The following is a 288,358-nucleotide window of genomic DNA, read 5'->3' on the forward strand; positions in this document are numbered from 1 at the left end:
CGGGGATTCCCGGGGCGGGCCTGAAGCCCGGCTCCAACCCGCTCACTTCCGGGTTCCCCAGTGACACGATTAGATGCGCGCACAGCCCCCGCATGCGGGACTCCCGCCGGCAATTAAAGCCGGCAGGATCCGACTTAAACCAATTAATTAGATAGTTCAGGTCATTTGCAGACCTGATTTGTAGGATATTTTAGGAGAGGTGGGATTTTCAACTCAACTGGCGAGGTGAGTAAGTGCAGTTAAGGTGAGGATGAGCTTTGAGTGGGTGTGAGGAGTGATGTGATAGAGTAGTGTTGGCAGTGCAGAAGGAGATGTGGGGTGGGGGTGGTGATGTGGCAGACGGAGTGTAGGGGAATGTGTAAGTGTACTCACTTCAGCTGACCTACTTAGGTCATTGAAGCACCTCCTGCACTGTATGCAGGTGCATGATATGTTGGTGGTGCTGGTGACCTCCTCTGCCACCTCGAGCCAGGCCTTCGTGATGGCAGAGGCAGGCCGCTTCCTCCCGCCCGCCAGGGAGAAGATCTCTGTCCTCCCCCTCCTCCTCACCCCATCCAGTAGGACCTGGAGTGAGGCATCATTAAACCTGGGAGCAGCCTTCCCCCTGGGCTGCTCCATGCTGTAATTTTGGCTCCTTTCTGAAGCATCAGTCAGTGGAGGACTGCCCCTTTAAATAGGGCTCCTCCAGCTGACAGCCTATGATGTGGCTGCGCAGTCCGCCCGCTGCGCAGCTTTCCAGCGCGAAACCCGGAAGACAAGGTAAGTGCCTTCAATTAGGCTGCGATCGCGTGCCCAGCATCCCGAATTCACTGGGCGGGTTACCCACGCGCCCAGTCGACCCCCCCGCTGCCAACCCGCCTCCCTCCTAAAATCGAGCCCAATTGTGGCTGAACCAGTGTTTTGTAAATGTTCATCATAACCTCCTTGCTTTTGTACTCTATGCCTCTATTTCCTAACCGCTTTCTCAACCTGCCCTGCCACCTTCAACGATTTGTTTACATACACCCCCAGATCTCTCTCTTCCTGCATCCCTTTTAGAATTGTACCCTTTAGTTTATATTGCCTCTCCTCATTCTTCCTACTGAAATGTATCACTTCACACTTTTCCGCGTTAAATTTCATCTGCCACTGTGTCCGTCCATTCCACCAGCCTGTCTATTTACTCTTGTAGTCTATCACTATCCTCCTCATTGTTCACTACACTTCCAAGTTTTGTGTCATCACCACACTTTGAAATTGTGCCCTCTACTCTCAAGTCCATGTCATTAACATATATCAAGAAAAGCAGTGGTCCAACTGGTAAATTAATGTCCTTCAAGGAAGAGAACCTACAATACCTGTTGGGTCTGATTCCATGGTTGAATTAATCACTGGGGTTTTCTCAATCGGCTGCTGTAGCTTTGGCGGAAAATCAACATAAACCATGTATATGTAGTATTTCCGGGCTTTTGGCCAATCTTCCGCTAAAGCTACGGTGGCCGATCAGGAGAGCCCCAAGGAAATTGCTTGCATTGATGTCCTCTGAAGTACCCTATCAAGCGGTAAATAAAACATAATAGCTATAGAAGGCCCACCACCACCTAAGGATTGGCAATAAAAGTGGAATTGCCAGCATCACTTGAGAACAAATTAAAAAAATCATAGATGCTTTATGCATTAGGTCAAATTTCCGATAATAGTGAGTGCAGGCTCACCTATGGAAACTAATATTGGGAAAGAGACTAAATTGTAAGATACCAAACTGACAAATGTTTGGAGCAGTTGCATCTCCATATGGGCTATGCATAATAAACTGTGTAACAAGGGTTGCGTAGCAGAAATGATTTAAACACGGTGGAGCCTACATCTAAGTGAACTTGACAGCTGCCTAATCTTACCAATGCTGCAGTATTTTCATCAAATAAAACCAATACACTAAGACTATTATCAAAATCTGACCGATTTACAAGAAAAAAGTGAAAAGTTTGTGGCTATAACCGTATATACTCCATTTCTGCATGAAATATTTACATCATCATGGTTATGACAGGTGTGAACATAAGATTAAATGACATTTGTGAAATTTCAGGAAGTGTATTAATGTTGCTGGCACCATGTAGTCCAAATCAAACAAGGGAAAAGAAAATATCATTGAAAATATGTATCACTGCCAAATGTGTTTGCTCAGTGAAATGTGGAATAAATACATTTTTTTGCCACAATATGAAATAAATAGAATTTAGCCTACTTTGAAAGACATGATGGAGAAACAGCATGGTGGTGGCGTTTTGGAGCATTATTGCATTCCGGAGCAGGGTAGCTGGCCCTCAATGCTTTAAGATAGTCATATTAGAATTTCAAAGCACATACAGAATGCAAAGTGATTATTTATTATCAAATTACTTCTGCATGTGAGTATTTTAGCAATACCATGCTCTGTGCCTCAAATTGTTGGTTGCAGGTTTTCAGGCAGCAGGTTACTATGGAAACTAATAATATGCTCTACCACAAGGTGCCATACACAGGGAATGGGAATTGCCGTCTCTTTTGCAAAACCTGCTAAAGTGAGCTACACCAAATCTGTGGCCCAAGGAGTCACTGACTGTTCAGCAATTTCAGGCATTTTTGTTTCCTGCCAAGGTTTAAGATCCTGCTAAGGTGCCAGCTAATGGCACAAGACTTTAACTTGTGAAGCATTTTAATAATGTCTGTTTATTTCATCAGAACAACATCTGATACTGGGCTAACCAAACATGCACCTAGTTACAGCATAATAAAGACAGATTTTTTTTGCCTTGCCACTAGACTGAAGTAACACACCTGAAATGCACTGTTCCTGTCTAGCCCCACGATCGCTGGGATTTCAAACCCCAGCCATTTACGCAGCCCAGGGATATTCCGGGCGCATTCCTGCCTCTGGCAGATCTAGTGTTGTAGAAGGGATGAAAGAGACGTGCATAGCTCCCAGCCTTAGGCCGGCAGCTATGTATGGTCCTTGGTGATTGGGATCTTCTGGCTGTGAAATGGGGGTCCGGGAGCAGGCCACAGCCCCATGTTTTCTGGACACCCCTTGTTAGATGACACGGGTGAAAAGGGTTAAAATATAGAATGCTGACTCCAGTAAAAAAAAAAGCTCACAAATTACATATTAATTACATAGAATTTACAGCACAGAAACAGAAGATTCAATTTTCTGAACCTTGAAAACATCCATACATGCTCCTGCCTGTTGCTAACGTAATTAAAACTTAATTAAGGTATGGTTTGGAGTCCCTGGGAAAGAAAAGATAAGAGGAACTTGGTTACTTTAACAAGTAGGAAGGTGGATAACAGGATGATTGAAATCAGCTTCACCCATATCAACAGGACCATTGTATCAGGTACACTGTGCTCAGAAATGTAAAGTTGCACGCTCACACTGCTGCCATGGAAGCTCAGAATGTTGACATCTTGGCTTTGGTGGCTAGCATTGACAGAGGCTTCCAGAGCATCACATCATTCTTGCACTTTGTTCTCGTGCCGAGCCTTAGGAGTACTTGTCAGGATGACAGCATGCCTGCTGCTCTGCCACCATCACCACCAGTGCTCTTGTCAGTGTCACACAGTTAGCTGCACTAGGCTGCCCTGTCCCATGCAGAGATGCTGCAGTCTGTAGCCTGTCGCTCAAGACCCAGAGCTGCTCAAGGTTGCCCACCATGAAAATCTGAAGTATCCTCAATGGAAGTTCAACAACCTTCCACCTCACAAGCTGTAGCTATTGGAGATAAACCTCGTAGGGACACTAGGATAGGTAATCAAGTACACAAGATAGGCACTAGGGGGTTGCACAATGGTGATTCTTAATTATTCCAGTTTCCTACATCACAAGCGTGGCTTCACTTCAAAAGTACTTAATTGGCTGTAAAGTGCTTTAGGACGTCCTGAGGTCATGAAAGGCACTATATAAATGCAAGTTCTTTATTTCTTTCTAACTGTTATTCAAACCTGCAGTGTGTTGTTGAAGTAAAGTTTCTGTTTTCTGGATTTAGTGTTGGTGTTCATATTTATAGTCAGTTGACGGCACCACCCATGAGGCTGGACTGAAGGAAAGCAATCGGAAGGTGGCGCTAAGAACCACGGTGATAAAGATTGCAGGACACTTAGTGTACTGAGGATGGGAGGAATGGTTCAGGCAAGGCTTTCTTGGATGAGCTGCTCTCTGAGAGCTCTGGCAGCTAGGATTATTGGTGGTTGATATTCCAGCCCACAAGCGTGAGACCCCAGAAAGCCCAGGGAAATCTCCCAGGAAAGAGGCCTCAGGCAGACCTGTAAGCAGGAAGGCCTATAAAGGACTCACAGATTTCAAAGGTGTTTTAGGTCTTTTTAAAGGCCCTTCTTGTCATTTTTTTCTATTGTTTCAGGCTTCATGAGCCTTTTTGCTATTTGTCATTTTTGGGAGGGAGAGCCCCAGTTTCCTTTGTTGCCACTACAAAATTGACCAATAAAGGTTCTCTGGGCTGACATGTTCAGAGGAAAAGGAGGACCTGCAGAGAGATGCCAAACAAATGCGGCTGCCCAAGAAGTGGAGCATACACCCCTACAAGCACCCATACCTCCACATCAGCAGAAAGAGGCAACATAACATGCTTTGGAAGATATTGGTAGAGGTTCCTTTTTCCAAAGTTTGCTGAGCCAGCAGACCCACAGTAGCACCACTAAGAGATGCAAATGCCTGATTAACTGTTCTGCTGAAAAGTTCTTCCAAAGCACCTGAGTCACATGCATGTCCTGCGTTACATGATATTGCAAGAAAGAAGGCCTGCCAAGGTAATCAGGAACCAGGCTTTCCCATTTGACCTGATAGATGTTCAAAATTATGAGGTGTTTTAATAAGGGGAATTTGAAATAGCTATTTCTACTGGTCAGGGAATCAGTAACTACAGGTTATAAATTTAATATCAGCACCACTAGAATGATGGCAGAGGTTAGGAGGATTTATTTTTAGTATTATATGGGGGTTATTAGAACATGGAATGCCATACTGGAAACAATGGTGGAAGCAGAGCCCAGTAAAAAGGAAGTGGATAAATATTTCAAAAAGAAAACTTTTGAAGAGTATATTAGTGTAAGCACCAAGAGCCCCCAGCAGTGGATCCATGTTGAAGTTACACCATAGTGACTCATATTTAACTGGAAGTTGAGGAGGGAGGAGTTGCACTGGGCCAAGGCCCTTTTCCATCTCCATGGCAGAGTGGCAGGGCTGGTTTTCGTCTCAGTGGGGGATAGCAGAGGATATGTTTTTGGTTCAATGTGGGGTGGGATGGGGTTGAGAAACACAAGTTTCTTCTCAATGCAGGGAGAGGGGTAGAGCAAAGTTGGTTTTCAAGGGGGTTTAGAAAAGAGTAGAGTTGCTTGTCAGTTGGGGGGCGAGTACTAAATTGCTTCTCAGTAGCTGAGGAATTGCTGTTCACTGGGAAGGAGGTTAAATTGCTTCTTAGTGGGGGATTCAAACTGTTCTTCAGTGAAGGGAGAGGGAGGGGGGGAATCTCCTGAATTGTTTCTCAGTGTTGGGGGTGAAATTACTTCACAATGGGGAGGGGAAGTCTCAAACCGCTTCTCAGTGGGATGGGGGTTCGGAAGGGGAAGTCCTGATTGCCTTCTCATGGGAGTGGGGAGCAGGCGTGTGTTTGTCAGTGTGGAATGGGGAAGAAGATCCCAAGTTGCTGCTCAGTGGGGTAGGGTAGGGAAAATTAATCACAAATAGCTTTAAAAGGTGTGGGCAGTTAAGTTGCATCCCAGTGGGGGAGACAGAATCACTTCTCTATGGGGTGGGAGGGGGTTATTGATTCTGTGGGGCAAGAAAACTTCTCTTTGTCTGAGGGAGTCAAAGGTTCCTTCTCAGTGTCTCTGGGCAATTCCTCAAGTGCTTCTCAGCTGTCGAGGGAGTCCCGTGCTGTTTTGAGGTGGGGAGGGGATGATTTATTTGAGTGGGAGGCACAGGTTATGGATGGGAATTTTAACCTAATACTTAAACCGGAATGGCAATGCACTTCACTGCGGCTTCTGTCAGGACTACATCCCATATCTCATTGGCTACTGGAAGCTCCTTGCTTTTAGGTTTGCCATTGGAGAGGTGAAATTGGGGGGGATTGGTTACCAAGAGAGGAGGGGGAATTTTTTTTAGAGTGGCGAAGGTATTGGGAGATGCAGGTTGAAATAATGGGGAGATGAATGGGAATTTTTACCAGCTGTTGCAGGAATGTGATGATCGACTTGCAGTTAAATATGAGTCACTTTGGTGCAATTTTACATGAATCCGCTGTTGAATGCTCTTGGCATTTACACTGGACGCTTCTGAGTTGAAGGAACATTTATAAATGCTCATACTACATCATTACATCATTCTTCCTTTAAATCAAACATTTGCACTTAATCTCAACCAAATGGTGGGAGCACATGTCAGAAAATTGTGATCATGAACTCTATGATTTTCCAGCCATTATGGATGAAAGGTTGTGGGGACTGAGCCCATGATTTCCTGATAATTGCTCCTTTTGGTTGAGGCTCCATGCCAAGATTGAAGATTGAATATTCAGCAAATTCGTCCTATTCTTGAAATTAATAATATATGCACAGTTGCAGTTAATGGCATTAGCTTTTTATTAGTAAAATTGATTTAACCTCATAAATCAATTTTACTAAAGGAAGGTCACTGTGTGATGGACTTCATCTTTTAAGCATGATAAACAATTTCCTACCATGTGAGCAATGCTCTGGCTTATTCTGGACCAGCACATGCTAATATATGCTAATTTTTTCTGTGTTTCTCTGCGTTTATATATCTACTGCCACATTTCTTTATGTAAACTTTTCAGAATTGCAATCGTACTCCATGTGTACACTACTCCATCTATGACAGTTAATTCCATTCTACCTTTTCACTACTCCAAAATTGCAAGGGAACAATCTTATTTTATTTGTGGGCATCCCTCCTTTACTGTTTCCTTGAATCATAGAATCAAATAGCACAGGAGGAGGCCATTCAGCCCATCGTGCCTGTGCCGGCTTTTTGAAAGAACCATCCAATTAGTCCCACTCCCCTGCTCTATCAAAGCCCTTCATAATTTTGAACAGCTCAATTAAATCTACTCTTAACCTTTTCTGGTCTAAGGTGAACAATCCCAGCTACTCGAACCTCTCTACGTAACTGAAGTCCCTCACACCTGGTATCATTCTGGTAAATCTCCTCCGCACCCTATCCAAGGCCTTGACATTCTTCCTAAAGTGTGGTGCCCAGAATTAGACACAATACTCAGGGGGTGAGGTCTAACCAGTGATTTATAAAGGTTTGGCATAACTTCCTTGCTTTTGAGAATCCTAAAAGTCTCATCCTTCTCTGTCTCAGTTCTGATTAACTTCATCTTCTGGTCATATACTGGCATAGCCATAACAATCATGCTAATACAAGTTTGAATAGTCTCACCAGTTAGTTAATTGTTTTTCCATCCTGGTCCACTCCTCCTGACAGTTCATCAGTGATGTACATCAATTTCCCTAGTATATACTGTTATAACTAGAGGTGACAACCGACCTGCTTTATTTGTTGTTCATCACAAAAAGGCAGCTTCCATCAGCAGATCTGTGTCTCCAATGACCTGAAACTGGCAACCGTTTTGAGTGAGATGAAGGGACTAATGGGCTGCAGGACTAATGGTTAACCTTTTATTGCAGTCTTTTGCACAGGCTGCCTACCACATACTTGCGTCTACTCCAAAAGGTACAAAACACCACACTCTCAGCTCCTGTCATTCATGCTAAAACTAGCATTTAACAAGAATTATAATTATAGAGAAGTCACAGAATACAGCAATATTCTTTCATCCTGCTCCAGCTTCTTCTCCTAGTCTTCTTCCTCTTCATTGCCCTCAGACCCGCCACCCCCACCCCTCTATATTGATGCGATGGATCTGCAGGAAAGGAGGGCATAAATTAAGAATGGATGAGCATAAACTTCTTGAGATTAAGGAGATAGAAAAGGATGTGGAAGCATCTGGGTGTACCCACTAACTTGCTGCCTGCACTATTCCACTGATATCACCTTCTCTCATAGCCAGAGAGTGCCTCCCTAACAGGACCATACAAACATAAGAAATTGACGGGCAGGAAAAGACCAGTTGGTCCATCAAGCCTGCCCCACACCATGATGGCCAGACCATCATTGCTAAACACTTCCCTCCCTCGACCTCCCATCCTCACACCCACCCCCACAGTCAGGTAATCTCCTGGGAGAGGCAAAAAAACAGAAAAAACCCAAGGTCAATAAAGGAAAAAATACTCTGTAAAATTCCTCTCCGACCTCCTCAGGCGATCAAAACTAGTCCAGGAGATCACATGGGCCAAGTGTTATCTATAAAGACACTTACCTTCTATATGATGCAATCTCTGCTCCAATCAGGAACCTGTCCAGCTCCCTCTTGAAGGCATGCAGAGAGTCAGCACCCACCATACCAGCCGGCAATGTGTTCCAGAGGCTCACAATTCTCTAGGAAAAGAACCACCCAACATTCAGTCTATTCCCACTCATCTATAGTTTAAACTTGTGTCCCTGGTCCTCCCCAACCTGTGAAACTGGAATAATCTATCAACAGGGATGCTATCCAGCCCTTTAATTATTTTATAGACCTCTATCAGGTCACCTCTAATCTACGCTGCTCTAAAGTAAATAGACCAAGGTCCTTGAGCCTATCTGAGTAGCTGAGATTCTTTAAGCTAGGAATCATTCTTGTAGTTCTCCTCTGGACCTTTTCCAAAGCTGCAATATCACCCACCATGTGGGGGGACCAAAACTGGGAACAGTACTTTATATGCGGTCTGACCAGTGACCTGTATAGTGTCAAAATAGTATCCTTTGATTTATACTGAGTGGTTTTATTAATACAGCCCAATACCTTGTGAGCTTTAGCTACAGTTTCTCTACATTGGTCATGAACCTTTAGTGATCTGTGCACAATAACACCAAGATCTTTTTGTCACTCAACCTCTTTCAGTATTATTCCCTGCATCTGATTCATGTATTCTGTGTTGGCACTAACATGCATGACACTACATTTATCTAAATTAAACGCCATTTGCCAATGTGTGGCCCACTCCCCAAGCACATCAAAATCTTTTTGGATTTGATTGCCATAAAAGGGTAACCATTAGTCGCTGCAGCCCATTAGTCCCTTCATCTCACTCAAAACGGTTGCCAGTTTCAGGTCATTGGAGACACAGATCTGCTGATGGAAGCTGCCTTTTTGTGATGAACAACGAATAAAGCAGGTCGGTTGTCACCTCTAGTTATAACAGTATATACTGGGGAAATTGATGTACATCACTGATGAACTGTCAGGAGGAGTGGACCAGGATGGAAAAACAATTAACTAACTGGTGAGACTATTCGAACTTGTATTAGCATGATTGTTATGGCTATGCCAGTATATGACCAGAAGATGAAGTTAATCAGAACTGAGACAGAGAAGGATGAGACTTTTAGGATTCTCAAAAGCAAGGAAGTTATGCCAAACCTTTATAAATCACTGGTTATACCTCACCTGGAGTATAGAGTCGAATTCTGGGCACCACACTTTAGGAAGAATGTCAAGGCCTTGGATAGGGTGCGGAGGAGATTTACCAGAATGATATCAGGTATGAGGGATTTCAGTTATGTGGAGAGGCTCGAGAATCTAGGATTGTTCACCTTAGACCAGAGAAGGTTAAGGGTAGATTTAATTGAGCTGTTGGGAGCTGTGGGAAGCTGGGGTTGATCTCCTTGGAACATAGAAGGTTGCAAGGAGATTTGATAGAGGTATTCAAAATCATGAAGGGTCTAGACAGAGAGAAACTGTTCCCATTGGCAGAAGGGTCAAGAACCAAAGGTCATAGATTTAAGGTGATCGGCAAAAGAACCAAAGGTGACATGAGGAAGAACTTTTTTACACAGCGAGTGGTTAGGATCTGGAATGCACAGCCTGAGGGGGTGGTGGAGGCAAATTCAATCATTGTCATCAAAAGGGAACCGGATAAGTACTTGAAAGGAAATAATTTGCTGGGCTACGGGGATAGGGCAGGGGAGTGGGACTAGCTGGATTGCTCTTGCATAGAGCCAGCGCAGACTTGATGGGCTGAATGGCCTCCTTCCGTGGTGGAACCTTTTGATGATTCTATGATTCACTCCTCTACCGGTTAAACCCTTACATAGAATTTGGTGTCATCTGCAAACTTACTTACCATACTCCCAACATTAATGTTCAGGTCTACAACCTTTTGGCTGCAGGATTGGAGCCAATTCCTAATCCAGCTTGTCAAATTTCTACTGCTACCACAAGATTCTATCTTGTGAAGTAACCTAATGTGAGATACCTTATCAAAGGCTTTCTGAAAGTCCTCATCCACTTCCTCAAAAAACTCTATCAAATTTGTTAGGTACGACCTATTTTTTCGGAAGCCGTGCTGTGTATTTCTAATGACCCCTTCCCTTTCCTAGTGATCATAAAGGGCATCTCTTACGATCCATTCTAGCATCTTCCCAATAATTGATGTCAGGCTGATAGGCCTATAGTTCCCTGACTCTGATTTGTCCCCTTTTTTGAAAATAGGAACTACAGGAGCTAGCTTCCAGTCTAAGGGAAATACCCCTGACTCTATTGAACTATTAAATACATGGCCAAGGGGCTCAGAGAGCCCTTGACCCATCTCTTCAATCACCCTTGGATGGATACTATCCAGATCTGGAGCTCTATCAATTTTGAGCTTTCCTAACCTATCCAAGGTGACATTACTATCTATTTTAATATTAATAATGCTTTTCAATACTAAGCACCCATCATTTGAAACATAAACATTGTCTACAGGAATATAGACTGATGCAAAATAGTCATTTAGCAACTCTGCCATAAGCTGAGAATCAGTTTGAATCTGCCCTACACTATCCTTTAGTGGTCCTTTATGGTCTTCTGACTATGGACATAGGTAAAAAAGCTTTTGCTATTACCGCCACAATTACGCACCATCTTCTTTTCCAGAGATCTCTTGGCTAATCTTATGGCTGTTTTTGTCTTCCTTAATTGCATGCAATACTTTTCCCTGTTCTCGTGTGAGTTAATTGCCTTAAGAGTGTAGAATGCCTTCTGTTTCATTCGAATTTGCCTCTGTACATTCCTTATCAACCATAATGGCTTTGTTTTACCATGTGCCCTCCTTTTAACCATTGGGACACATATTCAAGAAAGGAGGGAGACAGAAAGCATGAAACTACAGGCCAGTTAGCTTAACATCTGTCATAGGGAAAATGCTAGAATCCATTATTAAGGAGGTTATAGCAGGGCACTTAGAAAATCTCAATGAAATCAGGCAAAGTCAACACAGCTTTGTGAAAGGGAAATCATATTTGACTAATTTATTAGAGTTCTTTGAGGAAGTAACAAGCAACGTGGATAAAGGGGATCCTGTGGATGTGGTGTACTTGGATTTCCAGAAGGCTTTTGATAAGGTGCCACATCAAAGGCTACTACACAAAATAAGAGCTCATGGTGTATGGAGTAACATATTTGCATGGATAAAGGACTGGTTAGCTAACAGGAAACAGAGAGTAGACATAAATGGGTCATTTTCAGGTTGGCAAGATGTAACGAGTGGAGTGCCACAGGGATCAGTGCTTGGGCCTCAACTATTTACAATCTATACCAATGACTTGGATGAAAGGACCAAATGTATGGTTGCTAAATTTGCTGATGACACAAAAGTAGGTAGGAAAGTAAGTTTGAAGAGGACATAAGGGGCGCTAAATTGGGCCATGTAGCGCCCGTTGTTTCGGCGCTACATGGCCCCTTCGACATCAAAGATGGCGTCTTGGATGCGCACGCACGTTTCCTGCACCAGACGCCATCTTGGTAAAGGAGTTAGCGCATGCGCTAATCCCGAAAGCTGGAAGCATGTAAAGTAGGGAGAAAATGGCTGCAATCAGTGTGCAACGCTGATTTAAAGTGATACATACAATTTTGGAACTTAACGCTCAACTCAACGCACGGTCTTATCCCCGACCATTTAAATGTTTCTTACAGTGCCTGAAGGACCCCCCCACCAGCGCTATTTAAAGGGCCATGCAGGTGTTGCAGGTTAGTCGCTGGATTATTGCTTCTGGCTGCTGGAGGAGTAGGAAGTGGTTTTTAAAGCTCCCTATTCTTATTGAGAGTTCCTACACTACTTTTGAGTGCGCTTTGGCAGATATAGCCTTACGGGTCGGAAAGTTACAACCCTGGTAGAACAACATTCCTGCCAACCATGGGCGGTCTGCTAGGGCTCCCGTTGGGCATTGAGCATGACTAGGAGCATGCAGAGAGGCCATGCCCAGCAGGTCGAGCTGCGAGGAGATGGAGGATGAGGAGCCACAGGGAACTGAGCAGGAGGCCCTACCCAATGAGGGCCTTCAGGGATCAATTCTCTTACCTCAACATGACCAAGGAGGATTGCGTCCAATGCCTGAGGTTCACCAAGGAAGCCATCACTGAGATCTGTCAACTGGTGCGGCCACAACTGCAGCCTCAGAGCAGGGCGAGGACAGCATTGCCTGTGGCTGTGAAGGTCACCGTGGCACTGAATTTCTACGGCTCAGGAGCATTTCAGGCCTCTGCTGGCGACATGTGCAACATCTCGCAGTATGCAGTGCACTGCTGCATAAGAGAGGTCACAGATGCACTGTACCATGAGGAACAGGTCCATCACCTTCCCTCTCAACAGAGACAAGCAGAACGAGCGAGCACAGGGGTTCGCCCGCATTGCTGGCTTCCCCATGGTGCAGGGTGCCATGGAATGCACATATATTGCCCTCCATGCCCTGCACATCAACTCGGCTGTCTTCATCAACCGAAAGGGCTTCCACTCCCTCAACGTGCAACTGGTGTGCGACCACATGCATCGCATCTTGGAGGTCAATGCCCCCTCCTCTGGGAGCAGTCACGACGCCTTCATCATGCGGCAGTCCAACGTGCCAGCTATCTTTCACCCGACTCGGCAAGTCAAAGGCTGGCTATTGGGCGACAAGGGCTATGCCCTCACGACGTGGCTCATGACACCGGTCAGGAATCCATGCACACGTGCACAGCAGGCCTATAATGAGAGCCATGCTGTCACACGCAACATCATGAAGCACACCATAGGCCTCCTCAAACAACGCTTCTGCTGCCTAGACTGGTCTGGAGGAGTCCTGCAGTACTCCCCTGAGTGGGTGGGCAGATTCGTGGTGGTCTGCAGCATGCTGCACAACCTCACCATCATGAGGGACCAGCCTTTGCCTCCAATGACTGCCAAAGATCATGAGCCAGAGGTGGAGGAGGAGGCTGAGGAGGAAGAGGCGGAGGCGCAGGAGGAGGAAGAGGCTGAGGAGGAGCAGGAGGAGGTGGTGGAGCCGGAAGAGGAGGTGGAGGAAGACCCAAGGTTGCAGCAGGAACCGCACGCCTTGTCTGCAAGGGCTGTGCGTGCTCGCCTGATCCGTGCCCGCTATCAATAATTGGAACTACATCCCCCAACTCACCAACAGTCCTACATTCCCCACCTTTCCCCTCCCAAAAGACAATCAAATCGCCCTCCATCAAATTACACATTGGTGTCCCTCTCAGCTCATTGCATGAATAAAAACCACCACCAAATGCAAAATCAAACTCTCATTTATGGAATAATAAGTGAAAATATGCAAACATAACAGAACTATTCACCCTTGTGCATTCCCATAGTGCCTGTTGTCCGTGTGCCTTTAGCTATCCTAGTGCTCCTACGAGGTGCTTCCCCAGTGGCTGGAGCATGGGTGGTGGAAGGCTGCTGGCTTTCAATGGAGGAACGTCCAGATGGCCTTGGAGGACGACCTCGAGCAGCTCTGGGCCTGGAGGGCCCGGCTTCAGACTGCACCATCTCAGGATGGGCTGCAGCAGTCCGGCCTGGTGGCCGACAGGCAACAACAGGGGCACTGGCGGAATGGCAGGGGTGGGAGCAGGAAGCCTGTCATCCTGAGAGAGGACAGCAGGTCCGACTGCCATGGCGCCACTGCTACTCTCCTGGGGCGGCGCCTCAGCACTCCTGGTGATCGGCTGGAGAATGGATTGCTGGAGTGCTGTGATGCCCTGGAAGCCCCATTCCACAGTGGTCCCCAGAGCCATGATAGCAGCAGTCTGAGCTTCCAATGCAGCAGTCTGAGCTGCAAATGCAGCAGTCAGACCTTGGATGGCAGATGTTTGTGCTGCAATGGATGCTGTGACATCAGTCATCAGACACTGCATCATGGTGGGTTCCACAAGTGCGCTGATGGAGGTAACCACCCATTCCATGTTGGAAAGGATGGGCTCCAAGCTCTGCGGAAGGCCCTGCGCCAAGTTGGAGCTGGACTCCTCCATGACCGGTCTCATTATGCGCAGGCTTTCTGGCAGGCTCTCCAGTGCCTCAAGCATTTGGTGGTGTACGCCCATCAGCCGTCTTCTGTAGCCCGGCCCATCGAAGTCCTCATCTGACTCCTCTGCAGCAGAACTAGTGAGCGACCTCGCCCTCCGGCAAGTTGGCTCCTGTGGTATCCGTTCCCTCCGCCCCGGCTCCTGTGCACTTGTGCTCGGTGTCTCACCACGTGCAGATCCCTCCTCTAACCTAACCTCTAAAGGACGCGCAGTGTCAATCTCTGAGCTGGTGGAAGCAAGTGTCAGATCGAGTGACGGTGTGCTTTTTTCTTTATTCGTTCATGGGATGTTGGCGTCGCTGGTGAGACCAGCATTTATTGCCCATCCCTAATTGCCCTTGAGAAGGTGGAGGTGAGCCCCCTTCTTGAATCGCTGCAGTCCATGTGATGAAGGTTCTTCCACAGTGCTGTTAGGAAGGGAGTTCCAGCATTTTGACCCAGCGATGATGAAGAAACGGCGATATATTTCCAAGTCAGGATGGTGTGTGACTTGGAGGGGAGCGTGCAGGTGGTGTTGTTCCCATGTGCCTGCTGCTCTTGTCCTTCTAGGTGGTAGAGGTCGCGGGTTTGGGAGATGCTGTCGAAGAAGCTTTGGCGAGTTGCTGCAGTGCATCCTGCGGATGGTACACACTGCAGCCACAGTGCGCCGGTGGTGAAGGGAGTGAATGTTTAGAGTGGTGGATGGGGTGCCAATCAAGCGGGCTGCTTTGTCCTGGATGGTGTCGAGCTTCTTGAGTGTTGTTGGAGCTGCACTCATCCAGGCAAGTGGAGAGTATTCCATCACACTCCTGACTTGTGCCTTGTAGATGGTGGAAAGGCTTTGGGGAGTCAGGAAGTGAGTCACTCACTGCAGAATACAAAGCCTCTGACCTGCTCTTGTAGCCACAGTATTTATGTGGCTGGCCCAGTTAAGTTTCTGGTCAATGGTGACCCCCAGGATGTTGATGGTGGGGGATTCGGCGATGGTAATGCCGTTGAATGTCAAGGGGAGGTGGTTAGACTCTCTCTTGTTGGAGATGGTCATTGCCTGGCATTTGTCTGGCGCGAATGTTACTTGCCACTTATCAGCCCAAGCCTGGATGTTGTCCAGGTCTTGCTGCATGCAGGCTCGGACTGTTTCATTATGTGAGGGGTTGCGAATGGAACTGAACACTGTGCAATCATCAGCGAACCTCCCCATTTCTGACCTTATGATGGAGGGAAGGTCATTGATGAAGCAGCTGAAGATGGTTGGGCCTAGGACACTGCCCTGAGGAACTCCTGCAGCAAAGTCCTGGGGCTGAGATGATTGGCCTCCAACAACCACTACCATCTTCCTTTGTGCTAGGTATGACTCCAGCCACTGGAGAGTTTTCCCCCTGATTCCCATTGAATTCAATTTTAGTAGCGCTCCTTGGTGCCACATTCGGTCGAATGCTCCCTTGATGTCAAGGGCAGTCACTCTCACCTCACCTCTGGAATTCAGCTCTTTTGTCCATGTTTGGACCAACGCTGTAATGAGGTCTGGAGCCGAGAGGTCCTGGTGGAACCCAAACTGAGCATCGGTGAGCAGGTTATTGGTGAGTAAGTGTCGCTTTATAGCGCTGTCGACAACACCTTCCATCGCTTTGCTGATGATTGAGAGTAGACTGATGGGGCTGTAATTGGCTGGATTGGATTTGTCCTGCTTTTTGTGGACAGGACATACCTGGGCAATTTTCCACATTGTTGGGTAGATGCCAGTGTTGTAGCTGTACTGGAACAGCTTGGCAAGAGGCGCAGCTAGTTCTGGAGCACAAGGCTTCAGCATTACAGCCGGGATGTTGTTGGGGCCCATAGCCTTTGCTGTATCCAGTGCACTCAGCCGCTTCTCCTCCTTGGGTGCCGCCAAATGTTCTTGGGTATCTGCAATGACAAAGGGAAACAGGTTGAGTTGTGGAGTGGGGAGAGGAGCAAGTAAGAGGTGTGTGCTGGCAGCGTGTGCAGCACGTGAGTCAGAAAAGATTATGGGAGGAGGGAGATGTGGAAAAGGAGAAGGAGCATTAGATATGCAGAGACCCCCCCTTGACCGGGACCTCCAGCGCGGCACGTTGTAAAGCCTGCAGTGACGGCCCGCCCAATAATCCGCAGCACCGTCTCCTCTAGGGGGTGATGACGTGTAGACGTGCATATCAACCCTCAGGTCCCTCCTGCTGGCGGGTGTTATACGCCACCTTCTCCTGCACGACAGAGGACAGTGTGTCAGTGAGTGTCCTGCAAGGTGTGTGGGTGATGTGCCTGTCATGGTCGAATAGCTGTCAGTTTGTGTGACTTGAGTGGTGGTTATGTGGCCTGCAAGTGTGGTATTATGTGCGGGTGAGATGCAGCATTGCGTATGGATGTCAGTGTTTGTTGGTGGGTGACGGGAGGTTTCGTGCACGGAGTATTGGTGCAGTTGGTAGGATGTGCCACTTGACACTTGCATTCACTCATGTTGACCACTCGAGTCAAATCATTAAATTTCTTGCGGCACTGCACTCACGTGCGTGGTGCAATGCTCCTCGCATTCACCTCCTGTGCCATGGCCTGCCAATGCCTATGCAGCTGTATATAGAAAGGTTAAGTGAGTGGGCAAAAAATTGGCAGATGAAGAATAATGTGAGAAAATGTGAACTTGTCCACTTTGGCAGGAGGAATAGCAAAGCAGTATATTATTTAAATGCAGAGAGATTGCAGAACTCTGAGGTACAGAGGGATCTGGGTGTCCTAGTACATGAATCACAAAAAGTTAGTATGCAGGTACAGCAAGTGATTAGGAAGGCAAATGGAATGTTGTCATTTATTGCAAGGGAAATTGAATATAAAAAAAGAGATGTTTTGCTGCAGTTTTACAGGGCATTGGTGAGACAACATCTAGAATACTGTGTGCAGTTTTGGTCTCCTTATTTAAGAAAGGACATAATTGCATTAGAGGCGGTTCAGAGAAGATTCACTCGACTGCTCCTGGGATGAGGGGGTTATCTTATGAGGAAAGGTTGGAGAAGTTGGGCCTGTATACACTGGAGTTTAGAAGAATGAGAGGTGATTTTATGGAAACATATAAGATCCTGAGGGGAGTTGAAGGGGTAGATGCTGAGAGGATGTTTCCCCTTGTGGGACAGACTAGAACTAGAGGCCACAGTTTAAAAATAAGGGGTCTCCCATTTAAGACAGAGATGAGGAGAATTTTTTTCTCTCAGAGGGTCGTGAGTCTGTGGAACTCCCTTCCCCAGCGAGCGGTGGAGGCAGGGTCATTGAATATTTTTAAGGCTGAGTTAGATAGATTCCTGATTAACAAGGGAGTCAAAGGTTATAGTAGGTAGATGGGAAAGTAGGGTTGAGGTCACAATCAGATCAGCCATGATCTTACCAAATGGCAGAGCAGGCTCGAGGGGCCGAATGGCCTACTCCTGCTCTTAATTCGTATGTTCGTATATGGCTTCATTCTGAGAGAATGGTTTTAAATAGAACTCATTTGTCCACGGTATTTGATTGCCTATCTAGTAGGGCTGCCCAGTCAACTTTTGACAGTTCTTCAGCCATTTTTGTAAAGTTAGCCCTCTTAAAATCTGGGACCAGCATTAGATTGGCTGCAGCCTTGGATTGGCCAATAAGGTCAGAGCTGGCCAGGTGTAACCCAAAATTAAGGTTTGATACAGCACTAGGCTCACTGCCAAAAGCCAGATTTACAATTTGTTTATCCCTAGTTGCCTCACCAACATACTGCGTAAGGAAAAATTGGGCCCAGGCTCGAAACCTTAGCAATTTGTGAACAAAGTTCCTCATCAGGTAGGGATGCCTGTCCTGGAGGTCCATAACAGGTGCCAATCATAAATTGGGGCCATTGGCTTGGACTAATTGAATCCAAACAGTTTCAGTTATTGCTGATGTGTTAATATCTCTTGTCACAGCAGTCAGATTATTTCTGACAAATAAGGCTACACCAACATGGTTTTATGAAAAAGAAATCATGTTTGACAAATCTATTAAAATTTTTTGAGGATGTAACCAGCAGGGTAGATAAAGGGGAAACAGCGGATGTCGTATATTTGGATTTTCAAAAGGCATTCGATAAGGGGCCACACAAAAGGTTATTACACAAGATAAGGACTTATGGGGTTGGGGATAATATATTAGCATGGATAGAGGATTGGTTAATGGACAGAAAACAGAGGAGGAATAAATGAGTCATTTTCAGGTCGGCAGGCTGTAACTAGTGGGGTGCCGCAAGGATCAGTGCTTGGGCCTCAGTTATTTACAATCTATATTAATGACTAAGATGAAGGGAACGAGAGTAATGCATCCAAGTTTGCTGATGATACAAAGCTAGGTGGGAAAGTAAGCTGTGAGGAGGACACAAAGAGCCTGAAAAGGGATATAGACAAGTTAAGTGAATGGGCAAGAGGTGACAGATGGAGTACAATGTGGGGAAATGTGAGGTTATTCACTTTGGTTGGAAGAATAGAAAAACAGGATATTTTTAAAAGGTGCGAAACTATTAAATGTTGGTGTTCAGAGGGATTTGGGTGTCCTTGTACATGTAACACAGAAAGTTAACATGCAGGTACAGCAAGCAATTAGGAAGGCAAATGGTTTGCTGGCCTTTATTGCAAGGGGGTTGGAGTACTAGAGTAAGGAAGTCTTGCTGCAATTGTACAAGGCTTTGGTGAAACCACACCTGGAGTACTGTGTACAGTTTTGGTCCCCTTACCTTTTTCTTTTTTTTTATTCGTTCATGGGATGTTGGCGTCGCTGGCGAGGCCGGCATTTATTGCCCATCCCTAATTGCCCTCGAGAAGGTGGTGGTGAACCGCTGCAGTCCGTGTGGTGACGGTTCTCCCACAGTGCTGTTAGGAAGGGAGTTCCAGGATTTTGACCCAGCGACAATGAAGGAACGGCGATATATTTCCAAGTCGGGATGGTGTGTGACTTGGAGGGGAACGTGCAGGTGGTGTTGTTCCCATGTGCCTGCTGCTCTTGTCACAAGTCCCCAGATGTTAGTAAGGAGGACCTTGCAGGGTCGACTGGGCTTGGTGTTTTGCCGTTCTCGTGTCCGGTGCCTAGTGGTCCGATGCCGGGTGGTCCGTCCGGTTTTATTCTTATTATGACTTTTCGGAGCGAGATTTTACAACTGAGTGGCTTGCTCGGCCATTTCAGAGGTCAATTAAGAATCAACCACATTGCTGTGGGTCTGGAGTCACATTTCGGCCAGACCGGGTAAAGGACATTAGTGAACCAGATGGGTTTTTACGACAATCCGGTAGTTTCATGGCCATCATTACTGATACTAGTATTTTAATTCCAGATTTTTATTTAATTAATTTAATTTAATTAATTAATTGATTGAATTTAAATTCGCCAGCTGCCGTGGCGGGATTTGAACTCACGACTCTGGATTTTAGTCCAGGCCTCTGGATTACTAGTCCAGTTACAAAACCACTATGCTACCGTACCCCTGAAATGCTTCTCCGCTAATACTAGAAGTCTTAGAAATAAACTGCTGGAACTACTGAAGGATATACTTGCCTTAGAGGCGGTATAACGCAGTTTCACTAGGTCGATTGCTGGGATGAGAGGGTTGTCCCATGAGGAGAGATTGAGTAGAATGGGTCTATACTCTCTGGAGTTTAGAAGAATGAGAGGTGATCTAATTGAAACATATAAGATTCTGAGGGGGCTTGACAGGGTAGATGCTGAGAGGTTGTACCCCTGGCTGGAGAGTCTTGAACTATGGGGCATAGTCTCAGGATAAGGGGTCGGTCATTTAGGACTGAGTAGAGGAGAAATTTCTTTACTCAGAGGGTTGTGAATCTTTGGAATTCTCTACCCCAGAGGGTTGTGAATGCTGAATCATCAAATATATTCAAGGCTGTGATAGATAGAATTTGAGACTCTAGGGTAATCAAGGGATATGGGGATCAGGTGGGAATGTGGAGTTGAGGTCGAAGATCAGCCATGATGTTATTGAATGGGGAGCAGGCTCAAAGGGTCGTATGGCCTACTCCTGCTCCTATTTCTTATGTTCTTATACCTCCCTTCTGATCTATTCTGTCTTTCCTAAAACAGTTATACCCTGCGATATGGTATTCAGCGCCATCATTTAAATCTAGCTACGTCTCAGTAACACCTATAACATCTGGGTTTCTAATGCTGCATAAGATTGTAGTTCCAGCAGTTTATTTCGAAGACTTCTAGTATTATCGGAGAAGCATTTCAGTGGTTTTTCAGTTAGCTGGCACTGGGTACCATTCCTTTTCTGTGTCTTACCTTTAGAAAATCTGGATAGACTATTAGTGCTACCTACCCCAGTAAAACTACTGGCTCGTTTATCTATTCTAACCCTTGGCTCAACTAGCTTAAATGATCCCCAAAGGCTACCTTAAGATTCTCGGCCAACATCTGTGCACCCAGAAAGTTAAGATGGAGGCCATCCCACCTAAAAAGCTCACCTGAAAAATTTCCCAGTTGTCAATAAAAGTAAGTCTCTCCTTCTTACATAGGTCCTCGAGCCACACATTGAGACCGATGATTCTGCTATTCCTTTCTACAGAACCCCGTGGCCTGGTTCTCATAGGACATGAGGTCTCTAATGTCTCTAATTGGGCCAATGCCTTTTGCACACATTACGTGTAATTTCTTCTGTAACAAATTTGAGGAAATTTGGTAAGGGCTCGCATTTGAGAAATGCCTCCCAGGTGGTATGAAACAGCTGATGTAAGAGATGTGGTATCACCCAGTTAAAGTGCAGGAAGGGGTTTTAAAGTTCTGCATGTAAGTAATTACTTTCAGGGGAGATGGCAACACATATTGTAAAACCCTGAGTTGGTGACCCCCTCTGACCACAGTGCAGTATGAAGAGTGTACTGGTGCCCGTGGTGCTCAAAGAAGAAAAGGGACATTGACCAGTGTGTTATCTTGCCTGCCCTCGTTAGGTCACTGAATTCTTCCACCACTGTTCTGCAGTTCTGGGGATGAGATAGCTGGTACTCAGTGCCTCCCTCCACAAAGCATGAGACACATTTATCATCCGACCGGTATACAGCAGTCTTTCTCTCCTTTACTGCAACTCATTCAGGTGTGTCTGAAGGCTGGTCTTATTGAAAATATGTGTCCTCCTTTTCTGTTTCCTTGCAATGCCCTGCTTCCATCTTAGGGTGCCTCTGTCAGGTTTTCAACTTGAAGAAATGCTTTAAAAGTGCCCAAAAATCACACATGAACCATCCATTAAAGCTACTTAACAGTCAACTCACTGAGCCAAACACGTAACTTGCAAAAATCATGGGAGTAAAAATGCCTCAAAAGGTGTACTTAATAATAACAGATGTATTAGATATCCTCCTTGTGTTATTTCATTGCACAGCGTGTTGCATTCCTTTTTTCTATCTAATACCAAAACATTCAAAGATACGAGGGCTGTGTAAATATGGAATACAAGTGATTATGTATTCTACATATTTTTATTCAGCAGATAGTGTCTTTCTGTCCATCAACCAAACTGATGCTTCTAACTAACACTCATATTCCTGGTATGCACTGAGAGAAACATGTGAATCACTAGCATCTCAAATCTCATAGGGTAACACTTAAGTAAAGACTTGTGTACTGTTCATAAGCTCCACAAAAGACCTCAGATGTTTTAAATGAATTACAGCACGACAATGAAATGTTCATGTAGAAACTGTACAGCCAAAATGCCATGTGGCCTTTGTAGATATCATAGTTATGTATATAAAGTGGTGGATCTAATTTTGACAATATGTCAAACATGTTTCAGAATATTCTCTCTTCTGAGGTCTTTCTTACAAAAGGGCATGGAATTTCTAGGCCTTTAACTCTACTACATTATCCCAAATATTTATCACCCTTTGAGTGAAGAATTGATTTCTAAAACCTGTTTTATATTTTCCTCCCGTTAACCTAACAACAATTTGCATTTATATAGCATCTTTAACAGAGAAATATATCTCAATGTGCTTCACAGACTTGTAAGCAAATGAAAATGGATGCTGAGACTAAGATGGAGCTATTAGGAAGGATGACCAAAAGCTTGGTGAAAAGTAAGTTTTAAGGAAGGCCTTAAAGGAGGATAGGGAGGTGGAGAAGCATTAGTTGAGTCTGGAGGTGACAAAGGAAGAGGGTTCAAGCTCAGATGGGCTGAGCCAAGGGCAGAAGTAGGCAGTTTTTGTTATTCAGAAAATATGAGGTTGGAAGCTAAGCGCAGGGGCGAACAGGAAACTGAGTTTGCGAATGGTCTGGTTTAGTCTAAGACAATGGCTGCGGGCGGGGCGGGGGGGAGGATGGAATCTGTGGCAAGGATACTGCGTTTGTGGCAGGGGCCAAAGATAATGGCTTCAGTCTTCCCAATGTTTAGCTGGAGGAATTTCCAGTTCATTCAAGATTGGATATTGGACAAGTAATCTGATATACACAAAGGCAGTGGAGAGGTCGAGGTACGAGACAGAGAGGTAGAGCTGGGTGTCGTCAGTGTACATATAAAACTTCATCCCATGCCTATGCATGATGCTGCCAACGGGCAGCATGTAGATGAGGAAGATAAGGGGGCCAATGACAGATCCTTGGGGAATTCTGGAGGGGCAGGAAGAGAGGCCATTAGGACCTTCCCGTAGCACAGCTCTGATCCATCCATCCTCCAGTGATCATCACTAGCTGAATGGAGTCAGCCTCCCTGTCCTCCATTCCCCATTTTCCTCTTCATCTCCCCCGTCCTCTTGGCAAGGCTAGCACCCTCTGTTGACTGCACAATGTTCACCTGCAAAACTAGTGAGTAAATGCAAAATTGGGGCTATTCTCTAATAGTTTAGCAATTTGGTTCAGCATTCTGTTTTCTTTGTAGATTGCCACAATGACAGGACATATTAGTCCCAAGTCTACTAACGTCCCTAAAAGTCTTTCAATTTCACATCTTCCTATGCAGTGTTTTATTAATACATGATATGATTTAAAGTCTCATGTTAAAAATGTAAAATAAACATATCTTTTAGTAGTTGTCTGAGATTGTGCAAAGTAGAATTCAGTGAAGTATCACAATGACTGACAGCTGCATCATACGAGCTGTGTAGTATTAGCATTCTTAGTTTGTGGTAAGGCGAGAACATCAAGCTCAGATATAATTAAGTCTGAGTTTCATCTCGTGTTAACTGCTGCTAAGATTCATTTTTAGCGATCAAAGCTCATTGAAAAGTTGTTCTGGATGGGTCTCACAGATATGTACTAAATTTTATATTCTATGGATATATCAGCCTGGAATATGCCACAATTTTTTTTATTCGTTCATGGGATGTGGGCGTCGCTGGCAAGGCCAGCATTTATTGCCCATCCCTAATAGCCCTTGAGAAGGTGGTGGTGAGCCCCCTTCTTAAACCACTGCAGTCTGTGTGGTGAAGGTTCTCCCACAGTGCTGTTAGGAAGGGAGTTCCAGGATTTTGACCCAGTGACAATGAAGGTACGGCGATATATTTCCAAGTCGGGATGGTATGTGAATTGGAGGGGAACATGCAGGTGGTGTTCCCATGTACCTGCTGCCCTTGTCCTTCTAGGTGGTAGAGGTCGCGGGTTTGGGAGGTGCTGTCGAAGAAGCCTTGGTGAGTTGCCGCAGTGCATCCCATAGATAGTATACACTGCAGCCACGATGCTCCGGTGGTGAAGGGAGTGAATGTTTAGGGTGGTGGATGGGGTGCCAATCAAGCGGGCTGCTTTGTCCTGGATGGTGTCGAGCTTCTTGAGTATTGTTGGAGCTGCACTCATCCAGGCAAGTGGAGAATATTCCATCACATTCCTGACTTGTGCCTTGCAGATGGTGGAAAGGCTTTGGGGAGTCAGGACGTGAGTTACTCGCCGCAGAATACCCAGCCTCTGACCTGCTCTTGTAACCACATTATTTATGTGGCTGGTCCAGTTAAGTTTCTGGTCAATGGTGACTCCCAGGATGTTGATGGTGAGGGATTCGGCGATAGTCGTGCCATTGAATGTCAAGGGGAAGTGGTTAGACTCTCTCCTGTTGGAGATGGTCATTGCCTTGCACTTGTCTGGCGCGAATGTTACTTGCTACTTATCAGCCCAAGCCTGGATGTTGTCCAGGTCTTGCTGCATGCGGGCACAGACTGCTTCATTATCTGGAGGGTTGCGAATAGAACTGAACACCGTGCAATCATCAGCGAACATCCCTATTTCTGACCTTATGATGGAGGGAAGGTCATTGATGAAGCAGCTGAAGATGGTTGAGCCTAGGACACTGCCCTGAGGAACTTCTGCAGCAATGTCCTGGGGCTGAGATGATTGGCCTCCAACGACCACTACCACCTTCCTTTGTGCTAGGTGTGACTCCAGCCACTGGAGAGTTTTCCCCGATTCCCATTGACTTCAACTTTACTAGGGCTCCTTGATGCCACACTCGGTCAAATGCTCCCTTGATGTCATGGGCAGTCATTCGCACCTCACGTCTGGAATTCAGCTCTTTTGACCAAGGCTGTAATGAGGTCTGGAGCCGAGTGGTCCTGGCGGAACCCAAACTGAGCATCGGTGAGCAGGTTATTGGTAAATGCCGCTTGATAGCACTGTCGACGACACCTTCCATCACTTTGCTGATGATTGGGAGTAGGCTGATGGGGCGGTAATTGTCCGGATTGGATTTGACCTGCTTTTAGTGGAAGGGACATACCTGGGCAATTTTCCACGTTGTCGGGTAGATGCCAGTGTTGTAGCTGTACTGGAACAGCTTGGCTAGAGGCACAGGTAGTTCTGGAGCACAAGTCTTCAGCACTACAGCCGGGATGTTGTCGAGGCCCATTGCCTTTGTTGTATCCAATGCACTCAGCCGTTTCTTGATATCATGTGGAGTGAATCGAATTGGCGGAAGACAATGGTGGTGGTGATATTGACAACGAACGTGATCCTCCAATGGCGAATTTACACCACAATTTGTCGGAAAAATAATTAGAATACGCTGTAGTGAGCATCGTGGCGGATCGGGAGCAGTGCCACCAATGGATAGTTAAGGGTTCATTTTGCTTGTTGATTACTGCGGGACTTTCAACCTAATTTATTTGCTTATTTATATATATCTGGCAGCAAATTATTAAAGATATAAAGATAAATAAATATTGAGTCAATGTTGCCACAAGAATAAAAGTGTTCTTCTATAACTCACATTGTATCACAAGACTATGACTGGGAGCTGTGGATTTTAAGAAGAGTTCTGTACTTCACCCGTGATTAACATCAGAAAGCAATTTCAGAAGCAATGCAGAAAACTGTCACCCCAAGAGGCACTTTCACAGTGTTTCAAGGATTACCCTACTTTTTTTTCGATTACAGTAATTAGCAGTGTGAGAAATAAGTATAAGTAACATTTGCATTTGCATTACATTAAATCTTCAAAAATATGGGCTCTGCTTTGATCAATCAGAAAAAGAAAATTTAGAAAGCAGCTCTATTGTAATGCCCAGAAGCGATGTCTCCTCTTTTAAACATGTTCCTGTTATGATTCCTGCACATTCACCCCACCAGTGCCATCCTGCAATGATCCAAATGGCAGTGGCGATCTGAGGCTTGAATTCAGCAAACTCAATCTCACCATTGATTTTAACGTTGGTGGAGCTATGATAATTAGCTGTGTGACTGAGTGGTGCAAAAGGCTCAGGAAATGATGGAGTGCATTAAGTAATGGTTTAAATTACTGATACCATAGTTTCCTGCAACTTGTGCGCCATAAATCGGGCCCTGCAACATTGATGCACCATTACAATGATGCAAATATCCAGGACATTCCAGGCCATCAATTTTTATCACTTGCTGTTAGTGCCCATGACCTCATTGTGGAAATCTATCAATATCCTGGCATTAACAGAACCATGGCTCATGAATGGTGATTCCTTCCTTCTTACTGAAGCTCCCACCGAACTATGCTTTCCATTATTTACTCACATAAATCACAGTGGTGGTGCTGTAGCACCTAATCATAAATTCACACTCTCAGTATTTCTAGATCCTGATATAAGGCTGTGGACAATGGCTGTGATAGCTTTTTTGGCCAGTGTATTGAGTGCACGTACAGATGACTGTTGTCATAGAATCATATAGCACAGAAGGAGGCCATTCAGCCCATCGTGCCTATGCCAGCTCTTTGAAAGAGCTATCCAATTAGTCCCACTCATTGCTCTTTCCCCATAGCCCTGCAAATTTTTCCTTTTCAAGATGTGCATGGCATGTTGCTGGCACTAAACTGAAGGTATCATCTGTTAGAGCCTGTCTTAAAACCCTTGCTGAGTAGACAGTCGATTCTACAGACATCTGGCCCCTAGTTGATGTTCACTCTAACTGTCCAAAGCATCAGCTTAGGTATATCAATTCTCGTGCACTTCCAATGCATCATGCACTGTGCACCCAGAGCGCCGCTCGATTGGATTGTAGATTATATGTTAGATTGTATTGTGCTTTTCTCTCTAAAATCCCACTCCTGTTTGGGCCATGCCCTTGACATTTCTGCTTGGAGAAAAGCAAATAAAACAGAAAATTCAAACAGTGCACAATCACCATCAGAAAAAAGAGTTAAGATTTCATGTGTGTTCTGATGAGAAGTCATATTTAAAATGTTAACTTATTCTCTTTCAGATGCTGATCAATTTGCTATGCTTTTGCAGGATTTTCTGCATTTATAATAGAGTGAGAGCGTGTAATTAGAGATGTGATGATGTTCGCCATTGCCAGTAGGTCTGTGGTGAAAATAAATTACTAGTTTAATAATATATTTTTAAAAATGAACACTCAGAAAATAATCCAAAGCATGCTTTTCAAAAAGTCTCACTGAAGTATATAAAAGCAGAACTTTTGGAGCATACTGTTTCTGACATTAGAAGGACTGAGCCCATCAAAAAAAAATCCTCTTAGCTGATGAAGCCCCTTAAAGAATTCATTATGAAGCATGCTCATTACTTGTCAATCAATGGCCACACTTCCTGTAGCAAGGCATTTGATAAAGTTGATGTTACCTCTAACATTTGATTCCGATAATATCTAGCTCAATAAAGTATTGCTGACACTACAGGTGTAAATTCATTTCTGTTTGCAAATCTACAAAGAAAATCACAGTGTAAATGATTCAGAATTACGTTCTGATCTTGGATCAGAACAAACACTACTGTCTCTTAAATGAAAATTTTAGGTGATCTGTGAAGCAGGAGTGTGTGATCAGATAGGTATGAAAAGCTAATGTGACTTTTGGCACATAAAATCTCTGTAGATTGATAATTTAACTCTGATCACATGCAGTAATGTAGGCACAGGTAAATAATAATTCTGAAACTACATCACCTCATCTGAACCTGTTCCTGTGGTGTCAACAGAACTAAAATCAAGTCATTTTCTGGGTGGTCTTCCATGTTTATTATTAATTCTACCTCAAACTAAGAGAGACAATTACAGGTTAGTTTTACTTTTAGGCTAGGCCAATGCTTTGGAGATTTTTAATTTTTATTTGCTAGTAGAACGAATTCTGACATTCTCATGGCAATGAACCAATTGAGTCACTTCTCTAATGCTAATATGCAATATTCCCTGCTGGCCTAATAGTAATACCAGCAGCATCATAGAATCCCGTTGGTCAATGTTTACTATTAACCCAAAACATCAAACAGAAAAAGAGCTGCACAAACACAAACAATAGAAGGTTTGTTATCTGCGGACAAGTAGATTCCGTGCTGCTGCTTTTTATTGATTTAACGACATTTTCCACCTAACTGTTTATTTACACTATGTGGCATTGAGCGACACATAGCAGTGAGATCCTGTGCTTGATCCCTATTCTATGCCACGCTTGTTTCATTTCAGCCAGGGCAGCAGGACTGCACCATAATTGGCCTCAGGGCCTATGGGAGAGAGGAAAAACACAGCAAGGAGTTCCCAATTCTGATTACTGTTCAGTGTCCCCTGAATATAAACTGATGTCAGGAAGGCAGGCTATAATTCTCCTACAGCCAAATATTCTTTTGATTCTCACCATATCAGCTCACACATGACAAATGGCTAGGTCATGAAAGGTCATTGACCTGAAACGTTAACTCTGTTTCTCTCTCTACTGATGCTGCCTGACCTAATGAGTCTTTCCAGCATTTTCTGTTTTTATTTCAGATTTCCAGCATCCACTGTATTTTGCTTTTAATAAATGGCTACTTGGTTAAGGTTACAAGAGGATAGTCAGTTGCCATGAAACACACGCCAGAATAAGTTAATGCCTGCTAGAAAGTAAGAAGGTCGAGACGAGCATATTGAGAAAAATAGGACCATATTTTCCTCTGGGAAAAATTCCTATTTTTCTTTATGATTTAGTAATGAAACTGCAGGAAAATGAGTTTTAGAAATGTACAATTCTTCAGAATGCAATTTCATAACTAAAAAGTAGCTAATCATGAAAAACTGGTGCCAATGATTTCTTAATATTTGTCAAGCAACTAATGAGCTAGTTCATTGGCATAAATGTCAAAAAGTTTGTTAATCCAGCTATGCCGTGTACAATTTTGGAGGAAAGCCCATTTTGCTCACTAGATTCTGGACATACTAGTAAGCTCTACTAGGAGAAATGTAAAGACAATTTTAATGGGCGAGAACTTCCCTTACATCTACAAAGAAGATGCCATGCAGGACTATAGTTCGCTGAAACAACTTGGAAGTCCTGGCAAGAGGTCCAGAAGAAGTGACATGACTTAAAGAGCACAAAGGTGAGACATGAATGTTATGGTAAAGTAGCAGCATAGGACACATATAGACACAAATGAAAATAATAGTTGTTGAAGATACATGTATTAAACAGTATACCGACACAGGATCTGCAAGGATCTGCAAAGTTAGTTGAAAGTAGGAGGGTTATGCAAATTGTGGATGAAATCACCCTGTCGTAATCTCCCACAGCTATTATCTTTAAAAGCAAAATTTAAAGTAGGAGCATGCAGTGTGGATCAAATGGTAGGAAATATTACAAGAAACAATTGATTACTTATGAGAATGCAATAGTTGAGTTATTTGGAAGGTTGTGTCTTGAAGACGTTGGAACTGTATCACAGGAATATGCAGATTTACTGGTATTTACCATATTAATCATGGCCTCAATTTTCACCAGGTTGGGGGGGGGTGGTGTAGATAAAATGGAGTGGGAAACTTTCCAACTCCTTTCCCGCCCCGATATGACTGACTGCAATTTTAAACTGCAAGCGGCAAGTACACCCGCCCCAAGCCAGCGGGGTCCTCTTTAAATATGCAGATCGGTTCCAATGACATCATCAGGGCCCGATCTGCGATTTTAACCTGAAGCCTCAGCGGGGTTGGGAACAGGAACCAGGGCCAGAAGAAGCCCAGTAAGGTAAGTTTTTCTTAATTTTTTTTCTGTTTCCTTGTGGGCCAGTTGAAGCAGGAGAACTCCTCTGGGCACCACAAGGAAACCTTGGTCCTCCCTTGCCCCAGGCTTCCCCTCTCCCTCATCTTACTTGACTGCCAGGGATTGTCCTCACGGGTCCTCGGCGCTGGCCTCCTGCTGCCCAAACTCCCACTTCTGCCAGGTTCGAGTGGGAGTCCGATCCTAAATATGGAAATGAGGCCTGGGAGCTAAAATCTCACCAGGTCTTGGCATATGAGTTTGTTGCTCACCCAGGCGCCCTGCTCCGCCCCCAGCACCGATCCCGCCCCAAGTTAAATTCGAGGCCAATGTATTCTATATTTAAACAATATGTTACTAATCCATACATACTGATTGTGTGCATATGTATAGTAGTGCATTTAAGGGCAATATCCAGTTATATAAATGTACTTATGTATTCCTAGGGGCTGATAATAGGATGCTTGGCATCATAATACCCATATGTTTCCCTGCCTTATGCGGCACAAAAGCCTGCTCAGCACTACATTTGCCTAATATGCTATAAAGTGCCTGTGAAGAACCGGTGGCCTCAGACCTTTCTGGGTTCATTATGTCCTAAAATCTCATTTAAATTAGGAGGCCTCCCCATAATGTAGCTGGTGCACCTGAAGAGTTCTCCAGACACCAAATGCTTGTTTCCGACACATACTTCAGGAGGCCCCCATAAAAAAAGTTAACATTTTTCTTCTGGTGGCCCTATCCTTTTTATGAAGCTTCCCTTTATTGGCCCTATTTTTACTTGGCCTCCAATGACTAATTCCTAAAAGAGGCCTTAGTTTCCCACTATATTAATAAAAATATCACCATTTCAAGAGCAGCTAGCAACCCTTCACTGGTCGTTGGTATCTAGGGTTCTGGCTCCCAATCCTTTGGTGCTCATAAGCTATGTACCAGGAACACCACAAAAATATTCAAATGAGCTGACCCAATATTCTTGTCAAACACCAGTAGTGTACTTAGTTTACACATTGCACATTACATGACAATCTTAGAGGCATGGATTCTCAAAATAGTGCCATGTGGCGCTGATATTAACTTTCAATAGATCATATTTATCAGCAAATAGTTGTGACATTTCAGAGGTACACAAAAAGAACAGATAGGGCTTAAGTGAATGCAATAAAGATCTCCTCTGACAACATGAAATTCCTGCTAGTGTCAGTTTTTTTCATATAATTGTTTATGTTAGGACTGCACTATATCTTTAGTGTTAATGTGGAGGAAGTTTAATTTGAAAAATGAGTACATTTTTTTCCCCAAAGTGTACCCATTCTGTAAACATTTTTCTAAGAATATCACAATAACATCTGTTAAATCTGCTCTGATTCTTGGTATGCCATACATGATAAATACTGATATTACCTTTTTACATAAGCACAACATGAAGAAGGTTGAACCAGCTAACCTTAAAAGGAATTGGCCTGGACCTCTGGCTTCTGCATCAAGATATTTGAGGGTTATAGTTTTAATGTACAGTGCAGCTGTTGGAGATGAAGCAAATTTTAAGTTTGAGAATGAGAACTGGGCTCACTAGCAGAAAATTGACATTGTAGTCTATGACATCGTGAATATTTATGACACAAACCTAAATAGTCTAGTTTTCTTTGTTCAATTCCCAATTAGGTTAAGCTGTTCCAGTATAACAAAATAGGTTCCAATTCAATATTTAGTTGAACTGATCCAGCACACACTTTTAGACAAGCCAAGTCAAGGTTCTGATCCATTGATTAATGGATCAATTTTTTTCGCTATCTGATGTGAATAGATAAGTTGTCTCACACTACTCCAGTATTCCTGCAGGGGGAAACAGTGGTTATGTTACAGTGTTCCAGAATGCCACTGTACTGCATTTCTAACTCATAGAATCTTCAGTCTGTGGTATGCTGAACTAGAAATAGAAACCTAAATTTCAACTAATGAAACCCTTCAGAGGAACACCCAGATGCTTTTATAGGCTGCCAACAATTATTTGAGAAATGAAATTATACATTATGTCTGTGCAATCTGCAGATGCTAATCTATAATAACAGCCTTAAACTAAAATTAGAAGACTAGGACACAGATATTTCAAAGTCAAATGTCCTAGGATTTACTTGAGTTTCGTCACAAGCTTTATATTTGTCTAAAATAGTAAGGCTGCATTCTTCTCCTTTTAGGTTACAGGGCAAACTTGAGGAACATCAGGAAGATGATGGAAGATATTATAAAGTTGGGTGTGGTATGAATTGATCATAATCTTCATTTTTCACTTAAATATAGTGGGCTATGTTAATGAGTAGGTGATGCCTCAAGGATTAAAATAGCTGTTGGTTTGAATAATTATAACAGTAAATGTAAGCTAACGATTTTTAAGCCAGATTCTTTTTCAGTCATGTCTGCATAGATGTGTGTTGGAGGCCCTTCTCAGTTGGGCTACATTGGCCAAGAGACACAAGTGCAGATGTTAACTCCCTCTGCCTGGCGCAAATAGAACAGTAGTGGAGTTAAAATCGCAGTTATGGACTTACTGCCCTGTTCCCACTTGCTTCCCGCCTGTCGCCACATTGCCTCTGGAGTTTGCATAGGTGGCTGAAGTAGGCTCCTGGAGCCACATTAATGTATTCAAATTGGGGTCCTATGATGTCATTAGAAGCCCAAATCCATTTCAAGTCATCAGAGTGGAAGATCCGCCCAGTGCTGAACCCACTCAGTAATACTGGATGGGATTGGTTTTAAAATGGCAACCAGAAACAGAATTTAAAGGTGCACTCATCTTCAAGCACACAGATCATTGGCGTTGTTTGAATTCCCACAAAAGAATTTGCTTTGGAAATTGCTTTCTTGAACATTTATTCTGCTTCTACACCCTCAACAAACACAAGGCTCAAGATGGGTATCATCCTGGGCACTTTAGTTTGGTTGCAAAAAGAGGAGCTACAGGATCAGCAGGCTGGGCAACCACAAGGAGCAGCAGTTGATCCTCAGGAGACTACACATGAAGTTCACAGAAGGCCTTACACACCCCATAGGGTCTACAGGCCTAGAGTCACTTACTTGAGGAAGCTGTGCTTCTCCAGACAGGCCCTGTGCAGCCCCCTATAACAAGATCTGCAGCACACTGGGACAGATGGCCACACATTGCCTATGGCAGTGAAAGTCACCATGGCCCTTAACTTCTTTGCCTCAGGCAGGTGAAGTCACTGGCATCAGTCAGTCTGCATTTCATAAATGTATAAAGCAGCTCACTAATGCCATCTTTGCTAGGGCCAGTGACTACATTAGGTTCCCAATGGATGCCAGCAATCAGCATGAAAAGGCTGTGGGTTTGGCTGCTGTAGCTGGCTTTCCACCAGTGCAGGGTGTCATAGACTGCACACATGTCATCATTAGGGCAACCAATGGTCATTGATTGGAGCCAAGCCTCCATCAACAGGAAAGGCTACCATTCAATCAATGTGCAGCTGGTCAGTGATCACCATGACAGAATCATGCAGGTCCGAGCCTGGTTTCTTGACAGCTATCACAACATTTACATTCTGCACTGGTCAACCATCCTATATTCCATATGGCTCAGAACATCAGAGGATGGCTGTGAGGGAACAAGGCTTACCTCCTACACATGTGGCTCATGCCACCTCTCCATAACCCGAGTTCACCCACAGAGATGAGATACAACCAGAGCCATGGGACCATGGGAATGATTATCCAACACACAATTGGGCTTCTCAAGCAGCATTTTTAGCGCCTGGATAGGCATGGCGGCTCTCTGCAGTACAGCCCACAGAGACTCTCCCGCATTGTGGTTGTGTGCAGCATTCTGCATAATCTCTCTGTGCAATGTGGAATGTACATGGAGCCAGAACAGCAAGGGGAACTTCCCACATCTGATGAGGAAGACTCAGATGAAGACGAGGAAGGTGCAGTAATGAGAGGGCAAAAACATCAGCTTTCAGCTAGAGATGCTCGGGTTCAGATAATTGCACAGCGCTTCGCCTGATCTATTCATTCCCCTCAAATCTTTGTCCCCTGCACATTAACAGTCCTCAATACCACCTCTATCACTCTTTGCACCTTGCAATAAAGAACCTCCAACCCCTGAGACCTGTTATGAAACAACAATGCTAAGTTGAAAGGTCAAAACAGAAACTTTTTTAATGGCTAACACAATAATACCCTTAACATCATCTGTCACCCATGTATCAACCCAAAGTGCTTTTCTTAAAAGCTTTTTTAAAATTATCCGATGAGATGCTCCCCCAGTGGCTTCAGCTTGGCCTGGCAGAATGCTACTGATGCTCAAGTGAACAACCTTGAAATGCTCGTGGTTGTTGACATCTGGGAGCTCGGGCTTGGCTGTAGACTGCTGCATCTCGGCTGCTGGCAGAGCAGTCGGCCGAGCTGGCTGTCTGGCACCATGGCAGGCATTGGTTGAGAGAGTGTGGTCACCCTGACAGAGGGCAACCTGCCATTCCCGTTGTGCCACTGCCACTCCTCTGGGGCTGTAGCTGAACCCCATAAGATCTATGGAAGACCTGATTTTGTTAAATAAACCAAAAAAAGATTTGCCAAACTTTTTCATTAAGAGAGTTTCCTTTCAATGTACTCAGCAATCAAATCAAAATGCTGTGCACAGACTAGAACATGGAGGACTGTATAATATTTCATTTTCATAAGTAATGGGATGATATAGCTCGAGTGTAAAAAAAATCTGTCCTCTTAAGAAAGATCCATTTGAATTGTTGTAGAACAGTTATGATTAGAAATATTATTGAAGAGGTGTTGATCTGGGAATAACATTTTGTCTTGTTTCAGCCTGATATTGTACCCTACAAAAGGAGATGGTGTATGTCACATCTTCTTCCAACGTTGCATCTCTAGTGACAGTTCTGTCACAGCCCAATGCACAATGTAATGACTTACCAAGAAACTGGAGATTGAAATTCAGGGCACTGTCATTGAAACTGGTGCCTCAACCAGTATTCACTGAACGTGCAGTCACGCAGTGTTATATAGTACATCTGTCTGCAGCTCCTTCTCATACTAATTTTCTTTATCTAGGCCAACAACCCATTGTTTTATATTATTTTGAGGTGACCAGTTTGATTACAATGATTAAAGTTATCTAAATTACATTGGAGCCTCTAGTATGTTTTAATGGGTTCATGCTTGCGATCAACAGCCTGACAACCATCACTCACTTATCTTGGAAGATATCCCTGGCAAGATGACTGAACATGATGCAGCAGACCAAACTTACTGGTGTATTAATGGGAGGAGGCTAAAGAAGGACAGGACGAAAGAACATCTTCAGCAATTTTTTCAAACTTTTTGCCAAAAATGACATTAGATTGCTGGAGGTTTAGGGAAAAACAATGAAACTCTGGGCATTTTGTTTTTTTACAAAAGTATAACACAAAATCATGTGATTCACAATTTAAAGAAAGTAAGGAAAGAATCCAGTGTAATGGATCCCAAAAGGATGTACAAGATATTACTGCAGTACTTCAAATACCACATAACCAAAGAATTATAAAGGGTTTTGATCAAATTCCCATGAGAAACATCCTAGGCTTTCCTCCTTTTTGGTTTGTATAGGTGTGGGCAACTGCAAAAAAGGCCAATGATAAAATCAGGACCAGGTACAGTTAATATCAGGAACAGGTAGAGTTAAGGACTAGGCTGGGGAAGCACCATTAACTGCATCTCGTTGCTGGAAGTTCAAGACCACTCCTTGTATCTACTGGCTTCCCTCAAGGACAAACACAGTTACCTGCTAAATGGATTCCAGTAGATGTGTAAGACATGGCCTATTGCTTTTAAAACTACTTTGAACTCTCATAACCTCTTTGTTCTTCAGATGAACATTAATAGTAACCCATAAAACGTCAGTGTTTGAATAACTGGTCTATAGTTCATCGACTTTGTCTCACTCCTTTCTTAAACAGAAAAATCAATATTATGTAATCCACTCTCCATTCCCCAGGTACAATATCTGTGTTTGTAGAACTCTTGAAAATACTGATCAGAATCTTGTTTACTTTCTTTACTTCTTACCGATCCCTGTATCAAAGTCAGTGATCTTGTGCTCCTAGCAGGGAGCTCTGCTTATAAGGAACGTGGGTTGGGGAATTGGGGCGAAATATTGTAGCCTCATCTCTGACCTGTACTTCCTGAAAACACAGCACCCTTCCGGATCACAGGATCGTGAAAGTACCCTTTATAATTATTAAGGCATCACTCTTTTCCTCAGATGCAAAACAACCTTTAAAAAAAAGAAAACTAGTCATTGACCTGAAGCCTGAAATTTACAGTTACAATTGCTCTGTGATTGCTTCGAAGAGTTTAGAAGCAGCTACAATTATCTAGCCAAGTTAGTGGCTAAACATCACAACCATGTTCCAGACTACCTGTGAGCACCATTATAGGAAGTAAGTTGGTATCCTATGCAATTCCAAGCCAGTTTGACTGGACCCAGAATTTGCTGAGATGGAAGGCTGATGTGAAGAATTCATTCAATGTTTCCCGATGATATTCCGATCTAATGTATTCCTTAAAGGAATTACCTGGTTTAACACCGTGGCTAGTTTTTGTATAGCATGTTAATTATTCTTAACTGATTTTCTATCAATTTAAAGCCTTGTTATTTTTGATTCATTTCTTTTCATATAATTCTTCTTTACCAATTCCAGAAAAATAGTAAAGGTCATGAGAGAGTACATATTTAAAATAATCACAAAAAAAAATGGATGGTAAGAAAAAATTTCCTTGCATAGATAGAATGTCAAATTCTGCAACACAAACTGTCATTGAAACAAGCTGCATAACTTCTTTTAAAAGGGAATTAGACAGTTGCTTGAAAAAGAAGATAATGAAAGGTTATGGGGAGAGTGGGATTAGAATAGATTGCTCATGTGGAGAAAACCACCAGGAGGGATTTTATGGGTTACTTCCAGCAATAAAATAAGAAAGGTTGGAAAATCTAGGGCAATGATTCTTGACCTCCTTATTCAGTCACTGTGGTATAGCTATTTAAATTTTAATCTTTTTTTCCCCTCATTAAAGCCATAGAAGAAGGCCACTCAGCCCATCGTGTTTGTGCCAGCCCTTTGCTAATCCAACTGCCCTGCTCTCACCCGTCAGCAGTGTTTCTTTCTCGGCTTCAAATATTTATTGAATTTTACTTCAAAAGATACGAGAAGGTCTCTGCCTAACCTCTCCCCTCATTGTCTTAGTGACAATTTTAAATTGACGACCCCTCACATTATTCTGGCACTTGGCGGGGAGGGGGGGCAAATTTCCTCAATAGGCCTTTTGGGGGCAGATCGGGGCAGAGCACAACATCTGCCCACCCACTAGTTTTACCTCTGACTCTGTCTCACTTTCCAAGGTCAGGTGCATTTGCCTGGATTGGGCAGACACTGATATCACTAACAGCGCCCACCTTAGAAAACTCACTGCAGGGCATGGCCACAGCATAATGGTGCCAGACGGAAGATAATTTAAAGAAAAAAATGACTCTTTTTCTGATAGGCTGGTTTCTGTACTGCAATTGATCATTCTGTGATTAATTGCTCTGGGAAACCCTAGTCTTTTCAATTTCATATGCCTCTGACATCCTAGCAATGCTGGATGCCAGGAACATACAGGCACCCTTGTGCCCAAGTATTGCTAAGGGTGCAAATGTAGGAATGATGTTGTATGATGTAATTCCCACATAATTATGTGCCCATCCCCAGATGGATCAGAAATTTTCTAGGGCAGAAAAAGGGAACGGAGATCTGACATAACCGGATCCTACCCCAATTTCTGCCTCTGCTAGCCCCCATCCACCCCAAATATACTGTTACTTTGCTGAAAAGGCTAAGGAAATTTGGCCCCAGAATTCTTAAGTTAGGAAGGGATATTTGAAAATCTAAACGTGCTCACTGGTAAAAAGATTAATACCAACATGCTGCAAGTTTTTCAAATATTGAAAGGTGAAAATAATGTAGACATAAGCAGATTATTTCACTTAGATTGTGATCGCAGAACTACAGGAATGGGAAATTATTGAGTCTTAAGCAAAGTTAGAATTAGAAGATTTTTGTTTCCCCAATAGAGTCGATACACAAAACATATTCCCAATAGAAGTAATTAATGTTAGCTTGATTAATTATTTTACAAGGAGGTAGAGAAAAATCTGTGTAAGAATGGAATTAAAGATTATGCAAAAAAAAGAAACAGATGATAAAACATTTTATGCAGCATTGTGGCTCTTTGTTGCTATGGCAATACAAACGTTATATATTGAATGCATCTGGTCAGGTTGATTAATGTAGGTGTACTGTTAGATTAATACCATGTATCAATCTATCACTATACCTACATTATTCAACCTGACCAGATTGCCTTGGAGTCTGGAAGAAATTCACAGAACATTATCGTTTTGGAAGCTTTATTTTAGGCAAGTCACTTTCGTCAAGAGGTAATGTAAGTCGGGTATACACAGAAGCATATAATGGTTACGGCACAGAAGGAGGCCATTTGGCCCATCGAGCCTGCGCCAGCTCCCTGCAAGAGCAATCCAGCTAGTCCCACTCCCCCGCTTTTTTCCTGTAGCCCTGCAAATTTTTCCTCCTTCAGATTCCTATCCAATTCCTTTTTGAAAGCCACAATTGACCCTGCTTCCACTACCCTTTCAGGCAGTGCATTCCAGATCCTAACTACTTGCTGCGTAGAAAAGATTTTCCTCATGTCGCCTTTGGTTCTTTTGCCAATCACCTTAAACCTGTGTCCTCTGGTTTGTGACCTTTCCACCAATGGGAACAGTTTTTCTTTATTTACTTTGTCTAGACCCTTTATGATTTTGAACACCTCTACCAAATCTCCTCTCAACCTTCTCTGCTCTAAGGAGAACAATCCCAACTTTTCCAGTCTATCCACGTAACTGAGGTCCCTCATCCCTGGAACCATTCGAGTAAATCTTTTCTGCACCCTCTCCAAGGCCTTCACATCCTTCCTAAAGTGCAGTCCCCAGACAAGAATGGTTCCACATTTGATCCTTGTTCTGTGCTGAGTTAGCTGATCTCAGTGGTGATTGAGATGTTGCAATGGGCCTTAGCATTTCTTGGTTAGGAAGGGAAAAATCAGCCAGGTTCCCTACTCCTGACTGTGACCCAGCAACTGCTGCTGAAAGTGCACACGTGCATGCTGAGTGAAGACAGGATGCGGCTTGACTTTGATGACCTTGTCCGCCCCAGCCTGTGGGTTAATAGTCAGCTAACAATCAATGTCTAGAATCATAGGTGAACAATTGACAATTGGGCGGAGCACTAGAGAGCAGAAGCAGAAAGAAATCATATCCCAACAAGAAGTCAACACCAACACCTTCAGAGAGGAGGGAAGGAGAAGAAATTGGCAGAAAAAGGAAGAAAGAAAAAGTTGGCTAGAGCCCATGATAGGGCAAATTTTGTTTGGTTTGAGGAGGGGAAATCTTGATGGGCTGAATGGCTTTTTGTCTGCTCTCAATTTACTCATGTTTTTATTCTCTCTTCCATTGCTTGTACCTGGGCACCCAAACTGACCTCTTTTGGTTTCCTTTGCTTACCTTTACCACTTATTTTAAACAGTAATCCCTCTAGGTTTATTACTATGATGCTCAGTAATTCAGTACCATAATCAAGTAAAAGAGATTCAGACTGGACTGTTATCTCCTGAAGTTATACTTACAAATCTATTACTGAAGCCTTACGAAGCATCAGATACTCATACGGGCTTTCCAATCTTTCCAGCTAAAGTTTCACCTCAAGTCACATTCTGCTTGAACTACTCATATTTGATACAAATAATCTCATTTACTGCTCCTGAACTATGTGCCCCCTAATATGAATGTAAGCATCCTATATTCCCTATGCCCAATAACATGAATGGAAATATCTTACGTTCCCTATGCTCCAAACTATGGATTAGAGTTTCCGCTTTGGGTGCAATCGGCAAATTGCCCTTGAAATCACACTGGTTAGGTTACAGTTCAAGTTCCCGCTAAAATGCATTTGCACAATCACAAACGTAAAATCTTCCATAAACCAGCGCAATCGGTCAGAGTAATAGAATGTAATTATTTATTTTTTTTCTTTTGCATTAAAAAATATTCATTGATGTATTTAAGAGCGCTAACCTGGTGTAGTTTTATTAATACAGCTGAAAATGGGTTGGTTTATCACAAAAAATAAGCAGTTTTAATAAGAGTGTCTAGTCCTTCACCTGTGGATAACCCGATTTTAAATAATTGAAAATGACTTAAAAAAATACTGAACCATTTAGTACTTTCATTGGTGTACACTAGTTAGTTTCTTAGCAAATTAAATATTTTTTAATAAGTAAAAACATTTAAAATGTGCCTACTAGTGCCTGTGCACCTAAGAAAATGAGCTTAATTTGAAGGCCCTCCATGAACATCTGTAAACGGGTGCAATCAGCGGAAACTCACCATCCTTGTTATTATAATCTGGTGCAGAGCCAGTTTTGTGGACGGGGCCGGCTTCAGCGCAATGATTTTTGAACTAACGTTAAAGATCGCGGAAACTCAATTTACGCTTGACGTAACATATGCTTGATTTTCTGCAATTTTCATCGATCTTCTGCGCTGGTTTGGGCAGATTGCGCTGATAAAACCAACAAAATCTAATGGAAACTCTACCCCTCCTTGTTTAACTTCCTAATTTTTAAAAATTTATTGCTTCCTTGGCTCATGAATAAATGTACAGTACTTTTAGATATTTAACTTCCATTTATTGTTGCTCTCTCTGTATTATCCCTTGAATGGGTCTGTGTTACTTTATTCAGCTTCCTTTATTAAAAGATTCCTTGCGTTCCAATAGTATTGAATCCCTCTCTGAATATGTTAAAAAAATTCTTCAAATAGGTACAGAAAATCTCTGGTGGTTACTAAATTATAATTTTAAAAGTCAAAATATTTTTCTATCCAATTGTTGATTGAATTTGTATTCTGCATCTTGGCAATCAATATGAGAAGTGAAAATATGTGATCATTTCTATAAAGTGGTCAGGAAAATGACTGAGGGATTAAGTTCAAGAAAAGGTACATCCAATCATACTGTACCTATTGGATTTATTTTTGAAGCATTTATGTAAATTTCTATTTAGGATTAGTATCTATTTAAATCAGCATACCTGCAGGTATTCATTGAAGATTCATGACTAGTGCCACAAGGCTACTGTAAAAGCAAATAGGATGTTAAAATGTATTGTCAGGATAATTAAATATAAAGGAAGAAATACGGTCCTTTCTCAACTAAAGCCTTGGTCAGGCTGCTGTTCCAATTGGTCCAGTTATGGTCCCCTAACATTGGGGGAATTAGAAGCCCTGGAAAAGGTTCAGAGGAGGGTCCTCAGTTACCAGGATAGGCTAAAGGAGCTGGAGCTTTTTACTTTAGAAAAGCATTGACATGACTTTGAAGAGATTTGATTAAAGTAATTAATTAAAATAACTAAAGGATTAGATTCGGTCCAAGTGTTTAGGCTTTTTGCATTAAATATATTAGGGAGGACAATGGTCCTTTTGGGTCTTCTTTGTCCTGCTGCTGGGCCCCCTCAGATCCACTGCTTTAAGGGGGCTTCTCAGTGCAAGTCCTCTGCCACCGAAATCTGGGCAACCCAGGGCCCCAACCTCAAGAGAAAGAAATGTGAGGCCTGAAATATCCCCTTCCGCCTCATTTACATGACAGTAATGGGCCTGTGCCTATTGCAAGTGCAGGCTTAGCACTGATGTACAGTGAAACCCTGGACAATATAAAGGTGTTGAGGACATAGTGAAATGGGTCACTGCCCCCTTTTTTCTGAACTTTGCACTCCAGCATGAAAAGTCAATAAAAATCTGTAATTTAAAAGGGACAAGTATTTGAAAAGGAAAAAATAGGATATGGAAAATGCCAGGAAAATGGGAATAATCAGCTCCAGTTGGAGAGTTAGCATCAGCACAGGCGCGATGGGCTAATGGCCTTCTCTGTGCTGAAAATCCAATGATTCTTCACAATACCATAATTGAAATAAACTACCTGTTACTTTAGCTAAATGTAGTACATACCATTATAGAACTGGAGCAACCACCTCCGCTAATATTAATCTATTAGATCAGCAAGTTCAAGAAGTAGGTGGACAGAACCACTGCTTTTACAAAACTGCACAGGAATCAATATTTTAGCCATATATTTAAAGGAACTAAGCATGACAATTTATTGCAACTACTTATATGCAGTTACAATTCTACGAAGCTTTGCATCAAACAACGTAAGATTGTGGAATTGTTCGTATAAAACATATCAGCATTCAACGATTAGTCACACAAATAATATCTTGCAGAACCTTTTTTCAGGATTACAATAGAACTTCTCACACTGGTGACATTTCTTGACAGAAGAATTTGTCTGATGTACTGCATTCAGAAACTCATTAGCCTTGAAATTAGTCTGTGCAGCACCCATTTTTTGGGAGCTACTCAGACTACTAATGCCCCAATATAGTGGGCAGGAAGCATGCGCACATTTCTAGCTGGAAGTGCGCTGCCCGCCATATTGGGTAAGGACAAACAAGAGGCATCCTTTACCCAAGCCTGATGCAGGCGTTAAGCCCTTTGCATATGTACGTAAGGGGCCTGGTTGAGTTTCCCTTTCCAAGATTGGTTTGCCCCGAGGCAGCCAGCGCTATCACGGCTGCAGTCAGGGAAACCAGCCCTAGGAATCGCCTACAATAAAGAAGGTAAGTAACTTACCTGAGCGTAAGCACTTCTGGTTCTCCCGACCTCACATTTAACCATCCTGATCGCCAGTCTTCCCGACCCCCTCTCCGAACACCCTAATTTTCTCCCCGGCCTCTTCTCCCAACCCCTGACCCTGGCCCGACCCAACCCCCGATGCAGGTCATCCTCCCAACAACTTACCTGAGAGCCATTGCGATGTTAGCAGCGGCCCAAATTTGGAGTCCTCTTGACCGACAGGCTCTTCATTGGGAATGTTGAAATGAGGCCCAATATCTGGAGAGGCTCGGGCCTCACCATTCAGGCGTGCTGGGGTGGGGTGCAAACTATGGCCCCCACATGCCTAAATATGGTTGTGGCCCAATTTCTGTGCCCTCACACTCAGTTGCAATTTTAAATTGATAATCCTTCGGCACTGACTCCTCAACCAGAGGAAACAATCTTTCCCCATTCACTATCAAAACCCTTCATAATTTAAAAAAATTCCATCACAGGTCTTTTCTTTTCCAGTGGAGTTAGTCCCTGTATCTCAAGTCCATCCTCTATAGTTTCCCATCCCTAACAGCAGCCTGGTGAATCTATGCTGTATCCTCTCTAGCTTTAATGTCCTTTCTATAATGAGGTGCCTAAAATTACCCACAATATACAATGATGTATATTTTTCATGTACAGTCTGAACGTGCTTTATATGATGATGGGAAACTGGACACCGACCACAAGGGGGAAAAGAGCAAACAGGAAAAAGACAGGGTGGGGAGAGGGGCAAAAGCCCAGTCAAAGAGAAGTTGGCTTTTGAAAGCAGGCGGGGATATAGCAAGTCAGAAAGGTTTGGGGAGGGAATGTAGTGTCTGAAGGAGTATCCATTGATGAACGGAATAGGAAACAATTAGTAAACTGGTGTCAGAGGAGTGAAAAGTGCATAGAGGGATGTAGGGGTGGAGTAAATTGTTGAGTTATGGTGCAGCAAGACTTGAAAGCAAGGATGCAAATTTAAAAGTCAATTCACTGCGATATGGGGGGGACCAGTGAAGCTCGGCAATGATGTGAGTAATGGGAGTTCGAGACTTGAGTAGGTGAGCATGTGACTTCTGAATAGATAGTATTTTGGTTTCTGACAACTTCAGCTGGTAGTTTTTCATTAAAGGTTCAACATTTTTTTGGAGCTGGGTGGGGGTGCAGTCTATGATTTGACAAAATATATAAGGAAAAGATCATGCTGATCTCTTTAGGATGTCCTAGTGAGATGAGAAGATGGAGTAGAGGCAATAATCAAAATGTCAAACTGGTTGAGATACATGAGCTATACTATCTGTTCAGAATTCTGAATAAGCCTGAAAGTTGAAGATTCATTGCACCCTTTTGTGTTTTATTAATGGAGGAGGGGAGGAAGAGAAGAGAGATTAGACAACTTACGTAACTGTTAAACCCAAATGACTTCAGGAAACACGTCTTGACAAATCCTTTTAATTAATTCAGTTAATTTCCATCCTTGGTCTTGCACTATCCCACCGGTAGAACAATTGGCACAACCTACCCTGGTGCTACCTTATCAGATGAGCTTGTTGCTATTGTAGAACCAGCACATATTTAATTTAAATGCTGTTACCATGTCACTGTAGCATTCCTCTCTCAATTACTGAAAGGGAGAAACTCACTGCTATTGACTAGATGAGCCTTTGTCAACTATTAATGTCTTCTGCACCTGGAGGAGTGGGGCCTTTTAGTACATTCAAAACAGAGATCGATAGATTTCTAGATATTAAAGGCATCAAGGGATATGGGGATGGTGCAGGAAATTGGCGTTGAGGTAGAAGATCAGCCATGATCTTGTTGAATGGCAGAGCAGGCTCGAGGGGCCAGGTGGCCTACTCCTGCTCCTATTTTTTATGTTATGTGATGTATCATAATGCTTGATCCTCAGGCTTTTGAACTGCACATTGACACCAAGACCATAACTGCAATTCAGTTCTTCTGTATGCATCATTACAGAAGCACCAAGATGCCTAAACTAAAAGGAAAGTTAGTCAGATGCATTTAAACTCAGTTGTTTAGCTTTCATATGTTGTAGTTGTTTGGTTCTTCATAAATATTTGCTATTGAAACAAAGAATTAGAGTATTTGGGTTGGGCTGTATTACTAAAATTAGGAGAAATATTATTGAATAATTTTCCATCTAATAGATTTACAGTTTTTGAAAAAAAGTCAATAGTTTCTGAAATGGTACACAGACAGTTTTATTTCCACATGTATTAAGTACTGGACATTTTACAAGGAGTACTTGATGGAAGTTACTGAGAGTTGATTGATACTGAAAAATACAAACACCAACTTATTTTGATTTATGCACTGCATATCTCGTTAGCCTTTATTTTCAAGGCAAATGGTATTGCAACACGTTCAGTAAAGCCTAAAATTATTTTTTTCTCTAAAATTATTTATTTTCTGTACATTATTGCATTGAAGTGCTACATATTAATGCAGCAGCATTACAGCTAAAGATGACAATGGAAGAAATCTGCGATGCAGAAGGGATTTTCAAAGAGTGTGTAAAACAAAAAGACCCAAATACTTCTTTAAAAGTTCTGCAAGAGAATCATCATAAATTGTGCAATACACTGAGCTGATACTTCAAACGCATCTTTCACATTATTTAGCAGCAAAACTGGCAAAAAAAATGCAACCAAACAACTTAAAACAAATGTAGCACAGAGCAAAAATGAAAACATAATAATGTGAATTATATCTCATGAGCCAGTACTATCTGCATGGTATGAACTTACTGGGGTGTTAAACCCTGACAAAACAAGAAGTGAAAGCAAAAATAAAGTTCACAGAATGTTCTGTAAAGGTCTGCAAGCACCTACACTGCAACTAAACATAAATTACCATTAGAGTTTTAAATTAGACCTGAAACAGTTCTATCACTACACAAGTTACAACAGTATTGTATCCAGGTCTGTAACAGCATTTCACAATCCCTGACAGCACAACATTGTTTTAAACTACAGAATCAGTTGTTCATCTGTTATTCACAATTTACCACATAATGCATTACATTATGTACCAGGAGATGGTCATTTACATCAATAATATTTTTTCTACACCTCTATTTATTAGGAAGACGCTTGATTTCAAGTCCGCAGCAACAGGAATCAATTATTTGCTCTTGGTCTGTAGATGGATTCCATCTGTGGGCAGACTCAATCCAAATAAAAACAATGATAGATTTTAAGGGCAAAAAAACCCATAAAAGTTCCCTTGTAAATCATAACCTGGTGTTGGTAAATTAATTAAAAATCTCGTAATTCCAGCACGGAGATCACAACTGTCCATGGAAGATCCTATGACCAGGTATCTGTACACTTCACAGCATGGACAAATACAAGGAAGAAAAAAAGTTCTTTGTTTTCCTGCCTCTACTGGCCTTATGTTGTCCCATGATAGGAAAGAATCAATAAGGTGCAAAGAGAATTGAGCCAGGTGATGCACGGATGGGTCCGGGTGCTGGCCTTAAGAGGGCAGGTGTTAATGCTGTGGTCTGGAACAGCGAGGTAGTAGGACGTGGGTGGAGAGAAAGTGGAGAGGTCATAGCTGCAGCTGCAAAAGGATTTGAAAGAAAACCAGGTGCCAACGGTTTCATTAAATCCTTTTGAAATGCTATCTTTGCCTGGTAATAAGAAAGAAAAAAAACTGCTTTATTAAGGTGTTGAAGTGACTAATGATACAATTAAATACAATTATAACCTACTTCTTGCATTGTATAAATACTATAAGTGCGAGTCACCATTTCACTTGACACAGTTAATAAGATGTATGGAATCATGACCATTTAGCACTTACACCAATCATATGTAGTTCTTGTCTACTAACAGTGTAGTGGCTCAGAAAGTTATTTTTTCCCCTAAAATAAGACTAGTGATATTCTGTAGAAACCTTTGGTTGATTTGTTAAAATACATTTTCAATAATTTGTCTGAAAACTTGTGGATTTGATCTTTGGTCCTGAACCACACAAAATCTGAATGTTCAATGGCAACTTATTCGTATTGCATATTGCCAGCATTACAACTTTCATCTTTAAAGATCTTTTGCACTACGATGTGGAGATGCCGGTGATGGACTGGGGTGTACAAATATAAGGAATCTTACAATACCAGGTTATAGTCCAACAGTTTTATTTGAAAATCACAAGCTTTCGGAGATTATCTCCTTCGTCAGGTGAGTGAGTGAAAGGTTCTCAAATCGCATATCTTATATTAGGCTGGGACACGATCACACCAATCAAAGGTGTCGTTGGTGTTCAGACAGGTTAGCCACGGAAAACAGTACATCCCACTATACTGAATACACAATGGGTCAGATTACAAAGCCAGAGAGAGAAAGAGACCCGAAAGGCAGAGAGAGAGAGAGAATGTCCAGTTGTATTAAAAACAGATAACTGTTATCTGTTTTTAATACAACTGGACATTCTCTCTCTCTCTCTGCCTTTCGGGTCTCTTTCTCTTTCTGGCTTTGTAATCTGACCCATTGTGTATTCAGTATAGTGGGATGTACTGTTTTCCGTGGCTAACCTGTCTGAACACCAACGACACCTTTGATTGGTGTGATCGTGTCCCAGCCTAAGATAAGAAATGCGATTTGAGAACCTTTCACTCACTCACCTGACGAAGGAGATAATCTCCAAAAGCTTGTGATTTTCAAATAAAACTTTTGCACTACAGCAGTGCAACCAACTGCATATGTGTAGATTGGTGGCTGCACTCCATAGTATAAACAAGTCCAGGTTCCAGGAACCAACAGCATAATGATGCAGGAAAATGTGAGTCTACGATTCTGCAATCAGGGTTAGGCTGATGCTTTCTGTAATGTAAACGTAGGGAGCTGGTTCCACGTGCTTGGTCTCTGGATCTTGGTATTGACAGCAAAACCCAGTGCACCTAAGCAGACCTGGTTCCCATTGCGAGTGTAATAACGAGGGAGAGATGTACAAAGATTGCTCTCACAGAACAGGATGCAATCTTAAACGCAAAATAAAAGTACCTTAAGTGTAGAGGTTTACAGGTTCACGGATTATAGTTACATGAACATGAACAAAAGTTGAAGACCTTGCAGTTTTTGTCACTGAATCAACATTGAAATGGAACTGTTATAGACTTACTGCCAAGATAGTTGAGTTGCGTTGCAGTTTGTTATAGGGACTATATTTAGGTTTCAATGGTTTTCCCGCTACTCTGTCCTTGTGCCTCCTGCTGGAAATGTGCTACAACAGATAAAATATCAAGATTTCATTAAATTATAGGGCACTGCTCTGTATAATGGGAAAAAAGTCAATTATTCTGTAAGTAGCTTTCCATTTTTAGATATCATTTACTATTTACCTGTTTGAGTTGAATTTCTGAGTTGACATGAACATCACAGATTTCACAATGAAAAGTCTTGTTTTGCAATCCTGAACCCTTTGTACCATTTGGAAGTTTAGCTTTTGATCCTGGTCTGGGATAAGATTTAATAGGACCGGCTCCAATCCGAGCTTCAACCATTGTTTTGTGCTTGGAGCCTGTTTATAATATAACAAATTTAGTAACTCCATGGTTTGCTATATTCTATAAATTACCTGTTAATGTAGACTACATCATTTTATGTTTTTTGAGGCGGGGGGGGGGGGGGTGGTGGGTTGTGGAAGGAAAGAATCAGGCACCGAGGTCCAAAGAGTGAAGGTTCCCACCTCCACATACAGCTGTTGTATTTCTAGGGCTACCAATATTTCTGTATTTAATGAGAATTTACCACTTTTGTCTATCTGGTTGCTGCCCGACTGCTGTTGTTCACTGCCATTGCTCAGAATCAGCATTGCTGCTTTTCATTCTCCAGCAAGGTAAAGCAAGGGATGCTATTAGAAAGTAGGACTATCCCAGCTTCTATAACAGGAGTGAAATGGGTTTAATATGTATAATAATACCAGTGTTAATGCTGAATCCTGGCACTAGCAATTAACAATGGCAGCTGGGTGACCCGCAGAATGGAATAGCGAAGTACAGAGGGTGAGCTGACTGGTAGGGGGAATGGGAAAGCAGAATATAGAGATTGGAAGGGGAATAAAGTATGAATAAATGGAGGTGAGGAGAGAATGGGATGTGTGCTTCAAATATACGCTTTGCAATTTAGAGGGCCCCAGAAATCGAACCGTGCATTTATTCTTCAAAACCGTAGTGACAGACCTGGGTACAATGATACCCAAGTGCCATCTAATCACAAAAAGTTTATTTTCATCAGAGTGCATCTATACTGTAGTGTGTGAGTGACAGGCAAATATAGGTTGTTCTGAACGTCTGCTGCTATGTCTATGTGTGTACAGCAAGGAAAGGCCACAGAAAGCAAAAGATAATTTTGTAAAGCTTTTTTTGAACAATTATTATCATGAATGATTTCTGGACTAGCGTCTTGTAAGGTTCATCAATCCTTTTGTGAACATAAATGTTTTTTATGTTAAAAGCTAACATTAAAAAAGCATGATGTGGAGATGCCGGTGATGGACTGGGGTTGACAAATGTAAGGAATCTTACAACACCAGGTTATAGTCCAACTGTTTTATTTGAAAATCACAAGCTTTCGGAGGCTTTCTCCTTTCTCAGGCACTCACCTGACGAAGGAGAAAGCCTCCGCAAGCTTGTGATTTTCAAATAAAACAGTTGGACTATAAGCTGGTGTTGTAAGATTCCTTACATTTAAAAAAGCAGAGATTGTTTCAAGATTGCCCAGTAGAAGGTTTTATGCTGTTAGAGAAAAGTCTAAAATATACCGATACAGATATATTCAAAATCGCTACCCACATTGGTAATCTCCCTGGCATGTCTGCTGAGAGGCACCTTTGTATTTATTCCCCAGAACTGGCAGCAATTGGAAAATATTCTTTTTCTTACTTGGGCTGGTACTGAGCCTTCATTTACAACTGTGCCTGGGAAACAACACATTTCCACCAATGCAAACTGTCGGTGCCACATAATTAATATTTGCCCCTTAAATTCTTACAAGAATCATGCTGGAACAATTAAATTATATAACAGGAAAGCTTAGCAGTTTTTGCTGCCAAACTAATTATCACTATAGTACCAACCTGTATTGTGTGCTTCCAGCTGTGACAATGAATTTACAGCTACTTTGCATAGCGAGCAGTAGAGAAGCTTTTTTGCTTTTTCTTCCTCGGACTCAGTAGATGTGGTTGCAGTGCCATCAACACTTACTGCTGCCACTGATATCACTGTTTTTGTTGCAAGCGCATTCATATTTGCAGTTTCTCCTATAACTGAAGTAGGTTTAGGCAGTTCAGTGCCTACACTTGTCTGTATCAGCAGATTATTCACAGTTACACTGTTGAACGCCAGCCTTACTGAATCTGAATAAAAGAAAAATAGTTTTGCTAATTTTGAATAATAATTGTAACAGCACTGAACTAGTATTTTATCTTAAATTCCTAGTTGCTAACAGAAAGCAAATGAACTTATGACCTCACTATTCCATATAAAATCAATTCCAATTAAATTCTGTACAAGTGTTTAAAGAAGAATGTAACTATGTAAAAAATATATTTCCATGGAACCAGATAATTGTTAAATCTATATTTGTGCATTTTGCATCTTGACCTTCCAACTAACTTGAATAGCTGCATTATTCAAGTGCTTCATTTCACAAACACTATCACCTTGAGAACCTTGTGACAGGTAAGGAATTCAAGTTAAGCTAAGCATTTTAAAATAATGATTTGTAATGCCTTGTGTCTATCATTAAAAAAAGGAAAAAGTCTATTATATTTTTTAAGATTAATGTTAGCATTGTTTTTATCAACAAAGAATTACCATCATTTTTATAGAACTTTGTATTTTAATTTTTTTAAAATGAACTCCACTGGTAAGGATGGAAGTTAATTAAGTACAGCCTCCTGTAACAGTGCTTGTGTTTTGATGCCACGTTAGTGGTGAAAGAGTGAATATTCAAATAAAACTCAATGAAATAATTTGCTGAGAAATATTGATGATATCATGCAAACGTGGTTATATTTGGTACCACCGTCTGAAGCGGTCAAAGGGTAAAGTCCTTTTATTTTCACGTCTCCCCTCCCCCATCATCCCAGATCTAAACGAAGTGAACACTGCCTATTTCTCAAAACGCAAATTGCTACACAAAGCAATCATTCATGCAAATACAGAAACAATGGGGGTGAAATTTGTTTTGGGCGGTAGGGCAATAGCGAATTGGCAGCCTGTTTTACACTCTGGCCGATTTTCTTTCGGGAGGTGTGTAAAATGGGCTACTGGTTTGCTGTTGCCCATTTTGCACAACCGTCCAAGACAAATTTCAACCCAATACAAGCTTACATACATAGGTGTAAAACTAAGGCTCCACTATGCCCAACTTAATTCATCACTCATTTGGATAAACTCTGCCTTGGTTGTTACACTTGTTACTTTGAAATTGACAACAAAGAAAAAAAAAACAGCCACAGTTTTGAAATGTACCATGTTATTCTATATCACTGAAATCTGAAGTCAAAGTCACAGTTACCAGACTCGACGCTGTGCAATCAGCGCATACCCGAACCAAGAGGCCCAAGGACCGATGGTAATCCGTCCTCTGGCCTTATCAACATATTTGGGGTGAGCTGCCTGTGGAGGCGCTAGTTGCCCGAGGATAGACATTAATATCGGGCCGCCTGCCATGCTGACAGCGGCCCTCCTGTATGTCCCAGGAAGGGGATTGGAGTGGGGTACAGGTTGGGGGGAGGTGGGAATGCCAATCACGACGCCTGTGGCATGGGGGGAGCACTCCTGCCCCCTCTGGCTCCACAGGAAGGTGTTTATTTTTTTTAAAAATTAAATACTTACCTCTTGTTGGAGGCAGAATCAAGAGTGGGGCAGGCTCATTGGTGACTAATTTCAGCAAGGGCCTCCTTCAACAGGCATTAGGTCTCCAATTAACATATTCATGGGGCCTGTTTTAGGCATCCGCACATCTAGAAAATGGGACCCATGAATTTAGCAGTGGGGTCGCCTGGGCAGATTGGTTTAGGGTTAGTCTAACCTTGCTTTACGCCAGTTTTACACCCGAAACATGGGCGTAACGCAAATCAATTTCTACTCCAAGGACTTTTAGGACACTGTTGAAAGTGGAGAGGGAGTTGCAAAGTGGAGGTATTTAGGGGGGGAAGTTTGAGAAAGCAGCGGCATGGTGGCAGTAGGAACTGCAGAGGATGCAGGGATATAGGACCGGAAGAGATTGCAGGGATAGGGTGGGCAAAGCTATGAAGGGAATTGAAAGTGAGAACAATGATCTTACAAAGAATTACAAAGAATGTACAGCACAGAAACAGGCCATTTGGCCCAACAGGTCCATGCCAGTGTTTATGCTCCACACGAGCCTCCTCCCACCTTCTTCATCTAACCCTATCAACATATCCTTCTAGTCCCTTCTCCCTCATGTGTTTATCTAGCTTCCCCTAAATTCATCTATTGCCTCAACTACTCCTTGTGGTAGCGAGTTCCACATTCTAACCACTCTCTGGGTGAAGATGTTTCTTCTGAATTCCCTATTGGACGTGTTAGTGACTATCTTAAATTTATGCCCCTAGTTCTGGTCTCCCCCGCAAATGGAAACATCTCTACGTCAACCCTATCAAACCTTTTCTTAATCATAAAGAGCTCTATCAGGTCACCCCTCAGTCTTCTCGGTTTGAGCGAAAAGAGCCCCAGCCTATTCAATCTTTCCTGATAGAACCTTTCATTTTTAGTATCTTCCTAGTAAATCTGTTCTGCATCTTCTCCAGTGCCTCTATATCCTTTTTATAGTGTGGAGACTAGAAGCATTCGCAGTACTCCAAGTGTGGTCTAACCAAGGTTCTGTACAAGTTTAGTATAACTTCTCTGCTTTTCAATTCTATCCCTCTAGAAATGAACCCTAGTGCTTTGTTTGCTTTTCAAAAAAATGGTTTTATTAAACTGCGTCGCTACTTTTAGTGATTTGTGTACGGGTACCCCTAAATTACCTCCGCTCCTCTCCCTCTTTAGACTCTTATTTTCCAAGGAGTATGTGACCTTATTATTTCTACCAATATGTACCATCTCACGCTTATCTATATTGAAATTTCATTTGCCAATTACATGCCCATTCTGCAAGTTTATTAATGTCTTCCTGTATTTTGTCACTGTCCTCCTCAGTATTAACTATACTCCCCAATTTGGTGTCACGTCAAATTTTGAAATTGTACTTCCGATTCCCTACTCCAAATCGTTTATGTATATGGTGAACAACAGTGGTCCCAGCAACGATCCTTGTGGAACACCATGTCCTATCTTTTGCCAGTTTGAGTAACTACCTTTAACCCCTACTCTCTGTTTTCTGTTTTGTAGCCAGCTTGTTATCCATTCTGCTACTTGTCCCCTGACTCCACGTACTCTGACCTTAGTTATGAGTCTAATATGCGGTACCTTATCGAAGGCCTTTGGAAATGCAAATAAGAACATAAGAAATAGGAGCAGGAGTAGGCCATACGACTCCTTGAGCCTGCTCCACCATTCAATCAGATCATGGCTGATCTTCAACCTCAATTCCATTTTCTTGCCTGATCCCCATGTCCCTTGAGAGTCCAAAAATCTATCTATCTATCTAGGTGGTAAAGATGTGGACAATGGTTTCAGCTGCAGTGAGGAAGGGGGGCGAGTTAAAGGTATACAACCCATCAGTAATAAAAGAAAGTAGTGAAAACAATAAATCCACTGTAAAATGTACACACAAGATGGTACATAACACTTAGGAAAACTTTCTTATTTTCTACCATCAGTCTGGATAATTTAGTTTTATGAATGAAACAGATTATAAGGCTGTGATTTTAAATCTCCACCTCCTTACAAAGGTCACAATCCTTCCTTGACAAGACTTTAGATTCAGTTCTATCAGTTTACTAACATAGAAGAACTCAGTGAAAAAATAAATAAGAATGTTATGCTTATAACAAATAGGGAAGACAAGCATAAATGCATTACATGATGATTCAACACCATGGTACCGGGCCTTGAAGTAATAGGGCAGAGGTTCATGTCTGATATTTCCTCACAAGGCAAGCACTCAATCTTAGATAGGCTGCCAAAGGGAGAAACTAAACAAAGGTGAAGCACTTCTTCATTATAATTAGAGGACATTAACAAAAGCCTGGGTAGTCTGTTTGCCATCTTTGACTGAGAATAAGGCCTTGCACATGGAGATCTAAATACAAAACTGAAAAAAAAATCAAAATGAGGCCAAAAAATTGCAAAACAATGTATTCCATTTCATTCTGACTACAAAGACATGTGAATAGTATGAGATGAAAAACCATTATAATTTAAAAAGACTCAAAATCTGAAACATGTGGGACATCTGCCATTCGGATCAATTAATGTTTGGCCTCGGCCTGGAACTGGGACAATACCAGGCAGCCTGGGCCCATTCTTGGAGACCCACTCAACACAAATTACCCCTGAGTGCAATAACCCACCTACTGGTCATGAGGGGGACTACCCCAATCAACATGACCACCAGAATGCAGGGCCACTCCTCATCGTCCCCAAGCCGAAAACACTCTCAGAACCGAGGACCAAACAAGCTGCTTCGGCCTCATAATCTGCATCGCTCCCAGTGCAAGCGGCCTGATGTAGCAATCCATTCCCCACACAGGCACCGTGCAGTCAGGATGCAGCAGGACTCCGTATATTATATATTGAAATATCCACTCTCACAACATGTGTGATTACACATCTAAATGTACAATGACCTCATAAAATATATGTGAATATACCCTTAATTATACAATAGCTTCATAAAATGTGAATGTATGTATGATAGGTTCATAAAATACACATTCATGAATGCCCAATAAAAATAGGGAAAAGACTCAAAATATTAATTCGCAAGTATTTTACGCTTTGCCCTAATCTTATTACATTAAGCATTTACAGAACATCACAGCACTCATGTCCTAATTTTGATAACCAATTATATAAGAATTTTGACTTGCCATCTTTCAAGGTACAGCTTTATCACTGGATTTTAAAATCAAAAATTTTTAGGAGTTTTTACTCGCTTGGTGTTTAATTCATTCTGGAAACTTGGGTGGTTAACCTCGAAAATTATTTTGCAGGATATCAGTGAAGCAACCAAAACACAATAAATGCATTAAAATAAATTCTAACCAATGTTACTTTTTTGGAATTCTACAGCAAAATTCAACTGATTTTTAAAGACATAAATTAAATGGAATTTAAGAATATTACAAGACACCTTAGAGATTGTATAAATAATACCTGGACCTGCTTTTAAGTATCAGCTTCCTCTATCTTTTCACGAGCTGTTCTTTTGTGTGAACAGAATCTCAAGTGTTCCTACCCAGATTACAATTATTGCATCTAGAAAAGCTCCCCTCCTTTGAGTGCAACTAAAATTTGTAAGTTTATTGCGTTAGATAGTGGTACTTTATGACAGGAGGGAGCCTGAGATACATTTAGCAAATCGCATTGTAAAGTTATGTCAATTTGTTTTCTGCATATTTCCACAACAATATCAGATCGATTTATATGTTGACAGCCCAGTTAGAGCCATTGAATTACCACCTCCATTAACGACTCCCTCCACGATGAATCATTCCTTCCAGATTTTCTCTCACACATCTGCCCAATGCCATCTTACTTCTTTAGCTAAGAGGTAGGCTGTAGTTTCCTCCTTGGTAGCCATCTGTGCCACTATTTGGCATTGGAATTATATTTTGTGAATATTAATATCCAAATGCTTAATTTATTTCATTGAAAATACTTTGTCTACTATTTTAACTGAAGCACAAAACCATTTAAAGTAAGTTAACAGCTCAGTTTCAGCCAACGTCCCAGACTCTTCCATCACCATCCCTGGGTATGTCCTGTCCCACCGGCAGGACAGACCCACCAGAGGTGGCGGTACAGTGATATACAGTCAGGAGGGAGTGGCCCTGGGAGTCCTCAACATTGACTCTGGACCCCATGAAATCTCATGGCATCAGGTCAAACATGGGCAAGGAAACCTCCTGCTGATTACCACCTACCGTCCTCCCTCAGCTGATGAATCAGTCCTCCTCCATGTTGAGCACCACTTGGAGGAAGCACTGAGGGTAGCAAGGGCACAAAATGTACTCTGGGTGGGGGACTTCAATGTCCATCACCAAGAGTGGCTCGGTAGCACCACTACTGACCGAGCTGGCCGAGTCCTGAAGGACATAGCTGCTAGACTGGGCCTGCGGCAGGTGGTGAGCGAACCAACACGAGGGAAAAACTTACTTGACCTCGTCCTCACCAATCTACCTGTCGCAAATGCATCTGTCCATGACAGTATTGGTAGGAGTGACCACCGCACAGTCCTCGTGGAGATGAAATCCCGTCTTCGCACTGAGGACACCATCCAACGTGTTGTGTGGCACTACCACCGTGCTAAATGGGATAGATTCAGAACAGATCTAGCAGCTCAAAACTGGGCATCCATGAGGCGCTGTGGGCCATCAGCAGCAGCAGAATTGTATTCCAGCACAATCTGTAACCTCATGGCCCGGCATATTCCTCACTCTACCATTACCAACAAGCCAGGGGATCAACCCTGGTTCAATGAGGAGTGTAGAAGAGCATGCCAGGAGCAGCACCAGGCGTACCTAAAAATGAGGTGCCAACCTGGTGAAGCTACAACTCAGGACTACATGCATGCTAAACAGCGGAAGCAACATGCTATAGACAGAGCTAAGCGATTCCACAACCAACGGATCAGATCAAAGCTCTGCAGTCCTGCCACATCCAGTCGTGAATGGTGGTGGACAATTAAACAACTAACGGGAGGAGGAGGCTCTGCAAACATCCCCATTCTCAATGATGGCGGAGTCCAGCACGTGAGTGCAAAAGACAAGGCTGAAGCGTTTGCAACCATCTTCAGCCAGAAGTGCCGAGTGGATAATCCATCTCAGCCTCCTCCCGATATCCCCACCATCACGGAAGCCAGTCTTCGGCCAATTCGATTCACTCCACGTGATATCAAGAAACGGCTGAGTGCACTGGATACAGCAAAGGCTATGGGCCCCGACAACATCCCAGCTGTAGTGCTGAAGACTTGTGCTCCAGAACTAGCTGCGCCTCTAGCCAAGCTGTTCCAGTACAGCTACAACACTGGCATCCACCCGACAATGTGGAAAATTGCCCAGGTATGTCCTGTCCACAAAAAGCAGGACAAATCCAATCCGGCCAATTACCGCCCCATCAGTCTACTCTCAATCATCAGCAAAGTGATGGAAGGTGTCGTCGACAGTGCTATCAAGCAGCACTTACTCACCAATAACCTGCTCACCGATGCTCAGTTTGGGTTCCGCCAGGACCACTCTGCTCCAGACCTCATTACAGCCTTGGTCCAAACATGGACAAAAGAGCTGAATTCCAGAGGTGAGGTGAGAGTGACTGCCCTTGACATCAAGGCAGCATTTGACCGAGTGTGGCACCAAGGAGCCCTCGTAAAATTGAATTCAATGGGAATCAGGGGGAAAACTCTCCAGTGGCTGGAGTCATACCTAGCACAAAGGAAGATGGTAGTGGTTGTTGGAGGCCAATCATCTCAGCCCCAGGACTTTGCTGCAGGAGTTCCTCAGGACAGTGTCCTAGGCCCAACCATCTTCAGCTGCTTCATCAATGACCTTCCCTCCATCATAAGGTCAGAAATGGGGATGTTCGCTGATGACTGCACAGTGTTCAGTTCCATTCGCAACCCCTCAGATAATGAAGCAGTCCGAGCCTGCATGCAGCAAGACCTGGACAACATCCAGGCTTGGGCTGATAAGTGGCAAGTAACATTCGCGCCAGATAAGTGCCAGGCAATGACCATCTCCAACAAGAGAGAGTCTAACCACCTCCCCTTGACATTCAACGGCATTACCATCGCCGAATCCCCCACCATCAACATCCTGGGGGTCACCATTGACCAGAAACTTAACTGGGCCAGCCATTTAAATACTGTGGCTACGAGAGCAGGTCAGAGGCTGGGTATTCTGCGGCGAGTGACTCACCTCCTGACTCCCCAAAGCCTTTCCACCATCTACAAGGCACAAGTCAGGAGTGTGATGGAATACTCTCCACTTGCCTGGATGAGTGCAGCTCCAACAACACTCAAGAAGCTCGACACCATCCAAGATAAAGCAGCCCGCTTGATTGGCACCCCATCCACCACCCTAAACATTCACTCCCTTCACCACCGGCGCACAGTGGCTGCAGTGTGCACCATCCACAGGATGCACTGCAGCAACTCGCCAAGGCTTCTTCGACAGCACCTCCCAAACCCGCGACCTCTACCACCTAGAAGGACAAGGGCAGCAGGCGCATGGGAACAACACCACCTGCACGTTCCCCTCCAAGTCACACACCATCCTGACTTGGAAATATATCACCGTTCCTTCATTGTCGCTGGGTCAAAATCCTGGAACTCCCTTCCTAACAGCACTGTGGGAGAACCGTCACCACACGGACTGCAGCGGTTCAAGAAGGCGGCTCACCACCACCTTCTCGAGGGCAATTAGGGATGGGCAATAAATGCCGGCCTTGCCAGCGACGCCCACATCCCGTGAATGAATAAAAAAAAAAGTTAAAATCACAGAGAAAGGAATTTTACGTAGACACGGAAAGTGCCCAGACGCTAATTTTCACACAGCAATAATTTAGGCCTCTGTGGTTCTGCAGGTGTGTTTGGCCCATTTAGTTTTCCCTGCCTCCCCCTTGAGATGGAGGGTTCCACTTTCAAATAGTCCTCCACCTACTGAATTGTGTGACCAGCTGACAATTTGCGAAATGTTCCTGTAAGTATTGGAACAACAACTGAGACTGGGATTCAGACTCATGATTGAAATCAATATACTACAAATAAACCTGCAGGGGCAGCCATTTAACATTTGATTTGAATGTTGTCTTCAAAACTCTTATAAAAAATTTCAAATCCTAATAGGTTTCTCCATTACTTATAATGTTAGCTGTAAATGCCAAGATGAATATTATTTCTTAAAGCACTCCACCAAACAACTTTTGCAATTATCTGCTGAGCCATTACTATTCTTTTAGTCGATACTTTTTGTTTGGTTTTATTGCTCCTGAAAAGTTCACATGCATTTTCCCACTTGGTTCAGTCATTGTACATTTTATTTTGTGTTTGCAGATGTATAGTTTTGGCACTTCATTGACAGGGTTGTATATATTTTGGAGGCATCGTATAACTTGTCCAGTAATGGTGCTGGGTTGGGGAGAGAAGTGACAGTGCTCCACTTGAAGCATGGTGAATGACGATCTGTGCACATTTTCATATGTTCCAATACAATTTTTTTAGTTCTGAGGTTTCTTTATTTTTTAAATCTTGCTATATTACCACTTTCCCCATTTGTATGTGACTGAAGTATTTGATAAAAATCTTCAGTATAATCAGAATTTATTACATCAAAAGCAATCATGGCGATTCATTTTACTTGGTACCCCTAGGAACTTCAAGAATTGTAGGATATCATGCCATGACAATGTTTAATGAAGGTTTATTCACTAATGTTCTGGTAGCTCAAAAGTAGAGCCATTATCTTTTGATGATGAAAGAAGTGAAATTCCATTTTATTATTTGGAATTCCAGAAATTTGGGGGATCGCATTTTGTAATCCTGTGGGCGTGCTTATTACCTATGCAAGGTCAATAGTGTAATATGTTTGGAACAAGATAAAATCATGTTCCAGAAGGCACCTAGTGGATTGAATCATTAAGTGATGTCTCAGTTGTGAATTACTTCATTACTGACAGATAAAATTATTGTTTACAGCCATGGATTATAAAGGGAATAGCTTCTAATGTGATATATTTGTAACACTGCTTAGACCTATCTCATTATTCTTGAACATGCACTGTGTACCCATGACATGAAAGATCAAAATAATGGTTTATTTTTCTTGGGAACAGTAGCACATATAGTGCACTCCAGAAAATCTAATTTCTTGCAAATTCCCCAAGGTGACTAGAAAATGTTTAATTCATATAACACAACACTGCTTCTCTCAGGGTTGATGAATAAATAATACAAATGCTAGATTGTATCTGATATTTCAAAGATCATAGGCCACTTAATTTTAATTCTATATAGAAACAAAGTTTAGGTTTAAATGTCAGGTATTTAAGGATATTGCCTTTGTGAATAATAACACCTGGATACAAATAATTTTAAAATGCATTGCAGTGCAGTATTTAAGTACTGGGACCTGAAGAATAAAATATCCTTTAGTTCCTTTAACTAATCCATAACAGCTTTAGTTTTTTTTTTAAGGATCCCAAAACATACATGAGGAGAGGGGTTTGCAACTTACGGTTGAAGCAAACATAGATGTCATTCGCACCATTGAGAGGTCCCAAAATCGAGCACGAAATGTGGCGCGCGATAACATGGAAAGACCCTATTGGAGGGGAGGGAATTCAGGCAGGAGTGATGCCATTTATAGGTAGCCTGCACATCTTAAAGGGGAGGTGCACTTCGCCTATGCTGCATGTTTCTGTGCTTGAAGCGTAGAAAACAGTCAGAACAAGTACTGCAAGGATGCCAAGATTTTTAGACAGCGCAGTGGAGCTCCTTGTAGTGGCGGCCAGGAAGAAGGTCCTGTTTCAGGCTGATAGGAGAAGTGCGTCAAGGCAAATCGCCTGGCAATAATAGGCAGAGGTGGCCGAGCAGGTGAATGTACATAGCGTTGTGCTGAGGACCTGGCAACAGCGCTGAAAAAAAGTAAAAGATCTGAGACTCCTACTCACATCTCTCTTAATCTCTGTTCAGCCCTTTAGCATCTGTAGTCCTAGCACTCACAAGCCTTCCACCCCACGCTTCTCATCACTCTCCTCCAATCAAAACAGTGCATTTCACTGCACCTCCTTCATGCAGCAAAAAAAGTGTGAATGTGGAAACTCTCTCAGCGCTATATTGCAGGATGCATCCAGATTGATCCAAGCAGTGGAACCTGTTTCAGGATGCCAATGGTTTGCTAAATCAGAGGTCTGGTGGAGGCGTGGCTCTGACTGTATCTCACCTGTGTGTCTGTGCGCAGGATCCTGACCCGGTGTCACAAACCATGTGTTCAGGGAATATACCTTGTTCCAAAATAGCCAGCCTGTCACTCGATGATCTGGGTGGAAGGGAGGAGGGATTGAGGACTGGCACAGGATAAAGGCATCATGACAACTGCCAGGAAACTGTGCACAGACCTGCATAATTCGCCGCCTGTCGTCGCACATCAGCTACATGTTCAGTGCGTGGAAGCCCTTCCTGTTCATGTATAGTCTGGCATTTTGATATGGAGCACACAAGGCGATGTGGGTGAGTTAATTATGCCCTGAACCTGGGGGAAGCCTGTGATCCTGGTGAAGCCCACAGCCCTGTCTTCTGGCTTTGCTGCTTCCATGGAGAAGGAGGTGAACTTATTGGCTTTGGCGACGCATCTGTAATCTGCGTGATGCAGGCATGTACCGCAAATTGACTAATGTTGCTATGTCACTTACTGTAACCTGGAATGTCTCTGAGGTGTAGATATTCAGAGCCATAGACAATGACCTAATTGACCTGGGGTTGGACTCCAGCTGCTGTTGCAGCAGGTGATAAAGCTCTCTAACAGCCTCCCTGGTAAAGTTGAGCTGCTGGGAAAACATTGCGCCTCTTTTAACTGGAGATACGATGTTCTTATCCTGTAAACTCATGTGGGGTATAGCCTCCTTTGCTGCAGGTTTCTCCATTCTTTCTTGTTTCTCTTCCTCTTCCTGGTCCTCCAGCCACAATGGCAGGCCGAGCAGCACACTCATGTTGCCAGAGGAAGTTTGTGTAGAAGGCCCTGGACAGAAATTCTTTCCCAACTCCAGCAAATAACTTGCCACAATTTTTTAAGTCAACTACAGCAGCCAACAGAGCCAGAAATTGGCACAAAAACCCACTAGCAATGTAAATCAACTAACCAGATACTTACCCAATGACAGCTCTGGATTCCTTTAAATAACCCTGGTACAGCATCCACTGCCAACTATTCCCACCAGTATTTGTAGCTGGGTTTTAGAATGGGTGAATCCAGTGCTGAGGAAGTTGAAATAGAGATAGAGTCCTGAAACAGGCGCAGGACCCTCATTTACATATACCTGTTAAGCGTCCACTGGTTTCAACTAGGTGCCTTGGACAACTAAAGCGTACCCGACTCAAAATAGCTTAGGGCGCACTTTTGGTGGATATCAAACGTGCCAGATCCCAAACAAAATTAGGAGACCTAGCACCCATTTTTCCGGTACAAAACGGACGGCTTTAAATTGAAAATCATCCCCATAGTCTCCCTAAAAATTATGTTTGCAAAATTAAAACAAGGAAAAAGATAAAGACTTTCTTTGCAATATTGTTTTCTAAGCAAAAATATTTAAAATTCCAACAAATTACAAAATTATCATTGATCTTGAAAGACTTTGCAAAGGATTACATTTTCTGTAACATGTGTCGTCTTTTAGTTTTCTAATTTTGAGCAATTCCAGTGTACAGTTAAAATTGCAAAGATCAGCTTGGTTAAAGAGGAAGTCTATTTGATGACATAATTCTGTAGACAATTACCTGCGTCTCTGAGTCAATCATTGCCATTCTGTTTAATTCTTTCAAACTGTTGATTACTGGCAGTGTAAAGACATTTTATGCTGAACTATTCTGTTGTGACATCTTGAAGCCTGCTCCACTGACATCGTGGATAGAACCTTTATCCAGAAGGAACCTTTCCACCACTCATAATGACACTGAAGTGGAACTTCATTGCAACATCAGTGATTCAACACTAAAACTCTTACTATCAAGTGTACAGATACTTCCATGCATAACATTTAGAATTTTGTTGTTCTTGGAGCTTGCTGATGTTATAGATTACTTCACATTCACACAATGAAAACATAAAACTGATAGGGCAGGATTTTAACTGTGAAAAGCGGGCATTGAAAATTGCAACAATTTCAGACCCGCCCCCTCCAGTTTTCACGGGGGGGGGGGGGGGGGGGGGTGAACGAGAGGCGGGTGACCAACCCACTCTCAGGGGTGTGGGTTGGTCACTAAAACCTTTCAAGGAGGCTGCAGGCCTCCATTTTGAAAGGTTTTGCGATTTCAACCTCTGGGGGCAGGGATTCCCGGATCTTCTCCTTCATGCTGCGTGAGAGGAGGCGAGAAGGCCTGAAACAGCAGCTCGGTGCCTTTCTGGCACAGCTTGTGGGTCTGGAGGAGCAAGAGTGCTTCCCCAGGCTCATCTACAGCCTACCTGTAGCAACCCCCCCCCAACACGATCGGCAACCCCGCTCCCACAAACAATCTGATGCCCCCCCCTCACAAATGATCGCAGATCCCCCCGATCCCAACACCGCCCCCCTACCCTCGGTGACTGACACCCCCGGTGACTGACAGCCGATCGCCGCCCCACCATGATTCCCGATCCCCCCTCCCATGACTGACTTCCCGGTGACTGACCTCTGATAATTGACCTCCTCCCCCACCACCCTACGACGACTGACCCCCCCCCCCCCTCCCCCGGTGCCAATCCATGCCCCGTGCACACCCATGGCCCCCGATGCCCACCCACCCCCATCCATACAATCTAAGACTTACCTGAACACTTACCTTTACATGTCCTCTTCCTTGCTCTGTTCCCGTCTGACTGAGACCAGCCTGTCAATCAGGCCGGCCTGTCAGACGGCAAACCGACAAAAAAAAAAGACTTCCTTGCGTCAAAATCGTAAGGATGTCCGCGAAACCCATACTTCCGGGTTTCCTGTCTGCGATTCGACCCCCTCGCCCCCTTCCCAGCTCCGGGTCAAAATCCTGGCCATGATATCTGAAATTGTTTGATGTCATAATTTCATCCTATTCTTACAAATAAACTTTGTCAGGCTTTCACAGGGCATAAAACCAACTTTTAGTTTTTATGATGGTAGGTCAAGCAACCAGATATAAATTATTTGTGCATGTTCTTTCTTTAAAAAAAATGAAAATAGACTAAGGTTTTGGTTTCATTTTATACACAAGAATATGGTTCTGCAGTAGGAGAAGTCAATTCTATATTTTATTACAGCATGCATAAATAAACTGACAGTACAGCATACTCAAAAATGTGTTGCATCTGTAGACTATTATGTCTGTCAAGATAAGAATGATGTGTTTTTCCACTTTACACCAAATAACACAATCAGATACAATGCCCTGATAATATACTTCAGCCCTTGAGGACACGTATGACAGTTTCATTATCCATACTTTCTAAATAAAATTGCTGAGTTAATGCTTAAAAGGACCAGTTAACTACTGTAGATTTATGATTTTGAGAGTTATAGTAAGATTGATAATTAGGTGCTGCAGAGAGAGAGTGAGCGAGAGAGAGAAAGAAAGAGACAGATAAAGAGAGAAATCAAGATCACATTCTAGTATCAGATGGATTCAATTCAGGTCTTATAGGTGGAAGGCTCCTTAAAAAGTGTGGAGGCTGATTTTCCTGGCTATCCCCTACTCCGGCTGGACAGGAGTAGTGTACTTGAAATTCACCCATCCTCCCAAGATTCAAGAGTGCCAGTATTTCTTGTCCCAGATCATGTTAATGATGCATCCTTAGGCAAGGCCTAAAACTAGCAAAAGCAACAGGAAATTCGAGTGCAGCTGCAGATCTGAAAGGTCTGCAATTGTGTATTGGCCTACCGATTTCAAGGTCTTCTGACTGTTGATGGAGCCAGGGATTGAAGGGAGGGATCATGGGCCTGAGAGGAGATCGGACGGGCCGAGACTTGGAGATCGGACGGGCCGAGACTTGGAGATCGGACGGGCCGAGACTTGGAGATCGGACGGGCCGAGACTTGGAGATCGGACGGGCCGAGACTTGGAGATCGGACGGGCCGAGACTTGGAGATCGGACGGGCCGAGACTTGGAGATCGGACGGGCCGAGACTTGGAGATCGGACGGGCCGAGACTTGGAGATCGGACGGGCCGAGACTTGGAGATCGGACGGGCCGAGACTTGGAGATCGGACGGGCCGAGACTTGGAGATCGGACGGGCCGAGACTTGGAGATCGGACGGGCCGAGACTTGGAGATCGGACGGGCCGAGACTTGGAGATCGGACGGGCCGAGACTTGGAGATCGGACGGGCCGAGACTTGGAGATCGGACGGGCCGAGACTTGGAGATCGGACGGGCCGAGACTTGGAGATCGGACGGGCCGAGACTTGGAGATCGGACGGGCCGAGACTTGGAGATCGGACGGGCCGAGACTTGGAGATCGGACGGGCCGAGACTTGGAGATCGGACGGGCCGAGACTTGGAGATCGGACGGGCCGAGACTTGGAGATCGGACGGGCCGAGACTTGGAGATCGGACGGGCCGAGACTTGGAGATCGGACGGGCCGAGACTTGGAGATCGGACGGGCCGAGACTTGGAGATCGGACGGGCCGAGACTTGGAGATCGGAGGTCGCTGGAGGTCCGGTGAAGAGTCGGAGGTAGGTGGCGGTCCACCATCGGTGGGCGGCTGATCACAGGATTACTGTCGGCCAGGTGAGTTTGTTGGGCCCACAAGTTGTTCAATAAAGGCACTCACCTCTTGGATCTGCCCCTTCCTGCCTGCTTTCACCTGATGTGAATCGGAATCGATGGGAAACCCGGTCAGTAAGGTTAAATTCATTTTAATTTTCCAATACAAAAAATACTAAGTGCCTCAAATATTTCAGTGAGGTACATTGCCTTTTTAAGTATTGGCCTGCTGGCTTTAAGTGGGGGCAGGACTTCCTGGTGTCTGCTATGAACACGTATACAAACTTGCCTGGGTTAAACCCAGAAGTGGGCAAGTTGGAGCCAGGATGCAGTCCCGCTCCAAAAAACTGTTATTTTTAATCTCCCACCCGCCCCTAACCCACCCATTCCTGGGGGTTAAAATTGCCTCCTAGGATTCTACAGAAGGATAAGGTAATTGGGTCAAATGGCCTCTCTCATCTGTATATAATTGTCTGAAAATATCCCCTGTGTGCAACAGTATCTTAGTATCACGATTACCCTCCATAGAATGTGGACAGAATCAATGAAGAACTGCCCTATTTTTCCTATTTAGGCAAATAATTTGGTCAAGAAAATGGGGATTCTGCAAAGGGTAAAATGATGCACAATCAGCAAAAACAAAATAAGAAAGACAATCAAGTTAAAACTGCATGTTATTCACTAGGTTAATGAATACTCTTATCTTGCACTTTATTATTTAAAGACACCAGAAGGTACAATCACAATGGAATTTTCAGACATTACTTGAGTTCCTATAACAATCACTAATTCTTTGTAAAATCTCTTTCCTGAATAACAAGTTGGAGTTGCCACTAGAAATACTGTTATCCACCAGCTGTGCATTGTTCTGAGAAATGAGCCAAAAAGCGCTTCAGGCAGAAGTATGCATAACAAAATACTGTGCTAGAAAAATCTTGTAAAACACTCAGTAGAAAGGGTTTAGAGAAAAACATTAAAAAGCTGTCTCTGCATAGCTTTATGACTTTTTAAAGATGCCATTGCAAATAAAAATGTGCATATTCTTTTCTTATTTACAGCCTTTAAGAATGGAACTGTTGACATATGGAATTGAGAAAAATAAAAAACAAATTTCTGAAAAATATAAATTGTTAAATTAATTTCAGAATTTCTTTTTAAACTTGTTTGTTTTGTTTCCTTTTAAATATTAAGATGAAACACATCTGATACATCATTCAGAATTTCTTTGAGCAAATTCATGCGAATGATAAATCACAACTGTGCCAAATTACACTGATTGAAACTAGAGCTATTTGCTCATATTAAATGACACTATTCTTCAATGAACTAAGTTGGAGCGGCTGGCCCTTATTCAAAAACAAGGGGCAATTTTACAAGTTCGTGCTACCACAGGACTTGTAAAATTACCCCTAATTTGTTTAAGGAACCACTCCAATAACATAGCCGCCTGTGAACATTCCTGATGTCTTTTGCAAAACTCTAGTCTTTGGATAGGCTTCATCGCTGATTTTCTAACAGATTGGTTTGTCCAGCAAGAGTGACTGGAAAAAGGAGCAAAAAGTGGAGCTATCTTGATGGACTGTGCAAAGAGCCATGATGTCTTTGATATGTAGCCTAAAGTGTAACTTGCCATTTCACTAGAACAAAAATAGTTGATTAAATACAGCCAAATCAGTTGACTCAATGGAACAAATTACAGTTGTAATTGATTGAGGTCATATTTAAAATGTAATTTGTTCCATCATTATTAAATAATTAGATGGCCATTCATCATGATCAAGCAAACAGCATTAATAAAACATATAGCAATAAAAGCAGAAATAAGCAGTATCATGCAAACATACAACACAAATAAAGAAAGTACATGAATGAGAAGAACAAAAGTTTCTTTTAACCTGTTTTTTCAGAGCTGTTGGGAGTGATTGCAGTGGTTGTGGAGGAGGAGGTGATGGCCTTTGTGCTGTCCTTGATGGAAGCAGTTTTCTGCTTATTTTTCGTGGCCTCCAGTGCTTTGAGCTTCTTGGCATGTTTACTGCCTTTGTAGTGCGCCTCGGCTTGGCTCTACAAAGGAGAACAAATGAACCGTGCAATCAGGCTCATTTCTCATACTTTCACTCACTTTACGGGCAACAAAACAGAAAGAACTTTCAATAATAGGCACCAGACACAAACGGCCTATGTCAGAAAATCGCTAGCAATATTTTCAGCAATTAAAATGCTAAATAGGTGCCTCTATTGAAAGACATGTATTAACTCGTCTAGTTAATATCATCATTCTACTCAAACAAAAGAAACTTACAGGAAGCATGCCACTAACACAATGATACATACAGAGTGACTGTGTAGAGCACAGTTCTACAGGTAAAAATATATTTTGTATGAGAAACATTTGGCTGGTACATGCAAAGATGTATCTAGAACACATGGCTGTATCGTTCCAATTAACCATCTTGGATACAGCTCACTGTGTTGGCAGTAGTGAAGCAAGCCATGAAAACAGTAGACACAGATTGCACAAACAAAGGAACACAAAACAAAGTATTTTTGGTTGTGTATAGATATCTTCTCTGAGAAAAGATGTCTGCAGCATTAGGATCACAATTGATTAGCTTAAAATTACTTCCAGGTGATAAAAAAGCAGTTAACTAAACACATATGCAGCACTTGTAATATCAAATGTGTAAAGCATTGATCTAGTTAATCAGTGTATTGCTTTAATTTATACAAAAAACCCACAGTGCTTGAATAATTAGGTATAAAATAACAAGAAAATGCTAATCTGTTGTCCATGTTAATACTGTAGAAGCCATTCATCGACCCAGATTATACATAATTGTAGAACACATGCTATATTGATAAATAAACATAGGAGACTTCATCGCACCCAAGAGAAAGGCTTACTTAGTCATTTGTCTATTAGTAAGTCTTTCTGCTGATATTTGCAACAAACTCTTAGCCTGCAATATCAGTGTAAACCTACTACTTTCAATGACTCACTTCAATCAATCCCCATCTACATATATGAGACCTGTTGAAACACAAATAATTTAAAGAAAGAAATTTAAAATTTTAGAATGTTGGCTATAAATCATTTAGTTTACAATGAAAAAGGGATTTGTGTATATTATTAAAGAGTCAATTTTCCTTTTCTTATAGTTAGAAAAGGTGAAAATGTTGTTATTCACTATCTCTCCCTGCCACCTCCCCAACCAACACACACATAACCCACACATTTTTAGTGAATTTTCTGCTTCTCCGTAGGTCCTCTGCACTACACATCATTCTCTACCTGAACTGGATAATCATCCCTCTCAGGTTTTGTTCCATGCCACTCTTTAACTCACCACAGTGAGGTGCACAAAAGCAGTATGGGTTGATTTGCATTCCAAATTCTCTCTTTCCCTGAGAAGTGCCTTGCTTCTGCCTCCAGATAACCCAGCTGAGATCAGTAGCTACAACATGGACATTCACAAGAAAGATTCAGATGAAGAATGTCCCTCAGTCTTTTCATTTCATCCTTCCAGAATACCAACCCTGCGCCTCCACATTATAGCAGCTTACTATTTGTTAAATGGTCCCAATATTTTGGCACTGAGCAGGAGAAAAAATTACATGGAAATTATAAAAGTTTACATTATGTTTTAAAGTATCTTTCATCACTCTGTACTGCTACATCTACCACAATTTAAAGGTGTTTCGGGGAAAAATTGCTGCAGGAAGAGCAAAGAAGCAATTCCTGCTAATTTTTTTAGAAAATGATTTTTTTTTATTAGAAACAATGCGATTTAACTTTTGAATTATTTCGTTAAAGACAATAGTCCTAATGTAATATATATTAACCTATTAAGCTTTGGTATGATATCTTGGCTATCTCATATTATTCCCGATTTGAGACCTGCTGACGAAAACGTCATTCTGTTAAAATCGATTTTGAAATATAATTACACTATGAAAGCTTCAGTGTCTTTTCCCAAATACATTTGGATGGAACCTAAAATGCAGTGTTGCAAGCTGTTACTGCCAACACCAAATAACAATAACATGCATTTATATAGCGCCTTTAACATAGAAAAGTGCCCCAAGGTGTCATCAAAAAAGAATGAGATTGCATTTGTGGGAATTGTCAATTGCTAGCAGTAACAGACATAAAATGCACATTTTGTTGACACGGACTACAATCAAATTAGACTAAATATATTGGCTCAGTCTTAATCTAACCTCAGTAGTTCATAGCAATATAATAGCCATTTCACATCAAAAAAATTTCAATGTAATAAGCCACTATATAAATGAAATTATTATTTTAATACGTGAAGAGTTTATTTTGGTGCTCTAATACGTAAAATGCCATAAACGCTATTTCTCTGTGGTTACTGCTGATCCTCCGCTAAAGTTACAGTGGATGATCATGAGAACCTTGTGGAAATTCAATCCCTGAAAGTTCCATACAGACAGGTGGACTCAAAATGTTTGACAGTAGCGTGAGGGTATTTTTAAATGCTTAACCCGTCCTATACTGCAGTGTTACCACTTTTGAACAAATTATGAAACAAATTACTGAATTTGATGTTATGTTTTTACCCAAGTTCTGCAAGTGATGGTTAATACTTCTGTACACAAAGAACACTGTCCAGGAAAGAGCTCCACAGGTAGAAATACCAGCGGATAACTTGGAGGAATATAAAAGATTAATGTTAAGTCAGAGGATGACCTACATTCAGTATACTGAAGGAGGTTGATGATAAAACAATAGAAGTACTAATTATTCTCTTTCAAAATTCTTTGGAACCAGGAATTGTAGCAAAAGACTGGAGGATGGAAAATGTTCAAAACAAGGGAAAGGAATAACCAGGTAACTGAACACCTGTTAGACTCACATTGGCAGTAGGAAAACTGTTAGAAACCATAATAAAGCATAGCACTAGAGAACAATTAGGTATGAGCTACTCAGGGACAGATAACATGGATATAAAAAGGGAAGGCCATTTAATTTAATCAAATTCTTTGAGGAACTTACTAAGTGTACAGATAAAGGGAATACAGTGGATTTGATATGTTAAGTCTTTCAAAAAACATTTAATAAAATGACACATAAGAAACTTGTGAATATTAAAGTGCATGGTACTAGAGGTAAAGTGGCAGCATGGAGAAAGGATGGTTAAAAGTGACATCACAGGAAGTAGGGGTGATGTCTCTCAGATTGGCAAGATATAGCTAGTGGCGAGCCCCAAAGATTTGTGTCAGGACCTCTCTTGTTCTCTGTATACATTGAGACATGTGTTTGTAACGATTGATATAAATATTTGCTGCTGATATCAAATTAAGCTATGAAGAAGAACGTTGGAGAACACAGCGGGATGTAGGTGACATAGGTTAAGAGAGCTGGCAAATGCAGATAAATATGAACTAGTACATTTTGGGAATAAACTAAGAGGAAATACACCCTAAATGTCAGAATTCTCAATGAAGTGGGGGAATAGACGCCAAGAAATCATGCCATGAAATAATAGTGCATGAATACTTTTGCCTTTGTCTGAAATCCTCCTTTGACTATTTTGTCAGTGTCCTTAATCAGTTCAAAATACCAGGGTTGGGGAGAGAATCTGCAAAGTGATGATGGATCAGAGGCGGAGTATTGTTAGAGGGGGAGATGAAGGGGGGGAAGCAACAGTGACAGCTGCAATGATGATCTCAATCTTAGAGACAAAGAAATCCATGGGCTCCTCACGTTTGGTATTGGAAGGGTGGAGGGGCTGAGGGAAAGGGGATGAGGAGGCAGTTTGTCAAGAAGAAGATTAAAGCTGTTCTTGGCCTCCTGGACAATTTTTGGAAGAGTAGATGTGTTGGGAGATCGAGAGTCAACGTAGGTTAGCAAAAATGACGGGGCTGGTCAAGTGGGGACTTAATGTGGGATAAAATACATGCAGCAGAGTTTTAGAAAAGTTAGAGTTTATGGAGAGTGGAGGATAGGAGTCAGCTAGCAGAGCGTTAGTATAGTCAAGTCTGGAAATGACAAAGGCGGCATCCAGGCAATGTTGCAGTGGTCAAAGTGAACGGTTTTTGGTGTTGGATAGGGTGTGAAGTTTAAGCTCAGCTCAAGGTTGAACAAGATTCCAAAGCTGCAAACAATCTGGGTTCAGCCTGACAGAATGAGGAGGATGGGGTCACTGGTATGGGACTGAAGTTTGTGCCAGGATCCAAAGACTATGGTTTCAGTCTTCCTGAGATTGAGCTGGAGAAATTTATAACTTGCACCAGTCAAGGAAAATCAGCATTATTGTAATTTACTTGAAGCTTGGTTTTCTTTAAGCACTACTTGTGATGTAATACAATTCATGTTTTTTTCCAAATTGTATTTATGTATAATGTTTATTAGTATTAGTCATTCTTCCCATTCAGATTGCATTCAGTGATATCACCAAGGTAAATCTTGGTTCAGATATAATTTAGAGCTTCCTTTACTTTCCCAAGCAGTATGTTTCAGCATTGACATTTCTATTCCCATACTCTAATCAAGATTGCAGAATTAGAGTCAGTTTGTGTGGAACTGGAGGTCAGTTGTATGCTATGGACTCATGTCTGCAGGAAATAGGGCTGTCGCTGTCAAACATGATTTCACTGAAAATTATTAGAAAACTAGTTACTGTCATCTTTATGGAAGTTTTAAACATCTACCCCTAACTTAAATCTCAAAGAAAAATTTCCAGAAATTGTTTCTGGAATGCATTTGAACAATTATAGAAAGTTAAAAAAAATTATTTAATGTGAACTAAATTATGTTTATGTAAAATAGCTCTACAATTTCCAGCTAAAGGCCTAACTAATAGGCCAATATTGTGATGCTAGTGCAGGGGTGTCAGGACCGGTGGTCCTTGGGTGCCATATGTGTCTGCAGTGTCTTTAAGGAGACCTCATGTTGAAAGGGTGGGTCAGTTCCTTCACATGATATTGTGGTGATCCTGGTGCATGTTGTGCTGGGAGAGCCTTGGGATGAAAAGCTGGGTTATTCGGTGCCAGCAATACTTATAGGGCTGGTGGTTGTCTTTAAAACTCTCCCTAACTTTATTTTTTGTTTCTCTTTCTGTCTTTTTTTTCCTTTCTTTCAGATGGGAGGTACAGGGTGGCATGGTGGAGAAAGAAGCCACCAACACCTGCTTGGGTTTGTGGGGAAAATGTAGCCCTCAATGGCTCCCTTCCCCTTACCCATCACTCGTGCTTTCCCTGCCCCTTTGCTTGCATCATGTCCATCACCTCTTTGCCTTCCTACTACCCTTCCCCCTTCTTACCACGCTCTCACTCATTACTGCTACTGATTCCCATCACTATCCCTACCTCTTCCACTTTGAGAGCAGGGCAGAGGCTGGTTACTCTGCGATGAATGCCTCATTTATTGATCTCTGAAAGTCCATTCATCATCTGCAAGGCTCACCAGGAGTATGAGGGAATATTCATTGCTCTCCTGGATGAGTATAGTCACAACAACACTCAAGAAGCTCCACACCTTCCAGGGCAGAGAGTTCGTTTGATCAATGCCCCTGCCACTCTACTCAATATCCACCCTCCAGCATAGTGGCTGCAAGATGTATCAATGATAGGATACACTGCAGCAACTCGCCAAGGTTACTTCGACAGCATCTTTCTCCTCTGTGACCTCTATCACCAAAAAGGATAAAAGCAGCAATGTCATCGGAACAGCATCACCTCCAAGTTCCTCTCCAAGTCACAAACTTTCCTGATTAGACATATATTACCATTCCTTTATCATCGCGAGGTCAGAATCCTGGCATTCCCTACCTGACACCATTATGGGAGCACCATCACAAAGACTGGAGCGATTCAAGGAGAAGGCTCATCGCAACCTTCTTAGGGCAACCAGGGATGGTAATAAATGCAGCCATGTCCACGTCATGAGAACACATTTTAAAAAACCTACCTGCTCAACCCCTGTAATCCTTCCTTTCCTCTGCTGTCACTCACCTCACCCCAGCCCTCGATTCAAACTCTCTCCTCCAAGGCTGGGTGCCTTTAGAACCCTTAACCTCAACCTGTTTCCCACCTTCCCTCCTATCCATTTCTCTCAAAGAGGCTTTGTTTGCTTTCAAAATTCATCTTACTTGCGCTTTTAAAAAATAATTCAAATTTGGATGAGAAAAGACATTGTCTGCCTGCCTCTATTTCTCTGTTTCTGCCTCATATATGTCAGCAAATAGAGCTTACAACACCTCAGATGTCTGAGGTGGGCAGGAGATGGAGGTGGAAAACATGAACCCGAGTGCAAGGCCTCTTTTTAAAAAAAAATAATGAACCGTACCTGAATAAAGCCTCTCTAATTTGCCCTCTTGAAATAATTTTGAATAACCAAGCAAAAAATTCGAAAAGCTTAAAAAAAAGTATTCCAGCAGTTCACCTGATTGAGTGGTAGTGATACATCCAAGGAGATTGGGTACACTGCACACATTCAGAGTGCGCAATCTGCATTCAGCTAACAACATCACAGCTCTGAGCAAAAATATCAAATCCAAACACACACTTTTGGGAAAGGATGAGGCTTTCAAATATAAAAAAAGCTTTAACACAGGCTTTGAAAGACACAAAAAACAGTGGAACAAAAACTTACATTTCTATAGTGCTTTAACATTGTAAAACATCCGAAGGCACTTCACGGAAGTGTTATCAAACAAAGTTTGACACCGAGCCACATAAGGAGCTATTAGGACAGGTGACAAAAATGGTCAAAGAGGTAGATTTGAAGGAGCGTCTTAAAGGAGGAGAAAGAGGTGGAGAGGCAGAGAGATTTGAGGAGGGAATTCCAAAGCTTAAGGCCGAGGCAACTGAAGGCACGGTGGAGCGATGAACAATGGGGATGTACAAGAGGCGAGAATTGGAAGACTGCAGAGATTTCGGAGGGTTGTAGGGCTGGAGAAGGTTACAGAGATAGGGAGGGACAAGGCCATGGAGGGATTTGAAAACAAGGATGAGAATTTTAAAATCGCCGGATTGGGAGCCAATGTAGGTCAGCGAGCAGAGAGGTGATGGGTAATGGATACATTTAATCATTATTGTAAAATATGTAATTTTGAAATTTTAATTAACGTCTAATTTTGGATATTAGAAATTTAATGAGTAAAAATGGCACATGATTTTTTTTCACCAAGTATTGAGTGATTTGTGGAGAAAAGATAATACAGCACCATCTGGTGGTGAGGTAGCGAGCCTTTACAGGCAAGTTATAAAATTAGCATTGAAACTCCTATTGCAGCGTCACTTCCTGGCATGAGAGGGAGCATTTTAACATAGGAATCTCCATAGAAAATGTATACATAGCAAATTTCCAATGAAGCGTGAGACCAGAGTACAAATTTTAACATTTTACATATTATATACACATACACATAGATACAAATATACACAAATATATAAAATAAAATCACTTTTATTACATCGCAGCAGCATAGGATAAATTACACTTTGCAGTTTTTAATGCAGTAAATACAGCAGTCATTTTGTGCATAGCAAGGTCCCGCAAACAACAATTGAAGTGAATGACCCATCAATTGGTTTTTGGTTGAACAGGCAGATGGGGCCTCAGTTTAATGTCTCAACCAAAAGATGGCACCTCCAACGAGCAGCACATCCTCAGTACTAAGGGTCAACTTCGATTATATTCTCAACTCCCGCAGTAGGCCTTAAACACACAACCTTCTGACTCAGAGACAAGAATGTTATCACTGGCCCAAGCATTTAGGTAAGTTTTTACTCCGTTAGCTGGCCTGAACATTACAGGAGTATTTTTTTACTATCAAGGAGTGACTCCTTTGAAAGAATATCTCTGTCCCGAAATATAGCTGCTATGCCGTTGGCTCTTTTCTGCCTTTCTTATTCTAGATATTTCAGCTTCTGTATTTTAGATTAGTCTGATAAGTGAGTCTTAGCTTTCTTCAGTCTCATGAATGTCTTCATTGGCTCTGATGTCGAGATAAGATTTGACAGCATGCCCAGGATAATGAACAGAAAACCTGTCTTAAGGTTTCTTTTGCTCCTGTTATATCTACAGGATTCTGCTTGCATTTTCTAAGCAGCAGCAGAATATCACACCAGGCCTCATTTTAGACCTTAACTGCCAAATTAATTTAATGAACAGCAGCCGAACAAGTGAATAAGTAAGAGTAATTGAATGTATACATTTACAGTAGATGTTACATTATGCTAACGCTTCAAAACAAAGAAATCTCTATACTAAGAATTATATAATTATCTTACACACATGAGTCAATCTTCTGGTGAAATGGGGGTTAAAGGGCAGGGGACAATTGGACTAGGACATGCAGACGTAATTCAGTCCTTATTTTGAAGATGTGATTACTTTGGCAAAACTAACTACAGTTTGGGAAGCAGAGTAGTAGAGTTGGTTGCTGCATAGGAATTTCTCTGCAATACAGGCTGAGCAGCTGGGAATTGCAAAACTGAGGAACTATAGTACCACTGCCAAAGGAGACTATAATTACAGTGTGTCAAGTTTACGTAGGCAGTTACTATTATAAATGTGAACATACGATTCAAGTGTCAGCCTTGGCTCAGCGGAAGCCCCCTCGCCTCAGAGTCAGAAGGTCATGGGTTCAAGCCCCATTCCAGAGACTTGAACATAAAATCTAGGTTGACACTCCAGTATAGTACTGAGGGAGTCCTGTACTGTCGGAGGTGCCGTCTTTCAGATGAGACGTTAGTCCTGAAGTCTTGTTGCCTCTCAGGCAGATGAAAAAGATCCCTTGGCACTATTCAAAGAAAAGCAGGGGAGTTCTCCTGGAGTCCTGGCCCACATTTATCTCTCAATCAACATCACTAAAACAGATTATCTGGTTATTTATCTCATTGCTGTTTATAGGATCTTGCTGTGCACAGTTTGGCTGTTACATTTCCCTATATTCCAACAGTGACTATACTACAAACATACTTCATTGGCTGTGAATTTTAAAGAGGGTGCAGGAACAGAGAGACCTGGGGATATATGTACACAAATCTTTGAAGGTGGCAGGACAAGTTGAGAAGGCTGTTAAAAAAGCAAAGGGCTTTATTAACTGTGACATAGAGTACAAAAGCAAGGAGTTATGCTAAACCGTTATAATACACTGGCTAGGCCTCAGCTGGAGTATTGTGTTCAATTCTGGGCACCACACTTTAGGAAGGATGGCAAAGCCTTAGAGAGGGTGCAGAAGAGATTTACTAGAATGGTACCAGCGATGAGGGACTTCAGTCATTTGGAGCAAATGGAGAAGCTGGGGTTGTTCTCCTTAGAGCAGAGAAGGTTAAGGGGAGATTTGATAGAGGTGTCAAAATCATTAAGGGTTTTGATAGAGTAAATAAGAAGAAATTGTTTCCAGTGGCAGAAGGGTCAGTAATCAGAAGACATAGATTTAAGGTGATTGACAAAAGAGCCAGAGGCGACATGAGGAAACATTTTTTTACTCAGCGAGTTGTTACCATCTGGAATGCACTGCCTGAAAAGGGTGGTGGAAGCAGATTCAATAATAACTTTCAAAAGGAAATTGGATAAATACTTTAAGGGAAAACATTTACAGGGCTATGGGGAAGAGCAGGGGAGCGGGACTAATTGGATAGCTCTACCAAGAGCCAGCACAGGCACGATGGGCCGAATGGCCTCCTTCTGTGCTGCATCAAACAATACTATTAAGAGCTTCAGGACATCCTGAAGTCATGAAAGGCGCTATGTAAATGCATGTTCTTTGCTTTTTTAAAATGGAATAAGTTAACACAGAAAGTGGATGCAGATGCAAGATGTTTAATATATTACGTAGATATAGTTGTACTCTTTTTATAATCTTACCAATTACAGGTGCTATCTGACCTGACTCATCTCCTGGAACTTCTAGACTGTCTCTCCTATTTGAGCATTTCCAAGCTAATTAAATGCCCCCAGAGGAGTTGCTGGGTCTTTGTGGATTTGTATAACTGCTAGCTAAATTGAAAAGGAGCTACCAATCATACACATGACTGGTTGAATTACACCATTATTTGTGCTTGGCTCCTCTTTCAAGCTACCTACTTAGAGACCGTGCAGCCTTGGCCGAGAACATGCTAGAAAAATAATGCTGAGTTCACGGCGCTCACTGTTATTAGCGCATTAAAAAAAAAGCAATTTGTGGCGAGGAAGAGATAGGTTGAGAGTTGCGAATAGCCACAAATTGCTGGCTGTTTTGCGCCGCTCCATTGTTAGCCTCGCAAAACGGGATCTTGCTGTCAACCTTCCCATGAGTTTCAAGAAATGGCTGAATTTGCACGGTAAATATGAATTAAACTCACCCGCAGAAAGATAGGGCTGGTACTTAATGACATAAGGAACCTTTTGATGACGGGATTAATGTTCCTACAATACCACTCAGCCTCTTTGGCCCAGAATGGGAACAATTGAAACTGTGGATTCTCATTCCTGCCGGTAGTAAATTGTTCCTAGAGGTTTTTTAAATTTTAAATTCAATTTTTAATTTTTTTTCTTACTTTTCCTTTCAGTCTCTTTTTTCTCTGTCTCATTCCAATCTTTCCCTCTCTATTTCTCTAATTCACCCTATTTCCTTTTCAGTCGTTCCTCTGTTTCTTTCTCTATCCTTAAATTTAATTGGTTAACGAAATAAACTGTTGATCCCGTTGTTCACCAGGTTCCCAGATGCCATTATCAGCTCGCACTTCCAGCAATTTTGTGGCACAAAAATTTTTTGAGCTGAAGGATGAGGAAAAAAAAAATCCAACTCACAGGGCATGACATGAGATGCCCCACTCCAGCAAATGTTGGGCCATTGTATGGAGCAAAGCTAGGACATAGATTCCAAACACAGTTGATTTTTAACTCCAGTGATATTGTGACCGATCTAAAGGGGTCACTATCAAGCTAAAACGGAACAAAAGTATTTTGGCCCATCTTGTCTGTACTGGTTCACTGCTGAAGAAATCCAAACTAATCCCACTGTCCTGCTCTCTCCTCATAGCCCTGTATCTTCCTCTGCTTCAAATATTTATCCAATTTATTCCTTAAATAATGTAATGGTCTCTGCCTCAATCAACCCCTGTGGCAAAGCACTCCATGGTCCAACAACCTTTTGTGTAAAAAAGTTTCTCCTAAATTCTCTCCTCATTCTTTTAGTGATCAATTTTAATTGATGACCCCTCATCATCATCTCTCCAACCCAAGGATATCGACATTCCCTATTCACTCTATCAAAAGCCTTCAAAATTTTTAAAACCTCTACTAAATTTCCTCTACGCCTTCTCTGCTCCAGTGGAAGTAGTTCTGGTATCTCAAATCTCTCCTCATAACCATAGGTTCCCATCCTTGGTATCATCATGGTGAATCTACACTGTGAGCACTCTATGGCTTTAATGTCCTTTGTGAAATGGGGCATTGAAAACTGCACACAGTACTTTAACTGTGGTCTAACTAATGTATTGCACAAATTTATCATCATTTCGTTACTATTGTATTCTATTCCCCAATTTATAGAGTGCAACACGCTATTGTCATTTTTTATGTCTTATCTATCTGCACTTGCACTTTCAGGGAAATATGCATTCAAACTCCTTGTTTATCCACACCCTTCAGTGTTTTCCAATGAGTACATTCCCATTCCTTTTTTTTCCCTCCCAAAATGTATTTCCTTACACTTATTCATATTAAGTTGCATGCATATTTGTCACTGTAGGTATGGAACTATCATTGAAACACATTTTGTGAAAGCCCTGAGTAAAGTGATGAAGCTAATGGGTAGCTTCTTGTACTAAGCCTGATCACGCTACTTGAAACTTTGAGACATCATGGTTAAATGGAGCGTGCATCTTCGAGATTGATGGCTGACAGTTTGCTTTTGGAATATATTACATAAATAATTATGAGCTGAATAATCATCCTGAAGTTTTTAAAATTCAGTTGGGTCAAGTTCAGAATCCGAGAAAAGATTCAAACCATCCCAGCCTCTGGGGAGTCCAAGACTGGGAGAGTAAAACCAATTATGCAGCACCGTGTCAATATTTGGAAATTAGTCAAAATAACACTTAATTTAACACATCATTTTGGGAAGGACGACACAAGGTTTTAAGTAAAACTATAGGCCCAGACATAGAGAGGAATCTTCAAAATTCATAGCATATCCCCTGGTTAAGGTATCCTTGACCTTAAATGTGAGTAGTGAGCATTCTTCTGATTACCAAACCTGACTGGATAGCCTTCGTCTGGAATGTTGAAAATTAGTTTCAAAGGCATAATGGTATAACTGATCATCAGAGATGCTGGCAGACAGTTGTTCCTTGTACTGGGGCTAGGGACTGAATTGCTTCAATCTAACAAAAGAAAGGATGTGATAAAAGGTTATCTTGAAGGAAATAATGCTTGATGGCTTATGTTTGTCTTTTGACTTTGGGGTTCAGACCAGGGATATTTCTTATTGCCTGCTGGTTCTGTTGAAATTTGGACCGGTTTCCTGCAATATTTTTCTATTTGAAAAATTAATGACTCAGTGTTTGGTTTTTAACCTCCAGGTCTGCTTTAGGGGATTGTTGGAATATAATCCCAAGAAATTGTAGGAGATGGGTGGGCTACTGGGTCTAGGTCCATCACAGGGAATCAGCACTAACTAATCAGAGTATACTTAATAACCTATGTAAAGACTCCAACCTTATAACTGGATCTCTGGAGGCCACAGATCAACCCATCATCCATTTTAATCTCAATAACACCAATGAATCTTTTTCTCTTTATCCTTTTTAAAAATACAAGTAGGATTTGAAAGCAACAAAATCATGGTTTAATGGGACACACAAAGGAAATATCATGTGATTGTCAGGTAGGGAAAGGTATCTTGAAGTACCTGAAAATCTGAAGAGAGAAGCCTGCTTCCATTGCTGACCACAGCCCTTTACAATGGATAGATGTGGAGCAAAGTTTTACCGAAATATACAATGGGCAGCCTTTTTTCTACTTGAGTGAAAACTTCATAAAATTAGCTGCTTAAGGATAAAATAAGTATCATTTATAGCTTCCGTAGTACTAAATACAAATTAAAAATGTTTCATTTATGCTGCTTCATCTGAGTCATAACCTCCCCACACTAAAATCCATTTTCATTGAAATTTAATTTAAGCCTAAACTTCCGGTATTATTGATTTGCTATAGCTACAGTGATCAAAAGGAAACATGTAACATATATATTGTAATGTAAAATCTTGTAAATCAGACTCGTAGTTCAACTAGTTTTGGCAAATAACAGAGTTTGACATTTGCAGATAGGTATTTATACTGTTTTACTATTTATTCTACAAAAAAACTAAACTATAAGGAGAGATTCAGATACAGCTACATTGGTATTCACCACATTCATGATCTGAGTTGAACAAAGTGCCACTAATCTTCTGGAATCATCATTCCTTTCCTTTTCAATCAGTCTTACACCTTTATCACTTACTTAAAGATTAGATTCTTGAGAACATATAGAAATATTTGGAAACAATTTGGATGGTGATACAGTAGGTCGCTGATGTTTTTTCGTGTATTTTATAAAGTTAGAAAGGCAAGCTGAATTTCAGCTGCAGTACAACTGCACCCAATGCATAGTACTGGCATAATCCACTCAATGCACAATACTAGTATAATTGCACCAAATGGGGGCAAAATTCAACTTTTCCAGGCGCAAAACTGTTGGTAATGGAATGGCTGCCCGATTTTCCTTTTCATTGACTTCAATCCGCTACCACCTGTTTTGTGCCCCCGCCAACGTTGAATTTCAGACCCAATATTTCTGCTCAAGCACTGTGCAATCTCTTCCAGTTGATTTTGACAGCAGTGCCACAATTTACATTGCTATGAAATCAGCAGCATCATTTCAAGTGTAGAGTGTTGGGTTGTACCAGCTTACCAAAGTGCAAAACACTAGGCCATTAAATGAAGAGGTTTGCGTGGGCACAAGGTCAGACCCCTAGCAAAGGTTTCTAAGACAGAAGTTGTGGCCAATATGTTAAAAACATTCTGAAGGATTTATTAGTTCTTTAATAGGTGCGTAATGTAGAATATATAGCTTCTAGGTGATTGCACATAGATTGTAGGCAGAAACAGTGCACAGAAAAGCAAATTAAATGGTCTCAAATAAAGGGTTACTGCTGCACTCCAGCAGCTATGTTTTATATAAGATGCAATACAAAGGAAAAGATATGCGAAGCTCCCTCACTGGGAATTGGGACAGATACTCAGCAGAAAAGAGCATAAATTATACTTGTAAGAGAGAACAAAGATTATCTTTATGGATATAACACTCCAACCACACTTTGATTTTGTTGATAAAATCAGCAACTGATGATCTGCAGTTATCAGTTCAACTTTATAATTCAGTCACCTGCTGTTCTACACACAATTTTATAACTCTTAAGTTGCAATTTTCCAGAGAGAAAAAAGCAAAAACATGAGGAAAAAATGCATTAATTGACTAGCAGGTGTAAAACAAGATAAAAGGACATTTACAAACTCTCATTATAATATGAAACACTACAGTAGATAAATGACAGGTGGATAATTAGATCAATTGCATTTTGGTTTACTGGCTAGGCACCTTGTGAAATATACTTTCTGTATAGTGAATTTACTCAGACTACCTTAGTCATAATCCATATTAATGTGATTGATGGCCAAACCAGCATTAGGGAAATACTGCAGAATTGTTGTAACAACTGATGAAACTATTACCATACTCATAAAAAATACTTTCTTATATATAAATTCTAACTAGGCATTTGTATGCAAGTGATAATTTTAGCATCACAACTGACAGAAATCAGATTATCTTATACCCAGAAAATCTACAGGGTAAAAAGAATCAGAATGAAATGGAATACTCATTGGCCCTGAGTTTCCACTAGACTGCGCTGGCCTTTTCAGCACAATCTGGCCGAATCAGTGCAAAACGTAATGGGCGTAATTCGAGTTTACGTGATGTTTTGTGCTGGTTCAAAAAAAAATCATGCAGAAGTCGGCCCTGCCCACAAAACTGGTCACGCCCCCGATCGAAACAACGAGGATGACGAGTTTCTGTCGATTGCGCCCGCCTGTGGCCGTTCGAGGAGGGTTTTAAAATTAAACTCATTTTCTTAGGCGCACAGGTACTAGTAGGCACGTTTTAAACATTTTTAAATATTAAAAAAAAATGAATTTACTAAGAAACTGACTAGTGTGCACCAATGAAAGTAGTAAATGGTTCAGTATAGTATTTTTTAAAGCCATTTTCAGTGATTTTAAATCAGGTTATTCACAGGTGGAGGACTAGACACTCTCATTAAAAATACTTATTGTTTGTGATAAACCCATTTTCAGCTATCTTAATAAAACTGCACCAGGTTACCACTCTTAAATACATCAATGAATATTTTTTATTGCAAAAAAAAATAAACAATTATGCTCTGTTAAGCTGACGGATTGCGCTGATGCATGGAAGATTTTACCTTTGTGATTATGTTAATGCATTGTTGGCCAGGTGTCTGCAGAAAACTACGGAGCTTAATTCGAATTGCTAACAAAGACACTGACTTTTGAACTGAGGTGACCTGGAGTTCAGTCACTGGTCTGAACTGGCCAGAACCGGTTTGAATTTGTTCCGCTTCTTAGAGGGACAAAGGAGCTTTGATGAGACACCAGTCCTTATTTAGAAAAGGAGTATTGAGGTGATGCTACCTGGCCCCTTGGAACAGAGCCAATCAGGGGATGACATTGACCACTCCAGCAACTTTGAGCCAACCGGAGAAGACAGCATCATTCGAAAAGACAGACTTGGAGTTAAAACTGAAGCATTGCAGGCTTAGTGCGAGAGAGAGAGAGAGAGAGAGAGAGAGTGAGAGTGAGAGAGAGTGAGAGAGTGTGTGTTGGTTTTTGAGGGAGACTTCGGAGACTAACCATCGTGGAAGTAGGGACCCGACGTCAGGGACGTAGAGACGACGTCAGGGACGTAGAGACGACGTCAGGGACGTAGAGACGACGTCGAGAGTGAGAGAGCGAATTGCCTGGCCAGCATTATCTCTCCTTTCCGGGTAATATAATATCCTTTCTATTCTGTTACCACTCAGGGAGTGTTAGTCAGAGAAACCTAGTGGGTGTGCGTTTAAATCCTAGTTTGAGTATAAAACTGTATAACCTGCTGTAAACTGCATGCCAATATTTAACTAGACGTATAAGTGGTATGTACATGATCTAATAACGTTAATAAAGCGAATTGAGAATTAAGAGAGAATTGACTCTTCCTCTGTGTACTAAGCCAAAACCGTTAACTAGTGACTTCCGGTCAACAGCATCTTCGCGGAAACTCGCAAAAAACCCAGCCAGCGCAATTTTGCTGATTGCGCTGAAAACAGAAATTCAGGGCCGTTATTCTTTATCAAAGCTACGTTTTTAAAAATAGAAATAGAAATCTCTGATCCACTGTATTTTTATAATAGAGGTTAACTGTCTTGCAATGGTTCATTTGCATAACATGTTCATATGTTTGTATCAGTGTTGAAAAATTCTACTTATTAACTGCCAGAAATTACTTGTTGTCTACCTTCAGCAAACTTATAAACAAAGCGCTTCACCAGCTCTCAAATAACACACATGCTATTCCTTTCCTCCACATTTTTTCAATGTTTCCTCCTGTTCTTTCTGTTCATTGTGATCTCCTGTCACTCACCCCATACACAAGCTCCTCATTTGTAAAAAGAAAGAAAGACTTGCATTTATGTAGCGCTTTTCACAACCTCAAGACATCCCAAAGCATTTTGCAGCCAATAAAGTACTTTTGAAGTGTAGTCACTGTTCTAATGTAGGAAACGTGGCAGCCACTTTTGTGCACAGCAAGCTCCCACAAAGAGCTATCAGATAATGATCAGATAATCTGTTTTAGGTATTGATTGAGTGATAAATATTGGCCAGGACTACAGGGAGAACTCCAATGCTCTTCTTTGAAATAATGCCAAGGGATCTTTTAAGTCCATCTGAGAGGGCAGGCGGGGCCTCGGTTTAATGTCTCATCTGAAAGACGGCACCGCCAACAGTGCAGCACTCCCTCTGTACTACATTAAAGTGTCAACCTAGATTGTGTGCTCAAGTCTATGGAGTGGGACTCAAATCCCCAACCTTCTGACTGAGAGGCGAGAGTGCTACCACTGAGCCACGACTGATACCTGTAGCAACAGTTATTTATTTCCTTTTAGCATTAATTTTTCTAGGATTAAAGTTCTAGCAACAGGTTCTAGGAACAGGTTGGAGGGACTGAACAGCCTACTTGTGTTCAGAAGAATTTTTTTAAGAACTTGAGCGCTGGCATTCCTATATTGTTCTATTATAATGCACCAACCTGCGGAATACTAACTTAATTGTCGGCAGCAAGACAGGGATACATCTATGGTTACGATGCCTGCTTGCATAATTGTTGGATTCCTGTGCATATTTAGTAAATTGTCTGATTATCTGTAAGCCTTGACTCATAGCCTCAACTGGCCTTAAGCATGCTAATATTTTTTTTAAAGAACTAGCAAGAGGATCAGCTCTTTTCAACCATTACAAACTAGATGGTGATACAGTAGGTCACCTGTGTTTTTTTAAAATGTTTTATAAAATTGGAAAGGCAAGCTGAATTCCAGCTGCATATAGCAGCACCCAATGCATAGCGATCGTACAATCCCCTCAATTTACAATACTAGTATAATTGCACCCAATGTTTCTACTCAAGCACTGTGCAATCGCTTTCAGGTGGTTTCAATAATAGTCAAAATTCATATTACTATAAAAAAGGAGCATCAGGAAGTATTCTTTCACACAAAGTGGTAGTGGAAATCTGAAACTCTCTCCCCCAAAAGGCTGTGGATGCTCGGTAAATTGAAGTTTTCAAGACTGAGATCGATAGATTTTTGTTAGGTAAGGGATATGGAGGAAAAGCGGGTAAATGGAGTCGAGGTACACATCAGCAATGATCTAACAGAATGGCGGAACAGCCCCAAGGGGTAGAATGGCCTTCTCCCGTTCCTGTGATTCCTAACAAATGTTTCTGAGGTATATGCTGTGCTGATATAAAAAATAGTATATTAAATCACTATCAATAGTCATCAAAGGTACCAGATAACTAATTTATGACCCGCTAATGAAATCATCAGGACATATGGTTTTGAAATGTGTTATTCCTGAGAATTTGATTTCATTAGCGGGAATGAAAAAATAGCGACCAATCATTCAGTGCCTATAAAAATATTCCTGTCAAAAAGTTTGTTAAGCTAACTAAGGTTTAGCAGGATGGGGAAATGATCCTGGGATGTTCCATGCCTAGTCAAAAAATTCACCTATTTATAGACATTTGGTCAACCTGATTTATTTTGTTCTGGGGATGTTCAGTTCTCAAATATTCAGCCAAGTAAAAGTGCAAAGTTAGATTGAAAAAAAATGTTTAAGAAGGTGTGTGTTTGTGCGTGTGCATGAGTGGGTGGGCGTGTGTGTACACGCGTGCAATGGGTGAGGACAGGAGTGGACCTAGCTATAACTCCCCTCATGGTAGAATAGCCTACTAACAGAGGTACTGGAGGAAAGACTGCTGCCCTGGAAGCAATATATTCCAAACAGAAGGGGAGAAAATTGTGAAACACACAGCCTCAACAGTTCATTGCTGTATCTCTTCTGACATCACATAATCACTGTATGACTTGTAGTAGCTCAGCATTACAATCCATAATTTTACATTAATGTTTTGGATCTGGCAATGGTGCTTGTGCATTTTGACAGTTATTTCACTACAGTGAATATCAATAATGCATCAGCATTAAGGTTTTCCTCACAATTCAAAGAACACTAGAAAAGTTCCATCAACCAGTGCAATTTCATGGCTAGTGTTTGGCTAAAGTTTAACATACATTTTAAATGATGTAGAATGGACTATGGGTTGTCTTTTACTTATTGATACACAATGGAGTACAGCTTTTATTCTAATAAGTAAGGAGGAGTTTATAATTCTTAAAGCCCATCTTCTCAGATTTCAATGAAACTTATTTTCTTTGACATGTCAGCATTTTACCTATGGTACACATTTTTCAGAATATTAAATCAGCCAGAAAAATGTCTTAGGAACTTTTAATTACAGATTCATTTATCTGTTAAAATAGACAAACTATTTTCCATAGCAAAGAATTTTTGTGTTGTCATGTATTATGATATTTTCACAATAGGATGTACCATTTTTTAATAAAATTGATCTAAGAGTTTCTCAATGGCAATGAATATTGATGCATCAATACTGTGCCATATAGTGGTAGGACACAGAATTTGTCCCCTCCATTCTTCAAATGTGGAGCTTTGACTGGGAAAGATGGGAACAATACGTGAAATCACTCTAGGAAACTCTGCAGCAGGAACAATGGCACAGATCCTTGTGAAAACCTAATTAACTCTTACACTGGCGGGTTCATCAGAAGCAACCCAATCACCATATATCGTGCTTTATGTGATACTGCATGAAAGAAGGCATGCAGGTGATCAAAAACCCATTGGCTACACCCAACAAGATTGCAGCTTTTTTTTCCATCTACTTGGCAACAACTTTGGGGCACTGTCTTCACAGGGTCCAGGTCAGCAGAGAGTCAACTGCAGATCTGTGTCATTTGCTGTAAGTTTACCTGCTGCTAGCGAGCACTATAGGCACGGCCTAGCTAGTGACCTGATAGTTGGAGCCTCAAGTCTGCTTCTACATCCTTTCATCTTTATTTTCGATAGCAGGTGGGTGTGGCCTTGATTAAACTATTAACCTACACTCATAGTAAACTGCTTAATGGACATTGCGAATGATGCCCTCCATGTTTTCCAGTCACCTCAGAAGGTAGAAAATAATATGCTTCCAGACCAATGGGTACAGGCAAAAACTACTTCTTCAGTAGAGCAATGTACACAGCATCCGAAACAAAATGGGGGAACTAGAGGCAATAATTCATAGGTAGGAACCAGATGTAGTAGGGATAACTGAAATATGGTTGCATAAAGAACAGGATTGGCAGTTAAATATTGCACGATATAAAATATGTAGAAAGGATAGGGAAGAAAGAAGGGGGTGGAGTAGTTGTCCTAATTAGAGACAACATAACGGCAATTCAAAAAAGGGACATAAGTAATATTAAGATAGAAACAGAATCCATACGGATTGAGACAAAGGATAAGAAGGCATCGATTATGTTAACAGGTATATTCTACAGACCACCTAATAGTGGAAAGGAAGTGGGGGAAGAAATATGTAGGGAAATCTATGACATGAATAAAAAACACAGAATGATAATCATGGGAGATTTCAACTACCCCAAATAAACTGGCAAGAAGAGGTAAGGAAAGGGGAAAAGGGAATGGAGTTTTTAAAGTGTGTATTGGACTCCTTTCTTACCCAGCATGTGAGAAGCCCAACAAGAGAGGAATCACTGCTGGATCTGGTAATGGGAAATGAACCAGAGCAGATAAGAGAAGTAAGCTCAGGGGAACATCTCGGCAATAGTGATCATAATATAACAAGGTTTAAAATAATGATTGAGAAAGACATAAGAAAGATAAAAACCAAAGTAATAGATTTGAAAAAAGCTAATTTTGAGAGGATTAGAATAGAACTAAGGAAGATAATCTGGAAAAAATGTTGACAAAGAGACAGAACAGCAATGGGAAATATTTAAAACGGTGATCAAGAGAGTTCAGGAGAAATATATTCCCCTAAAAACAAGAACAAACTAGCCAATAATGAAATACCATGGATGAATAAAAAGATAAGGGTAAAATTGAAACTAAAGAAAAAGACATACTCTAAGTATATAGTAAATAAAGGAGAGGATTACAAAAGGGAATACAAAGAGATTAGGAGGGAAGTCAAAAAAACAATTAGGAAAGTAAAAAGGAACTATGAAACTAAATTATCAAGGAATATAAAAAGAAATAGTGAAGTATTCTACAGACATATAAATAACAAATGAAAAATTAGGGTAGGTATAGGGCTACTAAGGAATGCACAAGATAAACTCACAGGAAATGATAGCGAAATGGCAGAAATATTGAAGAGTTATTTTGCCTGAGTATTTAGCAGAGAGGCTAACAAGATGGGCACGACATTAGAAGAAGAGATCAAAAAAGATATAAAGGCATTTAAGATGGAAAGGGAGGAGATAATTGATAAACTAATCAAACTTAGAGGATAAAACCCCTGGTCTGGATGGATTGTACCTGCGCATATTAAGAGACATTAGGAAAGAGATAGAGGAGGCACTATTACATATATATAAAAATTCATTAGAAAAGGGAATAGTGCTAGAGGACTGGGAGACAGCTAATGTTAGTCCTATATTTAGAAAAGGGAGATAGAATAAGTCCAGGCAACTATAGACCAGTTAACGTAATATCTGTGGTAGGAAAGATAATGGAATCTTTGAATAAAGATGTAATAGAAAAGCATCTAGAAAACAAAAATATAATAAATAATAGTCAGCACGGATTTCAGAAGAGAAAGTCATGCTTCACCCACCTTATTGAATTCTTTGAAGAAATAACAGAAAGAGTAGACAAGGGTAACGTAGTAGATGTAATATATTTGGATTTTCAAAAGGACCTTCGATAAGGTACCACATTGTAGACTCATGACTAAGGTCAGAGCATGTGGAGTCAAAGGACTTGTAGCAGAATGGATAGCAAGGTGGCTACAAAACAGAAAACAGAGAATAGGGGTTAAGGGTAGCTACTCAGACTGGCAAAAGCTGGGAAATAGTGTTCCACAGGGATCAGTGCAGGGAACCACTGTTGTTCACAACTTACATTAACAATTTGGACTCTGGAATCGGAAGGACAATTTCAAAATTTGCAGACGACACCGAATTGGAGGGTATAGTTAATACAAAGGAAGAATGTGTCAAAATGCAAGAAGACATTAATAAACTTGCAGAATGGCTGTATAATTGGCAAATGAATTTCAATATAGATCAGTGTGAGGTGGTGCATTTCAATAGGAAGAATAAGGAGGCCACATACTGCTAGGATATTAAGGGTAGAGGGATCTCGGGGTATAGATACACAAATCACTAAAAGTAGCGACACAGGTTAATAAGGCCATAAAAATGGCAAATCAGTACTGGAGTTCATTTCTAGAGGGATAGAATTGAAAAGCAGAGAAGTTATGTTAAACTTGTATCGAACCTTGGTTAGACCACACTTGGAGTACTGTGTACAATTCTGGTTTCCATATTATAACAAGGATATAGAGGCATGGAGATGGGGCAAAAAAGATTCACAAGGATGATACCAGAACTGGGACGATATACTTATCAGGAAAGGTTGAACAGGCTGGGGCTCTTTTCTCTAGTAGAGAGAAGGCTGAGTGGGTGACCTGATAAACGTCTTTAAGATAATGAAAGGGTTTGAACGGGTAGACGTAGAGAAAATGTTTCCATCTGTGGGGGAATCCAATACTAGAGGTCATAAATACAAGATAGTCACTAATAAATCCAATAGGGAATTCAGGAGACACTTCTTTACCCAAAGAGTGGTAAGAATGTGGAACGCGCTACCACCAGGAGTATTTGAAGCAAATAGCATCGATGCATTTAAGGGGAAGCTAGATAAGCGCACGAAGGAGAAAGGAATAGAAGGGTATACGGATAGGGTTAGATGAAGGAGGGAGAGAGGAAGCTCGTGTGGAGCATAAACGCTGGCATAGATCAGTTGGGCTGAGTGTTTCTGTGCTGTAGTCTCAATGTAACTTTCCATATTTGCCACTCTAAACACGTCAAATTAACATCATGAAGTTTTATTAGGACTGTTTAACCTTATAAATAAATATTTGCAGGGCAATGCTCAACTTTGATTGATATCCCTGCTTTTGGACTATAATAAACATTTTGTGAGAAACAAGAAATAAGGTTTTCCTCATATAATCGACATTCCAATTATTTTCTTTATATGTATAATGTTTATTTTCCAATGTTTACAATTATGTTAAGAACTCGCACATGCTAGGTATTCTGGTGAGTCTGGCATCATAGTGTCTGGTATAAAGTAATGACTATGAAATCATAAGCCTCCAAGAGTCCTTTGTCCCTCCCCCACCCGGTCTTTTAATAAACAAAACATTTATACCTGAATTGTACTTGTGATTGGTACAAGTAGGATATACAAGTAAACAGAACTTTATTTAATATCAAATTGAACTTAAACATGATTTCCTTCCCCTCACCCCAGTCAAGCATTATTAAATGCCGTACAATAATCTCTCTCCCTTGTAGTCATCCTAATCATACTTGGTTGCTTACAGGCAGTCTGGCACAGCATGATTTGTCCAATCTATATAATTTGACATCCATATCGGATTTTATCCCGTCTCTGGCTGTGATAAGAAAAGACCAATACTGTGTTTTAAAGGAGCAATTTTTTTTAAAACTAGTTCTAGGTTTGCCTCTTGATACAAATAAAATCTATGCATCACTTGCCAATAGTAGGTGTGTTTATGTTTTGTTGCATAACAACCGTGTGCATATGTACATTTTATATGTAATAAGTAGACAATAGACTAAATTGTAAATTTCTATTAATATTAAAATTTATATTAATGTTGTTCTATAAAAGCAGACATCATTTTTGCCTCTCTATGCTATTATGTTAAAAGTGCTAAAGATGAGCCAGCCAGTTTCTTCCTGCGTACTGCAGTGGCCCGTATTGGATTTGTTCATTATAGCAATGGGGTCCCCAATTCAGTATTCTGCAATGGAATGTAAAAAACCAAAGCAAAATCTAACATATTGGGGGTGAAATTGGTTTTGGGTGGCAGTGCAAAACAGGGGATAGCAAATCGGCAGCCCATTTTACAACCCGCCTAATTTTCTTTCCATTATCGGCTGGGATGTAAAACACCTGTCAATTTGCTATCGCCCAGTTTGCGCTACTGCCCAAGGCCAATTGCACTTCCATTTAGTCTAAAAGTCCAAATGTGAGTTCAATATCTGTTTAAAATTGATTCAACTCGTATAAATACCTGACATTTAGACATGTTGGGCCCGATGTTACCAGGGCTGCGGGTTCTCGGCGGGGGACTATCGGGCGCGTGGGTAACGCGCCCGGCGAAATCAGTCAGCCACCCGCTTGATCGTAGCCCAATTGGATCCACTTACCTGGTCTTCCGGGTTCCCCACTGCTGATCTGCGCGTCTCGCGGGCTGCACATGCGCAGTAAGATCTGTCAGCTGGAGGAGCTCTATTTAAAGGGGCAGTCCTCCACTGACAGATGCTGCAACAAATAGAAAAAATTACAGCATGGAGCAGCCCAGGGGGAAGGCTGCTCCCAGTTTAATGATGCCTCACTCCAGGTGTCAAGACACGGGGTGAGGAGGAGGGGGAGGACAGAGATCTGCCCCCCGGCGGGCGGGAGGAAGCGGCCTGCCTCTGCCACCAGGAAGGCCTGGCTCGAGGTGGCAGAGGAGGTCACCTGAACCACCAACATATCGCCCACCTGCATACAATGCAGGAGGCGCTCTCAGTCGGTCAGTTGAAGTGAGTACACTTACTCTCTCCCCTACACTCTGTCTGCCACATCTCCTTCTGCACTGCCAACACTACTCTGTCGCATCACCCCTCATATCCACTCAAACCTCATCCTCATCTTACCTGCATCTACTCACCTCGCCAGTACTCATCCCGCCACTACCACTCAACCCAATCCTCATACAATCTCATGGCTCTATCTCATACTCACCCTCTCGTGCATCTCTTTCACGGCCAGCCTCACTCAACCTGCCACTACCTGTGCTGCAGCCACAGGGCATGAATCACATATGTGCAGTAGGCAGCGTAAGGCAAACGTGTCGTGAGCATGGCGGGGATGCACAAGGGTGTTTGAGGGTTTGTCATGGTTGTTACTTATATTGAATTTCTGACCAACTCACATTACATATTATATTGGCACCACTACTGCCATGTCTTCGCGAATCTTGTCTGGTTTGTGCAATAATGCCCTTTCCTGAGGATCACTATGAAGACCCACAACTGATGCCACCCATTGTGTCACTGCAGAGTGGGTGTAGGTGAATTGCAGGGCTCTTATGTGCAGACGGCTGAGAGACGTCGGTGATGTCCCCGGTTGCACCCTGGAAGGATGCGGAGGAGAAGTTGTTGAGGGCAGTGGTGACTTTGACAGCGACAGGTAAGAAGATGGTGCTCGGGCCAGCCAGGAGCAGCTTGGCATGAAGGAGGCTGCAGATGTCCACGACTACATGTCGAGTGACTCTGAGCCTCCGTGTGCACTGCTGCTCAGAGAGGTCCAGGAAGCTGAGCCTCGGTCTGTGGACCCTGTGGCGAGGGTAGTGCCCTCTGCGACGCATCTCTCTCTGCGGTAGCCCTCCCTCCTGCTGTACAGGTGGATGTGTCACAGCACTCTGTTGTGGAGCTCCACGTGTCAGAGGTGGACGGCGTGGATGGCGAGGCTGGTGATGCTGTTCGCCCTCCGAGGAGGTCATGACTGCAGCTATGGCAGCCCCCATCTGGAAGATGTACATCTGAGGGGGTCCGCAAGGTAGGTACATGTCTCTGGACCCCGGGGTAAGTGTGCAAGTTGGTGACTTTGATTGTCAGGAGGAGGGTGGTGGAGGCCAAACTTTGTCCCAAGTGACAGAGTGGCCTCCTGCAATGAGTGAGGGTCTCCCCCCACCACCTGTCAAATGGACCTTTGCAGCTGCCACAGGCTGACAGCTGCAACAGGTCCATTTGAACTGGGAGCGTTTCCCCCAGTGTGGGAAACAGTCCCAGTTTGCTTTAAAATCCCACCCCTCCTCACATAATCCCTTAATCAGGTCAGTTAATGACCTGAACAAGCAAAATAAATACGTTCAAGTGGCATCCCGCTGGCTTTAATTGCCTGCGGGATTCCCACCAGCGGGGGCTGCGCACGCACGCCGGCGCGTCAGTGGGGAACCCGGAAGTGCACGGGTTCGAGGCGGGCTCCGGTCCCGCTCCGGGATTTCCCGATTTTCGGGGCCCCCCGCCAGGAACGCACCCGATAGCGGGTGCTAAAATGCTGCCCGTTATATTGGACAATAACAGATCAAATCTGAGCTTCAATTTCACTTCTTAATTAATGGAGAATGTAGCTTCTTAAAAATAACGATAGGATCCCAGTTTGTAAAATACGATTATATTTGGAATTTGTGGATACTGAACTGATTGATAGAACTGAAGTCGAAACTCAACAACTACCACTGAATTCAGTGTAGGGCAGTGGTGGGAAATCAGTGGGCATTGTGGCAAGTGGCAAAATGCTCAATTTTGTTGAGATTTAAGTATCCTTAATCCCCGAAGATCTGTTGGCGATTTCTTTCCCCCAATGGTAATTAAAAATAGCACCACGAGTTTTTGCAGATGTAAATGTTATCTGGAAGGATAGACACATAAAAATGAAACAAAACTAATTATTTTTAACGCATTAGTATGGAGTTCTCTCTTACAAGGTTCAGACAGCTGAAGGCTACAGATGAGAAAAGCATCAACATCTTTGAAATGTGTTGCTATCATTGGCTTCCTAGGGTACCATGCAGACCTAGATGCACAAATGATTCAGTTCAAGATTTAGCTGTGAAGATTGAGTTGATGGAAAGGATCAAGGCAAAGATCTCTTACTTCAGTCATGTTGTTAATGTCACAGTAGAGTATTTACACACACCAATTTATACAGACAACTCTGCCCAGTAAATCCCTTTTCCCCCCAGTAGTATATGTTACTGAAAAAGCTAAATGATGCACTGAAAGCAAGTTCCATAGAGATACAAAAAATCTAGGAATATATCTGATGTTAGCATGACTAAATTGGGTCTTTTCAAGAAAACATGGACTATGCATTTAAAATCCCACTGTGGGAAAGAATTGCAACATTTACCATGTATATTTTATGTCAAAATTAAACTAAAATGTCCACTACCATTTCAGCTTTACATACAAAAGGGCAAATTACCAGTACACACAAGGTTTGAGTAATAAAAGTAGCTTTTACTAATCTATTTAGTTACTTATCAAATCACTCATTTGTAGGATCTATCATTTCACTCAATAACAACAACTTGCATTTATATAGAGCCTTTAATGTAGTAAAGCATCTCAAGACACTTCACTGGAAGATTATCAAACAAAATTTGACACCGAGACACATAAGGAGGTATTAGGACAGGTGACAAAAAGCTTGGTCAAAGAGGTAGGTTTTAAGGAGTATCATATAGGAGAAGAGGGAGGTAGAGAGGTTGAGGGAGGTAATTCCAGAGCTTAGGGCCTAGGTAGCTGAAGGCACAGTCGCCAATGGTGGAACAATTAAAATCGGGGATGCACAAGAGGCAAGAATTGGAGGAGTGCTGAGATCTCGGTGGGTTGTAGGGCTGAAGGAGGTTACTGAGATGGGAGGGGTGAAGCCAAGGAGGGATTTGAAAACAAGGATGAGAATTTTAAAATTGAGGCTTTCCTGGATCGGGAGTCAATGTAGGTCAGCGAGCACAGGGGTGGTGGGAGAACGGGACTTGTTGCCAGTTAAGATACGGGCAGCAGAGTTTTGGATGAGCTCAAGTTTATGGAAGATGGGAGGCCAGCCAGGAGAGCATTGGAATAGTCGAGTCTAGAGGTAACAAAGGCATGGATGAGGGTTTCAGCAGATGAGCTGAGGCAGGGGCAGAGATGGGCGATGTTACGGAGGTGGAAGTAGGCAGTCTTGGTGATGGAGCGGATTTGTGGTCAGAAGCTCATCTCAGGGTCAAATAGGGCGCCAAGGTTCTGAACGGTCTGGTTCAGCCTCAAACATGGCCAAGGAGAGGGATGGAGTCAGTGGCTAGGGAATGGAGTTTGCGGCGGGGACCAAAGTCAATGGCTTCAGTCTTCCCAATATTTAGTTGGAGGAAATTTCTGCTCAGACAAATGAGAGACAGTGGAAGGGTAGAGGGAGGTGGTTGTGAGGTAGAGCTGTGTGTCAGTGCACATGTGGAATTTGTTGTTGTGTTTACAGATGATGTCGCCCAGGGGCAGCATGTAGATGAGAACTAGGAAGGGGCCAAGGATAGATCCTTGAGGGACACTAGAGGTAACAGTGCGGGAGTGGGAAGAGAAGCCATTGCAGGTGATTCTCTAGCTATGACCGGATAGATAAGAATGGAACCAGGCGAGCGCAGTCCCACCCACCAGGGGGTGATGGAGGAGTGTCATTGTAGGAGGATGGTGTGGTCAACTGTGTCAAAGGCTGAATAGGCCTCTTTCTTCACATTTCCCTATTTGCCGTCTGTAATGTCCATTTGACCTTTATCTGCAATGTAATTGAAGTTATACATGTCTCTTCTTCCCTTCTATGCCTCCTGACACATGAGACAACCCATTTCTTCTACTGCTTTTACATCTAGCAGATCACACTTTGGGTTGTTTCCGTAACGAAAACCCCTTTTTATGTGGGCAGGTCGTTATGTAATGGGGGATCGCCGTTCTACTCCCATTTGACGCGAGTACCCCACTGGATGACAACCCAGTATTCAGAGACTGGAGCTCCTGTGTCCTGTGTGGTGTTAGAAATTAACGCATTCATGAGTTCGTACGAAATTCCGCTGTCCATGCTTCTGAAGAAGACATTAGCCCATTGAAAAATGGGTTAACACATTATTAAATAACAGACAATGGAATTTCATACAAATGTGGCGATGTGTGTTACTAACCTTGCAAGGCAGAATTTCAACCCACATATTGCTGGAAGCAGCCAATACAATTAGATGAGTCCAAGGTGAAAGTGATTGGATTACTTTAAATCAATTTTACACAACAGCTGAGATGATATTTATATTTGAACAGATATTTCAAAAGAAGTTACCTGAAATATTGGCAGAAAATGGTAAATGAGAAACAATATGAACTTTAAGATTTTTGTAGAAGCAGCTGGTTTCTGGTAAGTCAAATGTATAGTGTTGATGGGGCTGTAATTTTACAATAACCTATTGTTTCTGTGCAAAATACAATGTAAACCACAATGTTAGTACTCTTGGTTGAATTATTCTCTACATTAGATTGGCATAGCTTTTGCATGGCCTAACATTAGGAGTCTATGAGAAATCTGCCAGATTACATTAGGTAGCTTTGGACTTTACATTAGAAATGACCGATGCACTATTGATTAGCAGCAGCTAACAAATGCAACCCTAAGCTTATGGTAACTTTCCACTTTAATTCTCTATCCCACTTCCACTCTGAACTCTTAGTCCCTGGCCTCCTACACTGTTCTATTGAAGCTCAACATAAGCTCCAAGAACAAGGTACTTCACAGGGATCCGGCCTTAACAGTGACTTTACCAACTTCAGAACTGAACCACAGCTCCCATTTTCTCTCAGACAGCAGGTGCTGGTAAAGTAGAATGGATGAACCAGCACTTCTGGAATAGGATTTTTATTTCAGATTTCCAGCATCTGCAGTATTTTGCTTTTTGCAACTAACAAATTGATTGTAATTTTCATAAGCACATCAAATTCTACGAGGATGATACTTACCCCAGCTCTGAGTGTAGAACATAATGGCCCAGAAATTGCTCATAAAATAACAGTGATGCCATCAGGGTTCACTGTTATTTCAGGGCAAATGGAAGAGCAAGTTCCGGTGAGCACACACGCGCAAATACGGAAATCGTTTTACCATTTGCCCAGCTCCTCCGAAAACTGCGTGGGAAGGACAGCTCACCGGTGAAATGAATGGACCAGTGTGAAGTTGCTGCACTGCCCAGCTGGAAACAAACTAATCTGCACAGAAAAAGGTACACTGGGTTTTTTGAGGTCTAAATTAACTTTTAACGGCGTGGTAATGATTGCCAAACAACCTCTCTGGCACTGAAAATTAACTTTTAAAAATGTGGAGTTTCATTCCTTCCAATTTTAATTGTTGTTGGAGCCTTAAAAATGTGTTTTTTAAAAACTTTTTTTTCTGTCTCATCTCTTTTTTTAATTCAATTTTTCTTACCCTCTCTTTATTTCGCTTTCTTTAACTGATTTTACATTGAATTAACAGTGGTAGCTTGCACTTCCTGCTTCTGACTCTGCACGGCTTGTCAAGGATGCTTCAATCAAATTGGTTTTAGGGACAGAGCAATCCTTTCCCTGATCTCACAGCTCACAGATGTCTAGGAAAGGACGCTGCAGTTTTTGTGGGCGAGTTTAAATCTAATGAGTGGCAGATACCGTTTGTTTGCTCAGAGCAAATTCTGGGCCACGGTTTATATGTGGCTGTCTTTTCAGTACCTTAAGCCAAAGGAACAGCGAGTGACATACAGGGAAGTGAGTTGAACAGTCTATTGGTGCTAAGCTAGGTCTAAAAATGGCTTTGTTTTGTGAAGTCTGATATTTCAGAAATTCAGCTTTTTGCTGGGTTTCTGAAAGTTAAAGGTGCTGACACAACTCCTAAACTTTGCTGTAGGCTGTGTGGGAGCCAAAATTGAAGACAGTGTTATTTTGAATAATAAAAATTAAGTCTGACCTATTGTTGCTGAGTTCATTAGACTACTGCCAATGTGACTGCCTGAAACCCTCCTACTTACCTCTGGACCCGTAGCGTGTTGTTTCTGCATAACCTGCTGGAACACTGCTTCTTCAGCAATGCAAAATTGGGGAAAAATGAAAATAATTTTTTAATGCAAGAACTACAAGTTGCTGTGCATGCACTATATGTGCTCTGCTTGTGTAGATGTGATTTTAAAAAATTCTTTCTGTCAACAAACTTTTCACATCAGTGGTGAAGCACTATACCTCTGACCATGACTAAAATGGACACAGTACCAGTACAGAGGGAAGCAGGAGGACTTCATTCATTCAGGCTGCTTTCACACTCTTGCGGGCAAAATCACACAGATATATCAGTGAGGCAGTTTCATCAGCAGCAGGGCATATACCCAAAGTAATATAAACAGGATATGAATTGACTCTGTCTCCAGTAACAGAGTGTAAGTCTCCCAAATGAATAACTAATTTCAAATCCAGCCACAACAATACTCAAAGCATTTTCTGTTTCAAGAGAAAATTCAGAGCATCTTGTCCTTCAGAAGGGCATTTAAAACAAAAAGTTAGTAAACTGGAATGGAAAAGGAAGATGATTGACCGCTGTAGAATTCATGCAGGAGTATGTGTAGCCACTCCAGCAATGTTTCAGTCAAGGTCAAAAGGTGACAACACATGCAGGAGGGGACTGGGGTTTGTTGCCATCAATGGAGCAGATGCAAGTCCAAAAGTCCTGAAGTAAGGATGATTGTGACTTAAGCCCAATATACAAGTTTTACCCAGGGTGTTAAATAGGATTGCAGGGGTGTCTGGATTCCTCATATTTTACCCTGCTAATGTTAGGCCCACTTCAGCAAAGCTGAATGCAGCCCCATGGATCTTCACTGTTTGCAATTTTCTGAAAGGATCATTACCCACTCACAGAAATGGAGAATGCAGCCCAGAAAGGCCCTACACACTGTTACCCAGTTGCAGCAGACAATTTTACTGATGAGTGCACAGACCTCAACTGTAACGTTTTGTATTTATGTGCTCATACTGTACTCATTACTTAGTATTTGTACATATGCTCCGTTAATGGGCACACTAAACATTTTAGTTAGTTCTCTGTCTGTGTCACACAGAATTACGGTTGGGTATTCGGGAGATCAATGCTACATCAATACTTTTATTGTGGTTTTATTGGTACTTGTTACTTTCCATCCTTTTCTTCCATCAATGCTTGCTATTTAACGTGACTGATGTTTCGGAAACTTGTTCACCTGAGGTCCAAGTTAGGAGGTAATATATTTGAAGTGTGTTTAATTGTGGCATGTGAAGATCTGGAGTCTGAAAATCTGTGAGTCCCACTCTACCACTGTAACAATAGTGGAGTGGGACTTCTGCCTGTTGGCCAGTATCACCCTTGACTTTATACAAGTTCCTGCGGTCAGGAACAATAGCATAAAGTAGGTGGGTACCTATGCAATCTGGGGTGCCTGGGAGGTGGAGTACTGGATGAAAATCATCAAAGTGGCCCTTTATCCCACTCTGTGATCAGCTGTCCCAACTGAATTCAGCCTTTCAAAATCTTTTTGGCCCCACAACCAACACGATGCGGTCCTGGCAAATTACGCACACATGTTTCATGCAAACATACATAGCATTTAGTGCAATGGCAGTGGAACTGATGGCAATTCCTGCCCAATATCCAACTCTGCACACTCACGCCCATCCTAAATATATACTGTACAAATGCAGGATCAATACCAATTTACAGAGGCCCTATGTAATAACTTAAAGCATTGCAAGACTGATTTTAAAAGAAGAAAACTTTATCATAATAACTGTACTGGAAAAGGTTAACTACAACAGTCTATTTCAACTTCTTAAAACTCCATACTTCCCGAAAAGGAAAACATTCCGCAGTGCAATGCATTGAATCTTTATCTGAAAAAGATATTGTACAAAGTATGACCTAATTGTCTTCTCCTTCTCTGTCCCTAGTAATGATATGCTTCGATCTAAAACAGAAGAGGATCTAACAATTGCATTGCATGACAGCCTTTGTTATAATGACGCATTCCCTTGTGCCTTCCTAGCAGTACCCACTAAGTCAGAAATGAATTCTGCTGTCTAGATTCAATACACTTGACACCAATGGTCTGTATTTATTTATAGTTATCCCAGTGTCATGCTGAGAACATACCTTGTCCCTATTTTTTTTTAAATGACAGCCTTGTACCTTTATAATTAAAATAACAAACATAAACCACGAAGGGTTTCCAAGTCAACTATTCTGGCATCATCATTGCTGCTTTCCTAAATATAACCCAAATTATTTCCCAATAATTTAGAAATACTAAAGATAATCCAGATTTACTGTTTGTGAGTGCTCCTACACAATACTTATAGGTAATTTTCTCAAGATGAACAGAAAATTCACTAGAATATTGGTTGTAAATATATAACTCACTGTTTGCTAATTGATAGTGCAGTGAGAAGACCAGTTTAGAAGCAGAAGCATATTCTTTAAGCTGACATTTAAACCTTTTCAATTGCACAAAAAATATTACTGTAGTATCCTGTTACAAAGAGATATAATGTAAACTCAATGCATTATTAATACTCACCTTGACGATACCCATTACCTGGGTAAGTTACACAAGGTAATCAACACCACGGATCAGCGTCAACAGCAGCCCTAAAACAGGTGTGTGCTGCACTTATCACCTTTCTACACAGCTGCTCCAACAATGTAAAATGTACCACGTATGCTAACCATCAGTGAAGTCCTTGCTAAATTAACACAACATGCAGTATATGTCAGAGATTATTTCTAACACTAAGCTATGACATAAGCATGTGAATGGAACTGTGGCTGTAGCAGTTTTTATTAAAAAAACTCATCAGAACAAAATAAATAATTATTTAAAGCCAAATGCACACTGTACTCACCTCTGAATTAAATCGTAACTGGCAGACATTGCATGAAATAATTTGCTTCTTTTTAGGAGGAACTGAAACTCCAAATGTGTGGTTGATGACTGCTTTCTGCACAGGATCCATCTGGAGAGAGAACAGAATAAAAATGCACTTACTGTGAATCTATTTCAGAAATGTTTAAAAATTTTATGAGTATTGAGGATGAATGCTGGCAGTGAAAGCTTGCAGTAAACCCAAATACTAATGTACATGGCAACTAAGCTCCTCAAATCCAGCAATCACATGAAAGGCAACATATGTTCAGTTTTTGCATTTCAGAGATATTACTACATAATGCAGGGAGGTAAAGATAGCAGAGATACATTTACTGCATACCTGTTATAGGATAAAAGGAGACTGGTAACTGCATTCAAACTAGAATTAAATATTGATCCATTTGCTTGTGCAAATAAATACTGTACTATGATAGATCAATCATTATATATAGTCGTTGCTCACTAGTGTAGCTTGACATGCCAGTGGTTCATTCACATTAGGAATTTTGATTATACTGTATTATAAAGCTGTGCATGCAGTGTCTTTGAGGCAAGGTTATTCAAGAAAAATCTGTGCAGAGAAGCATGGAAAATTCACTGCCCCCACCACTGACAAACAGCACTGTCACAAGAGAATGCTTGTTTTTCTCCCTTACACTAGGACATTAATTATTGAACACATGAAGCATGCTGCTTAAGGAAAAATAAAACTGAAATGCCAAAATGGTGTAGTTTAAGTACCTGGAAGTTGACCATAAGAATAACGAAAAAAGCACAGTCAAAAGGGTGATGCAGAGCTAAAAAGCCAGCACACACTGATTCTCTTGTGTGTACTGGGTAATAATCTAAAGCATTAACTTCACGCCAGTGCAGTTTTTTTACAACACAGAGCAGGCCACGCACATAAGTCTCAATTACAACACTGAAGAGCTGTACAAGGACGATTCATACAAACAAAACAGTGGATAGGATCTCTTGAGACTGAGTGAGAAACAATTGCCTTGGAACAGCCGATGCCTCGTTATAAACAATCAAGGAATGGATATAGTCAGACTAAGATTAGATTAAAAGGTGCAACATTAACATTTAATAAGCTTTAACTATGTCACAAGCCGTAATTTAATACTGCTTACAGAGGAAAAGAAAGAGCATTTGTTAAACAACGAGGGCCGCAATGATGAACTGAAAACCCAATGAAACCAAATTTAATTGCTAATGTAGATTAACAAGTTAAATGAAATTATTATTCAATGAAGAAAACAAACATTTGGAGTCATACTTTATTTCATAAAATACATGGGAACTTGTGGAAACAAGATGACAAGAGCGTGTGCTCTAAAATCAGATGTCAAGATAAATCAACTTTTTGAACCATATTTATCCAGTATATTAGGATAGTTTCATGGAGTATTTTGAAGAAAGCAGGAATTTGTATAAACCAGAGAAAAAGAGAAAGAAAAAGTACCAGTATGTGAACAGTCCAGAGTACTGAGGTTAAAAAACATAACATTGTTCACCTACTATAAAGCTCCCTGCTAATACAATAAACCAAAAGCTTACATTACAGCCTTTGGCTAATCCTTTACTGAATGCTAAATACACAAGCAGAATCCTAGCTACAAGTGCAGACTGTCCATTACAATTGTTGGGTCATAAATGTCTGAAGTCTGTAAGGTTTTTCACTCACCTGATTTGGAAAGGGCTGGCCCCACTGCATTTTGTAGGGTCGGCCTTCATTTGGTAAGCAAGGGAAGTTCTCGGCTAGATTGAGCCTGCAGGTGCGAGCTCACTTAGGGGGCAAAAGGAAGAGGCCCATGTGTCAGAATTAAAGGGATGTCGCTGTGTGAAGATAAGTAGCCACATCTAGGAACAAAATTCTTTTTCAACCTTTTCAAATGCCGCAGAGACTTTGAAATAATTTTCCAGTCTCTCCAAACACTGTATGGGGCAAAAGTGTGACAAAAAACAGTGGGTGGCAAAACAAACGTGGTAGCAGGAAACAGTGTGTGTGGGCAGCGCAGCATCTGATCCCCATGTCTGATGGCTGGTGATGTGGAAGTGCTGCTACTACATTCCAAAGCACTTCACAGCCAATGAATTATTTTTTGAAATATAGTCACTTTTGTAGGCAACCAAAACAGCCAATTTGCACACATCATTGAGATGAAAGAACAGTTAAACTGATTTTGATAGTGTCGGTTGAAGGATGAGTGTTGGCTAGGACACAGCGAGAATTTCCTGTTCTTCAAAAAAGTGTCATAGGACATTTTACAGCCATCTGAACATGCAAACGACACCTTGGTTTAAGCATTTCATTTAAAATGCAGCATTTCCAACAATGCAGCACTCCCTCAATCATGCATTGAAGTGTCAGCCCAGATTATGTCCTCAGGTCTGTAATGGGGCTTGAACCTGTAAGCTTTTGACTCAGAAACAAACAGATTTCTTCAACTCATTCTAAGACATCATAAGTGCATGACGTATGGTCATTTGCTGGCATAGAGGATAGGTTATAGGTTGGGCATCTGTTGGTTGTATGTGCTCCTTTAACAAGTCAAAATTAATTTTATGCACTAGAAGATGGCATGTAATAGGGGAACAAACATGGAGTGGAGGGAGGATCATAAATTGGAAGTCTTGTCTCTCTTGGAAGAGGCTATGGAGAGAGCATGGAGTAGGGGAAGGTGAACCTGCAGGCTTCAAGCCCTTAAGCTTAGGGCTAGCATCATACTGCTCTTGTGTCTTGTCCCCTCTCTCATTCACTCCCAAATAGACATACACACAGCCACATAAACATCACACAGCATGTTGTAATGAAAGCTCTATTTGAAGGTGTGTCTTGGAGCCCTGATCTAGCATTTATTCCTTTTCTGTCTCCGTAGGTCTGAAAGGTCAGCTTGCCATAGCTGATAGTGGTTCAGAACAAGACACAGTATCTCATACCTCCTAACTCTCTCACCAATATTTGCAAGCACCAGCACAGCTACACACATTACAGGGATACTGTTAGTCAACTTGAGGAGGTAGTACTGGGTGAATCACAGTGCACAGGTAAAGAAGGAGGTGGGAGAGGAGGAGGAAATGGAACCTGATGCCCACATGGCTACACAGTTGTCAGGACTCCCTCTACTTTGGGAAGTGCTGTCATATTTTTGTTGCTCTTCAACAAGAAAGGAGATAAACATTCTGATTATGTATTTATCACCTGTTTGTAACATCTGTAGCCGGATGTTGACTGATACAGCAGATAATTCCTATGATAGCCTGGAAGAAGACAAAAGCAGAGGCAGAAAAATGGAGATGGTGGTGTACTTGACTGCCATCGGCAGTGATCCATATGGTGTAGATTGGGGAAAGGTCTCTTTGCAGCAGATGCCACAGCTCTACAACTGGCTTTGTGCCTACCCATAGTCTGTAACGCATTTGTCCAGATTGATGTGCCAGGGCATGCAGATACGAATGATATAATGGAAGGTGGAGGCAATCTTACTGTGATGCCTGCTATACCCTTCGTATGCTATCTTTCCACTTCTTGTAACACTTTAACTATGAAATACTGTATTTGACCACGAACCCCCAACATCAATTTTAACTTGACTTAGTAACTGTTGCTGATTTTGTAGCTTACACTTAGATGTTTGTTGCTCCCAGAGCTCCCTTGAAAGTTTGTATTCTAAGACCTCATTTATAAGTCCCCTCTTAAGTTCTACCTGTCCTACTGAAGCCTTGTAAATGCTTCAGTCAGCTGTTCAATGATTTGCAGAAATTCAGTTTTATCTTTCAACCCCTACATGCTCTAAAAAAAAACAAAAAGAAAAAAGAAAAATCACAAAAAGAACACTAGACAGGTACAAAAATAATGATTAAAAAGTGACACTACAAAGTTTTTGCTCCTTTTAAGAGTTTCATTGCATGTGGTGCTCCCTTTTTCACTGTCTCCAGATGGATAAGAAAAGCACACAGCATAATCACATTCTAATCGTGCAGGGAATAACTCTGTGCCCTATTTACATATATTTAAGTAGCTTTTAGTATTGAAATTAAGCTTTCGCACATTTCATGCAAGAGCATTTTAGGCAGGACTAAAAGTCTGCATGCTGTGTGAATCGGGTGAGAATCTCCGAAAGGGATTCTCGTCTGAGCATCTAGCCCCCACTCACATCCCATGCAGGTGAAAATGGGCCTATAAAATATGCACCGTATATATATAATTCCTAAAATGTATTGAATTTTAAACTCCTGATCAATGTTATTATTAACAGACCTAAATTCACTTTGTTTTCACTATTATTCACCTGTTATTTTGTTGTTTGTCAGAGCTTTGATCAGCTTCATATTATGACTCTGCCTATATATACAGTAATGTCTGGTAACTGATTGAATGCTGTGGCAATTCACTTCACCCAAAAGACAAGGCCAGTCTATCACATTAAATTTAGCAATCTCTAGAAAGCTGTAAAAAAACAGGGCAGGCAATTATCAGACAGGGCAAGTACTAGAGGCGTGACAATTTAATGGAAAGAGAATACTTGAGCGTGGGAATATTTGGAGAAGAGAAATGTTTTACTCAATTTTTGTGATAACAGCAGCATAGATTTTACTTCAGGCAGGCAAGTAACAGGCTTCCAAGCAACTGTTTTTAATATTTTCCTCTTCTGGTAGTAATGAATTGATTTGGATGTATTAATGCTTGCCCAGCAATGTTTTGGCAATATTGAAATAGATGGGTGGAATGTCCAGTCTTTTGGTAAGTGGTGGCTGGATTGTAATTTTTAAAATATCTTTACAGCTGCCCTGGCATATCATTTGAAGAACAGGACTTGAAATATATCCATGAGATGATACACTTTTTGAAAACATATAGTGGGTGAAATTGGGCCATGTAGCGCCTGCTTTGTAGGCGCTATACAACCTCCTAAGCCCCAAAAATGGCATCCAAGATGCACGCGCACACTTCTGGGGTGAATTGCACAGGACATCACCTTGGTAAAAGTGTTTGCGTGCGTGCACCTAATGAATGCCGGCAGCATGTACAGTAGGGAGATTATGACGTAAATCAGTGCGCTACACTGATTAGAAGCAGCCGGCGGCATTTCGGAACTCCACGCTCCAGCCAATGCACTGTTTTAACCTCGCACAGCTGAACAGGAGTTAAATGGCAGGAAGAACCCCCCCCCCGACCCCCAACAGCGCTATTTAAAGGGATCATGCAGGAGTTACAGGTTAGTTAGTGGATTAGTTATTCTGGTTGCTGGTACAATTGTGCCTGTTTGTGGAAGTTTCCTATACTTGGAGAAAGTTGCAATGTTCTATAGAGAGTGGTCTGGATGGTCTTGCAGCACTGTTAGTGGCATTTAAAACAGCGTGCTGACCAAAATTGCTTCCAGACATGGGTGGCCTGCTGGGGCTTCCTCTGGTAATTGAACATGAGTGGGAGCATGCAGAGAGGCCACGCAGAGCAGGACAAGCTGCCATTAAGAGGGAGGAGGAGGAGGAGGAGGAGCAGGAGGCCATATCCAAGGACGGTCTTCAGGGATCAAGTCTCTCACCTCAACTTCAGCGACGACCAGTGCATCCGACAGCTGCGGTTCACTAAAGAGGTCGTGACTGCAATTTGTCAACTGCTACAGGCACAACTGCAGCCTCAGAGCGGGGCAAGGACAGCACTGCCTGTGGCTGTCAAGGTAACCGTGGCACTTAATTTTTATGGCTCTGGCTCCTTTCAAGCTGTTGCTGGAGAAATAAGCAACATCTCGCAGTTTGCAGTGCACTGCTGTATAAAGGAGGTCACTGAGGCTCTGTACGCACTCCGAAACAGATTAATCTCATTCTCTCTTGCCAGAGGCAAGTAGCAGGAGAGCGAACCAGGGTTTACTCACATTGCAGGCTTCCCCATCGTGCAGGGTGCCATTGACCGCACACATATTGCCATGTGTGCTCCACATCACAACTCGGCCATATTCATGAACAGAAAGGCATTCCACTCCCACAATGTGCAGCTGGTGTGCGACCACACACAGCCCATCATGCAGTTCAATGCCCACTATCCTGGTAGCAGTCATGATTCTTTCATTCTGCGGCAGGCCAAGGTGCCACCTATATTTCAACCAGCACGGCAAGTCAAAGGCTGGGCGTCAAGGGTTATCCCCTCATGAAATGTTTCATGACTCCGGTCCAGACGCACGCAAACATGCACAGCAGGCCTACAACAAGAGCCATGCTGCCACACGGAACATCATAGAGCACACCATAGGCACACTCAAGCAACACTTCCACTGCCTGGACCACTCTGGAGGAGCCGTGCAGTACTCAGCTGAGTGAGTATCAAGATTTGTCGTTCTCTGCTACATGCTGCACAACCTAAAAGATGCACTGCAGCAACTTGCCAAGGCTTCTTCGACAGCACCTCCCAAGCCCGCGACCTCGAGCACTTAGAAGGACCAGGGCAGCAGGCGCATGGGAACACCACCACCTGCACGTTCCCCTCCTAGTCTCACACTATCCTGACTTGGAAATATATCGCCGTTCCTTCATCATCGCTGGGTCAAAATCCTGGAACTCTCTACCTAACAGCACTGTGGGAGATCCTTCACAAACACGGACTGCAGCAGTTCGAGAAGATGGCTCACCACCACCTTCTCAAGGGCAATTAGGGATGGGCAATAAATGCTGGCTTTGCCAGCGATGCCCACATCCCATGAAGGAAAATTTTTAAAAAGTGGAGGAAGAGGCAGGGAGGCAATGAGGTGGACAGGCCGTGTCTGCCTGGGCTCTGGGAGATCAGATGATTAATGATCAACTCCAGTAACCTCAATGACACCTCCCCATTCACCAACAGTCCCACACTCCTTATCTTTCCTGTCCCACATGAACATCAAATTGTCCTCCTTATGATTACACATTGCTTTCTCCCTCAGCTCATCGCAGAAATGAAAACCAACACCAAATACAAATTCATAACCACACTTATAGACTTACACATGAAATGATTCAAACGAACTGATACTATTCACCCTTGTGCATTCCCTTAGTGCCTGTCGTTCGTGTGCCTTTACCTTTCCTAGTGCTCCTACGAGGTGCCTCTCCAATGGCTGGAGCATGGATGGTAGAAGGCTGCTGACCTTCAATTGAGGAGAATGCCGATGGCCTTGGAGGACGACCTCGAGCAGCTCTGGGTTGGGAGGGCCCGGCTTCAGACTGCACCATCTTGGTCAGGGCTGCAGCAGTCTGGCCTGGCTGGCTGAGTGGCAGGGGTGGGAACAGGAATGCTGTCATCCCGAGAGGGGACAGCAAGTTCATCTTCCATGACACCACTGCCACTCTCCAGAGGTGGCGCCTCAGCAATCCTGGTTATCTGCTGGAGAAAAGATTGCTGGACTGCTGTGACGCCCTGAAAGCCCTGTTCCACAGCGGAACCTAGAGCCAAGATAGCAGCAGTTTGAGCTTCCAAGGCAGCAGTCAGACCTTGGATGGCATATGTTTGCGCTACATGGAAGCTGTGACATTGGTCATCAGATGGGTTCCATAGGTGTGCTGATGGAGTTGACCACCTGTTCCATGTGGGAAAGGATGGGCTCCAACTTCTGGGCAAAGCCCTGTGCCAAGTTGGAGCTATACTCCTCCATGCGCGTGTGTGTGTGTGTGTGTGTGTGTGTGTGCGCGCGCGAGAGAGAGAGAACTAATGACACATCCATTGTAGTTTTTGTTTAGTGTTCCAACAGCGTCAGAATGTATTTTTCGGAGAGAGAGACTGACAGAGAGAGAGAGAGAGACTGACAGAGAGAGAGAGAGAGACTGACAGAGAGAGAGAGAGAGAGAGACTGACAGAGAGAGAGAGAGAGACTGACAAAGAGAGAGAGACTGACAAAGAGAGAGAGAGACTGACAGAGAGAGAGAGAGACTGACAGAGAGAGAGAGAGACTGACAGAGAGAGAGAGAGACTGACAGAGAGACAGAGAGACTGAGAGACTGAGAGACAGAGAGACTGAGAGACTGAGAGACTGAGAGACAGAGAGACAGAGAGACTGACAGACAGAGAGACTGACAGACAGAGAGACTGACAGACAAGGTGTGTTTTCTCATCCTAAATTCATTTTTCAATAAAAAAAAACACAAACTGAATTTTGAAGCAAACAGAAAGCCTACATCACTTGTATTTTGCTGACAGAAAATGTAAGCATTCAACTTACTGGCACCTGTGAAACAAAGAGATAGATACAGATAAAGACAGACAAAGTGCTTCTTCATTCTAATTTGAGTTGTTCAAAAAAAAATCAAGTAGGCTGAATTTTCTAAGTAAACAAAGCTGCCTTGAGGGAAACAGATAGGACAGCAGAATGGAAGGGCGGTGAAGGAGAAAAACAGGTTGAAAGTAGGGTGATGAGGCCTCTGAAGTCTTGTCCCATCCTTGGAGAGAATAAGTGAGAGTGAGGGGGAAGTGGATGGAGAGTTAAGACGAGATGAGTCACAGCTGAGCCTGGGGGAGGGAAGGATACAGAATTTTAGCAGGTAATTCAAAGGGGAAGAAATAGGGCTAGTGATGGAAGAGAGTAGGGGTATTAATAGGAGAGGATGATTGGAAGGGGAGGGGTAGTGGAAGGGCAAGGGCTGGGGTAAGCAATGGGAGTAAGGGACAGGGGGACTGGGGAAAATGCACCATGATGGGGGGAGGGAATGGCAAGGACATTCCTGAGGATTGTAGGCCACATTTCCCTACAGTGGAAAATGTAGGCTGAAGCTCCTAGCAGCTTCCTTATCTGCCACCCAGCAACTTGCACCTGAAAGGAAAGAAGTAAAGAAGAAAAAGACAGAGAAACAAGTAGAAGAGGACAGAGACAGAAGCGAGAATCAGAAGAGAGACAGAAGCAGAAAGAGAAACAACATGAAGATAACAGAGGTAGGTACGAGAAACACCATATTCACTAATGTACCATATGTCACGGGAGATCCATCAGTAATTATTAAAAATTTATAAATGATAGAAAGTGAGTACACCACTGTAATTAAAAGGCGAAACATCGTCCATTCATGGAAGGACATAACTTAGTGCTTTTCCTCTCGAGATTTACAATTTTGTGATACTGTGACATTTCTGCAATGCAAATAACATCTTTGTGAAAAAAAAATGTAATTGTCTCAATGTTTCAAACATTTATAAATGTAGTTGGAAAATTATGACAATAATTTTCAACAGCAACAATTTCCCCCTTTTAACTTCAGAAAGTAGGGTGATGAGGCCTCTGAAGTCTTGTCCCATCCTTGGAGAGAATAAGTGAAAGTGAGGGGGAAGTGGATGGAGAGTTAAGACGAGATGAGTCACAGCTGAGCCTGGGGGAGGGAAGGATACAGAATTTTAGCAGGTAATTCAAAGGGGAAGAAATAGGGCTAGTGATGGAAGAGAGTAGGGGTATTAATAGGAGAGGATGAAACATTAAGGTATAGTTTGGATGGTACATCATGTCACTTGAACTCCTCAATTAAACGGTACCCTTACCAATCACTCCCATTTATGTGTAATTCTATCTAAATTAACTAAATTATCTTCTATAACTTAGATTGAATTTTTCACCTAGTTCGTATATTTTGAATGCCAAACAAGCACAAAAACTAAACAATGAGAAGCATTAGCAGTTAAATGTTCTGGTATCACAAATGCAAAGACAAACAACCACTAAAACCATAATTACAAAATACTCTGACAACATCACTTTCCATTTACTCCATACAACAATAATAGGTCTATTATTGTTACGAAGTGAATTGCGAACGCTTTTGTCATACTAGTCTTGGCGGTAAAACAGTTGTTTAGACGAACTTGAGGTATGCGGAATATTGATTAAGATCTCCGAAGGTCTGACATATTTTGTTCCACAACTTGTTTTAATAGAGCCATGTATTATTTTGGCTAACATCTTCTGACAATAAATGACTGATGCCACAAAATTAGGAAGTTATGATACTTTTCTTATAAGTTAAAAACTTTCCAAGACATGCATGGAGCGGATGTCTGAGCAATGGTTAAGATGTGTCAGAATGGTTTGGTGTAGTATTCCAGCTCCTAAATGTAAATCCAGTGTCTGCACTCTATTTAATTACTTGCAGTCTTGTCACTCGCAGGAATAATAAAAGAAATCTAGGCTCCAGGTGCTGAGATTCCTTACTGTAAAGCCAAACCAGGTCAGGTGCAGCTATGGGCAATCCTGGCAAAGTTAATTTGAAACTGTGAAACATTGTGTGATTTGCAAGCACGCGCATTGGCACCACTCACTTCCTGAAACGGACAGACACTGCTAATCACAGCCCTCACCTGCTGATGACGGGCACCAATCAATATGGTATCCATGTCATAGGCAGGGTTCGACATCAAAGAAAAAGCGGTATTGGTCCAGTGATTTGGTGAGAGGCTGCTATGTTTTAGGTTTGCGTAAAAAGCTGAGGATCAAAGAATGAGGCCCAGAATAAATGGGGTATAGAGAGGAGGAGATAAAGTGACAGGGCAGTGAAAGAGACAAAAAGTGAGGCTGAAGGGGATACATTTGGTGATAAGTTAGGGAACAAGAAGAAAGAGAGAAATAAGACAGATCAGAATTTTGAGAATGGAGAGTGTTGGAGAGAAAAGAAAAGAAAGTGGGTCATGGGGAGGAAGAGAGAAAAAGGGGAGAAAAATTGAACAAGCACATTGTGTAAGGGGCAGAGAGAGAGCAAAGGGGAATAAGACATCGAAAGGAAGAAATATATGGGGCAAATGAAAGGTGTGGAAGAGACATGATGTTTCCGATGCCCTCCTCACCAATCCCACATAAAATAGCATCTCATCGAGAATTCCACTGCTTGCAGCCTATCCTCCAAGAATATTAAATAGAAATATATTGAGGTAAATTTTAAAATACCTTTTCTCTCTGATGTAAATGTACTCTTCGAAAAGCTCATGTTAATGAGAGGCTGTTAGACCAACCTACCGATGTTGTCCTCCAATTGGCTGCTGATTCTATTATGGATGCTGGGTCCTTAAGTCCAGTGTCATGCTTACAGGATAATCAAACCAGCCTTATGAACACTGTGGATATAAGAGCAGGGCAGAAGCGAGGCACCCTTCGATGACTGGCTCACCTCAATGCCTCTCCAACATCTACGATACTGTAATCAGGGCTGTGATGGAATACTCACCACCCACCTGAATGGACTCGACAATGATAACATCAAGAAGCTCAACACCATCCAGGACACAACAGTTTGCTTGATGAGCACCTCTGCTACTGGACTCAATAATCAACCCCTCCAGCACTGGTTTACTGTGTCTGTGGTATGTACAATCTACAGGATACTGATACAGTTTTCTTCAACAGCATCATTCCCCTACAACCTCCGCCACCAAGAAAGACAAGAGCAGCAATGTTGTGGGAACATCACCTCCAAGTTCCCCTCAAGTCATATGTTATTCTGTTTTGGACATTTACCACCGTTCCTCCATCATTGTTGAATCAGATATTCTGGAATTCCCTACCTAACACCATTGTGGAAGACTCATCATTACAAGGACTGCAGCGGTTCAAGCAAAAGGTCCACTGCCATTTTCTTAGGGCAACTGGGAATGGACGATAATTACAGTCTTGCCAGCAACCCAAGAACAAATAAAACAATTTCAAGTATGCACACCATAATCCATTTTGCAGTGTAAAAAAAACTAATGTTACAAGTTTATCTCAGTTTTATATTAAATAGAAGTGCTAAGTTAATTTTTAAAATATTTTTTCTGATTAAATCATTTATATATTAAACAGAAACAAGTTATTTTTGTACTTTTTAGTGTATGAGAATTGTCTTGCAGTGACAGCTTTTGTAGTATAAATGTAATTGTAAAGTGGCCAAGAAACCTAGAGTGTGGCTTTAATCATCTTTTTCTTGTTACCTTTTTAAAAAAATTCTGCCATTTTCTCAAAGTCTGACCCATTTTACCTGAAATTGCTCACACTATGCAACTTTCTCAGTGCAAAGAATGCATTAGCGATGTCCTGCCCCCGCTCTTTTTTTTATTCCTTCATGGGATGTGGGTGTCGCTGGCAAGGCCAGCATTTATTGCCCATCCCTAATTGCCTTTGAGAAGGTGGTGGTGAGCCGCCTTCTTGAACCGCTGCAGTCCGTGTGGAGAAGGTTCTCCCACAGTGCTGTTAGGTAGGGAATTCCAGGATTTTGACCAAGCGACAATGAAGGAACGGCGAAATATTTCCAAGTCAGGATGGTGTGTGACTTGGAGGGGAACGTACAGGTGGTGTTGTTCCCACGTGCCTGCTGCCCTTGTCCTTCTAGGTGGTAGAGGTCACGGGTTTGGGAGGTGCTGTCAAAAAAGCCTTGGCGAGTTGCTGCAGTGCACCTTGTAGATGGTACACACTGCAGCCACGGTGTGCTGGTGATGCAGGGAGTGAACGTTTAGGGTGGTGAATGGGGTGCCAATCAAGTGGGCTACTTTGCCCTGGATGGTGTCGGGCTTCTCGAGTGTTGTTGGAGCTGCACTCATTCAGGCAAGGGGAGAGTATTCCATCACACTCCTGACTTCTGCCTTGTAAATGGTGGAAAGGCTTTGGGGAGTCAGGTGGTGAGTCACTCGCCACAGAATACCCAGCCTCTGACCTGCTCTTGTGGCCACAGTATTTATGTGGCTGGCCCAGTTTAGTTTCTGGTCAATGGTGACCCCCAGGATGTTGATGGTGGGGGATTTGGTGATGGTAATGTCGTTGAATGTCAAGGGGAGGTGGTTAGACTCTCTCTTGTTGGAGATGGTCATTGCCGGGCACTTGTTTGGCGCGAATGTTTCTGGTCACTTATCAGCCCAAGCCTGGACGATGTCCAGGTCTAGCTGCATGCTGCATGCATTATCTCTGGGATTCGGAATGGAACTGAACACTGTGCAATCATCAGCAAACATCCCCATTTCTGACCTTATGATGGACAGAAGGTCATTGATGAAGCAACTGAAGATGGTTGGGCCGAAGACACTGCCCTGAGGAATTCCTGCAGCAATGTCCTGGGGCTGAGATGATTGGCCTCCAACAACCACTACCATCTTCCTTTGTGCTAGGTTTGACTCCAGCCACTGGAGAGATTTCCCCCGATTCCCATTGACCTCAATTTTACTAGGGCTCCTTGATGTCACTCAGTCAAAAGCTGCCTTGATGTCAAGGGCAGTCACTCTCACCTCACCCCTGAAATTCAGCTCTTTTATCCATGTTTGGACCAAGGCTGTAATGAGGTCTGGAGCCAAGTGGTTCTGGCGGAACCCAAACCGAGCATCGGTGAGCAGGTTATTGGTGAGTAAGTGCCGCTTTATAGCACTGTCGACAACACCTTCCATCACTTTGCTGATGATTGGGAGTAGGCTGATGGGGCGATAATTGGCCAGATTGGATTTGTCCTGCTTTTTGTGGACAGGACATACCTGGGCAATTTTCCACATTGTCGGGTAGATGCCAGTGTTGTAGCTGTACTGGAACAGTTAAGCTAGAGGCACAGCTAGTTCTGGAGCATAAGTCTTCAGCACTACAACCGGTATGTCATTGGGGCCCACAGCCTTTGCTGTATCCAGTGCACTCACCCATTTCTTGATATCACGTGGAGTGAATTGAATTAGCTGAAGACTTGCTTTTGTGATGGTGGGGATATCGGGAGGAGGCTGAGATGGATCATCCACTCGGCACTTCTGGCTGAAGATGGTTGCAAACGCTTCGGCCTTGTCTTTTGCACTCACCTGCTGGACTCCGCCATCATTGAGGATGGGGGAGTTCATGAAGCCTCCTCCTCCCGTTAGTTGTTTAATTGTTCACCACCATTCATGACTGGATGTGGCAGGACTGCAGAGCTTTGATCTGATCTGTGGTTTGTGGATCACTTAGCTCTGTCTATAGTATGTTGCTTCTGCTGTTTAGCATGCATGTCGTCCTGTGTTGTAACTTCATCAGGTTGGCTCCTCATTTTTAGTTACGCCTGGTGCTGCTCCTGGCATGCTCTTCTACACTCCTCATTGAACCAGGGTTGATCCCCTGGCTTGTTGGTAATGGTAGAGTGAGGAATATGCCGGGCCATGAGGTTACAGATTGTACCTATTACTCTACTGGATAAAAATTACTGTTCGTGATAATAACAGATGAATGCTTAACATGTTTGTATGGCATTTCTCTATTCTATTAATGAACAGAAGATTGTCATACAACATTTTAAGTGTTCATTCACTATTATCACCAACACTAATTTCCTCCTTAACAAGTGCTGTTAAAGGTGTGAGAAACTGAGTTCCATAATTGGCTCTCCAACTCCTCCACTATCACTTTCAGGGAGTACCTGATCTCTGCTTGATGCCTTTACAACAGCACAGCTGAGATTCAAAAACTCAACTTACTGGATAACATGATCGAAAATCTATGCCACACGGATGTGTACTATTGTACATTGTAGCTAAAAATGAGTAGGTGCTTTTCTATTTTTCATTATTCCTGTTTTAATCTTTTTAAAAACTTTTTTCTTTCTTTTGCAGCGATTCTTTCTCCATTCTGGATGTTGTAAATTTTGGTAACTTCAGAAATGAATTCTGATGCTTTCTTGGTATTTAAATTTCTTCCAATGTTCATTAATAAAGGTATTCACCAGGATCTTATAAAAGGTCAAAACTTAAAGCAACACTCCAGGTAGCGAGAACAAATGCTTAATATACCCAACAGCTTAATAATATTTAAAGCATTATCAATAACAACATTTTATTTTCAAATGTGCCTCCCTGAAAACATGAATCAAAATTACAATTTCAGCTCACCAACATTCTCCAGGATACTGTGATAAACTACTTCCAGACCAATGGCTCCCTTGCATCAAGAAACACAACATGTTGGCCCCAAGAAACACTGGAACAGACAAGAAAACAATTGGCTAGAATTCTGTTTGTGTATGTACATGATTATTAAAGAGAGGGTGGGAGAGACTTATGTTAAAGTCGAAACAGTGAGAGGCTTGCAATTTCACTAAGTACCAAAAGATAAGTTAAAACCCACCAAGTAAACTGATGCAAACTGCTTGTAGCTGTTAGTTTTTGTGTTCTGGATGAGTGCCTCACAAAAATTGCAGCAAATACTCAGATGGCAGAAATGTTCAAATTAAACAGAAATAAAGGTATAGAGTGTTCACAAAAATATCTGTGTGTTTCTTTCACTATCTAAAGGCATGTATGTAAAGCTATAAAAAAAATAGCAAACTATAAGCAGTTTAAATCTTGTCTTCAGTGTGAGTTTTAACTGTCATTAAATTTTAACAAATACCTCAGCCTCTCTCTACTTCAATGTTAAAATAACCTTTCGATCCTTTCTTTCCATTTGAAATATCTGAGATCTCATACATGATGTAACCAGCTTCATTTCTTTGGTTTTCTCTGCCTGTTCTAGCACTTCTTGGAGCCAGCAGGCCATGTGGTCTAACGTAAGGGAATAATTCACGACACCAGTTAGTGAACTGACCTTTTTCCTGATATTGAATCAAGATTTAAGGGGCCACAATAGAAAAGAAAATGAGATTAACAGCAATGACTGTGAATTACTGTACAGCTGGTCAGATTAAATAATAGTCTCTGGTCACTCAAAGTATGCTTTCAAGGAGGAACAAAAAGGAGCTCATAATTTCTGTGCGACCAAACTCCAAACCCTCCTTCAATGAGACTAGGATGAACAGACACCGCGCAACAATCGCCAGACAGGAGGGTTCCCTCCCAGTCGGGGAACACTTCAGCAGTCAAGGACATTCAGCCACTGACCTTCGGGTATGCATACTCCAAGGCGGCCTTCGAGACACACGACAACGCAAAATTGTCGAGCAGAAATTGATAGCCAAGTTCCGCACCCATGAGGACGGCCTCAACCGGGATCTTGGGTTCATGTCACGCTACACGTAACCCCACCAGCGAACATATGTTATCTGTTTTTAATATAACGGGTCATTTGCTGTCTTTTCTATGTCTCTGTCTCTCTCTCTGTTTTTTTTTTGGTAGTTTGTATATTCGGTGGCCTTTTAGGTAACACCTCTCTGTCTGCACACTGTGATTGCCATGGCAACGGGCAGTTGGCAAGACTATCTGTAATCACCAGGCATTGTTCTGTGATTTATAAATGCGAAGGGTTCGAGGATTTCATTTCTACAACATTCACCTGAGGAAGGAGGAAGCCTCCGAAAGCTTGTGAATTTCAAATAAAACTGTTGGACTATAACTTGGTGTTGTAAAATTGTTTTCAATGAGACTAAGCAGAGGAGAGAGAGACTGTTCGGTCTCCAAGAGAGCACATCTCCAAAAAAAATGTCTCTTGTGCCATGGGAGGAAAGTGGCACTGGCACTGAGTGCCATCACACACAGAACTGTACAGCAGTGCTGCAAGAAGTTCAATGACATGACCAGGGCAGACAGACCGACCACTTTTCCATTTCTTCCTTGGGCTCCCTGCGCACCAGTGCACTCTTAATCCCCTAAAATTTAGAGCTGTACAACTAACCCTACGCACCATACTTTGGTTAAAGGCAGCGACGACAGTATGTGTCACTATTTCCCATAACAGCATTTACTTGCATGCAGAATCTAATTCACTCAATCTTGTTAGAGGGAAAACTGATGCACAAAGCCCATGAGAGGGGACCCAACGGGGCATCGCTGATATTGAGTTCACCCCCTATGAGGAGCAGGATATGGAGCTACTGTGGAGGCACTTGCTTCAGCCATGGGAGATGACAAGATCTGGGGCATACTGCCCTTGCCAAGTTAGTGGCTGAATACTTACACAGTCACTGTAGCATCCATGTGAAACAGCACACAGCTACAAGCTTCTACCACCTACTCCTTTTCCTTAATCCCAAAGCGTAATGCTTACCCATTCTTAGCTTGTATGTTCCTTTCCCACAGATACATTACAGCACTGAGGAGTGGGTTGGGGCAGAGGATGACGGGGGTGGGGGGGGGGGGGGGGAGAATGATAATAATGATGGTGAGGGGAAGCAGCAGGAGACACAAAGATTCTTCATTTGACCTATGAGGATGATGATGATGTTGAGGAAGACGAGGAAGGGGGGCAAAAAATGAAGATCAAGCCCACCCATGGGTTCCTGGACCAACATCCTGGCTGTGTTCATTTGCCACAATTCTCTTAATCTCACGGCCATTGTCACTCATTTTTTCGCTCCCATGCACCAGCTGAGTTGCTTTCACCCATGGGAATTGAATGGTGTTGGTGAAGATGTGGCACTGGGAGATTCACAGAGCATTAGGGTGCCAGATGAGTGGAGGGGATGAAGATATTCCATCTTCCCAGTGAGGCCTAGGAGAAACCTGCCTGTGGCTTCAAAGTTGTGGGATGTGGAACTCATGGGTATTTGCCTGATAAGAAGGATGCTTAAGGAACACTGCACTTACATGCAGGTTCTGAGGTTCCAAGGATGTACAACAACTGGCATGTGAGATTCTGGAGTCCACAGCTCTCATTTACGGCAACATCAGGGAAGCTTTTCAATTGTTGCAGACATCAATGGAGCATGTGGCAGTTTCACTAGAATCTGCGACAGCTTCCAACCTAAGATACGACCAGGGGCTAGTTGGGGCCTTCGTCTTTCGGGATCTGATAATTGCCATTAGGCCAGCCATCCTACTGATCACTCGGGATACAGATCCAGTGCCAGTGGAATAGGAATAACTGGAATAGATCTGCCAGAGACTGCAGTTTCTCCGGACAGCAGCACATGCCAGGCACCTCCCGTCCCCCTCAGAGTATAATTCCAGTGGTATGTCGGGAGTGACATGAGGTTGCACAGGCACAAGCTTCAGAAATGCAGCCACAGTGGCTCCCTGCCAGATGCAAACTGCCATGAGAGGGGGGCTATCATAGACTCACCTTTTATAGCACAGGAGCAATTGTAATATGTTTGTGCAATATGCTTCAGCTCATATGTTCTGCATAGTTATAGCCTGCTGTTCCCCGTACAACTTCACTCTCCAAAAAGGCCTAGACTTGGACATTCCTGGGAATGTGACCCTTGCTGCTTTGGAAGCAGGTGCGTGGAGGACAATATCAGGATGGCTATCACTCAGAGGATTCCTAAAATGACCCAATGCCATAAACATAGTCATCACCTTCGTAAAAATGAACAGAGCAGTGTGGATTCATGACTGTGGCTGCAGGTCCACATGCAGCAGCTGGCACAGTTGTCTTATTACCTTTTTGATTCAGTGCATTCTTCGAACATACATTTCTTCACTAAGGTCTTTATAGAACTTGTGTTGCCTGTATATTCTTTGGAAGGGGCAATATTTGATGGGGTGCAACCTCTTTAAATGCTGCCTGACTTTCCTTTCCTGTCCTGTTCCTTTTTCTCCACAAAAATGGCATACAAAGATATGCCCATAGGGAATGACATACGCACTCCTGAGTAGCCCTCTTTATGGGTGGGGCTGCATGTGTCAAAATCTCCAACTATAAAGCTGTTATTAAGTAACAACCTGTTTACATAAAATGAAACAATTATTTTGCACCATATTTAAACCCTTCTGATCATGCTACCACTTCTCATGAATGAACAACTCCTGCATGTATCACAAATTACCTCATTCCATATCTACACATTCTTAGTCTACCACATTGAAAAAAATGCACACCAGTCTTTTTTTAGATTTGGTTTTCTACTGTTATACAAGAAACAAACAACTTACTGCATTCTCTGTCATTTGAAAGAGAAAAAAAGTGAATTCTGCACATGCTTCGCCATGAAATCCACTTACTTAATCACGTTCCATCAGTGGCATGACAACGGCTTTAAGCAGATTTTGAACAGTGCACAATAAAGGAAAACTACTCAACTTCTTTACCACACAATTTTCACCTCCCTAACCCTTCCAATTCATTGCTTTCAGCTGGCTGCTGAGGCTAAGTAATAAATTATAATTTTGCATTTGGCTTCAGAGATGTCGCAAAGATACTGGCACACAACAGGAAGTCAGTTGAATCACATGAGCTGAGAAAAAGTATTTGTTTTACCAAATATAAGGTTATATTTTCAAACAAACAATTGGGAATAAGGTTAGAGTATTCCTTTAACACTGGGTCGATAAAATTATTCATTCCAAAACAATGGGCCAAAAATGCAATCTCTACAGTTCAAAATAGGATTTAGCGATTATGTGAAGTTTTTGGAATTATCCACCTTTCAATTTTTAAAATAAATTCTAAGTATATCCACTACATTCCCTTCATTCTTTTCAAGCTTGTGCTCGGTCTTCAAATTGTCATTCAATATACCTCTGCAAAAAACATGAACCAATCTGTTCTTGGCTCACTTCGAACCTCAGAGCTAACTGTTGATGTGTATGTTACTTGCATATTGTTAACTGAACATTAGATGGCCCCTTGATGGAAGTAAGTAGATTTGAGCAATTACACTCCAAGGTCTCACTTGTGATGCTTTTGTTATTCTTTGATGGAATACTATAGAGGGTCTGGAAATAAACACAGCTAGTTATTACTACACCAATTTGAGCGTTTATTTGGACATACCTGTTGTGAATGGTTGGGTCTTCAACAAATGGTCTGATTTCAGGATTAGATTATGGGACTCAAGAAATATCCTATTACAATTAAATATTGAGATCAGGCCATTGTTCATAGCAGGGATCAGATTTACTGCTCTGTAGATGCAGAACCGAATTAAGAATTCTTGGGGCCCAGGGCAGCAAGAACACTGAGGGCCCCTTCGCTCCCACTGCACAACCCCCTGCCCCAATCCATTAAAACACAAATGAGTAATTAGGCCCATAGAATGTTTACACTCTGCATTAATAATAAAGCAATTCATATCACAATATACTCCGCTTAAGTGAAACTGCTTAATTTTGTCAGACACATAAAAATAAAACAGCTGACTGTAAAATTTTGTGAGTTTATTACCCAAGCTCTATTATATCGCAGCAATTATTTGTTATCACCGTCTAATTATAATTAAGGAGACAAAGCATCAAACCATTTTCTCAGTAAGAATGATCCAAGATATATTTGCGACATGCACCATCTCCTCAAAATAATTGAATTTGCTTGCTAACAGATACTTATTTCAACTCCTTCATTTAACAGGGAAATTTTTTTGGAATGGCAGGAATTAAATGTGAGCGTTTATTCAATGTTAGACCGGAATGTATCAGGAGACAGAAAATCCTGTAATTACCTTGAATATTTCAGTTTAATATAAAACGCTAAGATACCGCTACTGCAGTTTGAAATAATATAATTTGGACCTATATAAAAACAAAGTTTAACCCATTGCTAACCCTAGATTTCACACAGTCGTTCTGACCATTTTCCTGATTTTGACCGTCTACACCACAACCATTTGTGAATTTTCATAAGCCTGGGCATGGGAAGGATTTGGAGCCAGAATCGGTGGCGTTTTGCATGAGAAGTTCTGAAAATTGAAAGGCCACAGTGAGCACGACATGTAAACTGCAAAGTCTACTTTCCTATTTTCTCTCTGATTGCTCGCAGCAGTATGCCTCCATATAAATATGTTTATATCAGAGTTCATGAAGCACCTCACCCTTGCCAAGTATTCCCCTCAAAATGTTGATAGTTACAAATGGTTCCCTCAGTCACCCATTAAATGTGGGTGTTATTAAACTAGTAACTAAATGTGTCAGCTTGATTCAGTTGGTTGGACTCTCAACCGAGTCTAAAGGTTGTGCTTTCGAATCACCCTCCAGGACTTTAACACATAATCTAGGTTGACACTCCAATTCAGTGACGAGGGAATGCTACATTGTTGAAGCTGTCATCTTTTGGATGCTGCACTAAAGAGTAAATTTTTCTTTGCACATTCTTGGTGTAAAACCTCACCCGCCAGGAACACACACTGGGAAATCATGTCTCATAGCCTATGATTTTCTGTTCTAGGCTGTGAATTTTCCCACTACATGCATGGATGAGGCTCCATGCTGGGAGTAGATATTTGGAAAATTTACCCTCAAGTTGTTTGTCTGTTAAGGTGTGAGTAGACAATTGTCCCAATGTTCTGGTCAACATTCCTCCCTTAACTAACATAACAAAAACAGATTAACTGGCTATTCATTTCACAACTGTGGAACTTCACGTGTGCTAATAGCTGTTGGGTTTCCGAACAGTCACTGCATTGGAAAGCACATGAAGTACTTTGAGATGTTTCGAAGAGATGTGGGGGTAGATTTTCATCTTCATCGCATAGACTGTAATCTGGTGGAGAGAATTACCTGCCCTTTATAGAACCCACACGATTTTTATTCGGTTGGATTGAGCAGAATGGAGGGCATTCCGTTGCGAGAGTTTTCCACCCCCGCTGAAGTTGAAAATTTTAAAGCTTTTACAGATCTATCACATTTAGATTTTAGCTAGTTTCCCAAAATGGCCGATTTTCCAAAATAGCCATTTGCAACATTTGTTTTTGGACAACAGTTCTTCAAGAATTCTTGAGATGTTACAAAATACAGATATAATTAAAATGGATATGTACCTGTAGATTACAATATCCAAATAACATTCAATAAACTTTCTCGATCAACAAATTGCAATTCTGAATTACAGAAAGCTTCATGTGCAAGTAATTTTCTGCAAATGATACAAATATCATACTGCTTATCCTACTAGTTTTGTTCTGTTCATCAGGATAGGAATGCAGAATTTCCTAAGAATGGAGTCTTCAGGACACAGTTCAATGTCCTGGACAACCAGAATCCCAGGTGATATGGAAGCACTGGTTAAGCAAGCATTTATGTGAAGAATGAAGTCAGGCATTGCCAAATTTTGCAAAGAATAATGTTGTGTTGGGCTTTTACATTTCCAATACTTTCCAAATCCTTTCAGGTAATATAACAGAAAAGTTAGTCAACTGTGTGCTGCACTAGAAATAACAACTGTTTTAGTTAAGAGAACATGCTACTGTGGGAAGCAACGCAGTGACGAGTATTGGCACACTGATTTGCAAAAAAAGATGGAATGGAAAGATATAGTGAGTTCTTATCTCAACTAGGCTGTCTGGAAGAGAAGCTGATTATAGGGAATGCACTTCTTCAAGGAAAGGGAGAGAAAACTGTACTGTGAGTCAGTATGTATCTTCTTGCATCAAAGGAGGTTATCTGTATGTTCCTTCAATTGTGGATTGGTATGTAGCACATGGGAATATAAACAAAGGGAACACCACCATGCAAAATGGGGGTGGGGAAAGGAACAAAACAAAGAGTAATTTGATCCATTTTCTGAAGGCTGTGCTGCAGCAGCCTGAAGTTGAAGAAGTAATTTTCTAAATTGCAGGTTTCCTGAATATCCTGGGCATAACTGATTGTGCACATGTGGCTCTCAAATCATCCGCACACAACAAAGTGACTTCCAGTAATGGATTTGCATTCCATGAACATGCAGTGATCGATGATGCAAAGGTTACACCACCAATATCATTTGTAGCTTCACAGAGTGCGCTGATGATCCGTAAATGCGCACTAACTGCTTTGCTACAAATGTGTACCACCTATGAGATTACAAAAGGGAAGTAGTTAGGACAGTTTCATACTACTTAAGCTTCAGCTTTAAGTGCAACACTAAAAATTAGTACACTGTTTTGGATTTGGACATGTGGTTCAGCTTGGGCATATAAAATTTGAATTGTCCTGACTTGAACTGAGTCAGGATCAAAACGCACTGAGCCCAATCTGTGCAAAATATATATTTTAGATAGTAACACAATGGTGTAGTGAGCACCATTAGATGAATCTGGAAATTACAATTTACATGTACTTCTTGCACATTTTGATTCCAGTCCTGCACCACAGTAAGACTGTGTGATCTGTGGATAGCTAAAGAGATGAATCTCTAATTCCTCAATCGTACAGCAGTTAAAACAGGCAGAAAGAGTGACCATAGAGGCAATAGGCAGGACAGTATTTATTTTCCTGTGTGTGTTTTTGCTTGTTGTAAAAAATGACTACATATGGCTGATAATGGTGGTTGGAAAACATCAATTATTATTTTTGTTCTTTAAATTTTGTGCAACCTATATGTTTTCCGACATACTGTAGTACTATAGTTTGCAAAAATGCCACAGAATCCTCCCTGTATATTTTCCAATGCTGAAGTACTGAAGACTGAGTAATCAACATGATGATACTAGGGACAAACACTTCACATGTATAGGTCATAACTGCTGCCACTGAATTGAGCAACCCCTGATCCCTAACCCATCTTCTTCTAGCCCTGCCTCCTCTTCTTTTTCACCCCCCAAGCAATTATCCTTCACTCCTTCCCATCCAATGATCCTCCACATCACTTTGAATAATGTTCACTAACTCGCGAACAAGGACCTATCCATCCACAACCTCATTCCTGGAGGACCATTTCAACATCTTGGCCGACTGAAACTAAGCCTAATACTGGCAACTCCTTCCCCTTCATTGAGGCTATCCAACTGCTTTTATGTTGCATCACATCCCGTGCACAAACTGCCACCGTCACAGTGTAGCAGTCATATGAAGATGCCATCTCAGCTTTTCCCCTTTCCTCCTGCTCCTTTTCATCATATGAACTCTCCACCATCCCTCCGATATCTCTTTTAAAACTGTCCTCATTTATCTCCCCTCCCCCTTTCACCCAAGCAGCTTCCTCATTGAAGTTTCCTCCCTTCTGCCTAAATTCTGCCACTAAAACTGAGAAACTTCACATACCTGATTATTTCAATCTCAACTTGAACCCACCCTCCCTTTCTTCCATTGACTTCTTTGCCCTGCTGGCTTCTCTCAATTTCACCCTCCACATCACCTCCCCAACCCTCAGCCAGCCCTTTGATCTGATCATTACACTTATGCTATTAATTTCCACGGGAGTTTTCCCAATCATCCGCGTTAACTTCGGCAGGTCAGTGGGAACCTCAGATCTTTTGCCGAAATTACGTTGAACAATCAGAGAAACCCTACAGAAATCCTACCCCACGGTCTTGATGTCGCCATGATCTTCATCGTTGAGAAGGCTTTCTGTGAACACTTTTTATCTCCATTTTGATATACATTCTCCTACCCTTCTACCATCACTTTATGCCCCTGCAAAAGTACTCCTAAATACACTCTCATGTATCCTTTCTAACTCTGACCTCACTGTCCTCTGGCCTGCCACCTGTGACAACATTGACATCGTCACTGATATTCTCCATAACTTTCGTCTCCACCTTTGATTGCCTCATCCTCCTCAGAACTCATGTGGTCTCCTATTCCCACTGCTCCTCCAGCATTAAAGCCACCTAAAATGAAATTACAAATCCTTTTGACCTGAGTCTATCTGTATTTTCTAGATAGTCATTTGCCAATGTACCTCAGTTCCATTCATTCACAGTGGAATTCTGTTTGAATGATCATTCACTTGTAACGATCAATCTATCCTTCGCCATACCCATAACCCTAATGTATCCATGTGGTTCCATTTGTTTAGAATGATCAATGTAGCTGGATTGTACTGACCAGATTGGTTATACTATGCCTCGAACTATAGTCTACCGTTACAGCATTGGAAAGAATTTCACAGCCCGTTCACCTATAACCTGAATGGGCAGTTTGTAAAACTGGTGTCAACTATTAATTGATCCACAATTAATTATAAATGTTGTACATTTTGTCCAGATCAGATTTTTTTTCCTCTTTCTACCGGCTCACCACAGAATTAATCTGTGCTAACATTATGAAGGAAGGTAAATATTTTACCAATGATCACAATAGTGCCAAAAATGAGACAGTGGGACCTGGCAGAGTGCTTCAAGTTACCACAATCCATGCCTTCTGCCCTGCTGAATCAGAGAATAAGATAATAACTGGTTGAGCAATCAGAACCTTGAATGCAAAGGGAACGACCTAGATATAGAGAATATACTCCTAAGATGGAGAAACCATACTTTAGCTGGGTAGCCTACTGAATGTGCAATAAGTGAACACCCTTGCATCTTCCATAGGAACACTTGACTTTACAGCTACTGAAGCCTGGCTTAGTTGATGGAAAAGCAGGAACAACAACGTTTTTGCAAAGCAAGAAAGCTGGTGCAGATGGCAAAGTTTCTGATGCCTTGAGTCAGGATGTGATGTCAGAGTAGTTGAGGGAATTTGATCCACAAATCAGTTATAATTGCAACAAAATGGGGCTTTTTGGAGAGCAATCGGAATTTGGACACTGGTATTTAAACACATTCCTATTGTAGAGACAAGAAGATGAAAGATAATGAAACTACTTTGTTCATTCTTCTATAAAAGTCAACAAACAGAAACAAAACCTCCAGACTTTTTCAAGTTATATACATACAGGATCATGGAAACTAAATATGTGTGTTTCTCATGCAGGTTATAACAATGCGATATATGGTTACACCACTGTACTAAATTGTAATAAATATTTTTAAATCACTTGTTTGTTGTGTTCTTTTATTTATTGACATCATTGTTCTAATTATTGCTTAACACCATTGGGTCAATTTTCACTGTCCTATTCCCAAATGGTATGCAAAAAATATGCAATGCACAGAAAAATGAGTGCTATTCCTTTGCTCCCACTACATTTGCCCTCATAAAAACAGTGCTTCTCATTCCTGAGCTGCTGTTTAGGCACTATCAGTCTTAAGGGACAGGTTGGTATTGTCAAGAAAGATCTTTATTTTTGACTTTAAAATAAAATAGTTTTGCTACTTCAGGACTTGTTACAGATGCTGTTAGTCCTTTAAACTTAGTGATGGAAGCTGTATTCAGTACTGTGCCACTCACCCTTTTTGCAATGTGGTTTATTTGGAGGCAGTCAAGAGGAAACACCCCTCTTGACAGCTGCTGAAGTAATTTGCCTGGTCCTCTCCTGAGTCACCAACACCTATTTCCTTATCAGAGTAGGACTCCCTCCTCTTCCCTTGACCATACACCTGTTCCACAGAATAAAACCAGAAGCCTCACAATCAAACCAGTAGTCTTCTCCTTTTCCCATACTATTATTCTTCATATCCACACTTGTTACCCTTGTTCTGCCACATACTGCTTGGAACAACAGTGCTACCGTCGTACCAGCTCCCCACAAGACTGACTGCAGGGACACCTGGACTGCTGCTTGGGGTGCTGCTACTATCCCAGCCATGGCACAGCAACGCAAACTTTTTCCACAGGGGGCGGAACCAATAAGTACACATGAAAACCACCGACTGGCAAATCACAGCTTCTGGCACATATAAATGAAATTACAAACTTACGATAAATCAACAAAAACTGGCACTTTAAAATCCTGCCCATTACTCGAAAAAAAATCTTTCGCATCTCCTACGGGGCTTTCATTTGATCTGCCCCTTTATCATTGTTGCTGCCTTTAACACCTAGGCAGCATTAGTACAGCCTCTCAGGAACTTCATAGCACGCAATACAGCACTCAATGTACACCCTGTCCTTTTAAATGAGTGCCTACGAGAAATCCCAGTGCTGCTATGCACTACCAGTGCACTGCACTGACATTGCGCCTGGTCAGCACCAGGAGAGGAAGAATGGTCCCCATAATTCTACTTAGCTAAGGGGACCAGAGCGTACCTGGGCATAATGGGAGCTAATAAAACATAACAAAGCATTAACAGTACATACTTTCTGCCTATTTACTAAGAATGGGCAGAAGATCTAACCCATTTGACATAATGATTAGGTGGTTATAAAGATCAAATGTGTATCTGTCCAAATTGATCTAAGTCCACTGTATGTATGAAAGTTCAAGGTTCTAGTTTGACTTTTGCTAAATTTAGCTTCCAGTTAACTTTATAGCATTTTTAAGCTCACTAGTGGGGACATCTGATTTTAGGCAGCATTGGTGGAATATCTGTTCATTCCCTTTTTATTTTAAATTCTTTATCCCTGGTGGTCCAGTGCATGTGTCTGGAGAGAAAAGAGACACCTAGCAGTATACTGGAGGGCTTGCATCTTTTTTCCTGGCAGTTAAATGATGGATATGCATCTGTGCTCCCTCGCATTGCTGGCTAACTACTCAGTCCAGTGATGGAATACGTGACTAATTCTATCCAGTGTAGTGGTGACTTTGCATCCAATCCCTGCCAGTATCATGACAAGAATGAATCCATATTACAAAGGGTCACATATCAGTCTTTGGCATCAAAATTGATCTTCAAGAATATCTGAATTTGAAAGTCTCCAAACCACAAAAAAAATCCTGGATACCACACCTACTACCTTTTGACTTAACTCTTTCCGAAATGTCTCAATGGCATTAAAACATAATTCTCCAGATTTCTGGCCAGAAAGGAATATATTGATACAGAATAATTCAAAAGGTTGAAATATTCTCCATTCACATTTTCCAATTTCAAGTTAATCAATTAGAACTAGAAAATTATAAATCATGCAAGAGATTCGCGTACAAAACCTTGCCTGAAAAGCTGTGTATCTGACAACAGCATAATTTACAACACACCAGAAATCCCCTGTTACATTCTCTTTTCACACCAGATTAATTTGCTAAAAGAATTAATGTCTTTAACCACTTGGCTATATTTCAAACACCCACAGTCTGCTCATGTTGATAACATAATTCTTTATTGATTACGAAGACATGTGTGATGCTGTACCAGAAGTCTAACTACCACGTACATTATCTTCACTTTCTCAGTACCTAGGTTTATTTTGCCTCATGTATCTTTATCTTTCATGAGCATACATGTTTTATTTTAGTCTTACAACTGAATTTTTCTAACAAGCGGAAATTAGTTAGGACATTTTGAATATACCAAATAAATTTTTCACTGTGTATTGGACACTGCACACATTGTAAATATTTCACAGGTTTTTACAATCAAACTGAATCTGCGTTAACCCCGTGTGTATTCTATGAACAGCATTTCTCATAAACCTAAAGCTAAGCCTTTCTTTAACATCATAATGTTTTTTCTACCTCAGTAAGCAGAAAGATTTATGGAGCAGTAACAAATGAGAGCTCACCAAAATAAATCAAGAATCAAAAAGGGAGTTTGCAGCAAGTGAAACCAACTACAAAGACTACATCTATTGCACTGTTATTTATTAAAGAATTTTCTAGTAATCCTTCAATTCATTAATTTCCATAAACTTGACGATGCTGAAAATCTGTAATCCAATGTTTAATTTTCCAAATGCAACATTTTAACAATTAAAAATTATTTAAAATAGTTAAAATATATTTTCTAAATGAGAAAGAATAACATTTTACTACAACTGAAATAACAAATTTTAATTGATATTCATCGTAATGAAAACAGCTTTTGGTTGCATAAACCTGCTAAAATCAATTTTTTTCCATTTAGTTCAAAATCAATATTCCCTTCTCTTATTCTCATGCTTGTTTAGCTCCTCCGAAAGCAGACCAACAGCATTTTAACAGCATGCACAGTGTACAGTTGTTGGTAGGTTGATGCTGCACAGCTTCAGCTATTTTGCAACATGATGGGTTAATAGAAACCAGAAGGACTGTTTGAACAGATGAATAAGGAATGCCAACCGGACAAAGTCCCAAACGTAATAAATTCAACTAACACAGTTTGGAAGCCTGGATTAATATTTGCAGCTAAAGACTTAGAGTCTTTTCATTCTGTGAGAAAGGCTCCATCTACTGGGTACCAATATTTTAATCTATCTGGGAGACAGAGAGGAAAAAACATATTCCAGTTTCTACTCACGGTGTTAAAATTTGGGAAGAGGCCAACAGCTGAGCCTGTATCCATTGGAAAGGGCATAAATGATTTAATATCAAGCGATGGCTGCATCATCAGAGTAGGTGTCCGCACAAATGCAGGAAGTGTGCTAGTATGGCATGTACTTCCTGTCAATGAGAAAAAGAAAATGGATAAATTAATAAATAAAATAAAACATTTGTAGTCATATGGAATATTTTCTGACTGATAAAAGATTTACGTAGAACAAACAATTACAATGTACTGAGAAGTGAAACCCACACAATCATTTTCCAGCTGAAGCAAAGCATTTCCCCATAGCCATATAAGTTGAGAGTCAGAGGAGACATATGGTGTGTGAGTCATCCTGGCAGGTAAAATGAGTGTGTCTCCCTTGTCTGAACAATTCTGATGAGCTGAGGAGGCTGGGGACAGGCACCTATTAAAGCCAGATGCTTACTGAAAGCAAGCTAGCCTATTGGAGCACTGAACGGAAGGGCTACAAGGATATTATGCAAATCTTAGGCAATAGAGGTCATTTAGTTGCTTTGTTTATTATTTGTTCACAACATTCAATGTTAAAACAGAATGCGGTTTAAATATGTTCTGAATTACAACTGCAGCATTATGTACACAACAGAAGCAACTAATTTATTTAACAGCCCCTGAAATTTATCCATTGACAATTATACACAGCAGATTTGTGAGAGCCAATTAAATGCAAATTTCTCTCCGTGCAAAAGGGTCAAGCCTTCTGAAGCCATGCAGGTACTGTGTTGTGCTAATACTGACTTCAGTTCTCTATTATGTGGAGATATCTCGAGCATTTTTGTATTGCACTGAACAATAATACTATATTAGCATTATTCAGAGACAACATTTCTTTTGCTCAATGAAACTGCATCGGTAACTGCCTCTATAGAGGACATTTTTCATAGATTCTACAGGAAGATAAATAACAAAGAAATTCAATCACAATATAAATTATTATTCTGCTCAAATCAAATATAACATTCAATTATAATCATGGATAGCTTTGAATCACAACAAAATACAATATTAACCCCACTTTAAAATAATGACAGAAATAAATGTTTAACAGATCAAATGTAATTGATGTAATTGTTTATTTTAAGGGCCAAATCTTGCTAGAGTGGGGCATCTCACGGCGTACGCTGTTAGGCTTTTGCCTGCATCCTTGAGCTCTAAAATTTTTTTTGAGTTGCAACTTACTGGAAGTCCGAGGTTATAATAGCGCAATGAGAGTAACAATGCATCAGGGACCTCAGTGAATGTCGGGGCCAACAGTCTATCTCCTTAACCAATGAGATTTAAGGATTGAGGAAGAAACAGAGGAACGACAGTAAGGAGCTGAATTAGAGTCAAATCAGGTACAGAATGAGAAACAAAGAGAGGGAAAGAAAGATTGGATTGAGCGAGAGAGAAAAAAGAGACAGAAAGGAAAAGATAGAAAAAAAATAAAAAATTTAAAATGTTTTACATCTCGAAGAAGAATTTACTACATGTAGGAATGAGACTGAACAGTTTAAACTGTTCCCAATCTGGGCCTGAGAGGTTGCTTTTTTATTAAGTAGTTTGACAGATAGTAGATTCTTTAATCCATTTTAAATAGTCTGTACACATCAGTTAATTTGCTTGGTCCTGGTAATTAAAGTAATGTTTTGTACTAAAAAGTAAAATTACCCAATACTTTGAACAGAGTGTAAATAGCACAGAAAAATAGGAATTTATTGCTTAAACAAATTGAATTATCAAATAATTTGAATTAAGTGACTTTGAATTAAGAGAAGTGGACCATACACCTCAGGCAGATGACCATTACCTTATGACCATTGGCTAAGAGTTACCTAACTGGGACAGTCTCATAATCAAACATCTCTTATCAGACAGAATTTCATCCTTTTACTGAAATGTGATCTTACCAAATTTTAATTCTACTAATGCTCATGAAGCACCAAATTTAATTGAAAAATAGTACTGTATTTATGACATATTATTTAAAATTCTTATATAGGCATGTACTTCCTGTTCACGATCTTACTTCCTAGTGTCACAATTTTTGGTCATACTTTGCTGTCAACATACACCATTGTAAATTGTTATGTTAACATTGTCTATTCAATTTTGGTATGTCAACTGCCACATTATATACACAAGGATCTGTGGAATGAGTTTCTGTCTCACTCCCAACTCTGTCATGAACTTGTATATTAAAAACTTATATTCATCAACTGACATATGGATGTCAATATGCTGGTAATTTGATATATACCTACTACCTGGTTTATGATGATAACTTTGTCTATCATTCTAAATTTGGTTAATGACAGATTAACAAGCAGCAGATTCACAAAAATAATGACAGGAATTATACATTCCAGCAATGTCATCATTGAGTAAAGTTTCCATTATCTTTCCGACCACCGATGTTAAGCTAATTGGTCTATAGCTCTCTGGACTGGTTCTATCTCCCTTTTTAAATGTAGGAATCACATTAGCTGTCGGCCAGTCCTCTGGCACTATTCCCTTTTCCAATGAATTTTTATATATATTAATAGTGACTCTGCTATCTCTTCTCTAACTCCTTTTAATATGCGCGGATGAAATCTATCCAGAGCAGGGGTTTTATCCTCTCTAAATTTGATTAGTTTATCAAGTATCTCCCCCCTTTCTGTCTTAAATGCCTTTATATCTTTTTTGATCTCTTCTTCTAATGTCATGTCCACATGTTCGTCTCCCTGGTAAATACTCAGGTAAAGTAATTATTTAATATTTCTGCCATTTCGTTGTCATTATCTGTGAGTTTATCATGTGTATCCTTTAGTGGCCCTATCCCTATCCTGATTTTTCTTTTGTTATTTATTTGTCTACAGAATATTTTACTATTTCTTTTTATATTCCTTGATAATTTAATTTCGTAGTTTCTCTTTGCCTTGTTTTTTTAACTTCTTTCCTAATCTCTTCGTATTCCCTTTTTTCATCCTATCCTTTGTTGTCTATATACTTAAGTGTATGCTTTTTTCTTCAATTTCAATTCTGACCTTATTTCTTTATTCATCAAAGGTGTATCATTTCTGGTTAGTTTGTTCTTGCTTCTTATTGGGACATATTTCTCCTGGACTCTATTGATCGCCGTTTTAAATGTTTCCCACTGCTGTTCTATTTCTTTTTTTAATCAGTAAATTTTTCCAGTTTATTTTCCATAGTTCCATTCTCATCCCCTGAAAATCAACTTTTTTCCCATTTATTACTCTGTCTTAATTACGTCCTTCTCAATCTTGATCTCAAACATTATGTTGTGATCGCTATTGCCGTGATGTTCCTCTACGCTTACTTCTCTTATCTGTTCTGGTTCATTTCCAATCGTGGGTCCTCTCTTGTTTGGGTTTTTACATATTGGGTAAGAAAGGATTCCTGCACACAATGTAAAAACTCCATTTCCTGTACCCTTTTACCTACCTGTTCTTGCCAGTTTATTTGAGTACAGTGAAAATCTCCCATGATAAGTATTCTATGTCCTTTACTCATTTCACATATTTGCTTACATATTTCTTCCTCCATTTCCTTTCCACTATTAGGTGGTCTGTAGTATAACCCTATTAGCGTGATTGATCCCTTCTTATCTTTTATTTATATTCATGTGGATTCTGTTTCTATCCTTCTGCTAGTAAGGTCCCTTTTTTCTACTGCCATTGTGTTATCTCTAATTAGTACAGCTACTCCAGCCCCCTTCTTCATTTCCTATCCTTTTTGATCATGTTATAGTCTGCAATATTTATTTGCCAGTCCTGTTCCTGATGAAGCTATGTTTCAGTTATTCCTATTACATTTGGTTCCTTGCTACGGATTATTGCCTTCAGTTCCCCCATTTTATTTTGGACTCTGTGTTCATTACTGTTTAATTCATCTTTAATAGTCATTCCTTTTACTTTATTTTTAATAGTCCTTTTATACGTTTGTTTTATAACTGTATTTGTTCCTTGACCGTTGATGTTATCTTTATTCCTCACCCTGGTCTGACCTTTACACTCATCTCCTGTTTCTTTTATCTTTAAGCTTTTGTTATTGCTCCCTCCTCCCATCTTGCTAGTTTAAAAGCCTTATGCACCGCCCTATTTATCCTTTCCGCTCGGACTCTGGTTTCATTACGGTTCAGGTGGAGCCTGTCCCAGCTGTACAGCTCCTTCCTGTCCCAGTACTGGTGCCAGTTTCCCATGAAATGGTACCCCTCCTTCCCAGGTCACTCCTTCAGCCACACATTCACCTTTCTGATCTGCCTATCCCTATGCCAATTAGCACATGGCTCGGGTAGTAATCCTGAGATTACCACCCATGAGGTCCTGCTTTTTAAATTTAGTTCCTAGCTTCTGATATTCCCTCAGCAGGACCTCCTCCTTGGTCTTCCTTATGTCACTCGTGCCGACATGGACCACGACAACTGGATCCTCCCCCTCCCTTTCCAAGTTCCTCTCCAGTTGCACAGAGATGTCCTTTATCATTGCACCAGGTAGGCAACACACCCTCCTGATCTCTCATTCGTGACTGCAGAGGACGCTATCTATCCCCGATTATAGAATTCCCTAGAACTAAAACCTTTCTTTTCTGATCATCCACTCTCTGAGTAAAGAAGTTTCCCTGAGTTCCTTATTGGATTTGTTAGTGACTATCTTATATTTATGGCTCCTAGTTTTAGACTCCCCTACAAATGGAAACTTCTACTCTATCGAACCCTATCAGAATTGTAATGACCTCTATCAGGTCACCTCTCAGTCTTCCCTTTTCTAGAAAAAAAGAGCCCCAACCTGTTCAGTCTTTCCTGATAGTTGTGCCCTCTCAGTCCTGGTATCATCCTTGTAAATCTTTATTGCATTTCGATATCCTTTTTGCAATATGGAGATCATTACTGAGCACACTACTTGTGGTCTAACCAAAGTTCTATAAAAGTTTAACATAACTTCTCTGCTTTTGAATTCTATTTCTCTAGGAATGAATCCCAGTGCTTTAAACATTTTATGCTTTTGTTAACCTGTGGCTTCAAAATTAAAGAATGGAATTGTGTCAATTCATCATATTAACACGTTAAATACCATATGCCACATTTCAGATACATATGAAGTTTCTACCATAAACATCCATAAAACTGATATTTGAATTTAGAATGCTGATGACTGCAAACTAATATTTATGGAATATATGGAATCAAGCAGCATTTAGTTTCAACAGAGACCTCTGGACAACATTTTAAAAATATTTTCCTTTTTTATTCTCGCAGCCAAAATGCTCCTATGATCTTTGAAAGGACTAGAGCATAAAATTTTCAGTAATCAACAGATTATTTCTCGATAAACCAGGAGTCACCAACTATTCACACACTTTAGTGAATGTTATCTTGCATAAAGGCAAACAAGGATTTCCTCTGCTGGTACAAAAACTACAATGGCTTCTTCCCTTCCACCATGTAAACTGGTTCCATTTATACATAGACTATAAAATTAAATGGTTATCAGAGAGTAACTTTTGAAATGTAATTTCAACTCAGGGTTCCTGGGTACAAAGGATACAAATCTCACTGTTTATGGCACTTCTTGAATATTTTAATTTGGTATGACCTTTCACTTCCTATCAGATGTTCATTATTCTGCATGCTGCACAATTTTGCATTGTTTGGATAATTTACCATATTCATTTGTGTTTCTGAGATTGGTTTTTAATATTTACTAAGTGGTCAACTTTGCAGGTTTGTTTGTTTTACAATTTCAATTAAATAAAATGGTACCTTTGAGAAATTGGTCTGATTTATACAGGCACAGTAAGACACTGCTTTTTTTCCCCCCAGACAATATGTTAATGCAAATCTGCACACCTCAAGAAATGTTGTGGCTGAGACAATCCCCAAGTGCCTTAAATGATTAATTGTTTTTTTATAACATACCTATAAAATAGCTCAAACCATTTGTAGGATGCATAAGGAATTCAGTATTTGCTTGATTTATTGTACTTGTGTTGGCTGCATAAATTCTCTAAACCACAAACATTTAAGTAACAGTCGTGGCTTCACAACGAGATATACAGTGGTCTGAGTCCCAAGGCTTGCAGACATGTTTGACTACTTTGGTTGTGAAGAATTCTGTCTATATTGGACAGGCTACTAGAGGAGTCCATCTCCAGAAACTGCTGCTGCTTTCTTGTCAGGGCACACATTTGCCTCTTAACATACTACATTTCATAGACTACTACTACTTCTTACCACCGTGACAACCCTTGTACCTAAATTCATATTAACTCATGATCCTCGTTAGGTAAGGGTATCAAGGGATATGGAGCAAAGGTGGGTAAATGAAGTTGAGGTGCAGATCCGCCATGATCTAATTGAATGTCAGAGAAGACTCGAGGAGCTGTATAGCCTACTCCTGTTCCTAATGTTCCTGTCCTAACTTCTTACATGGTGCTCTCTGAGTGACAGGAGGTTAAGAGTTGGATGATTGGGACATTTCTGCTGGAGCCGTTATAAACTGAGTTGACTCTCATCTCAGTGAAGATGCCGTCCCTGAGAGTTGTGTTTCCTGTATCCTCACTCTTGCTATGTCAAGTGGCGCCCAGGTCTGTAGCTCCCTTATATGCCGACAAGGGAGGAAACCTTAAGGAAGCAGGATCGTTGTCATTCTCATGAGAGGCTACTTCTTGGAACACACTTGTGCTGAGTAAATACTCCAAAGTGCTACTGGTCAGTCTCATTTCAGACAGATTGTCGCAGTTAAGTCTGTGATAGCCCTGCGAAAGTGTTGTATTAAAGCTGACCCTCAAGGCATCAACTGAGGCAGTGATAGCTGCTACTCTAAGCCACCAATGTCTTTAGCAACAAAAACAGAAAATGCTGGAAATACTCAGCAGGTCAGGCAGCATTTGTGGAGCGAGAAACAGACTTAATGTTTCAAGTCGATGATATTTCCAGCATTTTCTGTTTTTATTTCAGATTTCCAGCATCTGCAGTATTTTGCTTTTGTTTTAATGTCTTTTGCATCTCCTCCTGTTGCCTTGCTGCCGCAGATATCTTCTAGACTGCTCTGCTCTCCAGCATGTTCTGCATGGCATGAAGGTTCCTACAATGTGTTGCAAATGCATGTATTGGACTCCTCCCACTAAACCATCATCTCAGTCATATGTATGGAGATGGTCCCTATTACCTGTATATCAGATCAATGCTACCTAATCATTGTTCTTTTGATGACTTGGCCCTTAAAATTTAGGTCCCTAGGCTCTTCAACCAAAGGCAAACAGCTCGGCCTCCCCTTCCACTTCCAGGTCCTCATGCTCACGAATGCTCAGTGCTTCACCCTGTGAAAACTCTACTGATTCACTAATTGCTTCCTCCCAAGTGGGTGTTTTTGGGCTTGTGCTGGAATACTTAAGATGCCATGACAGAGTTGGTGAGTTGGAGCAGGAATTAGTGCCTGGTCACTCCTCTGAGAGGTTTTCCTCCTGCTCCAAGCTATCCTCATGGATGTTAAAAGCACAAAAACTTCTTTAGCTGTGTGAACAATCACATGGCTCTCTGAAAAAGTAGTGGCGGAGTCAATGCTCATTGAAATACTTTGATATTCCATACAAAGCTGAAACAAACTGAGCCCCCGCTTGCCCTATCTTGACATTTCATCTCCCACTTCTCCATCTCCCATAACCTCTCTTGTGTGCCCTCCAACGAGCTGCAAAGTTTCCTCCTTGAGTGCACTCAAACTTCACAAACTAGGTGTTCCTCTTCCAGTTGCGTTTTCTTGCTTCTTTTGCAAGTAGAGAACAGTGATGAAAGAGTATGAATGGTAATTAGATTTCTCTTCACCCATGTGTCTGCGCCCATCCCATGACTATAAAGCTTGCAGGTGGAGGCTCCTTTGAAACATATTTTCATCAAAACTAACATCTGTGGCAGGCAATGTGAGTTCACAAAGTGGTTTGGAGTTGACATGGTGCGTTATTGTTTGCGGAGGTTTTGTTGTGAATAGATCAGTTTTCCCATCACCCAGATAAAGACAGAGGTGTCGTGAGAAGTAAGATGGTGAGTCATGCCTCTATTATTCCTGTAGGATGTGCATGGGAAACAGTGCCTTTGCTTACTTTGGCCAACCTTGTGAGATCATTAAACCTCTTCCAGCACAGTGGCAGTTCACGGGGGGTGGAGGTTGCACTCATGACCTCTGCCACATCCCTCCATGGAGTCTGAACCACGCTCTTATGGGGCTTCTTGTGCGCAGTCCCCAGAGGTCCTGCTCTTCTTGCCTGTATTTCTGTGAGTAGGACATCAAGCAATGCATCTGTAAATGTAGGAGGCCTTTCTGCTGACCCCCTCACACCTGGGCTCCTCCTTCCTAACTCATAATTGCATTGTTCTGTAACTCCCTGCCCCTTTAATCAACTGCAATGTTTTAAACACTGAAGCACCACTAAATGTCCCCCTCCCCCTTCCAGTGATAGTAAACCAATGAGCAGTGGTTTCACGGATATAAACCCATCCCACATAACTAACGAGTGCCACTTCAGGAAACCTCAGTAGGTTAGTGTCGGGGTCACATGGATGGGTGTAGGTCCTTCCTGGCCACTAGTCCACCATTCGAAGGAAAATCCAACCCAACGTTTTAAGTATGCAGTGTCAGAATCCCGGGACCTTACAGCCAGCACAGAGAAGATTTTAATCTGAGCTGGATTTGAACCCATGTTTGAGAGGTGAAAGACCATCATCATCCAATCTTAGTCAAATTCTTATCTGACTATAATGGCATAAAGCATGTGAACATTTTTCAGCAGTGGCATTAAATTAGAGGTAATTGATTACTACCAGAATAGGAATTCATAAATAGAATGGTAGAATTCCCAAATCTGTTTACAGTTTTCTACTCTTCCAGTATTAGTCAAATAAGGCCATTTCCTTTTTGTCTTTTTTTGTATTTTAAATGGTTCATCACATCTCCAACATTGTTTGAGTTCTGTTACTCAAGCCATGAATGTTCAAATAGTTTTCTTGGAGGGGGAGAGGAAATTATACAACAAAGAAATTTCTTATGTTGCACACAGTCCCTACTAATCGACTTAGCTAGCTTTCCTCAAGTATCTTTACTGCCAACGGAAATTACATTTCTGGCCTATCCCGAGCAGTCAGTCATGTGACTAATTTAATCTGATAGTTAGCACCCAAGCAAAAGGTGGAAGGGTTTGTCACAGATGGCAACATATCACCATCTGATAAGCATCCTATCCAAAGTATTTCTAAAATGCTTAATACAGAAAAAGAGATACCACAGTTAAACATAATACAAAAGATTCCCAATTGAAACTATATTATAGAAGAAAAGAAAGCTGATGGAACAGTAACATTGGTTAGACAGTGATATCAAATCAGAAATATCAAATAGAGACAGATGGCTGGAAAGACAGATTATAAACACTGAATGAAGAAATCATTATTTCATTTCCACAGGGGTTGGAGGAATGAATGACAATGTCTTGGATATTAGTTCAATTTGGTTGCACGATACATGTTATTAAACAACAACCCTAGTTTGACAATTAATTTAAAACCTATTATTATTTAATATTGATCAGTTGGAGAGATTATTCAGAATGCTATTTTAGCTTGAATTCAAATGTTGGAAATGAATGCATGTCAAACACATCTTTATGCTTTCAGAACATGGTGCAGAAATTCCAGGAAACTATGGCGTGAGTGACTTATGCCATTACTTACGCCACGCCATCGTTTGCTGGGACTTTTGCGCCGCTTCTCCGTTACTCCTCGTGAAGATAATTATAACAGCTCTGCCCCCATTAAAATCAATGGCGATCGCGAATTTGCTGCATTTAAGTCATTCTTATACCGCTGCCACTTAGACTCAAAAATAACGGTGTTGGAGACCTGGATTTATGAACTTATATTTGAGGACACAATTTGTTTTATTTCTCATACTTTGGGAGCCTTTGCGAAGCTCGGTACAGGCCACAGACAAACTCTTGCCTATTGACCAAATTAGCATGTATTGAACAGTAATGGGGAATCAGCCTGATCCTCTCAGATATATTCTTGTCTTCTGACTCCATGAATCCAAGAAAAACCCTGATCACAGACAGTCATTTTTATGCTAGCAACCCCTTAAAACCCCTGCCCTTAAAGAAACCGATTTGTTACTCGACCCGACACACAGACAGAGATAACTGAATTTAAAAGTCCGCGCTAATAAATAATTGTTTACATTAATCAGGAATTGAGATACTAGACCAAGCAAAATCCTGTGAAAATAGAAAAAATATCAGAAATGTTATTAGAACGGTTCCCGGATTTTGGGTCTGGCCTGACGCACCATTGTTTTGCAGTCACTGAGATTATTGATCTACATCAGAAGTGCGAAACATTTTGTCGCCCTGCCCCATTCAAGCGTCTGTTCTAAATGGAGCTTCGTCCTTACAGGTGCTTTAAGCATTTATAGTCCCGATTGCTTGATTCCACCAATACTGATTTTAATGCTGCTTGTAATTATGGGAAGCATGACTTGCTGGCGCGTTTCATTGCTTTTCTCCCTTCCATGACAGCACTTCAGCGTTCTGAATGCTAATAAAAAGTGTAAAATGTTTGAAAGCGCAGGAATGATTTCAAAGCCAGTCTCCCTCTCTCGTTCACACATACATGCGCGTACATACACACACACATACACACTCACTAAAGAAAATCACAAATCTGTTTAATGGTAAATCTTGACAAAACCAGCAATCTCTCACAACTGAAGAAGTACTGAGTGCAAAATCTTTTAAAATTTGCATTTGTTACTTTTTAAAAAGACTTGAATTTCATTGAGCATTTCTAAAACTGGTCTGCTTGAAATTTAAACATGGAATGTGTAAATGCCAAAACTGTCAACCCAAGCCCGTTCAGAGAAGCTGGATGCCAGAGCTGATACCAATGATAGAATAACTTCAACAGCTTTTCCCATTACTCATTCATTATCCCAATAAAATACAAAGTTTTATGCTGCACAGTTTTCAAATCTACTTTCTTTAACCCAAGAAAATACGGGTGATTTTAAACTTGCCTGCCTGGTAGGAACGAGGTGGGTGGACGGTTAAAATCACGGTAGAGGATCTGTGTGCCATTGTGTTGCTTGGAATGCCAGGAGAGTTTCCAGTTTCCATATTACTTCTTTCTGATATTTTTTGCCTTACTTACCCGTAGTAAGCTTTAACTGCTCAGCATGGGTGCTATTATTGCCGGTTTCATTTGGATAGAGGAAGAAGTGGAGGCAGAAGAGCAAAAGCAGCAGCCTCAGCAACCAGCACGAGCTAGAGCTGGGCCTATAAGAAGACAGCAATTGAGGGGGTTCTACTCATAGGTGGTCATACCCAGCACACAGAGTATACAGGCCAAGGATCAGTTTTATGGATCCATGTGAAAAGCAGTGCATCAGGAGGCTGTGCTTCTACAGGCAGACTGTTATAGACCTCTGCAGCCTCTTGCAGCAGGACCTACTGCACCAGGGGGGCATGCTTTGCCAGTGACTGTCATAGTTACCATAGCCCATAACTTCCTTGCTTCCATATTACTTCTTGCACTGGCTTATTCCAGTCTGCTACAGAGGGCATCTCCTGCATATGCCAGTCTGCAGTCTACGGATGCATCAAGTAACTCACCAATGCCCTGTTCGCTAAGGCTAACCAGTACATCCCTTTCCCCATTGACCTCAACAGTCACCAGGAGAGAGCTCGGGGATTTGCTGCAGTGACTGGCTTACCACATGTCCAGGATGTCACTGACTGTAACTTATTGCCATTAAGACACCAGAACACGAGCCAGCAGCATCCGTGAATAGGAATGGCTACTGCTCAATTAATGTTCACCTAGTCTCCAATCACATAAACAGGATCATGCAAGTTTCTGCAAAGTACCCAGGCGGCTGTTATGATGCTTTTATCCTGAGATACTCAACCATTTCCCCAATATTCAACCCTTCCACGAACATAACAGGATGCTGCAGGACAAAGGATACTCCTTCCATACGTGACTCATGACACCCCTTCAACATGACTGAGCAACACAGGTATAATCATAGCCAGGGGATCACCAGGATGGTTACTGAACACACCACTGGGCTGCTCAAACAGAAGTTCAGGAGTCTGAACAGGTCTGGGGGCTCCCTATAATATGCCCCACAAAAAGTCTCCTGCATCATAGTGGTGTGCTGCATCCCAGACAACCTTGTCATGCAGAGAGGTCTACATTTGGAAGAGGTAGAGCACCAGCAGCAGTCCTCATTGGATGATGAAGACCAGGGTGAAAGCGAGGAAGCAGCAGAAGGAGGACCACCTCAATGCCTTGCAGAAGTAGTTGCAATGGATGTTACTAGCTCAGCTATTCTGGTGACTAGCTCATTCCCCTACCCTGAAAACATGTACAAAGCTCCTCTGCATAATTTGTCTTGTTCCATCCTTCACTCCCTTAATCCTTTATTAAAGAATATTGAAACCATTCAACCAACTTCTATATCAATGACATACCGACAATGCAGACTCAGAAGCTGATATAAAACCACACTGTGTACCACAGTGCCAAATATGATAACAGTGATGAATTAAATTGCCAACACAACAATTGCCTTGAATTCATTTCTCACCCATGTTAACTCTATTGCTCCTATGAGGTGCTTCTCTAGTGTCCTCAGCAAATCTGGTGGAAGGCTGCTGTTGCTCGTGTTAGGACCTTTGAAATGGTCACGGCCAGCAACTTCTCGGTGCTCGAGTCTGTGCGATGCTGGGGCAGTCTAATGCAGATGACTTCCTGGCACCATGGCGGGTATTGGTTGAGGGGGTGGCAAAGATGCAGACATATTGACAACCTGAGAGAGGGCAACACGTACTGTTCCCATAGCACCATTGCCACTTCCATGTGACTGGGGCTCATCACCGCCACTGATCTGTGGGAGAACAGACTGTAGAAGGTGAGTGAATCCTCAAAAGCCTTTATTTATTCAGTCCAACAATCTTTTCAAGGTAAATATGTCACTGCAATGTGGAACCCAGAGCATGCATGGTAGCCATTTGAGCTTCCACTAGTTGCAAAGGCTGATGAAATTGGCTCCTATTGTGAGGGCCCAGCTGCAGGGAACAACACACAGGCTGGAAGCAGACTCCTCCATACTTGCAGCCGAAGTGCTGAAACTCCTTGGCATCCCAATATCTGGTATAACTGCTTGTGAGAGGCAAGAAGTTTTCTTTTTATGGCTGTGCCTCTGAAGTCCTCATCTCTGTCTCATTCAGCAGAGCTGGGAGAGGACCTTGCCCTCCAGTGAGCTGTCTCCCAAATTATCCCTACCATCAGTACCTGCTACTGCTGACTCATGCTGGGTGTTTCACCACATGCAGACCCTAGTAGCTCACTGTCTAACCCATGCATAGTATCAATGTCTTTACTGGTGCTTTAGAGGGATGGAGCGCACGATGGTGTATCCTCCAGAGGACTTCCCTCCTCTTTTTCAGCAGGTCCAGGTGACAAGAAGGGCCTAGAAAAAAGAGAAAAAGAACAAGGATTAGGCTGGACATTAGAAGGTGACAGTCTTGAGACTGCAGCTTGAAATTTTCAAGATTGCCGAGATGAATGAAGAGATACAAATAATATGTAGACACCCTGTTCAGATAATCCGCCAGCCTCCTCTTCCCCGATGCTCATGGCTTTTCTTGGGCCACTAATGTCCAGAGCTTCCTGCTCCATTTGGATAGATGCTATGATGTCAGGTACTCCTCTCCTGGTCTTGCTCCTCTCCCTGGCATTATGTGCTTTCTTGTCCTGCAGAAAGCGAGGGCGAGAGTTAGTAAGTGGCTCTTTAAAAGTAAGTGGAGATGTGTAGGGCTGAAAGCTGGAGAACAAGCAAGATGGAGTGAGGATGGGGAGGTGATGAATGTAAAGCTAAGTGCGTTTAATGTGAGGTGAGGAAGGAGTCCTGGGAGGAGTTTCTGGTTGTGCAAGTGCTAGGCTGAGAGAAGAGAATGATGTTAATGTGTGTTGTGAAGAGAGCAAAGGAAGAGGTGAATGTATTTGGAATGAGAAAGAGAGGTGTTTTAGAGTGTTCTTCTGATTGTATGTTGAAGGATGTGATGGACAGGAGAGAATCATTGAGAGTGATACGGGAAAGGGTGAGAGGAGCGTTGTGAGATACAACTGAGAGAGATGAAGAGCTCTACTCACCCTTGCTGCTCTTGTGAGGTCAGTGAACCCAGGTCCTGGGAGTGAAGCTGCTGGTAATGACCCTCTCAGCCACATCTGTCCAGGCCTGCTGGATAGTCGTCCTGGGCGTGCGCCTACGGTTGCTCAGAAACAGTACCTCCCTCCTTGTCCTGACCTCCTCCACCGGGACATCCAGGGAAGCATCTGAAAACCCGGGGGAAGCCCTCTGACTCATTACTGTCTGCAGAATTCTGCAGAACAGTGTGACACATGAACATACGAATTAAGAGCAGGAGTAGGCCATTCGGCCCCTCGAACCTGCTCTGCCATTTGATAAGATCATGGCTGATCTGATTGTGACCTCAACCCTACTTTCCCATCTACCTACTATAACCTTTGACTCCCTTGTTAATCACGAATCTATCTAACTCAGCCTTAAAAATATTCAATGACCCTGCCTCCACTGCTCTCTGGGGAAGGGAGTTCCACAGACTCATGACCCTCTGACGGAAAAAAATTCTCCTCGTCTCCATCTTAAATGGAAGACCCCTTATTTTTAAACTGTGGCCCCTAGTTCTAGTCTCTCCCACAAGGGGAAATATCTACCTCTTCTAGTCCCCTCAGGATCTTATATGTTTCAATAAGATCACCTCTCATTCTTCTAAATTCCAGTGGATACAGGCCCAACTTCTCCAACCTTTCCTCATAAGATAACCCCCTCATCCCAGGAATCAGTCGAGTGAACCTTCTCTGACCTGCCTTCAAAGTAATTATGTCCGTTCTTAAATAAGGAGTCCAAAGCTGCACACAGTATTCTAGATATGGTCTTACCAATGCATTGTACAACTATAGCAAAACATCTCTACTTTTATATTCCAGTCCCCTTGCAATAAATGACAACATTCCATTTGCCTTCCTAATCACTCGCTGCACCTGCATTCTAACTTTTTGTGATTCATGTACTAGGACACCCAGATCCCTCTGTACCTCAGAGTTCTGCAATTTCTCTGCATTTAAATAATATACTGCTTTTCTATTCCTCCTGCCAAAGTGGACAAGTTCACATTTTCCCACATTATACTCCATCTGCCAAATTTTTGCCCACTCACTTAACCAATCTATATCCTTTGGCAGACTCCTTATGTCCTCTTCACAACTTACTTTCCTACCTACCTTTGTGTCATCAGCAAATTTAGCAACTATACATTTGGTCCCTTCATCCAAGTCATTGATATAGATTGTAAATAGTTGAGGCCCAAGCACTGATCCCTGTGGCACTCCACTCGTTACATCTTGCCAACCTGAAAATGACCCATTTATGCCTACTCTGTTTCCTGTTAGCTTTCCAATCCTTTATCCATGCTAATATGTTGCCCCCTACTCCATGAGCTCTTATTTTGTGTAGTAGCCTTTGATGTGGCACCTTGTCAAAAGCCTTCTGGAAATCCAATTTGCCACATCCACAGGATCCCCTTTGTCCATGTTGCTTGTTACTTCCTCAAAGAACTCTAATAAATTAGTCAAACACGATTTCCCTTTCACAAAGCTGTATTGACTCTGCTTGATTGCACTGAGATTTTCTAAGTGCCCTGCTATAACCTCCTTAATAATAGATTCTAGCATTTTCCCTATGACAGATGTAAAGCTAACTGGCCTGTAGTTTCCTGCTTTCTGTTTCCCTCCTTTCTTGAACAGAGGAGTTACATTCGCTATTTTCCAATCTGATGGAACCCTTCCAGAATCTAGGGAATTTTGGAAAATTACTACCAATGCATCTGCTATCTCTGCAGCCACTTCTTTTAAGGTCCTAGGATGATGTCCATCAGGACCTGGGGATTTGTCAGCTTTTAGTTCTAATAATTTTTTCAAAACCCTTTCCCTGGTGATTGTATATGTTTTAAGTTCCTCCCTCCCTTTCACCTCTTGATTCACAATTATTTATGGCATGTTATTTGAATCCTCTACAGTGAAGACGGACGCAAAATATCTGTTCAATTCATCCGCCATTTCCTTATTCTCCATTATTAATTCCCCAGACTCACCCTCTAGAGGACCAACGCTCACTTTACGTACTCTTTTCCTTTTTAAATACCTGTAAGAAACTCTTACTATCTGTTTTTATATTTCTTGCTAGCTTTCTCTCGTACTCTAATTTCTCCCTTCTTATTGTTCTTTTAGTCATACTTCGCTGTTTTTTATATTCTGTCCAATCTTCTGACCTGCCACTAATCTTTGCGGAATTCTATGCTTTTTCTTTCAATTTGATACTATCTTTAACTTCCTGAGTTAGCCACAGATGGTACTTCCTTCCCCTAGAGTCTTTCTTTCTCACTGGAATGTATCTTTGCTGAGTGTTATGAAATATCTCATTAAATGTCTTCCACTGCATCTCTACTGACATATCCCTTAACCTAAGTTCCCTGTTCACTTTAGTCAGCTCTGTCTTCATGCCCTCATAATCGCCCTTATTTAAGTTTAAAACACTAGTCTTAAACTTACTCTTCTCTCCCTCAAACTGAATGCAAAATTCAATCATATTGTGATCATTATATGAGGTCATTAATTAATCCTGTCTCATTACACATTACCAGATCTAGACTAGCCTGCTCTCTGGTTGGCTCTAGAATGTGCTGCTCTAAGAAACTGTCCCGAAAGCATTCTATGAACTCATCTTCCAGGCTACCTTTGCGAATCAGATTCTTCCAATCTATAAGTAGATTAAAATCACCCATGGTTATAGCTGTTCCTTTCTCACAAGCCCCCAATATATTTTCCTGTATACCCTGACCTACAATGTGGTTACTGTTAGGGGGCCTATAAACTACTCCCACAAGTGACTTCTTGCCTTTACTATTTCTTATCTCGACCCAAACTGTTTCTACATCTTGGTCTTTAGAACAAAGGTCATTTCTCTCTATTATACTCATGTCATCCTTAATTAGCAGAGCTACCCCTCCATCTTTTCCTAGTTTCCTGTCCTTTCGAAATTGTTGCCACGAACTCTGAAAGCAGGGAATACAACCTCACTTCAAGAGGTGCATTCCCACTTTTCAAAGGCATTGGGCAGCCCACCGGAAATTGCTCAGCGAAATGTGCAGGGTCCCTGTTTCCTGACATGATCAGGTGGGCAGCCCGTCAATCATATTAAAATGAGGCCTGGGAGTTAATATCTCCTGGGCCTTGTGCTGCCAACATCATGAGAGTTTGCTGCTCGCTCTGCCCCCACCTGCCCAGAGTTAAAATTGGTGCTAATGTCTTTATCCAGAACATTAGTTTTATCCTAAAGGATACTAAGCACAATAGGAACAAAAATAGAGAAGAAACACAGATGGGAAGGTAATAAGTTTCCTGTGGAACTTTTACCCGAAAGCTAAAAAGTACTTCCAATACAAGTTGTATCTAAAATATGCAGAATGACTTCCAACTCAAACAGCATCTATGAGCTCCAGTAGACAACTCCATTAATCATGTTATAAACCTTGAATATCTTTGTTTTATGCCAATGTTGACCAAATGATGCACTTTATCTGAAATGCAGATCAGGGATTCAAATGTGGAGGACAGTTTTATTATGACAAATGCCAGCCTATAGGTTATACCAATGCACTAAATTTGAATCCTTCAGTAACATTCTTGATATTGGCTGCCAAGAAATGGTTGGTCTAAGCAAGCATTCTACATTAAAATGTATAAGATTTGCATTCTCTAGCTACAAAATCCCTCACTAAGTACAAAATGTTTTTAGCTAGAGAATGAAAATTTTCCATTTCAGGCACTTAGGGGATGAAACTGATCTTCGGTGGGAGCGTAAAACGGACGATAACGAATTGGCTGCCTGTTTACCACCCTGATGGGGTGTGAGACTGGCCACAAGCTTTGTTATCACCCATTTTGCACTACCACCGAAGACCAATTTCATCCCCTTAGTGTCAGTATAATGCAACTTGGGTTGGGAGGAGGACAGTCAGTAAAGTTCCCTCTACTTTGTCCCAGCAACCTGCTTCAGCTCCCAAACTCAAAAGAGCACCCCTATTGTGGCAATCATCCTACACCTGTCTGAGTGACATTGATAATTACAGTTTATTCCTCTTAATTAAAAGTTGCTTAATTCATATTATCTGATAACTCAATTTGTTAGCACTGAATTCCCATTTAGCTATATTACTCACATTGTTCAAATCAAATGATTGAATAACTCAATTATTTTAGCACAAAAATTGACTTTGAATTATCAGGAATAGACTATAGTGCCAAATTAAGGGTCGCTTTGTGCAGTACATCCATGCCTATTAAGAACTGGATCGAGACTGCCCAATCGCATTTCGCATCACTTAGTGGCAGCAGACAGAGGACAAGGTTCATCTCAGCAACATGGGCCAGCACGAAAGGCCAGTTTCCAACCAACCACACCACCTAATCCCACCATTATAGGACTCTTACATGTATCGTAAGGTTCACAGATAGGAGCCTATATAAGATAAATGAGTTTATACTGGCTTCAACTAAATAAGGGTGGTTGTTATTTTTAATATAAATAGAAGTGGTCATATTGGCCACTGCATAATAAAACAATTACCAGTATCAAGAAATTTAACAACTCAATTCAGTGCATTAACTGCATATTAGTGCCTCAACTAACAAAGAAATTAACTTTCATCATTTCAATATTCAACAAGTGGTTATTTTGGAAGTAAGTTTGCCTATGAGAATATGGTTTAAAGCCAAGCATGGTCAATATCCCATCTCGCATAAAGCTCCCAAACATTTAGCAAGAGGGCAAGGTTAATAAAGGTGGGGGGGGGGGGCAAAGTCGTGTCTCGGTGTGTGTGAACAATAACAGTATGTAAAAGACAGAAAATGCTGAAACTTCAGAATTATAAACATCCAAAGTTCAAAAGATGGCCTGTTTCTAAATGCTATAATGTCAGAAGGTGGTTTATACTAAAACATGAGATGTGATTGCTAAGAAACAAGGCCATGAGTGGGTCTGTATCCAGATAAGAAGGACCTACGCACTCCTCAGAGGAAGCTTGTAAACTGGGTGGAGGTTGAGGTCATTAGCTATATTATGTAAAACAGTTTATCTTGAGTTGTTACTGTGGCGTCAGCATGGTGGGAGAACTTACGACCGTGAGATCAGACTAGAGGTGTTTATGTACAGAACAATGCAGCCGAATAGTATAAAAATAGGGCATGCTCCCTCCCGGAAGTTAGAGCTCTCAAGAGGGGACGGTCGAAAGTCCATTGCCACGGGCAGTCCGCAAAGATCAAGTCTGATCACCCTGGATTCTCAGACATATCAGGTTGTATTGATTGTTTATCATTTAATGTAATCTGTAGACATTAGTATTATAATTATAATGCTGTTGAAAGTAATGTTGAAGACAGCTGTAGTGCAACTCTGTTGTAAGTCCATCTATTAAACTTGCTATTTTATAACCACTCAGGCTAGAATCAAGTGGAAGTTATTGTTGAAGCATCAACAACCTATAGTTGCAACAATAATGGGAAAATCCGCTAATAATGCCTTGTTTACCATTTGAGCTGAAAAGGTTAATCTGTCATTGCAAGTGATCAGTAGCAAATGTCTAGTCTGTGTAGGTTAAAGGAAATTACATTGAAAATGAGAAAGAGTGAAAAACTGAAAGTACAGATTGTAAAATTGAGAGAAAAATCATAGGAGATGAATTTTAAAAACAGAAAAAGTTTAAGACAATGGCCCTGAAAATATGCCATGAGATACTAAGCATACAAACACATAACACTGGCATTTTTGTTCACAAAAGTACTGGGGTAAAATTTATCACAGGCAACAGCACATTGGCACCCATTTTACATTCTGCTGATTTTCTTTTCCATTGTAGAAAACCCTTCACTTTACCTGAATACATACATTCAAATTTTTTTTTGCATTCAGTTTGAGTTGAGGGGATTCTCAATATGCTTGATCCCATGATACTTAAAAGTCACCCTGGATCAAGTATGATATTATAGGAAATGGGGACAGGAGGAAGAATATTGGATAGTAAGAACATGCAGCTGCTGCATTCCTCAGCTGGAACACATCCAATATGGTTGACCTGGCAGAAGATTAAGAGCTTTCCAGTTTCTAAATGTATGATTTCTAAAGTTACAAATGAATCTAGGTGGTGCCAATTTTTCAACACTTTTGAATGACCCCACAAATTCTTTAGTTAAATTACATCTCTAACAAATCATGTCTCTCATACAAAAAGCATTAAATTATTTACTGACTCGATAATTTCTTAGACACGCAACAATTTTTTATACTCATCTTCACAGTGATAACTTTTAAATATTAGGTAATTTATGATTTAATTATTGTAGTACTCACTGATATAAATTCATTCTAATAGATATTATTTGAAGCTATAGGAACAGAGTAATATGTCACTTCATGGTTTTACAAATAATTTTGGTAAAAATATAAACCAGTTAATATGGATAAAATGTGTTCTGACTGTGGTAAGTTTTCTTAGTGGCACATATTGCATCACATTTACACATGGTATCAATTATTGTGGATTGATTAGGGAAAGCCAGCATGGATTTGTTAAAGGCAAATCGTGTTTAACTAACTTGATAGAGTTTTTTGATGAATTAACAGAGAGGGTCGATGAGGGCAATGCAGTTGATGTGGTGTATATGGACTTGCAAAAAGCATAATAGGCTGGTCATCAAGATTGAAGCCCATGGAATAAAAGGGGCAGTAGCAGCATGGATACAGAATTGGCGAAGTAACAGGAAGCAGAGAGTAGCAATGAATGGTTGTTATTCGGACTGGGAGGGAGGTGTACAGTGGTGTTTCCCAGGGGTTGGTACTAGGACCACTGCTTTTCTTGATATATATTAATGACTTGGACTTGGGTGTACAGGGCACAATTTCAAAATTTGCAGATGACACAAAACTTGGAAATGTAGTGAACAGTGAGGAGGATAATGATAGACTTCAAGAGGATATAGACAGGCTGGTGGCATGGGCGGACACGTGGCAGATGAAATTTAACACAGAAAAATGCCAGGTGATACATTTCGGCAGGAAGAATGAGCAGAGGCAATAAAAACAGAAGGGCACAATTCTAGAAGGGGTACAGGAACAGAGATCCGGGGGTATATGTACACAAATCGTTGAAGGTGGCAGAGCAGGTTGAGAAAGCTGTTAAAAAGCACACAGAATCCTGGGCTTTATAAATAAAGGCATAGAGTGCAAAAGCAAGGAAGTCATGATGAACCTTTATAAAGCACTTGGTCGGCCACAACTGGAGTAGTGTGTCCAGTTCTGGGCTCCGCACTTTAGGAAAGACGTGAAGGTCTTGGAGAGGGGGCAGAAGAGATTAATTAGAATGATTCTAGGGATGAGGGACTTTAGTTACGTGGATAGACTGGAGAAGCTGGGGTTGTTCTCCTTAGAACAGAGACGGTTGAGATGAGATATGATAGAGGTATTCAAAATCATGACAGAGTAGATAGAGAGAAACTGTTCCCATTGGCGGAAGGGTCAAGAACCAGAGGACATAGATTTAAGGTGATTGTCAAAAAAAAACAAAGGTGATATGAGGTTAAACTTTTTTACACAGCGAGTGGTTAGGTGGTGGAGGCAGATTCAATCATGGCCTTCAAAAGGGAACTGGATAATACTTGAAAGGAAAAAAACTGCAGGGCTACGGGGATAGGACGGGGGAGTGGGACTAGCTGGATTGTTCTTGCATAGAGCTGGCACAGACTCAATGGGCCGAATGGCCTCCGTCCGTGCTGTAACCTTTCTATGATTCTATATCATTTGTATCATTAGGTGGGGTGGGGGCAACACTGTCTGAAAATGATAGATCTTTCTCTGTTAAGTGGAAATAGCTCCTATTGCCAATTCCTTTTTTGTCGCTAAGTTCCATTTCAACAAGCACCCAGTGCCAGAACCCTTCATAACTCTACAAATGAGGTATAAATAACTTCCTTTGTCAAACACATCATTCCAATGACTGCACTGTAGCCTTACCTTTACGCTCTAGTAAACAAAACTGAAAAATGCATGAATTGCCTCTTCTTGCACAGGTCAATGTTGGCTTTGCTCCAGTTACATTTGTATGCTCTTTTGTCCCAGTTACAGAACTTCTCACAGAAAAGAGCTACGCGAGAATATCTTCCACTAGCATCAGTTTAATGGTATCGATATCACAAAATTTAGTTTCTTGTTCTACACAGCGTGAAAACAAAGCTTGTGGTACTAACAGTAAAATAATATGAAATCAAAAGCTGTTGTAAATTAAAACTGAACAAAGCCAAATAATTTTTGCCAAACTGTAACTGCTGCAGTTGTGGATTTATAATGATAGGCATGCAAACGGTTTCCCAAGACACCACTCGATGACTGTTTGCCAAGTAACCAGCACTTTACCTTGATAGTAAAGCGAGCTGTGTTTTCTTTTAAAAAATCCTAATGGATCTCCCATGGTGTTGTTCATCGGGAATAAGAGGTTATGGTTAATGTTTGCACAAGTCGTGAGAGACCATTAATTATGTAAATAATGGCTCGTGTTTTTGGATTAGTTCCTGGGAAAGTTGATTCATAAGGCTAAGCAGATGGTGGTGAATTGTTTATCAATTGGTTCAAAATTTTCAATGAATTGCTTGGAAATCAGGATATTTGTGTGCGCAGATAGTTTGTAGGTGTGATGGTATGAGAGACATGTCTCAAAACTTTTAATAAATTGATAGCAAATCTTACAGTCTTTTAACCTGAGACTATAGGGGGAATTTTAACTCCCAGATGATAAGCCAGAGGGATGCATGGGCCACACTTGGTTTATTTTAAAAGTTCTGCCTTCCACCAGCCAGCTGCTTGCCCGAAACAGGCATCCAGAGATAGCTCACTGGCCTTGGGACAATGGAGATCGAGCAGCCTTGAGGCTGCCAGGCTGGTGGTCAGGTAAGTCGCACGGGGGAAGGGCTTGGAAGGGTTTCACCGGTGGGAAGGGGGGAGCCAGGGTGGTAGCGGCCGAAACTCCTGCCCCTCTGGGCCTCACAAAGATAAGTTTTACACTTACCTTACTGGGCCTCTGCCAGGTTTTACTAAGAGAGAGGTCCACGGCGGACCCCACTCAGTAAGCAGTTAAAATAGTGATAGGACTCTGTATACAAAAATTTGAGGCTTCTGTCTAAACCAGGCAAACACCTCAGCCACCTAAGAAAACAGTGGTGTTAAAGTAGCCACGGGGCAGGTAACAGGCGGTAAATGTAGCACTTAGATTTTAACTCTCCTTCCACCGAGTTTCTGCCAGGCAGAGAGAGCTGAAGTTCCCTCTTTTTAATTATTTTTAACATAAGTGCACCCCTCTTGCTCACAGAAAAGTAAACTCATTGTTGCTTGAACATACAGTTGAACTGAATGAATTAAAGGCATATCGTAAGGCTGCAGTAATTCCTGATTCAGGAAGCTTTTGGTACCTCAGATCAAAATAATCTTATCCTTACTAAGCAAGTTTCTTTGAAGGAGCCCCAAATCTTTTCTCAATAGGCAGGTAAACAAGATTTTAATCCATTATATCTTTCTAGCAACCAGAGCTTAAACTGCCAGGATTTAATATGCTGAATGGGGTTTGAGCCTTCTAACAATTGATTGGCATTACAAATTGGCTGTAAGTGACCATTAATTAGGCTTCTTCCCTCACAGTGGCAACTTTGTATATAATATTTCACAAACCTTAGCAGTGTGGCCAACAACTTTGAACCTAATGAGGGACTGTCTGCAAACAAAGGCAAGTGACTTCCGTTGCACTTCAGTGTTAAACGCACACAGTGAGGAGAAATTTAAGTAGAGCCAAGTTCCGGTGCAAAATGGGTGGCGTAATGGCACCACATGCCCAAAGATTGAAATTGGGTCTTAGGCTTTCTCTGCACGAAACCGGTGAGCAGCAGACGCTAATCGAACATCCCAATGCAACTTGTCGGTCAGGGCCGAGGAATTTCAGATGGCTCCGATGCCAAGTCGGCCCGCAGGTGGGTCCGGGGAGTCGGAGGCAATGTGGAGGGGGTAATTCCAGGTCGGCAATGGCCCGGGGTATTTCTGTGGAGCTAGGAGGAGCACAGCACATAGTCTGCCCAGTCGATGACCAATTTGTATCAGGTTCCTAAATTTGGTGTTAGGAACGTCATCTGCATATTCGAGGTGCCTAACGCCTGTTTTAGGCGACATCCTGCATACTTGGAAATCCAATTTTGTAGCTGCCCCACTTCTGGGGGAGATTGGGCACGAGAGAACACAACCTAAAATTCATTCCCCCCAACGCTCATTTCTCACCCTAATATAAGGCACAGCGATGTCCAATTTCTCCCCCATGTGTGCATTCATTTAGTCTCAAGCCCTTATGTCAAGGAGAGGAAATCTTATCAGAAGCAGCATCCAATGTCCAAACCTAGTTACGATTCAGATGAAATGATAAATATATAATTATTTTATATTTTAAGACAGGAAGGAACCCTTCTTCCGTTGCATCCTACTGCTTAAAAATCCTTTATTTAAAAGAAAAACTTTGACAGAATTTATTCAGAAAAGAGAAGCCAAAATAAGGGGAAAGACAGTAACATAAAATCATGCATGTTAAATGCCAAAAAAATAAATTTAAGAATGAGGAGAAAGAGGAAAACCCACAAAAAATGAAGTCACAATTTGTTTGTGCTTGCAAATAGAATGGCATAATTTACATAACTGCATTGAGTACAGCGTGTGATGTAATGACATTGTGAAACAAATTATACAATTATGCAGATTAGGTTATCAGTGTTTCTACAAATTTCACTTTCCTATTTTCTCCTATCTCATGTTGTACAAGAGTCAATTTTATAATCTTTCAATTAAATGTACTTTTAATATTAAAAGACTATTTTTGGGAAGCTGGGCTCTCTTCTGGAGCTGTATTCAATAGTGTGGGCAAGTTTTCAGTCAGGCCAACTTCTTGGAATCTGCCTGCTTGTCCATCTATTTCATGTCGGCAATCCAAAACATTCATACTGCAAGAAAGAACTGTGCCTGCTTCAGCTTAAAGTTATGCAATGTGTTCTAAATTTTGCTTCATGTGTCAGACAATGCCCAGTGTTACTTTTTATAAAATCCTGGTGACAACTCTTGAAATCACTTAACAGCCCTGAAATAAGACACTTCTTAAGATTGTGGTTAGTGAGAATTTTCCCTCATCTGAGCTTGCTGCAAATCCAGTTAGAAATGGAACATTCCATGGTAAAGCTTTTCCTTCATGAGCAGTTAGAAATTTCCGACTTACAATCCCTTATAGGGTTACGACCTGAAATGTTAATCCTACCTTCCTCTCTCCACGGATACTGCCTGACCCTCTGAGTGTTTCCAGCATTTTCTGTTTATATTTCAGAATTTCAGCATCTGCAGTATTTTTCTTTTTGTTTTCTCTAATAGTTAATGTTAACTTCCTTAGGTCAAGCAGAGAATTACAATCGAAAGTTCATGGCATAGCTACAAAATGAAATTCCTGCCTGCCAATACTGCTTATTTAACCTATTTAGACTAATAATGACTGAGCCATATCATTATAATTATTCAATCTATTTGGAGTCAAAAGAGGTGCTTTTCATCATTTAATGATTTTGTTAGTGTTACAATATTGGCAGCAATATTTTTCACACTTCTGTACAGAAGCAGGGCAAACTATAAGAGATATAAACTAATAGACTATTTGGTTGGGATTTTTTTTTAAGAATAAGGTGATTTGAATTAATAATTTTGTTTCATATTCATCCTGTACAATTTCTTTTTTTCACATTTTATCTTTCTATTTAAAAGTATTATATTAAGATGAAATCCAATGTACTCAGCTCATGGATGCAGAGGATTTCATCCCAATGCAGCAGTAGGATAAAATTGATGCAGGCAAGACCAGAGAACAGATGTGATGAGAAATAAGTATCATGCTGGGGGCAGTTGAAACTAAAGCTCAGTAAAGGGAAGCTAGAGCTAGGGAGAAGCAGTAATGGGCCCAGTGGGAATGAGAAGAGGAGCACGGGAAGTGAGAACTCGGCAAGAGGGGCTAGAACATCACTGGAGAGAACAAGAATGGAAGAAAAGGGAATAGAACCTGGACTGGAAGCACGAGAAGTGGCTAGAGAACAAAGAGTTGTGCCAGAACAAAAGTTCACAAGTTTAGCTTCAAACCCAAGACCAATCAAGCTTTGAGATTTTGACTCAGCCATAATTCATTGTATATCTGATACAGAACAGCAGCTATTGCTGCTAGATGAATATTTTTGACTAGAAGGGACTGACTAACTTTGCATTCAGATTGCATATTTTAGCGCATATAAAGTGTAAAGCTATTCACCGTAACCTGAATATTTGACATGGCTGCTGCAATACTTTTGATATTCTATCAATACATACCAAGTTCAAATGAAGGTAACATCATAAAATATTACTTGTTAAAGAAAACTTTGTACTACAGCAATATAGTCTGGACAAAAGGTTTCTCCAAAGCACAGAAAACATCAGTTCCTATTAACCAAATACTTTTGATAGGTAAATAAACTTTGCAAATAATACTAATTCACGTCAACACAACTCAATTTTCTGTGCTCTATATAACATTACGCTTATCATATTTCTACAATATTTCTCGAATGCATTTAATGTGCATCACTTTATTGAATCCCTTTATAACATTCAGCAGCCATTTACAGCAATAGAAAGAGACCCACAACAATTTTCTAGCTTTAAAACTTTAAACTTGCACAGCTGAAGTACCTATTAATCCACATGAAACTGTCACAGCAGGCATCTTTACATCACAGAGAAAGTTAAAAGGGTAAATTTTAACATTCCGGTGGGAAGTCAGCGGGAGTTGGGGGGTGGTGAATATGCGTGTGGGAAAAATTTTGCATGCGTTTTCCCGAGCGATCACGACTCAATTGAAGGCCCTTAACCCAACTTCTGGGTTTCACGTCTCTAAGTTACACGGCGGGCGTACTGCGCAGGTCCAGTACAACCATGGATTTGAGGGAGAAAGGAGGAATTTGAAGACATGGAGCAACAAAGGACCCAAAGCTGGCACTCAGGTTTACTGACTCTTCACTTGAGTTGTTACTGGCTGGTGTGAGAAGCAGGAGGGAGATACTGTACCCGGGTGATAGGAGGAAGCGCCCTGCCTGTGCCGCCAAGAAGGCCTGGCTCAAGGTGGCAGAAGAGGCGACCAGCAAGAGCATCGTGGCAAGGACATGGATGCAATGCAGGAAGGGCTTCAATGACCTAACCAGGTCAAGAAAAGTGAGCACAATTACTGATTCACTTACATCCTATGGTGTACATTATCGCCCCCGCACACTGTCTTGCCAAGCTTTCTCCATTACATCATTCCTCACACCCACTTAAGTCTCATTATCAACTTACCTTCACTTTCTATGCACTTCCTCACCTCCCCATTTGTGAATCCACCATTCCCACTCACCCCAATCCTGATGCAATGTCATGAGTCTGTCTGATACTCACCCTCCGATGCATCTCTTTCATGGGCAGCCTCACCCAAAGCAACGCATCCATCGGTGACCCCAACACCCTCACTCACTCACACGTCTTTTCTTTCACCCCTTGTAGGAGAAGAGAGCGCAAAATGCATGGGAGAGAAGTAGGACTGGAGGGGGGCCACCACAAATAGTGCCCCTGACAGAGGCAGAGGAGGAGGCCTTGGAGCTGAGCCGCATGGTGGAACGCCTGGCCGTTGGAGATGGCAAGACTGGCAATCCACAAACATCTGGTGACAAAACTTTAACTTTCAGACACACCATGAATTGATGTTATCAATGATTGACCTGTTGCACACCTCAGTATGTTCATTGCAAACTAAATTCTGTGATGATTGTTAATATTGCTTTATGTTGTCTTTCAGGGCCTTCAAGGATTGATGAAGAGGCACACGACATGTATGAGGGCGATTCCTCAGAGGAGCTCTATGCCTCTGAGGGCGATTCCTCAGAGGAGCTCTATGCCTCTGAGGGCGCACCATCACATCATATCGAGCCATGCACCAGCGCAGATACTCACACTTCAGTGGATCCTGTTAGGCAGTTATTTGGGTTATCACCTGGTGATTCACCACTCACAAGTGAGCACGAGCAGACACTGGAGTCAGGGGCAACTGTGGAGAGTCCGTGTCGGTGGGCGGACTCCTCTCCATGCTCTGCTCAGCTGGACCCAGATGCTGAACCCCTGGGGCCATCCTTGAGAAGATGAATGAGAGAGGTACAGCTGCACCTTTGCGAGGTACTGGAAGACGTGCCACGCACATTCTCCACAATAGCGGAGAGGATGGAGGAGTCCACCTCCAGCATTAGTGGAATGGTGGTGCAGGTAAGTACCAGAATGTCTGCAATGGAGAGAATGGCAGCCTCCATTCAGCTTCTAGCGCGGCTCGTAAGTGAGTCCATTCAGGCCATGGCAATGGCCATGTGGACTTTCAATACCAACATGTCTGCTGCCTTAAACAGGCAGACAGATACTTTTGCTGTGGCCTTACAACACGTCACAGATGTGCTCCAAGCTGTTGTTCAGCAGAGGGGTGGGAGTGATGTGGCCGTGGCCGTGGCCCTGGAGAGGGATGAAAGCAAACAGGGACAAGGAAGTGGGGATTCCACTCAAAGTGCTCCCACATCTCACCCGTTGCCCCCCAACCCCTTCAACCAGTAACCACAATGCTGCCTCCTCTCCTGATGGCCGGGTCTGCCCCTGCACAGGTGCAGGTGGAACAGTCTTTGGCGGGGCCCTCGTGGGCTCCAAAACCCAGAGGATATAGGCGGACAGCATCTCAGCAGACAGAGCAGGGACCTGAGCGACCTGCCTCTGCTGAAGCCACAGGGGATGCACCACGTAGAAGCAGTCGGAAGAGGAAGGCTAAGGTTTCGTAATTATCAAGTGTACGCTCAAAGGTGTCTGACTAGATGTCATGTTTTTCATTTATAATTGTTTCTTCTTACAGGCACGTTAAATGTTATAATTGTCACCACCACAGCCATGTCTTGTATATTCTTGAGTCCCTTTTGTGAAAGTGCCCTTGCATGTGTTTCATCATGAACGCCAAGACTTGATGCCACCCACTGACCTGTTGTATACACTTGTGTGTAGATGACTGAAAGATCCTGGTGATGTCACCAGTGGCACCTGGAAGGATCCGGAGGTGAAGAAATTGAGGGCAGTGGTGACTTTAACTGCAACGGGCGATGTGTGGCCACCAGGCCCAGCCGGGATCAGCTCTGCATGAAGGACCGTGCAGATGTCTGTGACCACCTGGTGACTCAATCTGAGCCTGCATAGACACGGCTCCTCAGAGAGGTCCAGGAAGCTCAGCCTCTGTCTGTAGACCCTCTCACGAGGGTAGTGCCTCCTGCGACCTTGGCCCCTCCGTTGGTCCCCTCTCTGCTCTTCTGCAGGTCCTTGTGGTGCACCTCTGTGTTGTGGAGCTGCAACTCCCAGAACTGCACGCCGTGCCTGCTGCAGATGGTGATTTGCCTCCTCCTCAGATATACTATGGAATACATCCATTGCGCTCCCCCATCCTGATGATGTCAGTTTGAAGGGGTCCAAAATGTAGGTAAATATGTGTGAAGACAAGAATATGAGTGTGAACCAAGAAATCTCAGTCTAAACACAAAGAACATGCAGCCAAAGCTTTGTCTGAGAGAACTCATTGCCCTGCTGCAAAATCTCACCTTTTATTCAGATGTGTCAATCACTGGTTTAAAGGTCCAAATGTGGGCCGGCTGCAACTTGCCTCCGTTTCCATGGTCTGTTTCACGAGAAGTTAGAATGGTTTGTGTAGGTCAATACACAAAAAGTTAACTGCTTTAAGTAGTTTAAATACCTCAATTAGCTCTTTAAATATCATCCCGCCAGCTTAAAGTGCTGGCGGGATGACCGAGCAGCAGAAACACGCACGCACCTAAACGCTCTGGGTCAAACCCGGAGGTAGGCATGTTGGAGCCAGGGTACGGACCTGTTCTGAAAATGGAGGATTTTTACGACCCACCCGTCCTCAGGCCACCTGTTCTTGGGGGTTAAAATTCATCGCAAAGCATCAGGAAAATCAGTTCTTGATGGGAATGTCATACAATTTACTAAGATAATCTGAAATGTAAAAATCCTTCATCATGTTATTGCAGTAGTAATAAACTACAATGATAAATTGTATATAATTAGTATATACAAGTCTAATTTTAAAACCAATTTTTGATTAATTAAAAAATCAGGCAGAATGGAAAATGTTATATTTTTTTCAAGACAGTGTCACTTTTAACCATTCCTAAATCAGGTACAAAGTGGGTTTCCTGAAACGCTCATTCATAGAATCATAGAAAGGTTACAACATGGGAGGAGGCCATTCGGCCCATCGAGTCTGCACCGGCTCTATTCAAGAGCAATCCAGCTAGTCCCACTCCCCCACCTTATCCCCGTGGCCCTGCAAATTATTTCCTTTCAAGTACTTATCCAGTTCCCTTTTGAAGGCCATGATTGAATCTGCCTCCACAATCCCCTCGGGCAGTGCATTCCAGATCCCAACCATTCGCTGTGTAAAAAAGTTTTTCCTCGTGTCACTTTTGGTTCTTTTGCCAATCACCTTAAATCTACGTCCTCTGTTTCCTGACCCTTCCGCTAATGGGAACAGTTTCTCTCTATCTACTCTGTCTAGACCCTTCATGATTTTGAATACCTCCATCAAATCTCCTCGCAACCGTCTCTGTTCCAAGGAGAACAACCCCAGCTTCTCCAGTCTATCCACTTAACTAAAGTCCCTCATCCCTGGAATCATTCTAGTAAATCTCTTCTGCACCCTCTCGAAGGCCTTCACATCTTTCCTAAAGTGCGGTGCCCAGAACTGGACGCAATACTCCAGTTGTGGCCAAATCAGTGTTTTATAAAGGTTCATCATGACTTCCTTGCTTTTGAACTCTGTGCCTCTACTTATAAAGCCCAGGCTCCTGTATGCTTTTCCAATCGCTTTCTCAACCTGCCCTGCCACCTTCAACAATTTGTGCACATATACCCCCAGATCTCTCTGTTCCTGTACCCTTTTTAGAGTTGCGCCCTCTAGTTTATATTGCCTCAGCTCATTCTTCCTACCGAAGTGTATCACTTCGCATTTTTCAGCGTTAAATTTCTTCTGCCACGTGTCTGCCCATACCACCAGCCTGTCTATATCCTCATGAAGTCTATCACTATCCTCCTCACTGTTTACTATCCTTCCAAGTTTAGTGTCATCTGCAAATTTTGAAATTGTGCCCTGTACACCCAAGTCCAAGTGCAAGTCATTAACATACATCAAAAAAAGCAGTGGTCCCAGCACAACCCCTGGGTAACACCACTGTACATCTCCCTCCAGTCTGAAAAACAACCCTTCACCACTACTCTCTGACTCTTGTCACTTAGCCAATTCTGTATCCATGTTGCTGCTACCCCCTTTATTCCATGGGCTGCAATCTTGATGATAAGCCTACCATGAGGCACTTTATCAAACGCCTTTTGAAAGTCCAAATCAACTGCATTGTCCTCATCGACCCTCTCTGTTACCTCATCAAAAAACTCTATCAAGTTAGTTAAACATGATTTGCCTCTAACAAATGCTGGCTTTCCCTAATCAATCCACACTCATCCAAGTGACTGTTAATTCTGTCTCGGATTATCGTTTCTAAAAGTTTCCCCACCACCGAGGTTAAACTGACTGGGCAGTAGTTGCTGGGTTTATCCTTACACCTGCTTTTGAACAAGGGTGTAACATTTGCAATTCTCCAGTCCTCTGGCACCACCCCCGTATCTATGGATGTTTGGAAGATTATGGCCAGTACCTCCACAATTTCCACCCTTACTTCCCTCAGCAACGTAGGATGCGTCCCATCCAGTCCGGGTGACTTATCTACTTTAAATAAAACTACCCTTTCCAGCACCTCTTTCCTGATCAATTTTTAGCCCATCCAGCATCTCAACTATATCTTCCTTTACTGGGCCTCTGGCAGCATCTTCTCCCTTGGTAAAGACAGATACAAAGTACTCATTTAGTACCTCAGCCATCCCCTCTGCCTTCTTTATGGTCCCTAATCGGCCTCACTCCTCCTCTGACTACCCGTTTACTGTTCACATGCCTGTAGAAGACCTTTGGATTCCCTTTTATATTGGCCGCCAGTCTATTCTCATACTCTCTCTTTGCCCCTCTTATTTCCTTTTTCACTTCCCCGCTGAACTTTCTATGTTCTGCCTGGTTCTCACTTGTATTATCAACCTGACATCTGTCATACGCCCCTTTTTTCCATTTCATCTTACTCACTATCTCTTTTGTCATTCAGGGAGCTCCGGCTTTAGTTGCCCTACCTGTCTGCCTCGTGGGAATGTGCCTCGACTGTACCCGAACCATCTCCTTTTTAAAGGCCGCCCACTGTTCAATTACAGTTTTGCCTGCCAATCTTTGATTCCAATTTACCCGGGCCAGATCTGTTCTCATTCCATTGAAATTGGCCCTCCTTCAATTGAGTATTTTTACTTTAGAGTGGTCCGTGTCCTTTTCCATAGCTATTCTAAACTTTATGATACCACGATCGCTGCTCCCTAAATGCTCCCCCACTGACACTTGCTCCACTTGGCCCACCTCATTCCCTAGAACCAAGTCCAGCAATGCCTCCTTCCTCATTGGGCCGGAAACGTACTGGTCAAGAAAGGTCTCCTGAACACATTTCAAAAATTCCTCCCCCTCTTTGCCCCTTATTATTATTGTTATCCCAGTCTATATTAGGATAGTTGAAGTCCCCAGTTATCACTATTCTATAGCTTTTGTACCTCTCTGTAATTTCCCTGCAAATTTGCTCCTCTATATCCTTCCCACTATTTGGTGGCCTATAGAATACACCCAGTAGTGTAATGGTGCCTCTATTATTTCTTAACTCTAACCAAATAGATTCTAACCTTGACCCCTCCAGGACATCCTCTCCAACACTGCAACATTCTCCTTAATCAACACTGCCACACCCCCTCCTTTCTTTCCTTCCCTATCTTTCCTGAACATCTTATATCCAGGAATATTTAATACCCAATCCTGCCCTTTTTTGAGCCAGGTCTCCGTTATCGCCACAACATCATATTCCCATGTGGCTATTTGCGCCTGCAGCTCACCAACCTTGTTTACCATGCTTTGTGCGTTTACTCACATACAATCCAAGCAGTCTTGGACTTTCTTGTTCTCTCTCTTAGTCTGATCCCACCTAATACTGTACTTTAATTGCTCTAGTGCTATCTTTCTCTCCCGATCCTTTGTGCCCCTTGTTTATCCTTTCCAATACTACATTCTGTTGCCCATCCCCCTACCAAATTAGTTTAAACCCTCCCCCAACAGCACTAGCGAACCTCCCCAAGTGGACATTGGTCCCAGCTCCTTTAAGGTGCAACCCGTCCGGCCTGTACACGTCCCACCTTCCCCAGAACTGGTCCCAATGCCCCAGGAATCTATCTAAAGCCTCCTTCCTGCACCATCTCTCCAGACACGCATTCATCTGCTCTATCCTCCTATTTCTATACTCGCTAGCGCGTGGCTTCGGGAGTCATCCAGAGATTACTACCTTTGAGATCCTGCTTCTTAATCTCTTTCCGAACTCCTTAAAATCTGCCTGAAGGACCTCATCCCTCTTTCTACCTATGTTGTTGGTGCACGACCTCTGGCAGTTCACCCTTCTCCTCCCCACCCCCCCAAGAATGTTCTGCAGCCGCTCAGTGACATCCTTGACCCTGGCACCAGGGAGACAACATACCATCCTGGAATCACATCTGCGGCCGCAGAAAAGCCTGTCTGTTCCCCTAACTATAGAATCCCCTATCACAATTGCTTTCCTGACCTTTCTCCTCCCTCTCCCTGTACAGCTGAGCCACCCATGGTGCTGCGGCCTTGGCTCTGGCTGCACTCTACAGAGGAACCCTCTCCATCACCAGTATTCAGAACTAAATACTGGTTAGAGAGCGAGATGCACCCAGGGGACTCCTGCACTACCTGCCTGGTCCTCCTTGGCTGTCTGGCGGTCACAAAGTCCCTCTCTGCCTGCACTCTCTTAAGCTGCGGGGTGACCCCCTCCTGAAATGTGCAATCCATGTAGCCCTCAGCCTCGTGGATGCACTGCAGTGACGCCAGCTGCTGCTCAAGCTCCAAAATCCGGAGCTCGAGCTCCTCCAGCTGACGACACTTCCTGCACCTGTGGTTGCCAGGACATGGGAAGCGTCCTGGAGTTCCCACATGGTACGGGCCGTGCATTCGACGGTTGTGAGTTGCCCTGCCATGCCTCAATTTATTAGATTGTTTACTAAACTTAACTGAAATAAATTAAGCCTAAAAAAAAATTATGTTTTTTTTTTAAACAAAGCTGCTAATTTAGTAGCAATTTATCAATAGTCCTTTATTGTGGAATCAAGCCATTCATGAGCTGAGTTGAGACTGTATGTTAAAAAGACAGTGGAGACTCTTGTCCTTATCCCACCACATTTATATTTGTAGTAGTACAGCAGGAAAAGATCAGCAAAGAGCTACCAAATCAAATATGGCTCGTACCATGCCAACTCTACTGAGTTCCAGCAGGAATTTGCTTGTGCAATAACATCGTGTTGTTACTAATCTAACAGTTGGGAAAGTCACAACCCTCTATAATATTGTGCATCATGACGATCATTACAGACACCCTCCAACTGGCAAGCAATGTACAGGTAGTAAAATGTGGTTGAATTTCAACAGATCTTCTGAAGTTATAGCGGACGATTGGGAGAACCTTTGTCTAAATTAAACCCCGATATGTGTGTTACATATTATACAGGCTGCATACACTTGGTGCTTTATCTTTGTGCAAAGCTTAAACTGCACATGCACAGACAAGTATGCACTACAGAGCATGTGCAATAGCTTCAAAGCACCCAATTGTGTACAGTCAGCATGACTACAGCAATTATTATTTAATGTAATTTACCTGCATAGTCAGGTTAGTATAAGAAGGCTGTTTTATCCCTTCACCTGGACTGGATTTGAATTGAGGTCCCAGAGGTGATCAGACAACATAACATTTCACCAGTTGTTTGTCTTTCGAACAAAGTATTTAATTAATGCAAAATGTATCTTGTATCAAATCCAAATCTATTTACATGAACTTAATGGTATGCTTCAGTTTAAATCTATGTTTAACCAACTCTAGTCCAAATTAAAGAGTATAGAGTTGAATTGAATTAAACATTTTAAAATAATGTAACCACCAAACACAACAGGGCTTAATCTTCAGAGGATGAGTGAAAGGTTTTGGTGACTTCCCTTCTGGAAATAATTCCTTTGGGTCCTCGAAGCTTTCTCTCTCCTCCCTCAACCCCCCACCCCAGTCCAAATCACAGAGCTTGATTTTTGTTACTCATATGCCATAGGCTGATGTTACATTTTTTAAAATTATATACATGGGCACCAATTCGTAATCCATAACTCAGCAATTTACTGGCAAATTGGATTCACTAAATATATATAACTTTGTGATTCTGCTTTAATGATCCACTGTGCTGGCCATAATTGCATTGTGTCTACATCTGATTTCAGTGCTGGGAAGTTAAACACTTTTTCAGTGTTTGCCGCATGACATCATCTTCGTTCTTTCAAACGTCAATTGTCTATTCTTTCTGAACTCTATTCATAAAACCTTTGAAAAGAGGACAATTTTGTGATATAGATACAGATGTAACAGTAAACTAGACCCAGCCTACCACAAGTCATGCCGTTTCAAAGCATTAAAAGCTGTCACACAGAAGAAACCACCGTCCCCTTCGGATGAACTTAAAGCAGGTTCCCGAAGTAAAAGAGAGTATCACCCAACAGTTGTTTATTTAGATGCTACTATGGGAAATTAATTGATTTTTAACAATTTTCTTTCTTATAAAATTAGCTTGACTCATCTGTGCACAAAATGGCAATGGGGAACCAATATTTTGTGTGAAAGCACCCTTAGGGAGGTCTGTCACTATAATTCAGTTAATGCTCTTGAGATTTCTTTCACCTTTCCTATATCAATGCTCTTCGGTATTTGGTATAGCAGTACCTACTGCTTAATATAGAACAACAAATTCACAGAGACTCTTCGGCCTAGAAATTGGTTTGCCCCTGACTTCAGGCACGAATCTAGCGCTAAACACGAACCTCTGCACCAAAACTAATGAGCAAGAGGACCACACAAAATTAGTCCTCTTGCATCATCAAGACACAACTGGCATGCTGGGGATGCCAATCACAACTCAAAAGCCAATGTGCCAGTTGCAAATAAAGCAGAGATCGGCTGGCAGGGACGCTGGTACTGGACCTACAGCGAGTCCTGGGGTGAAGGAGATTGGGAAGGGGTCGAACGGTGGCTGGCAGTTTCGATGTGGAAACAGAAGGAACATTCCTGCTCATGCTGGCTCCGCATTAAGGTAAGTTAAAAAAATTTTACTTACGTTTTTGGTGGCAGCCTTCAGAGGTCCCTTTAAAGACCACTGGTTTGGTTGCTGCTTGCCTAAGAAAACTGACTGCAACCTGCTTTATGCTGTTTCAGGCTGACACCCTGGACGACTACAGGGTGCCTGAACCAATAAGGCGTGTGGCGCATATCCAGCACGGAATGAATGCATGCACGCTGCTCCCATATTGGTCCTTACAGTGCCTGTTTTTCATCGGTAAAACGAGTGCTATGCAATCCAATTTCTAGGCCTTAAGGATAAAGCATAGTCTTCAAACATTTCTATGGGTAGGTGCTGCTTCTAGATATATATTGGTATTTATCAGTAAGCTTCAATTAAAAATACAATCAACAGATGGTTTCCAATCAATGGATGTTGATTATGAGCGTACGGAAAGCTTGTTATGCTCATACCTGATAATTGAATTGGATATGCTGCTTTATACTGCTGGACAACTTTACAACCAATATTTGTTTCAAATTCAATTGTATTTTTCTCATAGCTGCTGCATAAATAAGACATTGTACACGTGGAAACATTTCTTGGGGGAGGGAGGCTAATGGTGTGAGAAGATAATGGGTGGTCTGTGAAGGATGCAGTGGGCATTATCAGGTGAATGTAATGCCTGGTTGGGGAGATTTGATTTTGAGTCTGCTTACAGACTATATTAATATTCAACCAGGTGATTTAAGTTACACAATCCCACTGCGCAAGCTATAATGTCCCTCATATTAAAAGGTTAAAAAAAGCATCAACAACTTCCTTTTATATAGACTTTTAACAGAAAATGTCACAAGGCGTTGAGGGAGAATATTAAAAAAAACATTGGTAAAGGGACAGACACCAAGCTATGGAGCGAGAGTTGGGGAGATGACTGAAAGCATGACTGAAAACGTTCTTAAAAGTTGGAGAAAGATGTAGCAAGAAAGAGGGAGCAGGAATTAGGTTTCTTGAAAGAGACAAGGTTAGAGAGGGTGGAAAGGATGGGATAGAAACTGCAGCATGATGGTGGATTGAAACTTGAGTGGGTGGAAGACTGGGGGAGGTTGGGAGCATGGGGGAAGAGGAGAACGAGGTAGCGGTGGAGACAGCTGCATGGATGGTCTCAGCCTTAGGGACAAAGAATCCATTGGCTCTTTGCACTTGATATTGGAGGTGAAGGTGGAGGAAGAGAGAAAAATGTTTTTTTTTTTAAAAAGGAGTCTGGTTAGTCATGGACAAAAGAAACCTTGGTTTGTCCTCACCCTCCAGGATAATCCTGCAATAATAGTTGCATTTGACTGTGGAGAACCAAGCGCTTTTAAGCTTGCGGTCCAGCGAAAACAGAGACTGTACCAGTAGGAACGGCAGGGGTGGGAGATGGTGAGTGATTTGGTGAGGAACAAGGGTGTCAAAGGCATAAGTGAGGGAGCAGTTTAGCAGGTCAACAGTGGACAAGCTCTCATAACAGGCAGAGTACCAGAGGAAAGTGAGTTAGGAGTTTGAGAGTGAACTAGTGGGGGAGCTGGGGAGAATGTTGTTCCACATGTGGATGATGAGGGTACTGAGGTTGGGGGAAAATATGGGGTTGTGGTTTATAAGGGAGATGAGGAAATAGTCAGATATAGCCTCGTCAGTGATCGAGATAACCAGAGATGCTGAGGTTGAGAGGTGGCCATGGGTGTGGATGGGGGAGTTTATGTGAAGGGTGAGTTAAATGAGGATAGGATGACCAAGAAATCGGAGGAGAGGGAGCTGGTGGATCTTGCGTGTTGGTTAAAGTCACATAGGATAAGGAATCATTCAGTGACACGGCTAAACAATGAGGGAAGGGAGCAGATTTCAGTGAGGAAGTTGGCACGAAGTTTGGGACGGCAGTACATAACAAGAATTTCAGTGATAGGCAGGAGGGATGGAAGAGGTGAGTTTCTCAAAGGAGGAGATGGTGGCAGAGGAGTAGGGGGAGAAACCAAGTTGGGCCTTGATGATAACAGCATCAAAACCTCCTCATCCGGCTAGGCATTCCATCTCTTGCTTCGTCCAAACCAGTGTTGCAGTGGTTTGGGTAGGGTTAGTGACAGAATATATAGCCAGGCAGAGAGGTTTTGGTGAGGGGGAAGGAATTGCCAACTGTAAGCCAGGTTTCCGTTAGTGCCAGGATGTTGACAAATTCATCTACAACAACAACTTGCATTTATATAGCGCCTCTGACGTAGTAAAAACGTTCCAAGGCACTTCACATGAGCGTTATCAAACAAAATTTGACACCGAGCCACATAAAGAGATATTAGGACAGGAGACCAAAAGCTTGCTCAAAGAGGTAGGTTTTAAGGAGCATCAGAAAGGAGGAGAGAGAGGTAGAGAGGCGAAGAGGTTTAGAGAGGGAATTCCAGAGCTTACGGCCTGACAGCTGAAGGTACTGCTGCCGATGGTGGAGTGATTAAAATCGGGGATCCGCAAGAGGCAAGAATTGGAGGAGTGCAGATATCTGAGAGTTGTAGGGCTGGAGGAGTTTGCAGAGATACAACGAGGGCATGGATGTTAAGGGCCTTGTTTGTAAGGGGGATGATGACTGATGATATGCTGGCAGGGTTAGAAGGGCGGCAGTGGAAAAGGTTAGTGGGATCTGGATGAAGTTAGAGAAGTTAATCCCTGAAGAGTGAGTTGGGTGAGATGGTCACCAGGAGCAAAAGGTGAGATCGATGGGGTTGCTGCTCTGGAAGAGCCAGTGACAGATGACACAATTGGTATGGCAGAGAATACCAAGGGAGGCCATGGGCTGGCTGAAATGGGACTTGAGTCTCAGACGGTGATATGAGTGAAGATAGGCTTAGGAGTAGCGCCAAGTGGGAGGAATAATTAAGAGACATGAAAACCTTAAATTAGATGGACTGATGGCAGAGAGGTAAGCATGTCAACCAAGGATCTTAGGGTAGGAGCTGACATAAAAATGGGAACCAATCTATCATCAGTCCAAAGCAGTGAAAAAGGAAAGAACTTCTATGTATGGAGCACTTTAGCACCCTCAGGATGTCCCAAAACATTTTACAACCAATGGATTCTGGCTGGTTCAACATCTCATCCGAAAGGTAGCATTCCCCGCCCCCCGCCCAAACCACTCCCTCAGTGCTGCAATGAAGTATCTGCCAAGATTATAAACTCAAGTTCTAGCAGTGGGGCATAGAATCCACAACTTTCTATCTCAAAGAACAAAGTGCAAGCAACTGAGCCAAGGTGACACAGTACTTGATGTTTGGTGTATATTTTCTAAGTAAACTTGGCTGAACGTGGCAGTATTACTGGAATATGTTGCTGAAAGCTTTAATTTCAAAATGAAGCCAATGACAACTAAAGGTGGGAGATGCAATTACATTTATCTGTACTGCCAATAACTGAAAAGAGAGGCAATATGATGCAGTATGGTTCCTCATTTATTTTCAAAATTAATGTTAAAAATCTAAAACAATGTCATTTTGGAATGTAAATTAAAGGGATTTTAAGCATCATAAGCAAATTAAAACTGAAAAACAGAAGGCCTTATTACAAATAATGAATTGCATTACCTCAAATATGCCGGTGATGGACTGGGGTTGACAATTGTAAACAATTTTACAACACCAAGTTATAGTCCAGCAATTTTATTTTAAATTCACAAGCTTTCGGAGGCTTCCTCCTTCCTCAGGTGAACGATGTGGAAAATCGTTCACCTGAGGAAGGAGGTAGCCTCCGAAAGCTTGTGAATTTAAAATAAAATTGCTGGACTATAACTTGGTGTTGTAAAATTGTTTACAAATACCTCAAATATGTTCATGAGATTAATATGAAGACAGTTATAATTCAATTGCTCCTCTGCAAAATGTACAGTGATCTTGGTAGAAGACTGGGTGCACATACCTTACGGCATCCCCCTCCCCTCCCCCAAATCAGAAGGAAACATTGGCATGGGTTTGGGGAAGAGATGCCAGTGGCTGGAACTGATGTGGCTCATTTCATCTTCTGTCCAATTTTCGGTTTACTCCTGGCAAGCATCACACTGGTTCTAGCCAAGTGCACAGATCCTCCAGGCTCCACATTAAAACTATAAAAGGTTCTTTACCTTGATGTGTGCTCTGCAATTAATTCTCCCGCAGCCTAATAACAAAATAAATGTCGTTTGGCCGAGCACACATTTTCCAACTGAGGTTCCTGGAATATTTTGGTGGGGGGGGGGGGTTTACAAAATCATCAAATTTCTTTTCATCTGTCATTATATCTTGTACTTTTTGGTATTTGTTGACATAGTAGCATGTTATTTCTGTTGCTGTATACTAACAGAAAATACTTTCTATAAGAACAACATTGTTTTCCTCTGGGCAAATGACAGAGTCATTTGGTCCCTGAGAGTTTGTTAATATTTGCAGGGGTTCTCCAACACAAAATTAAAACTTTGAGAACTACTGGCCTAGAGTACACCAGTGTCATTTGAATTAATTCAGCACATCTGCCTGCGTTAAGCATGGAGAAGGGAGCAGAATCGGAGCAGCAAATCTTCACTTGTATACAGTTGTTCAAAATCTTACACACAGAATTACATTCAAGTACTTTATTGCGAAATTGAGGTCTCTAGGCTTTGTAAAGTTCAATTTAATGGGGAACTTCAGTGTAAGTGCAAGGACTGATATGCACTTACACCAAAGACAGTGCTTTGGAGCTATTTATTTCTCTTTTTAAAATCAGGTTTCAGCCCCTCCCACAGAATTGAAATGGCCCTAACCAAAGTCACAAACAACATTATTTGTGACTGTGACCATTGTACATTATTCCTCCTTGTTCTCCTCGACTTCTCTGCAGCTTTTGTCACAGTCATACACGCCATCCTCCTCCAACGCATTGGGACTATCCTTGCTTGGTTCCACTCTTATCTGTTCAATTGCAGTTAGAGCATCTGCAGCAATGGCATCTCTTCCTGCCCCTGCACCGTTACCTCCAGAGTCCCCCAAGGATCTTTCCTTGGTCCCCTCCTCTACAAGCTGGCCCTTGCTGGCATCATTCACAGACATGGGATCAGCTTCCACATGTATGCTGATGACACCCAGTTCTAAGTCCACCACTGCCTCTCTCAAACCCTCCATTGTTGTTGTAATCGTAATTACTGAATCCCATGGTTAGCCTATATCAGTTTAATGAAGCAGGTGTGCTAGGATGATGATCTCCACATAGGTTTCCTCGTAATGTGTCTGCTCCAAATCATGAGGAAGAGTGTTTGGAAGGCTTAGTCTATTTTTAAGATAATTCTTGACATTTTTTCTGCTTTTATTCCTTTCAAGCTCCCTATGAGTATTTGTTATTTTTTCAATTATGAAAAATGTGGAGGAAAAAGTGAATGTTATCGAATCAAAAGGGGTGATTTCATGATTCAACACACCCAATGGGATGCAGCGCTGAGAGGAAGCACATCTTGGGATATCACTGACATGTAGCCATGACTTTCCATCCATTACAATTAATATAGCTCTGCAATTTTCAGAAAGAAATTCACCCCTAAGATCTAAAAGATGAACTTTCGCATTGGAATAAGTATAAGAAATGATGCACTCAAGTTCCCCATTAATAGCAAGTCATCCAAATAGCATACTGGGGTGGAAGTAGTGGTACCCTTGGGCAACAGCGACCATAACATGATTAAATTTGACATGATCTGGGATAAACCAATACTGCAAACCAATATTCAGGCATAGAAAAAAATGTAGAAACATAGAAAATAGGAGCAGGAGTAGGCCATTCGGCCCTTCAAGCCTGCTCTGCCATTCAATACCATATTCCCGCTCTCTCCCCATACTCCTTGATGCCTTTTGTGTCTAGGCATACAACTTTAAAAGGGTCAACTTCAAGGTAATGAGGAAAGAGCTTAAACAGATCTACTAGGGAGCAGTAGCAAGAACATTTCATTTGAGAGCAAATGGAATATCTTTAAGGGCATTTTATTCAACATGCAGGATAAGTACATACCAGAGATGAATAAATACAGATTAAAGAAGTGTGACCCAAATAGATTAATAAAACAATACAAACTGAAATAAGTAGAAAAAATGAATTCTACCACTTCTTGTTGGGAGAAAAGCAAGGGAATGTACTCGGGAGAATATCTGAAGCTCCAACAAAAAAGGTAAAAAGGCCAGTCAGAGGGGCAAAGAGGGAACTAGAAAAGACCATAGCTTGAGAAGCCAATTTTGAATTAGGAAATTCTTCTACTTATAAAAGAAAAATTGAGATCACTTAAGGATCCAAATACGGTTGAAAAATAATTAATGTACTAAATGACTACTTCCTGGGAGCACTACTTCACTAAGGAAGACAATATGAGCACGTCATCCATGACAGGGAGTTCCCTATGTCTGCCCCACTCAACGCAGCCCAACTTCTGTAAGGGGACCTAAAAAGGCATTAGGCCCCTAATTTACATATGTAAGGAGCCTAATGCCTATTTTAGGTGGCCGGCTGGATCAGCCGAAAAATGGCTGTGCCCAATTTCGGGTTGGACATTTATCAGGGTTCGTGGGTGCAGGACGTTGGTCTCCGAAAATGGACCTCATTGCCATAAAACTGGTGCAACGAGGTCCAATTTTTACCGCATTGAATGGAGTGCCACAGGAATCAGTGTCGGGTCCCCTGTTGCTTCTAATCTATATAAGGAACTGGACCTATATTGCAAAATCAGTAGCTTTTAAAACTGGGCCATCATATTGAAGCTATGTGGTTCCCTTGTCTGGCTGCATCTTGAATACTACATTCAGTTCTGGTCACTAAGACATAAGGGAAATATTTAAGCCTGGAAGAATGATGAGGCTGATCCCTAGTGTCAGGGGACTAAATTAGGAAGGTTAAAAAACCTTGGATTCTTCAGCTTTGAAAGGGGATGTATGAGAGGGAAAGAGATAGTGGGGTAAGAAATATTATGTGAAATTGAAAAGATTAATCCTGAGTAATTTTTCAAATTAAATAATGATTGCAGGACAAAGGGACATAAACAGAAACTTGTAAAAAAGCAAGTTAAGGACAGATCCGAGAATGGACTTCCCGGTAAGTCAATGAAGGTAAAAATCTGAAGCCAATCAAAGAGACAGTTAGATACTTTGATCGTGGGATTGTAAGGCCCCGAATATTAGTGGGGAGGCGGGTTGGCAGCGGGGGCGCGATTGGGCGTGTGGCAAACCCGCATGAACCAAACTTACTGTTTCTGACGCGATCGCACGTTGATTGATAGTGGTTAACGTCCTCTCCGGGTTTCACGCCCGGCAGCTAACCTGATTGACAGGCTGGCTGCCTTCAGGAGCTGCAACACGAGGGGGGGCGCGGGAAAGGGAGAGAGCCAGACGTAATCCGGCACTGGACTGGAAGACCGCTGGGAGGAGAGTGGAAGGCCGGGCGTGAGATCGGGGGGACATCGGGGAAGATCGAGGGGGGGGGGGGGGGGGGACATCGGGAGGGCGAAGAGGGGGTCATCGGAGCAGGAGACATCGGACATTGGAGCAGGTTTTAAAGGTCGGTGCATTTCCTGTTTTCACTTCATTGCATGTTTTTTTATTTAATTTATTTAGTTTCTTTCTCCCTGATCCGGCTGGTTTCACCAGGCGTGAATCAGAAGCGGTGGGCAAGCCACCCATGTTAGTTAAAAATCTTTCTAATCACTTACTCTGTCACAGGTAAAGTGCCTTAAGTACCTCAATGAGGTACATTTGGCTCTTTTAACTGTCATCCCGCCGGCTTTAATTGCCGGTGGGACTTGCATTTTCGGGTCGCCCACGCGTACACAGGTGGGTCCCTGGAAAACTCGGAAGCTGGCGGGTTGGAGCCGGCTTCCGAACCCGAACGGGATTTGTGAGATTTTCGGAACCTCCCCCGCCCCAACGTACCCGCATTCGCCTCCTAAAATCACCCCCTAAGTCTCTGTTGGAAGAGTAAGCAGGACAGGCTGAGTGGCTTACTTATCATTGTGACCTTATCTTTGTGAATTGATGTTTCTTGAAGAATTCTTGAAGATAAATGTTAGGTTCACAATTCAGTAAAGAACCAAGCAAAATTCAAAAAGTACAGGGGACAATTGGAAAAGGAAATAAGAGGAGCAAAGAGAGTGTATGCGAATAGATTAGCAGCTAACATAAAAGGGAGCCCAAAAGTCTTTTATAAACATATAAATAGTAAAAGAGTCATCAAAGGAAGGGTGGGGCCGATTAGGAACCAAGAAGGAGATGATCTTGTGGAGGCAGAGGGCATGGCTGAGATACTAAATGCATACTTTGCATCTGTCTCCACGGAAGAGGATGCTGCCAATGTAGCAGTAAGGAGATAGTAGAGAAATTGAATTGGATAAAACTAAAGATGAACTTAAAAGATTGGCAGTACTCAAGGTAGAAAAGTCACCCAGTCTGGATGGGATGCATCCTAGGTCGCTGAGGGGAGTAAGGGTGGAAATTGTGGAGGCTCTGGCCAGAATCTTCCCATCCTCCTTAGATATGGGAGTGGTGCCAGAGGACTGGAGCATTACAAATGTTATAACCATGTTCAAAAAGGGGGAGAGGGATAAATCTGGCAACTACAGGCCAGTCAGCCTAACATCAGGGGTGGGGAAACTTTTAGAGACTATAATCCAGGACAAAATTAATTGGTACTTGGAAAAATATGGGTTAATAAATGAAAGCCAGCACATATGTGTTAAAGGCATATTGTGTTTGACTAACTTGATATAAACTAAATGGTACAATTTTAAAGGAGGTACAGGAACGGAGAGACCTGGAGGTGTACGTACACAAGTCTTTGAAGATGACAGGACAAGTTGAGAAGGCTGTTAAAAATGCATATGGGATCCTTGGCTTTACAAATAAAGGCATAGAGTACAAAACAAGGAAATTATGCAAAACCTTTATAAAACACTGATAAGGCCCCAGCTAGAGTATTGTGGCCAATTCTGGCCACCACACTTTAGGAAGGATGTCAAGGCTTCAGAGAGGGTGCAAAGGAGATTTACTAGAATGTTACCAGGGATGAAAATCTTAAGTTATGTGGAGAGACTGGAGAAACTGGGTTTGTTCTCCTTACAGCAGAGAAGGTTAAGGGGAGATTTGATAGAGGTGTTCAAAATCATGAAGTGTTTTGATAGAGTAATTAAGTAGAAACTGTTTCCAGTGACAGAAGGGTCGGTAACCGGAAGACACAGATCGAAAGTCATTAGCAAAAGAACCAGAGGCGACATAAGGTAAAAATACTCAGCGAGTTATGATCTGGAATGCACTGCCCAAAAGGATGGTGGAAGTAGATTCAATAATAATTTTCAAAAGGGAATTAGATAAGTACTTGAAGGGGAAAAATTTGCAGGGCTACAGGGAAAGAGCAGAAGATTCGGACTAATTGGATAGCTCTTTCAAAAAGCTGGCACAGGCTCGATGGGCCAAATGGCCTTGTTCTGTGCTGTATCATTCTATGATTCTGTTATATAGCACTTTAGAATTTTTCTGTTATAACAGCATCTATAAAATACAAATTGGTGCTTAGTCAGATAATCATCCAACTTCTTACAACTTCAATTTACATTTTCTTGCTACAATTTTAAACAACAACATCTGCAGTAATGAAATTAATTAAATGTAATTCTCATACAAATGATTGGAAAAACATATTTGCATGCAATTCACTATTGCTAAACCACAGCCAAATGTCAGTTCATGATTTAGGATGGGAAATTTTTTGCTGAAATCACACCAGTCTCCCAGCATAGCTCTGCCAGGCAGGGGAAGACGATTTGGTGGGGAGCCATTCTGCTGTATCTCTAGAAGGAATGTTGAGTATGTCCATCCTGCTATGGGTGGGCGTATCCAGATAACAATACTGATGAGAAAACATCATACAGCAAATTTCCTGCATCACAATGCTAAACGCTAGCAACGCCAGTGTGTTCCTGGTGTATAGCTTTGCTATGGCAAATTTAAATCTCCCTAAGGAGGTGTAACTGATCGTAGGATGATCGGTTACACAACCTCTGCCTGGGAATTTTTTTAATTAAAAAAACAATTCTGGAGGCACGCTGGAAGCAGGTGGCCCTGCTCCACTGTTACAAGTGGCCACTGCACCCAGCACCAATTCTCCTTCCCTCCCCTACAGTGGGCTTCCTGGCACAGATGACAATCCCGACTGGAGCCCTCCAGAATTATTCAAATGAGGCTGCCCTCTGAAAATTCACCAGGGTTAGGAACAGGATAAGCGGATGGGCCGACTTATGCCAGGTTTCCGCCAAGCAGAAAATGCCAGCTATAAAGCATTATCTCACATGTAAGGATTTCAAATTACAGAAATACCTGTCCATAAAGACAGTAACAAAGAGCAATGTAATTATAGAATAACACCGAGAGCCTCACAATTGTCAGCACACATCGATCATCATCACTCAAGCTCAGTTTACCAAGGGTATACCTCCTCTTTTTTAATGCAGACACTCCGCTGCTGCCAGTGTCAAAAATTTTACTATAAACCAAATTAACATAATATTCTGCACATGCAAATCATGTGGGTCTGTGCTGCAAAAGTGGATACTGCGCAAAATTAAAGAAAAACAATTTAAAAACAAAGCACAAATGGTTGAAGACTAAAGCCTACCACTTGTTTTTTAAAAAACATTTATGTTTTTAATTTAAAAATGAATGCACTAAACATACAACATATTGAGGAGACTTGTTGAAAATCATGTAGCAATTTACTGGTTGCTTCATAAGCATACTGCACAGTACTTTCATTTTATTAAAATATACACTGGACTAGTTCAAACTTGTTGCAATGCTGGGTGCCAGTTCCTTAAGCTGCAGATCTCAAGCAGGTCAATGTTTTAATGCAAGCTATGTTAAGATACCTCTAAAAACCTCCAATCAATTTACCACAGTTTAAAAATTACAAGACGATTTCTTTCTGCCAGTCATTTACGAACAATAAATACATGGTTCATACACAGTACAAAGCATCTAAAGTACAGCATATTGTATCAGACATACCCTGCATGGTAAGTGTATCCAATAGACTATAGCTATCCCAAAACATCAAAAGCCCAGACTTCTGCAGTCAAAAATTCCTTTTCATTGCAGTGCACTATTTTCATGTAAAGATGGGTGCTAGGAAACAGCAGGCTAGGGATAAGTTTAGACAAAGAGAAGGTAATTGCTGCCAAGCTCTAATTGCTGCTGCTGATGTATGAAACTTGATCTCAGGTGGGTGGGTAACCTGACTGCATCTCTGACGTCACCAGTCCCAGCCAAATATAACCTAATACAACTTCCTCTCAAAATATCCCAACTATACATTTTAAAACAGCTTTATTCACAAAATAGAACAGAAAAAGAGTCTTAAAACCTGTAATAAACAACTTTAAAAACAGCAATATAAGCCCTTGCATATGGATTCATTCAACTTACAATATCTCAAGAATATTTCTCTACTTTCATAACAAGGTAGGATATAATATAAGGAAACAAAATGGGTCAAAGATCACAAGCCTTTGGAGGTGGTCACCTGAGACATCCTTGCATACAAGAGCATGGAGCAGTAAGGGCAGATGAAGGCATCCTTCAAGTCCAAGACTAGTACTATACCGCACTTATGTCTTGTCCCCCTTCAAACTCACTGTCACACAGGCATAACCATACAAACAATCATAGAGTATATTGCAAAGTAATTTCTTTTTGACGGTATCTTTTGCAGCCAGCCTTCCAACAATCTTTACTTTTCTGTCTTCATAGGCCTGAAAGACGAGCCTGCCAACACTACCGGTGGCTCAGAACACGACAGCACCAAACAGCCCCCTGCATGCCTCTCATCAATTTTCATAAGCATCAGACAGCTACATACATCCTGGAGGATGCAGTTACGAAGCTTCAAGAAGAAGCACCGGGTAGGTTTCAGTGCACAAGTGATGAGGAGCAACTGGCTGTGGCAGAGGACGGCCAGGGATTTGCTGGCCAGATAGCTACATGGCAACAATTAATAACTATCTGCACTTCTTCAAATGTAACATGGTGACATTGGACAGTGTGTAATGTCCCTGTTACTCTATAGTAGGAAAGTAGATAATAGTGCTGGTCAAGCTGACCAATGCATCAGTGTGGGCAGCACATTAACTGATACAGTAGTGCTAGCCTGGAATGAGCTAAACACACATAACTTCAGTGCAATGGTCACATTGCCTGCCAGTGGCAATACTGGGCCAATGATGCAGGTTAGCGTATCATTGCAACACATGGCAAAGCTCTGCAACCAGCTCCCTGCTGACATGCAGCCTGTGCAGGCAATTTTCCTTGGTCATTGGTAGGCAGGTATGCCTACCTGGCATGATGGCAGGTGTGGTCAGTGGAGCTCAGGCGCCTTATGATCTCCCTGGCATGCCTTCTTTCATCTTGTTTCACACTAACTATAAAATACTGTATTTGGATAAATCTAAACCAACCACCCATCATTAACTTTACCTTTACTTGCTGCCCATGACAGGATGTAAAGGTTGTAGCTAGATGCCTTGTGGCTCCTGTGAAAGTTGGTATTGGAAAAACTGCTTTTCATATACATCCTTTTTTCATACACTCTGTTCTGCTGAAGCCCTGTAACTGTTGACCATACAATTTTCTCACAATGTACCAAGCAACAATCAGCTATTTTTGTCAGCACGTTAAAAAAAACTTATTGTAATGAGTAAATTAAAATTGTCCACAAAAATCATTCCAAAAATACATATTGTTGGTAAAAATTAGAAAAAAATCTAATTAAAAACATGACATTAAACACTGCAACTGAAAGACTGCACCCCTTTAGAGCTCCACCGTACATGTAGCTTCCCTTGCACCCACTTAACATGAGCTTTGAAGGGGAAAAAAAACACAATTCTGGCCCAAAAGTGGAGAAATTCTACCAGTAATTCATTTATATACTTTTGCTTGCATGCTGAGGGCTTAAAGAGGAAATGGCATGAATTGTGTGCAAGGATTGTAGCACACAAAATGCAACCAAGAAATCACCTGAACAAAGAATTGGGGTCAAAATATGCCATTAACCTGCTGGCCCAATTTTCTGATCTTGCATCTCTGTTCAGTACCTGCACATCCGGAATGCTAAGTGCAAACTCCACCCCATGGTGAACACCTGAACTGATCGAATGCAACAAATATGTCGCTCCAACTTCCCTTTTCTCAGCAGGCTCAATTCCTGACATAGACTCCCACTAGGGGCGCAAATTCAAAAAATTACCTCAACATACATGAGAAGGAAAAAATATATGGAAAAAATGTACTAACAGAGAAATGTTAGCTAAGATGCAGCAACTAACGTACTTTTAATGAAAAAAGCAAGTAGTATTATACATGTAGTGAGAAGGGAAATAATATGATGTTTGAAAAAGAGTTTAAACTTAAAAGCACTGGAAATTGAAAGGCAAAACTTGCACATAGCTGCCTGTCGAGGTGGCCACAGCTTTGAACTTCTCTGCAACGGGATCCATCCAAGCAACATTAAAAGACAGATGCCACATTTCACAACCCGCATTGCACCAATGCAAAAAGCAAGTGCAGGGTTTTTGGGGCTAACTCCTTGTTTTGATGTAATTGCATATATTGCAAAAACATTCACCAAAAAAAAATTAAAAAGTGCAATGGCAGCTGCTGACTTCTGTCATGAACTAGTAAAGATGCTGTTTTAGCATAATTTCCCTTCAAAACTCTGGTTTCCAGAAAATGCCAGATAGTTGCCATTATAGATGAGCTGTGTGAAGCTTGATGGGGCCTGCAGCTAGCTATATTAAAATGGCTGTGTGCAGAGAATGAGTTAATAAAATATATTAATGTCCCTTAATAGAATCTCCTTAATAATCATATTCATGTTATAATATTCTAACATTTTATGTCAGTTTGCTACTCCAGAATAAAGCATCATCTGCCTATTCATAATTTTAAGGAACTTAGTACACAAAACTTCTGAACTCACCCATACTTCACATTCTAAATTGAAGGGTAATGACAGGGATCTGTCATGCAGCATTATCCCATTATTGATGCCTTAGCAGCATTAGAAATTTGAATGCCATTGTGTTCCTGGTGTCCAGTATTGCTAAGTTCGGGGGGAGGGGAGCAATCACATCATCCAACTCCCCTGCCAAACCCTTCATCCTCACCTCCAACACCAAGTATGAGGAGCTTATAAGATTATCAGTGCATGTGCCTCAGCCCTCAAACCTCAACCCCTAATGCTCCCAGTCCCTCCCACACATCAGCCCTGTTCCCATAGCACTCTTGTCCCCATCTCCCCCCAACAGTCATCAGATTCTTTCCTGAATGAGACATCTGCTTTTCCCCCGACCTCATCTCCAGCCAGTTGCTGTCCAGTGAACTCAACCAAAGCAGTTTCTGATTTTAACTGCGCGGTTGCCCCGTTGCCACCGGTGGGGTGGGATAAAATCGTTCTCATGATCTCTCAGCATGAACAGTAGTAATGTCTTTTTCACCAGTTGCACAAGGTAACCAGTGTTCCTCAGCATTGCAGTATTCTATTTGTAAGTGGCATTCCCAGACACTAATCAGAGGCAGCACACAGAATAACTCACAATCAGCAACACAGAATATGTGCATGAATAAATCTGCACATTCATAGAATTACATCAAATTTATAGCACAAAAACAGGCCATTCGTCCCAACAGGTCGATGCCGGTGTTTATGCTCCATATGAGCCTCCTCCCACTCTATTTACTTAATCTCCACCTATCAACCTATCCTTCTATTCCTTTCTCCCTCATGTACTGACCCAGTTTCCCTTTAAATGCATCTATGCTATTCACCTCAACCACTCCATGTGGTAGCAAGTTCCACATTCTAACCACTCTCTGGGTAAAGAAGTTTCCCCTCAATTCCTTATTTGATTTATTAGTGACTATCTTATATTTATGGTCCCTGGTTTTGGACTCTCCCACATACAGCTACTTGTATGCGTCTGCCATTATATTGGATTCATTTGGATTTTAACATATTAAACTTGAGTGCTATATTTAGCCACCCACCTTGGTTGGTAACACTGTGTTTCTTTTGCTGAAAGAAACTAGAGTATATTAATATCTTTCTTGGTTTTGAAGTGTAGTTTCATAAACTATATTTTCAAACCACAAAGTACAGGCTGCACGTTAAGAACAAAACTCTTGCTGAAAATACTAGAAGGGTGGTTTCTACCAAGATGTTTAAAATGTTGGCTTTTAAAAGTTGTTTTTTTTATTTGATATCCAGTAAACATGATTTCCCTCCAGTAGCTCGCGGTCCCTAAAACTTAATGATGCATCTGTAGTGCATCATATTATCAAAGTCTTTTATGGTGGAGCTTCCCTGGAAAATGTGGCCCTCAGATGCTCCCTTCCTATCCCCTCCCTCAATGCTTCTCCCCACCCCCTTGTTCCTTCACCTTCCCACTACCCATTTGCTTTCCTACCACCCCATCACAAGCCCCATCTCTTCCCTTCTCAGTACCAACTGAACACCTTTATCTTCCTCTCCCCATTGCTCCACGACTCACCTCCCCCTTAACCCTTCCTATCTGTTTCCCTCAAAGATGTTTTGATTGCTTTTAAAACTCAACTTTTTGTAAAAATCAAATTAGAATGAAGGAAGAAACTGCTTGCTGGCCTTTCTCCTCTGCCTCATAGGTATTAGAAATTAGAATCTCCTTCTAATAGAATCATAGAAGTTTACAACATGGAAACAGGCCCTTCGGCCCATGTCGCCCAGTTTATACCACTAAGCTAGTCCCAATTGCCTGCACTTGGCCCATATCCCTCTATACCCATCTTACCTATGTAACTGTCCAAATGCTTTTTAAAAGACAAAATTGTACCTGCCTCCACTACTGCCTCTGGCAGCTCGTTCCAGACACTCACCACCCTTTGAGTGAAAAAATTGCCCCTCTGGACCCTTTTGTATCTCTCCCCTCTCACCTTAAATCTATGCCCCCTCGTTATAGACTCCCCTACCTTTGGGAAAAGATTTTGACTATCTACCTTATCTATGCCCCTCATTATTTTATAGACTTCTATAAGATCACCCCTTAACCTCCTACTCTCCAGGGAAAAAAGTCTCAGTCTATCCAACCTCTCCCTATAAGTCAAACCATCAAGTGCCGGTAGCATCCTAGTAAATCTTTTCTGCACTCTTTCTAGTTTAATAATATCCTTTCTATAATAGGGTGATCAGAACTGTACACAGTATTCCAAGTGTGGCCTTACTAATGTCTTGTACAACTTCAACAAGACATCCCAACTCCTGTATTCAATGTTCTGACCAATGAAACCAAGCATGCCGAATGCCTTCTTCACCACCCTATCCACCTGTGACTCCACTTTCAAGGAGCTATGAACCTGTACTCCTAGATCTTTGTTCTATAACTCTCCCCAACGCCCTACCATTAACGGAGTAGCTCCTGGCCCGATTCGATCTACCAAAATGCATCACCTCACATTTATCTAAATTAAACTCCATCTGCCATTCATCGGCCCACTGGCCCAATTTATCAAGATCCTGTTGCAATCCGAGATAACCTTCTTCACTGTCCACAATGCCACCAATCTTGGTGTCATCTGCAAACTTACTAACCATGCCTCCTAAATTCTCATCCAAATCATTAATATAAATAACAAATAACAGCGGACCCAGCACCGATCCCTGAGGCACACCGCTGGTCACAGGCCTCCAGTTTGAAAAACAACCCTCTACAACCACCCTCTGTCTTCTGTCGTCAATCCAATTTTGTATCCAATTGGCTACCTCACCTTGGATCCCGTGAAATTTAACCTTATGTAACAACCTACCATGCGGTACCTTGTCAAAGGCTTTGCTAAAGTCCATGTAGACCACGTCTACTGCACAGCCCTCATCTATCTTCTTGGTTACCCCTTCAAAAAACTCAATCAAATTCGTGAGACACGATTTTCCTCTCACAAAACCATGCTGACTGTTCCTAATCAGTCCCTGCCTCTCCAAATGCCTGTAGATCCTGTCTCTCAGAATACCCTCTAACAACTTACCCACTACAGATGTCAGGCTCACCGGTCTGTAGTTACCAGGCTTTTCCCTGCCGCCCTTCTTAAACAAAGGTACAACATTTGCTACCCTCCAGTCTTCAGGCACCTCACCTGTAGCTGTCGATGATTCAAATATCTCTGCTAGGGGACCCGCAATTTCCTCCCTAACCTCCTGGGATACATTTCATCAGGTCCCGGAGATTTATCTACCTTGATGCGCGTTAAGACTTCCAGCACCTCCCTCTCTGTAATATGTACACTCCTCAAGACATCACTATTTATTTCCCCAAGTTCCCTAACATCCATGCCTTTCTCAACCGTAAATACTGATGTGAAATATTCATTTAGGATCTCACCCATCTCTTGTGGTTCCGCACATCGAGGACCTTGTTGATCCTTAAGAGGCCCTACTCTCTCCCCAGTTACTCTTTTGCCCTTTATGTATTTGTAGAAGCTCTTTGGATTCTCCTTTGCCTTATCTGCCAAAGCAATCTCATGTCCCCTTTTTGCCCTCCTGATTTCTCTCTTAACTCTACTCCGGCAATCTCTATACTCTTCAAGGGATCCACATGATCCCAGCTGCCTATGCATGTCATATGCCTCCTTCTTTTTGACTAGGGCCACAATCTCCCGAGTCATCCAAGGTTCCCTCCTTCTACCAGCCTTGTCCTTTACTTTATTAGGAATGTGCTTACCCTGAACCCTGGTTAACACACTTTTGAAAGCCTCCCACTTACCAGACGTCCCTTTGCCTGCCAACAGACTCTCCCAATCAACTTCTGAAAGTTCCTGTCTAATACCATCAGAATTGGCCTTTCCCCAATTTAGAATTTTAACTTTTGGGCCAGACCTATCATTCTCCATATCTATCTTAAAACTAATGGAATTATGATCACAGGTCCCAAAGTGATCCCTCACTAACACTTCTGTCACCTGCCCTTCCTTATTTCCCAAGAGGTGGTCAAGTTTTGCCCCCTCTCTAGTCGGGCCATCCACATACTGAATGAGAAATTCCTCCTGAATACACTCAACAAATTTCTCTCCATCCAAGCCCCTAATGCTATGGCTGTCCCAGTCAATGTTGGGAAAGTTAAAGTCCCCTAATATTACCACCCTATTTTTCTTGCAGCTGTCTGTAATCTCCTTACATATTTGCTCCTCAATTTCCCGTTGACTATTTGGGGGTCTGTAGTACAATCCTATCAGTGATCTCTCCCTTCTTATTTTTCAGTTCTACCCATATAGACTCAGTGAGCGAACCCTCGGATATATCCCCTCTCACTACTGCCGTGATGTTCTCCCTAATCAAGAATGCAACTCCCCCTCCTCTCTTACCTCCTGCTCTATCTTTCCTATAGCATCTGTACCCTGGAACATTGAGCTGCCAGTCCTGCCCCTCCCTTAGCCATGTTTCAGTAATAGCTATAACATCCCAGTACCATGTACCCATCCATGCCCTGAGTTCATCTGCCTTGCCCATCAGACTTCTTGCATTGAAATAAATGCAGTTTAATCTAGACTTCCCTTGGTCTTTGCCCTGCTTTCTCAGACCATCTGTCCGGTCATGTTCTGTACACTCTCCCTTACTGCCTTTTGTTTCTGTCACCACTTTACTTCCCACTGACTTCCTGCATTGGTTCCCATCCCCCTGCCATATTAGTTTAAACCCTCCCCAACAGCACTCGCAAACACTCCCCCTAGGACATTGGTTCCAGTCCTGCCCAGATGCAGACCGTCCAATTTGTACTGGTCCCACCTCCCCCAGGACCGGTTCCAATGGTCCAGGAATTTGAATCCCTCCCTCTTGCACCATCTCTCAAGCCACGTATTCATCCTAGCTATCCTGTCATTCCTACTCTGACTAGCCCGTGGCACTGGTAGCAATCCTGAGATTACTACCTTTGAGGTCCTACTTTTTAGTTTAACTCCTAACTCCCTAAATTCAGCTTGTAGGACCTCATCCCGTTTTTTACCTATATCGTTGGTACCTATAATGGGTATAAGCGATTAGCAGTGACCTTTTCTGAATTGTCAATAAATCACAGGTGATGCAATTAGCTCACCTGTGAGGTTTTTTTTGAAAATTAAAGTAACATTACATGAAGATGCACTCTTTTTTCTCTTCCGTTTTCTCTCTTTGACTTTCCAAAATTCATAGATGATAAATCAAAGGCTACTACAGGTGTGTGATCAGAGACTGTAATTTTCCAAAGGTTGAATGGTCGAAAGAAATAAATAAAGAAAGAAAAAGAAAGAAAAGTAGAAAGAGAGAAAGGTAGAGAGAGAGAAAGAATGAAGTCCCGAAGAGCTTGACAGCCTAAGTACTTCAGTTGTGTAGTCACTGTTGTAATGTAGGAAATGTACATCATATACACTTCGCATTTGCTTGTTTAAGTTAATGCTTTATTAAGCACTGTGACAACTTTCAAAAGCTATATTTTACAGTCTGATAATATGCATCCATCATGGTCATTTGTCGACGATGAATCCATATTCACATTTCGGCAATTTTGCTTAAAACTGCAGTAAACTCCTTCCAACACAGAAATGAGTCGTATATTTCTTTTTTGCAGATGTGATTCCACAACCACAAGTGTCAAGCTGTTGCTTCACACACCTAATACTGCCAATATAAATGGAACATCTGAAGTGCAAGATCCATCATGCTCCAAAGCTAATTTTTGTAAACTTTAGTTAATGGCGTTTTAAGGAACATAAGTTGGGCCACAGTATAATATAGGAGGTGTTGGGCAAATGGAGAAAATGATAAAATTTTCAAGTTCGATGAAAGCAATTTCATTTCCTCCACAAAGGAAGTGTTATCTCGTATAACACTAAGAAGTTGCAACCCATGCCGTACAAGCAGGAGCAAGGTGGAAGAAACAATTATGTGAAGATGGCAGCAATATAGAAAGTAACAGTAACTGTTCTTTACAGTAAGAACATAAGAAATAGGAGCAGGAGTAGACCATATGGCCCCTCGAGCCTGCTCTGCCATTCAATAAGATCATGGCTGATCTTCGACCTCAACTCCACTTTCCCGCCCTATCCCCATATCCCTTGATTCCCCTAGAGTCCAAAAATCTAGCGATCTCAGCCTCGAATATACTCAATGACTGAGCATCCACAGCCCTCTGAGGTAGAAAATTCCAAAGATACACAACCCTCTGAGTGAAGAAATTCCTCATCTCAATCTTAAATGGCCGACCCCTTATCCTGAGACTATGTCCCCTAGTTCTAGACTCTCCAGCCAGGGAAAACAACCTCTCAGCATCTACCCTGTCAAGCCCTCTCAGAAATTGTATATGTTTCAATGAGATCACCTCTCATTCTTCTGAACTCCATAGAATATAGGCCCATTCCACTCAATCTCTCCTCATTGGACAACCCTCTCATCCCAGGAACCGATCTAGTGCACCTTCATTGCACTGCCTCTAAGGCAAGCATATCCTTCCTTAGATAAGGAAACCAAAACTTTGCACAGTACTCCAACTGTAGTCTCACTAAGGCCCTAACAACTGTAGCAAGACTGCCTTAATCTTGTACTCCAAACCCCTTGCAATAAAGGTCAACATACCATTTGCCTTCCTAATTGCTTGCTGTATCTGCATGTTAACTTTTTGTGTTTCGTGTACAAGGACACCCAAATCTCTCTGAACACCAACATTTAATAGTTTCTCACCATTTAAAAAATATCGGGGGAAAAATTCGCTAAGGGTCCGTTTTGGGCAGTGGTAACACGATGTACTAAGATGCAAGTTTGGACCTAAGGGAGCACTTACCTGCAATCGGCGTTCCTTTCCAGGCCTTGCACGAGGAAACAATGCAATTCACACTTTCCACCACCAGAGGGAGCTCAATCTCTTAAAGGGAGGATGTTTCTTAGAAATCTCTTAAAGGTAGCTGGTACCTGTTATTTGCTGAAAAAAAAGACTACTGTCTGCACAGAGTCTGAATGGGGGGGGGGGGGGGGCAAGAGGCCCTCCAGGCATATACTCAAAAGACAGTGGGAGGCAGCAGGGGATGAAGTCAATGTCAGGCGCACAGCATCATGAACATGGATGCAGTGCAGGAAGAAGTTCAATGCGTTGACATGAGTGGGCAAGGTGAGTGAGGTCAACTGCCAAGAGGCGTCTCCTACCAACTGCACCACGCACTACACCCCCATCCCCCACATACCAATAAACTTTTGCCATTAGTACTCAACTCTTCCAATCAGATGCTTCCTCTCCCCCTTACACATTACCACTGTTTCAAACTGCCCACCTACAGCTCACAGGACAAACACACTGGCAGCTATTCAACCATGACAGGCACATCACCCAGGCACACATCCCGCTTTCTTGCAGAAGGTGGCACATATCAAGAGGCAGCAAGTGGCCATGGCATTTAGCCCCTCGAGCCTGTTCCACCATTCAATGAGATCATGGTGGACCTGTGACCTAACTCCGTATACCCGTCTTAGCCCCACAACCCTTAATGCCCTTGGTTCACAGAAATCTATCAATCTCAGATTTAACATTCACAAGTGAGCTAGCATCAACTGCCGTCTGTAGAAGAGCGTTCCAAACGTCTCCCACCCTTTGCGTGTAGAAGCATTTCCTAACTTCACTCCGGCACGTCCTGGTTCTAAATGTTAGGCTATGTCCCCGCGTCCTAGTATTCAAGTGTCGGAGACCTCCAAAAATAGTTACAAATGTCTCAGCAGCCAGAGGCAATAATCCAGCCACTAACCTGTAAATCATGCAGGTCCCTTTGAATAGCGCTGGTGGGGGGTCCACCAGGTACTCTAAGACACGTTCAGATGGTCGGGGTTAAAACCATGCGTTGAGTTGAGAGTTAAGTCCCAAAATGGTGTCTATCACTTTAAATCAGCCATTTACTCCCTACTTTACATGATTCCAGCGTTCGTTATCTGCATCTGCGCAAACTCCTATACCAAGATGGCGTCTGGCACATGTCACGCAGAAAACATGCGTGCGCATCCAAAACACCATCTTGGATGTCGGAGAGGCCGTGTCGTGCCGAAACAACGGGCGCTACACGGCCCAATTTAGTACCCAACCGGTTTTTCTATTCTTCCTACCAAAGTGAATTTCCCCACATTATACTCCATCTGCCACCTTCTTGCCCACTCGCTGAACCTGTCTATATTCATTTGCAGCCTCTGTGTTCTCCTTACAGCTTACTTTCCCATCTAGCTTTGTACCGTCGGCAAACTGGGATACATTACACTCGGTCCCTTGATCTAAGACAATAATATAGATTGTAAATAGCTGAGGCTCAAGCACCGATCCTTGTGGTAACCCACTAGTTACAGCCTACCAACCTGAAAATTATCTGTTTATCTCTACTCTCTGTTTTCTGTCATTTAACCAATCCTCTATCCATGTTAATATATTACCCCCAACCCTATGAGCCCTTATCTTGTGTAATAACCTTTTATGTGGCACCTTATTGAATGCCTTTTAAAAATCCAAATATGCTACATCCACTGGTTCCCCTTTATCTACCCTGCTAGTTACATCCTCAAACAACTAATAGATTTGTCAAACACGATTTCCCTTTCATGAAACCATGTTGACTCTGTCTAATCATATTATGATTTTCTAAGTGCCCTGTTACCACTTACTTAATAATGGATTCCAGCATTTTCCTGACAACTGATGTTAGGATAACTGACCTGTAGTTCCCCGTTTTCTCTCTCCCTCCTTTCTTGAAGACAAGGCTGTTTGTGATGAATTTGTTCCTAAATCTGTCCTTAGTTCTTGACCTGTAATGTTTGATCAGACAACTAATATTCTTGAAAACATTAACTGATCGTCAAACCAACAAGAGTCATTATATACCTGCATGAAAAAAAATCTCAATTTTCCCCCTTTCTGTATCTGCATTGTATCCAAGGGAAATATAACAAAGTACTGTAATACATTCATTTAAATAGGAGGCTATGTGTAGAAGTGCAGTGAGCATAAAATCAATTAAACTGGCAGGTTTGCTGAGAACTACGAAACACATTACTGTAATTGAAGATAGAACTGCTATTACTGTGCCCATTTTTACTGTAACATATTTCAGAAATCGGAAACTATAAAAGAGAACATTGAGTCCACTTGTAAATGGTATTAAATGATAGGAACTAATTTGTCATTCACAAGCATTCCTGCTGGAATTTTGAAGTAACAAACATAACTGAAGGAGATAATAGAATATGTCACTATTTTTTTAATATTTGGATACCATGAAGACCTCGTAGCTATTTACCTACCTTTTTGATAATAATAATCTGCATATTTTTATATTGATGCCAAAAGGCTTGGATTAAATTCAAAGAATGCTCTGCATAGATATAAAGGGTAATGTTGTGAGGCTCTGCTCCTAGTGCATATGTGCTTGAAGCGATGGTGGGTGATAGCGCTAGAACACCAAAAGGCCAATTCTTCAACATATATTCCCACCTAGTGAGGCTCTATGTAAGGAGCAGGGCCTTACAAAATTACCCCTATTGTACAGTTGAGTGTGCCCTCCATTAGATGCACTTTTCATGGTTTTTAGTACCTTTGAATGATTTTAATAATAGTGCCGCCATAACATGTCTACAATGTGTGACACAAGCACTCCACTGACATTACTTATTCTGTCATCTGAGTTCTGAATAACGTTTTAAAAGAATCAACAGAAAACATGTTATGACCTTGTACTGAATAACAACCTATCAAGGCAATTTACCAGATTTTTGTCCTCTGTTTTAGGTTTTGTACAGCAGCATTCATGCAGTTCATCAATAATTGGGGGATGGGCAGCCCTCCAGTGCATGTTTGAGGTAAGTTATGACGGCAGGGGGAGGGAACGCGTTGGGAATGTGAGGCGACTCCCACCATCTTAACCCGCCGCCCGCACGTTCCCACCGCGTGCAGGGAAATGGGGGGAGTGGGGGGGGGGGGGGTTAAATTCAAGTTTCCTACTTTAATGCTGACATATTATTTTCTACCTGTGCAGATACAGCAGTCAAGCAAACCCAACTGAATAAGAAGTGTCTCATGGCGTCATTTGTTAGAAAGATCAAGTTTTTACAATCGACATCAAATTTTGTGCGCTCGTGTCATTCAGCTCCATTCTTTACCCGCAGTTTCCTGACAACCACCAAGCCAGGAATCGTATATCAGCAGCACACATTAGTGGTGTGAACACATAATCTTTGTGTTCCTCAAAAATCACTTTCACTATTAACTTTGAATATCTTTAGAACAAATAATTCTAAGGTGAGCGATATGCTGAGGCGCACAAATGTAATTTTGCTGTAACTGTTAGCCATTGCAGTTTGTACAGCTTAACTGGGACTTCTTTCCCTTCATTGAGCATGTGTTAACATGAGGACCAGTTGCCGTAAATATTGAGTAATGAAATGGATGATTATAAAAGAATGCAACTTACTTTCAAAAACTGATTTCACCAGAAGCAATTCTATTGCTGGTTCAATTTTATGGTTTCCATGGAGACCAAAGAACATCTAGAAGTGCTGTCTGGATGCAGCATGCTGTGAAAGATACATTAGCCTGATACAATAAATTCTTCTTTTCTTACAATTTGTTGTAAAACTTCAGTTGAAATAATTAACTGTAATATAAAACTTTAAGGATGTATCTGCATTTGATTTATGTGCAGTTGCAAGTGAACAGAAATTCAAATTCCAGTGCAATACAGCTTTAAAACTGTATGATCCGATGGCAGTATTTGTTTAAGTTACTATTAAAAATTGAAACAAAGCTAGATTACTCCCAGTGCCTCGGGCTAGTGAGTAAAGGAATAGTAGGATAAGACAGGTTAACGCGTGGCTGGAGAAATGGTGCAGGTGGGAGGGCTTCAGATTTCTGGGGCATTGGACCAGTTCAGGGACAGGAGGGACCTGTTCGCAGTGGATCTGTTGCAACTCAACAGAGCTGGAACCAATGTCCTCACCTGGAGGTTAACTAGTGCTGTGTAGAAGGGTTTAAACTAATTTGGCAGGGGGGTAGGCACCAGGATAAAAACAAGTCACCACATGGGACTATGATACAATGGCAATAACAGAGACCTCGCTCAAAGAAGGGGAGGATTGGGAACTTAATATTTCTGGCTACAAGGTATTCAGGAAAGATAGGGATGGGAAAAGGGGTGGGGGGTGCAGTAATGATCAAATAAACTATTATAGCACTGGAAAGAGATGACGTAGTTGAGGGGTCTAAGAGATCATCTATTTGGTTAGAATTGAGGAACAATAGAGGAGCTGTTACGCTACTGGGTGTACACTATAGGCCACCAAATAATGGGAAAGAGATAGAAGAGCAAATTTGCAGGCAAATTGCAGAAAGAAGAACTATAGAGTAGTGATAATGGGGTACTTCAATTATCCTAACATAGACTGGGATAGTAACAGTACAAAGGGTGAAGAGGGGAGGAATCCCTGAAATGTGTACAAGAGAACTTTCTTGACCAGTGTGTTTCCAGCCCAAGAAAGGAAGCAGGGTTGGATGTAGTTCTGGGGAATGAAATGGAGCATGTTCCAGTGGGAGAGCATTTGGGCAACAGTGATCATAATATCATCAGGTTTGGAACAGTTAAAGCTCAAAAATACTTAACTGAAAGAGGGCTAATTTCAGTGAATTAAAAAGGGATCTGGCTCAGTTCGATTGGAATCAAAAACTGGTAGGCAAATCAGTAATTGAACAATGGGAGGCCTTCAAAAAGGAGATGGTTCGGGTACAGAGTAGACACATTCCCATGAGGGGGAAAGGATAGAGCTTCCTGGATGACTAATGATATAGAGATTAAAATGAGACTGAAAAAGGTGGCTTATGATAAATGTATGGTTCATAATACAGTAGAGAACCAGGCTGAATACAGAAAGTACAAAGGAGGTCTAAAAAAAGGGAATAAGAGGGACAAAGAGAGAGTATGAGAATAGATTAGCAGCTAACATAAAAGGGAACCCAAAAGCCTTTTATAAAATATAAATAGTAAAAGGGTATTCAAAGGAAGGGTGCGGCTGATTAGAGACCAAAAAGGAGATCATCTTGTGGAGGCAGAGGGCATGGCTGAGGTACTAAATGAATATTTCGCATCTGTCTTCACTAGAGACGAGAATGCTAGCAATGTAGCAGTAAAGGAGGAGGCAGTAGCGATATTGGATAGGATCAAAATAGATTAAGATGAGGTAATTAAAAGGTTGGCAGTACTCAAAGTAGAAAAAATCACCCGGTCCAGAAGGGATGCATCCTCGGTTACTGAGGGAAGTACGGGTGGAAATTGTGGAGGCTCTGGCCACAATCTTCCAATCCTCCTTAGATATCAGGGTGATGCCAGAAGACTGGAGGATTGCAAATGGGGAGAGAGATAAACCCGGCAATTACAGGCCAGTCAGCATAACGTGGGTAGTGGGGAAACTTTTAGAGACAATAATAAAAGGACAAAATTAATTGGCACTTGGAAAAGTATGGGCTAATAAATGAAAGTCAACACGGATTTGTTAAAGGAAAATTGTGTCTGACTAACTTGATTGAGCTCTTTGATGAAGTAACGGAGAGGGTTGATGAGGGTAGTGCGGTTGATGTTGTGTAAATGGACTTTCAAAAGGCATTTGAAAAACATAGACTTGTTAGCAAAATTAAAGCCCATGGGATTAAAGGGGGACAGTGGCAGCACAGATACAAAACTGGCTAAGGGACAGAAAGCAGAGAGTAGTGGTGAACGGCTGTTTTTCAACCCCCCAAGGATCAGTATTAGGACCACTCCTCTTTTTGATATATGTTGATGACCTGGACTTGGGTATACAGGGCATAATTTCAAAGTTTGCAGATGACACGAAACATGGAAATATAGTAAACAATGAGAAGGACAGTAACAGGCTTCAGGGGGACATAGGCAGACTGGTGAAATGAGCAGACACATGGCAGATGAAATTTAAAGCAGAGAAGTGTGAAGTGATACATTTTGGTAGGAAGAAAGAGGTGAGGGCTGAATGGCCACCTTCTCTGCTGTATCATTCTATGATTCTAATCAAAATTAGCATTTAATCACCATTTTTAAAAGGCCATTTACAATAGCACACTGCCTATTTTCCATAATTGAAACGTTCTCAGTTTATGTACCATGTAAATGATCACAGAAGATATATAAACTGAGATCTGTACTCTGTTTCAAAAACAAAATCCTGTTTTCTCCCTCTTCTCTCCTGAAAGCAGTGAATCATATTTAAGAACATAAGAAATAAGAGCAAGAGTAGGCCATACGCCCCCTCGAGCCTGCTCCGCCTTATATATTGTGGTATAGTTCCACAAGTGTCAGCAACCTTCTGTACCTGACCCAAGTGGTCATGTTTCACATCTGAGGCTAATCAGTGAGTGTTGCTAGGCTAATTAATTTATAAAGGATAACACGCCTGAGACAAAAGCTATCTTCACCTAACATCCAATATACAATCACTTTCTAGGAGGGTTCACTGGCTAGCAATCAGGAGTGGGAACCTGATTCCTTGTGCTCTACCTCCCCAACCCATTTTGCTTCAGCGTTATATTTGAAATCAACTAACAGAGCAGGAACCAGTATCAAACTTAGACCTTCCCAGTCTATAAGGCTCAGTACCACACCATACAATCCATGCACCTACTAAGCCATTGAGGCAATCACTATCTTCAGTTCTAAACAATTTTACAACACCAAGTTATAGTCCAGCAATTTTATTTTAAATTCACAAGCTTTCGGAGACTTCCTCCTTCCTCAGGTAAACATTTACCTGAGGAAGGAGGAAGTCTCCGAAAGCTTGTGAATTTAAAATAAAATTGCTGGACTATAACTTGGTGTTGTAAAATTGTTTACAATTGTCAACCCCAGTCCATCACCGGCATCTCCACATCATATCTTCAGTTCAGCAAACTTCGCATTTTAATACAGTATATCAACAAAATGGAACTTAAATAACGGATTTTACTCAAATTATTTATTTTGGCAGGGACAACTGATTTAAACCCAAACATTGTGGGGCAATTCAGCTTTAACATTCTAAATGTCTGGCCTGTACACCTGCTACAGTATTTCTAAATATCTGTCTTCACAAAACATGCCTGGCACTGAATTTTTGGCACCACTATCTAGAAATATTAGCAGACAACATAGAATAAATGATGGCTGCCAGGAATACTATGGGTTACGTTCCATGTATCCAAACTCCTGGATGCATTTATTGGGTTATTTAAACATATACGGACTAAATAGGATGCAAAGTTGATTATCCTTATTGGAATGTGCACTATATAGAAATGTTACTATGGCTGAACTAGGGTTGGATTATTACCTGCTTCGATTTTTTTTATCATACCATTACAGTTTAATAAAATGGCATGTCAGAACAAATCAGTGCTATGTTGTGTTGAATGGTAGAGATAGCTTTAGCCTTAATAGATCAGAGCGATGTTGACTAAAATTCAACAATTTTCCTGAACAAAAACCTAGCCTATTTGCATTATCCTCGACATGTTTTGCTTACTTTAAAACTCCTTATTCTGTTGATATAGTAGTGGGCCTGCACTTCATATGGTTACAATAATACCAGTGACAAATGTATAACGGCTCCCTAAAATTAGATTGATAACTTTTATGTGCATACAGGTAAAATATGTACAAATAATTGACACAAGTCTTTGCTTTTAGAGACTACCATAAAAATGCATTAAAATGTCAATACTTTGCAATACAAGTGGAAATTTTACATTTGCTGCTCTGACTTGTGTTGGGGGAGGGGGGGTTGCCCCAAAAGAGTGCTGGGACTACTGTTGGCAAAGCCTTGTGCTTCCGGTATACATGAGCCTCATTAGGGATGCAAAAATTCTGTAAATGGTGCAAGGCCTCCCTGCCCTACTCCAGAAACACAATGGGCCAGATCTTGCTGGAGAAAATAACGGCGTATATTAATGTGAAAATCAGCCAGCAAGTTCAGACACTTAAGAGATACTGCGTGTGTTGTGAATCTCTTGAACGTGCTGGTCGATTTACACCACTCTGCCGTTTGGCATCTCGCCTTTAGCCTCCCCATTATTTTTAAGAACTTGCTGGATTTGCACATTGATTGCCCAATAAAATCGTCAAAGAAAGTTAAGCCTAGTAATTAAGAGTGTTAATACATTTTTAACAATGTGATAAGTGTTAATGCAATGCCAACCAACCTCTTTAGCCCTAAAAAGGAATGATTTAAATGGTTTAATCTCATTCATGCAATTGTTGTTAGCGATTTTAAAAATGTCAAATTTTAAATTTTTTCTTATTTTTCTTTTCTCTTTTTTCTCTTTCTTAGTCGAATTTTTCTGTCTCTCTTTAGTTCTCCTTCTGTACCTGATTTGACTCTAATTCACCCACATTAATTTACCCTCTCTCTCCATAGTTCCTCTGTTTCTTTCTCAATCCTTAAATGTTGGAGCTACTGTTCACTAAGGTCCCAGATGTCCCATTGCCCTCCCCATTCCGTTATCAGCTCGCACTTCCAGCAAGTTTTTGAGCTGAAGGGTGCAGAAAAAAGTCTAACAGGGTCCTGCTCCAGCAACATCCAGCCCAATGTCATTGCTAAATGCCTGTGTGAAATGGGTGCACTTCAAAACTCATTTCCCAGTCTTCAGTTTTGGAAAGATTTGTGTAGCTGGATTCTAAATGAGCGTGAGCTATTATTTTGCCTTTTTGGTTTGCTTTTGTTGCAGGTAGTTTGATGCATTGTTAGTTCTTTGCATTTAGAAGTATAATTCAGAATTTTACTTCCTTTCTCACTTTCTTGTTTCATTTCCGACCACCCAAGGAGTTTTACTGGTCATTTGAACCTTTTTGCTGGTAGGATGGACATTCCTCTGGGAGTTAGGGATGAGGGAGGCAAGAATGAGAGGAGGGAGGTCAACCTGTACCTGAGATGGGCTACAACGGCCTGCTGTACACAAGTATATGGGTTCACAGACCCCACCAGAACTACTTGCGCATGTAAGAGGTGTGTATTCACCACCTATGCTTCACCGGACAGGCTTTTCTCCAAGCTGGAATTATGTCATTGACGTACCTTCCTATACATGGCAAAGTAATCTTGAGATGCCGTAAGTTGAAGGTGCATAACCTTCAAGTCAACCCGGGTGTCAGTGAGTGACGACACATAATGCATTGTTAGTTCCTTGCAGTTGGAAGTATAATTATTGTTAAAAGGTTGGCTTACAATGACTTGATCTGTGATGCTCTTGGAAGATGTGAGTGTGGCCAGGCATTCATTGCACATTATATCTTGAAGGCATGCCCTAAAGATGAATGAAATGCATGAGATGTAATGAAAATGCTGTACGTTTGTGACAGACCTTCACATGGTCAGGTAGGAAATGTGGAATGGACTGGCAGGCAACATTTTGTGGCATTTTATCTTGGGCTGCCTACCTGATGCATGGTTTTGCACAAGGCCAAAGCTGTGCTGGCACTAATGAATAATTATTCAAATGAGCTGACCATGGAAAATTGCAGGCAGTCAGCTCACAGTACTGCTGGCGAGCTTTGAGCCAGCAGCAAGGCAGGAGAGCTCAAACTTAGCCTGGGAGTGGAAAATCAGCCCTATAATTGTCTGCTCGTAAACACTGTATTTAAAGTCTGGAAAGAACTGTAATCTGAGTTATAGAAGTGCCATCAATTTGAATTAGAGTAATTATTTCCAGAGATTATTTCCATAAAATGATTCAAATATAGTTTATAGAAGGGGAAGTGTGAGCAAAAAAGTACTCAGCCATATTTTCTTGTCACTAAATCTAATGAAAGAGAAGTGTAATACAGGTAGAAAGATCTAACAGACTGTTCATGTTTATTGCTGCTCTGGGAAGTGGACCTATCCAAAAATGGGTTAATGGAAATGAGCGAAAAGCAATAAAAAAGCTTTTTGCTTGCTGAGGCCTTGTTCTGACTTATTTGTCTCCAAAATTGTGGCTATCTGCCTCTGCCTTCTCCAGCCCTACTACACCCATCCACTTCACTCAGCCTACCATCCCACAACACTCTCCCCAGCCCTCACCAGCTTCAATGAGACCAATCATCTGCTCTTTCAAATCCTCGAACTCATCTCCTCATTACTCATCTCCTTGGCCCAATGCTGTCCAATATCAATCATTTCCTTTTCTCAGGTCTCATTCTCCACCCCTTCAAAACTCCTGTTGTCTCTCCCTTCTTAAAAACCCTATTGAGTGACCATCCCATATCTAAGCATTTGAATTGTCAGCCAGTCACCACAAGGGTGATAAAAATGAATAGGCCAGACAACTCTCAAAGTCACTAAGGTGATGGGTGTTCGTGAGTCATTCTTGCCAATAGTTTGGACTATGGTATTGTAAAAAATGCTATTCTTGGAGCTTATGCTTTAACATCTGAAGCGTACAGGTAGAAATTTAAGCAATTAGGAAAGATCCATTCAGTACTTAGAGAAATAGTTTTTTTTAGCTCAAAGGTATGTGGCAGATGTGGCTGTAAAGCGAATGTGTAACAGACTACGAAGGTTTTTGCCATTTAATGCTATGTGACAGATTTCTGGAAATAGTTCCAGATGATTTAAGGATCTGGTTACTTGATCATGAGTGTAAAACTCTCGAGCAGCTAGTCATACATCTGATCGAAGGCAAGCCATCACATGTGAAAGACCCGATGCCTCACATCATCCCACGGTCGAACCACTCAGTGAGCCAGCTGCTCAGCCCATGCCAGGCGAGGCCACAGAGGGCAGCCAACTGAAAGTCAGCGATCCAAAGACAATGAGATCAAGTACTTTAAAATGTGGCCACAAGGCAAATCAGAGCTGGTCTCTTCGAAATCCTGCATTGCCGCCTGGGGACCACGTGAGCTTGTACAGTCTGAGACAGCCAATAATGCAGTGACCATCGATGTGGCTAGGTTGACTCCTTACCTTTACGTGGTCGCAGTGAATGAGAGGCACTGGCTGCTCTTTCACGATAGTCCTTTAACAAGCTGCCATGTACTATCATTACGTAAGGGGCAAAGTTTCTTGTATTCAGGGACTATGGGTGACCACAGAAGTACCGATGGCCAGAGTTTGGCTGGAATATTTTGGTTACTCAAGGGTCACAGAAGGGGCTAATTCATGCCATTCAATCAGAACTTACTCATTCTGGACGCCCTTCCTCAAAGGCGTCCTCTTCAACCACCATCGAATCCATCGGAACAAGTTCGCGAATGCGCACATGCACAATAAAACCCCAAAATCGCGAACTTGCTCCGATTGGTTCATCGGCGTTTTGACGGTTGCAAATTAAAGGGCCACCTACGCTACAATCAGCAAACAATCGTAAACTTACCCATCTGCCCAGCTGGAATTAAGATACTTACGCCACGAGAAGGTACGCTTGAAAATACCAGCCCTACACTACGTGTTAAAAATGAGGAGACTTATAATGACTGCAAAACAACAAAAAATTAAATTTTAAAAATGTGAAATGTCTAATTATTCCTATTTTAATTTTTTGATCATTAAAAAAATTAAAACATTTTAACTTTTAATTTCTGTATGTTTCAGTATATCATTTCCTTGCCTTTTTATAATAAGGTATGTTATTATGTTAAATTTTTATTTAGACTAACATAGGGAATGTCACTTTAAATGAATTAGTGTTACTTGCCTGCTTGTGAGCGGGGCTTCCATTCTCACATTCTTTGCATGCGCACATGGCCTGCGCTGATCTCGAAGCGCACTACTGGAGAAGATTTCAAAATTAAGCAAATGGACATCGTGGCTTACGCAGCATATTCGTATTTTTTTTTAAATCGGCAGGATGTGCAGAGAGCCTTGCCATGCCGGTCGGAGCACATTCCGGCCCAATGTTTTGATTGGGAATGATGTAGATACCAAGGAGTTATAGAAAAGCAGCTCACAACTGTAGCTGTGTAAGTTCACTTAATGTGAAATAAAACAATTTAACGATTTGCACCTTGCCTCATCTTACAAAGTATTTTCTTGGTCTGCCTTTTGACAAAATTGAAGCAGCACATATGATAGACATGATATCCAATTGGTACATCATAGTTATATCTCCTGGGTTATGTTATTGTACAAGTAGATATTGGGTAGTGTGACTCAAGGGGGGGAATCCACTTAAGTGTAGGGGGGCGCAGGAAGTCTATGATTGGGATAGTCGTGCACAGTCTGTAGGAGTCGGCTTGAAGAGGTAAAATAGCCTTTTCTCAATCCTTGGAATTCTCTACCTAAACATTTTTGCTTGTTACCTTCAAAAGCCTTCTCAAAACTTATTTCTTAGCCAGCTCCCCTAAATTATCCCCTACTTCCTGCTTTCTTTTTTTGCCATTATCTCTGTAAAGCATCTTGGGATGTTTTTAACATGAAAGATGTTACATAAATACAAGTAGTAGTTGTTAAAGGCAAATCATCAACAACTCATGTAGAAATTTGGTAGGATGGGATGGGAGAAAAGAGGTAGCGGAGATCATTGAAAAATAAGTATTTCATTCCAGATCAGCCATAGCATTAATGAGATAAAAGAATAAGCAGATTTCGAAGTATCACCACAACAGTGAAGCCTAATGGGGACAATACGAACAAACCTCCTAAATTAAATGCAGCCCATGGGGAGGCAAACAGAGAAATCATCCATGAAGCAGGACCTCCCAAATTATTATTTCTCTTTTAATTGGTCCCCATATTCAGGGCAGAGTAGCATCTTGTGAATTATTGTAGGATCCCACCATTAGGGAAATACTTATCAAGGCAGTACTTGGATTCTTAGACTGATTAAGAATTTACTGTTGCTGTTGTTTGTGAGGGGGTGACACAAGGTAAAAGGAGGTGTTTGAAGGACAGAAAAGAAGACAAAGAAATGCAAAAATTCAGATGATTTAGCACAAACGAGTTATTAAATAGATTCAGGTACAATCACTGACTGTGGTATTTATTAATATTTTATTGATGTTTACCAATTGTTGCCGAGCTGCAACCTTTTTTTTTGGGAGGCTTTCTTATGTGATCAAGATGTACAACAAAATTTCCACAGACCAGCACTAGCCAGGTTCTCTTTTAAGTTTCAGGCCTACTCCACCATAACTGTGGCACCTGAGCAAAGGTAAGACAAGATTTTGGAACAAGGCAACACCACATGTATGTGATTGACTTGCAACTAAAAAATCACACCGAGAATTTACTCAGAGAATGATGCATAACGAGCGAGAGAGAGAGAGAGTGTGTGCGTGCGTGCGCGCGGTAGTGGGGAGGTGGCTACATGAGGAAGAGAAAATAGTAACCAATATCTGAAAGCCTTTTTATACATAGAAACCCAGGTTAAGACCAAAGATTATCGGAGAGAACAACAGCAAGGTTCAAAAGAATAGGAGAGATGATGGATTTATAATTAAAGTAAAGTAGATTGTAACTCTTTCAGGTATACACAATTCCTGGATTGGTCTGATAATAAACCAGGTGGGCATAAAGGATCACGTGCCATTATTCAAGGCAAAGAGGAATTCTCCCAATGTCACAGCCAATATTTATCTTTTAATCACCACCACAAAACTGATAAGTTTGTCATTGTATCATTGCTGATTGTGGGACTCTGTGTTCAAAAATTGGCTGCCAAGTTTGCCTACATAACAATGACTATACTTCAAAAGCGATTCAGTGGCTGTGAAAGATATCCTGAGGATTTGAAAGCCATGATATAAATGCTGGTTCTTTCTTTCTATTCACAACTACAGTAAATAAAGTATAGACTGAACTTTCCTCTCCACTGTGAACTTCTACAGCATTGATATTCAGGTTGTCATTATTTGGGACCATTGAAAAGGGAGAAACAAAGAGATATGACCAAATATGAAGAAAAAATAAAATGGAAGCAAGAAAAAAGTTTAAAAAGTAAAGAAGTAAAAGAGCAGAGATTGGCACACTTTAGAAAGTGATTGACGTATTTTTTTTTGAACACATATTTGTATTGTTTCCATGATACTCCTGCTGCAGTAATCTGGGTGGTCGTTGAAATCTAAGAAGACGACGACGATGGGGAGACAGGGAGAAGAGGGATGGGGGAGAAGGAGAAGAGGATTGAAAGGAGAGGGAGAGGGGGGTGGGATGGGAGAGAGAGGGGGGTGGGATGGGAGAGAGAGGAGGGTGGGATGGGAGGGAGAAGAGGGTGGGATGGAAGGAGTGTGGTAAGGGAGAGGGAATGAGGGGAAGAGAAGGGAGGAAGGAGAGATGTGATGGGAAGAGAAGGGAGGAGGAAGGTAAGGGCGGATGAAAGAGAGGGGCAGAGGGAGAGGAGGGAGGCAGCTGGAGAAGAGGATGGAGACGTTGGCTGCAATTGATGGTTGGTGTGGGGGCTGGGGAGATGCGCTTAGTTGAGGTGTACAGGCTCTGATCATCAATACAACACAGTCAATGTGGGATTGATGATGTGGAGATGCCGGTGATGGACTGGGGTTGACAATTGTAAACAATTTTACAACACCAAGTTATAGTCCAGCAATTTTATTTTAAATTCACAAGCTTTCGGAGGCTTCCCCCTTCGTCAGGTGAACGATGTTCACCTGACGAAGGGGGAAGCCTCCGAAAGCTTGTGAATTTAAAATAAAATTGCTGGACTATAACTTGGTGTTGTAAAATTGTTTACAAATGTGGGATTGAGGTGTTGTTTGACTGTGGGGAACTGCATCAGGCATTGAAATTCAAAGCTTGGGATATAATGACGTCATTCAGACCTTCACTACATTTTAACACTGGACAGTCATATTCAGTGCTCAGTTCTGGCTTTGCCAGGAGCACCGTGCACGAAAGAACAACAGGCCCAAAATTGGGCCAAAAAGGTGAGTAATCTTTTAAAAATGTTTCCTTGTGGGCCAGGAGGTGCAGGACTGCTCCTCTGGGCCCCACAAGGAAATCTCGGACTTCCCTTCTCCCCCTATCCCGCGCCCCCACTACTTAACGGACTGCCGCGGACCATTCCAGCAGATCCTTGGCCATGGCCTCCTGTTGCACTCGCCTGACTCCCGTCTGCTGCCCTGACATCACTGGCACTCGCCCTTCGCTCCAAATTAAAATCGGGGCTCTCGATACTGCTCAGTGGAGGGTGGGAGAGCTCAATGTATTTCTGCTTGGTGCAAGGGGTACCAAGTGCAGGTTGAGAGGTTCCTTCCACATATGTATGTTCTGGATATTTCTGCTCCAGGAGGGATTCAGTGCTTGGGAGGGTAGGGTGGAGAATCACCTCTTTTGGCTCAGTGGGATAGGGAAATTAAATGGAGTGCTGTGGTCCAATCCTGGAGTTTATAATTAGAGCAGGGGAGGGTTTAATGTGCGCTTGTGGTCAGATCCCAGTCCAAAATCACCACTACCGTTCGGAAGGAGGGTGAAGGTCTTTGGTACAATCCAGTAAATTATGCTCAAGTTAGTTTCACAGAGCATAGGTCCACCATTGAAGAGATATTTACCCTACGGCAGGTGGCAGTCAAACAACAAGAATACAATGAGCCCTATATGTTGCCAACATTGATCTGAAAAAAGCTTTTGACTCACTGAACAGAGACACCTATGGCTCCTGTTACAATCTCTAGGTATCGCTAACAAAATGATATAATTAATCAGAAAGCTTTATGCCCACAGAAGCAGCTGGGTCCATATTGACAGAAAGCTTTCTGAGCTATTCGAGTTTAATATCAGAGTGTGTTAAGGGCTGTGTTCTTGCCGGGTTTTGACTACATCATGAAGTCAACAGAAAAAGTGGTTGTGGGACCAGCTTCGGTAATGATTATATGTATCCAGATCTGGACTTTGTCGACCACATAGTGGCCTTGGCCGAAACTGTGGACATTCTCACTAAAGCCCTATGAATCTTTGACCAGGAACAAGACGAACGTGCAATCGTTATGTCGGGATATCATTCCAGCTCCCTTCATAATAGATGATGATGCGTCCAAGACAGTGGAATCAGTGACACAACTCACATACTTTGGTAGCATGATTTCTTCCAATGGGCAATGGGGACTGTTTTTCCGACTGCCATAGGCACAATGCACTTGTGAGATCAGTAATGAACTCTCTATCCCATATACGGAGATCGAATACAAGTTGTAATCTCAAAGTGTGGCTCTACAACGCATTAATAATAACCATATTGAAATATGGCTCAGAAACGTGGGTGCGCTCCAAAGTAATGAATAGGTAAATTGATGGATTCGATTCTAAATCTCTTTGCACACTACTAATGGTTAAGCTTCAAGACAGGACTGGTAGGAATGGATGATAAATATAAGTTTCTGGTCCTATACTGCCTTTTCTGCACAGAAAGGGGAGGGGGCGGTGTTTCTGGTTCAATTTTGGCCTCTCTGTTCAGTGGGAGGAGGGGGTGATTGTGAGTTTGCTGTCTGATCTAGTGGGGGAAAGGTGGAGAGAGAGAGGTTGGGGAATAACTGATGATGTGGAGATGCCGGTGATGGACTGGGGTGTACAAATGTAAGGAATCTTACAACACCAGGTTATAGTCCAACAGTTTTATTTGAAAATCACAAGCTTTCGGAGGCTTTCTCCTTCATCAGGTGAGTGTCGGATTCCTTGAAAATTACCGCATATATAGTCAGAGAACAATGCCTGGTGATTACAGATAATCTTTCCAACTGCCCGTTATCAAGGCCATCAAATGAATTGAATAGTGTTCAGACAGAGAAACATTAGATACCCCAGACAACTGAATATACAAACGGCCAGAACCAAAGACAGGGAGGGAGACAGAGAGAGAAACATCCGAAAGGAAGAGAAAGAGAGAGAATGACCAGTTGTATTAAAAACAGATAACTTTTTTTTCCGCTGGTGGGGTTACGTGTAATGCGACATGAACCCAAGATCCCGGTTGAGGCCGTCCTCATGGGTGCGGAACTTGGCTATCAATTTCTGCTCGACGATTTTGCGTTGTCTTGTGTCTCGAAGGCCGCCTTGGAGAACGCTTACCCGAAGATCGGTGGCTGAATGTCCTTGACTGCTGAAGTGTTCCCCGACTGGGAGGGAACCCTCCTGTCTGGCGATTATTAATACTCTGGCGAGTATTAATTACTCAAATGAGGTGGGGGTAGGGGAGATCGGTGAATGTTCAGTTACATTAATGAATTACTGGTCAGCGTGGGGGAGGATGGGGTGAGGGCGGGGATGTGTGAGATCTCTGAGTTCCAGGAATTATTGCTCAATGAGGGCTGGGAATATGGGTTTGCGTTTGCTCCTGGGTTTACTGCTCAATAGAGGTGGAAGGGTGGATCTGCAGTTACCTTAGGCTCAATGGGGTGCCTCAGTGAGTCGGAGACGAATTTCCAGAGTTTTTCCCTAAATTGGTTTCAGTTTTTTACATTTTTGTTTCTCTCCAGGAGATTACATGAGTTGGAAAGGGTTGGGTTAATGGTGTACCTGGCTACACCATATCTAGATAGTCCTAATGGTCTTTTCCCATCCTTTTTGTATGCTTGTATTTGGTGCCAGAGGTCACACATCCTACACTTTCATAAAGCTCAAGTGCTGGGCAAGTTAATACAGGCAGAAAACTTGAGCAGAGAAATAAACGGGTTGCATTTTCTTTCAAATGTCCTCTGTAGATTTGTTGTCAGAAAGGACATATTAACGCTAGCATGTGGTGGGAAACAGGCAGGATGGTGGTAGGGGCTGCGATGATTGTTGTTCATGGGACCAGTATATTACAAGAGAACAATGCAGGGCAACAAGTAGATATTTTAGGTGAAAGTCCTGTCAATGATTGATGCCACGAGTCTTCCTGGCTGCACATCGTTTGCGCCTATTCTTCTTTCCAAAACTGCAGGATGACTCTCCCAGCCCACTGACTAAAAGGTTTTCCCTTTCTGTGTTACAAAATTATGCAGTATACAGCAGACACTGATCATTTCCAGAACATTCTCAGAGCTGTAGAGTGGTATTCCATCTGATCTGTCCAGGCTGTTTAAAATGCCAACCACATGCTCCACCGGAATTCGGGTGGTGCCTTGAACCTCACTGTGCTTCCTTTTGGCCTTTGTTCAGGGGGGTTCATCACTGGTTTTAATAACCACGGTAATCATGATCCTCCAGCAGCCAGCTCTCCAGTCTATCTACCCCATGAAATAGTGCTGGTACAGTGGACTACCACAAAATAAAGGCACATGGCTGCTGTCAGAGTATGACGCATTCGCCTGCCTTATTCTGAATGAAATTATTCGGAATGAAAGTCCTTCCTAGTCATACATGCGGTAGGGTTGTTGTTAGGAGCCTTGATGGCTACATGTATGCCATCAGTGAAGTTCTGCCTTTTAGGGAAGCCAGTCACCTGGTAAAAGTGCTTTTGCCTTCATTCCATGAGAAAATTGACAACAGTGTTTCTGCTGACAAACACAGCTTCTGTCAACGGCTTGATGTGTCGTTGGGCTCAATTCGGACTAATATGGTATTTGGCATCAGTGATGGCTTGAAAGGATCCAGCCATATAAAAAATGAATGCTGTGATGACTTTCACAGCAACAGGCAGGGCTATCCCTGTGCTAAATCTTGTCTGCAGGAACAGCTTCAGTAGAAGGCATAACTCAGAGACAGCCAAGGCAGGTCTCCAAAAAGATCAAGTCGGTGTGCCTGGATCTGAACACTTGGATCCTGGACCAAGTACATGTGGGTGCCAGACATTGGGAGTGTAAACACTTTACCTTTCTTCCCTGTCTGAATCTCTCTTCATCTTCCAATTCCATAACAACCATTGCATGGGCCCAATGGAATGCCTATTCTGGACAGTGTGGTTTGAGCTGAAGTTTACAGCTGCTGGTAGCAACAGTGCTGTGACTACAGGTTTGTGCAAAAGGTGTCCTGTGTTGCAAAAATGCAGCAGGATAAAACCAGAAAAAAGTAATACAAATATAATAACACAGAAACTGCAGTATGAAAAGGCAAGCAATAAACCAAATTCCAATATGGTACAAATCTGTCAGTCACAGATTTAAGAATCCAAATTCCCAAACAGCATGGAAACCATTGTTTTATATGAGCGTGCAACACTATTGAAGTCCAGAGGCCAGAAAACTCATGGAATTCAAAGGCATATTGAAATAAGATTGACTAAAATTAAGGGGTATAATTAGCCCCACACACGTTTTCAGCGCGGCCTCCAAAAAAAACTGCAAAATTTTGGGATCGCAGAATTGTGCAAGCAGTGATTCCAGCCCTCAGGCCAACTTGTCAAATTCTACGCACACTGAGAAGGTGTGTGCGCTCCCTGAGCACACCATCCTAGAATTAGTCCCATTATTTAAAAACTGCACTTCGTTGGGTTTGTGTGTAGCAGAAGTTTCAAATTCATGAAGAGGCATCGTGTGATATAAGCTTCCATAAATTGTCCAAGGTATTCTCGAGAACCTGCCCCACAGCTCTGACAATACAATACTCCATGAACTTCTAATGTAACGCTGAAAGCTTTCCAAATGATGTCAGTGTTCTCTTTCACAGAGTACACAGAGGCCGTCAGCCATTATCATAGAGTATCTGTTCTTTGAATGTATTAAATCTACACCCCTGGGAGAAGAGGTCATTCTTTAAATCACTTCTAGACTATAAGTATTCAGCAAAATATTTTTGATAGAATGTACTAATTAAAAGGGATTTCTGTGACTTCCTGCTGATAGTAAAAACAAGACGAAACAAAGCGGGTGGGAGCACATATCAATAATCCCAAGGAAATTCATTTAAAATTATCCACATGTCAAAGTTGAGACTGTGCATAAATATAAATTCTTTCCTTTAATAAAGGATGTTGTTGCCCTATTGCTAACCTGTGAAGAGTACAAGTAAATCAATATGTTTAAATACTAAGTATGCTATAGGATCCTAAAGAATGCCAAACATTTCAATATAAAGCTATACTAAAATCTGCATGTATTCTTTTGGTTCCAGCTATGCTGTAATTATTTCCACAGCAAACATCTAATTTATAGGCTAATATAGACAGTCTTCGTTTAGGGGAAAAACATAGCTAGTCATTTTGTTAATTTGCACTTTGAAGCCTCTGAAAGCTTTGAACAAAGGTCAATTTATGTAGTATCTGGGAGTAATGAACTGCATTTCATTTTTATTCAAGTGCAGTATGCATAGCAGCTTAGTAAATAATTTCCCAAAATGATTATTCTGCTAAGAGTCTATCAAAAGCCTTTATGAAGAGTTTCTGCTAGTGTTTTGTGAACCTGCACAAATATAATAGAACTGATCTGATACCATCTGGGCGGAGATTAGGAACCTTGCCCTTAATCTTATCTAATTGAAACCCTTAAAGCAGCTGCAAAAGTCGCAGGTATATAGATAATTATCATCTGTGCTAATCTTGTCCTAAGGCAAACGAGAAAAATTCTTGGCTTGTGCAACTAGTTTATGCCAAATGAAGTTGAGCAAGAACCAACAAGCACACCTTGTGAAATAAAACTGTAAATTGAAGCTGGGGCTGATTCAGAGGCAGTGTCCTAAATCAACTACAGGAAATAAAAAAAATCCTGCTTTATTCCAATAAATATTACTCATTTAAACAAAAGGATAAATATTACTGCACTCAGTACAACAAGCAGAAAACGCCCTAGAGGCCAGGATGTTAGTGTTTGGCAGGAACAGAAAAATTTAGTGTCTATCAATCACTCTTCTGGTTTACTAAAGCTAGCATAACCATACTGGTATTTTGTAAAATATTGCTTCATGATGATGTGTTACTACAAAAATATCATTTGTAGTAGTTGTTTATGTGATGATCTTGGCATATTGTACAGTCAACTTTATATAATTCAATACCTGATTAAATGAATATTTACGTTAAGTGACAAGAAAGTGAAAATCACAAGCTGTTTTTTTTTTAAATCGGTACAATTGTATTTGCGTCTGTTAGCTGAGAGATTTTACTTCTAATCAACTAAATTAATACTTCTTTTGCTGATTTAACATTTTAGCCTGCTTGCAACTCACATTGTGCAGTTACTTTCCCTATAATGTGCCGTGTGACTTATTTATCACATTAACAAATTACAACAAATTAAACACAAGAAACCGTTTACTTTCTGGTCCATCTATAATAAATAAAAATTCTTAAGAAATTCTGTAACAGAAAATCCTTACAAAAATGCCCCTGTAAATTTCTGATAAGTGAATATTCTTGTTTACTGAATAATACTTTGTGTCAAACAGATTAACAAGACCTGACTAAACATCATAGAGACAACAGGGTTGCGAGTTAAAGTTCAAGGCATTCTTCAATAGTTCTAAATAAACATTGTAATCTGCAATCAATTAAAAATTCTATAGTTACATTTGGTAAATAATAAGACTTAAGTAATTTCATAAAATCTGATGGCACTGATGGTACAAAGTTGTCATCTGGTCAGATGTTTTATAAAGTACTTCAGATTTTTATTAGGTATCCACAAACTTGCCATAAAGTTATTTTCTGAACATATTTCCAGTATTTCAATTACATCACTCATACTGTAATATCCAAATATTTCTTAATAAATCGTACAATTCAAAGAATGCCTAAAAGTACATTAGCATGTTATAAACAAGATTAAATAGTCAGATAAAATCAGTAAATTTAAATTACTAAGTAACTTTTACTAATTCATAGCTAAATTTCCTAAGGAAATTCTCAACTTTAGCTGCAGATCTACTCTTTCTTCCTGAAATAGTGCAAGAGTCCGTCAGACTTCGGCAATAAATGACCAAACAATCTGTATGAATAGTTCAAGTACTACTGTTGCAGATGGCAGTCAGAAACAGAAATCTGTCTTCCACATGGTTTTACTTACCCAACAGCATGTCTCGCGTTTAACAAGTTCAGCAAAAGTGTAAGTTATGAAAAGTAGCCTCAGCCAGCATAAAAAAGCTGTGGGTTGACTCGATCAGTCTTGTAAAGTTTTCACAAAGCACTGAACTGAGACTTCAGAAACATGCTTCTATTGAGTTGTACCCTAAGGCAACCGAGGTGCTCACCCGCTATTGGTTTTCCTTTAAAGAAACTAACTGAAACAATAGAGCGACTGTCAGCAGCTGCAGCCACCTCAAACTGCAAACCCATGAAGCCACAGAAAACTAGGTCAGTACACTAAGATTCCCAACTTGAAGTATTAAGATTTGAATAAATGGATCGCCTACTTTCATGCTGATTTAAATTAGAAATAATCTCTTCTACCACACATGTCTTGGCAAAGATTTAGAGCATGAAAGAATCTAGCCCACCATAAATCAAGTCTCAGACACTTTTTACTCTTTGTTCCACATTGCACACAAGTAGAGGGGTGGAATACTAAACAGACATGTTAATGCATTTCATTTCACTGAATGTAAAAAGAAATGACTAGAAGGAAAATAGATTTTAAAAATTGAGACTGAACTTGCACTTTATTGACGATAACTTTCTCACATTTACATTACCATAGAAAAAGATAATATTTTGTTCAAGAAGATACCTCTTACTGTATTGTGTTTCATAATTTATGTGGTATAAATTATTAAACAAGAATTGTGATTCTATAGTATTTTTAGTACATTGGTTGAGCTGTTGGTTATGATGTTAATTGTTAATTAGTAGTATATTAAATCTGAACATGAGGAATATGAAATAATGCACTCTAGATTTCAAATAAATGCACACCTGGAGATATACTTCACTCCAGTGAAATGTATACTTTTGATCAAGTCTTTGTAGCTTTTAAAATTTACATGTACTTTCTGTATCATAGCTGCAAAATAATCATAATTGTGCTTAGAGAAATGCAGAACAAAGACAACACTTCCCAATTTAGACCATCCCCTCATGAGACCTGAATAGTGCCTTACTTTGAATCCGAAACACTATTAGTCAATGAAGGGTTAAAATTATTGCACTCCTTGTCTTAACAAGATAGCTCACCAATGCTCAGTTTGGGTTCTGCCAGGACCACTTGGCTCCAGACCTCATTACAGCCTTGGTCCAAACATGGACAAAAGAGCTGAATTCCAGAGGTGAGGTGAGAGTGACTGCCCTTGGCATCAAGGCAGCATAATAAAATTGAAGTCAATGGGAATCAGGGGCAAAACTCTCCAGTGACTGGAGTCATGCCTAACAAAAAGGAAGCTGGTAGTGGTTGTTGGTGGCCATTCATCTCAGCCCCGGGACATTGCTGCAGGAGTTCCTCAGGGCTGTGTCCTAGGCCCAATCATCTTCAGCTTCTTCATCAATGACCTTCCCTCCATCATAAGGTCAGAAATGGGGATGCTCGCTGATGATTGCAGAGTGTTCGGTCCCATTCACAACGCCTCAGATAATGAAGCAGTCCGTGCCCGCATGCAGCAAGACCAGGACAACATCCAGGCTTGGGCTGATAAGTGGCAAGTGATATTTGCGTCAGACAAGTGCCAGGCAATGACCATCTCCAACAAGAGAGAGTCTGACCATCTCCAACAAGAGAGAGTCTGACCATCTCCAACAAGAGAGAGTCTGACCATCTCCAACAAGAGAGAGTCTGACCATCTCCAACAAGAGAGAGTCTGACCATCTCCAACAAGAGAGAGTCTGACCATCTCCAACAAGAGAGAGTCTGACCATCTCCAACAAGAGAGAGTCTGACCACCTCCCCTTGACATTCAACAGCATTACCATCGCCAAATCCCCCACCATCAACATCCTGGGGGTCACCATTGACCAGATACTTAACTGGACCAGCCACATAAATACTGTGGCTACAAGCGCAGGTCAGAGGCTGGGTATTCTGTGGTGAGTGACTCACCTCCTGACTCCCCAAAGCCTTTCCACCATCTACAAGGCACATGTCAGGAGTGTGATGGAATACTCTCCACTTGCCTGGATGAGTGCTACTCCAACAACACTCAAGAAGCTCGACACCATCCAGGACAAAGCAGCCCGCTTGATTGGCACCCCATCCACCACCCTAAAAATTCACTCCCTTCACCATCGGCGAACTGTGGCTGCAGTGTGTACCATCCACAGGATGCACTGCAGCAACTCGCCAAGGCTTCTTCGCCAGCACTTTCCAAACCCGCGACCTCTACCACCTAGAAGGACAAGGTTGCAGGCACATTGGAACAACACCACCTGCACGTTTCCCTCCAAGTCACAACACCATCCCGACTTGGAAATATATCGCCGTTCCTTCATTGTTGCTGGGTCGAAATCCTGGAACTCCCTTCCAAACAGCACTGTGGGAGAACCTTCGCCACATGGACTGCAGCGGTTCAAGAAAGCGGCTCACCACCCCCTTCTCAAGGGCAATTAGGGATGTGCAACAAATGCTGGCCTTGCCAGCGTCGCCCACATCCCATGAACGAATAAAAAAAAGTCTTAGCGTCCGTTCGAATTATAAGATATGTACATGCCCAAGAATAAATGTAAACTAAACAAACAACCTCCAAAATGGAAGAAAAACAAATTATATGATAACTACAATATAAAAGGATAAAAATTCCAGGAGGAGAATAGGAACTTGTTAAAACAGGTAAAAAGAGATGGTAGAGGTGCAAAAAATAGCTGAAGAAATGAGGATAGCAAAGGACGTTAAGTATATTATGAAAGCATTCTTCCAATATCGTAACAGTAAAGCACTCAGTTAGGATTCTAAAAGATAAAAGTGGCAGTAAAATGGAAGGTAAACATTAAAAACATTAAATTAATATTTTCTGCAGGTATTTGCTAAAAGAATACCAACTCAATATCCAATCTTTAAGAGTATACTCAAAATCCTCACAAATTTTGAAGTCAGTGTGGCAAAGCTACTTGATAAATTAAATAAACTTAAAACTAACAAATCCCATGGGTCACATGACATATAACACAGGGTTCTGAAGATGACGAGGAAGGAAATTTGTGGAGCATTGCATATCATCATAAATGAATCAAAAGGCACTGAAGTTTCGCAGGGCTGCACAAGAGCAACTGTGGTACTTATTTTTAAAAAGTGACAAAATAGGCCGAGGCAATTATAGGCCTATCAGCCTAATATCAATGACAAGTAAACCCATTCTAATTTTCCAGAGTGTAGGTTGGAGGAGTATCTGCAAAGTAATAACCTAATAAGAACCTATTCAGCACGAATTTTGAAAGGGAACATTCAGTTTGACATACCACATTAACTTCCCTGAAGTGTTACTAATAAAGGAACGCCTCATGATATAGTTGAAAGGTTTCTGACAAAGTTCCACTTGAAAGACTTCTAAATAAATAAAAGGCCATAGGAATCCAGGGCAGAATACAGAAATGGATAAGAGGTTGGTTAAAAAAAGAGACTTGCTGAGATGTGTAACTTCAAACTGCGGAGACATGCTGAGTGCCATCCCTAGGGGTCAGTGCATGAATCGTTGTTCTTTCCAGCCTTCATGAATGACGTGGATATCAACAACTTACATTTATATAGCAATCTGAATGAATAAAACATCCCAAAGTACTTTGCAAAATAGAAGCAAGAAGAACATAAACCAGGAGGGATTCACGCTATTGGCCACAGTAGTCTCAGTTCTGTGAAATGGGCAGATGCTCGGCTGGAGAGATTCGAACAGGGAGTATATCTACAGAAGGGCACGGAGCTGGGAGGGAACAACACACTTTAGGATAAGAGTGGAAAGGGCATTAAGAGGCGGGTTGACAGTTGACGAGTGGGCTGAGTGTGAGTTTTTGAGTAAGGGGATGATCACAGTTGTGTTGAAGGGGGAAAAGGATGATGCCTGGGAACATGGAATGGTTAACAATGTCAGCTAGCATGGAGGTGAGGAGTTGAGCAATCAGTAGTTGGGTGGAGGGCATCAAGGGAGCAGGAGGTGGGCCTCATGAAGAAATATCAAAATCAAATATAAGCTGGTCAAGTTTGCTAAGAGGTCAGTGAACAGAGAATGGGGCAAAGAAATTATGTAAGAAATTAGATTGATTATGAAATTGGGAAACAAATGATAAATAAAATGTAATATTAATGATTTAACGTTTTACACCATGATTGAAAAAAAGTTCTTTACTCACATGTAATGAATTGATCCAAAATAGATCAGAGGGAGCTGAGAAAGGGATTTGAGAGTGATGGTAGACCCATCACTTTCAGTATCAGGTTACTGTGGTGAAACAATTGAAGGTTGAACAGAATGCTGGGAAAATAGGCAGAACAGTACAATATAAAGTTTGGATTTTCTCACCATGGCCCCAGTGCCACTAAAAGTGTAATGGGGCCCCACAAAGTCGGCACAGATCCTGGTTAACCATTTTAGGATCATCTAATTTGAATCATTTTGGATGGGCTCCCATAAGAGGAGGCCAGTCAGGGGAACAGGCCTCCCCTGAAGGAAGGTTGCCTTGACTATAAATGCCACTTCCACAATCACCTGCACAGCTACCCGTTGCCAAAAGAAGTTTAGTGAGCAGACCAATGAAGAGTCAGCAGCACTTTCCAAGAATATGCTGTACTAAGCATATTAGGCACTTGTAACCACTTTCCCTTCATTATGATGAAGGGTTTCAACAGATTCCCATTAATAGATATGATTAGACACCAAATCCAAAGTGAACTTGGCTCCTCTGCGACCCATTTAACCTTATATCTTCTCTTTTTCTAAACATAACTCGAAGAAGGAGGCAGATGATGAGGAAGGCCCCTCTGTGTGCAGCCTTGCTAACACAACAGCTTGTACCTCATTGTGGACCTCATTGTAATAAATCTCAGCTGGTGTTCTGCCGGAGTTTACAGGTATGATCAGGTACGGCTGTACGGAGGAACAATAGCCTTAATTGTTCAGAATCCACCCAGATACTTGCCTTTCTAGTTGAGAGAGTGCTGGAATGGTGGAATGCCTTAATATGAAGGTATCACGGCAGCTTCCAGGAAAATAAGCATTTATTTGCATGATGCAGTGATGGCCTTTTCTGTTGATGTAAGCAACCAGATTGATAAAAGTAGCACTATTTGCAGCGTGGGAGCAACCCATGTCCCCTTACACAAAGGGAATTTTGCCACTCAGTAAAATTGCATGACTCTCTCACGCTCATAAGGGGTGTCAATAGGGAATCCAATGAACTGCCTTGCTCAAAGAGTGACCTGCCTGATGCATTTTACTTATATCCTCTGAAGTACCATAGCATAACAATTTTGAGTGGTCATGTCATTTAAAACCACTAGCAGTGGACAGATATGCTGGAGATGGTCTGCAGGTCAGATTGCGGCATGCAGCACAACTCATTAATGGCTTCCCGAATGAAGTGCAGGTAGGAACAACGGTCTGTAAATTCTGGTGGTTCGGTACCAATGGGTATGTGCCAGACATCTCCTGTGTAGGCTGACCAGCATGTGTTCCCTTCATTACTCCTCCTTTTCATCCTCCAAGAGAGAGGAATAAGGGTTATTCCCAAATGAAATCCCACAGTGTCCTATGTAGAATGGGAGAAGTGCCAAAAATTAGATGAAATGTAGCAGAAAACCCCAAGGTACATGTGGAGGAAGGGAAAAAATTAAAAATTAAGCCAGATTATTGCAAAATAAGGATTTGCCAGGAGATTCAATACTTGCTGTTGCACCCCTTTGAATTCACTTCCGCCTTTACTGTTGCATCATAGCAACGAGGATCACTGGCGTTAATTACAACTAACACAAATGAAGCCGTAATGGCAGAAAATCTGACTTACGATTACATTACCATTTCATTATCATACTTGCGCTGGAACAGAGAACAGGCAGAACAGATCATCACCACCAGAACCCACCTGAGCCTCTTCCCCTACTCCTCTGCCATCTTTTCCTCATTCAAGCACATGACTAGACTGCTCGCTCCTCTCAGTTGAGGGACAAATGGTTGCTGATAGCAGCAGTGAGGAGCAACAAACAGAGGAGACAAAATAGATTTCAGAAAACAAGAAGCCAACTATAAATAATATCACATCTGTATATTTCTATTAAATGAGAAAGTTGCCCAAACTTTATTCTACCATATATACCATGCTCTGTTGATGTTTAAAATGTTTGTTTACATGAGTGTTGATGGAATTTTCGCAAGCAACTGACAACCAGCTAAGCCCGACACAGTGAGGGGGAAGTGAATTAACATCTGTAGATACAATCAACAACCCGGGTTATTCCAGGGATCTTAGAATTTGAACTGTGTTAATTCAGCTCCCTCGTGCTGCTGGGTGAGTAACTCCTTTAACCCAGTCCTCCAACTGTTTAAACCATTTCAAGAAAAACAATTGAAAACAAGCAAACAGGCAAAAGGCTGTTAATATAAATTATATCTTTTTAAACTGCATGACCTTTAAAAGACCCATTGATGGCAACAGTCCCTCTATATTTAGCTAAATAAATTCAAGAGCCTCCAAAAGCTCTTGTATCTAAAAGATACAATCTTCCACTACACTAAGGTAGAAGATTGCAAAATGTTAGCAACCAATCTACATACATTAAATATATAAATATCCTACAGCAACACTGAAGGTAATCTCTGCAAAAATATTAGCCCCGTTAGGAAAGATTTCCACAGCCACCTGAAACGCCATGGTGAAATTTTGTTTTTCTTACACAATATTGTATTATTAAACATGGAGAACAGATCCACTTTAATTCAGTATCCTGGTTTGTATCATGGCTGTTAAAGTACTTACAGATACCCTACAAAGTGTAACAAAACACTGAGATGTTTGTAGATAACACATTATTGTGCTATTTCAAAAAGGGTTACTGTACTATCTAGATTACAGTCTACAACATTTCTTGGGAACATTCTTTGGCATGTTCTAAGATTACAGGGTACCAGAATAACTTTCTACAAGACAGCACAACAGTTATGCAGACAGTTCATGCTTTACTCTTTAATTTGATTTTTCCTTCAATTCAAACCTCAACCCTATTGGTTCCTACAGTGTGATGTACTGGAGATCATTTTAGAAACCAGTTAAAAGCAGTATTATGTGCAATACCCTGTGAAAATTTCTGGAAGAATTAAACATTTTGAACAGTACTTTTAACAGCAAACCACAACACTACTTAAAATTGCCATTCTACATCATTTTCCACTATTAAATCATCCAAGTCTCATAGCAAATATCTCTACAGGCAGCTCACACTGATTAGCACTCAAAGGTGGCTTATTCTTCCTTTCCATCACTCACTTTAAATTAAAATAAAGAGATACATTTGACATTGTTTTGCATATAAGCTGTGCTCAGAATGAAACACCTGTTCTCATTATACTACAATATCTGGGAATGCCTCGATTTTAAAATTCTCTCATCCTTGTTTTCAAATCCCTCCATGGCCTCACCCCTCCCTATCTCTGTAACCTCCTCCAGCCCTACATCCTTCCGAGGTCTCTGCGCTCCTCCAATTCTTGACACTTGCGCATCCCCGCTTTTAATCGCTTCACCACTGGCGGCCATGCCTTCAGCTGCCGAGGCACCAAGCTCCAGAAATCCCCCCCTAAACCTCTCCGCCTCTCTCTCCTCCTTTAAGACGTTCCTTAAAACCTACTACTTTGACCAAGCTTTTGGTGACCACTCCTAATATCTCATGTAGCTCGGTATCAAATTTTGTTTGAAAATCGCTCGTGTGAAGCGCCTTGGGACATTTTACTACGTCAAAGGCGCTATATAAATGCAAGCTGTTGTTGTTATTGTACTTATCAAAGCTTCCCAGTTAAAAAAATAGGTCTGCATCTTGAAGTTGTTCATTCGGTTGGGAATATCTAAGATGGCCCATTTTCCAAATCTGCCTCACAATCTCTCTCCACCCACCATGCAGTTACTCTCTTCCTTGCACAACTGTGTGCAATGCCAATTTCTATTTTTAGAAGATCAAACTTGCATTAATATAGTGCTTTTCATGTCCTCAGGACATCGCAAAGTACTTCACAGCCAATGAAATACTTTTGAAATGTCTGCAAATGTAGCAGCCAATTTGTGCCCAGCAAGGTCCCACAAACAGCAATGAGATAAATAACCATTTAATCTGCTTTAGTGATGTTAGTTGAGGGATTAACGTTGGCCAGAACAGAGAACTTACGCACTCTTCTTTGAATAGTGCCACGGGATTTTCTACATCCACCTGAGAGGGCAGACAAGATTTCAATTTAGCATCTCATCTGAAAGATGGCACTCTGAAAATGAAGCACTCCCTCAGTACTGCATTGAAGTGTCAGCCGAGATTATGTGCTCAAGTCTCTGGAATGGGGCTTGAGCCTACAATATTCTGACTCAAAGGCAAGAATGTTGAGCCAAGGCTGACAACATTGGGAGCCTTCTAAGGATGGCCCAGGGTTTGTTAGGTTAATCGCAACCTTTTATATCAAATACTCAGGAACTTGTAACTACCAATTCTGATGAGTGCGTTGATTTCACTGCCCTGCTACAGAATCCTCTCTGTGGTTGAATGTTGCCAAATATTGCTGCCTACTGTAGACCCATTGAGAGTGCAGCATTACAAATGTTCCAGGGTGGGTTCTGCCCTTCTTCCTCTATCAGCAGTTAAATAAGATGCCAATGGAAAAGAAATTCAGGCAGGGTGTAAAACAGACTGCCGATTCATTATTGAGTGGGACCGCCAAAGACCAAAATGTATGAAACAAAAGTGAAAATGACAATTTTGACTTTTTGTAACAAAGAAGTTGAAACCACCAAAACCCACTTTTGATGAAATCATAAATCACCAGAAATAAATACCGATCTGTTCCTCCCCCAAAGAGTAAACAATGGAAATTAGGAAGCCAAGTTGTATCTCAACATCCATCACCATGAAGGTAAGAATGAGCATCGAGCATCTTAGGTGCTTATTGAGGCCTCATTTGTATATTTCAAATTTTTCTTTTTGAAACTGTGAAGCAAATTTTCTTAAAAGAATAATATGCATGTGATCTATTATGAATTGCTGTAGAATAGTGACTAATATGATTATAGAGCAGGCAAAGCTTTAACATTAAATTATAATTAGTCTTCAGTTCTGAAGGAATGAGAAAGTAGAGCCCGTTATGGTTGGTTTACTCTCTTCCCGTTGTTTCAAAGTGGGAGCAATCAATCCTTTCTCAGTAAAACAATGGATAAACAGAGTTACGGGGCTAAAATATCCCAGGTAAGTGCAATTCATTCAAGCCATGTCGTCGCATCAGAGACTCCTCCAGCCAAGAGGTTCAGTTCTTTTAGATTGTGTTTAAAATTGCATTAGGAATACTGGACAGAGAAATCTTCACAAATGCATTTATAATGTTACTATGTGTAGCAACCAGAGGAATTATTTCCTCCTGCTCTTTAATTCTCAAGTAATCTTTTAGCAAAAGTCCATTTATCAAGCTCTTATTCCATCTCACGATAAAAATAATCCAACTATTGATCTCTGAAAACTTACTCTAACACAAAGAGAGCACAACAAATAGTAGATTGTTGAAACAATTCATTTACAAAGAGTTATCAAACTTCTAGATCTTAGTGGTTATATGTTATTAAACATTCAAAATCTGTCAAGCAATGAATGCTGAAAGCAGGCTATATTTAAAAATTGCAATTTGTTTTAAGTAATGTTACCTTAAATAATTATCTTAGTTCGTGAATGTTTTATGCTGTGTCAAATTACTACAACATAAGCAAGAAGTTCCACTCCATCTTGTTGCGGAATTCTAGTGTAATAGAGATGGATGCACCAGAATTTGGGCGGCACCCAGATCCTCCAGGTTTCTGCCTCATTCACAAAAACATGACAAATTCTGATTGAGGAGGAGACACACACTTCTTCTGCCTATTCCCCAACATCCTGAAAATAGTTGGGGCATGTCTGGGAAGTTCATGGGTTGCCCTGGGAATCCCACCAGATACGTTTCTGATAGACCCAGCAGTGCCGATATTTACCGAAAGCAGGCAAAGGTCCTGTTCTGGTCAACATGTGGGCCCCACAATGAAAGAATCAAATTGTAATCAATCTCAGAGAATTCTGGGCCTGCCAGCAACTTGAAACAACTTTGTAAATGCCTCCAATCTTCAGCCTGACCAGCAAGATACCATTCCAACATTTCATTTCGTCAGGGGTGTGGGCACTGCTGTTGTGCCACTACTAGTGTGGCGTTCATCCCCAATATGGCAACGACACTATCCCCAGGATTTGGGGCAGGGCTTAGCAGTGTCAAGTGGTGGGTGGAATTTCTACCCCAACATTTTACACTCATTTACAAGATAATCATACGCAATTTTAATGAGTCTAACCATCTCAAAACGTGTGGCTTCAATTCATTATTGTTCCTTTTAATGTAAAAATATGGTTCTTCTGGTTCAGCAAATATCTGACTTAAGTAAATCAAATTCAGAAACTTTTTTAATCCAATAAAGAAGCAGCCTTATGTATATATAAAACAGCCTTTTATGTGACCCGCTGTGAAGAGGTGAGACATTTCATTAATATATTTAAATCGGGCATTGGGAATAGCATTGAATCCCATTCAACTGGGAGCCCAATTTAAAATTCAATGCTGATGCACAGGTGGGTTTCCCAGGGGTCTGGAAACCCGGCATTGAAAGGGAGGCGGAAGCTGTCGGCTCCACAAGGTAAGTGCCTTTTTCAGGCATAGAGATGGCCCCTCAAGGAAGCCTTCGGCCTCCCCCCTCCCGGTCGCCGACCTCCCCCCACCCCCTGCTCCAGCCCCGATATCCTCTCTCTCCCCACTGCTGCGATCACCAACCTCCTCCCCTCCCCACCACCCCCCCCCCCCCACACCATCATGATGGCTGACCTTCCCCCCTCCCAATTGCCAGGACCAACTCCAAGAGTTCCCGGCTGTGGCCTTCTGCCACTGGCTTTCCCTACTGTCTGCTGGCCAGGCTGTTAATTTGACCAACAGCCAGGCGGGAAACGGATTCACAAAATGATAATGAGATCTTGTTGTTAAGTTCGTCAGGACCTCTGCGTCCCCCGCCTTGCCGGGCTCTTTGTCCGTTTTCGGCTTCCCATTAAGTATAGGTGCCCATGTCTCTAAATCATAAGGGTGAATCATAAATTGCTCTTAATAATGCTGTGTTACAGTATGATTTTTCCAGACGTTATATTTCCAGAGCATTATGCTGCTGTGCCAGAATGAAAGTAATTATTTTGACACAGCATGTGGGAATAGCATTGAATCCCATGTGTCACATTAATTGCTCTGGTCAGAAATGAATGTGCATTCCTACTCTCTCACTGTTATGCGTTTCGCTTTTCTTATGTAACTTCTTGAATAACTCATCAAAAGTTATGTTATTTCTGGTTCTTGATATGGTCTTAGCAGTTGCAGTCAACTCTTGCTGCACCACAACATGTTACACAGATATTGTTTAGCATTGTCTAGCACTGGTTTTGGGTTGCATGTATCCAACTGCAGTAATTGCTTAGCACTAATTAAGTACTTTGCATCGGTCTTTACCAAGGAAGAAGATGCTGCCAAAGTCACAGTAAAGGAGGAGGTTGTTGAAATCCTGGATGGACTAAAAATTGATAGAGATGGTACTAGAAAGGCTGGCTATACTTAAAGTAGATAAGTCACCAGGTCCAGACAGAAAGTAAGGGTGGAAATTGCAGAGGTGCTGGCCATAATCTTCCAATCCTCCCTAGATATGGGGATGGTGCCAGAGGATTGGAGAACTGCAAATGTTACACCCTTCTTCAAAAAAGGGCGTAAGGATAAACCTGGCAACAACAGGCCAGTCAGTTTAACCTCATTGTGGGGAAACTTTTAGAAACAATAATCCGGGACTAAATTAATAGTCACTTGGACAAGTGTGGATTAATAAAGGAAAGCCAGCACAGATTTGTTAAAGGCAAATTGTGTTTAAGTAACTTGATTGAGTTTTTTGATGAGGTAACAGAGAGGGCTGATGAGGGCAATGCGGTTGATGTTGTGAATATGAACTTTCAAAAGGCGTTTGATAAAGTGCCACATACTAGGCTTATCAGCAAAATTGAAGCCCGTGGAATAAAAGGGGCAGTGGCAGCATGGATACGAAATTGGCTAAGTGACAGGAAACAGAGAGTAGTGGTGAACGGTTGTTTTTCAGACTGGTGTTCCCCAGGGATCGGTACTGGGACCACTGCTTTTTTTGATATATATTGACTTGGACTTGGGTGTACAGGGCACGATTTCAAAATCTGCAGATGACACAAAACTTGGAAGTGTAGTAAACAGTGAAGAGGATAGTGATAGACTTCAAGAGGACATAGACAGGCTGGTGGAATGGGCGGACACATGGCAGATGAAATTTAACGCAGAAAAGTGCGAAGTGATATATTTTGGCATGAAGAATGAGGAGAAGCAATATGAACTCAATGATACAATTCTAAAGGAGGTGCAGGAATACAGAGACGTGGGGACTTATGTACACAAATCATTCAAGGTTGAGAAAGCAGTTAAAAAAGCATACGGGATCCTGGGCTTTATAAATAGAGGCATAGAGCACAAAAACAAGGAAGTTATGTTGAACCTTTATAAAACATTGAAGGCCAACAGAATGTTGGCTTTTATTGCTAGGGGGATAGAATATAAAAACAGGGAGGTATTGCTGCAGTTATATAAGGTATTGGTGAGACCGCACCTGGAATACTGCATACAGTTTTGGTCTCCATACTTAAGAAAAGACACACTTGCTCTCGAGGCAGTACAAAGAAGGCTCACTCGGTTAATCCCGGGGATGAGGGGGTGGACATATGAGGAGAGGTTGAGTAGATTGGGACTCTACTCATTGGAGTTCAGAAGAATGAGAGGCGATCTTATTGAAACATATAAGATTGTGAAGGGGCTTGATCGGGTGGATGCGGTAAGGATGTTCCCAAGGATGGGTGAAACTAGAACTAGGGGGCATAATCTTAGAATAAGGGGCTGCTCTTTCAAAACTGAGATGAGGAGAAACTTCTTCACTCAGAGGGTAGTAGGTCTGTGGAATTTGCTGCCCCAGGAAGCTACATCATTAAATAAATTTAAAACAGAAATAGACAGTAAAGGAAATTAGGGGTTACGGGGAGCGGGCAGGAAATTGGACATGAATTTAGATTTGAGGTTAGGATCAGATCAGCCATGATCTTATTGAATGGCGGAGCAGGCTCGAGGGGCCAATTGGCCTACTCCTGCTCCTATTTCTTATGTTCTTATTATAACTGGAGTATTGTGTCCAATTCTGGGCACCACACTTCAGGAAGGATGTGAAGGCCTTAGAGAGGGTGCAGAAAAGATTTACGAGAATGGTTCCACGAATGAGAGACTTCAGTTACATGGATAGACTGGAGAAGCTGGAGTTTTTCTCCTTAAAGCAGAGAAAATTAAGAGGAGACTTGATTGAAGTGTTCAAAATCATGAAGGGTTTAGATAAAGTAAATAAAGAGTAACTGTTCCCATTGGCGGAAGGGTCGAAAACCAGAGGACATGGATTTAAGGTGATTGGCAAAAGAAACAAAGACAACACGAGGAAAAACTTTTTTAGGCAGTGAGTGGTTATGATCTGAAATGCGCTGCCTCAAAGAGTGGTGGAATCAGATTCAATCATGGATTTCAAAAAGGAATTGTATAAGTACTTGAAAGGAAAAACTTTGCAGGGCAACGGGGAAAGAGCGGGGGAATGTGAATAACTGGATTGTTCTTACAAAGAGCCGGTTCGGGCTCGATGGGCCGAATAGCCTCTTTTTGTGCTGTAACCATTCTATGATTCTAGAAAGGAGACAACAATTTTTAGGGCATTGTGAAGGGATAACACCATCCTACATAATTGAATTAATAAATTAACTCTTTTCCCAATGGACAGCAAAATTTAGAAGCATTTTTGTGTGTTTCGCCGTAATATTTGTTTTTTCAGAATGTATTATACTGGGGTGAAGGAAATAGCCTCGACATAACAGTGGCATTACAAGAAAATTTTCACCACTCTGAGCTCTGAAATGTTGGTAATGGTGCATTAGTGTGCTGAGAGGAAGTGCTAATCCCATTTTAAACATTAAATGGCACTGATTAATGTGGTGCAATTTCGCAGAAAATCAATTGCTCTCAAATGACAAATTACTCAGTGAAGTGAATATAAAATTCCACTGTTCCATTTTTAGAACTTTGAAAATATAAAATAAAACATTTATCCCACCCCTCGCTAGCTCAACTGGATCCTTTCTTCTGAATTGGAACAGGGAGCGATGTGAAGAAGATCCTGATAGTTCACTCGAGACACTAAAGACTTGTGAAAACCTTTCCCATTGGAACAAAGCATTCCCAGGCATTGCTGATGGTGGCAGTAAAAGGACAGGGACAAGTATGGGTTGTGCTCATCAGGTAGTTTGAATAGGAGGAAGGCTCTTGGGAAGGTTTTAAAGAGATACCACCCGTGTACTTTTCAGCTGCTGGATGACAGTCCTTTACAATCATGTGTGAAGGATAAACAAATGAGCAAAGATAAACATCAGCATTCCTAAGGGACCGTTCCCTCCAAGATACTCTGGTCCACTCGTCCATCACCCCCAACACCCACTCCCCATCCCGTGCGAGCGCAGGAGGTGTAACACCTGCCCTTTCACCTCCTCCCTTCCAAGGCCCCAAACACTCCTTCCAGGTGAAACAGCGATTTACTTGTACTTCATTCAATTTAGTATATTGTATTCGCTGCTCACGATGCAGTCTCCTCTACATTGGGGAGACCAAGCGCAGATTGGATGATCACTTTGCTGAACACTGAATTCAACAACTTCAGATAATAATCACTGCTCCCATCTTTTCAGACAGCAGGTGCTGGTCATGGTCTACTGTTGCCATTTACAGCTCCTCTAGACCCATCATTTGTTTCTTTACTTGTCCCATTACCACCCCCTTTTGCCTTGCACCATCATCCCTTTTACCCATCACCCGATCACAGACCTTCCCTTTTGTTCTTTCCCTGGCCCCATACTTGCTTGTAAGCTGTAAAATCTCTAACTTCTTCCAGTTCTGATGAAAGGTCATCGACCTGAAATATTAACGCTGTTCCTCTCGCCACAGATGTTGAGTATTTCCAGCATTTTCTATTTTTATTTCATATCTGTATCATGTTCCCATTAATTTATTTAAATATATCACAGTTTTTATCCTGAAGAAAGCTGCCTCAATGATCACCTGTGCTGATCATAGGAACAGGAGTAGGCCATTTAGCCCCTTGAGCCTGTTCCACCATTCAATGAGATGATGACTGATCTGTGACCTAACTCCATATACCTGCCTTAACCCCATATCTCTTAATACCTTTGGTTAACAAAAATTTATCAATATCAGATTTTAAATTAACAACTGAGCGAGCATCAACTGCCGCTTGCTGAACAGAGTTCCAAACTTCTACCACCCTTTGCAAGTACAGTGTTTCCTAATTTCACTCCTGAAAGTCCTGTTTCTAATTTTTAGGCTATGTCCCCTCGTCCTGGACTCCCCAACCAGCGGAATTAGTTTCTCTATCTACCCTATCGGTTCCCCTTAATATCTTAAAAACTTCAATCAAATCAACCCTTAATCTTCTAAATTCCAGGGAATACAACCCTAGTTTGTGTAATCTCGCCTCGTAATTTAACCCTTGGAGTCCAGGTATCATTTTAGTAAATCTATGCTGCACTGCCTCCAAGGTCAATATATCCTTCCTAAGATGTGGTGCCCAGAACTGAACACAGTTCACTTATATTTATATTTTTGCATTTATACGTTCTGCCACTTCATAGCTGCTACCAGGGAGCCTATACACAACTCCCACTACAGTCTTAAATCCTTTTCCATTTCTCAATTCTACCCATAAAGTCTCTACTGCCTGCTTACCTCTCGTTACAGCCTCTTTTATCATTGAAGTAATTTCATCCTTAATCATTAAGATTACTCCTCCCCCCTTACCAGTTTCCCTATCCTTTCTATAGACCTTATAACCCGGTATATTTAGTTCCCAAACCTGACCGTCTTGCAACCGTCTCAGTAATGGCTACCATCTCATACTCTCAATTTGTTCCTTATACTCCGTGCGTTTGTATAAAGAACACTTATTTGGGCCAAACACCCTGACCTGTCCTTCTGCTATAATGCTGTTTTTCTCACACATTTCTTATTTCATTCTCTCTTGATTTAATTACTTTACTTCTTTTAGTTTTCCCTTTACCTGTAATTAAATCATAATTTCCAACTATTAGTCCATTCTCTTGCTTTTCGTTTGTTTTAGAATTATTATTTATGCTACCTTTTCCACCTGAGCGCCCCCCCCACCCCGCCCCCTCATTTACTAGTTTAAAGACCTTGTGACCATCCTATTTATCCTTTCCACTCATACCCTGGTCTCTGCCCGGTTCAGGTGGTGCCCGTCCCAACGGTACAGTTCCTTCCTGAACCAGTACTGGTGCCAGTGTCCCATGAAATGGAACCCCTCTTTCCCACACCATTCCTTCAGCCACATGTTCACCTCCCTAATCTGCTTATCCCTATGTCAATTTGCACGTGGCTCAGGCAATAATCCAGATAACAACCCTTGAGGGCCTCTTTTTTATATTTAGCTCCCAGTTCTCTCTGAACTGGACCTCTTGCCTACTCTTTCCTATGTTGTTGGTCCCAACATGGATCCACACCCTCCCCCTCCAATATCCTTTCAAACCGGTTCGATCAGATACACAATATTACAGACCATCCTATTTTGTGACATTTCAATCAATTCTTCTGGAGGAATCCCACTGCTGGCTATTTTTGAATTCAAGTTAAGAGTTATGGCTAACATTACACCATCGGTAAGAGATAAGGGCAAATTCTTCGATCCCTTCGAACACAGCTTCCCACTGGGAATGCAGGATTGCTGAATTGATTCTATTGTACCAAGAGACACATGGGCCAGGATTTTAACCCCCTTACCCAGCGCGAATGGTGCATGTGGGAGGTGTTATTTGAAAATTCTAGCTCCCGGCTCCAACCCGCTGCGTTCCCAGGCACCATATTTTTTTATGTCGGCGAATCATGCCATCGATGAGGATCCCACTGAAGGCAGGTGGGGGCTTACTTAATATTCAAAAGCCATGGCCCGATGATGCCATCAGCCGTGTGATGTAATATTAACTTGAAGTCAGGGGGAGTCCCGCACTCTGCAGCCTGGCAGCAGAACCACGGCAAGAGGCGTCGACTGGCCAGAAGAGGGCAAGCTAAGTCTTTAAAAATTACTTTCCTTAACTCCTCACAACTACTTCATGGTATCATCACAAGGCATGACAATTTATTTGACTTTTCAACACCCAAAAAGATATGTTTTCATATTCAAATATTACCTGGAGTTTTTCTATATTTTACAGTTCAAAGGAAAAAAAATTCAGTTTAAAATTCAGCTTGTATCTGATGACACCGTTATGTATGATGTCGCCAAAATATGATGACTCTGGCTGCTGTTCTGATTAATTAAATGGAAGAGTTTTTCCCTAATTTTCTCACCTTAAACATGCTCTTCTGCTTGCTTAGATATAGTTCCATGAATGATGGCAGCCTTCCTATGTCTTCTCCAGTTGGTCATTCTTCATGTTTGTGCCAAGACTGAGCAACATAACTATAGAGATCTTCATAGTTGAGCCAAGTCTTTCTTAACTTGATTTCCACACACTTGTTTCTCCGACCAGCGTGGCGAGGCTGTCTGCATACAGTGCAGACAAACACCACGAAAATACTTACCTCGTGGTCTTCGGCATCCACTTGCTCCCTCTTTAATTTTTTTTTAAGTTCAGCGCTGCGAAATCAGTGCAGGTTCCTTCCTATCGATACAGACTGTGGGAATGGAAGCCACGCCCACAGAATCTGTCAAGAAGAGAAGTCACACCCACAAGCAGGCAAGTAGAAATCATTCCTTTACAGTTAACTTCTGTATGTTAGTTTAAATAAAAATTTAACACATTATAAAAGCCAAGCAAATGATCTAATTTAATGAAACTTACAGAAGGTAAAAGTAAAAAAAAGTTTACATTTTTAAATTTTTATTGTAATGATCAAAAATTAAAAGATTAATATGACATTCCACATTTTTAAAGTTTAGTTTTTTGTTGTTTCTCAGCCAGTAACAGTCATCATGCATTTAAAAAGTAGTGTCGAGCTGGTATTTTCCACTTTTGGTGGCGTAAGTATCTTCGTTCCAGCTGGGCAGATGGGTAAGTTTACGAAGGCTTGGAGATTTTATTGTAGCGTGGCGTGGCCCTTTAATGCAGACCTGTCAAACCACCGGCGAACCGATGGGAGCAAGTTTGCGATTTCCAGGTTTTAGTGCGCATTCACGAACTTGCTCCCACCGGCGGAGAGAGAAGACGCCATTGCAATACGGCATCCAGAGGTGAGTAATTTCTGGACAATGGACTTTCAACAGGAATAACTGGACAGTAATCAGGAGCAGGAACCCCAGCTGATTCTTCCCCTCCTGAGGACACTGAGTCCAAATTTTCCATCCCACTATCACTCTAAGTTAAAGTGCTAACTCAGCACAACATAGAGATTAAACTTTTGACCTTTCTGGTCTGAAAGGCTCAATAACACACCAGAACGCTGTATTTTGAAGTTTAAATGCTCTCAGGTTGGTCAATATATTTTACAGCTGAAACAAAAGAATTGCTTCAGTTTAAATAAGGGTTGCATCAAACGCCATCAACGTGCATTTCAATCCATGGCTGCAACTTTTCATGGCCATTTGTAAACTTCCAAACAGTCATAGGTATACAGAATAAACCTCCAACATGATTGATGATGAAGGGTCTCTTCTCTCTCCACAGATGCAGACTGACTTGCTGAGTGTTTCCAGCATTCTCTGTTTGGTTACATAATTAATGACATTAATCCACATAATATTATTTAGACAAAAAGAATGAATCTACTCCTAGACTTTTGATACTATAAAAAAGTTCTTAGCATGTCTCCAAACCATTAGCAGATATCTAACATTTAATGCCCTTTCCAGAGCCTCTGGACACTTGCCATATTGGTTCTGAATCTCAGAAAAGAACCACTCAGCTAATCTCAGCGCTAGGTTTGTTAGTAAGCAGCATCGAAGTGCAAGTGCAGACTGGCATCATTTTCATTCCTGGATAACAAACCGGAGTTGGGAACAATTTGAAAATTCAGTACCAACTGGAAAGCTTGAGTGACTGAGAAGGGTAATCAATGTCAAAATACATGTGGAACCAATTTTTTTTAACACTATGTTTCATTAAGTAGAAACAATAGTATGAGAGAGATGGATGGGAAGTACTTTCATTGTGAAGTAATTCCCTTATATAAATTACAGAGTTTTAACTGCAAGGAGAAATCCCTTCTCACTAGCAGCCATCATCTCAGGTCTAAAGGCTGGAGAAGACAGTTCTAAGGAATCTTACAACACCAGGTTATAGTCCAACCGTTTTATTTGAAAAATAAAAATACATTTGTCCACCCTAGTCCATCACCGGCATCTCCACATCATGGAGAAGACAGTGTCAGCTGATGAATCAATGTACATGGTAGGTCTGTGACCGAGCATGTCTTCCAGACTTGAGACCTTAAATTGAAAGTCTCCAGCTGGCTGTCACGTAAAGTGAGAATGTTAGAGATTTTTCCTCACAGGTAGAACATTTTTTTTTCAAAAATTACTCTGGAGAGTACTTTTAAATGGTACTCCACTCACAGAAATGTTTCCCTTCAATGAAGAGTGGTTTTCAAATGAGATCACAAAGTAGCAGGGTTCTGAGTTACAGTGATATACTGAATTTTAACTTCAACAACTCCTGGTGGACACTAACTTTAACTGCGCTGTAACTGAACCTTTAGAAAAATATTGTGAAATAGAGGTTTTGAAATATTTATAGCAAAACTGAATACTGTATGGTACTTGGCTCCTGAAAAGTTTGGAAAGTTAACTAAAATCTTCTTACATTCAGTGAAACTGCAAACGCTGTTGGTGTCGCATAGTATTTATTGAAAGTGTTGCCATTCTGTACAATATTAAGACACAAGTACTAAAGTGCAAAGATTATAAATACATTTATTTCCAGAAGATTCTCCCATCTTTACTCATTTGAATGAAAGTATCTGCCTTTGAAATAATTACCAGTCTACGATTGATACATATGCTGCTAAATAGCTTATCTTATAACAAGTCAAATTTACTTCATCAATCTTTATTTTTTAAATCAATTCTAAATCCAATAAGTCACTATTTACTGTAACAATGGAACATAAAGTTATTTTCAAAACCATTAGCTTTTAAAACTCTAAATGTTATTAAAATATTGGTTATTAATCATGTAGAAAATATATTTACTTTTCCACAGCCAAGACAGTACTGTACCTTAATCACTGGTGGTGAGTGCAGTATCAATGAATGCTGATATAGCACATATCGAGAACAGTCAAATGAACTTAGATGTATAACAGCAGCAAATGTGAGACAGACATTCCTAATTGTTCTATATTCACCTCATATCTTTTAGTTTCCACTATAAAAATGATTTGGAACTTATGCAGCAATTGTTGACACATAACCAATGACACACTAAAGCATGATTATAGGAAGACTTGAAATATGCCAAGTTATCAAAAATCAAATTAACCTTTGCTCCACAAGCTATATGGTGACTTAAGTGATCAAATTTCCAGCGAACTGTGTGCTTTTGATTGCTGAGAAAGTGGATTGTATTTTGAATATGATCACCAGAGTCAGGAGTGACACATGTGCTGAATAGTGTTATTTCTGCTACCAACAGAGATACTGTAACATGGGAAGTGCAGCCAACCAAATCTTCTATAATAGAAAGTTACAACTGTTAAACGCATTAAAAAATGGCTCTAATTAACACCAACACCACCAATAGAAAAGTCTGAATTGATAATAAAGTTGCAGATTCTACCTAATAGCAGTTTTATCTGTGAGGAGGAAAAAAGTATAACCAGTAATCTGCCTTGACTGACATGAACAAGCAGTTCCCAAACCAGTGTGAAATTTAGCTGAAGAGAATCTCAGCTGTCTGAGTTCAGCCAAGAGGGCTAAATTTAGTCCACATTTTTAGAGTATATTAGAAGAGCATTAGGAAGGCACAAACTGCAAACCTATTTCACAGTTAGGTAAGACTACCACCTAATAACAACTTACCAGGAGTCCTGCAGTGCTGTACCATGTAATTAGAATGCATTAAAAAAAAGATGCTCATTAAAAAAAAGATGCTCATTGTGAGCAACAGGAAATCAGGACAATACCAACAATGTTTGCTTGTGTGTCATGACTAGTCACTATTATTTCAAAAAATATGTCAATGTCATCACTGTTGGATTTACATGACATTTCAACAACTGGTTTAATGAGTGGACTTCAATGTGTGTGACACTTGCAAATAATAAGCTATTAAAATATGGCAAAGAATGAAAGAAATTTGTTTTGAAAAGGTGGTACTGTTTTTCACTATGTGATCAATCTAATATCAAAAATATGCTCACTAGTAAATTATTGGGGTATATTTTTCTCTGCTTGCTGATTTTGGTAAAAAAAACTTAACCACAAAACCTGCGCAAGTGTAACCTGCCATCACCCCCTCCTCAAAATACCCACCCTTGGCCCCTCTGTTCTTTCAAACTACCACCCCATCTGCAACCTCCCATTACTCTGCCAAGTCCTTGAATGTGTTGTCCCTTCCCAAATCTGTGCCCATCTTTCCCGCAACTCAATGTTTGAACCTTTCCCATCAGGTTTCTGCTCCTGCTCCAGCACTGAAATGGTTCTGATCAAAGTCACAAATGATATCCCATGTGACTGTGGCCGTGATGCACGATCCTTCCTCATCCTTATTGACCTATCTGCAACCTTTGACACGGTTGACCACACCGCCCACCGCCTCGCCTCCGTTGTCCAGCGGAGTGGGACTGCCCTCGCCTGGTGCCATTCTTATCAATCCAGTCGTAGCCAGAGAATCACCTGCAATGGCTTCTCTTCCTGCTCCCACACTGATACCTCTAGAGTCCTGCAAGGATCGATTCTTGGCTCCTCCTATTTCTTGTCTACATGCTGCCATCATCAGAAAATACATCATAGTCACATGTACGCTGACGACACCAAGCTCTACCTCACCACCACATCTCTCGACCCTCCATTGCACCTGATTTGTCACGCTGCTTGACCAACAATTGGATGAGCAGAAATTGCCTTCAATTAAATATGGGAAGACCGAAGCCATTGTCTTCGGCCCCCGCCACAAATTACATTCGCTAGCCATCGATTGCATCCCCTTCCCTGGCCGCTGTCTGAGGCTGAACCAGACTGTTCAGAACCTTGGCATCCTATCTGACCCTGAGCTGAGCTTCAGACCCCATTTCCTCTCCAACACCAAGACCGCTTACTTTCATCTCTAATATCACCAGTCTCCACCCCGGCACTGCCCATCTGCTGCTGAAACCCTCATCTATGCTTTTGTTACCTCCAGACTTGACTATTCCTGGCCGGCCTCCTATCTTCCACCCTCCGTAAACTTCGGCTCATCCAAAACACTGCTGCCCTTATCCTGATTCGCACCAAGTCCTGTTCACCCTTCTCGCTGACCTACATTGGTTCCCAGTCCGGGAACTCTTCGATTGTAAATTCTCATGTGTGTGTGCAAATCCCCCCATGGCTTCACCCCTCCCTATCTCTAACCTCCTCCAGCCCTACAACCCTCTGAGATCTCTGTGTTCTTCTAATTTCCACCTCTTGTGCATCCCCAATTTCCTTCGCCCCTCCATTGGCGTCCATGCCTTCAGCTGTCTAGGACCTAAGCTATGGAATCCCTCCCTAAAAATCCTCTCCGCCTCTACACCTCTCTCTCCTTCTTTAAGACGTTCCTGAAAACCTACCTCTTTGGCCAACCTGTCCTAATATCTCCTTATGTGGCTCAATGTCAAAATTTGCCTGATAACGCTCCTGTGATGCGCCTTGGGAAGTTTTACTATGTTAAAGACGCTAGATAAATTCAAGTTGTTGTTGTAACTAAATACAACTTTTTACACTACATATTGTGTTTCTAGTCCTTTCCATGTATTTTACAGTTTTATTTCTAATACAAATATAATTAAAATTTATGTTACTAATGTGTTTCAGTCAACAAAACATGTCCAACACTTGTCATCATCAATGCTTGCCAAGAAACACTTGGTTATTTTCTTTGTTTGCTACAATCATTTGTAGCAAAGCTTATAATTAATCAAAATTCCCCACTTGGATAAACACATAACACAACACTTTGGACAGATACTTAATATTATACAGATATTTAATCCATATTTCAGCATTCATTATTGTTATCTGCCATCAATGGCTAAAAATACTGCCATTGTTTCATTCTTCAAGCTCTGAAAATAGACAGGGGAAGGTAAAAATACATCAAAAAAAGAGTAAAGCCGTCGACTGTCAAAAACCATCAGCCTAGAATTTCCTTGAAACTTGTGCCGAAACAACAATGTTATTACAGTGTAATGCTGATTTTCAGTGCAAAAGATCGAGGATTTCGCGCTAAATGACTGACATAGGTTTTAAGTGACATCCAAGTTTCCTCAATCTTTTGCGCCGCCAAGAAAACCTCCGTAAAAAGCCTGTGCCACTCTTTAAGATAGCTCCGCCACCCATGCAAAAGACTAGAGAATGTGCATTTCCTACATTTACCCCAGTTCTGAACGGCCTGTAAATTTATGCCAAACTTATGGTGCATTAGGACCCTAAGTCACATTTCTAGGGTTTTAAGGATGTTTTATTGAAGCGATTTTTAAAAATTTCTGCTCACTGAGATCTGCACTGTATTTTCTGTATCTTTGAATGCATTTTTATGAACAGAGCTGAAATGGTGTGCATAAAAATTGACTTTCTAAAGCAATTTTTATGGCATCAGAATGAGTCACATTAAAAACTGTAAAGCTTCCACTACTGCATTTTCTTTAACATGCTGCCGCTAATGTGCGTAAATGATGGTTGGATGATTTCAAACTTTAATTTTTATACATGAAGAGGGACTTCAAGAAATAATATGGTGCAAGTTCTGCTCCTTCCTCATGCCCTGACTGTTTACACTGATTGCGGCTTGTTTACAGTGTTTTTTTCGTTCTGGAATATGAATTTGATGTACGTACCAATTGGCAAGATCAGCGTAGAAACCAGCATAAATTTTGGAGTTACTTGCCAGTTACGCCATTTCAGGAAATTCTGAGTCATCCATTATAAAGCCCACAGTGATTCAGTGGCTAAGTGCAGCCAATGTTGCAGAAGGGAGCTATGTAGATCAGAAAGTTCCCGGGTTTGATCTCTGGTCTGTACTTAATCATTTGTTTGCGGCAGGGGAATTAGTTTCAGTGTCCCAGGGCAACAAGGGGATCTTCTCAACTTTGGATCATGATGCAGTGACCTTGCTGGGAGTATGTGTCTGCATCTTGGTGGCAACTGCACAAGATTTGGCTGGGATCTCCCCCCTCAAATTGTGAAATAGCTTCCATAGCCCGAAGACACCATGTAGCAACTCAGCACCTGTTATCTTAGCAGAGATCAGTGACCAAACCTGGGATCTTCCTGATCTGTATGATTCAATACAACATTGTATGCTGCTGCATTTACTCCATTCTGCGACTGAACTGGCCGTACCACAATTTTTCAGGAAGGACCTTTCACCGTTATCACAAATCACTTAAATAAAAAAAAGATAGGACATGAGACACAATGTTCGTTCTGCATTACCTTACTGAATTTTTTTTTAAGGAATTAAGAATATTTTTGAGTTATGTTCATTTGTAAGAGTTTGTATTAAAAAAAATCAACCTAGATAAATCTACAACACAGAATGATTACATTTTCATCAAAAACAGTTTAAAAAGGTACAACGTAAAAATGCAATCATATTTCTCAGATCACAGCAGCCATGGCAAATCATCCCTGAAAGGGTTCAATTACTTTAGAAAGTCAATTTTCTGCACACCATTTTAGCTCTGACTATTCAAGCGCCACAAATATAAGAAAGGATCTAGTTCTTTGGCAATATCATAGGTAGCATGAATGTGGATCCATCACCAACCAGTCAATGGTGCCTGCAAAGGAGTAATCTTATTTGATATTTAAAAGTCCGCACTGATCAACTTAAAGTAATGGGCAGCAATTCTCCCTTAACAAAATCTAATGTATAAATGCAATTCCATTCCATGTGTGAAAGTGCATTAAATTATTCAAAGAGATGGAGAGTTCTCCTTTCAAATTGTCGGGCCTGCAAGAGCAAGGTTACATTCTGGAACTTCCTAGAAAGGAGCACCGGTCAAATAATCAGCTCTATGAGGTGATATTCATGTCTCTAATCTATGCTCCCATCTAACGAGACTCCACAATAAGAACGCAGCCTTGTTGAATTTATCCTCTAGTTCTAATATGGGGCTCATACTGGGATGGCCTCACATCCATGGTACTCGCTTGCTTTCTTTTACTCTCCAGTGAATGAAAGAAAGAAGAACTTGCATTTATGTAGGACCTTACATGACCTCAGGACATCCCAAAGCGCTTTACAGCTTTACTTTTGAAGTGTACACACTGTTCTAATATAGGGAAACACGGCAGCTAATTTGCGCACAGCAAGGTCCCACAAACAGCAATGAAATAAATGACCAGACCATCTGTTTTTAGGTATTGGTTGAGGGATAAAAGTTGGCCAGGGCATTGGAAGAACTCCCCAGCTCTTCTTTGAATAGTGCCATGGGATATTTTACATTCACGTAAGAGGGCAGACAGTTCTTCAATTTAATGTCTCATCTGAAAGATGGTTCCCCTTATTTTATTTGTAGTTGTTTGCCAATTGCTAATTCGCAATTGGTAGTTTCGATTCTTGCTTGCTGCATACTGCTCGGTGCATTTATGCCTCTTCAGTTGTGGTTTGTTCATGTTTTATGAAAATAATAGTTCAATCAGGTGCAAGTGTGATGTACACTATCAAATGTGATGTGTTTTAAGTGTGACACTTTGACGTGATGTGATATTTTTGAGGCTTGACAAGTACGAGATTCAAAATCTTTATGTAATTGTATAAAAGATCTCCTGTGACAATGCTCGTGGGTAATCAGGGTAGGCTGCAATCTAAATGCAGCAACAGTTTTCCCATCGCTGTAATGTAACATATTTACTGAAGCAATATCGTGTGACTGAGCCGAGGTAAAAACTTACCCGGCTTCCTGATACAAAAAGATCAGGCCTTACAGGTATAATATTTCTAATACTATTTATCTACCACATTCAGAAAAGGTGGTTGTTGTTCTTCAAAACTTTTCATTTTTCTGGAGTGCTTCATGTTAAGTTTTAGTGATGATGTGGAGATGCCGGTGATGGACTGGGGTTGACAATTGTAAACAATTTTACAACACCAAGTTATAGTCCAGCAATTTTATTTTAAATTCACAAGCTTTCGGAGGCTTCCTCCTTCCTTTTTACCTGAGGAAGGAGGAAGCCTCCGAAAGCTTGTGAATTTAAAATAAAATTGCTGGACTATAACTTGGTGTTGTAAAATTGTTTACAAGTTTTAGTGAGAAATCACTGGGTTTCTAATGGAAAGAAGAATTTGGTTGTCTAGTTATTTTAGAAATGCAGCTAATACATAAGTTTCAGCAGTTTAGTAACGAACTGAACATATTTTCACTTTTTACAGTGAAGCAAATGTGAACTCAAATTACTTTCTTATAATAGCTATAATTCTTGATTAAATTATTTCTTAAACTTGTATCAAATATTCATAATTTGATTTGTCTCAGTAATCTCATTAGTAATAACGTTATCATTGTGCAGGGTACATGACATGTGGCCAAAATTTTATTTCTAGACCATCCAAGGATAATGAAAAGATGATTCATTGTATGTGAAGCGCTATGAGACATTTCCGGCAGATGCGTTGAGGCAGTTATACAAATGCAAATCTTTGTCTTTTTTAACTAACGTGCAAACACGTTCATTCTGTGCTTCTTCTACAAAGCATAACTGAGAATTGCAACATTTATTTAACAATCAAGGCACACAACTCAAAAGAGTGAAAAAAACAATTAAACATCTCTTGAAAGACTGCTGCCAACCAGAAGGAATTAATTGTCTAATTTACAGCTGTTGGCACTTAAAATAATCTTCAAGTGGTTCAGCACATATTTATGTAATGACTGGGATTTTGATATGTAATGGAAGAATTATTTAAAGTGAACTTGAATTAGTTATCTGGGGATTGTCAGACTTTCTTGAATTGTGAGTAAACCACTATCTTATTTTAAGTGATTTTCATCTAAGTGCATATTTTATGTCATCAAACATAAACATGGTTTAAAAGATGTCATTGTAGGAGGACACTGAGTGAATGTGGTTTCCAAATTGACATTTGGTGAATGTCTATTTGCAAAACTATAAAGTAGGCAGCTGCTGTTTTTAATCTCCCATTTAAAAATTTGTCATTTCACTTATCTTTTCTGGGCCACTCAGCTTTCCTTGCCAAGCGGGCAGAGAGATGATCGCAACAAACCCTAAGAAATACCAGGCAGTGGGAATTTAACGACCATTTTGGTCATCAAGTACCTGCATTAATGAGTTGTCACCAATAAAAATAAGACTAGGAATTATTGAGCCCATGACTCACAGTAAGAAATGATCTCCATATTTGGCTAGGCACCAAAGTTTTTTATTTTAACGTGACTCTTGTCATGAGTCATGTTACCTTCTCATGGCACGACGGTGGATAGACAATGGCTAACATTTCAGGAACGAATGCACAAATTGCAACAATTATGCATTCCTTTCTGGTGCAAAAACACAAAAGGAAAAGCAGCCCAACCATGGCTAACAAAAGAAATTAAGGATAGTATTAGATCTAAAGAGGAGTCATATAAAGTTGCCAGAAAAAGTAGCAAGCATGAGGATTGGGAGCAGTTTAGAATTCAGCAAAAAAGGACCAAGAAATTGATTAAGAGGGGAAAAATAGAGTATGAGAGTAAACTTGCAAGGAACATAAAGGTGGACCATAAAAGCTTCTACAAGTATGTAAAAAGAAAAAGATTAGTGAAGACAAATGTAGGTCCCTTACTGTCAGAAACGGGAGAATTTATAATGGGGAACAAGGAAATGGCAGAGCAATTAAACAAATACTTTGGTTCTGTCTTCACAGAAGAGGACACAAATAACTTCCCAGAAATGCTAGGGAACCAAGGGATTAGTGAGAAAGAGGAATTAAAGGAAATTAGTATTAGTAAAAAAAATAGTGCTGGAGAAATTAATGGGACTGAAAGCCGATAAATCCCCAGGGCCCGATGATCTGCATCCCAGAGTACTAAAAGAGGTAGCCATGGAAATAGTGGATCCATTAGTTGTCATCTTCCAAAATTCTATAGATTATGGAACAGTTCCTGCAGATTGGAGGGTGGCAAATGTAACCCCACTATTTAAAAAATGAGGGAGAGAGAAATCAGGGAACTACAGACCAGTTAGCCTTAACATCAGTAGTAGGGAAAATGCTAGAGTCTATTATAAAGGATGTGGTAACAGGACACTTAGAAAATATCAACGGGATTAGACAAAGTCAACATGGATTTATGAAAGGGAAATCACGTTTGACAAACCTACTGGAGTTTTTTGAGGATGTAACTGGTAGAATAGATAAGGGAGAACCAGTGGATGTGGCTTATTTGGATTTTCAGAAGGCCTTTGATAAAGTCCCACGTAAGAGGTTGGTGTGCAAAATTAAAGCACATGGGATTGGTGGTAACATACTGGCATGGATTAAAAATTGATTAACAGACAGGAAACAGAGAGTGGGAATAAATGGGTCTTTTCCAAGGTGGGGTACCGCAGGGATCAGTGCTTGGGCCCCAGCTATTCACAACATATATCAATGATTTGGATGAGGGAACCAAATGTAATATTTCCAAGTTTGTTGATGACACAAAATTAGGTGGGATCGTGAGATGTGAGGAGGATGCAAAGAGGCTTCAAGGAGATTTAGACAAGTTGAGTGAGTGGGCAAATACATGGCAGATGCAGTATAATGTGGATAAATGTGAAGTTATCCACTTTGGTAGGAAAAACAGAAAGGCAGAGTATTATTTAAATGGTGATAGATTGGGAAATATTGATGTGCAAAGGGACCTGTACAAAGGGATTTGAGTACAGGAGCAAGGGTGCCTTACTCCAGTTATATAGGGCCTTGGTGAGACCACACCTGGAGTATTTTGTGCAGTTTTGGTCTCCTTACTTCAGAAAGGATATACTTGCCATAGAGGAAGTAGAGCAAAGGTTCACCAGACTGATTCCTGGGATGGCAGGACTGTCGTATGAGGAGAGATTGGGTCGACTTGGCCTGTATTGACTCAAGTTTAGAAGAATTAGAGGGGATCTCAATGAAACATATAAAATTCTGACAGGGCTAGACAGACTGGATGCAGGGAGGATGTTTCCCCTGGCTGGGGGGGGTCCAGAATGAGGGGTCACACTCAGGATACGGGGTAGGATATTTAGGACTGAGATGAGGAGAAATTTCTTCACTCAGAGTGGTGAACCTGTGGAATTCTCTAGCACAGAAGGCTGTGGAGGCCAAGTCACTGAATATATTTAAGAAGGAGCTTGACAGATTTCTAGACACAAAAGGCATCAAGGGGTATGGGAAGAGAGCGGGAATATGGTATTGAGATAGAGGATCAGCCATGGTCCGACTGCATGGCGGAGCAGGCTCGAAGTGCCGAATGGCCTACTCCTGCTCCTATTTTCCATGTTTCTATTTTATTTTTGTTTATGTATCCAGGATGAGGTCCATGCACCATCCCTATACACAAACCATCCCTTTCCTTTACCTCCTGGGAGAGGATAAATACCAGAGTCCTGTCGCCTAATTAGGAGTCCTTCGGGAAAAATTCTCTCTAACCCGTCATTAATAATCAGGCAAGCTCAAGGAGATCCCAGACCCAATAGTTATAATCCAGAATTTACTTTTATCTTCCGCATGCTGTAATCATTTCATTTTCTAGGAATCTATCTAATGCCTTCTTGAAGGACTATAAGGAATTAGTCTCCAACTCCTCTGGAATCCTGTTCCATTGTTTGATTACGTTATGGGAAAAGTGAAATTTCTGGACAACCAAACCCAACCCTCTGCTTCCTCATAGTTCGACCTGACCCTAATCACCTCAAACATACTATCTACTTGAATGATGTTCACGCCATTAACAACTTCAAATACTGGGTCAGATCCTGTCTCAGTCTCTGTTTCTGTTTCTCCAATAAGTACAAACCCAAGGCACCAGGTCCAATCTCATTGCTCAATGATCTTAGGCCGGGATCATCCTTGATGTTGTTCTCCGCACCTCATCAACAGTCTCAATGTCCTTCCAAGAGTTAATAAGCAAAAATGATTTTGAAGGGTGAAAATGTTGGAGCTTGATGCATTTTGTTTCACTTCATCATTGTTAAATAGCTTAGATGGCCTTCCAATTCTCCATGTGAAATCACATACTTCCATTTTCCAATCTCAAAATTGCAATCTTCTGCGTGTATGAACGGTGTTGTAAAGTGCTTTGAGGCGTCCTGAGGTTGTCCGAGGTGCTATCTAAAGGCAAGTTCTTTCTTTCTAACTTTGAAACCATAATTCTTTTGAAAATTGTTTCAACTTTGTCACCCACTGAAGGAGATAATAATAAAAATAAATGGGTAACTTCATGTGACAGGTGCACATTATCAGCAATTTAGGCATAGAGGTCGCACATGCCATAGGATTTTCTGTCCTTCAATTTTAAGGGACGGAAAATCATGTGGGGTATAGTAACCTTCGTGCCTGAAATTCAAACGTGTTCTCCCGTTGTGCAAAGCTCTGTACTGCGAGTGCTAAATCTTAAAATTTACCCCAAGATTTCTAACATAAGAAAGCTTCAAATAATTCATGAAATATTACACTTACAGCTGATTTTTGTGTGTTGAAATGTCATGAACATTTTTCTTCAGTGATCTAAGAAGCCTAATACTTTTAAGTGTTTCCGCATCCTCAGATCCTGGAGTGAAGAAGCTTAATCAAAGAGCAAAATCCTTAAATGTACCAGTCGCACTCTTTGCCTGTCGCACTGGTGTTTACAATTCTCAGAATGCAATGAAAACCATCTCTCTCTCTAACCTCAGTCCAATACAGTGCAGGTGGGACTTACAAAAATGTAGTCATGTTCCAGGTATAGCCCTTCATTAAAACTGAAAGATACGCAAGTCCCTTAAATAGGGCTGAAAAGGGGAAGAGAAAAAATACTCCGACAGACAGACAGGAAGTTAATGGTCTGAACGGCCTGCAAAATGCTTAATATAAAAGCAGGAAGCTTTTAGATGACATCAAAGATCATTTCACTGAGGCAATGATAAAACATTAAAAGAACAAAAGGACGTACAAATAGCGAAGAGACTGAAAAATCGTGGGAGAGGATATGAGGGGAAATTCAACGGGCCGGAGGGGGGGGAAATCTGCAGGCACAAAAGAACTGAAATTTTAAAAAATTGCTGGAAACATACAATAGGTTTGCCAGTTCTGAAACGGGAAAAGAAAAAGGCCATAGCTCAGGTGCAGACTCAAACCCCCCACCCCCCAGCAGAATTGTGTTCTTACAAGGGTCTACACCTAAAGTATCAATCCTCCTTCTCAACACCCCTGACACCAATAGACCCTCCATCCCATATACCCAGCAACCTCTGCTGCAAAGAAAATGAGCGATGGGGTGTAAGGTCTGAAGTGGCTAAAGTCACTGTTCAGATCAGAGGACTGCAGAACGCACAGGGGAAAAATGAGATATTGATTCTGAACGTTGTATTGAGCTTGGTTGAACATTGTTCATCTCTTTCCATCCCCCTTCCCTTCATTCTATTCCTTTTGAAATGCTCTTCTGTAATTTTTTCCAGTTCTAGCGTACAGTCTGCACCTGAAGTGTTAACTTGTGTCTCTCTCCACAGATGCTGACTGACCTGCTGAGTGTTGACAGGATTTTCTATTTTTGTTTTATAATTAATTTGTATTCTTTTAATCACCAACATTTATTCGAGCAATGAAAGATGCAAGTTTCATGTGATGCAAGTTTTCATTTATTAGGATATAATATGCCTTTTTTGGAGAAAACTCACAACATTCAAATCTATATTAATATTTATATTACTGCTAATCCATTTAATGAGCATAGAAGTTCCAACTGGCTGTTTAAGTCAAACATCTGTTAATCATTTCCTGATTGTCTTTCCACTATTGTGCCAAAATATGTTTTAAACCACAAAGATGTGGGTCTTTGGTGCCAAACAGGCTGATGTAACCTCTGCTCTGCCAATATAAATGAGAGGAACACTTCATTAAGACTAAAAAAAGTTATTTGAATAAACATTGTAACCTTGTCCTCTCTCCCATCTCCTCCACCACGCAGGAAACTTAAAATGAAATGAAGAAAACTGTGGTAATTAAATCAGGACAAAGTAGAGACTGTTATACCATAACAATATATGTTTAATTAAACTTTCTGGACATAAAATGAACATTAAAAATTTCATGGCTTTGGGAAACTCTGCCAACATTGGAACTCCCATTCTTTGGTGTGAAATTAATTATTCTACTTACATATAAGAATGAGACAAGCCAGCTCATCTCTGTCTTTTAAATCCATATTCAAAACTAAGTCAGACCATTTTCAGTTCTCTTCCCTTAAGCCTACATGGTTAAAATTCAACATGCAGCAGCAGTTCACATTACCCAATACATTACATCTAAATGGTCATGAAACTAAATAAACAACCTGGTAAAATTGTGTCAAATATTACTGTTGGAAATTGTGGATACAATTGCTGATTTGTGATAAATGTATTTTTCATCTTCAGTGATGCAAGAAAATAAAACCTTTTGGATAGGTTGGCACAGTGCTCCAGGAACCTCACCTTGTATTTAATGCCATATCTGATTTATGAATGCTTAATACAGACACCATGGGCTCGATTTTAAAAGGGCAGCAGGGGGTGGGGGGGGGGGGTCAATGGGCGTGTTGCAAATCCAAATAATAAAAACTTACCGTTCCCCACGCGATCACTACTTCACTGGTACCCCTTAACCTTGTTTCCGGCGTGGCCGTCCGAAAGCTGCGCAGTGGGCGGACTGCGCACCCACATGACAGGCTGTCAGCTGGAGCGTCTGGATTCAAAGGGCCATTGCTCCAATGGATTTTGCTGGAGCAAAAAGCAAGACGACCCAATGGAGCATCACAGGGGCAAGGCTGCTCCAAGATTCAGTGATGCCTCACTTCAGCTGCTACTGGCCAGGGTGAGGAGGAGGAGGGAACTATTTTACCCGGTTGACAGGAGGAAGTGCCCTGCCTCTGCCACCAAGGCCTGGCTCGAGGTGGCAGAGGAGGTCACCAGCAGGAGCAACATCTCCCTCACCTGGGTCCAGTGTTTCAATGACATAACTAGTTCAGCAAAAGTGAGTACACCTACTGATTCTCCTGCATTCCGTGTTCCATATCACCCCCACCCCCCACCCCCCCACAACTCATCCTGCACTGCCAAGACTACTCCATCACATCACTCCTCACACCCACTTAAGGCTCATCCTCAACTTACCTTCACTTCCTGACCTCCCCATTTGTGACCCCACCACTACCACTCACCCCAATCCTGATCCAATGTGATGTCTCTGTCTCATACTCACCCTCTGTTGCACCTCTTTCACGGTCAGCCTCACTCAAACCAATGCATTCATCAGCTGACCACTTCACCATCACTCGCTCACACGTCTGTACTTTCTCTCCGCAAAATGCACGCGGGAGAGCAAGGACTGGAGGGGGGCCACAACAAATAGTGGTCCTCGCAGAGGCGGAAGAGGAGATGAGCCGCACCCTCGAGTGCCTGTCCGTCGGGGACGCAGAGACTGGCACTCCACAAATGTCTGGTGACACAACTTTAACATTCATCACACACAACATGAATTGATATTAATGAGCTGCATGTTGAACACCTCAATATGCTCATTGTAACATGACACATCTGTGATGATGCTTAATATTGCCTTCTGTGCTCTTACAGGCCGTTCAACGACCGCAGTGATTGGAGAGGGCGATTCCTCAGAGGAGCTTCCGGCCTCCGAGGGCGCACTATCACATCTTAGCGAGCCATCCACCAGCGCAGATACTCACACCTCGGTGGGTCCCAGTAGTCAGTTAGTTGGGTTGGCACCTGGTGAGTCACCACACACGTGAGCACGAACAGACACTCGTGGCAGGTGCGGCCGTGCAGAGTCCGTGTCGGTGGGTGCACTCCTCTCCAGGCTCTGCTCAGCTGAACGCAGATGCTGATCCGCGGGGCCACCCTTTGAAAGGAGAATGATCAAGGGGCAGCAGCACATTTGCGAGGTACTGGAACAGGTGCAAAGCACACTCTCCACAATAGCGCAGAGGATGGAGGAGTCCAATTCCTGCATGAATGGAATGGTGGCACAGGTACGTGAGGGAATCTCTTGCTCACATCCCTGTGACACGATCTCAGAGATTCCCTCACGTACCTGTGCGACACTATTCGACAGTTGCTCACGTCCCTGTGACACTATCTCACTGTCTGATAGTGTTGCAGGTAAGTGTGGGAATGTCTGCGATGGAGAGAAAGCTAGCCTCCGTTTCAAGCACGGCTCACAAATGAGTCCATTCAGGCCCTGACAATGGCCGTTCGGACTCAGGATGAACAACATTCTGCCGTCTTGAACAGGCTGACAGATACTTTACAACTGGGCTTCCAAGGCATCTTACATGTTCTCCAAACTGTTCTCCAGCAGGGTGGTAGGAGCAATGTGGGCCTGGTCCAGGAGAGGGATGATGGCGAAAGGGGACATGGAAGTGGGGATGCCACTCAAAGCACCCCCACGTCTCATCCGTTGCACCCCTCTCAACCAGTACCCGCAATGCTGCCTCCTCTCCAGGTGGCCGTCTGCCCCTGCATAGGAGCAGGTGGAGCAGTCTTTGGCAGGGCCCTAACTGACTCCAAATCCCAGAGTGTGTAGGCCGAAAGCATCTAAGCAGTCTGGCCATGGACATGAGCAACCTGCCACTACGTCTGCTGCAGCCACAGGGGATGCACCATGCAGAAGCGGTAGGAAGATAAAGGCTAAAGATTTGTGATCACAAAGGGTATGCACAAGGATGTCTGACAGACTGTCATGTTTTTCATTTATATTTGTTTTTTGTTAAAGTCACATTAAATGTTATAATTATCAACACTACTGCCATGTCTTGCCCATTCTTGACTGGCTTTTGTGATCGCGCCCTTTCATGTGCTTTACCATGAACGGCGAGACTTGATGCCACCCAGTGGGTCACTTTACAATGGGTGTATGTGTAGTTGCAGGACTGCTTTGTGCAGGGAGGGGGCTGGTGTTGGCGCTGCTCTTTCCAGGTGGTGCGAGGACTGGACTCTTCTCACTTTCTGATCTTATGAGAAACGTTCACACGAGTGACTCCCTGGCCTCACGAGCAGCCAGGTGAGCCGCTGCTCTGCCCGTGGGTTCATCGTCCTCCTCCTCCTATTTCTCCTCAATGTGGATGAGGACAAGAGGCCTCATCAACCAGTACCCCTCTCTGTTGCGCCATGTTGTGCAGGACACAACACACTACTATAATTCGACTCTCGCTGGTGCGTATTGAAGCACTCGCCCAGAACGATCGAGGCACCGAAATCGCATCTTCAGCAGTCGTTTTGCATGTTCAATTATAAATCTGGTGGCGATGTGGCTGTCGTTGTATCGATGCTGTTGCTCGGTGATGGGGTTCCTCAGAGGTGTCATGAGCCACGTCTGCAGGGGGTATCCTTTGTCCCTGAGGAGCCAGCCCTTAAGGGTGTTCAGTGCGTGGAAGAGCCCAGGATGTTGAATTCCCTCAGAATGAAGGAATCGTGGCAGCTGCCAGGGAATCTGGCACACCCATGAAGGAATCTTTTACGGTGGTCACAAACGAGCTGAGCTTCGATGGAGTGATGCCCCTTTCTGTTGATGAACAGTCCTGGCTCGTGTGGAGGTGCTCCGATTGCTATATGGGTGCAATCGATTACACCCTGTACCCGTGGGAAGCCAGCAACAGAGTGGAATCCCACTGCCCTCTCCTTCTGGCTGAGGTCGTCCATGGGGAAGTTGACATATTGCGAGGCCCTGTGAAACAAACAAACAGTCGGTGACCTTCCTTATGCACTTGTGTGCAGACGACTGAAAGGCCGCGCCGATGTCACCAGCATCACCGCGGAATGATCCAGAGGCGAAGAAGTTGAGGGCAGTAGTCACTTTAACTGCAACGGGTAATGAGATGCTGCCAGGCCCAGCCTGGAGCAGCTCGGCATGAAGGAAGCTGCAGATGTCGGCAAACACCTGGCAACTCACTCTCAGCCTCCATATGCATTGCTCCTCATAGGAGTCGAGGAAGCTGAGCCTCAGTCTGTAGACCCTCTGACGAGGGTAGTGCCCCCTGCAGTGTCGCTCTCTCTGTTGATCCCCTCAGTGCTCTTGTGCAGGTGCCTGTGGTGCAGCACTGTGTTGTGGAGCTCCAAGTGGCAGAAGTGCACACCATGCCTGGCGAGGATGATGACGTTCCCCGTCCTCAGATGTACTGGTGAACGCAGCCATCGCGCCCCCCATCCTGATGGTGTCAGTTTGAGGGGGTGCGAAAAGTTGGTGTAAACAGAACAATTCTGAGTGGAAACCAAGAATTTTCAGTCTAAACACAAAAATCTCCCAGCCAAAAGTTTGTCTGAGAGAACTGAGTGCCCTGCTGCAATAACTGACCTTTTATCCCCATCTGTCAAACAGGGATTTAAATGTCCAAATGGCTGCCAGTTGCAACACGAATCGTTTCTCATGGCGTGTTTCACAAAGCATGAGAAACACGCTGAGGCAGAGTTGAAATCGCTTGCCTTCATACCTAATTGTATTTTTGGATTCTTAATCTAGGTTAGCTAGTTCAATTGCTGCTTTAAATATCATCCCGCCAGCTTTAATTGCCGGCGGGACTTGCGGGTTTGGGAATGGCGCACCCAGATGACTCTGGGTCGTGCGCGTTCTTAAGTGTGTTGGAGCTGGGATTTCTGCGCACTCCTGGAAATCCCGATTCTCTTCGCCCCACCCCCCCATCCCCAATGCACCCAGCACTTTTGTTTTAAAATCGAGCCCCATATCATTATTTCTATATCTATAGGATGAACATTCAAACCATGCAGCCATATGGGCAGGATTACAGAGAAAACATGCTGTTCGTCTTGGTGTTTTTCCTCCACATAATCCCACGAACTCACTGTTCCCATATCCCTTTATTCCCCCTTTCCTACAATCATCCACCTAACCTATTCTTAACAGTAAGCATGGTCTCTGCTTCAATCACTAACTCTGGTAGTGTATTCCACAGGAAAATGGCATTGCATAGTTTTGCTAGTTTTTTTTGCTTAGTTTTAATTCGCTGTTTTAAAAACCACACTCAAAATGGCGGTTACCCCTTAATTAAAAGCAAGCATGTTTGTTCAGAACTGAGATGCCACAATTCCTCTTTAAAGGAGACAGAAAATTTGGCATATTAATATATTGATTGCAAAGTTAAGAAATGAGGTACTGGATGGCCACTTCCTGCAGCCCCATCAAGATGAGCTTCAAGAAGAAGGTTGCTTTCTTTTAATAAGAAAAATCAATGATGTGCTTTGGATCAGGTGTGAATGGAATGTGGCTAACACCAATTGTGGATTGCAACTGTCACAAACCCAGATAATGTAAATCTATGATCCCCATCAATACCCCCTTCAAAGGAAGTCTTGGAATTAAAAACACTTATGTGCTGGCAGTTCTGTTTATGTTGCTGTGGGTCACAGGAATTAATTAAGCTCTTTAAGCGTTCATTTATGTAATTCTTACAAAAATTGTATTGTAATTTTGCTGAGGAACAAGATTGTATATTATATCCTGAGCAGTACTTGATCTCAAGAGAATTTAAAGGGACTTATCTGATTTGCTTATTTTGATTAACCACTTGAAATCTGCCTTCAGACTCTCAGTACTATATTGTAATTTGCAACATCTTGTACACTGCTTGTTTCTGTAAATAATTCTATTTGTGAAAAATGTCCTGCTTGGCTGATATTGTCCAGCTTCTGTAAAGATGAGATGTGGTGGAATCCTACATATTCTCTAGTTGCAATTTTACAAGGATTTTTTTGCCCTGCAACATGCTATATCCCATATGCTATACACAGAAGGCTATGTTTCAGATCACAGGGGCTGTGAGCTCACCAATGGAATCTGCTTTTTTAGGGGGGGAAAAACAGGTTAAAAAGTATCACGAGGATGGCAAATCATAGTAATGACTATCAAGAATCTCAGCACTTGTTTCCTTAGTTTCCAGTCTGACTGAATTGTATACTGTCTAATAAAAGTAATACACCGAAAGGCCAATTGTGCAGTCTGGACAAAAAATTGCCCACACTCACAGTGTATGGAGGTGCACTCTCAGCTTTTAAATACCACTGTACTTAAAGGGGTGCTGAACAGTTTTTGGTGGTGATTGACTGATGTGTCCAGATGATAGCTGGAGAAGCCCCTTTCACTGAGAAAAGCTTGGATTTCCTGCTGGAGATGGTGGTTATTTTTGAGGCAGAGGAGACTTCTAACATAGCAATTGAGCAGCAAACATAGCAAAGGGTAGCAAACAGAGTGAATATAGTCTGTGTAGACAAACCACTCTCAGGACTGAGGAAGAGTGCCAAGGTAAACATTAATAAATGCTGCCCATTGATAGCAAAGGAATGCTGCACTATGCATGCAACAAATGCTCAGATCATAGCAGAATGCCACATCGGCCTCACCATCATCTCAGTGAAGTTGCTGCCCCAACTTGGTGGCAAATGTAGACCAATTCCTTCTTTCACTTACAGAACTCTCAGAACTGTTCACCCACTCACCATGGCTCATCAAACTAATTTTCACGCTCTCTACTCCTCCTTTCACTCCAGGTATATGGATACATTTCATCTTCAATACTACTGCTCAATGCATCTGTTTTCTGTTCTTTTCCTAGGAGTAGGCTGCCCATAATCTTCGCCAGAGAACTTGCATGTAAGCTGACCACCTAACCTACACCACTTCAACAGACCCAAGGAGCAGGCCCTCCAAATAACTGCATGTGGAGGCCAAAGGAGTGGCCAAGAGAAAGCTTTGTGGTTTTGCGCTAGGCCAACAACGTTCTATCTGTCCCCGGTGTTGAGAAGGATCGGCCTGGCCACGCTGCCACGGAATGCTCCGTCCAGTTGGACTATTCCGCCCCACCTGTCCTTCGTCGAAAAGTTTATGCAAAAAACACCTTTGACCACAAGGTGATCAGCAAGTGGTCCGCACGTAACGTCCTCGAGACCCTGCGGGAAAAGGAGATGGTGGATCCTGTTGGTTCTTTCCCTGAACAGACTGTCGATGTCATTTGGCAGAATGCCTCATCGCCAGAGCTTTCAAACAAGCACCAAGACCTAGCTTGGCTGGTGGTGAGAAGGGCCTTTCCAGTCAGATCCTTCATGCATTCACGGACTCTCAGCGCCACCCCGCGCTGTCCCCGAAGAGGCTGCGGTGGAGACGAGACCATCACCCACCTCCTTCTAGAATGTGCCTTTGCAAAGAAGATCTGGAGAGAGATGCAGTGGTAGCTGTCCAGGTTCGTCCCGAGCAGTTCCGTAACACAGGACTCTGTGCTCTACGGGCTGTTCCCAGGGACGCACACCGAGACGGACATCAACTGCTGCTGGAAGACCATCAACTCGTTGAAAGACGCCCTTTGGTCTGCCCGAAACTTGCTGGTCTTCGACAGAGTGTTGCAGACTGGCACATTCCAAGGTCCAGGACTACGTGCTCAGGGATGCACTGAGGATGGGTGCGGCCGCCGCAAAGGCTCTGTGGGGAAAGGCAACCGTTTAGAGCCTTCCCGCCATTGTATACCGAGGGGCTGCAATCAGGGAAAAACCCCTCGGGCAGAATGTAAAATTCAAATTGATGTAATGTACCTGTAATGAATCTGTAATATACCTGTAATGAATCTGTAGTCAATAATCTGTATTGAGTGTAATGCAATGAGGCACCCTAGACCGTCATGAACTGTAATTATGTACAATGTGTTCATTGAACATTACTTGATGTAACCTGCAAATTGTATAATCTGTACTGTGTACATTTGGAATGTGATATGACAACTGTATTGTATGTAGTGCTGCAAATTTTATGAATAAAGTATATTTTTTGAAAAAAAAATGAAACTATCACTCAATGGTGAATAAAATACAGTCACATCTGCTTCACTGTGCCTCTTGGGACCCCATTGGCTGCGTACCCCATGATAACATGTCCCCTTCCTCTGTGTAAAAGTCTCCCAAGATGAGGAAGCTGGCAGCACAGAGAAGCAGCAAACCATCACATGAGCATCCATGCAAGCACTTCAGTCCCCATAAAGTTGCATTCATTAATCAGCTGAAACCCTTCATGCTTTGAAAATCTTCAGAACTCCCTGCATAAAATGGCAGAGAACAACCGCAGTGCAGCACTGACATCGGTATAGATATGTGAAGGGGTTTCTGGAATCTACGGAACACCATGAAGTAAGTGAGAACTCCAGAGTGCCCTGTGTTGGATAATTCCTTCCTTATCCTTTTAACAGATTTGTAAAGCTAGAGACAGTGATGTGTCTGACAATTAACTTCATTTATTATTGTTTCAATAGCGGGAAATCGCGAAGCATGGCTTATCCATGCCTGTTCACACTACCTGGTCTTGAAGGTAGTTAAAGTTATTACTGAGTGAAACGTTGTACCTCTTTTAAACCATTTTCTTTTATTGCCTAGTTTCCCGCTGGATTCAAACTCTATTGGGTGTTTTACTACCCTTTGATCATCGAACAGATTGCTGGACAATTGTTGGGGGGGCCTCATGTCTTGTCACACCATACCATCATTTCCTATTCTTGCTTTTTCCAAGTCATAATCTTTGTTATACAACCTTTGGTGTTACACTCTATAGTAAAAGAAACCTATTCCCTTATTTTTACTGTAGTAATTTCCTTCTCTTGCACTCGCCCCTGCTGTGATCAAAAGCCTGTGTTTTAAAAGCCTGTATTTTGACTCCATATTATCCAACTAGCTTATTTATTTAATAATCTATATGTGCCTAGCCTTACAGTACAATGTCTTCGACCCCGAAATTTATCCTCTCCAATGATATCAGTGTCATTGAGAATACAGTATTTACGAGCACACAGATCAAACCAATTCTGTCCACATTAGCTGTTCTGTCTTTATTCTGCATTAGAATAATGTAATAACATATCTATATTATTACACCCTGCAAGAGAAAGCCTAAGGACAGAGAGCCCAAGCTCTGATGGAGTTTTCCTCACCCAACACCTTGGGTTCCAACTTACAGCAGACTAACTTCTGATCAACACAGGTTAGGAGACTAGCTTGAGAGGAACTTGATGGCAGACTTCATGCTCTTTAGGCTAATGGTCTGTCCCCACACAGATTCCTAATCATCGGCGAGGGGCATGGCAGGAAAAAAAAATGAAGACTTCATCTCTCAGGGTGAAGATCCACCAAGCCAGCTCCCTCAAAGGACTGCAGAAGCAAGTAGATGACAGCAGCAGCCAACCAGCACAGAGCGAAGGTGCTGGAATGTAGTGGCAAGGCCATCTCATGAACCAGCAGAAACAGGTCATTTTCCACACCTGAATTATAGGGTCCTCATAGAGGATTAGGATACCACCACATCTGCTCAACCCATTTAAGGGACAATTAGAAGCAGACAACACATAATCTATACTTCGAGCAAGGGCGAGCAGCAGGGACACAAACATTGATGCAGGGACACAAACATTGATGCAGGGACACAAACATTGATGCAGGGACACGTGTGTGGAAAATAAAACAAAATGGCATGTCCAGCAATGATTTCTTGGCCTGTTGGTGTTGGGGGCAAACACACAGGGATGGTGATGTCAGGGGGGTGGTTCAGCCGAGCATGTTGTTATAGGCCGAAGGTAGAACAGAGAAGATCGTAGAACTGTTCCTATGAGAGCTCATGGGCTGCTTTTAACAAAAAGTCTTGTCAATCGCGCTTTGATGCACCAGTCTGCTTGGCCCTGCATCAGCCTTGGCCACATCTCCTTCCTCCCCTGCAGCAAAGCTGCAGGCTCACCTTCCAACCCTTTTGGCTGCATATTCTAAGGGCTCTTGAGGCCTGTACACTCATGTCGCTCAACCTCAAAAACGGGAAAATAATCATCTCCTGTGGAATCAGTTCAGTGTCATGTGCGCTGAGGCCTACCTTTCTGATTCCATGACCTTTGTGTCCTGCAGGCAAGAGGTTGTTTATCCAAATGTGACATTGGGGAACCAGCCCTAGAGTATCAGCAAGCAAAGACTTGCCTGAAATGTTGCTTTTTTCTAGAAATGTTCTTGTTTTGATTTTATGCTCCCATCTCACGACCTTGATCCACAGGTCTTGTGATCATCTGCTGACATCACAATGTCACTAAGATTACAGGCACACTGAGAGAAAATTAGTTAATTAAAACAAGGTGCTGTTAGGTTTCCTTACAACTAAGTCAATGAACAATGAGTAAAGGAGTGATGAAAAAGAGCCTTAGGGTTTACACAGAAATTAGGGAACTTAAGAAAAATATTCCAAACAACTATATGCCTATTTTCACCACTGAACAAGCATCATTTAAGCCCTTCACTACATTTCCCACAATTCCGTGGCTGTCTGCATTTTCAGTGACAGACATCTCAATTTTAGCCAGGAAAGAAAGGTAAAAAGAAAACAAAGTATAACAGTGCAGGGATACAAGAGAAAAGACAAGAGTATCGTAGAGAGAGAGGGTGAAGAGAGGAGCTAAGCTAAGCAAGGAAAACAAACAAGGAGCGAGTCAGAGACACAAATCTGGTAAACTAAAATTAACCAAAATCTTTTAAAACAAACATCTTTTTAAATTGAATGTAACTTGCCGCATCTAAATTCATATCAAAATATATATTCCACTGTATTGATAAACTTCCAATTTAATGCAATGTGCGGTCAATTACTCCCTCTTGTGGAATATGATAATGCATTAAACATCTCTAGAAAACTATTCACCAAAATTTTTGTTTGATGTTATCCTTTTCTACACAATGAGCAGTGTCCTAAATAATTTTCTTCATGAATGTGCATCAACGAATGCTAAAACCTACTGACAATAGGACACCATCCAACATGCAATACTACAAAGGACACTGGTTCAAAACCAACAGCTGTGCTGTTGGGAAGCTCTTGGTGTTTTTCCACAGGGAAAGAGTAAAATGTCAACAAACCATGCTGGCCACTATCAATACCTAGTAGAGACATGTAATTGGGCTGCCTATGGTCTGCCTTTTAGTGAAGGAATAAGTGCAAGGCATAAAGTTTATGGGCCCTGACAACATCTCGACTGTAGTGCTGAAAACCTGGGCACCAGCGAGCCAAGCAGTACAACTATGACAATGGCAATATCTACCTGTCAAAATGGAATATTGCCCAAATATGTCCTATCTACAAAAAATAGGATCACCCTATCGGCCTTCTCCCAATCAGCAGTAAGACTGATGAAAGGCGTCATCTATAGTGCCATTAAGTGACACCTACTCACCGATGATCTTGGGGACCCTGGTGGGGCTACACTGCAATACAGTCCCCGAACCTGTTGTTATCTGCAACGCTACTTTGAGATGCCAATAGTCTGTTCTATGAGTACCCTGGTAGATGTATGGATGTCATCACATCTCTATTCACTTTCTGACCAAGGATGTCATTAGTCAGGACTGCCATTTTTCTGCCAGAGCTATTGCTCAATTTTGTCTTCAACTTGAAATAACCCAGGCACACAGGATTACCTTAACATAAAAGAATCCTAACTCTTGCCTGGGAAACGGGCATTGACCTGTATGATCCTGTGCTACTTGTCACTGACTGCCCAAACACGAATGGAGTGGAAGCCTTGTGGTTCATACGCATGATGATTTGAGTTTAGTGGCTCAGATGGCCACATGGATGCTATAACTAATGCTGTGGACTTAGATGAGTACTGCAATGTGGAAGAATGGTAGTGCCTCTTCAGTTTGCTGTTGCTTTTCTTGGTTGGGGGGAGGGAGTGTTTGCCCTGATGAGAAAAACATCAGTGGCCGACATGATGCAGCATCTGTGCACTGCTGATTGATGTTGCAAACGTTCACTGTAACAGCCTAGAAGGAGCCAAAGGCATTTAAGCTGAGGGCAGTTATGACATTGACCACCACAGGCCCTGTGCGGTCCCTGTGGATGAGGTTCTACGCAGGTCAGCTTGCAGCAAATGGCACAATTCCACTGCTGCTTCCCTGATGAAGCTCAGCTTGACAAAGCAGTCCCAAGAAGCAAAGTCTGGGCCCATTAACATATACTAGTAGCAGTAACAGTAACAACATGTAATGCTTTAAATATAGAAAAAACATCCCAAGGTACTTTACAGAGGTATATACACGGGTACGGTAGCGTAGTCGTTATGTTACTGGACTAGTAATCCAGAGGCCTGGGCTAATAATCCGGAGTCATGAGTTGAAGTCCTGCCATAGCAGCTGAGGAATTTAAATTCAATTAATTAAATAAAATCTGGAATTAAAAAAAACTAGCATCAGTAATGGTGGCCATGAAACTACCAGATTGTCGTAAAAACCCATCTGGTTCACTAATATCCTTTAGGGAAGGAAACCTGCCATCCTTACATGGTCAGGACTCCAGACCCACAGCAATGGGGTTGATTCTTAATCGCCCTCTGAAATGGCCTAGCAAGCCATTCAGCTGTACAGTCTCACTACAAAAAGTCATAAGAATAAAACCGGACGGACCACATGGCTTCGGATCACTTGGCACCGGACAAGACAAAAGTAAACCAAGCCCAGTCGACCCTGCAAAGTCTTCCTAACTAACATCTGGGGACTTGTGCCAAAATGGAGAGAGCTGTCCCACAGAATGGTCAAGCAACAGCCCGACATAGCCATACTCACAGAATCATACCTTTCAGCCAACGTCGCAGACTTTTCCATCACCATCCCTGGGTATGTCCTGTCCCGCGAGAGGTGGCAGTACAGTCGCCCTGGAAGTCCTCAACATTGACTCCGGACCCCATGAAATCTCATGGCATCAGGTCAAACAGGGGCAAGGAAATCTCCTGCTGATTACCAACTACCGCCCTCCCTCAGTTGATGAATCAATCCTCCTCCATGTTGAGCAACACTTGGAGGAAGTACTGAAGGTAGCAAGAGCACAGAATGTACTCTGGGTGGGGGACCTCAATGTCCATCACCAAGAGTGGCTCGGTAGCACCACTAATAACTGAGCTGGCCGAGTCCTGAAGGACACAGCTGCCAGACTGGGCCTGTGGCAGGTGGTGAGCAAACCAACACGAGGGAAAAACCTACTTGACCTCATCCTCACCAATCTACCTGTCGCAGATTCATCTGCCCATGACAGTATTGGAAGGAGTGACCACTATATAGTCCTTATAGAGATGAAGTCCCATCTTCACAATGAGGATACCATCCAATGTCTTGTGTGGCACTACCACCGTGCTAAATGGGATAGATTCAGAACAGATCTAGCAGCTCAAAACTGGGCATCCAAGAGGCGCTGTGAGCCATCAGCAGCAGAATTGTATTCCAGCACAATCTGTAACCTCGTGGCCTGGCATATTCCTCACTCGACCATTACCAACAAGCCAGGGGATCAACCCTGGTTCAATGAGGAGTGCAGAAGAGCATGCCAGAAGCAGCACCAGGCGTGCCTAAAAATGAGGTGCCAACCTGGTGAAACTACAACACAGGACTACATGCATGCTAAGCAACAAAAGCAACATGCTATAGACAGAGCTAAGCAATCCCACAACTAACGGATCAGATCAAAGCTCTGCAGTCCTGTCACATCCAGTCGTGAATGGTGGTGGACAATTAAACAACTAACAGGAGGAGGAGGCTCTGTAAACATCCCCATTCTCAATGATGGCAGAGTCCAGCAAAAGACAAGGCTGAAGCTTTTGCAACCATCTTCAGCCAGAAGTGCCGAATGGATGATCCATCTCTGCCTCCTCCCAATATCCCCACCATCACAGAAGCCCAACTTCAGCCAATTCAATTCACCCCGCGTGTTATCAAGAAACAGCTGCGTGCACTGGATACAGCAAAGGCTATGGACCCTGACAACATCCCGGCTGTAGTGCTGAAGACTTGTGCTCCAGAACTAGCCACGCCTCGAGCCAAACTGTTCCAGGACAGCTACAAGACTGGCATCTACCTGACAATGTGGAAAATTGCCCAGGTAGGTCCTGTCCACAAAAAGCAGGACAAATCCAATCCAGCCAATTACCGCCCCATCAGTCTACTCTCAATCATCAGCAAAGTGACAGCACTGTCAATGACATGTTCCATCAAGTGGTACTGACTCACCAATAACCTGCTCACTGATGCTTAGTTTGGGTTCCGCCAGGACCACTCGGCTCCAGACCTCATTACAGCCTTGGTCCAAACATGGACAAAAGAGCTGAATTCCAGAGGTGAGGTGAGAGTGACTACCCTTTACATCAAGACAGCATTTGACCAAGTGTCGGCACCAAGGAGCCATATTCAAATTGAAGTCAATGGGAATCAGGGGGAAAACTCTTCAGTGGCTGGAGTCATACCTAGCACAAAGGAAGATGACTGTGGTTGTTGGAGGCCAATCATCTCAGCCCCGGAAATTGCTGCAGGAGTTCCTCAGGGCAGTGTACTGGGCCCAACCATCTTCAGTTGCTTCATCAATGACCTTCCCTCCATCATAAGGTCAGAAATGGGAATGTTCGCTGATGATTGCATAGTGTGCAGTTCCATTTGCAACCCCTCAGATAATGAAGCAGTCCATGCCCGCATGCAGCAAGACCTTTACAACATCCAGGCTTGGGATGATAAGTGGCAAGTAACATTCGTGCCAGACAAGTGCCAGGCAATGGCCATCTCCGACAAGAGAGAGTCAAACCATCTCCCCTTGACATTCAATGGCATTACCATCGCCGAATCTCCCACCATCAACATCCTCAGTGTCACCATTGACCAGAAACTTAACTGGACCAGCCACATAAATACTGTGGCTACAACAGCAGGTCAGAGGCTGGGTATTCTGCGGTGAGTGACTCACCTCCTGACTCCCCAAAGCCTTTCCACCATCTACAAGGCACAAGTCAGGAGTGTGATGGAATTCTCTCCACTTGCCTGGATGAGAGCAGCTCCAACAACACTCAAGAAGCTCCACACCATCCAGGACAAAGCAGCCCACTTGATTGGCACCCCATCCACCACCCTAAAGATTCACTCTCTTCACCATCGCGCATCATGGCTGCAGTGTGTACCATCTACAGGATGCACTGCAACAACTTGCCAGGCTTCTTCGACAGCACCTCCCAAACCCGCGATCTCTACCACCTAGAAGGACAAGAGCAGCAGGCACGTGGGAACAACACCACCTGCATGTTCCCCTCCAAGTCACACACCTTCCCAACTTGGAAATATATCGCCGTCCCTTCCTCGTCGCTGGGTCAAAATCCTGGAACTCCCGACCTAACAGCACTTTGGGAGAACCTTCACCACACGGACTGCAGCGGTTCAAGAAGGCGGCTCACCACCACCTTCTCAAGGGCAATTAGGGATGGGCAATAAATGCTGGCCTTGCCAGTGACACCCACATCCCATGAACGAATGAAAAAAATGGAAGAAAGAAATGGACTCAGCCAAAGATTGAGAAATTACGAATGGTGCCCAAAAGCTTGGTCAAAGATCCGGGTCTTAAAGATTGAGAGTGGAGAGCTGGAGGGCTTCAGGGAGACAAGTGCAGTGCACGGGGCCTAGACAGCTGAAGGCATGACTGCCAGTGGTGGGCGCAAGCTTAAGAGCCAGAGGAACAGAGAATTTGGGAGGGGAGTGGGTGGACATTGCTTCAGTGGTGGAGGGGAATAGAGATAAGAGGTACAGCTGGGTGTCATCTGCATACATGTGGAAGATGACCCTATGTTTGCAGATGATGTCGCCAAGTGGCGACACTTAGATGAGGAAGAAGAGGGGGCCAAGGATAGATCCTTGACAGATTTGCAAGCTGACAGTGCAGGGTTGGAAGAGACCCCTTTGGTAGAGGTGCTCTGGCTACAATTAGATAGAGAAGAATGGAACCGAGTGTGGACAGTCGCATGGAGCTGGACAAGAGAGGAGAGGGCACTGGAGGAGGATGGTGTGATCAACCACGTCGAAGACTGCAGAGAGGTCAAAGAGAACAAGGAGGGATTATGCACCATGGTCACAGACACAAAGCATATCTTTTATGACTCTGGTTAAGGCTGTTTCAGTTCCTTGAGAGGGACAGGTGGACACTGATCTAGATGGCAACAACACACTCAAGAACTTGAGAGGTCTTTGCAGGCACAATGGCAAAAATAAAATAGCTGCATAAAGTGTTTCCAACTGCAGAAATTGCTAATGAAATTCTCCAGACTCTTCAGCCTCACAAATTCCTCACTTCCACCTGCCTCAGCTGTTCCTGGCAACAGCTGCACCTTACAATTCTCTGTTTAAGTTACCATGAATGCATTGTGAGTATAAAAGCAGGAGACTTGGAGCTGCAGCACCATTGGGCCTTATTATCGTATATTTAAATGAAGGCACTCGAGATTCTGCAGGCGGATCACAGGAGGGCCAAAAAGCACAAGGGGATCTGGGGTAAAGCGATTTAATGGTGGAAAACCAGTAAAACAGCTTACGCCCAATTTTCCTGTCAAAAAATTTACTTACACTGGTGACAGTTGTGGCACAATGGTAGCATTTTCCCCGCGAAGCAGAAGGTTGTGGGTTCAAGTCCCACTCTGGAGACTTAAGTACATAATCTAAGCTGACATCTCACTGCAGTACTGCAAACAGAGGACCCGTCTGCCCTCTTAGGCGGATGTAAAAGATCCTATAGCACTATTTCGAAGAGCAGGGGAGTTCGCCCCAGTGTCCTGGCCAATATTAATCCCTCAACCAACATCATTAAAACAGATTATCTGGTCATTATCACGTTGCTGTTTGTGGGACCTTGCTGTGCGCAAATTGGCTGCCGTGTTTCCCCACATTACAACAGTGACTACACTTCAAAAGTACTTAATTGGCTGTAAAAGCGTTTCGGGATGTCCTGCGGTCAAAAGGCACCATATTAATGCAAGTCTTTCTTTTCTTTCTGATTATGCACTGGAAATGCACCAAAACGGCAAGGAAATTCATTCCCAATGTATTTTCTTCAGAAAATAAATTAAGAAAAAGAAAAAACATTTTGTATAAAAATCACTTAAATGTTAAATGTGCTGCTTTAACATTATAGTAAATGGTGGGAGTTCTAGTTTGAATATACCCTAGGCATGTAATCATATTTCAACTTTCAGCATGCATAGCAGGGCCCTGAACTAAGTGGAGAAGAATGGGTTAGATTAGTTTTTCAACTTCTCAACTGGAAACAGATGGTTGCTATTGGGCAACAGCTGCCAGAAAAATTTACAGAGCAGCATTGAATAAGAAAATAAATTGTATCATTTAAATTTTAGATACAGAGGCTACTGCTTTGGAAATTGTTGAATATTATACAAGTTTCTTAAGTGAAGGAGTCTATATAGGGCTGATTTTAACTCCCAGTGGGACTGGACAGTAATCCCAATCAGGAGTGCGAGTCGGAGGCCTGGCCGAATCTAATTGATCAACTGCTTGGTAGTTTCCGACGGAAAGCAGCTAGGCGAGGAAGAACGAAAATCAGCAGCAGAGGCCCGGAATTTCCTTGCTCCTCTGTGTCCCACAAAGAAAAGCTTTTTTTAAAAAAAAACTAACCTTCACGGGGCCTTGCTGGCTTCCTGACAGGTTCATCTGGGAACCGTTTAAAACTCTATTGGGGTCCCATGTAATCATTGGACAGATTTGCAATCACTGGAGCCTCATCTACCGCCAAATCCAATGAAGTTAAAATTGCAGATCGGCGGGAACAGAACTGCTGCCCCACTCTGTTCCCACTTTTGTAGTCCAGTTCGTAGGCATCGTTGCTCGTTACAGCTGTAACTTATTGGTGCTGACGGCAAATTTACAGCTATATGATGTTTTTCAACTACTAGTAAATTCTGGCAAAATGATTCTAGTTGGGTTGTCAACTCATACCATTCATCTCAGTACTAAGTATTTAGTGGAACCTTCCACATTCTCAGCTGGAATCTTGTTGTCATCATGCTGTCACTGAACATTTGGCATCGTCTCTGCTGATTTTTATTTTAACAAAAATTCTAAAATGATGGTTTCAAATTATATTTTCAAAGTTCACCCCTTCAAACTTCATTTAAGAACTCTTGGTTTGTTTTATTCTTTCATCCATCGTTTGGCAATGAATTCCAGCAAAAATATGACATATATTCACATATGGCCGGGACCAATATCCTGTGGGGGAGGGTTTAAACTAGTTTGGCAGGGCGGTGGGTACCTGAGCATAGATTCAGAAGGGAGAGAAGCAGAGCTGGAAATGGAAGGCAAAAAATTAGTGAGTGAGTTTGGAAGGCAGAGGAAACAAAGGTTAGAAACTAGACAACAAAGGAGTTTGGTAGTGCTTAATGGTATATACCTCAATGTAAGGAGTATGGTGAAGAAGGCAGATGAGCTAAAGGCACTGATAGACACGTGAAAGTACAACATCTTAGCTTTTACAGAAACATGGCTTAAACGGGCAGGAATGGGAGCTCAACGTTCCTGGTTACACACTCTTCAGAAGAGATAGAGAGAGGGATAAAAAAAGAGGGGGGGGTGGCAATTTTGGTTAAAGAAACAATTACGTCTGTGAGGAGGGATGATAGGTTAGAAGGTTCATCAAATGAGGTCATATGGGTTGAGCTAAAGAACAAAAAAGGTGCAGTCACTCTGCTGGAATGTGTACTAGAGACCCCCTAACAGTCAGAGGGAGATCGAAGAGCAAATATGTAGGCAAATTTCTAAGTGCAAAAACAATAGGGCAGTAATAGTAGGAGATTTCAACTTCTCTAATATTAACTGGGATACAATCAGTGTAAATGGTATAGAGGGCGCAGAATTCTTAAATTGCATTCAGGCGAACTTTTTTAGCCAGTATGTCGCAAGCCCAACAAGGGGGCAGTTCTGGATTTGGCTTTAGGGAATGAAGCTGGGCAGGTGGAAGGAGTGTCAGTGGGAGAGCATTTTAGTGGTAGTGATCATAATTCAGTTAGCTTTAGCACAGATATGGATAAGGACAAAGATAGAACAGGAGTAAAAGTTCTAGATAAGGGAAAGGCCGATTTTACTAGGCTGAGAAGTGATTTAGCAAAAGTGGACTGGAAACAGCTACTTGAAGGTAAATCAGTGTCAGAGCAGTGGGAGGCATTAAAGGGGTTCAAAGTAAACATGTTCCCACAATGAAAAGGGTGGAATTGCCAAATCTTGAGCCCGCTGGATGACAAGGAGCATACAGGGTAAGATAAGGCAAAAAAGAGAAGCTTATGTCAGACACCGAGAGCTCAATACTGCAGAAAGCCGAGAGGAGTATAAAAAAATGCAGGGGTGAAATTAAAAAGGAAATTAGGAAAGCAAAGAGAGGGCATGAAAAAACTGGCAATTAAAAATAAGGAAAATCCAAAAATGTTTCATAAATACATAAAGAGCAAGAGGATAACTAAGGAAAGAGTAGGGCCTATTAGAGACCAAAAAGGTAACCCATGTGTGGAGGTGGAAGATGAGGGTATGGTTCTTAATGAATAATTTGTGTCTGTCTTCACAAAAGAGGGGGACGATGCTGAGATTGTAGTTAAGGAGGAGGAGTATGAAATATTGAATGGGATAAACATAGTGAGAGAGGAAGTATTAAGGGGTTTAGCATCTTTGAAAATAGAGAAATCGCCAGGCCCGGATGAAATGTATCCCAGGCTGCTAAGAGAAGCAAGGGAGGAAATAGCAGAGGCTCTGACCATCATTTTCCAATCCTCCCTGGCTACAGGTGTGGTGCCGGAGGATTGAAGGACGGCTCACGTTGTACCATTGTTTAAAAAGGGAGAAAGAGATAGAGCGAGTAATTTTAGGCCAGTCCGTCTAATCTCGGTGGTGGGCAAATTATTGGAATCAATTTTAAGTGACAGCATAGTCATTTAGAAAGGCACGGGTTAATCAAGGTAAGTTAGCATGGATTTGTTAAGGGAAGGTCGTGTCTGATTTACTTGATTGAATTTTCTGAACAGGTAACAAGGAGGGTTGGTGAGGGTAAACCATTTGATGTAGTCCAAATGGATTTTAGCAAGGCTTTTGACAACGTCCCACATGGCAAAATTGGCTCAGCGGCAAAGGGTAACGGTTGACGGGGGTTTTTGCGACTGGAAGGCTCCTTCCAGTGAGGTTCCGCAAGACTCAGTTCTCGGTCCCTTGCTTTTTGTGGTATATATTAGTGATTTGGACTTGAATGTGGGGGGCTTGATCAGAAGTTTGCAGATGATACAAAAATTGGTTGTGTGGTTGGTAGTGAGGAGGAAAGCTGTAGACTGCAGGAAGATATCAATGGACTGGTCAGGTGGGCAGAAAAGTGGCAAATGGAATTCAATCCAGAGAAGTGTGAGGTAATGCATTTGGGGACGGCAAACAAGGCAAGGGAGTACACAATAAAATGGGAGGATACCAAGAGGTGTAGAGGAACAAAGAGACCTTGGAGTGCATGTCCACAGATCCCTGAAGGAAGGACAGGTGGATAATGAGGTTAAAAAGGCATACGGAATACTTTCCTTCATTAGCCGAGGCATAGACTATAACAGCAGGGAGGTTATGCTAGAACAAAACACTGGTTAGGCCACAGCTTGAGTTCTGCATACAGTTCTGGTCACCACATTACAGGAAAGATGTAATTGCACTAGAGAGGGTACAGAGGAGATTTACAAGGGTGTTGCTGGGGCTGGAGAATTTTGGCTATGAGAGAAGATTGGATAGGCTGGGGTTGTTTTCTTCGGAACAAAGGAGGCTGAGGGGAGATTTAATTGAGGTGTATAAAATTATGACAGGACTAGATAGAGTGGATAGGGAGGACCTATTTCCCTTAGCAGAGGGGTCAGTGACCAGAGGGCATAGATTTAAAGTAATTGGTGGAAGGATTAGAGGGGGGTTGAGAAGAAATTTTTTCACCCAGAGGGTGGTGGGGGTCTGGAACTCACTGCCTGAAAGGGTGGTAGAGGCAGAAACCCTCAACTCATTTAAAAAGTATTTGGATGTGCACTTGAAGTGCTGTAACCTACAGGGCTACGGACCAAGTGCTGGCAAGTGGGATTAAGCTGGATAGATCATCTTCGACCGGCACGGACATGATGGGCCGAATGGCCTCCTTCTGTGCCATAATTTTCTATGATTGTATATGTCAAATTGATTTGCGCACTAATCATTATCAGTAACATCTGCTGCATATTTTGGTCATCTGCTATTCATTATGTTGTACATTGGACCATAAGAGGTTCAGAGATATGTATCACCCACACAGAATGGATTTCATATTCCATGTATGCAAGATAATCATCAGTGTTTTGGGCACATATATTGTACAAATTGAAATGGCTTCAAAATAGGAGAGTTTTAGGATGTGGTGGTAACTAAAACTTTCTAGAATTTCACCATTGGAGGATGGTCTATTCAACTGCTGGTAAGGTCTTGTTTTTAAAAGGAGGCTCACTAAAAATAAACACACAGTTTTAAATCAATCATACAGATAAAATGTGAATTCTAGCAACTGGATGTGGAACAATACATTTTTTCTCATACTCTGGAATGTAGGGTAGTTTGGTACAAGGAATTAATATTTTCCTACTTAAACTCTTTGATAAATAAAAATAACTTATTGGGACTTTACACCAGCAGGCATCTATGAAATGATTTACAACACTATCTGTCTCGAGAGACTCAGTTTAATTCCAGCCTGGAATATAAATTCAATTTTGTCTGTCTATCTAGTTCACTGGAGATAGGTTCATTTCATTAATTCTGTATTTTTTCCACACTTTGGTTTCAAGAAATGAGAAAGACTTGTAATGAGATTGTATTGATTTTAAAATGCAATTATATCATGAAGATTTTTGTTAAAACACAGCAAACAATTCCTTTTGGTGTTACATGGATATACAAGAGTGAGAGAAGTGCAAAATGTTAAACTTGAAGTTGCATTGTCATCTAAATACTACTTTTTCTGTAATAAGTTTCAGACATTTTTTCCAAAGCACATTTTTTAATGCCCCCTCCCCCCCCCCAGGACTGTGGTACCATATCTGTCCCTATCAAAAATAACACAAGATTGAAGTTTCATTTATTTTATATTGTCCCTCAGGCTGCACAACAATAAAAACCATCTTCTGTGTATTTCTAATTTTTGGTGGCTCTGTTACCTCATATTTGCCATTCTAATGTTTACCAGAAAACAATCAAAACTAATTTTCTTCTTCCTTGCATCCTCAATGAGTTATATCAGTGTCATCTTGAATACACTACCATGTGCACAGGAACTTATCACTGTTAGACAAAGCCACTATAATGATAGATAGGGAATATTGATGTGTCACTGGTACAAAAAGAGTAGGGGCTGCTCTGAAATCGGGATGTTGGGTGGGTTGTCTGTGCTGTCTGTGTAATTTAAAGCAAGTGCTGACCATGGACTGTTCCTACATATGTGGCGTGACAGATGTGGCGCACGACTCCCATTCCCCCGGGCAGATCTCCTTGGAATGTGGGGGGAGGGAGGAGGCTGCATCTGTCTGTTCCAAAGATAGCTCTATTTCTCTGGCTTACTTTTTGTACCAATACTCTGCAGTCCCATCAGAAAACCTGGCTGTTCCTTGCATTCTTCCTTCCTGACATGCTATCCTCCCTAAATGTTGCTTCACTATTAAAGTAATTAGATGCCCATCCCTTTAAGCTGCTGGAGCCCTCCAAATCCTGTGGCAGCGTGCAATTGCCCACCCTCCAATGGGCAAGTTCCCAATAAGAGATGTTTCCGATACCTGGAGTTCGCTTATAATACCATAGCGAGGCTGACTCCAAGGTTATGGTGGGGTCAGGGCTGTGCATGTCAGGTTGGATGAAAATTATGCACCACCCTACTTCCAATCTATCCTCCTGATTCCTATTCATCGAATTGCAGGCCAAAGGCTTGACCCTTCACTATGGCATACATGAGCCATACAAATTTTGTATCAGCTCCTCTTGTTAATTTTCCAGAGAACAAAAAAAATGCAAATTTTTGCGACACATATCCCTTGCATGCATGCATTGCTCTTCAGACCTCAGAGCTGGTTACTCCAGAACCTTCAAAGTTAGTGCAACTGTCAGTATTGCTGCGATATGATATTTTAACAGAAGACCTTGAGGCCCCACCAAAAATGAAACTCATCATAATCAGCACCAGAGGACTGCTTAGAAACTCAAACTCTCAGCCTCAAGTCTTCGAAATAACATTCAATACATTACTAAGAGTTCAGGGAAGAACAATAAGAATGGGATCCTGGGACTTGGGGCTCTCAGCTGTGAAGAGAGATTCACAGAACGAAACTTCTCATTGTATAAAAGAATATTGAGCAAGTGGAACAATCCAGTCTTTAAAGTAGAGAGGCTATAGGTGTAAGCAGGCATTTAACTCGGAAACTGTGAGTGCAGAACTAAAGATTATAAAATTAATAAGCCTGAAGCAAATCTAGATACATTCCCAGCAAAAGAAATTATGCCAGATCAATTAACGTTCATTAAAAAGATAAATGTAAGGGTGTATTCGCGCTGCAGTCACTAGTCTAAAATGTGTCTTTTGTGGTTCAGATTCGAGCCTTGCAAAACCCTGTTTTTATTTCTGGCCTTCTGCCTGACTGGAGATTTAACTTGTGCTTAAGAGTGTGCTTTGGATATGTCTGGATACACACAACGCAGAGCTATCTCCCATAATTTGGAAACGTAAACATTGAGAAATTTGAGAGTGGCACTTTGTAAACCAGGTTTGACACTGCACTGGATTTACATTCCGTGCAGTATCAAAAGGAAATGGTGCAAGACTACTCCCTCCAGGGAGCATTACTTCACTTCAGAGTGAGGTCAGACCCAGACTCTGAACTTACACTGCCAGTTTTTCAACAGTGCAAAACATTTTCATAATTTTTAAAAGCCTCAATCAAATTCCATATATTTCCAAAATAAATAACCTTATCTCGCTAAGATAATTGGACATTATACAGTGAGCGAGAGGGGAATGCACAGGATCCCTCTGACAGGCATGAAAGATGCAAACGGGTACTGCTCGGATTATTTAAATCAGGTGATATCCCCTTGACCCCACATACTTTGACAGGGTCACTGGCAGGCAGACCCTGGCACTTTGGCCTAGGTATTTTTGGAACCAGGATTGGCAATTTAACTTTGACAAAATTAAACTGAAAACAGAATATGATTTTTTGAGGTTCTGCATTTTAGTTTGATGAAGAGTAACTGCTATAAAATGTAGCAGTAGATAAACTACACAAACATACCCATGGAAATTCGAAAATGACGGACAGGAAAAGACCTACTGGTCCATCCAGCTTGTCCCACACAGTTGTGATGCCTTATGCATCCGTTGGTACTAGTGCACCTAATAGTCGGCACTGAAGCAAACAGTTGCATGGTTTAATGCGAATCATTAAGTAGAGGACAGCACAAAATGGAGGACTATTAATTCTGGATGATGACAGCAACGAGGACCTCAGGGATAAAATGCATTTTGAGAATTGATTTTACATATGGCGTCAGACAACTGTTACATTCAAGGCATGCAACTGCTTTTTGAAACATCCTGATTAAACATTCAACTTGAGGAATTTGCAAAGTTAATATTTGAAAGATATTATATTTAATATATTGTGCTGCACAGGCCAAGGAAATCAAATATAAAATCATTTTCACTTGACAAAAGCTCCATTAATTTGAGACATATAATGTGACATGCATGCCTGGCTGGTGCCCATTGGTTCATGAAATTAAAGTGAAGCAAGCAAGTTAATACTGCAGTAACCTTCATATGCACAGGCAACATATGAGGACTGGACTCAAAAACTTTTATTTTTTGACCTGGTGTCAGCCCCACTGGAAATTGTGTACCATCCGCAGGATGCACTGCTGCAACTCGCCAAGGCTTCTTTGACAGCACCTCCCAAACCCACGACCTCTACCACCTAGAAGGACAAGGGCAGCAGGCACATGGGAACAACACCACCTGCACATTCCCCTACAAGTCACACACCATCCTGACTTGGAAATATATCACCGTTCTGGGTCAAAATCCTGGAACTCCCTTCCTAACAGCACTGTGGGAGAACCTTCACCACACGGACTGCAGCGGTTCAAGAAGGCAGCTCACCACCACCTTCTCAAGAACAATTAGGGATGGGCAATAAATGCCGGCCTCGCCAGCGACGCCCACATCCCATGAACGAATTTAAAAAACGCACGCGAGTTTCACCCATCCGACTTGCGAAGTGGTGACCTCAGCCGAATTTCCAGAGTCAGCCTATTCATAATAATGTGGGCGAACCCCAGGCATGAAGGATGCTTCTTATTGAGAATGTGTCCAGGGATATGGGGCCGGGAAGGGAGGGGGGGCGGGAATTACCAGCTGTTAAAAAATTAGAAACTGCTAACTCAACAACCAAGTTCTGCAAGGGCACAGAGCAGTGCGGTTATCTTATGGGTCCATCAAGATTCTTCTCGAAGAAGTGACCCAGAAGAGAGTACTATCCCAAGGAGTAGGAAGAGGTTGTCTCCAATGTGAATGACAGCTTAACCACATCACGCATTTGGAAGCGGTGTAAAAAATAAGTTCAATTACCTTACAAGGTCAGCCAAGGTATGAGAACCTACCTTACATGCAGTGCTTCAAAAAAAAATGTTTAAACTACCTTTTGGAAGTGGAGGAGTTTTTTCTGTACTTGAATCAGTCTTCTCCATGTTGAGCACCACTTGGAGGAAGCACTGACGGCAGCAAGGGCACAGAATGCACTCTGGGTGGGGGACTTCAATGTCCATCACCAAGAGTGGCTCGGTAGCACCACTACTGACCGAGCTGGCCGAGTCCTGAAGGACAGAGCTGCCAGACTGGGCCTGCGGCAGGTGGTGAGCGAACCAACAAGAGGGAAAGACCTACTTGACCTCGTCCTCACCAATCTAACTGTTGTAGATGCATCTGTCCATGACAGTATTGGTAGGAGTGACCACCGCACAGTCCTTGTGGAGACGAAGTCCCGTCTTCACACTGAGGACACCATCCAACGTGTTGTGTGGCACTATCACCGTACTAAATGAAATAGATTCAGAACAGATCTAGCAGCTCAAAACTGGGCATCCATAAGGCGCTGTGGGCCATCAGCAGCAGCAGAATTGTATTCCAGCACAATCTGTAACCTCATGGCCCGGCATATTCTTCACTCTACCATTACCAACAAGCCAGGGCATCAACCCTGGTTCAATGAGGAGTCCAGAAGAGCATGCCAGGAGCAGCACCAGGCGTAACTAAAAATGAGGTGACAACCTGGTGAAGCTACAACTCAGGACGACATGCACACTAAACAGCGGAAGCAACATGCTATGGACAGAGCTAAGCAATCCCACAACCAATGGATCAGATCAAAGCTCTGCAGTCCTGCCACATTCAGTCGTGAATGGTGGTGGACAATTAAACAACTAACGGGAGGAGGAGGCTCTGTAAACATCCCCATCCTCAATGATGGTGGAGTGCACGAGTGCAAAAGACAAGGCTGAAGCGTTTGCAACCATCTTCAGTCAGAAGTGCCGAGTGGATGATCCATTTCGGCCTCCTCCCGATATCCCCACCATCTCAGAAGCCAGTCTTCAGCCAATTCGATTCACTCCACTTGATATCAAGAAATGGCTGAGTGCACTGGATACAGCAAAGGCTATGGGCCCCGACAACATCCCGGCTGTAGTGCTGAAGACTTGTGCTTCAGAACTAGCCGCGCCTCTAGCCAAACTGTTCCAGTGCAGCTAAAAAACTGGCATCTACCCGACAATGTGGAAAATTGCCCAGGTTGGTCCTCTCCACAAAAAGCAGGACAAATCCAATCCGGCCAATTACCGCCCCATCAGTCTACTCTCAATCATCAGTAAAGTAATGGAAAGAGATAACCTACTCACCGATGCTCAGTTTGGGTTCCGCCAGGACCACTCGGCTCCTGACCTCATTACAGCCTTGGTCCAAACATGGACAAAAGAGCTGATTTCCAGAGGTGAAGTGAGAGTGACTGCCCTTGACATCAAGGCAGCCTTTGACCGAGTGCGGCACCAAGGAGCCCTAGTAAAATTTAAGTCAATGGGAATCAGGGGGAAAACTCTCCAGTGGCTGGAGTCATACCTAGCACAAAGGAAGATGGCAGTGGTTGTTGGAGGCCAGTCATCTCAGCCCCAGGACATTGCTGCAGGAGTTCCTCAGGGCAGTGTCCGAGGCCCAACCATCTTCAGCTGCTTCATTAATGACCTTCCCTCCATCATAAGGTCAGAAATGGGGATTTTCTGATGATTGCACAGTATTCAGTGCCATTCGCAACCCCTCAGATAATGAAGCAGTCTGTGCCCGCATGCAGCAAGACACGGACAACATCCAGGCTTGGGCTGATAAGTGGCAAGCAATGACCATCTCCAACAAGAGAGAGTCTAACCACCTCCCCTTGACATTCAATGGCATTACCATCGCCAAATCCCCCACCATCAACATTCTGGGGGTCACCATTGACCAGAAACTTAACTGGATCAGCCACATAAATACTGTGGCTACAACAGCAGGTCAGAGGCTGGGTATTCTGTGGCGAGTGACTCATCTCCTGACTCCCTGAAGCCTTTCCAACATTTACAAGGCACAAGTCAGGAGTGTGATGCAATACTCTCCACTTGCCTGGATGAGTGCAGCTCCAACAACATTCAAGAAGTTCCACACCACCCAGGACAAAGCAGCCCATCCACCACCCTAAACATTCACTCTCTTCACCACCGGCTCACCGTGGCTGCAGTGTGCACCATCCACAGGATGCCCTGCAGCAACTCGCCAAGGCTTCTTCGACAGTACCTCCCAAACCCGCGACCTCTACATCCTAGAAGTACAAGCACAGCAGGCACATGGGAACACCACCATCTGCACATTCCCCTCCAAGTCACACACCATCCCGACTTGGAAATATATCACCGTTCCTTCATCGTCGCTGGGTCAAAATCTTGGAACTCCCTCTCTAACAGCACAGTGGGAGAACCTTCACCAAATGGACTGCAGCGGTTCAAGAAGGCGGCTCACCACCACCTTCTCAAGGGCAATTAGGGATGGGCAATAAATGCTGGCCTTGCCAGCGACGCCCACATCCCATAAACGATTTTTTTTTTTAAAAACTTAGAATTCTGGACAGTTCCTGTTGTCATGGGCGTTCTGCTGTGTCTGCCATTGGCACTGGGCATTGAAGAGTCCACAGATCTGTAGTTGCTGCAACAAGAGGGTGAAGGAGGGGTTGGTGCAGGAAGACCTACACCACATGGGTTTCCGGGAACATAATTTCATACCTCAACCTCACTGAGGAGCGAAGCATCAGGTGCCTCTGCTTCAGAAGAGAAGTAAAGTAGTCAGAGAGTTGTGTCACCTGTTGCAGCACCAAATATAAACCAATTAATGCAGTATATTGAGCATGTTTGTCACTTTCAATTACCTGCCTTTTACACAGTCTTAAAGGGCTTACAAACCTTACCATGGATACCCATAAGGCAATGGGCTGCCCTTTACACCACACCATTCATGTGGAAATGTTCCTTCACTCTCAGCCCTACATACATTCAGTCCAAAAGTATCATCTAATGCATCTGAATGTAATGTTCATCTAATGCAGCTGAATGTAATGTTCAGTGAATACTGCATGCTGCATTTTGACTTGGTATCTGGAACTTTTCACTTTTTACTTTTCTTGCTGGAGAAAATTTCCCTTAACAACCATGAGAGATCACTAATAGAACAACAGCATACAGTGAGATTGATTTTCTGGCCTGCAAGTACCATCTCAGATATGCACTGGGAGATTTAGAGAGTTAGCTGGATTAGAGACAGACAGCATGAATGACCAAGAGCAGTTTGTAGAGAGATAACAGAAAGAGAAAAAGGAAGGGAAGAGGTGGATGAGAAAGAGAAAGGAAAGAGGAGGAGAAAGAGGAAGTGGAGATGGGAAAAGGAGGCGGAAAAATAGAAAGTGTACACTTTAAGGGCATTAATGTGGTGGGTGTAGGGACTTTGGTGAGATGAGAGTGGGGAGTGTTGATGCACTGGGGAGGGAAGGGATTCTTCATGTAAAGAACTCAATTATTACCAGCTGGTGCGATTGATGGTTCCCGTTCTTCCTAGTCATCCTCATCGTCCTGCTTCTGCACTTCTTTCTCCCTTGGTGCTTCCAAGGGTTGGCTCCTTTGCAGGGTAAAATTATGGAGCATGCAGCATATGACCATGAATTCAAGATGGTCAGGGCTATCCTGCAGAATTCCTCCAGAAGAGTCCATCCAGCAGAACTTATGTTTCAGAACGCTGACGGTTTGTTCGATCAGAGCTCTGGTGGAGGCATGGATCTGATTTTAGCACCCCTCAGGTTCTGTGCTCAGCTTCCTGACAGGAGTCATGGATACAGGGGTTACCCCCTGTACCTAAGCAGTTAGCCTGATGTCCAATGATCTGGGTGGTGTGAAGAGGAATTGAGGACTGGCACAGGATGGAAGTGTTGTGATGACTGCCAGGAAAGCAGGCATAGACCTGCATGATGCACTCACCTGCACATTGAAGGAGTGAAATCCCTTCCTGTTCACATACATACCCGGTTCTCAACATGGAGCATGCGTGGCAATGTGTGCAGTCAATTATCCCTTGCACTCTTGGGAAGCTTGCAATGTCCCAAGCTCTTTCATCCTGCTATGTTTGTTCCATGGGGAAGGAGATGAAGTCATTCCTGCTGGAATACAGAGCCTTTGGACATCCCTTTTGCAGCAGTGGACAATAAGCTGGGTTATGTCGCTGATGTCCCCTGTTGCAGTCTGGAATGACTCTGTGGCATAAAAATTAAGGACCACGGTGACTTTGACAGCCACAACGGCTCCAGTTGGTGCTGCAACAGGTGACACAACTCTCTGACCGCTTGCCTTCTGAAGCAGAGGCACCTGATGCTTTTCTCCTCAGTGAGGATGAGGTATGAAATTCTGTTCCTGAACACCCATGTGGTCCAGCACCATCCCCTCCTTCACCACCTTCTTGCAGCAACTGCAGGTCTGGTGGACTCTCCCCTTGCTGGTGCTGTTGCTCCTCATCCTCTAGTCCCAATGGCAGATACAGCAGAACACCCATGACAACAGCAAGTGCGCACAAGTACAGAAAGAACTCCTGTACCTGCAAAAGTAGTTAAAAAGAAGTTTTAAAGCACTGCTGCTGCAGCCAGAAGAGTCAAAACCTGGCCCAACAAGCACTCTAGAGCCGAAAATGACTAACCAGAGAGTTGCCTTGATGGAGATAAGGATGCCTTTAATAAGCGCTTGTGAAGGCTGCTTCCCGACTGTTCAGTGCATGATTCACTGTGCGGATATAAGTAGTAACGAATCAGGGGATAGTTCAAACGAATTGCACAAATCAGACCTATATCAGTCTAAGGACCCTCATTTTATATTGTAATTGGCTCTGCAATAAGCTTAGGCAGGTGCTCAGGACCACTATGGGGCACTCGCACCAATATGGCAACCAATGCACTTCCTGTACGTTTTGGTCTGCACGGTCAACAAAACAAATTGGAACCATTTCGCGCACAAAACACAGGCAAAACAAGGACCAATTTTGCCCCCTCTATGTCATGAGTCTTGGCTGAAGGAGAAGAAAACTAACAAGGTAGGATGGTAGTGGGAACAATTAGTCCCATCTTATAATACCCAAGAACACCTTCTGATGCATTGTCCCAAGAAAGTAAAGGAGGATTGACGTGGAAGTCCAACTTGGGAGAAGCAAAATTTTTAAAAAAACATTTATCATTAAAGTTTCAAAAGAAAATATGAAGCTATAATTTACCACTTGATTAGAAGATTTAAAAATAGTAAAATGGAAGTTTGCAATCTTTGTATATTACACACTTCATATAATTTATTAGTAATGTAATTTCAAATTGAAGTTGATTTATCTTAATGACTTATATCGCCCTTTAGTTTGGCATATCTAAACATCTAAATATTTTAATACATGGAAAATACAATGTGAAAGCCTATGCAGTATGAACTATGGCCCATTCGTAGGTTGCACTGTAACTAAAACAATAATGTTGCTGGTAAACTATTGTCAATGCTACAAGAGGATTAGGAATATTATTGCATGGAGTTTATAATTTATTCTGTTTGTACCACACATCAAAAATTCACGTGAAATACAATTAAATCAACAGATTAGATATTTTATAGAGTGAAGTGCTCCATAATGTTGCACTGAAGGAGTATTCCTTTGATTGTTCATCTTGCTCAAATGGAGTGAGAAAGCTGGAGTCTTTATTTAAGAGAACTGCTGCAAGTTCTCTTTCCATATTTTAGGTTTTTATGCAGCAATGTGCATTTGATACTCCACTAATGCTGAACACCTGCAGGTGAGGACTAGTAACACCAGGAAAGGGCTTCATGTGATATCAGTGGCAGACAAAGTGTACCGTGAAGTCTTGCCATTCTGCTACAATAGAGGTAAGCTGAAAGGGGGCTGAGGTTTAGCACAGAGGTAATGAAACACAGGGAAACCGCCAGACAACATATAACACTAATATGACACTGCAAATGGCCATGGGTTCAGAGTCAGGTTCCTTGCAGGTTTAACAATGAGAACATTAATAGGCATGATGTGGAGATGCCGGTGATGGACTGGGGTTGACAATTGTAAACAATTTTACAACACCAAGTTATAGTCCAGCAATTTTATTTTAAATTCACAAGCTTTCGGAGACTTCCTCCTTCCTCAGGTAAATGTTCAGGAGCTCCTGAACATTTACCTGAGGAAGGAGGAAGTCTCCGAAAGCTTGTGAATTTAAAATAAAATTGCTGGACTATAACTTGGTGTTGTAAAATTGTTTACAAACATTAATAGGGTTAGTGGCCTACAAATGTATGAAGGGGGGGGTCATAGATGCATTATTCAACAGAGCTAATGACTATTACTTTTGCCAGTAACCAATGGTAGCAATGTGAGAGGGCAAGACCATTCCACATAGCTGCTGATTTTTTTTTTAAAAAGTGTTGAGAATAGATAAAAGATTTAAACTTTAGTAACCTTGTTATCACAGCCTGAAGAAGTCTCACTGGTTGTCTCAGAGAAATGGCTGATTGATACCTCCATGCCCAGGCAGAGATATATCTTGGGTTTTCAGAGACAGCCTGTTGGAATTCTGGTGGTTCTATATCTCTTTATACAGTGCATTGTGAGGGTCCTGCCCATGAATCAGCCTGCTGCCTGCTTCCTGGGATAACCCCTCATGCCTGATGCACCAGGTGTTTTTGGAGAGAGGATGGGGAGGGGGAAGGCAGCCATCAGTCCCAGAAAGTATGTACCTCCTCTCTTTTGCTCCTTGCAGTAGGGTTTCCAATGCTACCTAATAACCCTCCCATCTCAAACTATAGTATGCAATTGTACAGCAATAATACTCAGTCAACATTTCTGCTTACCTTCCCACAACTGGTTCAGCTGTTTAAATGCCTGATTGCAGTTCACAGCAGATTAAGTAGGTTGGAGCTTCTCCCTTTTCATTGATTGCCCTGCTGCATGAGAAATATGTACATTTTAACCCACTGAACGAAAACAGCAAAATCAAGTGCAAACCAGCAGGCTTTTGTTACTTCCAAAAACCTGTAAGGCCTGAAATTGTAAGACTATGCTCCTGGCACAGATTCTCATTTCATGGGAGTGCAGGTCAGTGCTTCTGATCCATAAGGCTCCAGATTTTCCAGTCATTGATTTCAATCGCCCAAAAATCAGGGATGCTGCAAGTCAGCCATATTGACCTCCACATCTGATTCTCTGATCGTTGTTTCAGTCAAGTAAGACTCGATGCCAGGAATGGAATCTTGCAATTTTAGTAGCCCATAGTTAACCCCTGATTAGCACAGTAGCAGCAATTTCTAAGCTTATATTTCTTTGTGATTTGGTCAAGTGCAGCTGGAACACATTGGAGTATTGTTGTGTATTGTCGGTTCCAATGTTTGCAGAAAGCTTTGAATAGTCTCTTCAAATCAATCTGCAAAGGAAAAATAGTTCCAGTAATTAAGAAGTGATGTGATGTCATCACTATTTGTGTGCAAGATGTATTGTCACACTATCCACAACTGGCTGACTCAGAATTAGAAGGATATGTTGTCCTCATAATAAAGAAAGATTTTTGATTCTCATTGAGATTTTTCCAAATGAGGTTTGATATATTATCAACTGTTATTTTGTCTCTTGCAACTAAAAAAACTAAGTCAGACAGCTGACCAGCCAGACAGACAGATAGGGAGAAGACAGAGACAGACATACAGAGATAAAATATTTTCTTGGCCAAGCAAACTCATGAAATTACCCTATACAGAGGCAGAGATGATTTTGAAGCATTATTCAAACTTCAATGCTGTAATTTCTGACTATGCACCCATGTAGTTGGTAAAGAGTGTAGTGGCACAAAGTGTTTTTAAAAAACCAGCTTCAGATCATCAGGCCATGTTCTTGAACCCAACCTTACTTTGGGATGACTGACGGGTAAGTATAATGGCAAATATATATACATGTATAACTTGCATAAATCATGCAGCTTAAAACCAACTCCTAGGCATGATTGAAACAACTTGACACGATCTTTCTGTTAGCATAGGAAATGTGCACTACATGTAAAACATACACACAGGAGTTCATTAGGGCAATGCCCTAGGCCCAACTATCTTCAGCAGCTTCATCACTGACCTTCCCTCCAACATAAGGTCAGAAATGAGGCCATTCACTGATGATTGCACAGTCTTCAGCTCCATTCATAATTCCTCAAATAATGAGGCAGTCCATGCCTGCATGCAGCAAGACCTGGACAACATCCAGGCTTGAGTTAATAAGTGGCAAGTAACATTCACAGCACAGTGCCAGGCAATGACCATCTCCACAAGAGAAAGCCTAACCACCTCCCCTTGACATTCAATGGCATTACCATCGCAGAATCCTCCACCATCAACATCCTGGTGGTCACTGTTGACCAGAAACTCAGCTGGACCAGAGTTGTCATTTTGTATTATTATGTTTCATTTTAGGAGTTAGGCAGAAAGATATCAATTGTAAATATGTAACAATATTAAATTGGCAGTCACTTATATGCTTGTGTGCCTTTTGCAAAATAAATTTGCTTATATCTTAACTTAAAACAAGTTCTGATATGACGCTCTGTCAATTTCATGGACTATTTATGCAGGCATGGGAGAAGTCCAGTCGCTAAATGCAAACAGTCGACAGGATTTATTCACCAGGCACATTACCAAAAGCTTACCGAGATCTAAAGTCAAGGACAAATACTCTCATAGAAAAGGGAGCTGGGACTCGCCCATGAGAGTGACCTAAAATATGAAAGCTGATTTAATCTATATATACACATATACATTAGAATCAGCTTCTTTCATTTTATATGCATGCCTGTTATTGATAGAATTGCTACTGATTTGTCACATCTATATCTTTCTTTGCAGAAGGGAAATTTAGATTTATCTTCAGAATACACTCCTCTTCAATTTCCAACCCATTAGAACGTATCAAGAATAATTGAGAAACAACAACGTGCATACTGTTGCATAACATGAATGTGCATGCTCAGCTGACAAATTTGTATGCTGGAATTAATTTGGTTAGGGCATTTTCATTTTTGCATTAATTTGAGAATCAATTCACACACCACTAAAGGAGCTTTTTAGGTCGCTGTTCTAATTAATTTGCCCTTATTGTTGTTTGTTGGCTATTGAGTTTGAATGGAATCCAAAACAATAAGTTTCTTATTTGTCCTACTTGTCACAGTGGGATCTCAGAATTTTTCTGGCGTTTCTTCAAACATGGCAATCATTTCTACTGCATATTCCCCTCGTCGAACCACAACTGACTTCTTGATTATAGAGTTCATACATTCTAAAATGTACTGCTCTACTAATCTTTATATACATAAATCAACAATTAACATTAAAAAATACAGCAAGTATCCCCATGTCAGCCTGGAGAAAAAGATGCAAAATACTGCACTAAGCCTTATCCAGAAGATAATTTCACACACATGCAAACAAAAAGGATGCTTCTTTGAAAAACGATGAATATTGTACAATTAATTCATTGCTGTCCTCAGCAGCATGGGTCAGTGGTACAGTCCTCTCTCTAGGGTGTAATTAAGTTTTTATCTTGAAAGGACACCTTAGCTCAAGGTATTCAAGGTAGCAAAATGCTGCAATTCTGGCAGTGAACCATAAATTGACCATTACCATAAAAAGAATTTTTAAATGAGAAACCATGTGCTCCATATAAAACTAATTTCATGCTTTCAAACCACACAGCCGCTTCAAGCAAGATAATAGCCCAGGGACTGCAGGAGCGATTTTCTGGCACAAATCCTTTGCTACTGCTGTAATCTATTTAGCCAAGCTTATCGTTAGCAGACAGCAAAATAAAAAAAAATCAAACAATAAAATCATGTAAATTAATCTACACAATTCTAAGTAAACATTTTCAAACTGATTAATACATTAGATTTCGTCAATCAATTATCTTTGAAGATATAATCCTTCCATTTGAGAAGGTTATAATGAAAAATAGTAATAAAAACAAGTACAAATTCAGAAAAACTGATTAAAAGATTTATTTACATATTTCCAATTATTCCAATTCTCAGTGAAAGGGTGCTCTACCATGTAAAGAGCCGTACAAGTCTGCAACCTACCTACTGTTTTGGTTGAACACTTTGAAAACAGAGCTTGTCCCTGATAAACCACAGGAATAATGATGCAAGCAAAACAGCTCAAACCAATCATACATCTCAACACAGCTTTTGATCAGTGATGCTAATAACATTCAAATATAGTCAGAAAATAATCAATCCAACATGGTAATTGAAGGTTATCCCATGGGTGGTATTTCATATTTATTCCCATCAACCAAAGTAGGTTTAAACATGGCTAAATAATGGAAGTCAATCACTGCAACTGAAATATGAAGTACACTGCAGTTTCCTATTCACCAACTTCATGTATTTATTTTTAAGGTCCCCAATAAATTCTTCAACGTTTGCTAGTAGCAATACTTTGACATGCATTCATTGCAAATAATCAAAAAGTCACAAATTAGAAAATTATTACTTTAGACATCATTTTGCAACAAAAAAAATGACTGCATAAGATGCAGTTTTGAAATGTAAGACAGCTAGTTTTATTATAAAAGGGAAGAATTACATTGTGGATACCTACATTGTATCTAAGTTGCATTTGAACTATTTTTTGAGGCGGTTTGGTTTCGTTGGCAGCACTGATTGATATCTCTGATTTAGAAGGCTGTGGTTTGAAAGCCCACTCCATGAATTGAGCACATAATTTAGACTGGCACTCCAGTACAGTATTGAGGGAGTGCTGCAGTGCCAGAGGTGCATTGTTTGGATGATAAGTTGAAGTGAGGCCCATCTACCTGTACCAGTGGTTCAAGTAGTCATTAATGATAGCATGGCACTATTTGAAGAAGGGCAGAAAATTCTCCTGGCATCCTTACCAACATTCCTCTCTCAACCAACCTAACAATCTTGAAACATAAGGGGGTAATTTTCACTTCACCGCCTGGGCAGTAATCTGGCAGAGCAGATCACCCAACCATTGAAGAACCAGCCTGATTTTCATCCCACTGATTTCAATGGGATGACAATTGGGTGAACTCTACAATGAGTGGACTATCCACTCCACCAGATTACCACACAAGCAGTGAAAGTGAAAATTTACCCCAAGATTACTAAGTTCGGTATAATATCACTGATGTAGCCTAGAAAGTAATGGCTTATTTCTCTATTGCAGCTATTATAATTGCCTCAGTATAAGCCTCTCATTATTTTAATAGAAATATATCTTCTTCACTTCCCAAATCCACACAGCCATCACATTGGCCTGTCCATCTCACCATTCTTGTTCCTGGCCGGTAACTTGCCATTTCGTCTTCCTCACTCTAAATATCAACACCAATTATTTCTCCAATTTCACGACAACATAAAATGCAAACAAGCTCACACCTTAATTAATTCCATTTTGTCAATTAAAAATCTTTTATCATAGGTCACAGATGGGTTAATATCAGAAAGGCAGGGGAAAAAAATCAAAAACTGTTTTCTAAATGGCAGCAGAAAGGCACTTTGGGCAGATATTATTCACCTTTAGAGGAAAAATCAACCAAGCATTTTCATATGCATATATTGTGCCTGACAAAGAAATTGAAAACTCATCAGAGAAAAAGAAAATCCATTTATACAGCAGCTTATCACGTTGTCAGGATGAATTGCTTTTTAAAGTCCAGTCAGTTATTATGCAGGCGACTGTGTACAGCAAGGTCCTATTAACAGCAAAAGAGGTCTTTTTATTTTTGGTAGAGTTAAGGGATGTAGGTTGCCAGGGCACTGGAAGAACTCTCGACTCTTCTTCAAATATTGCCAAGGGTCTTTTACGTCAATCTAAGTAGGCAGACGGGGCCATTGATTTAGCATCTCATCCAAAAGACTGCACCTCGACCTCAGCACAATGAAGAGTCAGCCTAGATTGTATGCTGAAGCCATGGGACATTCACAGAGCATGCCAGGACTTATTAGTTATAAGCCCGTTCTCCCTTGTAGTCCAGTGATGGAAAACTCCAGAAGCCTGTGAGGTGATTGAACATTTTTTTTTTACATAGAAACCTTAAAACAATGTAAACCATCAACTTTGTAAGGTTATGCAACGGTGTGCCAGAATTTCCTCTTTCTAAGTCCCATTCTCTGCTCCTCCTGCTTCCCACCACCCGCCCCGCCCCCACCCGCCATACCGCCCCCTCACAATCCTTTTCCAAGTAATGGGAAATTAATGACAGAATAAAGATAGGAAACCATTCTGGAGGTTTGAGTGTAGAAATATATTTTTTTGTGTACAAAAACATAAAAACAGCATAACACTTGCTATATGAACTTCTGATGAAAGGATATACCTGAAACATTAATTTAGCGGTTCTCTTCAGAGATGCAGACCGTTTCCAACATTTTCTAATTTTGTTTCAATATTATCACATTTTTACTCTAAAACTGAAATATTAAACCCACATATGCAGCAAGATTCATTTCTCCCACCCCCAAAAATGAAGAAAATAAGTCCCAATTATGATACATAATTATAGATTGTCCGTTATATAGTATGGTACACCTGATCTTATGAAATGTCTTTCCTCTTGACTCATCATAGCTACGCCATGAGAAATCCATTAAAACATTGCATCCGCTGTGCATCCATCATGCAGTAGACATCGCATTTTATTACAATGCCAAACCAGTCATTGATCTGCAGCCTGTAACTGGTGGGGGCAGATGCGGGTCAGGGTATGCAGAAGATACACCATGACAGTATGGGACAGGTTCAATGCACCAGCTGGTCTTTTCCTGTCCTTCATTTTCATATGTTCTTGACCTCTGACTCACCATGGGCAATACCATCGGATAGCAGCTAGTATATTTCCTCAGTGATTAAAACTAAACTGAACTCTACCATTGTATAATTGTTTCACCTGATGTCAAGCATTAGTAATTGCCTCCATCAGCCTGGCATAATCTTTCTTGCAAAATCACAGGTGCTGTCTTTTATGCTACATGTGACCATGATAAAAGGAAGCACAGTTGCTAGTAACAGTGTTCTGAGTTTATTAACACAATTGAGTTTTTGTCAGCTTGTTCTGTCAAACATTTATATGGTACCAAAGTGTATAATATCAATTTCATTTTAAATTTTCTGTATATTTATTTTGCCCAAAGTGATTGAGATGGTACAGAGTCACTTATTTTTAATGACTTGATATTAGAGAGTTGTTGGTTTTCTTTAAAGCTGATTGTTAATATCAGCCTTATAATATCAGTTCCTTTTAACTGTTGCACACTGACTGTTACTATCTATATTAAAAAGAAAATTATAGTTGGCAGATTTTCAATTATTAACTAATAGTCAAATTTGACTTCACTTGACCTAATTCTCTCAGTCACAAACATACAGAGTACATACGGAGAATGGAATATTCCTTGACTCTATTACTGTTATCAGAGGTTATTTTCCAACTTCGAACTCTCTTGCCCATTGGGAGCACATCTCAAAAATTTGGGCATACATTACATTTGATTTCTCAACCATTTAAATTAGTGGTGCACTCTGTTCCCTCATAACTTTCCCTTCAATAGCTAGCTGCAGCCCTTTAACTGCTGTTCTCCACCAGCAGCACAAAATTGGAAGTTTGCCCCTTTAAAGTAATCTTTGACATTATATATTACCCTTTCTACTGCTGGCTCTTCCATGGGTATTTTTATTATGCTATAGCGCTCATGATTTTTCTGAAAACTATAATTTCATGAATAATTTCATATTCTCCTTATTAGTATTATTCTACTTTATCTAATTCTTCAAAAAACCAATCAAATATCAGATGCTGAATGAAGATAACCTGAAACTATTTCAGTTATACTGCCACCAAACAGAACTGCATTTTCAAAAACCTCCAGCAATGAACATTTCTTACAACTTTCTCCAAATGTACTTAATTCCAGCAAGGATGAAAGGGAGCAAAATTTAAGACTGATCTGTTTGCAAGAGAAAAACAAGTTAATGGATACTCAATGATCACACAGGTTGGGTTTGATGTAACAACCCAGAAATACCAAAATATACCAGCCAGCAGAGAATGGAATGATAAGTAAGTAGTTTGAGCCAGAAAAAAAAATCAGATATCAATTCTTCAAAACCGTCATAAACAGAGTGTTTTGTTAGAGGACACACAGATCAAATAAATTAAGTCCCACCATTTGTCTGACATCACACTGAGCAATAACACAAACTTCATATAAAAGTTAATCCTTTGCAATAATACTACAATCCTGATTTACCAATAATGGGAATATGGGATTGAGATGGCGCAATGCACAGGCTTGCTTGAACATTTACACAGAGGGCTGCCCTGAACCAGTTTTCTGATGTGAGTACCTCTCTCTAATTTGAACAGCTTACAGGCACCGGAAAAGCTTTCCCATGGAGCTTGGCCTATACCACACTTAACTGAGGATTGGTAAATCCAGCAATGAAGCAGCTCTTAAAGAGCTGCAGCTGGCCATTCGCACTGCTCCCTTTGATGCAAACGAGTTGGAGGTCCCGGTGAAGGAGGTTCCACAAAAGATGGTGACGGTATTTAGGGCTGAAGGCCAACCTCCAGTAAAAGCACCTGCAAGTCACATTGAAGAAGCCCATGCAATCACCAAGGTTCTCTCCACCCAGCTGAGAGTGAAGAAGAGGTTTTCAAATATCAGGAGGAAAGGAAAGGTACGTGCGCTCCTCAGGGTTTACATATTTCTTGTGATGCCCATCTAGGATGGCACAAATGTAAGCAGTAAATTCCTCTGGGATACCATTTCAAACACTCTGTACAATCATTTCCCTTATGTATACTTCTCTTGTGGGTGGAGGTGGCAGGCGTGTGACAGCAAAGAGATGCTCAGGCTTCTAGCCCAACATTCTCCATTGTTGTTGAGAGGTTTCAGTGGAATGGATAGAAAGAACTTCCAATTATCTAGTGCCTGACACATCTTCAAGATGTGCCAAAGCACTTCACAGCCAATGAACTGCTTTTTGAAGTGTAGTCATCATTATGTAGGCAAATGTGACAACCAATTTTGCACACAGAAAGATCCTACAAAAAAAAGAGATAAATTATCCATTAATCTGTTTTGGTGGTGTTGGTTGAGGAATAAATGTTTGCCAGGGGATCAGGAGAACTCCCCTACTATTCTTCAAATGGTGCCATGGATCTTTTATAATCGGTCTGAACAGGCAGTTGGAACCTCAGTTTAACATCTCATCCCAAAGACATGCAGATGTTAGCCCTGGTCATGCAAGAGTTATTTCCCCCCTCCCCCAATGTTTCTTCCAAAAACACAACCTCTGTGGACTGCAGTTTATTGATGGCCACTTCCTGGATAACAGCCATTGACATTTATAATACTTCTGCGGCCAAATATCACCTCAACATTAATCAAGTGAAATCTCTTGCTTTGCATATAGGCCATAAGATCAACATGAGGAACCCTAAATCCTGCATGGGTACCATCTATTAATCATCAATTCTCACTCCCTCAGCCCGAACTCCTGTGATACGCAACCCCCTCCCCCCTCCACCCCTCACACACGCACAACCTTCCATCCCTTTTCTCCGTCTCCTTAATCCCAAGAATGAGGATGATGTCAACCGTGGGAGTTTGTTTTTCCTCATATCGTATGGCGATGATGAGGAGAAGGAGTCGTCGAGGACCAGCTCACTCACCATTTCCAGCTGCTTCATCCTGGTCCATCTTCCTCTCCCCTAAACTCCTCCAACTTAATGCCTGTGTCACTTGCTTCCTCTCTCCCAGGCATCTCGCCCAGAGACTTTCACCCAGAGGGAATTAGATAGTGATAGTGTGGAATTGGTACCAGGTGATTCACCAAGCACCAGAGGTGTGGGTAATGCGCAACAATATGCCACCTTACCAGCAGAGGCAGAGGATACGTGGACTATGACTTCAGAGTTGTGGGGCCCAGAACTCTCGGCACTTGCCTGAAAAAAGGATGAGTAAGGAACATCATAGCTAAGAGCAGGCTCCAAGGACAATCTCTCAGGCTGTGCAGCAATTGGCAAGTATGAGTATCTCGAGTCTACAGCGTGCGGCGACATCATAGAAGCTTTGTCTTCCCGACAGCAGATCCCCAGCTAATAACAGCCATGGACTAGTCAGTGCCTCCACCTCCATGGGAGCACAGACTGCAGCTTTGGAGGCAATAAGGGAGATTGGAGTGAAGCCAATGGTTCGCTGCTTCTTGATTGTGGTGACTTATGTTTCTTAGGGCTTTCAGGATCTGATAGCTGCCATTAGACAGACATCCTACTGATCATAGGGGCTACAGACGCAGAGCTCAGTGGAATGGCAGTGGCTGGAGTCCATCTGCCTGATACTGCCGTCTCTAAAGACAGCAGCACATGCCAAGCCTTTGGCCTTTCCCCTCAGAGTACCCTGCCAGTGGAACATGGGAGGCAAGACCAGTCTGCCAAGAGCACCATCTAGAGAAGCAGCCACCAGCTGCTCTATGCCAGGAGCCAGCTGCCATGAGACGGGGCCACTTCAGTCCAGTAGCCCTTCTATACAGCATGAGGAGACAACAATCTCTTGCCCTGGCCCTCAGGTGGCACTTAGAAGGAGCACTAGAAGAGGGGCTACAAAGGCACGTCCAGGTACCCAGGGGAAGCATGGTGTTCGGAAAGAGTAGGGTGATCATTTGTTTGCACTTGGCCATTATTGTATTAGAAGAGAATGGACTCATGTGTGTTTTGTTATTCATGGAGATTATAGAGGAGAGAGAGTATTAATTTAGTGTTAACATTCACTCATGTGATGATTATTGGTAAAGTCATGCTGGGGCAAAAAGGGCTGATGTGTTGTCATGTAGTAGGGTGGGTAGTGGTTTGAGCAAATATCTCTTCATTGGCAAGGAGGTCAGACTGTGGCGTCCAGGTAAACTGAATCGTGTACTGAAGCCTCCAGACATTATCCGTCCTCTGATGCCCCTTACTGCTATCAACGAGGACTCCTCAGAGTGCATTTCAACCTCATGTTCTGGTCTCTGCAGTTCAGGATCTTTTGGAGCCAGAGCCATCTCCAGCCAAGTGAAACCACAGCCTTTCCTGAATGGTAAAGTTGTGAAGGTCACAGCAGGTCATGATAATTCTGGAGACCCTATGTGACACATACTGCAGAACTCCACCTAATCCTGTCTATTGCAAAAGCTCATGTGCAGCCCACACCAATTGGATCTCAGTACCTACTTCGAGCCCAGTTTGTTAGATGCCATCTCACAGGCTCCATTGCCAGCTACCCCTGCCTATCGGTTCAAGCCCCACTGCAGGTCTTAAGCGCATAACTTAGGCTGAAACTTCAGTGCAATACCGAGGGAATGATGCTTTGCAGAGATGCCTGTTCAGGTAGACAAAAAAGGGTACTTTTTCCAAACCGATGTTCTCCTGGTATCCAGCCAACACAACAAAATCGCACTAACTGGTCATTCAATTCATTGTAGTACGTGAATTGGCTGCCACATTTGCCAATCTGAGGAAAGGCTATTAAAAGTGCTACAATAATGCAACTTTTTTTTCCCTTATCTTTCCTTTTTTAAATTACATCAAAAATAGCACCAACAGCATCGAACAAATAACAGCCTGCAATTAGGAATGAGTACAACTCATAACAGAAAACCATTTCAATACAGTGCCCGTTTACAAGAATATTCCAAACAGTAAGGATGAGTGAAAAGGTGAAATAAGAAATTAATCCATTCAACTATTCCTTTCAACAAATGGTAACATTCCAATCAAAAAGAACAAAGCATTCTTCTGTTCACAGACACCAATTTGCCCAATATACGAACATCTACAAACAAAAGAAAAATATCCACCTGTACATTCGTAGTGCAATTTAATTGTCCAATCATCACTTTCACAGTTGATGGAATATTGCTAGTTCAGCATACAACTGATACTATGGCAGGAAGCACAGCAAAATTTCATACCCAATGGTGTAATCAAGGTAGAAAAGAGGTTTGTTGATAATATGATGGTCGCGTGATAAGCCTCTGTTTCGTCCCTAGTAATATATTGAGAGCGATGAATTTCCTAGAAGTTAATGGCCAATACAAGTCTGATCTCTATTGGTTTAGTGGCAGCAAATTATGTGTTGGTGTCCCTGACAGTTTAGTGTCAGTTTGGCTTCAGATTTAAACAATGAGCAGATTCAAAGTGTGTGCCTGTTCAAGCCATCCTCAGATTAAACACAAATTACTTCTGCCTCCCAGTTGGTAATACGATAGCTGTGCAGAGGTGTGCAGGTTGTTACAAGCCAAATCACAACATCAGCGTGTAACAAACAAATTCAATAACTACAAAATAAACAATTCATTAACTGGGGACAAAAGCCACTAATGTGGATACCATATCAAACACCTGGAGTGTGGGAGGAGGTAAAGTCAAGTGAAGAATTAAAACTAAGGCAGTAACCCAATTATGAATCCAGATGAAGTAAAATGGAACACCATCTGGTTAGTACAGATAAGAAATAAAAACATGAAAAAATCCTCAATCCTCAATGTTTTGTCAGTTCTTAGTCAGGCCATTTGATGCAATGCTCCACAATACTAAAAAATGCCAACCTACAGCAAAGGAAATAGCATGAAAACATACCTGCTGTTCACTGGTCATGGAGCAGAATAGAGGCTTTAGAAATATGCATTGGCCATAACATCTCACTCTCACAATTGAAAGACAACAGTGTTATGGCAGAAGATTCCCATGGAGGTATATAACACAGAAACATTTTGTTTCAAATTACAAAGAGAACTATAAGACAGCAAATCACGGTCATAACTAACCCTACTGAATACTAATAGACAAACAGTTGTTGACCTACTAATAAAGGAAAAGGTAAAATAGATGAGTTTATTAGGGCACTTCTCCATTTTAGCTCAGAGATTAAAGATCCTAAAGCTGTTATTATCTTACTTGTAAGAACGGAAATAGCTAGCAGACAATCCAGCTTCTGCACATGCCTAGCAGTGCACTCAACCTGCGAGTTATGTCTATTATTGCAGGAAACTGTCAGGGTTATTTGAGACTATTCCACACATCATTTAACTGTTCATGGGGCAGCGTAAGGCTATTCAGAAATGGGGAAAAGCTGCTCATAAAAATATTCATGTTTTTAAAAAAAGTGCACGTAATTTCTTCAAACAGTGAAACATGACATTATATATTTATTGTATTTTTACTCATCAATTGAAAATGTGCCATTCTGTTTTACATCCTTTATAAAATGCATTACAAATAACATGTTTTGTAGGCTTCAATTCTCAATTTATCCTACAAGTATGTACACTCACAAATACTGCTTTTCCAGCCTTTCAGTGCTGCAAGATTTCAGCACCAAAATGAAAATAGCATTAGCAAGGTTAAAAATTTTCAGTTGTGTGATTTTGTTTAGAATTTAATTCTGCGTAGCTCTATAGACTTTTCTACTTTATAACATTCAATAATAAAAATGTGCAGAAAAACATTTTTGAAGATGATAGATAACAATATATAAAAGCTGCACATACATTTTCAATCATCAAAGGGTACCAAAATACAGAAAAAGAAACAACTATGATTTTTCAGGAACTTTTGGTTACATCAATACAAATAGACCAACACAACACTCACTACATCAACATATTTCAAGCACATCATCAATAAGGTTATTGCACCACTCAGAATTATAGGGCTGTAAAAATGGACAGTTTACATAAATAAGAATATTTACCAAAGAATTGCTCAAGAAAAAAAAGAAAAATAAATATCAAACTATACAGAACACACTCATAAGCAACACGGAATAGTATTTATGCTTCAGTAATTACCAACTTCAAATATTTTTCCATTACAACTACGATTGGCAATGAATGGATTAAAAAGAGGAATTAAGGGTTACACACCAATCCCCAGATCATCAATTTATTGGTTATATATCAAAGAAAAATAAATAACATGGTACTCACCTTTGTTGAGAAATCCACTCCACATTATGGCTGCAGCATCAAATATATACTTGCAATGTTGTAAAGACTAAAACCTGATTTGACAAGTGTGCTGTTAAAACTCCTTCGGTTCTTGTTTGATGATCTGTAGTACAATGCTAAAAATCAGGTGGGTTCTTTTTTTTTTGATCAGGACAGCCTCAGATTTCCCTGGGTGCAGGTTTGAGTCACTGCTCTTTTAAAATCCTGTATACGTTGGCACCACTTTGAGGAAGAAAATGGACATTCAGAGTCATTTTGTAAAGCAAGCAAAGTAATATCAGTTCAATAGCAATGTGCTGCTACATATTGTGGTAAAGGGTATGCACGTCTCGTAAGAAATCCAAGCAGCCAGAACATGTAGAAACAGGCAAAGAAGGTCCCCATTGGCAGCGAAGATAATCACTTGCAGTGACATATTCAAAGACCACAATGTTACAATTACTGGTTTCTCAGCATGGCCAGATTCAAGATACACAGATGAAGATTCATCTATGAACATTGTGTTAATGCTAAAAATAGCACTTCCCCTTTCAATGATAAACAGCTGAGACAGAAGGAAATCAGTGTTCTACGCTTCTATAATTTAACCGGCACTCTGGAAAGAAGGGATGACAAATCCAAAGCTGATGAGTTATTATTGTGAGGGGTGCAGAAAATCAGAATAATTGCCTGTTCTCAGAGACACCTAACCGACAACTGATATCATTAGAAATGACAGCTTAGAAAACCTAAGTAGAAAGAAAAGGCCTGTTGACATGGGTACAAATTATGAAATATAGTTTAATAGGCATGATGCATGCTTTTGCCCTAAGTGTTAACTAGTATTCATTGAACCAGTTGTAATGTGATGAGTAATGGACTGTGCCTCAATCTACATGAAACCATGGATTCCTTTGTGCCACTTTTAAGGGACATGTACTTGATTTAAAAGCTATTCAAAATATTTTAATACTTAAATAAAATAAACCCTCAAGTGTTCTGAATTACATGTTACAGTTTTGTGGAGAAATCAGTTGCACTAAAGTGATTTAAAAAACTTCTATGGGGAATTACGTAGCTTCTTTTTATAGTATGTTCTGGGCAGGAAGGCATCCATTAACAGCTTCTTCAGTGTATACATGCTTCTCCAAATATGCAGAATTTCCTCTTTATGGATACCAGTTATTTAATATCTGACAATATTTAATATTATTCTT

The 288,358-nt window shown here is 41.8% G+C and overlaps 1 protein-coding gene across 1 annotated transcript; it reads right to left on the bottom strand.

Annotated features, from left to right (window-relative positions):
- Positions 1–44,815: 44,815 nt before the first annotated feature.
- On the bottom strand, positions 44,816–226,914 carry znf385b (zinc finger protein 385B). The gene is made up of 8 exons (XM_067987657.1): positions 226,598–226,914; positions 129,420–129,562; positions 100,666–100,776; positions 67,080–67,245; positions 49,702–49,980; positions 47,966–48,144; positions 47,746–47,847; positions 44,816–46,255 (listed from the first exon to the last, which is right to left on the bottom strand). Exons 2-8 carry the CDS (start codon positions 129,507–129,509, stop codon positions 46,040–46,042), a joined length of 1,143 nt encoding a protein of 380 aa, XP_067843758.1. The 5' UTR covers positions 129,510–129,562; positions 226,598–226,914; the 3' UTR covers positions 44,816–46,039.
- Between the last annotated feature and the right edge of the window lie 61,444 nt (positions 226,915–288,358).

Source organism: Heptranchias perlo, chromosome 7 (assembly GCF_035084215.1).
Source record: "Heptranchias perlo isolate sHepPer1 chromosome 7, sHepPer1.hap1, whole genome shotgun sequence".
In the NCBI taxonomy this organism is placed as follows: domain Eukaryota; kingdom Metazoa; phylum Chordata; class Chondrichthyes; order Hexanchiformes; family Hexanchidae; genus Heptranchias; species Heptranchias perlo.

Excerpts from the sequence above, each read along its gene's own strand:
- znf385b (XM_067987657.1), bottom strand. The coding sequence starts at position 129,509 with ATGATGCAGCCATCGCTTGATATTAAATCATTTATGCCCTTTCCAATG. Across the intron at positions 67,246-100,665 it reads AGTTACGATTTAATTCAGAG|AGCCAAGCCGAGGCGCACTA; the intron begins GTGAGTACAGTG and ends TCTCCTTTGTAG. Across the intron at positions 48,145-49,701 it reads GCTGGAAGCACACAATACAG|GCTCCAAGCACAAAACAATG; the intron begins GTTGGTACTATA and ends TATTATAAACAG.